A 288,358-nucleotide genomic window follows, 5' to 3' on the forward strand; every position below is an offset into this window, starting at 1 on the left:
TTGGTGTGTTTTGTGGTGGCTTTACATTAGTGCTGTGACTCAGATCCAGGCTCTCTCATCGACCTTGCACTCCCCTCAGGGATTTGAGGTACTCTGGGATCCTGTACCCTGGCCAGCCACAAAGCACACCCCTGGACCTCCTTCCACACTACTGAACACTTTGTGATCTCCACCCACACGCCGGCCTTTCAAATTCCTGAGTGTTTAGAGGAGGTGATAATGGAAAAAAAGCAAAGCCTTCACCAACCAGGCGGTCAACCAAATGCTGCTACAGGGATATACTCGGCTCCCCACCTACGAGATCGAGGCTTGAGACATCGCCCCATGCCAGCAGGAAGTAGTTCCAAAGACAGATCATCATCCCTCCATCCATCCTGGACTTCTGGGCCAATGTAATCCCATACAGCACTTGCTTTATAAAAAACAAAAGAGGCGAATGTAAGTAAAATTGCGCAGCCTTGTCTGTGGCGTGATTTATGTCCCAGACACCGTCCTAGGCTCTAGCCTCTGCTGCCAGGTGACCAGATGGCCCAACCACAAGTGTGCGTTCCACCTCCACCCTAATGGGATTCACTGCTCCTATTTCCCTGCTTAGCCGGCAAAGGTATAGCAGGACCTGTTCCCCATACATGTGCTCTCTCTTACTCTCTCAGCCTCTCCCCCATCCTGTCAGGCTTCCTCCACCCAATAAACCTTTCCTCTAAAAAAAAATTTTTTTTCAAATAGGTGAAGTATACAACAGGATACTTGGTGAAAAGCCTCCCATTTTGCTTCCCCCAAAGTGCTTATTATTGTCAGTTTCTTACAGATTTTTCCATGGATATTTTATGGACTCATAAGCATTATATACAACAGCATGTTCCTTTGACCTATCACACACAGAGTAGTATATTATACACAATAAGGAATGCATTGTGCTTTTTTAAATGTAAGCTTTTTCTTTTGGAATAATTTACAGAAAAGATACAAAGATAGTATGGAGATTCTTATATACTGCTTATTCAGCTTCTAGTACTGTTCACATCTTACATAACTATAGTGCCAAATCAAAGCTAATAAATTAATACCACTACATTATTACTAACTGATACAATTCACTCATACTTCACTAGTTCTGTGCTTTCAGTTCTAGAATCCAATCCAGGATGCCACATTACCATGGGGCTTTTTTCACTTCAAAGGTATCTTGATGATTGTTTTTTATCAACTAATACGTAGTTGTCTATATGGAAGGACTACAGAATGAATTCATAGAAGTGGAACTGTTAAGGATTATGCACCTTTAAAAGTTACCAAACCTCACATCCTCAAAGAAATGACTAAATCCATCTAAATGGCCCACCTGTGATTTGAGTATTTTAAGTTCCTTTAAAGTTCTAAGAGCTGGACTGGGGAATTAATGAGTGGTAAAAATGGAAAATGCTTAAAAAATTTGGATACCTTAATTTGCTTTAAATGTACTGGAACATAGCATTGCATGACTTACATTATGCCAATACTCCACTGTATCGTGACCTACGTACAGTATATAGTTGACTCCTCGTAGGACCGCTAGGGGGCTCTGCTAGAAGGTTTTTTTTTTTTTTTTTTTTTTTATCGTCTACGTTAGTCCACTTAGGAAATGTTTTGAGAGGATCCTTGTAACTCTGAACTTCTAAAACTTGAAAGAGATCGTTAACTCTAGCTTTCTTATTTCACAGACGAGGAAACCAAAGCTGGCCAAAAGAGCAGGCAGGGGAGAAAATTGTAATAAGAAAATCTGCTCTTGCTTTTTGGGGCAGGAATTCAAGAAATTCCCTTTTGCCATGTGCCTCTGCCGAACTATTCATGTCCAACGGCTACTTCCTTTTTGGCTGCCACAATTGTCGTTATTTTTGCTAAATTCATGTGGCTGCCGTATTTTTGCAATAGGACATTTTGCTGATTGGGTTATGTGATTACGACCTTTAATCCCCATTCCAAAAGTTCTACTCATAAGAGTCCTCGGTGTCAAAACCGTCTTATTTACTGCAAGCGCTGTCGACCATGTCAAATAGCTTTTCAAACAGAGTATCCACCTCCACCATTTTCCTTTTTTTACACATTCAATATTGATTGAGTGCCTACTAGCGCCAGCCACCTTAGCAGGCCCTAGGCCCCAACACCATCCCTGTAAGGAGCTTCTGTTGGCCAGTGTTCACCTTAATGCGTAGACTTCCACAAGCCTGGCCCAGTGGTTCATCGTCAGCAGCAGCAGCAGAGGCAGGGAGTTTGTTAGGCACCTCCTTAGGCCCAGCCTACATTCTTTTTTTTTTTTTTTTGACAGGCAGAGTGGACAGTGAGAGAGACAGAGAGAAAGGTCTTCCTTTGCCGTTGGTTCACCCTCCAATGGCCGCCGCGGCAGGCGCACCGCGCTGATCTGATGGCAGGAGCCAGGAGCCAGGTGCTTTTCCTGGTCTCCCATGGGGTGCAGGGCCCAAGTACTTGGGCCATCCTCCACTGCACTCCCTGGCCACAGCAGAGGGCTGGCCTAGAAGAGGGGCAACCGGGACAGAATCCGGCGTCCCTACCGGGACTAGAACCCGGTGTGCCGGCGCCGCAAGGTGGAGGATTAGCCTAGTGAGCCGCGGCGCCGGCCCCAGCCTACATTCTAAAGACGAGGCTCACCAATACGATTAAAAAAAAAAAAAGAAGAAAAGAAAAAAACTTCCAGGGGTTTTGATGAACACTCAAGTTTGAAAACCAAGGTTTTAGTTCCACAGATTAGCGGTCAGTTTCTGGTTTCTAAACCCACTTCAGATCTTTCCAGGGGAAACCTATCTCAAATAGAAGCAATGGGCTCCAACAATAGCCGCCCTGAGTTTAATGACGGGTAGTCCCTCAGATGATCATTGTTAAGAGTGGCAGTCATGCTCTGCCCTCCTCTCCCCCCCACAAAGAAAAAAACCATTAAAAAAAAAAACCAACAAAAAAACCCAAGCCACCGCGGTGGCTTTTCTGGGGCTGTCCTAACCGACCCTGGGCCGACCGGGGCCGCGCTTTCACACAGACTCGGCGGGCACACGCAGCCCGGATCCGGCTGAGTCAGGGCGACGCTCAGGCCGCGTGGGGCCGCAGGAAGCCCTCAGCCGGGCTCGGGCCTCCATGCAGAGGCCAGGGGCCGGCAGCCCCGCCAGTACCACACTGGGGGTCGTCCAAGCGAGGCGCGGGTGGGGGGAAGCAGGGGCGCAGCGGCGAATCCGAGAGGCCGAGGCAGGGATGGCCAGCGCGGAAGCCGCACCCGCCCGGCCCCAGACGCCGGCAGGGCGGAGTCACGCGTCCGCAGCTCCGGCTGAGACGCGCGGCGCGGCGCGGGCTCGTGGCTGAGGCGTATGGGGCTACAACGGGAGCGGCTGCGCCGCCCGGCCGGGTCGGTGTCGTGCGCATGCGCGGGTCCGGCGCCATTTTGGTGGCCGGGCGCGGAGGTGATTCCACAGAGCAGAGCCCGGCGGCCGGGGTGGCAGCGGCGGTGTTCGTGTGCTGGGATCTGAATCTCCGAGGGAGGAGGCGGTGGAGGAAGAGGTGGCGGCGGTGGCGGTGGTCGTAGCGGTGGCGGAGGAGGCGGGTACGAATCAGCTGCGGGCGGAGACATGGCCAACATCGCGGTGCAGCGAATCAAGCGGGAGTTCAAGGAGGTGCTGAAGAGCGAGGAGGTCAGAAATGAACTCCCGGACATTCCCCCACCAAGGCCCAGGGCGGGCGGGCCCTCCCAGCGGCGACCCCGATATCCCCGGTGGCCCTCCCCGCGGCCGCCCTTTTGCCTGTGGGGAAGCGGCCGTCTCCCCCTCCTCCTCCCGCCGCCTTCCCCTCCCTTCTAGGGCCCTGGGGTGGACGGCTCGCGGGCGGGTGGTCTGGGGAGGAGTACGGTTTGGGGGGGGGCGGATGAAGAGGGGTGCACTCCGCGGCGGGGTGCGAGCTCTCTCTCCCGAGCCTCGAGGCGGTGGCAGCAGCTGGAAGTGTGGCTGTGGGGTGTGGGAAGGCAGCAAGGCCGGGCCTGAGAAAACCCGGGAAGTGGGTTGGGGGAAGGGGAAAGGTGGTAACTGGATCCGGAGAGCAGCGCTGCTCCAAGGCCCACACTCTGAAGGGTCTTGGGGTTGTTGCCTGTTAGGCCTTTGCTGTCCGTTCCGAAGGCGAGGAGCGATGAGAGCCCTGAGGTGCTGGGGGAAGGAGAAGGACATGCAGAGGTATTCCCTCCTAGTTAGGCGTGGGGAGACAGGAAAGGCATAATGGGATACTAGCTTGTTTGGGGGATGGGATAAAGGAATTTTCACCTGAGATAGGGAATTAATTCCAAATGAGATCTTTATCTCCTTTCCACGTGCCCCCCAGTTCCTAGGCCTCTTTATTGACATCTAGTGCTTTTTAACGGGGCAGAGGCTAGGTAGTGTATTAAAGATATTTACATATTTTTAGCTAAGGAAAAAATAGTGAATGAGTAGCTTATTTGAGAACATTATTTACAGGTTACATATCAGACTGTCTCAAGACAATGCCTCTGTGACTCGTGTTGGGCCATGAAACTCCATTATGATGTCCCTCATGGTTAAAACTTGTGTCTTTTAAAAATAGACCCATTAAAAACAAAGGATTTCACCCTGTTAATACATTGTTGTCTCTTAATTGAGTAGGTTTAACTCAATATACATCTCTTGACATAGCATATTCTTTATTTTTAAATTGTCTTTTTCTGCCGTTGAGTCCTGCAGAATTTAGATGCCTTACTTCTGACCACATTTACTTATGTAAGGTATTTAAAATGTCCTAGTAATTCTGACTCGAAACTCTGCAAGTGTCAGTACAGTTTGTCATAACTACTGAAAATTACTATTTTCGAGATCCACACCCATGTCATTATTGAATATATCATTGCTATTTGTGTCTTTTCTAATTGTTGCTTTGATAATGTCAATAAAGATTTGTGACACTCAGCCTTCCCAGGATGTGATGAGTAATTGACATAGTCTAATAGCACTTAAGCTTTATTTGTGTCATTGAATCTACTGTGATTTCATCTTTCCATACATCAGATGTGGAGAAAATCATTATAAAATTCAAAAATGACAAATACTAGCAGATCTATTGACTATAGTAGTACGTAAGTCATGATCAGCTCTACAGAGCATGTGTATGAACTCTGACCTTTGTGTTCGTTCATATGCCAAAACTCTGAATGGAAGGATGACTTTGTATTTTTTGTGGTACAATGCAGAATAGAGTCATTAATGTCTGGAGAGTGTGCAGTGAAACAGTGGTACTAACTTTCTATTTAGTAATGATAAGAAAGATGTATTCCAGGGTAGTTGATGTATATATTCCTAATGAAGAATTGCGGCTAATATTGTTGCTAACATCCTAAAACATTTCCTTTATAATAAGGGTGTACAAGCCTGAAACTTAATGAACTAATAGTTGTGGTGTTTTTTTTTTTTTTTTGTATTATTTAAAAGTGGTAAGTTACTGCTTCAGGTAATTCACGTGATCTTTTTGCTTTATGTGAGGTGACTTTATCATTGTATTCTTAAGGACTTAAGTTGAGGATTACCAGAAATACTTGTATTACCCTAGAAGTGCATATTGTTAAAATAATCTTTTTTTTTTTTTTTAAATGTAAGGGCTACTAGAGCCTTACTTTTAAAAGTGTCATAGTATTTTAGAGAAAGCAAGCAGGAAATACAAACAAAATTATTTTTAAAGTACCTTTATAAATCTGGAAGGAAACTGCTTCGGAGAAAGTGAGTTGCGAAGAACCTTTAGTTAAGGTCAAGCAGTTTAATCTTGAAATAAATATAACTAATAAACAGCTTTATTTTCATCAATATTTTAGTGGGCCCAGTTATATAAGTAGATTATGTTGATTATTTTCAGCTTATTGAAGGACTGGTGTTCTTTGTAAGGGTATAAATGCAGTATTTTGAATGGCCGATCAGTAATAAGTTATTTCGTCATGTCACGTTATGTGAATCTCTGGTTTACTGAAGTTTATTTCCTGTTCTTGTGTTTACTAAAACTAGTGGTTGATTTAAAGACCCCCCCTTTTTTGGGGAGCCCTTTTGTGTCTTTGTGAAGATAGCTAATGTCACAAGAGGTTATACACAACTATTAGAATATGTATTTGTGCAGGTGAAAGCATCATGAGAAATTGGTAAAAGTAGCTTCTTTTGTGTAGGGGGGTTGGGTGTATAGGGTATGAAGAGATCTGTTCAGACTAAATAAAATACATAAAGGCACCATCTAAGCCTGTTTTCCTTAGGACAGTGTTAGAAATCCATCTTGTAGCTGTTGGAAACTATTTTCTAAAATTGAGTTTTAGGTAATAATTCAAAGTTGTCTGGATTGGTGCATTTTGTAGTTATGAGTTCAGTTGTTGAGATGATTAGGTGAATTGTTGATTGTGATGTTATAAAACCATTCTATTTTATTCAAAAGTTGTATTATTTACCGTCAGTTATTACTGGTATTAACAGCTGCCATTTGTAGCCATTTGCTTATACACTGTTGTTAATTCTTAAACACAAATCTTTGAATTTAGATTTCTGAGATGAGAAAATTGAGATCCAGGAGAAGTAAAATTATTTGCGAACATACAGCTTTGGGATTTGGATCTAGGTCTGCTTGTGTTTGTGTTGTACCACATTGTCATGGCTTGTGAAGATAGGCATGCTATTAATTATTTAAAATAATTGAGCTGGGTTTGCATTGCTAGTTAAAGGATTTAAACGCAACCTAATTTGTTAGTTTAAACTCACTGAAATAAGTGTTACCTCTAATTAACGTAAAAGTTTTTAAGCTTTGGAGCTTTTGTGAATTAAAAGCTCTCAATTGAATGCATCTACTCTTGTTTTTATGCTAAATGGTGTCTGTAGTTTTTTCACATTGTAGCTGCATGTTGGTAATGTTTTTAATAGTTTCCTAGAGAATGCTTAAACCTATGGCAGAAACAAATTGATTTCATGAAAAACACTTTTGTATATTTTATTTCAGGGTTAAAACAAACTTTTGTACATTTTATTGTTTTTTATTTTTATTTTTTGACAGGCAGAGTGGATAGAGAGAGAGAGAGAGAAAGGTCTTCCTTTTGCCATTGGGTTCGTCCTCCAATGGCCGCCACGGCTGGCGCGCTGCGGCCGGCGCACCGTGCTGATCCCTAGGCAGGAGCCATGTGCTTCTCCTGGTCTCCTATGGGGTGCAGGGCCCAAGTACTTGGGCCATCCTCCACTGCCTTCCCGGGCCACAGCAGAGAGTTGGCCTGGAAGAGCGGCAACCGGGAAAGAATCCTGCACCCTGACCAGGAGTAGAACTCGGTGTGCCGGCGCCGTTAGGTAGAGGATTAGCCTATTGAGCTGCGGTGCCGGCCAATTTTTGTACATTTTAAATTTTACAAATTGTTTGATCTAGCTTGATCTAGGTTATTCTGTATAGAAGTAGTTGCAAATCTCTAGAAGAAAGTCTTGATTTCTGAAGACTGGTTTATTTTTTTAAAAAAAGGTTTATTTATTTGAAAGGGAGAGTGATAGAAATCTTCTACCCCTTGGTTCATTCCTCAAATGGCCACAATTGCCAAGGTTGGGCCAGGCCAAAGCGAGGAGGCAGGAACTCCCATCTGGGTCTTCCGCATGAGTGGCAGCAACCCAAGTACTTGCAAGGGCTATCATCTGTTGCCTCTCAGGATGTATTATCAGGAAGCTGGATTGAGAGTGGAGTAACTGGTACTTAGACATGGGATGTGGGCATTGCAAGCAGTTAACTAACAGAGCTACAGTGCCCATCCCTAAAATGATTTTTGTCTTTGTCCTTTGGACATAGATTTAGATACATCTGGGCTCCACTGTTAAGTCACACCTTTGTAAAAAAGGTATGCTTGTATTTCCCAGTGAACATACTGATTACAGCCCCCCAATTTTATTTTTTTGTAAAGATTTATTCATTTATTTGAAAGAGTTACACATAAAAGGAGAGGCGGGGCCGGGAGAGGGAGCAGGGAAGGGAGTGAGAGAGGTCTTCCATCTGATGGTTCACTCCCCAGTTGGCCTGCTGGAGCTGTGCCCATCTGAAGCCAGGAGCTTCCTTTGGGTCTTCCCACGTGGGTGCAAGGGCCCAAGGACTTGGGCCATTTTCTACTGATTTCCCAGGCCATAGCAGAGGGTGATTGGAAGTGGAACAGCCAGAACTCGAATCAGCGTCCATATAGGATGTTAGCACTGCAGGTTGGGGGCTTTACCTGCTATGCCACAGCGCTGCCCCCCCCCCCCCTTTAGATTTATTTGCTTGAGAGGCAGAGTTACAAAGAGGGAGAGACAGAGAGGTCTTCCATTGGTTCACTTCCCAGATGGCTGCAACAGTTGGAGTTGGGTGATCAAAAGCCCTGAGCCAGGAGCTTTTTCTGGATCTCTCACCTGGGTGCAGGGGCTCAAGCACTTGGGCCATCTTCTGTTTTCCAGGCCATCAGCAGGGAGCTGGATTGGAAATGGAGCATCCGGGACTGGAACTGGTGCTTATATGGGATGTCGGACCACAAGTAGATGCTTAACCCATTATGCCACAGCACTGGCCCCAGCATCCCCCCGCCTCCCCCAAATTCTTACCTGATTGGGGAGGTAGGGCAGATGAAGAATAGATAATAATGTTGGGTGCATAGACTAAATGCTATGGTAGTTCTGAGTGAGGGAGATTCTTGACCTGTACTCTGAGGGAAAGTTAAGACTAACCTTAAATTTTAGGAGAGAGTTACAAAGGAATTACAAGAATGTGGGAATGTTGTGTGTAGTCACCTGAGTTGAAGCTAGGGAGCGTAGAGATTATGGATAAAATTAGGAGCACATTTACATATTTAGAACAGAAAGGTAGAACAGCTGTTATATACTCAGCATAGTTGTGGAGTCGGATCACAATTCTGTTTTTCATTGTCTTTGGAAAAAGTTGCCCTTTTTTATAACAAAGAAAATAGTACATATAATAAAGTATAACTAGCACCCAAATCAAGTTATCAGCACAGTAGGAAACCTCCCTTTCCCGTTACTTTCCTGACTTCTGATAGCATAGATGAGTTTGGAGTATGTTTGCCAAAAAGAATGGTCATAAAAATATTTACTGTGTGGTTATTTTAATTTTGAAGACTTTCACAAGATGCCTTTCAGGCTTTTTTGTTAACAGAATATAGTAATTGTATGTTAGAAAATGTACTAAAATGCATTAAATTTTAGTTGAAAAAAACCTTACATGTAGGCCACATGACTCATCTACAAGGTCAATTTTTTAGAAAAGATTTATTGATTTAATTGGAAGGGAGGATGACAGAGACAGAAAGAGATCTTCCACCTAGTGGTTCACTCCCCAAATGGCTGCAATAGCAGGGTCTGGGCCAGGCCAAACCCAGGTACCAAGATCTCCATGTGGGTCTCCCACAAGGGTGGCAAGGGGCTCAAGCCCTTGAGCCATCTTCTGCCTTCCCAGCATGTTAGCAGGAAGTTGGATAAGAAGCAGAGCAGCCAAGACTCTTCAACTGCTACTCTAATATGAGATGCTGGCATTGCAAGCAGTAGCTTACTCCAATGTGCCACCCCCATTTTTAATCTATAACAGTGCGGGAAGGTCAAAGGAGTCTTGTACTTGGAACAATGCTTGGTGTATATTAAACAATAGATGGGTAGCTGTTAGATGTCAGAACCAACTGTATTTTTATATTCTACTTACTATTCTTGGATCATAAAGGTTTATCTAAATAGTTTTGTTACTGCTTTATGTCAGTTTGCCTCAAGAAAAGATTTAAGATGAGGGCAGTATTACTTCTCATAGTGTTTCTTTGTGTGCAAACAACCTATGGGGCTGTGGACAAGTAAGAATGCAAAGGAATAAATGGGGGCTATATTTTCTTTTTAAAATATTTATTTATTTATTTATTTGAAAGTCATAGTTACACAGAGAGAAGGAGAGGCAGAGAGAGAGAGAAAGGTCTTCATCTGCTGGTTAACTCCCCAGTTTACCACAATGGCTGGAGCAGTGCTGATCCAGAGCCAGGAGCTTCTTCTGGGTCTCCCATGTGGGTGCAGGGGCCCAAGGACTTAGGCCATCTTCTGCTGCTTTCCCAGGTGCATTAGCAGGGATCTGGATCAGAAGTGGAGCAGCTGGGACTCGAACTGGTGCCCATATGGGATTATGGTACTGCAAGCAGTGGCTTTACCTGCTGCGCCAAAGTGCCGGCCCCCTACCTATTATTATTATTATTATTATTATTATTGACAGGCAGAGAGAAAGGTCTTCCTTTGCCATTGGTTCACCCTCCAATGGTCGCTGCGGCCGGCGCACCACACTGATCCGAAGGCAGGAGCCAGGTACTTCTCCTGGTCTCCCATGGGGTGCAGGGTCCAAGCACTTGGGCCATCCTCCACTGCACTCCCTGGCCACAGCAGAGAGCTGGCCTGGAAGAGGGGCAACTGGGACAGAATGCGGCGCCCCGACTGGGACTAGAACCCAGTGTGCCGGAGCCGCAAGGCGGAGGATTAGCCTAGTGAGCCACGGCGCCGGCCCCCTATTATTTTTAAAATAATTTTTTTTTTTTTAATTTGCAAGGCACAGAGTGCACTGATTCACTGATGAGCTAATTCAGTCCCCAAATGCCTGCAATGATTAGGATGTGGCAGGATCCAGGAGGCAGGCACACAAATATTTGAACCATTGCTGCTGCTTCCTATGGTCTGCATTGGCAAGAAACTCTAGAGTCAGGAGCCAGAGCCAAACCCAGGCTCTCAGATGTGGAATGTAGGTTTCTTCATGATTAGGCTAAACACTCACTCCTAAAGATTTTTTTTAAATCCATGAACTATTTTGAACTTTAATTTTTAGAAAATAATGTATGAACATTTTATATCTGAAGTCCCTATTGAACAAATGTTAGCCTTCTCATACTTTTTTTTTTTTTTTAAAGATTTATTTATTTGAAAGAGTTAAAGAGAGAGAGAGAGAGGTTTTCCTTCTGCTGTGTCACTCCCCAGTTGACCGCAATGGCTGGAGCTGTGTCGATCTGAAGCCAGGAGCCAAGAGCTTTTTCCAGGTCTCCCATGTGGGTGCAGGGGCCCAAGGACTTGGGCCATCTTCTACTGCTATTCCAGGCCATAGCAGAGAGCTGGATGGGAAATGGAGCAGCCGGATCTCAAACTGGCACCCACATGGGATGCTGGCACTGCCTGTGGTGGTTTAATCCGCTACACCACAGCGCTAGCCCCCCTCCTTCTTGAATAAAACAGAATATACAGGTGAAATTACTTTATAGCTTTTCTCTTATTCTTTGTTCTTAGGAGTAACCACTATGTTTAAGTTAGTGTTTGTCCTCTCCATTCATATTTTTTTTAGATACAAATTACTATGTTTTTTTAAAGATTTTATTTGAAAGGCAGAGTAACAGAGGGAGAAACAGAGAGCAATCTTCCATCTGCTGGTTCACTCCCCCAAATGCCTGCCACAGTCACAACTGGGCCAGGCTGAAGCCAGGAGCTTGGAACTCCATATGGGTTGCCCATGTGGGTGGCAGGGACCCGAGTACTTGAACCATCATCTGCTGCCTCCCTGGGGTGTGTGTAAGCAGGAAGCTGGATCAGAAGTGGTGTAGCTGGGACTCAAACCAGGCACTCTGATGTGGAATGCAGGTATCCCAAGTGCCAACAACTGCTGAGCCAATCATGCACCCCTGTGTTTACATTATTTACCTCTTTTTTTTTTTTTTTTTTTGACAGGCAGAGTGGACAGTGAGAGAGAGACAGAGAGAAAGGTCTTCCTTTGCCGTTGGTTCACCCTCCAATGGCCGCTGCGGTTGGCGCGCTGCGGCCGGCGCACCGCGCTGATCCGATGGCAGGAGCCAGGAGCCAGGAGCCAGGTGCTTTTCCTGGTCTCCCATGGGGTGCAGGGCCCAAGCACCTGGGCCATCCTCCACTGCACTCCCTGGCCACAGCAGAGGGCTGGCCTAGAAGAGGGGCAACCGGGACAGAATCCGGCGCCCCGACCGGGACTAGAACCCGGTGTGCCGGCGCCGCTAGGCAGAGGATTAGCCTAAGTGAGCCGCGGTGCCGGCCCATTATTTACCTCTTAAAAGGGAGTTTTTTTGGTAGGTATTCTTCATGTATTTACAATTTTGTCTTTTATTATTTGTCTTGATTTTTAAATTTTGTCCTTTTTTTATACTTTTTTAAAAGAAATTGTGAAAATACATAACTTAAAATTTACCTATTTAACCATTTTTTAGCCTTCAGTTCAGTGACATTAAGTATATTTAGATTGTTGTACTGTCATTGCCACTGTTCTCTAGAACTCTTTTCATCTTCCAAATTGAAATTCTTCTAATTAAAACTGTTTATTACTCCTTCTACCCAGCCCCTGCCAATCACCATTGTATTTTCTTTTGTCTGTTTTTTTCCATTGCAGATTTACTTATTTATTTGAATGACAGTCAAAGAGAGAAAGAGTAGTAAGTCTTCCAACCGCTAGTTCGCCCTGTAAATGGCCGCAGTGGCGAAGGGTGGGCCAAGCCAAAGCCAGGAGGGAACTCCATCCGAGTTTCCCATTTGGGTGGCAGGGGCCCAGGCACTTTGACTATTTTCCACTGCCTTCTCTGGTGCATTAGCAGGGAGCTAGATAAGAGGCAAAACAGCTAGAACTTGAACTGGTACTCTGATATGGAATACCAGTGTTGCAGGTGGCTTAACCCACTGTGCCGTAACACCAGCCCCACTATTGTGCTTTCTGATTCTGTGATTTTGAATATTCTGTCATATATTATTTGTACCTTTATGAGTCACACATTTCACTTTTTAAGAACTGTAACTTTTTATTTTTTTAAAGAAAGATTTGTTATTTGAAGGCTAGAATTAGAGAATGAGAGTGAGTAAGTGAGAGAGCTTCCCTCCACTGGCTCACTCCCCAAATGGCTGCAGTGGCTGGGGCTGGACCGTGCCAAACCCAAGAGCCAGGAGCTTCTTCCCAGTCTCCCATGTGGGTGCAGGGGCCCAAGCACTTGGACCATCCTCCACTGTTTTCCTTGGTACATTAGCAGGGAGTTGTATCAGAAGTGGAGCAGCTGGAAAATGAGATGCTGGTGTTGCAGGCAGCAGTTAACCCTCTAAGCCACAACACCTGCCCCTGTTTGACTTGGTTTTGTCTTACCTTTTGTCCTAGAGAAAAAAAAAATTTTAAGTTGGTACATGTGAGAGGCATGGAGATGAGAGAGCAAGCAGGCACACCCATTTACTGGTTCATTCCCCAGATGCCTGCATTGTCTGGAGCTGGAGCTGGAGGTTGGAGCTGAAACTCAGGCCAGGTCTCCCATGTAGATGGCAGGAATTCTGTTGCTTCGGTCATCATTGTTGCCTCTCAGGATCTGCCTTATTGTTATTAGCAAGAGGCTGGGATCAGGAGCTGGAGATAGGAGTCAAACCCAGGTACTTTCATGTGGGTTTATGGGTGTCTTAATTTCTAGGCTAAATGTCTGCCACCAGAGAAAGAATTTTTTAAAAAATGTATTTGAAAGGCAGAGTTAGAGAGGAGAAAGAGATGTCTTGCATTCACTGGTTCACTCCCCAAGTGACCACAAAGACCAAGGCTGGACCAGGCTGAAGCTGGGATCCAGAAGCTTCTTCTGGGTCTGCCGCATGGGTTAGCAGGGAACTGGGTAGGAAGAGGAGCAGCTGGGACTTGAACTGGCACCTTTATGGGATGCTAGTGCTGCAGGCCACGGCTTAACCCACTGCGCCACAATGCTTCCCACCACCCCAATTTTTAAAAGTAGTGAAACTTTGCTGTCTTTTTCTACTTGGTATGCGTTTTGTATTTTTTTTTTAATGAAAATCCTTTTGTTCTTTGTTTTTCATAAAGATGATCTCTTGTATTTGATTCCTTTTTTGTTTAATTAATTAATTTATTTTTTTGACAGGCAGAGTTAGAGAGAAAGGTCTTCCTTCCATTGGTTCACCCCTTAAATGGCTGCTACATCCAGCGTGCTGCACTGATCCAAAGCCAGGAGCCAGGTGCTTCTCCTGGTCTCCCATGCGTGTGCAGGGCCCAAGCACTTGGGCCATCCTCCACTGCCTTCCCGGGCCACAGCAGAGAGCTGGACTGGGAGAGGAACAACTGGGACTAGAACCTGGGGTGCTGGCGCCGCAGGCGGAGGATTAGCCTAGTGAGCGGCAGCCGGGCCTTGTTTGTTTATTTTTAAAGACTTATTTCAAGTCAGTTACAGAGAAAGATCTTCCATCTGCTGGTTCACTGCCCAGAAGGCCATAACGACCAGCCCTGGACCAGTCCGAAGCCAGGTACTTCATCGGCGACTCCCGTGTGGGTGACGGGCCCAAGCATGAGCCGCTTTCTGCTGCATTTCTCAGGCCATTAGCAGGGAGCTGGATCAGAAGTGGGACAGCAGACAGCAATACCTGCTGCGCCACAACTCCTGGGCCTATATTTGATTCTTAAAAGTTAATTTGTCCCTTAACTTCTATACCTGCACTCAGGCTTCTGTCTCTACCACATCATACTGAAACATTGCTTCAGGCATTACATTGCCAGTGTCTTCCCAAGTGTCAAATACAGAGTTACTTCTCAGTGTTCATCCATTTTGTACACTGTTCTTTCACATTTCCATTTCTGCCTTAGAACCTCCCCTTCTTTGGTTGCTCTGATACTGCTCTTTTCTGATTTTCTTTTGAGCTCTATTACTGTTCTTTATTTTCTCACTGATTTTTGGTCAGGTTCTCATATCTCAGATTATTTATATTAAAAATAATTTGCTTGTTTGCACCATATTTCTGCCTTGGGCTATCATACCACTAGATTTAACTTTTGAAATATGATTTTAGAATGTCATTCTCCTTTAGGTTCTCTACTCCTACTGCATGAAGACAAAGCTTGTATACTGTTGTTTTAGCCTACCTTTCCTGACCTATTTCCTGTCAAGGCTCAAATACAAACTTGTATCCCTGCCTGTACTTCAGACTGTCACTGTCCCTCAAACCTTCAGCAGTACTAAAGTGCTTGCTATTTAATTGTTCTCTCTACCAGGTATAAGCTTGCCTCCTTTCTTTGCCTTTTGAAATCTGCGTGCTCTAAAATGCCACCCCTGTTAAGCCTTTCTTGAATCTGGAGTTCACGTTTGTTTTCGGATGTGGCTCTCAGACTTTGTTAGAGAATTTTTATTACAGTATTTATAATACACATATGTCCTTTTGCTCCTGATAGATTGTTTAGCTCATTGAGGTCTCCTACTCATCGTTTTCTCTTCAGCATCTTTTGGGGTGCCTGGAATATGGTAGGCTTCGTAATATTTTGAAGTACAACCACAAAATCTTAAGTACCTAATTTTTTAGAGCTACTGCTGAAAGTGCTCTTTAGTTTTACAGCTTTAGGGCAAGGCTTTGTTGCTTTCAGCCTTTGTTTGATGGGTTTTTCTAGTGATAACAAATGCAAGACTAATATGTGTAGTCTTTTCTCTCAAGTGACTCTGGGTGTTTTTGTTTATTTGCAGGGAATTATCCTGTTTGGGATTGTCATACACAATTGTAGATTGTCTCATGCTGTTGCTTTTCAGCAGCTGATAATACAACATTTTGTGCTTCCCTTTTCTTAATTTAGTCTGTAATTCCCAGGTTTTGTTGTACAGAATATAGTACAGTGTGTGCATCTATTAGACATTTGACTGTTTGCAGTTTGCCAGAAACTGCAAGAATTTTTGGTGTACATGTGAGGGTGGTAAATTGAGGGGTCCTTGGATGTTTGGATGAAATTTTAGGTGGTTATAGTGAGCTTGGTCATACTTTGGTTATATCCTTAGGTGTTTACTTTGTTAGGTGTGTCACATCTGTCCATAGTAGCTGTGAGCGTGAGTCACTGAGGGCAGAGACCTGTCTTGCTGATCTTCTGTTCTCCATTGCTTAACAACATTACCTGGTAAGCGGGAGGCACTTGTTTTCCTGAATGAGTTTAAGGATTTTCTTAAGCTCTAGAAGCTCATACCCAACCACCATGATAATAAAATTCTTTATCCTGCTTCTGGGACTAGGAAAAGTTGAGTATGTTGATAAAGTTGGTCTCTGGGGGAAGTTGGATTTCTGTTTCATTTACATTTTGAAGATATAATTGAATCCTGAATTGGGATGATGGGATGTCTAAGCTGAAAGTTGAGAAGCAAGATGGTGGGGAAGGAATCTTTTTTGCTTTATTTTGTAGTTTTTTCCTTTGAAAATCTCAAGGGGCAGCCCTTTAGTATGTATGACATCATCTCTATCCTTGTGGTTTAATTCCTGCCCCCCTTTATTTACCATGTATTTACTGAATGCCACTTATGTTGTTAATAAAATAGAAATGGCCCTTTCTGTTACAGAGTAAATAATCGTTCAATAAGGCACTGACATGTTGAGCAGCTAATTATGTGTTTTGTTGAGTTTAAGTAAGGGGAGCTGTGGGGGTAGGGTAACCTAACCTTAGGGAGAGAGTTCCTTGGGAATAATCCTTAAAATGATACTTGCAAGATAAATTAGAATTGACTTGGTTATACATTAGGATGCACAACTCGATGTGCACATACATAGCTAATATTTCACAGTGAAGACTGGAGAACCATTTAATTTTTCTCTTTTAAAAAAAAATCAGTTTCTCTGAATGTGAAAGTAGCAAACGTTTGCTTATTAAATTTCTGAAAACTTAAGGAACTATATTACAGTAACCATAAGTTGTATTTCCCATTCCAGAGATAATTCTTTTCTTTAGAAAGCTTTGTTTTGACTTAAATATTTCAAACATAAGAGATAATTTTTTTGGTTTAATTTTTAAGAAAGCTTTTATTTAAATGAATACAAATTTCATATGTACAGCTTTAGCAATATAGCAGTTCTTACCCCCATTCCTGCCCTCCCATCCCCATTCCTGCCCTCCCATCCCCATTCCTGCCCACCTCCTACTCCCTCTCCCATCCTAGAGATAATGTTTTAATTTTGGTGTTTCCTTTCATTAAAAAAATGTACATATGCACATATATTTACAAATTATTTAAACTTGTTTATAATTTAAAAATATTTGTTTGAAAGGTAGAGAGACACACAGAAAGAGACCTTCTAGTAACTGGTCCACACCTCAGGTGCCCACAAACAAGCCTGTGCCAGGCTGAAGCCAGGAGCTTGGAATTCCATCTGGGTTTTGCACCATGGGTGAAAGGAACCCAAATTTTTAAGCTGTGTGCTGCCTTCCAGGGTGTACATTATCAGGAAGCTGTAATTGGAAGCAGAACTGGGACTTGAAACTAGGCACTCTGGTATGGGATGTGGGCATCCCAAGAGATGTCTTAGCTGTTGTGCCAAACACCTGCCCCATGCTCCTATAATTTTTTTAATTGTTTGTGGGCAGACATTGTGGCATAGCAGGGTAAGCTGCCACTTGGGATGCCCACATCCCATATCTGAGTGCCTGAGGTCTAGTCCAATTGCTGTTTCTGATTCAGCTTTCTGCTAATGCATGTGGGAGGCAGCAGATGATGGCCCAGATACTTGAGTTTCTGCTGCCTGCTTGGGAAACCCAGATGGAGTTTTTGGCTATCCCAGCTTCAGATGTTGCAAGCACTTTGGGAAGTGAACCAGTAGATGCATGATGTTTTTTGTGGTCACTCTGCCTTTCGGAATTTTTTTTTGTCAGTGCCTTTCAAGAAAAATTTTTTTGTGTGGAAAGTGGAATTAAAAGATAAGTTTGTTTTTGAAACTTGTTTATTTGAGAGACAGGCAGGAAGAGTATGTTCCCTTCTGCTGATTGTCTTTCTAAACAACAACAGCCAGAACTGGGCAAGGCTGATACAAGGAGCCTGGAAATCCATCTAGATCTCCCATATGGATACCAGGGAGACAGCCAACTTTAGTTATCACCACTGCTTCCCAGGGTCTGCATTGGCAGGAACTGGGTTTTGAACCCAGGTACTCTAATAATTGGACCTTGGTATTTTAAATGGCATCTCAACTGAAACTGATGGGCTAAATGATTGCCCCTTGGTTACTTTTGAATGAGTGTTTGGAAAAGGCCTTCCCTGGGTTTTTAGTCTTAAACTGAATCTGAATGATATAGCTATGTCTCTACCAGAAGAACTTTAAGAGGAAATGAGTAATGTAAAAACCCTGAAATATGGATGAATTTGCTATGTTTAAGCAGCCAAAACATTGTGGCTGGAGTGTTGTGGGCAAGGAAGGGAAATGGTAAAAGAAGTTGGAGATGTCGGTAGGAGCCATATCACAGGTGATTGGATTTTAAGTGACTCTGAAGCCATTGAAGGGTTTAAAGCAAAGGACAAGATTTGTGTGTGTGTGTTTAAAGATTTTATTTATTTATTTGAGAGGTACAGTTATAGAGAGGGAGAGTCGACAGGTCTTTGATCCGCCGGTTCACTCCCCAAATGGCTGCAGTGGCCAGAGCTGAGCTGATCTGAAGCCAGGAACCATGAGCTACTTCTTTGTCTCCCACATGGATGCAGAGGCCCGAGCAGTTGGGCCATCTTCCAGTGCTTCTGCATCCATGTGGGAGACAAAGAAGTAGCTCATGGTTCCTGGCCATTGTGGGAGCTGGATCAGAAGTGGAGCAGCTGGGACTCAAATCAGCTTCCAAATGGGATGCCGGTGCAATAGGTGGAGGCTTAGATGCCGCAGTGCTGGCCCCAATTTTGTGTGTGTGTGTGTGTGTGTTTTAAAGACCACTATATCTCCTCTGTGGAGAATGAATATGTAAGGAAAAAGGATATGAGTTTGGCTCTGACAAAAGAAACAAAGTAGTAGTGGTTTAAACAAATGGGAACGGAAAATCTGAAAGGATTTTTTTTTTTTTTAAAAGGATTGCTTGGTTGGGGGCTTTACAGTGTGGGTAGATTATTTCTAGCTTTCGGTTTACCATTTTTCAGGGGGTGTAATCTTTGTCTTTTACTACCAAAACTCCACTTTTCAGAAGGACAAAAACATAGGTGCATGCATAACTGCTGAGTTCGCCTCCTTTACAAAGCTTTCTCAGAAACCCTGTTTGGAGACTGTTATAATCACTTCTTGCTTTAAGGGAGTTTAAGACTTTTTTTTTTTTTCTTTAAGCTGAGCACTGTTGCTCCCCCTCTTCATGGAGGAACGACACAGGACCCTGCGCTGTTCTTTTGTCTGCTCGGCCCTTCCCGGGTTGGCTACCGACCCTTCCACCTCCGTGGAAGGGCGGTTCCCCCTGCCACTTTCCCCACTTCCGTGGGGGAGCGGCACACCGCCGGCCGGCTCTCTCGGGGGCTGCTCAGGTGTTCCTCAGGTGTTCCTGGTGCATGTTGTCTCTCTCCTCCTTTATAGTCCTCTTCCACCAATCCCAACTCTGCTACCCACACGCTGAGTACGCTGCTCTCCTCCAATCAGGAGCAGGTCCTACAGTTTATTGGTTGAATTGGAGGCAGCTGTGTAGAAGCTGTTTCCTCCTCTCCCAGCGCCATATTGTGGGAGAGCAGATGCATAGAATAAGTCTTAATTCGAGTAACTTAGTCCAGTCTGAGTTGCTCCCCACAGAGCACCTTGTTCCCCAATCAGTAAGGAATCAGTAAGGAATAAGGAAGTTGGTTAGGCATTCTGTTTTTAGAGGGTAGAGGGACAAGAATGAACTCAGGAAGATCATTTGAGAAGCCTTTCTAGGGAACCCACACAAGAAATGGTTGTATTTTGGAGCTTTAGCTCAGTAGGGGTGCAGAGAAGCCAAAGTATCTGTGATACGTTTTGAAGGTAGAGTCAGTAAAACTTACTAATGGGGTGCTGGCGCCATGGCTCACTTGGTTAATCCTCTGCTGTGGCCCTGGAAGGCAGTGGAGGATGGCCCAAGTGCTTGGGCCCTGCACCCGCATGGGAGACCAGGAGGAAGCACCTGGCTCCTGGCTTTGGATCAGCACAGCGTGCCGGCTCTAGCGGCCATTTGTTGGGTGAACCAATGGAAGGAAGACCTTTCTCTCTCTCTCTCCCTCTCTCCCTCACTGACTCTATCAAATAAATTAAAAAAAAAAAAAAAAAACTTAGGTGTGTGGGAAAATCAAGAATTTTACTTTGTTCTTGTTGGTTTTAAGGTAGGAAAATGATAAGTGGCCAAATATATGAATCCGGAGATAGATTTGGGCATCAAGATGCATAGATGATACATTTAAAATCTAGATGGAGAATTTGGATAGAAAAGGAGAGGTTCTAGAACAAGTTCTTGGTTTTTGTTCTGAGCCCCTTGAACATTTTGAAGTTGAACAGAGTGCGTAAGACAGTTGGTGATATATTAGGAAAACCAGAAGTGTGTGGTTTCACTGAAACCAAGAAAAGACAGTTTTGAGAAGGAATTGATCCAACTTGTCTTCTTCCTGCATGGGAAAAATAACCATTGAATTTGTAACATGGTGATCATTAGTGACTTTGATAAGAGTTGTCTTATTGGAATAGTAAAGGTAGAAGTTTGGAGTAGGATGCTGAAAGAATATGAGAAAGTAACAACTAAGGTTAACTCTTTTTTTTTTTTTTTTTTTTTTTTTTGACAGGCAGAGTGGACAGTGAGAGAGACAGACAGAGAGAAAGGTCTTCCTTTGCTGTTGGTTCACCCTCCAATGGCCGCCGCGGCCGGCGCACCGCGCTGATCCTATGGCAGGAGCCAGGTGCTTCTCCTGGTCTCCCATGGGGTGCAGGGCCCAAGTACTTGGTTCATCCTCCACTGCACTCCCTGGCCACAGCAGAGAGCTGGCCTAGAAGAGGGGCAACCGGGACAGAATCTGGCGCCCTGACTGGGACTAGAACCCGGTGTGCTGGTGCCGCAAGGCGGAGGATTAGCCTAGTGAGCCGCGGCGCTGGCCAGCAGGATTAATCTTTAATAGGAGCAGAGACTCTTAGGGCAATGTTAAGTTTCCATTTGGGATTTGTGGTCACTTTAACCTAAGACCAATTAATGATGGTTGTGTGTTTTTCTCCAGCAGTGCTGCTTCGGGCAGACACAGGAAGATTTTTTCTTTTTTTAAGTTAATTGGGAATTGGATTTAGCATTAGGGATTTGCCAGGTGAATAGCATGAAGGAGAAAAGCATCAAGGTTGTCAAGAGTATTTGCAAGAGAATGATTATAACAAATGCCCATGAAGTCTAAGCTGGATAAGGAGGGGTATAAGGACAGTCATAGTGAGGGAGCATAGTCATGTTGTCATGAAGCCAGCTAACTTGATGAGCTCAGAGTGCTAGAGGAAATGAATTTAATCTAAGGCAGTTGGGAAGCCGGGAAACTTGAAGTCAGTTTTGGAGAAGGTGCTGTTTCTGGTGATAATCAAGGGTATGGCCATGAAGATAGAGTGTATACTTTATTACTATTTATCAGGATCTAGACAACTTGTCTCCTTGCCTTTCTGTGAGAATTTAAAAGAAACGTACAAAGATGAGCATCAATCTGTTATAAGTTAGTTATTGACATAATTTTCTTTTTAAAAACTCGAGATCTTAGAATGTATACTGTTTTGTATACTTTAAAAAGGCTATTTATTTATTTGTTTGAAAAGCAGAGAGTCAAAGAGAAAGAAAAGAGATAGATATTCCATCCGCTGTTTCACTCCCCAAATGACAGCAACAGCCAAGGGTAGGCCAAGCTGAATCCAGGAGCGTGGTATTCCATCCAGGAATCCCACATGCAGTGGCAGAGGCATAAGCATTTGGACCCATCATCTGTGCTTTCCACATACTATCAGGGAACTGGATTGGAAGTAGAGCAGCTGAGACTTGAACTGGCATGCATAGGATGCTGGCATCACTGGCAGAGGCTTAACCTCTGGACTACAACACTGGCCCTGTTTTGTATACTTTTTAACTCTTACTATATCTTTTTTCTTTGTAACACTAAATATTTTTTATTTTAAATTTATTTGAGAGGCAGAGAGAAACAGATAGGGGGCGCCATTGTAGCACAGCAAGCAGGTTAAGCTTTCTGGGGACTAGTTCAAATTCCAGATGGAGTTCCAGGTTCTCCTGGCTTCGAAATGGCCCAACCCCCACCATTGCCACCGTTTGGGGGAGTGAACTAGCAGATGGAAGCTTGCTCTCTGTCGCTTCCTTTCTCTTTGTAACCCTGCCTTTCAAATAAATATTAAAAAAGCAGATAGGTGGAGAGAGTGCTCCTATTTGCTGGTCTACTCCTCAAGTACATGGAATTGTTGGGACCAGTTTGGGCTGAAGCTGGGAGCCAGGAACCCAAGTACCTGGGCTATCTTCCACTGTCTTCCCAAGACCATTAGCAGGAAGCTGAATCAGGTGAAGGAGCTAGGATTGGAACCAGCCATCAGACAAGGGCTGAGGTGGCTTAACCTGCTATGCCACAGTGCCTGCCCTTACTTAATAATTCACTCATTTGTTTCTTTCTTTAAATATGTATCTTATTTTTGTTTGAAAGGCATAGTGATATGGAAAGGAAGAGCAAGAGAGATCTTCCATACATTGATTCACTCACCAAATGGCCACAATAGCCAGGGTGGGCCAGGTTGAAGCCAGGTGCCTTTAACTCCATCCAGTTCTCCCAAGCATTTGGGCCATCTTTCACAGCTTTTCTAGATCCATTAGCAGGGAGCTGGATCAGAAGTAGAGCAACCCATTTGGGATACTGGCATGGCAGGGGGTGGCTTAACCTGCTAAGCCACAATGTCAGCACCCCACTCCAACTGTTTAATTTTCATTTTGCATTTTCTTTATTATATTCTTCTGGAATTTTAAAGCATATTCACATTGTGTTATCTGTTTACCCTGAGATGACTCTTTTATCCTGTCAGTATGTATGAATCTCTTTAACAGTGACATTGTCTTACAAAAAGGAGCCATTATTACATCTAACAATATTAACAAATTTCTTGATATTTTTATAGTGAAGTCTATATTCAGAACTCTACAGTTGTCTCAAAAACAGGCAGGGTTTTTTCTTTGCATTTTTCAGTTTTTTCCTAATTTTTATTCTGATTATTAATATTTTTGAATGTTTATTTTGTTCTTATTTTTGTTACAGTGATAATTACTTGGTTGAGTTTTGAATGTTGAACCAGACTTGTGTACCTGAAATAAGTCCCATGTGGCTCCTGAGGTGTTAATCTTTTATATATTGTTGGATTCAATTTCTAATATTTTGTTGATGGTTTTTACATTAATATTTATTTTAAAAAATAAATATGTAAAAATAACTTATTTTTAATATCTGAGTAATTCTTGTATTGGGGTAATTCCTCATCGAATGAGTTAGGAATTACAGTTGTCCCTTGATATCTATAGCAGATTGATTCCAGAACCTTCCTGAGATACCAGAACCTGCAGATGCTCTGATCCCTTAATATAGAATGGCATAGTGTATCTCTAGATTGTTTGTAATACCCAATACAATGTAACAGCTCTGTGAATTTTTTTTAAAGATTTATTTATTTATTTGAAAGTCAGAGTTACACAGAGAGAGGTCTTCCATCCGCTGGTTCACTACCCAGTTGACTGCGCCGATCTGAAGCCAGGAGCCAGGAACTTCTTCCGAGTCTCCTATCGGCGTGCAGGGACCCAAGGACTTGGGCCATCTTGTCCTGCTTTCCCAGGCCACAGCAGAGAGCTGGATCAGGAGTGGAGTAGCCAGGACTTGAACCAGAGCCCATATGGGATGACAGCACTGCAGATGACAGCTTTACCCACTACACCACAGCGCCGGCTCCAGTGAATATTTTTTATACTGTATTTATTAGGAAATAATGATTTCCCTCCCCAAAAAATCTGTACATGTTCAGTAACAGACACAGTTTTTTCCCCCAAGAGTTTTGATTTACAGTTAATTGAATCTGTGGATATGGAACCATGAATGCAAAACTTACATAGGGGGCCAGCTGTATTTTTCAGCTTCAGCTATTACAGAAGATTGTGGAAAACTGGCCCTGTTGCTTTCCCCTTTGGGAGACAAGTTTATCAAATTTGTTCATAATACTGTTAACTCTTTTAATGTCTGAGATGGCACTTCAAATTTTTTTTTTTCTTGTTTAATGTTCTAGAGGTTAATCAACTTAACTGATTGCTTCAAATAAATCTATTGATTTGGTTGTTTCTCTGCATTGATTTCCTGTATTTAATTTCATTGATTCTGCTCATTTTTTAAAATTGCTTCTTTTCTTAGTTTGGATTTCATTCTGTTCTTTTTCTAGTTTCCTAAGGTGGAACCTTAAATTACAGAATTTAGATTTTCTATAATAATTTTTGTATTTTAATTAGACAAATTTAAAAAGTTATTTTGTAAGAAACAGAAAGATAAAACTTCCATCTACTCGTTCACTTCCCAGATCCTGGCAAGGAATGTCCAAGGCCAAAACTAAGAGCCAGGAATGCAGTGCAGGTCTGCCTGGTGGGTGGTAGCAATCCAGCTGCTTAAGCCTTTACCACTCCATTAGCTGGAAACTGGAATCACAAGTGGAGCTGGGTGCTGAATCCCGGCCCTCTCTTATGGGATACTGATCTCTCAGTGGCTATGCCAAAATTCCTGTCTCTTTTTCTAATATATGTATTCAGTGCTGTAAATAACCCTTGTTTTGGAAAAACCCAGTGTACAAGAACTGACTGCCAAAGATGGAAGGTGCTATAAGATCAGAGAGGACAAATCCAAGATAACATAGAATGTAATTTACTAGGGGGGCTTAACAGACAAAGTGTGACCTTAGAAGTTCTCAAGATGGTAGATCTTTGTGCTGTGAGGTAGGAGAAAAAGGATTTTACAGACCAGGAGGCTCACGTTTAAAGGTAACATATCAGGATTTTTTCAGGAAATTCTAACATTCATAAGAGATTCCAGGTGTAGGATAAGAATGGCAGGGTGTGTGTGTGTGTGTGTGTGTGTGTTTGAGTGGCAGAGTTACACAGAGACAGGGAGGGAGGGAGAGGAAGAGGGGCAAGAGAGAGAATGAAATCTTGATTTTCCAGCTATTGGTTCACTCCTCATATGGACTTATTGGTCGCTCAGGGATGATGCCAGGAGCCCAAAACTCTGTTTGGGTCTTCCATGTAGGTGCAGGGGCCCAAAGGCTTGGGTCATCTTCTTCTGCTTTCCTAGTTGCAATAGCAGGGAGCCCTATTGGAAGTGGAGCTGTGCCACAAAGCTGTCCCTAGCAGGTTATCTAAATGGACTTTGTTTACCCTATTATAAGACCGCAGTGATCTAAGTTCACCTAGAGGGCAAGATTGCAGTTAGAACAAATGGCTGTGGTCACATGTCAAGTTGCATCCCTACAATCCCTCTACTATAATAGTAAGTTCATCTCTTTCTCATTTAACTCCTCATGTTTTTTGCCTTACATGTTTTGTAGCTATTGTTAGGCACATACACGTTAAGGATTTTTTATGTCCTTTTAGAGAATTGACCTCTTTGTCACTGATAATTTTCCTTGTTCTCAAGTTTGCTTTGTATTAGAGTGGAATGAATAACTTTTTTTTTTTTTAAGATTTATTTATTTGAAAGGCAGAGTTACCGACAGAAAAGGAGAGACAGAAAAATCTTCCATTTGCTGGTTTACTCCCCAAATGGCAGCAAAAACTGGGGCTAGACCAGACTGAAGTCAGCATCCAGGAGCTTCTTCTGGGTCTCCCATGTAGGTGCAGTGGTGCAAAGACTTGGGCCATCTTCTGCTGCTTTTCTAGGTGCATTAGCAGGGAGCTGGATTGGAAGTAGAGCAGCTGGAGCTAGAACTGGCGTTCATATAAGATGTTGGTGCTGCAGGCCATGGCTTACCCTGCTATGCCACAGCATTGGTCCCAAATGTTAACATCCTATGTCTTTCTCCATCCCTTTAAAAAATATTGTTAAAGTGCAATTGTAATGTAGTAAAGATTTGTTTGAAAGGCAGGGTTACAGAGAGAGGTGGAGAGAGAGGGAGAGAGAGAAAGAGACTGAGAGACCCAAGACCGAAGCCTTCCATTCGCTGGTTCACTCCCCAGATGGCTGCAATGGCCGGGGCTGGGCCAGTCCAGATCCAGGAGCCAAAGTGCATCTGGTTCTCTCAACAAGGGTCACAGGGGCCCAAACACTTGGGCCATCTTCTGCTGTTTTTCCAGGCATATCAGCGGGGAGCTGGATCAGAAATAGGACAGCTGGGACTTGAACTGGCACCCAGGTGGGATGCTATCATCACATGAAGCAGCTTATCCTGCTGTGCCACAAACCCTGGCCCCTACTTTATGAATGTGACTACTTTAGATAACCTCATAATAGTGGAATCACACAGTATTTATCTTTTTGTGACTAGCCTATTTCACTTAGCATAGTATCCTCAAGGTTCATCCATGTTGTAGAATGTGTCTGTTTCCTCCTTCTTTAAGCCTGAATAATAGTCCATTATATCTCTCTGTAACACATTTTGTTTTTCCACCAGGTGGTGATTACTTGTGTTGCTTTTATTTCTTGTCTGTTTCAATACATGGGCAAATACCTCTTTGAGACCGCAGTTCAATTCTTTTTAGTACATACCTGATTCCAGAAGTAGAATTGCTGGGTTATGATAATTCTGTTTTTAATTCTTTGGTCAACCACGTGCTGCACTATTTTACATTCCTATAAGCAACAGACAGGGTTCTAATTTGTCCACATCTTTGCTAACACTTGTTATTTTCAGTTTTTTTGGTGGTAGCCATTCTAGTGAGTGTGTGGTAGTGCCTTATTATGGTTTTGATTTGCATTACACTAATAATCAGTGTTAAAGGGATTCTGAACTTCTTTTCATGTGCTTGTTGGCACAATTACAATTTAACTTTTTGTACCCTGATACTGGTTTCCACAGAGATGCCTACGTTTTTGCTCTGATAGCTTTTAGCTTTTTTTTTTTTTTTTAAGATTTCTTTTATTTATTTGAAATACAGCCACAGAGTGAGGTAGAGACAGAGAGGTCTTCATCTTCTGGTTCACTCCCCAAATGGTCACAATGGTCAGAGCTGGGCTGATTCAAAGCCAGGAGCCAGGAGCTTCTTCCAGGTCTCCCATGCAGGTATAGGGGACCAAGGACCTGGACCATTCTCTGCTGCTTCCTGGGTGCATTAGTAGGAAGCTTGATTGGAAGCACAGAGTACACAGGAATTCAGATTGGCATTCTCATATGGGATTCAGGTGTCCCAAGCTACAGTTTAAGCTGTTGTGCCACAATACCCACCCCCACTCATTTACTTCTATTTGTAGTATTCTATTAAAGTGCACTATAATTCTTAGACATCCCTCAATTGTTAAATTTTTGTTCTTTTATTTGTATGTAATGCTTAAGTGATTTCTGTTATGATTGTATTTTTCTTTCTACCTGTAATGAAGTGATTTCCTTAGATTCTAGGATTGGGAATATTTAGAGTATGAGAAATTTTATGATATTAATACATTTTGCTGTATTACCTTTATGAGTTTTTTTTTTTTAATCATTGCTTTAACTTACCAGTATTGGATATCAAGGATTTTGCCAGTTTAGAAAATGTCAAGTGAATACCTAGGTGTTCAAGAATCACTTGTTAAAAATACCAACTATCCATTTCTAACAGATTGCTGCTTTGCTTGAGATCATTTGATTGTGTAACAATGGGTCCATTTCTAGGCTGTCTGTTATATTCATTTGCTGTATGTGTCTGTTCCCTCACCAGATGCTGTCATCTGTGTGTGTGTGTGTGTGTTTTATTTACTTGAGAGGCAGAGTTACAGATGGAGGGAGAGACAGAGAGGTCTTCCATCTGCTGGTGCATTCCCCAGATGGCTGGCTGAAATGCCAGAGATAGGCTGATCTAAAGCCAGGAGCCAGAAGTTTCTTGCAGGCCTCTCATGTGGGTGCAAGGGCCCAAGCACGTGGGCTATTCTCCATTGCTTTCCCAGGCCATAAGCAGAGAGCTGGGTCAGAAGTGGACCAGCTGGAGCATATGGGATGCTGGTGCTGTAGGCGGAGGCTTAACTTGCTATACCATAGCTCCCGCCACCAGAGTTTTTATCTATTTATTTGAAAGTCAAGTTAGAGAGAGAGAGAGAGAGGTTGAGATCTTCCATCCACTGGTTTACTCCCCAGATTGCCACAACGGTTAAGGCTGGGCCAGGCTGAAACCAGAAGCCAAGAACTTCTTTGGGTCTTCCATGTATTTGCAGGGACTGTCTTTCACTGCTTTTCCCAGACCATTAGTAGGGAGCTGGATCAGAAGTGGAACAGTGCCCATTTGGGATGTGGATATTGCAGATGGCAGGCTTAACCTGCTGTTACCACAGTGTTCTCCCCTTCAGATATGAGTACTTCAGCTTTGTTCTTTTTTAAAAAAATATTTATTGTATTTATTTGAAAGAGTGTGAGAGAGGTAGAGATAGAGAGGTCTTCCATCTGCTGGTTCACTCCCAAGATGGCCACAATGGCTGGAGCTGTGCCGATCCAAAGCCAGGAACTTCTTCCCGGTCTACCACGTGGGTGCAGGGGCCCAAGCACTTGGGCCATCTTCTGCTTTCCCAGGCCATAGCAGAGAGCTGGATAAGAGAAGCAGCTGGGACTAGAATTGGCTCCCATATAGGATACTAGTGCTTCAGGCTAGGGCTTTTTTTTTTTTTTTTTTTTGACAGGCAGAGTGGACAGTGAGAGAGAGAGACAGAGAGAAAGGTCTTCCTTTGCCGTTGGTTCACCCTCCAATGGCCGCCGCTGCAGCCGGTGCACCGCGCTGATCCTGGCAGGAGCCAGGAGCCAGGTGCTTTTTTCCTGGTCTCCCATGGGGTGCAGGGCCCAAGCACCTGGGCCATCCTCCACTGCACTCCCTGGCCATAGCAGAGAGCTGGCCTGGAAGAGGGGCAACCGGGACAGAATCCGGCGCCCCAACCGGGACTAGAACCCGGTGTGCCGGCGCCGCAAGGTGGAGGATTAGCCTATTGAGCCACGGCGCCGGCCAGGCTAGGGCTTTAACCCACTGTGCCATAGCGTTGGCCCCTAGCTTTGTTCTTTAATGTTATGTTTCCTATTCTAGTTCTTTAGAATCGGTTTTCAGAATATTCTACCTGTTTCCTCTGACTCTTTTCTACTTTTTAAATTCGGTGTATCTTAGTTACATTGGTGGATTTTCAATCCCTAAATGTGTCAAGTTCTTCTTTGCCTCTCTTGTACAGATGAACTTTTTGCCTGAGAAGTGGGCTTTACCTACTTGAGTCTTTTAAAAGTGGTTTCCTCAGGGAAGCTGCCTCTTATGCTCCAGATTCTGTCTTCTCATTAAAGACTCTCAGGGAATCTTGTACTCCATCTAAAAATTATATATTTAGTTGTTCGCTACCTTAGAATGAAAGATTTATTTATGGTGATAAGGTAGAGATCAACATTTCTGGTTGATCATTATACCTCCAATACTCAGTGTAATTCCTTGAAAATAGTGGGAATTTAATTTAATAGGGTCAGAACTTTAATTATTTTGCTTTCTGGATTATGTAAACCATGATGATAAGTCCAATACTTAAAATTTTAATGACATACTGTTGCTGCAATTGGAGAGAATATTATTTCCTGGTTCTCTGTAGAGTAGCACTGTCTAATAAAGTAGCTGCTTACATTTTTTCTTTCTACAGGTTTTTCTTTATAAATTTTTAAAAATTCATTTATATTATTTGAAAGGCAGAGAGAGACCTACAGAGGAAACCTCCATTTGCTGGTTCACTCCCCAAATGCTCATAGCAGATAAGACTGGGCCAGGCTGAAGCCAGGGACTCAGCCACTTGAGCCATTACCTGCTGCCTCCCAGAGTGCATATCAGCTAGAATTGGTAGTGGTGCCAGGTCTCAAACAGAGGCATTCCAGTAATAGATGCAGGTGTCTCCAGCAGCAGCATATCTACCACAGCAAATGCCCATTCGTCCCTTCATGTTTTTGTCTTAATTACTTTTGACTTACAGCAAGTGTAATCTAGTGTTTTTAAAATTATATTCCCATCATTGTACAACCATCATCTCTGATTCCAAAACATTTCTATAACCCTACAAAGAAATTTCATACCATTAGTAGGTCCTTCCTATTTCTTCCTTCCTCCCATCCCTAGCAATTAATCATCTTTCATTGTGGATTTGCCTATTACAGCTTTTGAGCACTTGAATTATGCCTGGTCCAAATTGAAATGTACGTAATTTGAAATTACACTTTGAATTTCAGAGACTTAGTACCAAATAATTGAAATAGTTTAGAAATTTTTATTTTGTTTTGATTATGTTAGGATATTTGTATCTGTTGGGATTAATGAAATATATATATTTTTAAAAGATTTATGTATTTATTTATTTGAACGGCAGAGTTACAGGCATGCAGGGGCCCAGGCAATAGCAGAGAGCTGGATTGGAAGAGGAGCAGCCAGGTCTTGAACCAGCTTTACCTACTATGCCACCGCTCTGGCCCCAAAGAATCTAATTTCATATTTGCCTGATAATGATGAGCAGTGCCTCCAACTTTTGATACTTGTAACTTGACTAAGAAACAAATTAGGACAGCGCATTGGCTCTCTAGGCTAATCCTCCACCTGCGGCGCCGGCACACCGGCTTCTAGTCCCAGTTGGGGCGCCAGATTCTGTCCTGGTTGCCCCTCTTCCAGGCCAGCTCTCTGCTGTGGCCCGGGAGTGCAGTGGAGGATGGCCCAAGTGCTTGGGCCCTGCACCTGCATGGGAGACCCCGAGAAGCACCTGGCTCCTGGCTTTGGATCAGCGCGGTGCGCCAGCCGCAGCGGCCATTGGAGGGTGAACCAACGGCAAAAAGGAAGGCATTTCTCTCTGTCTCTCTCTCTCTCTCACTGTCCACTCTGCCTATCAAAAAAATTAATAACTTCTTTATGTCATCTAATTACCTATAACTTTAGGGTACATTTTTATTATGTGTGTTATCTGAAATGGGGATTTTGATCTAAATGTTGTTTTTTTTTTTTTTTTTAATTTTTATTTTTTTGACAGGCAGAGTGGACAGTGAGAGAGAGAGAGACAGAGAGAAAGGTCTTCCTTTGCTGTTGGTTCACCCTCCAATGGCCGCCGCGGCCAGCGCGCTGCGGCCGGCGCACCGCGCTGATCCGATGGCAGGAGCCAGGAGCCAGGTGCTTTTCCTGGTCTCCCATGGGGTGCAGGGCCCAAGGACCTGGGCCATCCTCCACTGCACTCCCGGGCCACAGCAGAGGGCTGGCCTGGAAGAGGGGCAACCGGAACAGAATCCGGCGCCCTGACCGGGACTAGAACCCGGTGTGCCGGCACCGCTAGGCGGAGGATTAGCCTAGTGAGCCACGGCGCCGGCTCTAAATGTTGTTTTAGAACAACTTTTTCATAATAGATCAAGGTGAGGAATTGGGTGTTGTGATGCAAGGGGTTAAGCTGCTGCTCGGGACACCTGCATCCTATATCCCAATGCCTAATTTATGACTATTCCACTTCCTATTGCACCTAGGAGGCAGCAGGTGACAGGTTAAGTACTTGAATCCCTGCCACCCACATGAGAAGCCTTGGTTTCAGGTATTTGGGGAATGAACCATGGGGTAGAAGATCGCTCTCATTCCTGCTCTCTCTCCCCCCTTCTTCTCTCTCCCTTTCTTTTCTTTTTCTTTCAAATAAATAAATCTTTAAACAATTTTAAAAAGTGAGATTATTATGATAAATTATCCCATTAAAAAGGTAACAGTATTTACTTTGGGTGGAAATTTTCTGCTCCAATATCATTACCAAAACTTGGTTGGCTACTATCTGTTAATCACTCACTGTGTGGTAGGAATTGTTCTGTGTGCTATATTCATTAATTTTACCCATAAACCCTATAAAGTAGATGCTGTTATAATCCCCAGTTGACAGGATGAAGCGAGTATGGAATTGTTTATTAACTTGCTCAGTGTACCATAGCTAGTAAGTTTTCTTTTTTTCCCCCATTTGAGAGGCAGATAGGGAGTGAGTGAGCAAACATAAGCTCTTGTCCACTGGTTTACTCCTCAGAAGCCCATGATGGCCCAAACTAAGCTGAGAGTGAAGCCAGTAACCAGATCCAGGTCTCCCATATGGGTAGCAGAGACTTAATCCCTTGAGTATCACCTGCTGCCTCCCAGGGTCTGCCTGTACAGGAAGCTGGAGGAGAGACCAGAGATGTGTATTGAATCCAGGCACTCTAGAAGAGAATATAGGTATTTTTACCTGGAAGCCAAACACCTGACTTGTTAGTTTTTTTTCTTTATTTTAAAAAAATTTTAAAAAGATTTATTTATTTATTTGAAAGAGGTACAGAGAGGGAAAGAGATCAATCTTCCATATGCTGGTTTATTCCCCAGATGATCACAATGGCTGAGTCTGGGTCCGGTCAAAGCCAGGAACCTGGAGCTTCTTTCAGGTCTCCCACGAGGGTAGCAGGGGTCCAGGCACCTGGACCATCTTCCACTGCTTTCCCAGGCATTTAGCAGGAAACTGGATCAGAAATGAAGCAGCCATGAGATTCTGGCCTTGTAGGCAGTAGCTTTACCCACTATGCCACAACACCGATCCCCTATTAGTAAGTTTTAAACACAGAAAACAATGTACTTTGTACTTAGTGCTGAGTTTTTCCAAATAGTATAATCTCCAGGCCGGCGCTGCGGCTCAATAGGCTAATCCTCCACCTAGTGGCGCCGGCACACTGGGTTCTAGTCCCAGTCGGGGCGCCAGATTCTGTCCCGGTAGCCCGTCCTCCAGGCCAGCTCTCTGCTGTGGCCCGGGAGTGCAGTGGAGGATGGCCCAGGTCCTTGGGTCCTGCACCCGCATGGGAGACCAGGAGAAGCACCTGGCTCCCTGCTTCGGATCAGGGAAAAACAGCTTTGCAGCTATCCTCATGAAAAATGTAGAGCAGTAATAACACAGTTCCTTGAGGTTTCATCCAAAATCTTCATCCTCCTTGGTTGTTGCAGTCATTAAAATTAATATCACATAGTGTTTATTTTTAGAAATTGCATTTTCATTGTTAGAGTGGAAACAGAACTGTGAATTAAATTTTTGTAAAAAGGGCTTTGAAACCAAAGGTTTTATAGTTAATGTTATTAGGGAAAGGGTAACTATGCTACTTCTATTGAGGATACTCTCATTTTATAATAAAATTGAGTTAGATGGTGACATACCTCAATTAATACCATAAGTGACAGAAGTAGGATATTACATATGTGTTGTAATTTCAAAGGCCATGCATTTTCTAAACCTGGGTGTTGCCGTTTTATATGTCTTATAGTTTCTGAGTCTTAATTTAGAATTTTGTTAGTTTAAGTTAGTTTGTGGGGCAGTGGTATTGGAGTTTTTGAATTACAAAATAATTGATGTTTGAGTTAAATTGTGGAGATTTCTTGATGGAAAAATTAAGCTGTGAAATATCTTTTCTAACATACCATTTTCTTTTTATCTTTAATTATCTGCAGATAAAGATCCTACTCTAGAACATATAGAGTGCTTCTTTATAATGGAATTCATCATGGTGATGGTATTTTCTTGAGCAGATTATGATTCAGTAAATTTTTATACAATAATAGTGTTTTTTCTATAGAGTGAAAAAAGATCCATTTTTCTCTGAATTAGAATTTGGGGGTGATGTGGACAGAAATAAGGACAGGTATAAAAATTAATAATTTTTATTTAGCATTTCAATAACCAGAGAGTTGGAGCACTTCCCCAAAAGCAGTTTTTCTGATCTCTGTAGCCTCCTCTATCTAAAACTTTAGTGAGATCCTTTAGTATCCTAATGTTTTATGGTTATTTACCTATTTTTAGAGGAGGGATTGTAGGAAGCTGTAGAGATCTTTGAAAGCACTGATGATTTGCAGATCATCTTGTTTTATTTAGAAATCTTAAGGGAAACATGGAAGTCTGTAATAAGTCTGTGCCTTCTTATATTGGATAGTGAAAGTCAGATACTTCCATGTTTCTTTAAGACATTATTTGTGTTTGTACATACAACATAAAATATTTTTACTGTGGTTAAAATGTAAAATTTATTTTCTGCCACAAATACCAAGATGTTAATGTTTTTTATGTATATTTATGATTTTAATTTATATATTGTTTCTTTATTAAACATTGTGTATTAAAAATATTCAGAAAAGGAGTAAAAATAGTGTCTTTGGTTGGGGATGAAAAGAAGAAACCAAGGACTTTAAAACAGCAATTTTTAGTGTTTCATGCAGTAAAGCATTTTAAGAAAAGCAAAAAAATTTACTCTTGAAATCATGGGTTAGTCCTTCTTTCTTAAGAGTAGATAGGTTGGGTCAATTAGATAAAAAGAGTCCTATCAAAAAAGTGAAAGCACAACTTGTACCCTAGGCATTTAGGATTAAATTGAGAGAAGGGAGGATACATTGTGTTAAGAATATAGGTTATAGACCAGAAAGAAACTAGTGTAGGTTTGAAAATATAAATCTAGAGCTCATCTGCAGGCAGGTACTTGTGAGTGTCGTGAATCCCACTGGGTGGTTTTATGAATCATTTAAGGTCTCCATGACTTTGAGGATGGACTTGTCACAAGATTCAGAGACTCAGGTGATTCAGATATGGAAATACTTTGAGCAGTGTAAAGTCTGAATAAGTAGGTATAGATAAAGTAGAAATCGGTTTTGGAAAGAAAGTTGTTGACTGAAGTAGACTAAACAGAAAAACAAATTGAAGAAGACCTTAGATTCCAGTGACATGGGCTTTGGGAATTTTCATGGAAACAATTAGATGCTTTGAGCTTTTACTTTACCATCCTACTGGATGGTGCAGTGTTTGAATCAGTTACACTGAACATCCAGAGTTGTTATTTGGTCAAGCGAAAGCCTAAATGGCTTTTAATGACCCTGAATTTTCTGGCTGGAACTCAGCAAGTTTGGGACCTAGTATCTCATTGTTCATCTACAGATGAATAGATTCATCATTTAGGACCTGACATACAGTTAGGGGATTGGCAAATATAAAATAACTTGTCTAAAAAAAAATAATAACTTGTCTACAGTTTTTCTCTAAGAACATTGCTATAAAGGCAACAAGCCATTGTATTACTGTTCAAGGTGGTGGTGTTTCATTAGAAACATTTACGTGAAAATTCTTAGTATTTGATTTGAATATTCTTCAGCTAATTAATCCTACAAAAGCACCGACTTTTTACTAGTACAGATAATCAAACTTATGAAAGAAGGGGGTTTCAAAATTTTTTTGTAGGTAATATTTTAAAATAGGCTTTTTTTCTTGCTGACATAACTAACATTTATTTTCTGTTTATTTTTAAGACGAGCAAAAATCAAATTAAAGTAGATCTTGTAGATGAGAATTTTACAGAATTAAGAGGAGAAATAGCAGGACCTCCAGACACACCATATGAAGGCAAGTACTTTTTTATATATCAAAATATTGTGCGTATTAGAACTTCTCTGAAACAGTAAATCAAAATAATCTAAAGCATCTTTAAACTACATAGAACGTAACTTCATTTGGCTTAGGATATGCAGGAAATTTTAACAATTTAGACATTACCTAGGCTTATTTTTCTTACTAAATTTTAGCTCATTTTGTTCTTTTTCCAAAGTAAATTTAACAGAGCCAAGGTACAGATTACATAGGTTAGAATTTAACAGCAAAACATTTAGCTTCTTGCTTATGGACTATGGAGTCTTAGTTACCCTTCATATGGTATCTATAGCAAACCTTTCCTTAAATTTCTTCTTCCTCTTTTTTTTTTTTTTAAAGAATTATTCTCCCTTGTTTATCATTTAGCATATCATTTACTTGTATGTCTTCCTATAGACTGTAGTCCAAATATTTAATTTTCTTTACTCAGGAAAGCTTTTGAGTGATCATTTTGGAACACATCTTAAATGAAAGGATCCAGTTTTGCTGAACTTTGTGTTTACAAATTAAGTCTGTAGCTACTTCAGAACATGAAATTGGGTGACAAGATACAGAAAGATGCTTTATATCATTTTAATTTCTTATTAGGCAAATCTTCACTCATGAATATTGTAATTTTGGGTTTTGTAGCATAATTAAGGTTCTTACATAAAATAGGCATTCAAGTATTTATTTAATACAAAACATACAAGAACATGTGGTAGCTCTTACTTGTTAAGAACTTTACGAATATTTTCTTAAGTTCTTAAAACTTACTATACGGTAAGTACAGTTGCCAGTGTTTCATAGATGAAGAAAGTTAATGTTAGAAAAATGAAGTTGTTTGTCTATGGTCACACATCAAAGTGGCACAGTTGGAATTTGAGTCCTGATAGCCTTTGACTTCAAAGCCTATGCTTCTAATCACTTTTCACTTTTGAGTTAATCAGCATTGAGTGAATATTGAAAGTAGTGGTTATGTCTGCATTGAATGTGATAGTTATGTTATTTTGTAACATAGTTTCATGAAAAAATTCAGCAAAATTAATTATTCTTGCATATTTTTCTGTTGTCATTGAAATTACTAAAGACCCTGTCACATCTAGCTTTTATAATAATTCTTGAGTGACAAAATTTTATTTTCTCTTAAATAGGTCATATGAATCATTTCCAGACTTTTTTTTTTTTTTTTAAGATTTTTAAAAATTTATTTGAAAGACAGAGTTAGAGAGAGAGAGAATTTGTCCATCTGCTGGTTCACTCCCCAAATGGTCACAATAGCTAGGGCTAGGCCATGCCAAAGCTGGAAGCCTGACACTCCATCTAGATCTCTGACATGTGTGGCAGGGTCCCAAGCACTTGGGCGTCTTCTGCTTTTCCCAGGTACATTAGGAAGGAGCTAGATTGGAAGTGGAGTGGAATTCCAGTTGGAGTGGAATCCATTCTTAAGTGGGGTCCCAGTATTGCAGGCAGCTGCTTAACCTGCTGTGCCACAATGTCAGCCCTGATACTTAATTTTTTTTATATAATTTTTTTTTGACAGGCAGAGTTAGAGACAGAGAGAAAGGTCTTCCTTCCGTTGGTTCACCCCCCCAAATGGCTGCTACGGTCGGCGCGCTACGCCGATCCAAAGCCAGGAGCCAGGTGCCTCCTCCTGGTCTCCCATGCGGTGCAGGGCCCAAGCACTTGGGCCATCCTCCACTGCCTTCCCGGGCCACAGCAGAGAGCTGGACTGGAAGAGGAGCAACCAGGACAGAATCCGACACCCCAACAGGGACTAGAACCCGGGGTACCGGTGCTGCAGGTAGAGGATTAGCCTAGTGAGCCGCTGCGCCGGCCTTAATACTTAATTTTATATATTGTTCACCGAGTACCTTGTTTATGTCAGGCCTAGTCGGGATGCTTTCACAGAAGCTATTTCATTTAGTCCTTTTGAGAATCATCAAACATGGAGGAGACCTCTAGTTATCTTAGAAAAATCAAGTGCTTCTATTAATAGCATATATTCTATATGATATGTATACTAGCTTCTTCTTAAAGATAGTTGAGTAATAGCATTATTCTAGAGCTCTTCCAGCAAATTGATTTTTGTCATAAGATTCCTCCCTAGCTAAATTAGGTAACTTCTTAGCAACTCCTAATAAGAAGGTGAGTTTTTAAAAACTGGATAATGTGCACTCATTTGTATAGTATTTAAGAAAAATATATCATTTTTTTTATTGGTTAGAAATAAGTTCATTTTTAAGTGCATGTTTCTGCTGCTGCTAAATGAAAAAATTTTTAATTAATTAATTTTAGGAGGAATAAAAAGAGGGTGTAAGAGAGAAGAGTGAATGAGAGAGAGAGTGTGTCAGAGTCATCTCCCACCTGCTGGTTCTCTTCCCAAATGCCTACGGCAGCTTGGGCTGGGCCAGGTCGGTGCCAGGAGCCAGGGACTCAACTTAGGTCTTCTGCATGGGTGGCAGGAACCCAGTTACTTAAATCACCATTGCTGCCTCCCAGGGTCCATATTAACAGGAAGCTGAAGCCAGGAGCCAGAGCCAGATACTAATCCCAGGTACCTCCCTGTGGAATGTGGGCTGCTGCCTTTTTTTTTTTTTTTTTTTTTTAGATTAATTTATTTGAAAGAGTGACAGAGACAGGCAGAAGCAGAGAGAGAGAGAAGTCTTCTATCTGCTGGTTCATTCCCCAAATGGCTGCAACGGTCATGGCTGGGCCATGCCAAAGCCAGGAGCCAGGAGCTTCCTCTGGGTCTCCCACATGGGTGCAAGGGCCCAAGCACTTGAGCCATCTTTCGCTGCTTTTCCAGGCACATTAGCAGGAAACTGGATTGGAAGTGGAGTAGCCAGGACTTGAAACAGTGCCCATATGGGATGCCAAATCACAGGTGGCAGCTTAACCTGCTATACCACAGCACCAGCCCTGGATTGTAGGCTTCTTAACTGACAGCTTATCCATTAGACCAAATGCCTGTCCATAAAACAAGATTTTGATAAGATTAATTTTCTTATTTTGGGGGGTCAGTTTATAGTTGATAGATTAACTTCTATTCTTTTGTCATAAAACTATTAGTGATGTTCATTTTATATCATTTATTAAAAGCAGTATTCAAGGATATAAACTTAGATGCCTTTTCTGTGAAATGTGAACATGGGTGAAGTACTTCGCTAATATATATTGTGGATCTTGCCGTTTTTAGTTTTTTAAACCCATTCTTAAAAGCTTAAGTGAAATTTTGCATGTGGAATGTTGTACTATATAGCCATCATTAATGAGGCAACCGCTTTATGTAATGTTAAAGGTAAAGTGATTAACAAGTAGAATACATGGAGAAGCCATCATCTTGTACATTTTAGTTAGCTTTTTTTTTTTTTTTTTTAAAGATTGATTTGAAAGGCAGAGCGTGAAATGGAGGGAGATTTTTCATTCACTAGTTTACCCCCAGATGGCCACAACAGCCAGATTTGGGCCAGGCCAAAGCTAGGAACCAGTAAAATAGAAAAACAAGTATCCTGGTCTCCCACATGCATGGCAGGGGCCCAAATATGTGGGCCATCTTCCTCTGCCTTCCAGGTGCATTAGCAGGAGGCTGGGTCAGAAGCAGAATAGCCAGGGCTTGAACCAGCACTCCAGCGTGGAATACCTGCGTTGCAAGCAGCTGCCCTACAGTGCTGGCCCCAAACTCTGTTTTCTTAACTTGCTTTAACTCAGTGGCAAGGCAAACTTACTTATTGAGCCTTTCTTTCTAAAAATTGTGCAGTCACTGTAGGTAGCTTAAAAATTACCATCCTTTCTTCATCTTCCCTTTTGGATTAAGTTAAATTTACTTATTTGTTTTTCTTTTTTACTGGAAATGCCCACAGTGGCCAGGGTTGGACCTCCATGGGGGAGAACACAGTATTTGAGTGTTTAGTTCCTGCCTCCCAGGGAGGAAGTGGAGCCAGAACCCAAACCTAGACCCAGACTCAGATATGGGAAGTGTGATGCAGACATCATCCTAAGTGGAAGCCTAAGTGCTGTGCCAACACTTCCCCCCACTTCAGTTAAATTTAGACTCTAAATTTTTACTGTTAAAAGCTATTCTTGGGGGCCAGCATTGTGGTGTAGCAGGTAGATGCTACCTGCAATGCCAGGATCCCACATGGGTGCCTGTTTATGTCCCTGCTGCTCTTCCTGCCAGTGGTCTGGGAAAGCAGCAGAAGATGGTCCAAGTGCTTAGGCCCCTACTGCCTACATGGGAGACTTGGAAGAAACTCTTGGCTGCTTGCTTCATTCTAGCCCAGCCTGGGCTGTTGTGGCCATCTGGTGGAGTGAACCAGTGGATGGAAGATTCTCTTTCTCTCTGTCTCTCTCTCTCTCTCCTTCCTCCTCTCTATCTATGTCTCTGTCTCTTCCTCTTTCTCTGTAACTCTTTCAAATTCATAAATCTTTAGGAAGAAAACTATTCTTGAAGTGAATGTTTTATAGTGAAAGCTGTTAATATGAATAATGTAGTTACCTTAGAGATCCCTTAATTGAATTGCCCTGATCAGATATAGACATGTACTGTATAACAGAGTTTTAGTCTACAAACAGACCCTTATACACAGTTAGTCCCTTAAGATTATTTTGCCCAGTGGTATCCCCCATTGTCTTAGTTTAAGAATACCCTATGATATTGTACAACAAAATTGCCTAATGGCACATAGCTCAGAACATGTCACCATCAAGTGATACATTGCTGTAGCGCTGTAGTGGTTATATACTGAAAGTTGTCAGGTAATGAAAGACTGAACCTATAACATGCAGAGTAAAAATAAGATTTGGGAGACTCTAGGGTCCCAGGTTTTTGTTTTTGTTTTTGTTTTTTTTTTTTTTTCTTTAAGATTTATTTGTTTTGAAAGAGTTACACAGAGAAGGAGAGGCAGAGAGACAAGAAGAGAGAGGTCTTCCATCCACTGGTTCACTTCCTAGATGGCTGCAATGGCTGGAGCTGTGCCAGTCCAAAGCCAGGAGCCTAGAGCTTCTTCCGGGTCTCCCATGTGGGGCAGAGGTCCAAGGACTTGATCTGTCTTCCACTACTTTCCCAGGCAATAGCAAAGAGCTGGATTGGAAGTGGAACAGCTTGGACTTGAACAGGCACCCATATGGGATGCCAGCACTGCAGGTAGCAGCTTTACCTGCTACGCCACAGTGCCGGCCCCAGGTCCAGTATATACTGTCTCTGGGCTCCTAAGAGATTTTTAGGTACTCAATAAAAATCAAGAATTTTGTAGGACAGATTAATGGAAGTGGTAAGCTAGAATTTAAGCAAATGTATTATACCTGTATTTGAAGCTAGCTTATATAATTCTGAACATGAAACAGTCATCTGTATAATCACAAAACTTTTCACCCTTCATTCTTTTTTAAAAGAGTTAATTGAAAGGCAGATCAGTGCACGTGCACACACACACACACACATCCTCCATCCACTGGTTCATTTCCAAGTGGCCTCAATAACCAGGGCTAGGCCTGGGAAAACCAGGAGCTAGGAACTCTGTCCTGGTCTTCCACATGGGTGGTAGGACCCCAGGTGCTTGGGCCATCTTCTGCTGCCCTTTCAGTTGCATTAGGAAGGAGCTGGAGCTGAAATGGAGCAGTTGGGATTTGAACTGCCACTGAGAATGGGATAGCCCTGTCACAAGCAGTAGCTTAACCTGCTGTGCCACAATGCTGGCCACTTCTTTTTGACAACTTTTCTGTATATTTCACTGTTACTGTGTTCTGTTAATTCAGGCATCTAATTCAGTGCATGCATCAGTCACTGTGGTGGGACTCTAAAAAGAATTAATGAGAAGAAACCAAAAAGGGCTGGAAGAAAGTGGTACCAAGTGAATGTTGTTTCATTTTCCCCAGATCCACAGTCAGACATTTCTAACAGTGGGGAAAGTAGATTTGAGAGAATCTAGGATATACTGAGGAAAGTTCCCTGCTTGATTGTTTCATGAACTGAGTATATAGAATTATAAAGTTGATGATGTTCCTAGAACAGTTTTTATTTCATTTTCTTTTTGTGGAAACTTTAGTTTATGTACAAAAAAGTAGTTATAATGAAACCTCCATGTATTAGCCTTTTTTTTTTTTTGGACAGGTAGAGTCATAGAGAAAGAGAGAAAGGTCTTCTTTCTGTTGGTTCACTCCCCAAATGGCTGCTACGGCTGGCGCTGTGCCTATCCAAAGCCAGGAGCCAGGTGCCTCCTGGTCTCCCATGCAGGTGCAGGGCCCAAGCACTTGGGCCATCCTCCACTGCCTTCCCAGGCCACAGCAGAGAGCTGGACTGGAAGAGGAGCAACCGGGACTAGAACCCGGTGCCCATATGTCAGCCATCTTAAATAACTTAACTAATGAGCATCTTATCCATCCATTAATTATTTTGAAGCATTGAAAAAATCCAGAGAGAGATATTCCATCCACTGTTTTACTCCCCAGATAGCCACAACAGCCGGGGCTAGGCCAGGCTGAAGCGAGGAGCTTCTTCAGGGTTTCCCACACGAGTGGTAGTTGCCCAAGTGCTTGGGCCATCTTCCGCTTTTCCCGGGAGTTGGATCAGAAGTAGAGCAGCAGGGAAATGAACTAGTGCCCATATGGGATGCTGGCATCGCAAGCAGCGGCTTTACCTGCTACACCACAGTGCTGGCCCCGCCAATCCAGCATCTTATCCCATGTAAGACTTCCCGTGTCAGTTTTCTGAGTGGCCTTTTTGGGAACCTAGATAAGCTGCTTTTTTTTTTTAATGCCTATTTAGCTGCTAGATCTTCAACATAACTTCAGAGCAAAACAGAATATTGCCTTGTGTTTATTATTGGTTACAATAACTTCTTTTTGTAAAGTTTTGCGTTCTGTTTACCCATTTAAAAGAAGAGGATAGTTTTTGGTCTGTAAGTCAGTTTCTTATTGTTGAGTTCCAGTTTAAAACATTCATTTGTTATTTTAAATATTTGAGACACACGCACAGAGACAGATACACATAGCACTCCCATCTGCTGATTTACTCCCCAGGTTCCTGCAATGGCTGGGGTTAGGCCAGGTCAGCAGAAACGGGGAGCTAGAAACTGAGTCCAAGTATTTCACACGGGTGGTGGGAAACCCAGTTATTTGAGCCATTACTACTGCCTTCCAGAGTCCGCATCCCTGGAAGCTGAAGTCAGGAGTCAGAACCATGTATTGAACCCAAGTACTCCTATATGGGACGCTGGCATCTTTAGTAGTTTACTACTAGACCAAAACACCTGTCCCTGGTTTTAAAATTTTAACAAGAAGTGTTGGCATTTAATTTAGGGCACAAATTAAAAGATTGGGACACTTGTATTTGAGAAAACCAGCTAAAGATGTCTTTTTTATTTTTATTTTTTGGCTTATGTCATAATCTGTCTATATTATTTATGCCTTCATACCTCTTTGCCTTCTTTCCGTGTTCTTTTTCTTCCCATTTTTCTATTATTTAGCAACTCTTAACCAGAGTGGCCTAGAGGAAAAAAAAGGAGACAGAACCCATATTAGTTAATTGTCCTGAAGGAATCTTGGAAATTGAATTGTCTGTGGATTTAATGTATTCATCTAACTCTAGCCCTATTACTTACTAAAAACTATTACAGTTATATGATATAGGTATTCTGTGTACTTTAAATAACTTTTAAATTAAAAACTAATGCCCTTGGTTATTTTCTGTTTGGGTTTCAACTTTATTTTGTTATAATTGAGTATAAAATAATGGAAGTTTTATCACTATATCAAGCTTCACATATTTAAGGTGGGCAGCATTCTTAACTTTCTCTTTTCCCCATTTTTTAGGAGGAAGATATCAACTAGAGATAAAAATACCAGAAACATACCCATTTAATCCCCCTAAGGTATTGTAAGACTTATTTTTATGCATGAACTTCAAAAACGTTTCTTGACTCAGTTAATACACATTTCAGGGTTTATTAAAGTTAAGGATTTTTGAATTGTTTAACTGTGTAACCTTAAGTGGACAGGATTTCAGGGAATGGCAGATGGCTTATTTCTGAAATTAGAATGAAAAGTAGACTTACTCAAAAGGCCAGTATTGGCTGTAGACTGAAGTAAGATGTGCATCTGACAGTGGCTCAAATACAAGATCTGGAAAAACTTCAGTGATCACAAATTTAGGGAGCCTTGGTACACTTGGAGAGAAGTTCTTACTTGGCTCAAAAAAGAATGGTGTATTTTAGGGAAGTGTGTATTCTACACTCATTCAACAGTTCTTTGAGTACTATGTACCAATGAGTATAGCAGTAAGACTTAGACTGTCCTTCCTCTCATGGAGCTCACATTCTAGCAAGGAAGAAAACTAAGCAAGTAATTGCAACAATGATGAATGTTAAAGAGGAAATGAAATATGAATAACAGAGAAATATGAATAACATAATATGAAATTATGAATAACAGAGGAACCGAACCTAAACTTATTTTTTTTAATGGAACCACTTCCTTTGTGTCTCTATTTTTGGTGCCATCACTTTAGTTTAGGCAATCATCTTTATTCCCTGTTTTTCTTATTATTAATAACCCTTCCATCTTTGCCACTCCTCATTGTTTGCATTGCTGTCTTGCAGATATGTTTATAGTTTTGATCATGTTTCTTTTATTTCCCTGTTAATAAAGTTTAAACTTCTTAGCTTGTCATTTAAAACCTCATGCAACCTGACCACAATCTCCTTTTCCACCTTAATCTTCTAGCACCTCTACCCACAACATGGGTCTTATTTTTTAGGCTATATTATTTGCTGTTTGTAGATACTGCTTATTTTTCCATGCCTTTCTGTCATTTTCGCCTGAATCTTTGCCTCTGTTATTGAAAATTCTTGTTTGCTTTTGAGTTCTGGGTAAAGTATTACTTTGTTCCTTAAGCTGTGCCCATCAGATGTTTCTCCTACTCTCAATAATGTTTTAAGTAACATTTCATGTATTATGTTGAGTAAATATTTTAAAAGATTTTATGCACCTGAGTCCAGCACCATGCCTTACATAACCTGTATATTATCTGTAGCTCTTAATAGTGTAGTTTCCATTGAGCATATAATGTCACTCAGAAAATGTTCTGAAATCCATTCACTGAACCTATTGGTTGTTCATATTTAAGAATATAGTGATGGAAGTTCCAAGGTGATTTTGCATCACTTGCCCTGAAGTTCAGGGTGGTTGTGATTCTGTTGGTTATGTAAGGCTATTTTAGGATGAGCCTGGTGGTTTTAAAAATTATGATAAAATATACTATTTAAACCATTCTTAAGGTTAGGTATGCATTATAGTTGTTTCGTAATATGCAGTTTCCATGACATTTTTAAATTTTTCATGTAAGCAATTTCCAAATTTTTTGCACCAAAATAAACTTTTAATTAATTCCATTTTCCCATGAATGTTTTGAAGTACCCTTGCATAAATAGACCAGAATTTGTCCACTCAGCTGTTGATGACATTTGGCATTTTTATTTTGTTTAATGCAAATGAGGAAAAAGAAAAAAAAAAAACTCTGGAAAGACTACTGTCAGTGACCATAGATCTTTCAGTATTTAATTAGATAAACAGCTCTCAGCAGCTAGTTCACTCCCTGGATGCATCCATATGCTGAGAACCTATTCTAGGTCTCCAGTGTGGGTGGCAGAAGCCCAGTTACTTGAGCCAGCGTTGCTGTCTTTGCAGGATTCACATCAGCAGGAACCTGGACTCAGGCTGACAGAGTTGGTCGTTGATCCCAGGCAGTACAATATGGATGCTTTCTTTCTGTCTTTCTGCATTTCAGATAAACAAATAAAAATTTTAAAAGTGATAATATTTTACTTGATTTGTGCTCAGAATTTTATAGGCCTTTTCCTGAAAGCCCTTATTAATGAGAAAACTGAGACTTAGGAGTTAAAAAGAATCCAGATTCTATGAGATGTTGGTAGCCTGTGTAAAATATGGGGCTCTCTTTTCTTGATCTTGGTAAGAAAGAGAAAAAAAAAATCTCTGAACTGTGGATTTGACTCTCTTAAGAAAAATCAACCAGAGTTCAAATCTTACATCATCCATATAACTGACTATAACTTAGTTAAGTTATTTAACCTCTGTATGTCTCAGTTCCTCATATATAAATTTTCTCATAGGATTATAAATATTAAAGGAAACAATCCATGTAAAAAACCATATTTAGTAATTCTGTGAAACTTTCTTTTTTATTTGTAACATTTCTGAAATCAGGATGTATCTTTTAGTGGGTGGTATGTGTCATCATTTAATTGGCAGAGTGTTCTTTTTTTCCATCAAGGGGTACATAAAATCATGGTGTCTTATTTTTTTTTTTTTTTAAGATTTATTTATTTATTTGAAAGTCAGAGTTACACAGAAGGAGTGGCAGAGAGAGAGAGTGGTTTTTCCATCTGTTGGCTCACTCCCCAATTGGCTGCAAAGGCTGGAGCTGTGCCCCTCTGAAGGTAGGAGCCAGGAGCTTCTTCGAGGTTGCCCACGCAGGTGCAGGGACCCAAGGACTTGGACCATCTTCTACTACTTTCCCAGGCCATAGCAAAGATCTGGATCAGAAGTGGAGCAGCCAGGTCTTGAACTGGCGCCCATATGGGATGCTGGCACTGCAGGTGGTGGCTTTAGCCACTACACCACAGCGCCGGCCCCTCACAGTCCACATGGTCCTCACAGCCCCTTAATAATTGATGGTCCTGAGTTGTGTTTTTTTTTTTTTTTTTTAATTAAAAATCTTTTTTGTGAGGGAAAGATTTTATTTATTTATTTGAGAGGTAGAGTTACAGACAGTGAGAGGGAGAAAAAGGTTTTCCGTTTCTTGGTTCACTCTCTAAAAGGCCACAACGGCCAGAGCTGCGCCGATCCAAAGCCAGGAGCCAGGAGCTTCTTCCGGGTCTCCAACACGGGTGCAGGGGCCCAAGGACTGCTTTCCCAGGCCATAGCAGAGAGCTGGATTGGAAGGGAGCAGCCGGGACTAGAATTGGCGTCCATGCCAGTGCTACAGGCAGAGAATTAACCTACTGCGCCACGGCGCTAGCCCCAAAAATCTTTATTTGAGAGGCAGAGGAATGGAGAAGTCCCATCTGTTGGTTCACTTCCCAAATGCCCATAACAGTCAGAGCTGGGCCAAGGTGAAGCCGGTATTCCTGAATACTGAATCTGGGTCTCCCGCATGGATAGCAGAGCTTGTTTGGGCTACCTCCCAGGGTATGGATTACTAGCAGGGAGGTTGGAATTGAAGTTGGACCAGGACTCAAATCCATGTGCTCTGATAAGTGGTGCTGGGCTGACGACTTAACTGTTAGGCCTGTCCTGTCCTGAGATTTAATGAAACACAATACTTAAACAGAATAACTGTTTACTATCAGTAACCAATGACTACACTTCAGAGGCCCTTCCCACAATAGTTGGTTAGCTTACTCTAACACCATTTTAAAATTCAGTAGTATTAACTCAAATTAAAAGTACTCATAATAGACAAAAAGTGAAAGTAACCAAAATGTTCGTTAATGGATGAATAGGTAAGTGAAATATGGTATTATGCAGTATTATTTGGTTATAAAAATAATAAAGAACTGATAAATACTACAGTATAGATGAATATAAAATTCATTATGCTAAAGAAACCAGACACAAAAGGCCACCCCATTGTATGACTTCATTTATCAGAAACATTGGAAAGGGCAAATACATGGGGATAAGAGGATGGGAAGTGGCTGCTGATGGTTACAAAGATTCTTTTGAGGTGATAATACGATGACACATTAGGTTGTAGAGATGGTTGCACAAGTCTGTGAATATACTAGAAAATAGGAAGTTGCATACTTTTTAGTGATTAAGTAAAAGTATAGCCTTCATAGTCCATAAGCTCAGAGTAGTTGCTTAGTCTTTGCTTTGTTTTAGATACTTTTGACATATTACAGCAATCCTTGCTAATCTTTGATTTGCATTCCCTGGATTCAGATACCCATAGTCAGCCAAGGTCTGAAAATATTAAATGGAAAATTCCAGAAGTGATTTATGTTTTAAGTAGTTGATAATTATATTATTACCAGTTATTGTTAATCTCTTATCATGCCTGACTCACAAATTAAACATTATTATTGCTGTGTATGTTTAGGGTTCAATATTGTCCAAGATTTTGGGCTTCCACTGGAGGTCTTGGAATGTATTACCCACAGATAAGAAAGGCTGTTGTACTATGCAGCTAAAGTTTAAGAATCAGTTGAAAAGTGATTGATATTATTATTATTATTATTATTATCTTATTATTGATCTTCACATGATCACAAAAATATTTCCTTTTAATATATTCTGCTGTAAATTATTGACCAGCAGGTCATTAGGTTTTCTTTCGAACAGAAAGTATACCTTTGATCTGCTGAAAATGGTATAAGAGGAACTTGATTGTATACAGCCAGTATTATTTCTAAATTGTAACTTACATTAATGAAAAAGCCATTAAAATAGTAAAACTCCAGCACAGTGGTTTGTCTTATTACATATTGGAGATTAGTTGTGAATTTTGGTATTTTATACATACTTTTATATGTGAAGTTAAGTGTATATACTAATGCTGATAATCTTATTTAATACATATCTGTGCATGCATCTTTAAAGTAGCATGTTCTTTTGTACAGTAAGTGAGTTAAAACTTATTTAGTTATGAAATAATCTTGAGTTCCAGTCTTAAAACTGGAAATTCCAAATGGGAATATGAATACATATCTGCCATGAAGTAGGAACTGAAATGTTTGTGAATGAAATGCAGGATGCATTCCGCTGGAAGAGATAAGTACTCTGATGGGTTTACCCATAGAGATGATTAAGAATAGTCTCTGGTAACATTTAGTGTCTATGGTGTACAGTGTTTAGGTTTTTATTTTATTCCTTTAGTTTTGTCTAAAGTTGTTGAGTGCTCTGAAGTTCCAAAATAAGAAGACTTGGATTGTTATTATTTTAATATTGTAAACCACATGCTATGCATTGTAATCAGAATCAAATATGACTCTAGTAATCATTATAAGTGTAATTGTATTGTTACTTGCTCATATACTTCATCCCTTCCAAATTATTTTGATTTTGCATTGTTGTTGATAAAGGACAGGGATGGTAGCTAGTACTATGAGAGACAGTGTTGGAACACAGTGGGTATGAGCTGGGTGTAGAATAATAGGACAGTATTTTATTAGGATGCTTGTGAGTACTAATTGGTAACAGTAAACCTTGAGTACTGCAGAGAAAGAAGTGAAATCCCTCTTAGAGCAAGTAACTGATGGTAAAGAACAACCAAAAAGAAAGAAAGAGCTGGTAAAAGAGGAGTAGACTGCACCAAAATTGCTTGAAGCTTGTTAATTTGATATGTAGTGGCGGGTAGTGTAGAGTTACCTTGAAGATTAATCTCTTTAGTGAGCCATCTGTAAGTTCTGAATTGCTGCTTTTTTGTTGATTTGTTTTGATTTATGTATTTGAAAATCAGACTTGCAGAGTTAGAGAGGAGAGAGAGAGACAGACAGACAGACACACACACACCATCTGCTGGTTTATTACCCAAATGGCCGCATTACGATAGGCCAAAGCCAGGAGCTTCATTTGGGTTTCCCACGTGGTTGCAGGAACCCAAGCATTAGAACCATCTTCTGCTGCTTTCCCAGGCACATTTGCAGCAAGCTGGATCAGAAGTGGAGCAGCCAGGACTTGAAATGGTGCCCATTTGAAATGGGTGCTTCAGGCAGCAGTTTAACTTGTAGTGCCACAGGGCAGGTCCCCAGAATTACTTATTTCTAATTGGAGATTATGAACAGTGTGAGAATTAGTTTAATATTTCCCTCATTTTGATATTTGTTGGATTTTTTCATGTGTGTCTGTATGCATAAATATACCTATTTTTTTAAAGGTACAGTTTACATATTCTTAATTGCCTAAATTGTAAACCTTCTGACATCTTTAGTAATAATTTAAAATTCTGTTTTCCAGTCTTGTTGAAAATACCAAAGCACCTTATTTTAAATTTGTAAAATGCTACTGTCTCCTTAAGTTAATGAAATTACAGCATATGTACATTGAACTCAGTAAATGATAAAATATCACAATGTGAAATTTTGTGGTTTGTAGTACAAAAGTTCTGTTTTGACTGTTGCAAAAGTTGGAAGTGCACTGTGTTTAGTGATACTGTTTAGCCCAATAATATGTTTTCTGTAATGTTAGGTGCACATTGCATAATGAGATACTCTTAGATGACTTGGAATGCTCTTGTGAGCAGGATGGATGTAGTGCTTTTTAGAGGAGACTAATGTGTGATCAGTGTTACGATGTAGATGAGTACAGGGTACTGTGAGAACAGGTCAGGAAGAAGGGACTGAAAGATAAGTAGGGGTAGCCAGGGAAGAGGGCATAGAGCTGTGTTACTGAGGTGATAAGCGTACATGAAGGGCCAGAGGCAAAATTTTGAATATGACTATTTGAATGCAAGAATGGAGTATATGGTGGGATGAAAACTGAGATTTGAGGGTTAGGCTGAGGTTAACAGTACACATTTGGAGCCGGTGCTGCGGTGCAGCAGGTTAAAAGCCCTGGACTGTATTGTGGCATCCCATTTGGGTACCAATTTGAATCCCGACTACTCCACTTCTGGTGCAGCTCTCTGCTATAGCCTGGGAAAGCAGTGGAGGATGGCCCAATTCTTTGGGCCCTGCACCCTCATGGAGACTCGGAAGAAACTCCCTGGCTTTGGATTGGCTCAGCTTCAGCCATTTCTGCCATTTGGGATGGAAGATCTCTCTTTGTCTCTGCCTGTCTCTGTAACTCTGTCTTTCAAATAAATAATCTTTTATTTTTTTTAAAGTACTCATATAAATGGAATGAGAGATCTTTAAAGTGTCTTAAGCAGAGTGGTGAAACAAAGCAGATTTATCTTAAAGGCTTTTTAAAATTTCATTGTTTGAGAATGCAGAACAGAAAGTGGTCAAGTCCTGAGACTGGTGACCCAGGGGAAGAAATGTTAGTCTCCTTGAATGAGACAATGTTTCTGTGGAGAGAAATAGGTATCATTGAACATAGTAAGGTTTTAAGAATAAAAGAGGATCAAACAAGCTATATGAAGGAGTGGAGAGTGTCCATTAGTTTTACATGTTCTGAAGTCATCGGTGACTTACAGTCCTTTTTCAGATTGAATGTAAATTAGTGAGAAAATAGGAGGTAAGGAAGTAGAGCAGACAAATCAAGTCACATGTATAAGAGAGAAATGGAAGCTATTTGTCTTTTTTCCATAAATAGCTTGTAAAGTACTTAAAATATTACTTGGCATATTAAATTTAATCTGTTAAATGTTAAAGAATTTGGATTCAGTTAGTTTCTAACATGTGTGTCAGAAATAATGATAATCATAATGTCCTCCAGAAGCTCATGAGTAAGAGCTGATGGACTAGATTTTATTTCCTGGTGGTCTCATAGAGTTAGCTTTTTCACTTGTTGGTTTATTCTTCCATACTAAGACAAATAGAGACTGAATCTGAAATCAGATTGTGTGTTTGCCTTTTGCACCATATTACTAACTAGCTTTGGGTTTTGGCTAAGTTTCTTAAGCTCTTAAGTTTTAGTATCTCCTTAGTCCCTGGCATGTTAGAATAGGTCTTCAAACGTCTTAAATTTTTTTAAAGATTCATTTATATGTTTGAAAGGTAGAGTTACAGAGAGGCAGAGGCAGAGAGAAAGAGAGAGGTCTTCCATCTGCTGGTTCACTCTCCAGATGGCCGCAGTAGGCGGAGCTGTGCTGATCTGAAGCCAGGAGCTTTTTCTGGGTCTCCGACACAGATGCAGGGGCCCAAGGACTTGTGCCATCTTTTACTGCTTTCCCTGGCCATAGCAGAGAGCTGAATCGGAAGTGGAGCAGCCGGACTCAAACCAGGGCCCATATGGAATGCCAGCACACTGCAGGCAGTGGCTTTACGCACTGTGCTACAGTGCCATTCCTTTAACTTATTTTGAAAAATGTTTAGAAAACAATAATCTACACATAATTAGAAGTGTTAAAGCCATTTACTGCATGCACTTCCCTGCACTGATAATCTAGGGATTTAATTTTATGATAGTTCTATTTAAATATTATGTTTTATTTCTGTTGCTTAAAAACCCAAGTGTGCTTTATATTTCAGGTCCGGTTTATCACTAAAATATGGCATCCTAATATTAGTTCCGTCACAGGGGCTATTTGTTTGGATATCCTGAAAGATCAATGGTAAGACATTTTGAATTTACCCTCTCTCCTCTCATAGAAATACCAATCTTATAAAGAGTGTTTAGTGTGTAATTGTGTCAAAACAAAAGTCTCATTATACTTTATTTCTTTGGGTTGATAACTTTATAAAGTTTCAGTTGAAAATGTGTTACAGTTGAGCTCATAATCTCTTTAAGTAGAGATTTGTTAGGCAATGTCAAAGGCTAGCTTTATATTTTGGAAAGTTTTAGATTTAATTTGTTTTGTTGAATTTGTATCTTTGCTATCTCAGGAAGATATCTATGACAGTTTAAAAAAATAAATATTAAAATAGTCATCTCCCATTCAGATGGAGTATAAGCAACAAAGTTTTTAGAAGTTGTGTTAACTGAGAAAGAGGTACCCTTATCGGTGAGCACTTCATTTGCATAGCACTTTATAGGGCTTCCATGTAAATTGTTTGATCTTAGCAGCATGAGGTTCAAATTCTGGCTCTTCCATTAATTATGCTGTGTGGTTTTGAGCAAAATGTAATGTTTGTGTGCCTTAGTTCCATCATTCGTAAAATTGGATTAATACCTGCTTCACAGGATTGAGAACATTAAATGAGTTGTTTTTTATGTAATTCTCTTAGAGCCTATCACAGTCTAATTGATAAAAATGGTGGTGGTGGTGGTGTAGATAAAAGATAGGTGTTACTTATGTAGCATATGATTATACTGATGGAAAAACTGAGGAGGTAGGAAATGACATTAGAGTAGGAAAAAACAAAATTAGAAGAGATTGAGTGAATGTGTGTTATGATCTTTTCCTCTGATTTTACTCTTTTACAAGAGAGGGAATAGCAGAAGAAAATAGAGCAACATTTCGTAAGAGCACATAGAGCCAAGACTATTATTTAGTGGGTCCAGCCTGGCTCCCTGATCTTCAGAAAATTATGTATTTTTGTCAGTAATGGAATTTTTAAAAAATTATTTCCTTATTGAGAGGCAGAGCAACAGACAAAAAGAGTGCTCCCATTCATCCACTGGTTCACCCCCAAATACCTCCATCAGCTGGGCCTAGGTTGAACTGAAGCCAGGATTCAGTCTAGGTCTCGCACATGGGTGGCAGGGACTCAATTACTTGAACCATCACTGCTGGTGCCTGCAGGGTCTGCATTGGCAGGAAGCTGGAGTCAAGGCCTGGTATTGGGCACGGAACCCAGGCATTGCTGTGTGGGATGTGAGCCTCCTAAGCTGTGTCTCAACCACTGAGCCAAATGCCTGCCCCTTGTTTCTTGATCTGTATTCCTGAAAAAAGTAGGTTAAACTTAACTTTATCTTCTTCCATATTAGAGAGGTTCTGTTGGCTTCCAGGATATCAGCTCTTCTATACTCCTCTTCCTATGTCCACTCCCAGATTGCTTAACTGGCTCCTCCTTTATCTCCTGGAATTTTGCACATTACAATGCCTAAGGAATAAGGCTTGCTCCTTTTTTGTTCTTTCCTTTTCTTTCTTTTTTTAAGATTTTATGTATTTACTTGAGAGGTAGAGTTACAGACAGTGAGAGAGAGAGACAGAGAGAAAGGTTTTCCATCTGCTGGTTCACTCCCCAAATGGCCATAACGGCCAGAGCTGGGCCGATCTGAAGCCAGGAGCCTCTTCCGGGTCTCCCACACAGGTGCAGGGGCCCAGGGACTTGGGCCATCTTGTACTGCTTTCCCAGGCTATAGCAGAGAGCTGGACTGGAAGAGGAGCAGCCGGGGCTGGAAGAGGAGCAGCCGGGACTAGAACCGGCACCCATATGGGTTGGCAGCACTGCAGGCAGAGGATTAACCTACTGCGCCACAGCGCTGGCCCTGGGCTTGCTCCTTTCTAATCACACTCACTTCCTTGGTAAATTCATCTGATTGTATAATGACCTCATTAAATACTGGCAGCTCACAAATTTCTTAAGCCCCAGATTCATTCGGCTGCCTGTTTATTATCTAATTTGAATATGTAAATAACCATCTCACACATCAAAAAACTGAACTGATTGTCCTCTAACCTAAAACCTGCTTAATCTTTATATTGGCTTCCCCATCTAAGTCATTGGCAGCTACTTTCTTAGTTGTAGGCCAAAACCTCATCTTGATCTTTCACCGTTGTTTCTCTGATACCCAGAAGTTTGTCTGCAAGTCTTTTGGTAGAACCTGTACAATCTTATCAGATGTTTCACTGCTCCACTGTGGTCCATGTTGTGCTACCGCTTGCCTGGATGATTGTAATACCCTGCCTCCCTTTTTCTGCTTCTGCTTCTGCCTTACTCAGGCTGTTTTCGGTAGCTAGAATGAACACCCACCCGTTCTCCCAAAACACAAGCAAAGCTACCTGACTTCCCTTTTTGCTGATTGCACTACTACTTCCTGTCTCCCTATAGCTTGTTGAAAGAGTGTGGTGTGTATATAGGGAGAGAACTTGAATTATTCTTATCTCAAAGCTTTTTTATGAACTCTTCTTGTTCCTGAGAACAAGTTGAACTAGTTGAAATATTAAAAGATATCTATATGATTGAAATATTATGTGATGCCAAAAATATCAGATAAAATAGATGGAAGTAGATATTTAAAGAATCAGCCCTCACCCCCAACTTTACTGAGACATAGTTTTTAAAAAACAGATTTTATTTATTTGAAAGGTAAAATTAAAGTGGGGTAGATAGAGGTCTTCATTTGCTGATTTACTCCCCAAAATGGCCTCTGGCCAGGACTCGGCCAGGCTGAAGCAAGGAGACTGGAACTCCATCCAGGTGTCCCATATGGGTGACAGGGTCCCAAGGACTTTGGTCATCCACTGCTGGTTTCCCAGACACATTAGCAGGGAGCTGGATGGGAAGTGGAACAGCTGGGATTGGAACCAGTGCCCATTTGGGATGCGTAGCTTCCTGTGCCACAGTGCTAGCCCCACACTGAGGTACAGTTGACACTTGGTAGATACACATGTTTAAATGTCAGTATCTAGGCTTTAGAACTGGAACTGAAAAGTGCAGGGCAGGGGCCAGTGTTGTGGCACATCGAGTTAAGCTGTCGGCCAGCTGCAACATCAGCATTCCATGTGAGCGTTGTTGGAGTTCTGGCTGCTTCAGTTCTGATCCAGGTCCCTGAGAAAGCACTAAAAGATGCCCAAGTGCCTGAACCCCTGCCACCCACATGGTAAACCCAGATGGAATTTCTGAGCTCCTGGCTTTAGCTTGACTTAGCCCAGACCATTGCAGTCATTTGGGGAGTGAACCAGTGGATAGAAGATCTCTTTCGGTCTGCCACCCCACCCCTGCCTTTTTTTTTTTTTTTTTTTTTTTTTTGACAGAGTGGACAGTGAGAGAGAGAGAGAGAAAGAAAGGTCTTCCTTTTGCCGTTGGTTCACCCTCCAATGGCCGGCGCGGCCGGCGCGCTGCGGCGGGCGCACTGCGCTGATCCGATGGCAGGAGCCAGGAGCCAGGTGCTTCTCCTGGTCTCCCATGGGGTGCAGGGCCCAAGCACCTGGGCCATCCTCCACTGCACTCCCTGGCCACAGCAGAGAGCTGGCCTGGAAGAGGGGCAACCGGGACAGAATCCGGCTCCCCAACCGGGACTAGAACCCGGTGTGCCGGCGCCGCTAGGCGGAGGATTAGCCTAGTGAGCCGCGGCGCCGGCCCCCCACCCCTGCTTTTAAATAAATAAATAAATCTTTATGATTCTGTACCTGTTTGTTTTGTTTGTTTATTTAATCTCATAATCTTTAGGAAGAATAAATTATGTAAACATTAAGTAATTTGGTACAGACATGCTAGAATGTAAATTGATTTAATCTTGGTCTTTGTTGATGCATGTTGGGGTACTAATTTATTATTAATCTAACAACTTACTTAGTGTAACATTTCTTAGTTCCACAACTTTCCCTAAGCTAATTTCCAGAAGCTAATTCTGATGATTTCCACTGATACCTGTTATGATTGAAGGGGAAAAGTGAGACTATAAAAATTGCACTTAGTAATCCTGCCCTTCCTAAAGGTATGAACAGATACTTTGCTGTGGGAACATCTAGATGTGGTCAGTAAGCTGTTCTCTACCTCATTAGTCAACAGGAAAATGCAAATGCAAATTAAAGTGACAATTGGATACCACTGTGTACCTGTACATCTGCATCCCTCATACATTGCTGGTAGGAATGTGGCTCAGCCACTTAAAACCAGTAGTATCTACCAAAGTGAAACATAAAACTTTGGTAGCTCAGCAGTTTTACTCTTAGATATATGTCGAAGAGAAATGCAAAAACACTTACATAAGAATACACGCAGCAGAATACACCTGGAAATAACTGAAATGACTTATCAACAAGAGAATCAGTATATTGAGTATAATCATACAATGGAACACTAAAGAGCAGTAAAGTCAAGCACACTATTGACAGAAACAGTATGGATTATTTTCACAGATATGTTGAGTGACAAAAGCCAGACACACAAGAAGATATACTGTATGGTTAGCTTTTTTTGAAATTCAAGATAAGCCACAACTAATTTATGGTGGTGGGAATTAGGGCATTGGTGTGTGTAGGCAGGAGTTGGAGAGGGAGAGGAATGAGGCTTTTCAATGTTAGAAGTACTCTACATTTTGATCCATATGGTTACATGGACATAGACATGCATAAAAATCCATCTGGCTGTACAGCATTTTACTCTTCTTATACTTAACCAATTGTAACAAAACAAACACCATTCTCTTCATGTAGAATTGTTTGGAATGAACGTGGGTTAATTTTTGATCTTCTGGAAGATCCTTAACAGAAAAGTCGGTCAACAATATGAACAGTTAGATGGTTATTGTAAGACTTTATTGAGTACTTTGTGAATAAATAAGTACCCATATTGGCTATGCTTATCAATTTGAGCAGTATTAATACTTTAGATTTATCTTTTACTGACTTGTATCATCTACTAATTAATAAAAGTTAACACCTTTATTTGAAGGGCAGAGCTACAGAGAGACAGAGGCACAGAGAGAGAATGGTCTTAACATCTGCTGGTTCACTCCCCAGATGGCCACAGCAGCTGGAGCTGTGCCAATCCAAAGCCAGCCCCAAATTTCATTTTCTTCTTTGCTATTAGGATTTATTTTAATAGATTTAAACTATTATCACTGAATACTAAAAATCTCAGTATACCATGGATTTAATCAGTACTTTGTGAAAAGAATTAATGGAATAAAAAGGTTTTCAGTTGCATACTTTTCCACATTACTTATATTTTAAAATTAATGTAGAGGGGCTGGCACTGTGGCGTAGCAGGTAAAGCTGTCACCTGCAGTGCCGGCATCCCATATTGGCGCCGGTTCGGGTACTGGCTGCTTCACTTCTGATCCAGGTCTCTGCTATGGCCTGAGAAAGCAGTGGAAGATGGCCCAAGTCCTTGGGCCCCTGCACCTGCGTGGGAGACCCAGAAGAAACTCCTGGCTTCTGGTTTTAGATTGGCACAGTTCCAGCTGTTGAAGCCATCTGGGTAGTGAACCAGCAGATGGAAGACTTCTCTTTCTCTCTGCCTCTGCCTCTTTGTAACTCTGCCTTTCAAATAAATAAATCTTTAAAAAAGATAATAAAATATATGTAGAGCAGTCCAAAGCTTTCTATGCCTTTTTTTTTTAATAACATAAAAGATTGGTGTCATAAGAATAGGTTTTATTTTGGTATTACTTTTCTTAATTCATTCTTAAGACAGTGTCATTGCTTATAATTGATTTGGGTTCAGCTCAAAAACTTTACATTTAAAGATTCTTTTAGGGCCGGCGCCACGGCTCACTAGGCTAATCCTCCGCCTTGCGGCTCTGGCACACTGGGTTCTAGTCCCGGTCGGGGCACTGGATTCTGTCCCGGTTGCCCCTCTTCCAGGCCAGCTCTCTGCTGTGGCCAGGGAGTGCAGTGGAGGATGGCCCAAGTGCTTGGGCCCTGCACCCCATGGGAGACCAGGATAAGTACCTGGCTCCTGCCATCGGATCAGCGTGGTGCGCCAGCCACGGTGGCCATTGGAGGGTGAACCAATGGCAAAGGAAGACCTTTCTCTCTGTCTGTCTCTCTCACTGTCCACTCTGTCAAAAAAAAAAAAAAAAAAAAAGTAAATTTCCCTAACTTTGTAATTAAGATAAAAAGTTGCTGGTGGTTTATGTTTTATTCAGATCATATCCATTTTGCCTCACAAAACACAGGCTTCCTAACTGGTATATTTTCTTATTTTAGGGCAGCAGCAATGACTCTCCGCACAGTATTGTTGTCATTGCAAGCACTATTGGCAGCTGCAGAACCAGATGACCCACAAGATGCAGTAGTAGCAAATCAGGTACGATGGCTGCTTCTGAAAGATTTTCTTATACACATAGATGAGTCTGTACTTCTGTGGTTTGCGGTGTTAACACATGAACATATTCTATTGGAACTGAATTTGGAAAAGGTGTCCTTTCTTGTAGTAAGATTTGTCAGATGTAAAGATGAACATTTATTGATTAACATACTAGTTTACAGGTTTATGTGGTGGAGACTGTTTTCTTAATATATAAAAATGTTAAAGTCAAAAGAATTATATGATGAGCATCCATACCTGATTCCCATTTTTCATACATGACCCTCTGTGCCTCTGTGCACCTGTCCTTCCTTCTGTTCAGTGCAGATCTCTCCCTGGTGATCATTTCAGTCACTTCCTACCAGGGCTTCAAAGTGGCATGGCCGTGGCCTTGTAATTTGACAAATGGAAGAAATATTTTTCAGTTCTGCTCTTTGATCATTCTAAGGCAAGGGATCAGCGAATTAAGTTTTGCCAATACTTGATTGAAATAATGCCACACCATTTTGCTTACTCTGCTTTCCCACTCCAGGGGCAGCGGTGAACAGAGACTGTCGTCTGAAAGCACTAAATGATTAGTATCTGGCCCTTTAAAATAAGGGGAATAGGAGAGGGAGAAGGGGGTGGGAGTGTGGGTGGGAGCGCAGGTATGGTGGGAACAGTCACTGTTCCTGAAGTTCTGTTTATGAAATGCCTGAAGTTTAAAATAACGGGTGCCTGGGGGAGGGGAATGTCAGCCCTTACGGTTTACTGAGTGTTCGTTGTTTTTCCTTTTCTAATACACTGCCCTCTTGTGTTCCTGTCTTCAAGGTGGTTCCATGTTAGTTCCTCTGTTTCTCCTCTTCTTCTTTCAGTGGCAGTTCCTACATGATTTGCAGTGTCAGCACACTAAGCTTCATCTTCTGAATTCTTGTTTTTCAAAGCACGCTTTTTCAAGTTTGCATTAATTTTTACTTAATCATTTTATCCACTCTGCCATGTTTCCTCTCTGAGGAAACTGAATTTCTTTATCCTTTAAGATTTTAATTTACAAATTATCTCTTCTAGAAACTTTTCCTTTCTCTTGAAGATCTGTTCACTCCTTGTTTTATGTATACCCCCTTCTTAGTATGTTCAATGAGTTGTCAACAGATTGCTGGTAATTATAGCTTTCTGTTTTCTGAATTCTAGCTTTGATTTCCTATTGAATTCTAAGCCCACAGGCTAAAGTTTATACTACAAGGATTACCTTAGTTCCTAAAATTGTCCAATAATTTGACTTACTTAATTGTTAGGAATTAATGATAGAAATTGCATTTACGCTTTTAATAAGCAGTAGAAGCTTTTCAGTATTAACATATTCAAAATCTATAAAATACCTTAAAGATAAATGTTTGACTAAATGAAATGGTTGGTGTTCATTTATACTTTGCTTTACTAAGAAATGAGGGTTCTAGAATATTTTGAGAATAAATGTATTTCCATTGCCTGTGAAAAGTCTTAACTTCTGAAAGTACTCTTGAGTTTGCAATTATTCCAAAGTGTGTATTATACATTAGGACTTTGCATGTGAGGTTTCCTTAAATCACATACATTAATATAACTCTGGGACAGGAGCAAAATCTGATTTTAATTTTATAAGCTACTAATTCTGTGTATAGTTGTATAGTGTTTGTTGTACTGTGTAACATTTCTGATAGTTAATTTTTTGCTAATTTGTTAAATTTTTAAAGTAGATTAGCTTTACTTTTCTTTCGTCAGTACAACTTTGAATTTAAAACTTCAGGTTAAACAGTCTTTTCATGAGTAACATAGTTTATGATGGGAAGTGAAACCACATTTTAAATATAAATTTTATTTGTTACAAGCAGGGTTGTAGGCAGTTGAGAACTGAGTTACAGTATTGTATGCTATGACCGTATTGTCATTTTAGTCAACTTTTCCCCCTTGCAGTACAAACAAAATCCTGAAATGTTCAAACAGACAGCTCGGCTGTGGGCGCATGTGTATGCTGGAGCACCAGTGTCTAGTCCAGAATACACCAAAAAAATAGAAAACCTATGTGCTATGGGCTTTGATAGGGTAAGTACCTAACGGTGTTTTGATTTTGATACACTGATTTAAAATTATCTCTATAAATCCTTGGCTGACAAGTAGTTTAGAAAATGCAGTTTTGTGGGCCGGCGCTGTGGTGTAGCAGGTAAAGCTACCTGCCTGTGGCTCTGGCATGTATGGGCACCGGTTCAAGTCAAGGGTGCTCCACTTCAGATCCAGTTCCCTGCTGATGCACCTGGGAAAGCAGCAGAGGATGACTGAAGTGCTTGGGCCCCTGCCACCCATGTGGGAGATCCGGAAGAAGCGCCTGGCTTCTTTCTTCAGATAAGCCCAGCTGCAGCCATTTGGGAAGTGAACCAGCACATGGAAGATCTCTCTGTGTAATTAACTCTACCTTTTAAAAAACACCAGGGCCAGCGCCGGCACACCGGGTTCTAGTCCCGGTTGGGGCGCTGGATTCTTTCCCGGTTGCCCCTCTTCCGGGCCAGCTCTCTGCTGTGGCCAGGGAGTGCAGTGGAGGATGGCCCAAGTGCTTGGGCCCTGCATCCCATGGGAGACCAGGAGAAGCACCTGGCTCCTGGCTTTGGATCAGCACGGTGCGCTGGCCGCGGTGGCCATTGGAGGGTGAACCAACATCAAAGGAAGACCTTTCTCTCTGTCTCTCTCTCTCTCTCTCTCTCTCTCTGTCCCCTCTGTCTGTCCAAAACAAACAAATAAAAAAACACCAGAAAATGCAGTTTTGGTAAATGTTCTGTTACTATAGCCAATGATTTTTGTTTTCCTTTTATTGATTCCGCTTACTGATTTGGGAAGCTTTTTATGTGCTACAAGTACTTACTGAAAGGGAAGAAAGAAATGTTTGATATGTCAATATAAAGACAGCAATTCAAAACAATTTAAAAACATTGTCTTGAGAGTTTGTTTTGTCCCTTTGTCTCCACAGAACGCGGTAATTGTGGCCTTGTCTTCAAAATCATGGGATGTAGAGACGGCAACGGAGCTGCTCCTGAGTAACTGAGGCCTGGCGAGCTGCAGCCCAGTCAGGCGGCCTCCTCTCCGGGAGCTCCGGCATCGCTATTTTTAGGATTCTGCATAGATTTCTTTTAAACTGGCATTCTTGCCTAATGATGTTATCTAGGCACCATTGGAGACTGAAAAAAAAATCCCTGCTCTGTAAATAAAGCTGATTAAACGTCTGTGTAAATTTAAAAAAGGGGAAATACTTTAATTTTTTTTCCTTAATAGTGTAAAAATTCTTTGAGCTAAGCTAAAACCATGAAAAAACTTGCTACTTTAGTATTTAGTGGTGTACCAAGACTAGCAAGAGTTCGCTTCAGGATTTTGTTGAATAATTAAGATTCTATTTTGAGTGTGTCGGGGCCATTCACGTTGTCGGTGTTGCATCACAGCTGCCGTAACTGTGTTCAACATGGACCCTCTGTGCCTGTGCATTTATTTGCATGCTTGTACTTGACTTCTTAGGATGGGTAGCTGAAAAGACCACCGTTTTACACATTGGAGAATTCTTAGATACAAGAGTCATCCAGATTTGAAGATGGTGACCTGTTCAGAGCCTTTTGTCCCTGTCCTCAAACTGGGACACCACGTCTGTTTTCCCTCTTATCACTCACAGCTAGCGTGCTGACGGAAATTCCTCTATTTGATGGGGAAGTGTGCTGAGCAACAGGGCCCCTTACCCCACTTTTAGGTTGTAGGTTTGAAATATTTTCATAGTTCTTCCCACACTCTTAAAATTTTCCTCTGTAAGTAATAATGTACAAATGGAGCTGCCAGTTTTGTTTCCTTGCAAAACCAGTAACTACTTGACGTTGCAGTATTCCCAGAGAAAGGAAGGACCCCGCTTAGTTTGTCACAGAATTTGACTGTTATTCCTAAACCGATGAAATCTCTGAGGACTTGCAAAGATGCAGTCAGCTGTTTCTAGCTTTTAGCCCTATTGTGGGCTTTGCAGATGGCCCTGTGGGATCCTGTGCTGTCGTTCTGGCCTGCGCTTCCCCCTGTTCACACCTGAGAGCTGTGCTGCTGTTGCACTGTACATACTTGAGACACACATAGGACTAGAGGCGTGTTACAGATCTAGCTTGCTTTATGATGTTTCTGATTATGTGAGAACTGAAAACTTGACCTTCTCTTCTTGTACATAGTCACACTTCCTATTCATATTAAAGTTACATTTCATTCTAAGTTCAAAAGTTTGACAGTTACTAGTTGTGAAAGCTCAAACAGTAATGTGACCATTTATGAAGGCTGAGTGGATTTATGCAGGCAGTTCTGTGTATCGAAATACAGTTCTTATCAGATTTTCAGGACCAATGGTAAATAAAAACGTAATGGATTTAGACTCAATTTAGGCTGTACAATGAAGGACATATTATAAAAGTTTTGCTTTCTTCTTGTGTTACTGATATTAAATTATAATCATTAAGTGTTTGAAAAATAATTTTTGAGCTACAAAGTCAGCCTACCTTCATTTGACTTCTCAATAATCTTGATACTAGAAGCAATAAAAGAACCATTCTTAAATATATTGTAATGTTAAAATGTGAAGGTTCTTCCAAAATCCCATCAGGCTTTCCTAATTAACCCTTAGTGTTGATATTATTGCATACTAAACACAAGTTGCTATGTTCCCCCCATGTATTTGATTAAGCTAAATTTCTTTATGCAGTCACATTCTTTTAATATTGTAGTTTATTTTCTAAAGATGCCAAAGGAAACAAGATTTTTCTTTATTTTAGATAGCTAAAATCTGTACTTTCTATTTTGAAGTAAGGTGGGTTGCGTGGAAATGTTGATAGTTCTGCTCCATTGTTGGTTAGAATTAATTTTTTATAATCAGAGAGTGGCCTCTTAATATTAGTAATGTTTGGATTTTTACAAATACCCAGTTTACTGTTTGCCTGTATTGTCAGGGTGTTTCTAATTGTCCTGTGGTTAGACAAAGGAAGAAGAAAACTCAGAAATGACTTCAGGGGAAGCATGACCTACTTCACTCTTGGAGGCAGCTCTGTCTAGCTTTTGGTTTGTGTTTGTATGGCAGTCCCATAAAGTAGCTACTTGTCTAACCACACTTCAACATCCCCAGTACCCAGGAAATTGGAAAGTATAATATTTGATTTGAGAAACTCTATATTGTGAATTATAAAGATTTTTCTCATTTATAGTTAATGATATCTTTCTTTTTTTTCCCTAGTAGACTTTCTACTGCCTTGCCTTTATTTTTGTCCACTTTCCTGTCTCTTCTGGTGAATTCACTTTTCCAAACAGAGAAACAAAGGCCCCCAGTGCTTTTTTTCTTCTGCTCTTAAAGGTTTGCAGAGGGGCACTAGAAGTTCAGACCTAGGGAAAAAGTGCCCTCGGCGAAATTATTTTTGTAATTCTCAGTGTTTTAGGGTGTGTCAATTTTAAAAGCCTCTGAAACTACAGGTTCAAAGGAAAATACAGCGAGATCCCCTTTAGCACAGGCAGATTTGCTAGAAGTCACTGATAGTCCAGTTGGCTTTCATTATAATCAGGTCTGTTTCCTAAGTATGTGCCTAACATTTAAAAGAAGAAATAATGAGCTCTGTAGTATTGCAGTGCAGATTACTGAATGAGAATGAAGGGCAGTTTGTGATCCAGATCTGTATACAGTAGTATATAAATATCTGAGGAACTTGGTACTAAAATTAATGCTCTGAGTTGGCTCCCTGAAATGTTTAGAATTTTGACTGTGGTTTACCTAAATACATGACATGTTCAAGAATATATAACTGTTTGGAGTCTGAGTATTTTGCTTTTGGGGACAGTGATCTGTGAAGTGAAACTAAGACTGGTTTCTTTGGTGACACATAAAACTATGCAAAATGATTGTTTTCAAGTATAAGAAAGAATTGGCAATTCCAGTCGCTTTTGCTTGCTCATGCACTACAGAATGCAGCATGTTTATTACTGTTACTGAATTTAACAATGTGAAAGCAGATCTTAGCTATAAGTGTATGCTTGATTTGAGCTTTTAAAATGCTGCTGTAGGGATATGGTAAATGTCTTCACAATCCTATGTAGCAACTCAGAAAACTTAAGATTTTTTAAAAATTATTTTAAAGATTAATATGGGGCTGGAGCCAGGTCTACCTTCTTGTACATAGGTGGAACCAATGTTTAGAACTGAAAAAGGCAGATGTCTATATACAGTTAACCTTATTTCTTGGACTTTTACAAAATGATGATGTATTAATTATTTCCTAGTTCAAGGAATTTCAATTCCAGGGTACAGGTTGTTTGATTTTAAAAATTTTGCATTTCCATTCTTTTAGTACTTGTTTTAAAATAAATATCATCAGCCAACTGATTCCACTGGGAAGAAGGCAACCTGAAGTGTTTCCTGATAGTCTTCTTCCCCAGTGTGACTTTTCTGTAGTGTCAGCATATTCTGTCACGCGTTCTGTTTGCACTGTGGCAATATAGATCAACAATCAACAGTCTTGCAGCATAGGGATAGGGGAGCATCAATGTCTCCTTTGTCCTGGTGGTAGCTACTGCTTTGTTGGACTGATCTACCCTCATAAACCTGCTTTCATCACCTAAGTGGAAGTGGTGGATGTGTCACCCTCTACTCGGTTATTTCAACCATGCTGCTGTATATAATCACGTGGGGCGCAGTGGACAACTTCAGCGCTACACTGAGTTCTAGGATAGCAATCATTGCACTGTGCTGCTCCCGTCCTTGGCTGCTTGCCATCACCTACTGTTGATAGGCATCAGCATAAAAGCTAGACTATTTCTTTGGTGGGGGGGGGGGGGAGAGACTTATTTAATGTAATTTAAAGACTTTTCCAATAGAAAATGAAATACTATTGAAAATAATATCTATTTTTTAGCTTTCAGCAATTGATGGTGCTTTGTTGTGGTGTCTGCTGGAAGTCTACTGCCGTTGTAGGGATTTTCATTAACCTCACTGAGAAAGAACCGTGCTTGTTAGCTTCTCTCGGTCTCTATCCTAAACAGTCTGTTAGTGATGATACTTTCTGTAGGAGGTCTATTCTGAGCCGTTAACTTCCTGTAAGGGAAAAATGGGTGGGTTACCAGAAATACCATCACAGCAGGGTGGGCTGTGGGTGGAGGGTTGGGGGTATTTGTCTTGAGACTTAAAAACTACGAAACACTTTTGTACACAACTGATTTTTAAAAAAAATAAACACATTTTTAAAGATGTTGAACTTTTCCCCCCTTATTGGGAATTCTTAAAAATAAATGCATGCATGTTTTCCCCTGAAATGGTTTACATCTTATTTCTGGATATTCTTCTCTGGACAAGCAGTTAAGGCTTCACATTAACAAGAAAAATGAGGTAACTATCTGACAAATTTTAGAGGGATGGGCATATGATGATAAATGCAGTAAACTGTAGGGTCTTTGCATTGCTTAATCTATGTATTTGAAAGAACAACCTTGGTTAGGCTCTAATCCCAAATACAGAGTAATCTGGAGAGCTGGGACTGTTCATTCTGCTTCCAGATAGGCAGGCAGTCTTTGTGGTCTGCATGGGACTGTGGGACGGGCTCTGGAATGGGTCAATCCCAAGTATTAATTCTAGCCTGGACTTTGCTGATCTTCAGTTTCTTCATCTAGGTCCAACATTTGCCCACTATGCAATATGTCTGTATAGAATTTAATATAAATCTAGTGAATTTTGGCTGAACTTACATGCAGCTTGAACCACCAACAGGATGACTTGCTTAAAACTTGTTCTGCTTTGGCAGAGGTGCCATTATTTTGCTAATCTGTACCAAAGTCTAATAATTGAGAATTACCCAATTACATTAGAATTGGAAGAGGCTGTATTTGCCAGGGTTTGCACTGATGATTTCAAATGGCAAAACTGATTTTGTCAATACAGTATTTACAACCAATTCAAAGTCTGCATTACAGAGATGGAACGGCTCTCATGTGGAATGCCTGTGTGAACTCTTCATGGAGCTGGAGCTTTAAATGTCAAGTCACAGCTAACAAATGGCATTCCAGTGAGCTGTCATACCTGGGCAGTGGCTGGCCAGATAAAAAAGTTCAGTAAAAATCTGGAAAATGGTTTAGCAGTGAGTTCTTTGGGGGTAAATAACAAGTTCTCAAAAAGGGAAATCTTATAGTATCATCACAAGGAAATTAAACCAAAAGACAAATTTTGTTTTGAGAGGCAGAGTTGATACTGATTACTTCTCAAATGCCTGCAGTGGCTTGGGGCTGGGCTAGGCGAAATGTGGGAGTCAGAAATTCAGTCCAAGTGTTCCACATGGGTGGCAGGGATCCAAGTACATGCTGCCTCAGCACACAGGCAAGCAGGAAGCTGGAATCCTGAGCCATGCTGGGACTGATAGAGGAGGCAGACATCCCAAGTGGTGTCATCCACTAGGCCAAATAAAGGCTTGGCCCTCTCTTCCAGGTTTATTGTTTTTTAAAACAATGACTCCAGGTCAAGATAATAGTCACTGAAGGGTTTATTAGCATGGCTGGTTTTCTTTGTTTCAAATAATGATCTTTCCAGGTGTTTGTTTAATGAAGTCAGTAGTAGGGGAGCATTGAAAGTGACTGACTGCATCTCCAGCTCTATTCCATAGGTTTTTTTCCCTAAGATACTGAATTTTAGTTTTCAGTCACTAAATAATATTTTATCCCGCTTTATGTAATTTTAGGCTTGCTTTGTAAGTTTGTCTCTCTTGATTGCCAGTTTTCATCCCCAGTCTGTATCTTCACTCCGTAATGGAGTTTAGGTTGAGAGAAAGATGTTGCATTGTGCAGAAGTATTGAGAAAACTCTGGGGGCACTGACTCCCTGAAATAAAATTGATTTGAATTTAGGTAGAGGAAAAGAAAATGAGTTAATGGGAACAGGATTATGGCACCTGGCTGAGGGTCATCATTGGACGATTATTTATAAGGTTAAGAGATTGGGAAAGGAAGGAAGGAAGTCTGAGTATGCTAAAAGAACATGAGGGTTGTGAACCTATTAAGGGCCAAGTGGAAAGGATAAAATTTACCTGTGTAAAATGCCCATAAATCCTTTGGTGATCCTGTTAAAACTGTTTATTTGCTAAAAGTTAAATTGGTTAAAGGATGCCGATCCTGCCTCCTCTCCATCTCTTGCTTCAGCTGACTGAAATGCTCACTGGTGTTTCCTGGCTTCCCAAGAGAAGTCACACTCATGACTACTTTCCAGTGGGCTTAGATTTTTCTAGCTCTTTCCTCCGGTATCTCTTTCCTGGAAACTAATTAAATATGCTTATATTTTCACTTTCTGCTTCCCACTAAATTTGAGAAAGTTGCTTCCTGATTGCTTCCTTAGCCTATTTAAATTTTCATTTTCATTTGAGAAACAGATCTTTTCGTGCACTGTTTCATTCCCCAACACTGCAAGAAGAGAGAGCTGTGCCAGTTTGGAAGCCGAGCGCCTGGAGTTCCCTGGGTGGCAGGGAACGAAGCACTTGAGCCATCTGCTTTTCCCAGGAGATGCGTTCGCAGGAAGCTGGAGCAGAAACAGAGTAGCCAGGATTCATAGGAGGCACTCATAAGGGATGCAGGTATCTTAGCCACTACACCAGTGCCTTACTTGTGATAGTTTTTATTTTTGAACATTCACTATTTCAGCCTGGCCTCCATTATGTTTAATTCAAATTGGCTTGAAAATCCTGCAGCCCTTCAAGTTTCAGATCATAAACACAAGGCATTGAGTTGCTTGGAGGTAACATGATGACTGGTGCTGTGGTTTGTCCCCTAAAGGTTCCTGTGCAAGGTAATGGTATTGAAGTGGTGAGGCCTTCAACGAGGTAAGTGGAGTCCTCCCACAACTTGCTGAGTTCTCAGACACACACTTGCCCTCTTCTGCATACGGCTGTTTCCCTTCCTGCAGCCAGGGGCCCTCACCTGAGGCCAACACCATGCTGTTTGGACTTCCCGGCCACTGGACTCGGCAGCCAAATAAACCTGTTTTCCTGATAAACCAGCCAGCCTCCAGTATTTTGTTACAGCAACACAACATGTACTAATACAACTGGCACGGAGAATCTGGGTTTTCCATCCACTGTACTGCTTACTTAACTTTCATTTTCTAGGCAGTTTTAATCACAAGTGCTCATTTAAGCAGTTTTTTAAAAAGTAAGATCAGGGGGCTGGCGCAATAGGTTAATCCTCCTCCTATGGCGCCAGCATCCCATATGGGCGCTGGTTCTAGTCCCGGCTGCCCCTCTTCCGATTCAGCTCTCTGCTGTGCCCGGGAGGGCAGTAGAAGATGGCCCAAGTCCTTGGGCCCCTGTACCTGCATGGGAGACCCCGGAGAAGCACCTGGCTTCTGGCTTTGGATTGGCACAGCTCTGGCCGTTGCGGACATTTGGGGAGTGAACCAACGGAAGGAAGACCTTTCTCTCTGTCCCTCTTTCTGTAACTATACCTCTCAAATAAGTAAATTAAAAAAAAAACTTAAAAAGACTTATATTAAAAAAAAAATCAAGTCATACTGCCTAGAACCTACTTAGTATTTTGGAATATTTTTTTTTTTTTTTTTTTAAGATTTATTTATTTATCTGAAAGAGTTACACACAGAGAGAAGGAGAGGCAGAGAGAGACAGAGAGTGGTCTTCCATCTGCTGCTTCACTCCCCAATTGGCTGCAACGGCCAGAGCTGGGCCGATCAGGAGCCAGGAGCTTCTTCCGGGTCTCCCAAGTGGGTGCAGGGGCTCAAGGATTTGGGCCATCTTGTACTGCCTTCCCAGGCCATAGCAGAGAGCAGGATCGGAAGAGGAGCAGCTGGGACTTGAACTGGCACCCATATGGGATGCCAGCGCATCAGGCCAGGGCATTAACCTGCTGCACCACAGCGCCAGCCCTGGAATATTCTTTCAGTATAACTTGTTTTGAGCTATTACTACACAACTGAAATATAATTAGACATCATAATCATAGTTCTTTAGAGTCTCTACCTAAACGTGTGGATGGCTGCACACAGACCGTGAGTAGAGATGCCATATTTTCTTTATTGACCCATTAGCTATGTAGATGGTTTCCAGTTACGTGCTTTACGTTAGCTTCAAACTTACTTCAAACTCCACAGAAATGATTGTTACAGGTAGAAATCTTGAGGGCAAAGACGATGGAGAGAAGAGGAGACACTTTTTTAGTGCAATGGAGCAAGCTGAGCCTAACTCCTTGCTAATGTGCCTGGGAAAGCAGCAGAAAATGACCCACATGTTTGGGCCCCTACCACACACTTGGGAGGCCCTAATCAAGTTCCCACTTTCAGCTTGGGTGCCATTTGGGCAGTAAATCAGTGGATGGAAGATCTCTATCTCCCTCTAATTCAAAGCTAAAACTCATGTTGTGCTATGTTACCATCCTGTTATTTTCAAAACTACTTTTAACATTTTCCCTCTATTAGTAATTCAATGTAAACTGATTACAACTAAAATGGGTTGGCATATCCACATCCCCAGTTTCCCAAGGCCACAGTTAACAGAAGGAAATGAAATATAAAGTGACAGCAATGAAGAAGCCATGACAGACTCAACAGTGTTAAAACAGCAAAAATCTGAAGAGTAGCAATCAAACAGGTCTAAACTAAAGCTACACAAGGAGAAAAAACACAGCTAAGAATTCAGCTGCTTGAACCATGGAGGCATATAGGCCTTAAAGTAACCAGAAAATGTGGGAAAAATCTAAATTAATTTATTATGAGACTAAACATGAGAACTCAAAATGAGTGGGGTCGGCGCTGTGGTGTAATGGCTAAGGCCGCTGCCTGTAGTGCTGCTATCCCACACGGGCGCCAGTTTGAGTTTCGGCTGCTCCACTTCTGATCCAGCTCTCTGCTATGGCCTGGGAAAGCAGTACAAGATGGGCCAAGTCCTTGGGCCCCTGCACCCACGTGGGAGATCCGGAAGAAGCTTCTGGCTCCTGGCTTTGGATTGGTGCAGCTCCGGCTGTTGCAGCCAACTGGAGAGTGAACCAGCAGATGGAAGACCTCTCTCTCTCTCTCTGCCTCTCCTCCTCTCTGTATAACTCTGACTTTCAAATAATATAAATAAATAAATCTTTAAAAGAAGATTTATTTTTATTTGAAAGACACAGATACAGAGAGGGTTCTTCCATACGATGGTTACAATGGTTGCAGCTGCGCCGATCCGAAGCCAGGAGCTTCGTGTCTCCTTTGTGGGTGCAGGGGCCCAAGGACTTGGGCCATCCATCTTCTGCTTTCCCAGGCCGTAGCAGAGAGCTGGGTCAGAAGAGCAGCCGGGACTGGAACCGACGCCCAAATGAAATGCGGGCATTCCAGGCCAGGGCTTTAACCCGCTGCACCACAGCGCTGGCCCCTATGATTATCTTAAAGAGGCAGTTAAACCACAGTTGCAGAGCTCTTAACTAGCCTTCCTGTGCTCCTGGTTGTCCTCTGCCTTCTCTCTCTTTTGATGGTTACACCAGCCACAGGAGCCTCTGGCTGGCTGTCAAATGCACAAGCTTTCCACTTCCTCCTGCCTGGAATGTCCTCCCCCAAGACTGTCAGGTCTTGCTCAAACATGTCAGTACTATGTGGTCCCTATGTCAGGTCTGCCTTCTATGCCACCCTACTGCAAGCAGCTTCCTCACCTCCGTTCCCTTTCCCTGCTTAGCTCCCCTCTAGAGCACTTACCATTAGCCCACGTTGACATTTTGCCCAACATGAGGACTGACACTTGTCTTTATTGGCTGTATTTCCATTTGCCTGGAACACAGATAACACAGCATGTAGTTATAAGTAAATATTTGAGTAAATGAATAGAAGTAAATATAAAGGAAGCTTCAATGGGGGGAAAAAATAAGAGCAAGAACATAATAGATCAACCCAGATCACATCACTGCCCCCAGGGAGGGACCAGAGACAAGTAAGTTCACCAAAAGAGAACAGAGGCAGTGGGGGCTGAAATTGCCAAAGAACCTCTTCAGAACTAGAGGTCACAAAACTTCAGACTCCCAGCTCCAGGCAATCAATGAAAAAGGCTTTCATATCTTTTCCACCAAAGATTGGTTTATTTATACAAAAGGTAGAATTACAGAGAAATTTTCCATCCACTGGTTCACACCCCAAATGGCCGCAGCAGCCAGGGCTGGCTAAGCAGAAGTCAGGCGTTTGGAACTGCATCCAGTCCCCCCCATGAGTGCAGGGGCCCAAGGAGACTGAAGATCTGCTGCTGCTTCCCAGGCCATTAGCAGGAAGATAGATCTTAAGTGGAGCAGCCGAGACTCAAACCAGGACCATATGGGATGCTGGCGCTGCAGGTGACAGCTTAACATGCATACCACACTGCCAGCCCCAAAGTCCCCATGTCATTATCCACTGGCACAAGAAGATCCTAAAGGCCCGTGAAAGAGAAGAACAAGGATCAAGAATATCTGGTTTCTTGGAAACTATATGGAAAAGTGTTTAAACACTGAAAATAATTATTTTTATCAAAAACTGTAACAATGTAGCTCTTCATAAAACACTTTTGGAAAGTAATAAATACTGATAATTGACAACTAAATGCAGTGACAAAACTCTACAGATTTTCATCTGAGCAGGTTGCAGAACAGACCCACAATTTATAAATTAATATTTAAGCAGGCTGGTGCTGTGGTGTAGTGGGTAAAGCCGCCACCTCCAGTGCCAGCATCCCATATGGGCGCTGGTTCAAGTCCCGGGTGCTCCACTTCTGATCCAGCTCTCTGCTGTGGCCTGAGAAAGAAGATGGCCCAGGTCTTTGGGGCCCTGCACCCACGTGGGAGACCCAGAGGAAGCTCCTGGCTTCGGATCAGTGCAGTTCTGGCTGTTGTGTCCAATTGGGGAGTGAACCAGCAGATGGAAGACCTCTCTCTCTCTCTGCCTCTCCTCTCTCTGTGTAACTCTGATTTTAAATAAATAAATCTTTAGGGGCCCGGTGCCGTGGCTCACTAGGCTAATCCTCCACCTGCAGCGCCAGCATCCCATATGGGCACTGGATTCTAGTCCGGGTTGCTCCTCTTCCAGTCCAGCTCTCTGCTGTGGCCCAGAAAGGCAGTGGAGGATGGCCCAAGTGCTTGGACCCTGCACCTGCATGGGAGACCAGGAGGAAGTGCCTGGCTCCTGGCTTCGGATTGGCACAGCGCCAGCTGTAGCGGCCATTTGGGGGGGTGAACCACTCTCTCACTGTCTGTAACTCTACCTGTCAAATAAATAAAAATAAAAAAACTTTAAAAATTAATATTTAAGTAAAAATATGGAAAGTTTTTTAAAAAAAGATTGATCACTTATTTGAAAGATGGCACAGTTAGGCAGAGAGTTTTCCATCTACTGGTTCACTCCTCAAAAGACCACAATGGTGAGGGCTGGGCCAGGCCAAAGCTAGGAATCAGGCGCTAGGAGCTCCTTCCAGGTCTCCCACATGGGTGAAGGGATCCAAAGACTTGGGCCATCCTCTGCTGCTTTCCCAGGTGCATTAGCAGGGAGCTGGATTTTAAGTGGAGCAGTTAGGACTCACACCAATGCCCACATGGGATGCTGGTGCTGTAGGCAGCAGCTTTACCCGGTACCCCACAGTGCCAGCCCCATAAATTAAATTCTTTAAAAATGGAACTAAATTAACGGTAAACTAATTGTAGTAGGACCAGGGAGAAGACAATAGAGGCAAGACCAAAGAACCAGGCAACGCCCATGGAATTGTGTAATCTTCATCCCACAGTGCTAAATGCTTGATCACTCTCAGGGACCAAACCAAGCAGTCAGTGCTGCGTCTGGCCCCACATCTAGGATTTCTGGACAACATCTTTTTGTTTTCAGTCAGATCCTGTGGACTAAATTGAAAAATTAACTGCAAAATGTACTAAAATGTAGAGAAAGCTAACTAGTTTAGAAATCTATAAATTATCTCAAAATTTAAATAAACTAACATATGTGTTACTTAAGCAAGAAGCTATATTTCATGGCTACAGTCCTTGTTACTGCATCTGATCATGAGATAGATGAGTATTACCATTTTATTTACCTATATCCATTCCAAACTCACCTTGCATTTAGCCAACACCTGAAGAGATGATGTTGTTTACAGTAAAGTGACCCAAACATATATTCTTTGGGCACACACCAGTCAAGGGTGGGGAAGAAGAAAACTCCCAGTCCCTTAGGTAAGAGGCAGAAAGCCTCCTGAACCTGGGCCAGGCCATTAGATGGTTCAACTGCTGGGAGTCAGAAAATCATCCAGGAAACATCCTTAAGACCTAGGAATCCAAAGCCTGCCTACGTCTGAATTGGCCCAGAACAGCAGAAAACACCTTACAGGTGAAGCAGAGGGCAACAAGTTGGGTGAAGATTGAGCTACCCAGATAAGGTTGAAAGCTGAGGGTGAGGTTGGAATCCTGCACCCCACCGAGGGCACTTGGAACCAGGGTTGTACAGAAGGTAAGCACAGCAACAGGCTCAAATTCGGAGCAGCAGGACTCATTCCTCCACTGCTGGCCTCGCAGGGGAGGCCTGATGGCGCGAGGACAACCTCCCGTGCCCCCAGCTGGCCCTGTGTCACTGTGTCAGAGTGTGCTGGGAAGGAGGGCTGGGGCTGCTGGAGTTCAGATGATGCCGGTCCGTGCCTTAGTGCTCACAAGACAAATCCAGGGAAGCTGGGAGTTCAGCACACTGCAGGTTAGCAACGCCAAGGACAAAACTTTGGATTTGATTTTGACTATCTCAGTCCTAAAAATGTAATGAGTAAGAGGTTCATGGCCAATCATCCAAAATGCTTAGTCCCTGAATTCCTTCTGCATTCTCCTAGTAAGCTATGGCAACTGGCACTTAGTTCCCAGAGAGCTTACCTTCCATGGACACCTCATTGCATATGGCCTCAAGGGATATCTCCATCACCTCAGGCTGCCATAAAATAATACCACGCACCAGGTAACTTCAACAAAGTTACTTTCTCACCATTCTATAGTCTAGAAATTGTGTATGTGTGTGTGTGTGTGTGTGTGTGTACATGACAGACACACACAATATAAGGATGCTGGTCCTATTGGATCAGAGCTTCAGTCTATGACTTTTTAAAACTTAATTATCTCCAAAAATATTCATATTAGGTATTAGTGCCTCAGCACAGTTCACAGCAGGTAATAACTTGACAAATTATTTCATCACTGTTCAATTGCTGAAGCACAGGCTAGATTTTCACTACCTTCTGCACAGCCCCCTACAGAACTAATCAGATTCCCCCCTCTCCCTGAGCACCTGCTGGCTGTGACTACTTCAAGTACCAATTACCAGTCAGCAATCAACTCTGGCTAACTTAAGAATAAAAGACATTCACTGATGTTGGTTAAGAAGCTCAGACTCTCAGGGTAGGCCAGAAAACTAGCCTTGGAGGTTTTAGAGCCAGGAGAGATCCCAAGTCACAGAACTGGTCCTGTAATGATCCAGCCTCTGGGCCAATGCCTGGAGCACCCCAAGCAGCCTGCACCACCACCACTATCACTCCTGGACACTGGGCACTGCTGCCCAAGATCCACTAGGGAGTGCTCTCTAATGTATGGTATTCCAATCACATCCAAAATAAGGTGTGTGTGTCTGGCAGAGACCAAGTCATACGTCTGGGCCCTAGCTACAAAGGAGGTTGGGAAAGTGAGTGTATGGATTTCTCAGTTTCTACAGTGAAACAGTTTGTACTTTATTAATAGAATCTTGGGGCAGGTTCTCAAAAACCCAAAATGGGGGGGTGGTTCAGTTATGAACTGGGCAAAAATAAATAATGAAGTTTTGCTATGGAGATGGCTTCCTTGAGGATGAACTGTGTGGGAATACAAGAGAAAGTAGAATGTTATAGTACCCTGGCTTAAGAAAGATAGTAAGAGAGTGGAATGGTTGGCTTAGAGTCTGGAAAACAGATGCAAGAATCACAATCATATCCGTAAGTCTGCTTTTCTTCACTTGTTGCCCAAGGATATCCTGGTTGCCCAAGGATATCCCAGGTAGGGCTTCTCAGTCTGTTTGAATAGTGCTAACTGATCTGAGCAGGTCAACAGTTATTACTGGCCAGGCATTGAGGTAGATATTTTCTGGATCTTAGCTCATTTTATTCTCCGATCTTTGAAGTAGTTATTAGTTTTCAGGTGAGAAATCAAGTCGAGTAAGGGCCAATATTTCCATGATCTCAGTGCCAGGCTCATCAGGATACAGAAGGATGGCACAAGCAGTGGTAGCCATCAAAGGCCGACCAGGAAGACGCCCTATTACTCTCCCAGCAGAGTCCAGCATTCCCAGACCTCATTTGAACTCAGCCAACCACAAAGACTTCCCAAGCAGAGAGAACGAACTGATCTGCTGCCAGGAGCGTGTTGGCCTCTGGGCCTTTTGGTCTATGGCTTTTGGGAGACATCCAGGAGCCATAGCCATTTGGAGAAAACTGTTTCCAGACCTCACAGCTAAGAACTAGACTGACCCAGAGAGTAACCCTGTGAGGAAGGGAGCTCACCAATGGATGGGGAGGGTGCGCTATCCATGAACTCAAATATCATTCATTATAGTGCTTTGGAAAGGGCATGTCAATTATTTAACAAAATGAAACTTAGCGGCCGGCGCCGCGGCTCACTAGGCTAATCCTCCGCCTAGCGGCGCCGGCACACCGGGTTCTAGTCCCGGTCGGGGCGCCGGATTCTGTCCCGGTTGCCCCTCTTCCAGGCCAGCCCTCTGCTGTGGCCAGGGAGTGCAGTGGAGGATGGCCCAGGTGCTTGGGCCCTGCACCCCATGGGAGACCAGGAAAAGCACCTGGCTCCTGGCTCCTGCCATCGGATCAGCGCGGTGCGCTGGCTGCAGCACGCTGGCCGCGGCGGCCATTGGAGGGTGAACCAACGGCAAAGGAAGACCTTTCTCTCTCTCTCTCTCTCTCACTGTCCACTCTGCCTGTCAAAAAAAAAAAAAAAAAAAAGAAACTTAGCTAATGCTATTTTGCTTTGTAAAGCTGAATTGGGAGGGTGTGTGTGTGATACTGAATAAACATTTATTGAGGAGTTATCTACATATTGTAAAAGCCACCCACTTTAAGTATACATATGGGGCTGGCATTGTGGTACAGTAGGTTAAACAGCTGCCCATGATGCCAGCATCCCATATGAGCACCAATTTGATTCTGTCTGATGTTTCTGATCCAACTTCCTGCTAATGTGCCTGAGAAGGCAGAAGAGGATATGGGAGACTTGGATTTAGTTCCAGCCTCAGCTGTTGCAGTCATTTGGGGAGTGAACAACTGGATGGAAGCTCTCTTTCAAATAAATAATTCTTTTTTTAAAAAAGAAAAAAGTATGTATATATGTAATGATCTATATTAAATTTTCTGAGTTGGGAAACCATCATTAAAATCCATTTTTTCAAAAAAATATTTATTTGAAAGACAGAGTTACAGAAAGATGTAAAGCCAGAGAGAGAAAGGTCCTCCATCTGCTGGTTCACTCCCCAAATGAACACAAATGGCCAGAGTTGAACTCATCTGAAACCAGGAGCTTCTTTCAGGTCTCCCATGTAGGTGCAGGGACCCAAAATCTTGAGCCATCTTCTACTGCTTTCCCAGGCCTTAGCAGAGCTGGATCTGAAGTAGGGCAGCAGGGACTTGAACTGGTGCCCATATGGGATGCTGGCCCTACAGGCCGGGGATTTAACCCATTGCCACAGCACAGGCCCCAGGAGCTTCTTCTGGGTCTCCTACATGGATGGCAGAGGACCAGGGACTTGGACCATCTGTTGCTGCTTTTCCAAGTGCATTAACAAGGAGCTGGACTAGAAGTAGAGCAACCAGGACTCAAACTGGCCCCCACATGGGATGGTGGCACTGCAGGTCATGGTTTAACCTGCCGTGCCACCATGCCAGTCCCAAAATCCAGTTTTAGAACATTTCTATCACTCCAATATTTGTGAGCTCATTTATAGCTGATCAGGTAACTACAAATTTACTCTCTGTTGCTACAGATTTTACCTCTGCAAATTTCATAAAAACAAACCTGTAGTTTGTATCTGTTTTTTTTTCAGTTAGCATAATGTTTGAGATTCATCTATGTCGCAACAGGTACCGGATTTTTTTTATTGCTAAGTAGTATTCCACATTCACCAGTTAATGGGGTCTCATTTAATTCCATCTTCTTCATTTCCTCAAGATCTCATTTAATGAATGCCTGCATGTAGGCAACGGTAACCAATAATGGTGTTATAACAACGCTTTACATCTTCTCATTCCTATGATTCATTTCCTTCCAAAATATTTCAATGACCATCAAGTCTGAGAGGCCAGTGCTGTGGTGCAATAGATTAATCCTCTGCCTGTGGCACCCGCAACCCATATGGCCATCAGATTCCAGTCCTGGCTGCTCCTCTTCCTATCCAGCTCTCTGCTATAGCCTGGGAAAGCAGTGGAAGATGGCTCAAGTCTTTGGGCCCCTGCAACCATGTGGGAGATCCTGAAGAAGCTCCTGGATCCTCATTTTGGATTGGCTCATCTCCAGCCATTGCGGCCATTTGGGGAGTGAACCAGCAGATGGAAGACCTCTCTGTCTCTCCCTCTCTCGTCTGTAACTTTACTTCTCAAATAAACAAAATCTTAAAAAAATAAAATAAAAAAAAAGAGAGAGAGGTTCTGAGGGGCCAGTGCTGTGGCCTCCACTCATGGCAGCAGCATCCCCTCTGGGTACCATTTTGAGTACTGACTGCTCCACTTCTGAACCAGCTCTCTGCTAACTGCCTGGGAAAGCAGTGGAAGATGGCTCAAGTCTTTGGGCCCTGCACTCATGTGGGAGACCCAGAATAAACTGGCTTCCAATCAGCCCAGCTTCAGCCGTGGTCATTTGAGGAGTGAACCAGTGGATGAAAGACCTCTCTGCCTCTCAAATAAATACATCTTAACCAAAACAGAAAGAAAAAAAGAGGTTGTGAGCCTCTCAGTAACCTGGTCAAGCAAGCAGCAGAGTTACATGGTCAGGTGTCTCAGGTTCAACTCCTGCTCTGCCTTACTCTTGCTGGGTGGACTGGGCTTTAACTCATTTTTATCAGGTTTGGGTGTAGGATGAGAACCTCAATCTTGACCAGAACAAATGCCCTCTCTGTGTCTCATTTTCTCTATAATAAAATGGCCAGGACAGATAAGGAAACCTGAGACCAGCAATCTTGAACTGATGGTGTATTCAAAGGTCCTGACTGGCTGTTTTTCAAGGGGCCTAGTTGGCTTTTTCTCCATGAGGGGAGGGGAGTCTGTGGACTGAGAAAAACAAAAGCATCTTGGTAGGGTCAAACATTATGAAACCCCAGAAAGCAACTCTTAAATTCCTAGACAGGAAATTTTTTTTTTGTTTGTTTCCATATAATCAACCAGTTCCACCACTCAGAAGGCCTAAGTGGCAGGCTCACTAACTACAGTGTAGGGCCTCTTTGCAGCCTCTTTACTGGGCTTCCCTTTGGGTACTACCCAGGAGAAAGTGGCTAAGACTTCTTAGGAACCTTGTTCTCTGATAGACCCAGGTCTGGCATTCTAGACCCTGCTATGTTGAAGGAATATTCCCACCACCACCACCTGGTCGGTGCCTCTGCATAGAAACTAAGATATTAAATCCCAGTCTTGGGGCAGGTGCTATGGCATAGTAGGTAAAGCCACCATACACTGTGCCAGCATTCCATATGTGCACTGGTTTGTGTCCTAAATGTTCCACTTCTGATTACGCTCTATTCTGATGCACCTGGGAAAGCAGCAGCTGATGGCCCAAGTGCTTGGGTCTCTGCACTCATGTGGGAGAGCAAGAAGTTGTTCCTGGCTCCTAGCTTTGGCCCGGCCCAGCTCCAATCATTGCAGCTATTTGGTGAGTGAATCAACAGATGAAGATCTTTCTGTATCTCCTTCCCTCTCTGTAACTTTGCCTTTCAAACAAATAAATAAGTCTGTAAATAAAAACAACAACAACAACAAAACAAAAAAACAAAAAACCCAGAAACCCGGCCTTACAGGAGTTGCATCTAAGCAATCCAAGCTTTCATGACTCACTCTTCCTGCCGTGTCAGAATCTAGCTGAAAGGAGCTGGTGTTGTGGTACAGTGGTTAAGCTGCCCCTCATGATGCTGGCATCCCCATGAGTGCTGGCTCCTGTCCTAGTTGCTTCACTTCTGATCCAACTCCCTGCTGACTGCCTGGGAAATCAGTGGAATATGGTCCAAGTACTTGGGCTTCTGCACCCATTTCGGAGCCCCAGATAGAGTTCCAGGATCCTGGCTTTGGCCTGGCCCAGACAGGGCTGTTGCGGCCATGTGGGGAATCAATCAGCAGATAGAAGCTCTCTCCCTTTTCTTTTGTTGCTCTGCCTTGTGAAACAAATTTATATACATAACAAATATATGTGTGTGTGTATGTCTATCTATCTATGCAATGTCAGCCCTTTCTGTGCCTTTCTGCTCAATTATTGTTGTCAAATACTAATCATAAGCAAGGACTCTAAAATGGAAGTCAAATCAAGCAGAAATCTTTCTAATTTGTTCCTCCCTTTTTTTCAGAGTCCTGTTCTCCCCAAAGCCAAAAGGCAGAGAAGGCCATATGTATTTGCATCCCCACCACGACTTGACTGTTATGGGATAATTGCAATTTCATCCATCCTTCCATTGCAACTGTAAAACTTATGTACCTTTATTTTTTTTAAGATTTATTTATTTACTTGAAAGGCAGAATGACAAAGAAAGATGTCCATTTGGTGTTTCACTCTCCAAATGACTCCAATAGCCAGGTCTAAGCCAGGCCAAGCCCATGAGCCTGGATCTCCTTCTGGGTCTCCCATGTGGGTGGTAAGGGCCCAAGTGCTTAGGACAACATCCAGTGTCTTGCCAGGTGCATTGGCAGGACACTGGATCAGAAGCAGTGCAGGTGGTACGCAAACCAGGTACTCTGCTATGAGGTGTGGGCATCTAAAATGGCAGGTCAACTCACTGCATCACAACACTAGCCTAAAATTAAGGTAACTTTAACTCTAAAGACAGAATACTGAAATTATCAATGAAGTAGAAATCATGCGTCAATGAAGATGAGAGCTTTGGACAACAAATACCTACTTTTCTTCTAATATGCCTTCTATGTGAGAGACTCAGAGAGAGGTCTGGCCCAGCCCCAGGTGTTACAGATACTTAGGAAGTGAACCAGCAGAGAGGTCTGTCTCTGTCAAATAAACAAACCTTTAAAAAGAAACAAAAGGGCCTCCATAAGAGTCACAGTACGGGAGTTTTGGGAACCAGTGTTGGCTGTTCAGCTCTTAGCTTGGGGTGGTTGCAAAGGAACTCCCCTTGTCTCTGTGGCTGACATTTCACTTTGAAGGGACACACACTCACAAGCGAGGTGCACCAGACAGCAGAACTGCCAAATCCCTTTCCCAAGAGGAAGGCTTTCCGATTTCTTCTGGTGAGGCAGGTGGTAGGTGGCTACTGTGGTGGACCTCTTCCTCAAAGAAAGTCTCAGAACAAACTAAACTGGGTGCTTTACAGGGACACCACCTGAGCTCCCACCGAACTTGGCTTTGGAGATACTCTCAAAGAACCTAGAGCTGGGCTTGGGGATTGGGATGTTGGACAACAGATTTGGGGGTTGGGACCAGGTCCTTACCAAAGCAATGGCTTACACAGAACTCAGACTGCTTAAATATTTATCACCTGGCACTTCCTTACCTGTGGTCACCACCTCTCAGGGACCATAAAAGTAAAGAGCTGCCTCATCAGGCTCAGCTCCTGGTTGTCAGGCAGGCAGGTTACTTAGTTCAGTCTCTCTATTAGGAACCTATAAGCTCATGCTAGCTCTCAGAATTGCACCTCTCTCTTGAGAAAGGGCAGAGAAGGACATTCTGCTCCTACTGCTCCTGTCAGAGCTCTGGAGTTCACATATGCATGGCCTGAGTAGTCATGACTGCCAGTGCTGTGGAATCTGCAGTGCACTGCGGGTCCTGCTAAGGTAACAATACTACTAGTCTTTTTTTTTTTTTTTTAAGTTTGCTAATTTTATTTGAAAGGAAGAGCAACAGAGAGAGATTATCCATCTGCTGGTTCACTCCCAAAATGGCCACAATAGTCAGGATGAGCCAGGCCAAAGCCAGGAACTCTATATCCAGTTTTTTACATAGGTGGCAGGACCCAAGTACTTGAGCCATCATCTGCTGCCTCCAAGGGTGCACAGTAGCAGAAAGCTGAAGAGGAGATGAAACTTGACCCCAAGTACTCTGATACAGGATGTGGGTGTTGCAAGCAATGGCTTAACCTGCTGCACCACAACACCTAGCGCATTGTTAAGTGTTTTAATGTTAGCCCCTGGCATTGTATCTGTACAGTTTCAATAAATTTCTGCAATGAAGAAAATGGCTATTCCCTACCTCCCAATTTTCTTACTGGATTCCATATATTTGGCAATGCTCCTTACATTGTAATTGACCTCCAGGTGGTTGCTTTTCATGCTTCTTCAGCTGTTTACTAAAGAGAATGGACATTCAGAATGAAATGGTGTCTGTGAGAGAACAGTAACTAGAGAATGAAGGAAGAAAGGGGCCTAAAGGTAGCACTCTATCCATAAACACTATTTGAGAAACACCTCTATAACAAAGTTCTAATTGCCAGCCAGTGTTCCACAGAAGTGGAAACTGTACACATTCCTTTTAGACTTTGAAATAAGATATAAAATGAAAGAAATGGAGGTCATTAGTCTTATGGGAGTGAGAAATTGGAGCCTCAGTTTACAGGTAGAAAAGGTATTTGACGATTTTGCACTCTGTATCCCATAAGCTGCCACTGAATTGTGGTAAACTTTTCTTCTAGACAATGACATGATTACTACCTTGGCAGTGTTGCAAGCTTGTCACTACTGCTGGAGAGTACTGGTGTAGCATTTCTACTGACAGTTTATGTACAACCAGGGGAACATAAAAATCCTGCAATGTAGGTGTCCCTTGCTATCTACACAAAATAAGTTCAAGGAACACTTTGGATACTAAAATCCATCTCGAGATTATTTCTAATTCCTAACACAATATTAGTGTTATGTAAAATTGCTATGCTCCATTGTTTACGGCATGATGACACAAAGAAAAGTTTTTACATGTTCAATACAGATGTACATTATTCCCAAATATTTTCGATCCACAGTTGGTTGAATCTATGGATGTAGAACTAGTGGATAATGAAGGGCTGTTTGTGCAAACATCCGGTGTGGGACGATAAACCCATGAAGGGTAAAATACAAAACTAAATATAATAGCTTCTCTTACCTCTTAATTCTGTTCACTTCTGATTCCAGATATATTCGTGTAAATCTGCTTATTCTCCATGAACTAAACTAAGTCCAAAATTTGTAATAAATAGATGTGTCATAGGGCAGTAAAAATTAAAAGTTGCTTTTAAGTTCTGAGGTTAAAGAACAACTGAAGTTTTCCAAATGTCCATCAGAATTTATCATCCATTATGCTCTTTCTCAAATCAGAGTACCTAGCGAGGAAGTTTGAAGGAGGCATTTGATTTCTTATTGGATACGCAGACTCCAGAATCTAAACAGAAAATATGCAAAGACAGTAAGTCAACTTGTGACATACCAGGGATACATGAATATTCAGGGCTCCACACTACTATATAATGCTGCATTTCTTGATTTTATTCGAAACAGTGCATATTTTTAGCATTTTATGGTAGGATTTTACACTTGTCATTTACACAAATTACAAGGTTCTGCTTCAAGTCTTTAAAAAAATTCTAAAAATTCAGCCCATGTGCAGCACAAGAATATGCAAAACTACTTTACATTATACACACTTTTTATCAAAGGAGATACAAAATTCTGGCTTGTAGTTTTAGACAAATACAAGAAGCTTCAAACTAGACACAAAGGGTTAACATTAATTTTCAAATATTAAGTCTGCACTTTTGTGTTGTATTTCTCTGAGATGTGAATACCAAATTCCTAAGAGATTTTATGTTTTCCTTTTTGAGGGAAAACTGACAAATTTCCCAAAAACAAGTCCCTCCCCATCAGTTTAATCTTTTTACCATTCTATTGTCCTTCCCTTAGTGCCAGACACTTGCATCATTTTATAAAGTCAGGAGTGGGCCACTTTTAGTTTTAGCTAACTCCTCTCCTGCAAAACTCTAAACAGTCATAAGCTGATGCAAATGCTTCCACTGAATTTCATTTAACATGATTTAACACCTGGTAATCTAACAACCATTGGGCAATTTGTTAAAAGGAGTGAGAGAGAAAGTCTCTGAAAAAGCACATTTGGTTGGTGACAAATTAGGGGCCTTAAGATCAAGCTGTCTGATGCTAAGAGAACTTTAAACTCTTCAAAATAGAACCTGCCCACTAACTGCCTGAGGGACTTCTCTGATATTTGTGCATAGATACTCTTTTGTCAGCAAGTTGGAGGCAATATTTTATATCTTCTTTCTAAAGGGTCATGAAAAGGCAAACAGGAAGTTTTCTGCACTTTTAAAAGATTGTTTTCTATCACTGGCATTCATTTTTGACTAACCATTTTCTGATATTTAATTGTGTGTGTATATATATTTATATGCATATTTAAAAGAATTATCCATCTCTCAGAATCAATATACAGCCAACTCTTGATTATCTATGAGAACATAAGTGACATTTACTATCAGCAAATTTCACCCTAACATAAATAATCACCTTTTTCAGACTGATTTCATTCTTGTACATCCTATGTAAACTATAGCCAATCAAGATCAAGTTATAATGCCACTGTTGTTTACTTTCTTTAACCCACACTGGAGAAGTGAGCAAACTCTGCTGGGGCTTGGAGATGAGCCCCATGTACTCTGGGAACAGATGTCATTTTGAGTACGAGGAGGCAAACATTTTAAGCTCCTCGGGCAGCAGACCTTGCAGAGTGCCTTGATTATGTTCTTTGAGTTCATGATTATCACAAAATTGAAAACCTGAGGCAGTCACTGTTTTATATAGATAATTGAGAGTTGACTGTAATCATGTTTATGACTTTAGCCCTTTCACATGAAAAACTTCACAAGAAAATATGATAAAAAGATTAAAAGACTGCCATATGACATCTAGAAGCATTTATTTTATGCAAAAAACTTAAATATGATTGTGTACACCAAAATGTACACATTACCTATGCTGAACAATGCCGAGAAACATAATATAGTGATGCAACAGTTGTCTTCTAAAATAAAAAACATTAAAACTGAGCCCAGACCAGCAGACAAAAACCAAAAACAAAACACTTATTTCCCAATAACACAATGCTGAAAATTGACAGGGAGCCTGAACACCTCCAACTTCCCTTTACAAAGCTGCCAAAGTCCAACTATTTAAAAAATTGACTTTTTTTAATATCAGTAATAAAAATCTGGTGACAAACATTATAAAACCAAATGCTGGGCAGTCTTTACTCCTTAAAAATTCCAAGTATTCCAACATAACCACAGGAGTAAAAACTGTTTTAAAGTGATACGCTTCAGGAAACAAACAAATATGTACACTTATTGAAAATTATATTAACCTAAATTGGAGGAGAAATCAAAATATGAAGTGTTTACTACTTGCAAATCAATAATAATTTTAATTATTTTCTCACTCTGATAAAAATCAGAAAGCAACATTTATAAAATTGCCACCACATCACTTTTCATAGCAGGGAACTGAAATCTGTACATCTCATTTTTGCAGAAAAGTAGGCAGGCAGAAAGAATTATACATAAAGTTTCCAAAAGGAAAAACAAAGAAATATTTCATCTGATCTCTCTTCTTCTAAAAAATTAATTCAGTAGACTTCTTTTTTTTTCTGTGTAACATGGGAATTCCTGGCTCTAAAATGGATGAATTTTCAGTGTCAGTGTAAGGATATCTTGTTACTTTCTTTAAAATAAAAACTGCAGCATGGAAATTAATGGTGCATTATGCGTTTAAACTCCAGATATGCAGGAACTGGAACCAAATGTTAAGCAATTTGCTTAATTATTGACTTTTCATAAGAAAAGTCCAGGGGACAGGGTAGAATAGAGTTGCTTTTAGCCTCTCTTTCAAGAGTTTCTGCTGTACATTTCCATCAAAGGATTTGTGGTCATGTGAAAAGGAAGTCATAGTTTCTTTCAGTTTTCAAGGCAGAAAGTGTGTATTAAGTGAACTTCATTCTCTATTCAGACATGTAGAATCCAAGTTTTTGCAGAAGCTGGGGCATGCTTCAGTTTGGCCTTCATTTTCTCCCTTTGCATATGAGTTTTCTTTTTACCTTAGGGACAGAAGTATAATGCAAAGTTAAAAAGATGTAGACAGGATAAAAACCAAACCAGAATTATTTTATTCCTACAGTTGTTATCTAAAATCTTATTGTTTTCATTTTTTCAACTGGAACTTGACTTGGTTTAAGAAATAATTTATATAAAAACAAAACATTGAACAAGGTTTTGTTTTCATCTTAGAATTAAATTAACCCCAAAGTGTGTATCTTTACATGTTAAACATCATAGCTCAGGAGCACTGTGATATAATCATTAGCACCATCCATCCATCCATCCATCCTTAGCTTTTTCGTCTTCCCAACTGAAACCGTACACCCACTGGAAATCAAGGCCCATTCCTCGAAACTCCAAGTGATCAAGTTCCTGTCAATCACCATTTTATTTCCTGTCTCCATGATTTTGACTATTCCAGGTACGTTACCTAAATGGAATTATCTAGTAGTGGTCCCTTTTGGGACCACTTAGTATAATGTCTGTCGTTAAGATTCCTCCATGTTGTAGTATTTCAGAATTTTATTTGCTTTATAAGTAATTTTCAAAATAATGCTTTATTATTTTATCCTATCAATCAGCAAACTTGACAAGCTGAGGAAGCATACTCTTTGAAGGCAAGAACCTATGCATTTTGGATACTTTAGGATTGTCAATACCCAGCAGGGTGCTAGGACCAGTAAGTCCTTTTGTCAAAATCATGAAAAAGTAGTAAAAGGAGCAAATATGAGCTATAATACTTTTTTGTAAGCAATACTACAATGCTGATTTTCTGGAGTAAGTCAATTTTTCTGAAGAGCTTATCCAGATTGCAAGCCACAGTCATAACACCGGAGTGTGAGGGCAGAGTTGTACATAGGTCCATGAAAAAAGGAAAGACAAGAGGAAACTTGGGAAAAAGTTGTAGGATGCACTTTTAGGTTTTGTTAGTCATGAATTGGTACTCAACAACTCAATCACAAGTTTCTGAAATACCTGTGCAAAATGTTTGATATATTCTAAATTCACACAGTATAACATTATCACACACATAAAAATCTTACCATCCATCTTCACTGAGAGTAAGAGCATCACAGAATTAGGTATTTTGAATAACAAACTACTTATTGATGTACTAACTGGCATACTTAAGACATATAAGGTGAGGTGCCTTTAGCTCTTTTTTGTTGTTGTTGTTGTTAAAAGATTTATTTATTTGAAAGGAAGAGGCAGAGAGAGAGAGAGAGAGAGACACTGAGAGAGGGAGAGAGAAAAAGGTCTTTCATCTGCTGGTTTACTCCCCAAATGCCAAATGGCCGCCAATGGTGGGAGCTGGGTCGATCTGAAGCCAAGAGCTTCTTCGGGGTCTCCCATGTGGATGCAGGGGCCCAAGCGATGGGCCATTTTCTACTACTTTCCTAGGCCACAGCAGAGAGCTGGATCGGAAGTAGAGCAGCTGAGACTCAAACCAGCGCCCATATGGGATGCTGGAACTGCAGGCAGTGGCTTTATCCATTATGCCAACAGCCCCGGCCCCCCCTTTTTTTTTTTCCCAAAGATTTATTTATTTCAAAGTCAGAGAGAGAGAGAAAGAGAGAATCCTCCATTTGCTAGGGCAGAGCCAGGAACCTCTTCTGGGTCTCCCACTTGGGTGCAGGGTCCTAAGAACTTAGGGCATCCTCTGCTGCCTCCCCAGGCACTTTAGCAGGGAGCTGGATGGGAAGCTGATTAGCCAGGACTCAAACCGGCATCCGCATGGAATGGCAGTGTTATAGGTGTTGGCTTAACCCACTATGCCACAGTGCTGGACCCCTGCCTTTAGCTCTTAAAAAGAGACTTTATAGGAAATTTTTTTTTTTTTAATTTTAAAGATTAATTTATTTACTTGAAAGTCAGAGTTACACAGAGAGAGAAAGAGAGGCAGAGAGAAAGAGAGAATGGTCTTCCATCCACTGGTTCACTCCCCAATTGGCCACAACCCGATCTGAAGCCAGGAGCTTCTTCCAGGTCTCCCATGTAGGTACAGGGGCCCAAGGACTTGGGCCATCCTCTACTGCTTTTGCAGACCATAGCAGAGATAAAACTTTAAAAATAGGCAGGTGTTGGGGCCGGCACTGTGGCTCACTTGGTTAATCCTCCGCCTGCAGCACCAGCATCCCATATGGGCACTGGGTTCTAGTCCCGGTTGCTCCTCTTCCAGGCCAGCTCTCTGCTGTGGCCCGGGAGTGCAGTGGAGGAGGGCCCAAGTGCTTGGGCACCTGTACCCACATGGGAGACCAGGAAAAAGCACCTGGCTCCTGGCTTCGGATCGGCATAGCTCCGGCCATAGCGGTCATTTGGGGGGTGAACCAACGGAAGGAAGACCTTTGTCTCTCTCTCTCACTGTCTAACTGTATCTGTCAAATAAAAAAATAAAAATAAAGTATAAATAATAAAAAAAATAGGCAGGTGTTTAGTTTAGCAGTTAAGATGGCTGAATCCTGCATTGGAGCATAGGGCTCTGTCTCCTGACCCCAGCTTCCTACCAATGCAGACTATAGGAGGAGAAGTGATGGCTCTAGTAATTGGGTTCCTGTTACCAACATGGGAGTCAGATTGAATTTGTAGCTTCCTACTTTTAAGTTCCCTTATCACTATGAGCATTTGGGGCAATGAACCGATAGAAGAAAGCTCTCTCTGCTCCCCCTCTCAAATAAAAATAGAAAGAAAAAACCTTTAGAGAGTTTTGGCAATCTCCAGGAAAATATTCAATTTTTATATATTTGAAAACATATATTAGGCTGTAAAGGCCACTAGAATTTAAAATAATAATAATTACTGAGCACTTTCTGTATAAGAAGCATGTTGCTAAAATGTTTTATAGTTATTGATTCATTTAATTCTTAGAATATTCAATCTTTAAAAATTATTTATTTTGTTTGTTTGGAAGGCAAAGTGACAGACAGAAAAACAAAGATATCTTCTATCCGCTGGTTCACTCCCCACATGGTCACAATGGCTCAGGCTGGAGTAGGCTCAAGTCAGGGACTTTCTTGAAACTTCACCTTAGTTTTCTACATGGGTGGCAGGGACCCAAGTCATCGGGCCATTTTTCGCTGCTTTTGTCAGTTGTATTAGCAGGAAGCTGGATAGAAAGCAGAACAGCCAGGACTTGAACTGGTGTTCTGATATGGGATGTGGAGCTGCAGGAGGTTGTTAACCCCCTGAGCCACAATACGGGGCCATTACTGTTAATGAAGAAAAGGAAGCAAAGGATGAATATATTGTTCAGGGCAAAGGTCTAGGATTGAGGAAAAAAGTCATGTCAGGTTTGACCAAATTTTGGCTTTCATTACTATACCTATCAGTAGAAATAGAAACAAATAAGAACAACACATCAGTACTCAAAGCAGGTTTTGATTTCTTGGACCTAATTCTACAAGATGCTGTAGAAAGAGAATCAGAAGTATTTACATAAAGAAATTTAATAGTCTTAGATTTCTGAATTTCATAAGTGGTATATTTTATTTTTTAAGATTTATTTATTTGACAGGCAGAGTTACAGACAGCTAGAGGCAGAGAGAGAGAAAGAGAGAGAGAGAAAGATAGACAAACAGAGGTCTTCCATAGGCTGGTTCACTCCCCAAATGGCTGCAGTGGTCGGAGCTGGGTCAATCTGAAGCCAGGAGCCAGAGCTTCTTCCGGGTCTCCCACACGGGTGCAGTGCCCAAGCACCCAGGCCATCTTCCACTGCTTTCCAAGGCCTTAGCAGAGAGCTGGATTGGAAGTGGAGCAGCCAGGACTCAAAGCAGCACCCACATGAGATGCCTGCACTGTAGGCAGCGGCTTTACCCACTATGCCACAGTGTGGGCTCCCGTGGTAATATTTTAAATCTACCTACACATGCTTGTGTGACTCTGTACTTTATAAAAATCCTGAAGCAAGTCAGAGGGGGTAAACTGAGCTGATCAAAGCCAGGACTCATTTCTAGAAGCAGCTCAGATGCTTACAGTCTAATTCAGCAGATAAGTTAGGTATATAAGGAAACAATAAGGGCACACAGGTAAGATCTATAAAGTGGGGCCGGCATCGCGGCTCACTTGGCTAATCCTCCATCTGTGGCGCCGGCACTCTGGGTTCTAGTCCCGATTGGGCTGCCGGATTCTGTCCCGGTTGCTCCTCTTCCAGTCCAGCTCTCTGCTGTGGTCTGGGAAGGCAGTGGAGGATGGCCCGAGTGCTTGGACCCCTGCACCCACATGGGAGACTAGGAGGAAGCACCTGGCTTCTGGCTTCAGATCGGTGCAGCGTGCCGGCCATGGCAGCCATTTGTGGGGATGAACCAATGGAAGGAAGACCTTTGTCTCTCTCTCTCTGTCAAATAAATTAAAAAAAAAAAAATCTATAAAGTGACTCCTTCTGGCCAAGTACAGATCTCCACACTGTGGAAAATCCAACCAAGACTGATCAGAGATGAGCAGCTACAATGCTGTTTCACTGGGAAGGGTGGAAGTGGATACCTTCTTGATCTATATTAGAATGAACTACAACAAGGGGCTGGTGCTGTAATGCAGCAGGGTAAGCTGCTGCATGTGACACTGGTATACCATCCTGCATTGCCAGCTGGAGTCCTGGCTACATCACTTCCATTCCAGCTACCTGCTAAAGCACCTGGGAAAGCCGTGGAAAGTGGCCCCTGCCATCCACATGGAAGACCTGAGTAGAATTTCAGGTACCTGGCTTCAGACTGGCCCAGTCCCAGCTGTTGTGGCCATTTTAGAAGTGAACCAGCAGACTAAAGATCTCCTTTTCCCTCTCTCACTCTGCCTTCCCAGTAAAAATAAATGAATCTTTAAAAATTTAACAAGAATTAAAGAGCAAAATCTACTTATTCTGGTTTCATGAATACCTTCTACAATCCAAGATTCTGTATCCAAATGATAGCTCTTTGCATTATGTAAAATCCAAACAAAAGATAATATTCTCCTTACTAATACACAGAAACACCACAATACTACCTCTTAAATAAAACTTAGCCAAAGGAAAAAGGGGATTCTTTTGATGCCTTAAAAGTGGAGGTTATGAGGGGCACGTGTTGTGGCCCAGTGGGTTAAGTCACTGCTTGCGATGCCTACTCCCAGACCAAGTACTCTGCGCCGCCAGCCCAGCTTCCTGATGACGTGCCGGGCTGGCAGTGGATGATGGCCGGGATGCTTGGGTTATGGCCACCCACATAGGAGACCCCAAGAATTCATGGCTCAGACCTGGCCTAGCCATAGCTATTGCAGGCATTGGTGGAGGGGGTAGTAGGGCAGAGGCACAGAGATCAACCAGCAGCTGGAAACTCTCTTCCTTTCTCTGTCACTCTGCCTTTCAACTAAATACATAAAATGGAGCTAATGAGATAAATACTTTATAATCTTTGCAAGGGATACCAAGCTCACTTTCACTCCCAAATACCTAAGTGTTGGGAGGCAGTGACTGACTTATAAGAGAAAATGCATAAATTCAAACGTTAGGAAAAATGGTGTACATTACCTTTGTAAATCAATTTGTCTCTCTGCTGGTACTGCCTTTTTGGCTACATCTTGCAGTTTGGGTGCTTTGGCATTACCTGCTTCCAAGCCCCCAGGGCTCTCCTGACTGCCTGCGGCTCTCTTCCTTCCTTTGCTAGCAGGTTTATTTACATCATCATTTTTGGTTGCGTTGCCCTGAGATTCAGACTTGGGTCGACGTCCTCTCCTGGGTTTGGCCGGGGCAGGTGGCCCTGATTCATCTTCTTTCTCATCTGGTTTTTGCTGGATGTTCTCAGCACCGGCTGCTGGTACCGCTCTTTTCTTTCCCCGGTCACTGCTGATGTTGCCCTGGGTAGCCTGATCGGAATTAATTTCCTAAAATAGCACAAAACAACTCCATAAACACAAATTCCTTAAATATCAACAATCTCTACTAGAAAAAAACATTCTGTAAGTATTTTAAAGGACTTGGGATTTCAGGACTTACGGTTGATTGCTTTCATTCCATTAGGAAAGTAAACTGCTTGAGGGAAGAGCCTGTGTCTGGGGCCTCAGCAGTGGTACGTATACTATGTTCAATATATACTGATTATCATCAAAGGTAGTACATTTAAAATAAAGAAAATTTACTAGGTTTTGCTATTATAATCCCATGCCAAAAGAAAAATTCCTTTTTATTAAAGCTATTCTAAATTTATCACTTTTCAAAGGAGAAGTATTTTTCTTAATTCAAAGTGCTATTTTCTTTCTCCCTGATGGATCTAAGTATAATAATCTTTGTAGTGCTGTGACATGAAGATCTTTAACTTCTCATTACATTCATTCATTCAAACTTTTGTCTCTTTTTACTATAACAATCACTAACTTGTATTCTATACATTTTTTTTGTGACCTTTATATGGAAGATATTAAGGAATACATTGAGGCTGGCACTGTGGCCTAGGAGGTTATGCCTCCACCTGTGGCGCCAGCACCCTGTATATAGGCACTGGTTCAAGTCCTGGCAGATCCATTTCCAATCCAGCTCCCTGATGAGGGCCTGGGAAAGCAGTGGGAGATGGTCCAAGTGCTTGGGCTCCTGAGCCCCTGACTCCGTCCATTGCAGCCATCTGGAAAGTGAACTAGCACATGGAAGATCTCTCTGTCTCTCTCTCTGCCTCTCAATTAAATAAATAAATCTTAAAAAATAAGTAAAAAAAAAAAAAAAAAAAGGAATACATTAAAATTTAACTGATACATTATTGTCATTCAAAAAGCTATACCATATCTTAATAATTTGCATTTTCCCCAGTGTTTCCATAATGATAAGAAAATTTATTAAAAAATCCAAAGAGTAGTAATTTAAGTGAAAAAATCCACAAATTGGGTTTTAACCTAATGTTAAGCCTAACTGTAAGAGAATGCGTAATACATGAAAGGATGAGAATAATATGGCCCACAAGAATTAAATTGAAGCAACTAAGATGAATCATGAGAAGACATACAGAATGTCATCCTGAAAAAAGATGTTGACTTGTAGGCAAACAAAATGGATCAACAATATATCAAGTATTATTAAACATGGAGTAAGGACCATTTGTTCAACTGAATGCCTAATTAGGTGTGATGACTATTGGGAATAGACTGTGAAACCACACTGCTTCCTGTCTTCATTTAGTATGACACATAACTAATTTCTTAAAAGTGAATACATTTCAAGTAGAAATCACTCCAAGGGCTATGAGATTAAAGAATGGAGTGTTTTTGGGGAAAAAATTAGAGGAATTGTCAATTTCTAATGAGTCCTTTTGGGAATTATTAGGCAAGCAATGTCAAAGTAGGATTCTGTCATATGAAGACTGGAGTACAGAGGAAATAGCAAAAAGAATCCATAAAAGAAAACAGGTTGGTAGATGTAAGGAACTTAGACCTTAAAAAATATGGGAAGAGCACATAAAATAAAGTGTGAGAGGTCCAGCATTATGGCACAGTGGGTTGAACTGCTGACTGTAACACCAATATCCCATACTGGAGTGCCATTTTAAGTCCTGGCTACTCCACTTCCAATCTAGCTTTCTGCCTGGGAAAGCAGTGGAAGATGCCCTGAAAATGGACAATATAGGAACAGGAAATTTATAGAATACAGCCAAAGAATCAACAAACAAAAGGTCAGTCAGAGAAATGCAAATTAAAACAGTATTTTTGATAATTGAGACTGAACCAAAATTCAAAAGAATTGTAAAACCTGTTGTTGTCAGGTATATATAGAAAAAAAACAGTATGCTTACATACTGCTGGTAGAAATGTCAAATGTTCCAATCTTTTAGAAGATCAACATGGAAATATCTAATGTTCTAAATATCTATATATCTAAATATCTATGTTCTTTCACTCACTGTATTCTTTGACTTAGTAATCTGGGAGCAAGGAATTTAGCTGATAGCAATAAAATTATCAGTAAGTTGTATGTTTATAAAGGAATATTTATTGAAATATTGCTTGTAGTGGTAGAAAATAGAGGGACATAAGATGGGACTGAAAATCATGCACATGATCACATTTACACACATTTACACACTCATGAAATGTGATGTGTATGTGTGTGTATTTATATCAAAACTCAGACAACAATACTGAATATGGGCATCTTAACTGCTAGGCCAAACGACCTTTCCCTTAGGTCTCTATACTGTTTTTAGTATACAGACAAGACAATTTCTTAATAAAAGCCTACAGGGCATAGTGTCAGACATTGGGGCAAAATGACCATCTCAACTTACAGGAGCATGACTGGGAAGCCTTTACGCCTTTGACAATATATAACCCATGTCTCTTTAGGTTACAGTGAGTTTCCAACTCCCTGCTAATGGCCTGGGGAAAGCAGTGGCAGATGGACCAGGTGCCACCCACATGGGAGTACTTGAAGAACCCTCTCATACCTGGCTTTGGAATTGCCGAGCTCTGGTTGTTGGGGCCATCTGGGCAGTGATATAGCAGATGCAAGATCCCTCTCTCTCTCTCTGTAACTCTTTTTTAAAGAGTTATTTATTTATTTTGAAGAGGAAAAAAATTCTTTGGAAGTGTGAACATAATACTATAGATTATTCAGACAGTAAGATTTGGCTTCTCCAAAATAGGGATGCTTGGCCCAAGAGTGCTTAATTAATTTTTTAAAGATTTATGTATTAATTTAGTTGAAAGTTAGAGACAGACACACACACACACACACACACACACACACACAGAGAGAGAGAGAGAGAGAGAGAGAGAGAGAGTGTGTGTATGTGTGCGAGAGTGTCTTCAATCCACTGGTTCATTTGCCAAATGGCTGTAATGGTCATGGCTGGGCCAGGTTGCAGCCAAGAGCTTCATCCAGGTCTCCCATGAGTGCAGGTGCCCAAAGATTGGGCCATTTTCCACTGTTTTCCCAGGCAATTAACAGGGAGCTGTACTGGAAATACAGCATCCGGGACCTCAACCAGTGCCAGCCCCCGGGGTGCTTAATTCATGCAAGGATCCAACAATACTTCAAGGTATTGGTTTCTACATTCCAAACTCATTTTATTTGAGAAAAATAAAGAGAGAACACATTCCTCCATCTGCTAGTTCACTCTCCAAATGTCTGCAACAGGTCCCAACTGGCGCCGAAATTAGAAACAGGAAACTTAATCCACATATGGCACATGGGTGGCAGGAACCAAATTACTTGAGTCATCAACAGTATCCCCCAAGATCTACACTGCCAGGAAGCTGGAGTCAGAAGTTAGAACCAGGACTACAACTCAGGTAATCTGATGTGCGATGCAGATGTTTTAACCTGTGGCTTAACTGCTAAGCTTCATGCCTGCATCGTCCCAACTCACAAAGAGTTTTGAGAGAAAGACATACCCTGTAACCCCGAATCCATTCACTTGTTGTGTTTCAGAAAGCAAATAACAGAGTTTGAGTAGTAAGAGACTAACCACACACCCAACTCTATCAGTTCGAGTTCAAATACTGCATCTGAACAGGCAAAGTTAAGCTGTAATGAAAAGACTGTATTTTACTTATCTGATAGTAATACTAAAGCATTTGATGCTCACCATAAATATATGATGGGCAATAAAAAGCATGTCAAGAATATTCTATGGAAAAAATATACTTAATTGTTATCTTCAGGCCATTCCTACTGAGATAAGTTATCAAGCTGCTCTTATTTTCCTTTCTTTTATAACTGAAAAGTGTTAAAAAAAAATTCAGATGACAGGGCCCAGCGCTGTGGCGCAGCAGTTCAAGCTGCTGCCTGTATTGTTTGAGACCCAGCTGCTCCACTTCCGATCCAGCTCTCTGTTATGGCCTGGGAAAGCAGTACAAGATGGCCCAAGTCCTTGGGTCCCTGCACCTGCATGGGAGACCTGAAAGAAGCTCCTGGTTCCTGGCTTCAGATTGGTGCAGCTCTAGATGTTGCGGAGATTGGGGAGTGAACCATTGGATGGAAGACTCTCTCTCTGCCTCTCCGTCTCTCTCTGTGAAACTCTTTCAAATAAGTAAATAAATCTTAAAAAAAAAAAAAATTCAGATGACATAATTTAAAAGTTAACAGTAAAGAATGCAACTGTTTGGGGGGGGCATTTGTCAAAACAGTGAAGATACCATTGGGATGCCTGTTTCCCTTACTGGAGTGCCTGGGTGCACATCACGTCAGTGCTTCCAATTCCAGCTTCCTGCTCTTGTGCACCCTGAGAGGCAGCACCACCCACATGAGAAATCTATATTGAATTTTTGGCTCTTGGCTTTGACCTGCCCCAGCCGCAGCTGTTGTGGGCGTTGTGGATGGTGAAGATCCCTCTCCATCTTTCCCAAATTAAAAAAAAAAAAAAAGAATAAGAAGAAGAAGAAGTAGTACAGCTGTTAAATACTCAAAATGCTTTAGAAGGCTAAATCACAAAATTTAAAAAAGTAGTAGAGGGGCAGGTATTTGGTGCAGTGGTTAAGATGCTGCTTGGGATGCCTGCATTACAAACTGGAGTGTCTTGGTTTGAGTACCAACTGCATTTGCTTCTAGCTTCCTGCTAATGCACACCCTGGGAGGCAGCTGGGGAAACCAGAAGTACTTCCCAGATTGTGCTGTGGCTCTATAATTCAGCCTGGTCCTGTGCTAGCTGATGTAGGCATTTAGGGAGTAAACCAGCAGATGGAATATGTGTCTCTTTCAAATAAATAAAAAAAAATTTATGAATATAATAGAAACAAAACAGAGTTCTTGATGATCTCAAGCAGTAATCTGTAAACTTCAAAGTAAAATCTCAAAAACTTGCAGTTCGTATTCTTTAAAGTAGTTGGGAGAGGTAATGTGAGAAGAGGATACCACCAGGAGTGACCACATAAATTGTTATAAAATGAAGTAGGTGGATATAGAGGAACTGTATTTGGAGAACAGATGCACATTAAGTATTGTAGGCAGCAGTATACACACATGTATAAAATTCAGTATGGTGACTGTTTTTTATTTTTTAAGATTTAGTCATGTATTTGAAAGTCAGGGTTATAAAGAGGGAGAGATAGAGAGAAATCTTACATCCCCTGGTTCACTCCCTAAATGGCAGCAACGGCCAGGGCTGCCACAGACTGAAAACAGGAACCAGCAGCTTCCTCTGTGTTTCCTACATGGGTGTTTCAGCCATCTTCTGCTGCTTTCCCAGGCACATCAGCAGGGAGCTGGATCAGAAGTGGAGCAGATGTGACTCTAATCAGCACCCACATGTAATGCCAACATCAGAGGCAGCAGCTTTTTTTGTTTTAAAGATCTATTTATTTGTTTATTTGAAAGCCAGAGTTAAAGAAAGAGGGAAAAAAGAGAAAGATCTTCCATCCACTCCTCCAAATGGCCACAACGGCCAGGGGTGGGCCAGTGTGCAGCAAGGAGCTTCATTTGGGTCTCTCTTGCAGGTGCAGGGTCTAAGCACTTGGGCTATATTCTGCTGCTTTCCCAGGCTCATTAGCAGGGAGCTGGATCAGAAGTAAAGCAGCCAGGAATCGAATTGGTGCCCTTATGGGTTGCTGCATGCAGCTTAACCTGCTGCACCACAATGCCGGCCCTAGAGTTTCTTCCTCCTACATTGAAATTGTAATAAGAAACTCCTTGGCAAATACCCACTTGTTAAATTGTACATTTACCTTATTCTTTACCGGGTCAATATTCTTTACAGGAGTAACAGAAATAATTCTCACAGGGTTCTCCTCATTTTCACTAACTCCAGTTTCTCCTGACTCTGAACTCTGCTCCCTGTTGAAGAAAAATAAATCATGGCTTTGAATTTTACACACGAATAGAAAGTTAATTCTCTTAATACACAAGTGAGGGACGTCTTAAGGTTGGTATAGAAATCTTGCCAAAGGATGCAATGACAGCAAGATTCAGATCAACTATGTTTATAGATCTCTGCTTCTTAATATCATGTTATTGATTTCCATTTAACCATAATGACGGAAATCATTGCCTAGAAAAACCACCTAATAAATAGATTGTTGAAAACTATTCTAAACCTTATCTCTTGGGGGCAGGAAATCCTAAAACAAAAATAAAACTGGAGATTATGGTAGAGTCATTCCCAGTGGTCTTAATGTTCTGCAAGGGAGAGGGCAGTACAGCAAAAAGTCACCCGGGAGTCATTTGAGCCTCCACCATCTCCTTAACCCTCGGCTGCTGCATTTTTATTTACCCTGTGTCTCAGGATTCTACTGTAAAAATGATTGACACTCCTGGTTGAATTTGCTCTTCGGATTTCATGAATGAGAATGAAGTAATTAAAAGCCTTGAAATTTATTGCTGATAAGAGTAGGGTCAGTTGGAAATTGTTATGGTGTGGCTAAGACAGAAAACACTTGACATGTTAAAATAAACATGGGATATGTAAGTGGAAAATGTAACAATGTTATCTTAACTAATACTATACTAACTTCTGTGAGTTAAAAATGAAAAAGAATTCCAAACTATTTGAAAGAATTGTATTTTCAGTTTTCCTACACTGAATTTTCTTGAATATACACAATAAGCATTCCCACATAAATTAGTTATAATACTAGAAATTCTTATGTTTCTTCCATTACCTTTTCTATACACTTAGAATGCTATATAGTTTCAAAATTTACATCACACTCTGGATTCTGATCATTAAAATACTAAAATTCATCAAGAAGTTCATTTACGATACAGTGCTTTTAGGAATAAATTGAAAGATAAGCCAAGTAGTGAGTGATTGTAATAAGAAACAATTAGAGAAAAAAATTGCCTTGATCGATTTCCGGTTGCAGCATTCAGCTCTGAATTTACATTAATATTGCTTCCAGTTTCAGTGCCAGTGCTTCTAACATAGGGTTTCCTTCCCGTTGCTGATAAAGGCTTGTTTACCGCACCTAGTACTCCAGTAGGCTTTGGCTAAAAATTACACACACATATTATTTTATTACTGAAAGGAATACATATAAACTTAGACACATGTACAAGATGTTAATTAGTTTGAGTTAAAAAAAATTGTTGTTGACTTGGAAAGTTAAATTTATTAGAAATGAGGCTTTATAAAATTAGTTGCATAAATACAATTAAAAGTCATAAGCATTACTTCTACCTAGTAATAACTACAGCAATATTTATTATTCCTTATTGCTCAATCAAAATAAAGTGACCCTAAACAAGAGTGAAATACATAATAAAATGACTTAGAAACAAACTAGTAAATATATAAAGTTTAGAAATTATATAAAAATTGGTTTGTTTTTTTATTTTAGACCTCATCACAATACCTCTATGGAATAAATTATAACTCATTAATATTTTAAAAATAATATTTTATCTTACAGGAAAATCTGCACGGTAGATTTTGTGGATTACAAAAAAAAAAAAAAAAAAAAAAAAAAAAAAAACACACCTAAGTTTGATTTAGTGAGAAGAATAAATGATGGCAATTCAGAAGACTGAAAAAAACTTGAGATGTAGATACAACAAATCTACAAGGTGACCCCTAGGAATCAGAAAGTATAAAATCTAGAGTAGGAGATTATATATGTGAAATAAAGATCACAAAATTCTCATGTCCATAATACCTTTCCTGTTAATAGAAGTACTCTTGTCTCTTCTGAAATATAACTCTTGTCATTACAGAAATCCTATATAAAACAGAAAGAAACATCAAGGTGAACAGGCATACTTTTATTGTCCAAGTAAGACTTTGGAGGCATTGTTCCTTTTATTTGAAAGGCAGAGTTACAGAGGGGGTTAGGGAGGGAGAGAGGGAGGGAGTGGGAGAGAGAGACAAAGAGAGAAAAGAGAAAGAGAGATATCTGTCTGCAACAGCTGGGGTTGGGCCAGTCGGAAACCAGGAGCTTCTTCCAGGTCTCCCAAGTGTGTTCAAGGGTCTAGAACTTGGGCTATCTTCCACTGCTTTCCCAGGTGCCTTAGCAGGGAGCTGGATTGGAAGTGGAGCAGTTGGGTCTCCAACCAGTGCCGATATGGGATGCTGGCATTGCAGGCAGAAGCTTAGCCTGCTATACCATAATGCCTGTCATATTTTTTTTTAAGATTTTTATTTTTTATTTATTTAAAAGGCGGAGTTAGAGAGCAGGAAGAGGAGGAGGAGGAGAGAAAGGGGCATTGTTTCTTCTAACAACAATTATGGGAGTGGGGAATTGGCACAGCAGTAAGGATGCTACCTGCATCCCATAATGGGATGCCTAACAAACTCTAGTCTTCTGCTAATGCACACTCTGAGAGGCAGTAGGTGATGGCAGAAGGACGTGCGTCCCTACCACACCTGTGGGAGTCCTGGATTAGGTTCCTGATTCTTGGTCTTGGCCTGACCCAGCACAAGCTGCTGCAGCTTTTTGGGAAATGAACCATGAACCAGAAGATAGAAGATTTTCTCTCTCTCTCTCTCTCCCCCAACCTCCCTCTCCCTCTGCCTTTCAAATAAACAAATACAAGTTAAAAAAATAAATAAATAAAATTGAGTTGCTGCCTGAAACACTAGCATGCCACAGAGGTACAGGATCAGTCTTGGCTACTCCACTTCCAATACAGCTCCCTGTTTATGAGCATGGGAAAGCAGTGGAAGATGGCCTAGGCACTTGGGCCCCTGCCACCCAAATGGAATACCTGGATGGAGTCCAGATCCCTGGCTTTGACCTGGAGCAGCCCTGTCTGTTGTGGCCATTTGGAGAGAGAACCAGCAGCTGGAGGATCAATCTCTCCACCTTTCAAGCAAATTAATATTTTTTTAAAAGTTTATTATTGCCGGCGCCGTGGCTCACTAGGCTAATCCTCCGCCTTGCGGCACCGGCACACCGGGTTCTAGTCCCGGTCGGGGCGTCGGATTCTGTCCCGGTTGCCCCTCTTCCAGGCCAGCTCTCTGCTGTGGCCAGGGAGTACAGTGGAGGATGGCCCAGGTGCTTGGGCCCTGCACCCCATGGGAGACCAGGATAAGTACCTGGCTCCTGCCATCGGATCAGCATGGTGCGCCGGCCCCGGCGGCCATTGGAGGCTGAACCAACGGCAAAGGAAGACCTTTCTCTCTGTCTCTCTCTCTCTCTCACTGTCCACTCTGCCTGTCAAAAAATAATAATAAAATAAAATAAAAAAATTTAAAAAAAGTTTATTATTAGTAGTACTATTTATCTGAGAGATAGAATCACAGACAGAGAGAGGGAGAGACAGAGAGAAAAGTCTTCCATCTGCTGGTTCATTCCCAAGTGGCCGCAAAGGCCAGAGTTAGGCTGATATGAAGCCAGGAGCATCTTCCAGATCTCCCATCTGGGTGCAGGGGCCCAAGCACTTCGGCCATCTCCTACTTCTTTCCCAAGCCATAGCAGAGAGCTGGATCGGAAGAGGAGCAGCTAGGATATGAACCAGAACCCATGTGGGATGCTGGCACCATAGGTGGAGGTTTAGCACACTATGTCACAGCAAAGGCACCAAATTAATAAGTTTCAACAAAAGCTTAAAACTCAATTATGTATATACTAATGTACATCAGCTCATCAAATAATCAAAATATATTTAATGAGCCATATCATGTCAAGCTTTACGTTTTATCGGCACATAAAATTTAGTCAAATGTCCTAAGTTTACTGTTACATAAAGTACATTCATATTTTTTCATATGGTTCAATGCAAACAGTTATTCATGAAACCATCTTCACCTTCTCCACTGTATCATAAAATCTATTTCTGGGCTTTTCAAAATATCCAATATGATAATATGAAAATTTCAGGCATTTAATATTAACTAAAGAAACTCCAAACTAGATCTCAAGAAAATTATCCTTACTGAAAAAAAATCCATTATTTTAATAAAAATTTTTAGAATCAAAAGTAGACTAATTGTCCAAATCATAAAGGTAAATATACTACCATTAGCTATGTCAATAAATGAATTAAATTGAATATCAATACTGATGTTATCTTTATGAAAGTTGTAACTTAGGGGCTGGTGCTTTGGCTTAGCAGGTTAAAATGCCACCTATAGTGCCGACATCCCACATGGGTACTAGTTTGAGTCTCAGCTGTTGCACTTCTGATGCAGCTCCCTGCTCATGTGCCTGGGAAAGCAGCAGCAGATGATCCAAATGCTTGGGCCCCTGCATCCATACGCAAGACCCAAATGAAGCTCTTGACTCTTGGGCCAGCTCCAACTGTTGCAGCCATTTGGGGAGTGAAGAAACAGATAGCAGATCTCTCTTTTTTCTTCTCTCTCTACTCTGGCTTTCAAATAAACAAAGAAATCCTTTTTCTTAAAAAAAAAGTTATATCTTGTGATTCCTCTCCCTGTTATCTTAATTACAAACAAATAAACCACAATGGTATGTCACTGGAATAACACATTTACTATACTACAATCAAGACATCTTGGAGGCTGGTGCTGTAGCATAGCGGGTAAAACTGCAGTCTGCAGCAGCAGTATACCATATAGGCGCCAGTTTGAGTCCCAGGTGTTCCACTTCTGATCCAGCTCTTTGCTATGGCCAGGGAAAGCAGTAGAGGATGGCCCAAGTCCTCAGGACCCTGTAACTGGAAGAAGCTCTGGGCTCCTGGCTTTGGATCGGCCCAGCTCTGGCTATAAGGGCCACCTGGGGAGTGAACTAGCGGATAGAAGACCTCTCCTTTCTCTCTGCCGTTCCCTCTCTGTAACTCTGCCTTTGCAATAACTAAATAAATCTTAAAAAAAATTACATTTTAAATAATCTCATTAAAATATTTTATTATTAAATTTACTTTCACGAAGGTATCACAGGACTGGACAAAGGGCTTCAGTGTACCTGTGAGAAAATCATACTTTTGTCATGTATGATATGCAAAGTTGTATTTTTTTTGTACAAAGGCTTTTATGTGGCTAAAATAAACGTTGCCAAGCCTGGGCATCAATGTGTACTCACTAGTTATGAACAAACAGTATAGCCTCTCTAGATTCACTACCTTAACAAGCTTAGTGCTCTTGTGTTTGAATTTATACTAAATTAAAATAAATGCATTAGAGAAAGGAGTGAGGAAAACAAAGTTTTTAAAACAAACAAAAACTCTAACTTATAAAGATTGTAAGTAGCCCAAGTTACAAACATCAAAACAAAAACCAGTATTTAAGGTGTGGTGACAAATTCATAATGATTTCATTTCTGATGGCCATGATTCAACAGGATAGAGTTCTCCTTCACTAGTTCACCTCTTATATGCCCCCCGGCCAGAACTCATGGTCAGGTCTCCCAAGCAGGTTACAGAAACCCAATTACTTGAGCCATCATGCTACCTGCCATGGTCTACACTGGTAGAAAGTGGAACTTAGGAGCCAGATTTGGGAATAGAACCCAGGTATTCCATTATGCGAGATGGGCATCTTAACTATTAGGCTAAATGCCTTGTTCCCTACTTTTTTTTTTTTAAATTTGAGAGGCAGAGCCACAGAGACAAAGGGTAAGTCAAGGGCCACTTCAGAATATTCATAAAGACCAGTGGTTCAATCAGAGGGCAAATGCCTTTGCTATTCTTATTCCTGTGAAAAGCAAGGCATATTAAATGTTGAATACTAAGTAAATGAGGTAAAACATTTTTACCAAAGTTTGGCAATTTAAAGTGGAATTTAAGGTCCATTTCCAGGACTGTGATAGTAAGAATAAATCAGGGGGTTATGACTAAGGCAGATCTACATGATCATGGTGTACAAAAACTTGTTAAGTGCTGTATTTTCAAACTAAAAATATTTGTAACTTAGTTTCTAAAACAAATCACAGGAAAGATAAACTTCAAAATGACATCTAAAAAGCAGCAAATAAAAACAATTTAAAAAGAAGTTTTTTCAAAATCCAAATTAGCTGAAAAAAATCAAAACAGTTTGGGTAACTAAGAAATTATTTACATGGAAAATATAATTTGCTGATCGCAAAGTAAATGCACTATGCCTGTTAGTTATTAATCTCATGTAATGAATGGTTACTATATGATAAATTCTTCATAAAACCACTAGACAAGTAATTGTTCACTCATACTAGAAAGATGTCGCTTATAGGAGCAAGTTTTTCTCTCAAGCTACAAGTGGTTGAAGAGAATCTAGGCCTAACAAGTGCCAGAATCAACTGCATTAACTCTAATGTTTTATTTCATTTATAAGTATATTTATACTGTATTAAAATTTAACATTTTCTTTACAGAAATAACAATGGTTTTAGTAAAATGAGATTAAAATATTTTTAGAATCTGAGGGGAGGGCAATTTGGCCTGGCAGTTAAGATGCCCACATCCCACGTCAGAGTGCCTGAGTTGGATACCCTTCCCACTGGCACCAGACTCCAGCTTTGTATTAATGCAGACCCTGGGAGGCAACAGGGATAACCCAAGTAAATGGTTTCCTATTACCCAGGAGAATGACCTAGACTAAGTTCCTGGCTTTTAGGTTCAGCCTTGATTCATCTGTATGGAGAGTAAACCAGCAGAAGGGATTTCTGTCTCCCTATACCTTTATTTATTTATTTATTTATTTTATTTTTTTGACAGTGAGAGAGAGAGAGAGAGAGAAAGGTCTTCCTTCTGTTGGTTCACACCCCAAATGGCTATCACAGCCAGAACTACATCAATCCAAAGCCAGGAGCCAGGTATTTCTCTTGGTCTCCCATGGGGTACAGGGCCCAAGCACTTGGGCCATCCTCCACTGCACTCCCTGGCCACAGCAGAGAGCTGGACTGGAAGAGGGGCAACCGGGACAGAACCGGCGCCTCAACCAGGAATAGAACCCGGGGTGCCGACACTGCAGGCGGAGGCTTAGCCTAGTGAGCCATGGTGCCGGCCCCCCTACACCTTTTGGCCTATCAAATTAGCTTTTTAAAAAACCTGAAAATTCCTCTTCAAATGAAAAGGATTGAGAAGGAAGATTAAGAATAACAGAAGCTTGATTTTTTTTACTAGTCAGGTAAGAATGATTCTTAAAGCTTTGAAGGAAATTTTCCATCCCTCAATAAACTCAGAGGTATGTTTTTTTCACTTGTAGCAAAGATAATCCAAAATTTGCCACTAGGATTGATGGTAACTGAAATTTAAATCAGTTTAGTGTGGCTAAAAAAAAATGCTAAGAGAAAAAAATTACCTTTTCAGGCTGTGTAAAAAATTTCATTGGGAGGACTGGGTCCTTTGGTGAATCTGCATTGCACAAAGCACTTTTACTATTTATAACACACAGAGCCACATCACATACTGTATAAAGTTTCTAGGGAGGAAAAAAACAAAGACGCTATAAGTCTCATTATTGCAAAATAATCACAAGTACTACCAATTCCACAAAATCAATAAATTAGGCTTAAAGGAAAGGAAGGGTATGTGGTTATTTATTCCTTAAGCATCTCATATTACTGTTTAGCATTGCTACTTTTGTAGTCTCCCAGTCAAGAAAAACTCTTTACCATAAGTTAATATGCAAGTCAACCATGCAACAGAAATGTCAAATCAAAGACAGGGTGCTTGTCTGTAACTTTTAATAAAACTTCAAAATATGGCACACTTAAAAATTTTATTCTTATCCTCTTGTTCTACAGAAGTTTTAATGTCTTTTAAATATTAAAAATTCCATAAGTATTAAAATTCATTTTAATGAAATGCAAGACACTAACTGTAAGTATATTTTTATAAATATTCTACAACTTAAATTAATATGTAATGGTGAGGAAAAACAACGGTAATTATATGTTTTTCTATAATATCGTAATATCCACTGGCTTAATACTCATCTTACTTCATTTGTCTTGGATTCATCTGGAGACTGGGCATCTCTGGTTAACTTGATATTCTCTGCCATCTTCTTCATAAAGGCATGGCTATTATTTTCATTCTTTGTCATTAAAACTTCAAGCATGAACCATAGGCACCTAAATGGTAAACATTAAAAAAAACAGATGTAGGAGCTTTTGTTTAATGGATTATCTCACCGGAAGTTGTTGTTTGAGTGTAAAGAAAAACCTTAATTGTTATTTTCCTGTTAACAATATTCATTCAAATGGAAAAAATAAAATCACAAACAATATATTAAAATATGAAAACACAGCTTAACATAAATTCTAATAGGTTCATGAGGCACAAAAAGACTCACACTATAGGTATTCAAAATAAATGTTTAGGTGATTTGATGTGACTTAACACCTGGCAATGATGAACAAACCAGCAAAGTCTTAGCATTTGGAATATTTGTAATTTATGCAAATTGTCTATGATTAATATGTAGTTCTGCTGGGATAAAACTCTGAACTGTGTGTAATACAAGGCTAAGCTAGGTAGTGACACCTAAAGGCATTTTGCTCTTTTCCACTTTTTTTTTAAAAAGATTTATTTGAAAAAGTTACAGAGAGAAAAAGAGGCAGAGACAGAGCCAGGTCTTCCATCTGCTGGTTCACACCCCAATTGGCCACAATGGCCAGAGCTGTGCTGATCCAAAGCCAGGAACCAGGAGCTTCCTCTGGGTCTCCCACACAGGTGCAGGGGCCAAGGACTTGGGCCATCTTTCAGTGCTTTCCTAGGCCATAACAGAGAGCTGGATTGAAAGTGGAGCAACTGGGACTTGAACCAAGGTCCATATGGGATGCTGGCACTGCAGGCGGTGGCTTTACCCGCTACACCACGGCACCAGCAATGCTCTTTTCCATTTGTCACTGTAAACTCATTTAACACATAAATGTATGAAAGGGGCATGAGGATTTTTAAAATAAAACTGAGGAACCGGCCCTGTGGCATAGCTGGTAAAGCAGCCGTCTGCAGTGCCATCATCCCATATGGATGCCAGATCAAGTCCCAGCTGCTCCACTTCAAATTCAGCTCTCTGCTATGGCCTGAGAAGCAGTGGAAGATGGCCCACGTTGGAGACCTAGAAGAAGCTCCTGGCTCCTGGCTTTGGAGAGGCCCAGCTCCAGCCAATGTGGTCACTTGGAGAGTGAACCAGCAGATGGAAGACTCTCTCGGCTTCTCTCTGTAACTCTGCATTTCAAATAAATAAATAAATCTTAAATCCTATATTCCACATACATGTTTTAAGTGACTACAGTAAGGCAGTATCAGGTGTTTAACCTAACAGTTTAAATCAAAGTTGCTAATTTCAATAATATTTATTAACTATGAAAAAGAGTTAACTCTAGTTAGATCTAGATGACTGCTCAAATCTTAGACAATCAAGCTGGCCTGGAAGAGGGGCAACCGGGACAGAATCCGGCACCCCAACCGGGACTAGAACCCGGTTCTAGGTTTTGTTTAAATATATATATAAGGTTTTGTTTAAATATATATATAAATGTACACCAAAATAATGTATACTTAATGTCTTCTAGCAACTGGAGAAAAGTATGATAGTCTTGTGATAAGAATACAAATTTAACCTTAATTTTAAGTAGGTTGCCTATGTGCTAACAATAAGAGATTGGTTCAATTAATTCTGTCACTTGGAATATTGTTCAATATATTGTTACACTGTTACCTTTAAAACAGCAGGATATAAAACAATGCATGCATCTTTTATCAAACAGTACACACACATATTAACATTCCATTTTTGGGAAATCAGAGTTATACTGAAAACTCTAGGCCATGCCTATCATCTTTATCCTCAACAGTACCCAATAAACATCATGTCCAGTGCTCGCCTATGCTCTGTAATACAAAATGCTGAACTTCATGTTTCATCTAACAGAGCTACCTCCTTTCTTCCAAACTTTCCCCTGAGCTCTTTGGAACACACTTTCCATAAAAACAGTCTTTTATGAGTGTTCCTTTCATCTTGTTGCCACAGTTGAAACTAAGCTCCTCATCTCCTCTCTCAAAAACACTTGCCTTGTAGCCTCCTAAAGCTACAGCTGTTCATTCAATTAGATGCTGCATGCTTAGGATTGGAGAGTAGGTTCAGAGTCTATCTTCCCTAGTGCCAATTCTAGTTATTGTCCCATAAGTGTATATCAATTATTCCTAGGAATCTCGTCTATCTGTGAAATCATAAATTCAAATATTCCACTTAGTGCACATCTCCTTTTCTTTCAGCTTTTCTTCAGATACTTGTGGCATACAGATGTGTCCTCTGATCTCATGGGGCCCTCTGGGCCACCAGCCTGCTAATTTTCCAGCCCCTCTCTCCTTGCTCTCAACTCCACCACTTTTACTTCAGTTGTTTCTAGTTTATACTCTGTGAGTCAAAATTTTAATCACCCTTTTGAAAATAGTCTCTACTCTCTGACCAATTTTCCTTCTGATAATTTGCTTTGAAAAATTAAAAATCTGGAACATTCCAAGTGTTTGGCTTCTTGGCAGCTATTATCCAGAATGTTTACTGCTAGAGAAAAATCATGCAGCTCAGAAACTTGATGTAAATATAAGATTATTTTTGTACTTATTACTAACCAGCTATCCTGAGTTCCCAGTCAGAATTTTTGTCCAGTTCTTCATAGTGGCTGTTTTAAATCTTTTATTCTCCTCAAATCTATGACTCTACCATCCTCACCAACCATCTTCTGTTCCTATCTCATACAGAAACAATTCTTCCAATGGGAATTCCTCAACTTCTTAACCCCAGTCCTGGAAGATTATATTCCCCTCCTTTCCCTTTATTGATCCCTAGGATCCCATCCACTCTTTGTTTTGGACATTTCTCCTCAATTTATTAGAACCAATCTTTTTCTTTAAGATTTATTTTAGAGTCGGCGCTGCGGCTCAATAGGCTAATCCTCCGCCTTGCGGCGCTGGCACTCCGGGTTCTAGTCCCGGTCGGGGTGCCGGATTCTGTCCCAGTTGCCCCTCTTCCAGGCCAGCTTTCTGCTGTGGCCAGGGAGTGCAGTGGAGGATGGCCCAAGTGCTTGGGCCCTGCACCCCATGGGAGACCAGGAGAAGCACCTGGCTCCTGCCTTCGGATCAGCGTGATGCGCCGGCTGCAGCGCGCCGGCCACGGTGGCCATTGGAGGGTGAACCAACAGCAAAGGAAGACCTTTCTCTCTGTCTCTCTCTCTCACTGTCCACTCTGCCTGTCAAAAAAAAAAAAAAATTATTTTATTTATATGAAAGACAGAGTTAAAGAAAGAGGTAAAGACAGAGACAGAGGTCTTCCATCTGCAGGTTCACTCCCCATATGGCAGCAATGGCTGGAGCTAAGCCAGTCTGGAGCCAGCAGCCAGGAGCCAGGAGCTTCTTCTGGGTTTCCCATGTTGGGTACTGGGGTCCAAGGACATTGGGCCATCCTCTGCTACTTTCCCAGCCACATTAGCAGGGAGCTGGATTGAATGTGGAGCAGCCATGACTCGAACTGGTGCCTGTATGAGATTCTGGCACTGCAGGCTAAGGATCTAACCCGCTGCGCCACAGTGCCTGCACCAGAACCAGTTTTTCTTTATCTGCAACCAAAGTCCACCTTTCTAGAGATGTACTACTGTTTTCTTCCCAAACAATTCATATCCAATTGCTTTAGGGCCTTGTTTATCTTATTTCTATTCCTTATCCTTAGGCAATTACTGGATTACTTTACTGCCAAGGTTATCAGTGAATGCTTTGAAGCTCAATTCAAAAGGGAATAACCACCTGACCTTATCATTGCTGGTTTCTTCATCGGTAAAATGGAAACAACAAAAACTATCCCAGAAACTGTTGTGAGAATTAAATAAAATGTGTAGAATACCTGGCATATAACCTAACCATAACATGATACTGCTTTTCCACTGACTCCTCCGATATTCCTCCTCCAGGTCCTTATATGATTCTCTGTTCTTTCTAGCAAATCTTGGTGCCCCTTGTGATACATCTGAAGTCTACACTCTTAGAATTCTTGTACTGATTATTTCCTTCTTCCTATTAATTCTGCTTTTCCAATGTGTGGGTTATGTGCCTGTTCTAGGTACTCCCACCATAGCAGAGCACATCTTACAATTCTAAAAAAAGGTGAGCAAAGTAAGCCCAAAACTAGCAGAAGGAAGGCAGTAATAAAGATGCAGCAAAGATAAGTGATACATACAACAGAGAAAATCAACAAACCCAAAGGTTGCTTTTGAAAAGATCAATAAAACTGACAAACTTTCAGTTAGACTAACTACAAAGAAGACTCAAATTACAAAACCCAGAAATGAAAATGTGGACGTTACTACCAAAATACAAATAAAAAAGATGATATACTATGAACAACAGTATAAAAACTGGATAACTTAGAGGAAGCAAATTCCTAGTACACAAAACATATCAAGACTGAAAAACAACATTATAGCCCATTATCCCTTAAGTAAGCTGATGCAATATGGGTCCTATTTGTGAGCGCCAGGGACTCAAGAATGGAGCCACTGTTGCCATCTCCCGGGGAGCCCCTTATCAGTAAGCTCAAAGGGGAATCTGAGTGAGGACCAGACCCTAGGTGTTCTGATAAGAGATACAGGAATGCCAAGCAATGTTTTCACTGTGGCATGAAATAGCCACCCCTCAATAAATGAATTCTACAAAATTTTGTATAATAAAAAAGTTGTACACTAGCAATGAATAATCCAAAAAGGATATTAAAAACACAATTTCATTTACATAGAAGGATCTCAAAGAATAAAATATTTAGGAATAAAAACAACCAAGTAGGTGTAAGCTTTGTACACTGAAAACAGTGCCAAAAAATCCAAATTTAAAAGATGTATATAAGTGAAAGAATATCCAGTGTTAAGATAGGAAGATGTGATATTTTTAATACCATCAATAATAAAATATGAATCTCACTTCTAAATTTTCAAAGTAACTACTAAGCTATACTAATCAATGTCATACGTCACAGGGATAGACACAAACTGAAAAAAAAAAAAGCCTGGAAATAAACCCTGGCATGCATGATCCACATCAAGGGTGTCAAGTCTTTGTGGGAAAGAATAGATGCTTCATGAGATGGTGCTGGAAAAACTGGATATCCACAGGATAAGCAATGATTCTGAACCTTTACCTCATAGCTCATACAAAAACTAATCCAAAATGGATCAAAGATCTTAATTTAAGAGTTAAATATCTTAGAAGAAAGAGAATCTTTATGAATTTGGCTGTGGTTTCTGAAAGCAATTTATAGGACAAGGGAAAAATATCCTCTTATATCTATGTAGTAAAAGCTTTTGTGCATTAAGATATCTGTCAAAATGTCAGATAAGAGATTAATACCAAAATAAACTCAACAACAGACAAACCAATTAGTAATTTTACCAATTGGTAAAAATATTTAAGCACACATTTCTCCACTCAATGGTATATTTAAAATGGTAAAAATTTCCAATTCTGTTAAATACATTTTAACACAACTAAAAAAAGTAATCATAAGGGGTTTTAAACATACTAAGTTACTAATTTCCACAAAGGTAAATAACCACACTTTGTAAAACATATTATTTAGCACTTTAAATTATATGAAAAATTTAATGTTCAAAGATACTCAAAAGTGTTACATGTTAGGTAGAACAAAAAATGTGTCAATGATTTCAATTCTAGCTCCAATTATTTTGCATACTTCAATACTTATCTTCCCACATCATAGCCAACTCCCATAAGTCTGATCTGTCTTCCACATGACTGCCTTGCAATTTAAATACAGCTATACTAGGGTGGACATTTGGTGCAGCAGCTAAGATACTAATGGGGATGCACACATCCCATACTGGGGTGCCTGGTTTGAATTCTGGCTCCTCCACTTCCAGTTCAACTTCCTGCTAATGTATATCTTAGGAGTTAGAAGATGATTACTCAAGTACTTGGGTCTCTACTACCCATGAGGGAGACCTGGATTGAGTACTGGGATCCTGGCTTCAGCTTGCCCAAGCCCTGACTGTCGCAGGCATTGGAAAAATGAACAAGTAGATGAAAAATCTTTTTCTACCTTTCAAGTATAAAAAGAAAAACAAAATGCATTTAAAAGGTCCTCTAACATAGATCTTGTATTTTAGGCAAATATATATCACTGTTTCACTTTATGAAAGTACTTTCTGGGAAATCACCAAATAAATTGTTACAAAGCAACAGAATTTTCAAATAGAATACAAATATAAAAAATTGGAAGACCCTTTCAGAAAATTCTATTTCAAATCCTTCAGGTTACAGATAAGCAAAGCAAAGTGTTTTAGTCATACAGCTGGGACTAAACCCTTCTGTAACCTAATTTCACAGCTTTTTAAAACAGCTAATCAGGCTGGCACTGTGGTATAGTGGGTTAAGACACAGTCTGTAATGCTGGCATCCTATATGGGTGCCAGTTCGTATCTTGGTTGCACTGCTTCTGATCCAGTTCCCTGATAATACACCTGGAAAAGCAGTGGAAAATGGCTCAAGTGTTTAGGTACATGTCCCCCATGTGGGAGACTTGGATGAAGTTCCTTGCTTTCTACAGACCCAGCATTGGCTGTTAATAGCCATTTGAGGAACATCTCTCTTTCTTTCCCTCTCTGTACTCTGCCTTTCAAATAAATAAGCAAATCCTTAAAAAGAACATTTTTATTACAGTATCTTTACCAAAATAGCTGTGCACAGTTTACATCCACAAACCTCCAATCATACAAATTATGCCTCAGATGGCTTCACTGCAGAAATATTATAAATATTTAAAGAATAAAAATACGACCAATTTCTTCTCAGTATATTCCATAAGACAGAAGAGAAGGAATGCTTACCAAAAGATTTTATAAAACCTTGTATTTTTCCATTCTATTATTCATTTTTTGAAATTTCCACTGGTATATAGATTTATTTTCAAGCATTTGAAATTTAAAGGTAGTATATCAGAATGATGTGCTGGAAAAACAACATTAGAATCACAAGCCGCCTTCCTGTGGAAGAAGCTCATAATCTGGATGCTTAAGAATTATATTGGGGGGCTGGTGCTGTGGCATATTGGTGCCGCTCGTGTACTGGATCCTCCTCTTCTGATCTAGCTCTCTGCTTATGGCCTGGAAAAGCAGCAGCAGATGGCCCAACTACTTGGGCCATGGAGACCCCAAAGATCCTTTAGGATCTTGGCTTTGGATTGGCCCAGCTCCAACTGTTGCGGCCATTTGAGGAGTGAGTCAGCGGATGGAAGACCTTTCTCTATCTGTAACTCTGACTCACAAATAAATAAACAAAAATCTTAAAAAAAAAAAAAAAAAAAAGGTAGATAAGATATAGTGTCTGAAGTCTGAAACTATTGAGATTGACACCATTTTGGTTACCAAAGCTAAAGGGGGAAAGATAAATGTTGAAACCTTAAGTCAGATCAGAAATAATTCTTACTGTCTTACAAACAGAAAAACTGTAACAAATTACAGTACTTTAAGTATAAGCTGAAGGCATCAATTTGAGACCATGAAGGAAAAAAATCTATCAATGAAGAAATAGTGCAATACCCCTTTAAAATTTCTTAAAGGTCATTTGTAGATAATCCTTGGCTTTCTTTCATTTCTTGATCCTGCATCATACACAAAGTTCTATTTTACATAAGTAAAACACTTAAACAAGCGTTTTTAATTGCCTTTCCACTAGCAGCAAATCCCTCTGATCAGTGCAACAAATCTTATTTTTATTACTACAGTCTTGTCACAGAATATTTCATTAGTAGACATGTTGTTTTTAAAGATACTATATTTTGAGGTAACAAGGGAAGCTTAGATTAAGTTAATAAATTTTTATTGCATGGCTTTCTAAACCAAACTGAAGTAACTGAAACCCATATTAATATATGCAATAAAAATCACAATATAAAAACTAAAATAACCACACTAACCTATTAGAAAGACTCAGCTAAGTAACTGCAAACAGACAAGGAGAAAAACCATTAGCAGGAGCTCATCAGATGGGAACAGCACTAAAAGATAAAACTTAAAATTTACAACAAATGAATAAGCCACAAGAAGTTTTTTATTCTAATGGGAATAACAAGAAAAAAATTTGGCACATTATAAAAAATTAAAGTAATCTTTAAAATTCTTGACAAACAATGTAACTTACTCTTTGATATCACGAAGCTGATCAACATCTTGTGATCTTGTAAAATCTGGATCGTGGGCTAGCAGGTGAATCATGTATGGAACTACATACTCAGGCAACAGTGATAATAATTTCTCTAAAACAAAAACATTATTATTAATAAGAGGAAGCACTTTAGATTATATTTTTCCCATAGTTACTTCTAAATTATTGTCCACATGATAAGTAGATGACACTAAGACTTTTATTTTAATTTTCAAACATATTAAGGCCAAAAAAAATGAACTGATTACCTAGAGGGTCCCTAGCAAAGCCAGGAAAAAACTATTTACTCTGACATCTTCGCAATATCTTCACTACTGCTCCTACACACAGTAACCTATACCAGTTTTATGAAGTATAAAGAGTAATCAGAAACTAGGATTTCAGTTAAGTACATCTTAAGTACAGCATCAGCATTTTATAAAACTCCCAGTTTTATTATGAACTATAATAGAAATATATGACCCTTCCCCAACTGAAACACTGACAAGATATATCTGTATACTCAGAACCTCTGAAGTTACTTACCAGTAGCCATAGGGTTCTGTTTAATGTACTCCCTGCGTATACTGATATTTTTTAGCAAACACTGTCGTGCATGTGCTCGTCTCTCCTTCACAGGATCTTTGGCACACAAGGCAAAGATCGCCATATACTCCAATGGGAGCAGTAACTTCACAAGTGCCTTATGTAGCTTCTGAGCAAAAATCTGCCTTACTTGGTAACATTCATCCTATAGCGGCACAGAAACATTAACGTTTAACTTAAAATGATAATTATATTGAGGAAATAATAAATAATGGGATATAATTAAATAGGTAATACTAGTAATCTCTTATGTGCATATATAAATTAAGTAGACTTGTATCCACAGAAAGATTTAATTGAAAAGTAATTGACAAACATAAACTTGATACTTACATTAATAACAAGTGCACAGAGCTGAAACTGTTCTGGGGTAATAATTTCATGGTAACAAGGTTCCTGAGCAAGCTTCATTATGGCACTACCAGCAGCTAATCGCAAGCGAGACATATCAGATTTACTATAAACAAACAAAAAAGAAATAAACATTTTCTATAACCATTATCATTCATAAGAATGTTTTGACCCCTTTTGAGTGTAAAATTCTTAGGAATATTTTACGCACAGTATAATGTACAAATACAGAAAACCAACTTTGAATTAACTAACTTAACATAGGGAAAAAAGGATCAAATCATGACATTGTGAAAACAAATTCATCTCCCTTCATTTCTAGTCTGCTCTTGAATAAATCTTCCACAGCAGTAAAAAAGCTCTGCTTACTTTTGCAATAAATGAATTGCAACATTGGGAAGAGCCATTTATAGCAAGAACAATATCCCTCATTTGAAGAGACACACAGTTGCAGAAAAATGATCTTTTAAATCTAAATAATTAAAAGCCATCTATCATTTAAAATCTAATTATTACATATTTTTACGCATATACATACAAGGTACTTCAAAACATTCATGGAAAGTGGAATTAAAAGATGTTTAGTTTGGTGTAAACATTTTGAAATCCATGTGTACATGTATATGTATTAGGAACCTAGCTTAATCCTTTACATTCAATGAAGAGGTAGGGTCACACTTAGAGGGGAAGAGGTATCAGATGAAAATCTAAAAGTAAAGGATATGAAGGTGAAAGTCAGATATTGTATTAGGTACTGTACAAATTTGTGGAGCTGATTTCCTATTGCAGAATGAAGTTTTCAAAGGGACACAGAAGATCTTGGCATGCCCACTCTCATTTGTGGATTTTTATTACCTAAATGGTGAAATGTGACAGTGAATGTAGGACAGTCTTCCTATTAAAAAAAAATAAAAGATTTATTTATTTCAAAGTCAGTTACATACAGAGGGAAAGACAGAGAGAACTTACATCCACAGAGTCACTCCCAGATGGCCGCAATGGCTATGCCTGAGCCAGACTGAAGCCAGGAGTTTCAGCCCGGTCTCCCACATAGGTGGCAGGGTCACAAGCACTTGGACCATCCTCTGGTGCTTTCCTCAGGTCATTAGCAAACAGTTGGATTGGAAGAGCAACCAGGAAACAAACTGGCAATCATATGGGATGCTGGTATTGCAGGTGGCAGCTTTATCTGCTATACCTCAACACTGATCCCCTATGTCAACTTCTATGTGTAACTCGGCAAGGACTATTATTTTAAGGACTTTAAGAAACGGGAAAATTTGGCTTAGGACTATTTTTAAGTTTACAAAAGGAGAAAATACAGCATTTTTCAAATGACCTTTGAGTCCAGTAATAAAAATAGTATCTATTATTTGAGTGCTTATACTGTGCCAGGCAGTGTCAGGGCAACTTTATAGGATTTATTGCATTTATTTTCACTCTAAGATGAAGAAATTGAAGCTCAGAAAAGGTAGGTGCTTTATACAAGATCATATAGCTAATAAATGAAGTGCAGAGTTCAGTTTCTCATTCTGTAGCCCAAGCTAACATCATGGTACACAAAGGAACATATGTTTTTGAATATGTGTACATATTCAGTATCCTGTAACAGAGCGCCAATCCAAGTCCTGGATACTCTGCTTTTTTTTTTAATTTTTTTTTTTTTTTTTTTTTTTGACAGGCAGAGTGGACAGTGAGAGAGAGAGACAGAAAGAAAGGTCTTCCTTTTTTGCCATTAGTTCACCCTCCAATGGCTGCCTCGGCCCGCGCGCTGCAGCCGGCGCACGGCGCTGATCCGAAGGCAGGAGCCAGGTACTTATCCTGGTCTCCCATGGGGTGCAGGGCCCAAGCACTTGGGCCATCCTCCACTGCACTCCCTGGCCACAGCAGAGAGCTGGCCTGGAAGAGGGGTAACCGGGACAGAATCTGGCACCCCGACCGGGACTAGAACCTGGTGTGCTGGTGCCACAAGGCAGAGGATTAGCCTAGTGAGCCGCGGCGCTGGCTGATACTCTGCTTCTGATCCAACATCCTGCTCATGTGCCTGAGAAAGCAGAAGATGGCCTAAATAGTTGGTCCCCTGTCACTCACGTGGGAGACCTGGATGGTATTTTAGACTCCTGGTTTTAGCCTGACCCAACCCTGGTCAATAAACTAATGGATGGAGATCCCTTTCCCGCTGTCATTTTATCTTTCAAATTAATAAATAAATTTAAAAATCTATTTTCAATCGACTTTATAACATACGATTAACTCTACGTTAAGTAAAGAGTTCAAATAGTATGAAGAAGAAGAAAAAAACTGTTCCTCGAAAGTCAGTAAAAAAATAAGAGTGGGAATGAGAAGGAAGAGGAAGTTTGTAACTATAAAGCTGTATAATTCTGCATACATTCCTAAGGAATTACTTCTAAGGGTACAGTTTAAAAACTCTAAATCCCATTTGTGTGTTGTGTGTCCTTGGGCCCCTGCACCTGCGTGGGAGACCTGGAAGAAGCTCCTGCCTCTGGATCAACTCAGCGCTAGCCATTGTGGTCATCTGGGGAGTGAACCAGTGGATGGAAGACTTGTCTCTCTGTCTTTCCCTCTCTGTTAACTCTACTTCTCAAATAAATACAATCAATTTTTTAAATAAAAAGATTTCAAGGGTGTTTTTGGCACCAAAATAACCTTTTAATTCCATTTTCCACTACTTCAAGTAGCATTTACAATATTTAATTAGGATCTATTTGTTCTTGCAATGTGCACCAAAATTAATCATTTTCCCATTTGCTGTGAAGATAAACATGGCTTAAAAGAACATGTATGGGGGCTGGCACCGTGACGCACTAGGTTAATCCTCCACCTGTGGTGCCCGCACCCCATATGGGCAACGGTTCTAGTACCGGTTGCTCCTCTTACAGTCCAGCTCTCTGCTGTGGCCTGGGAAAGCAGTGGAGGATGGCCCAAGTCCTTGGGCCCCTGGACCCATGTGGGACACCCAGAAGAAGCTCATGGCTCCTTGGCTTTGGATCAGCCCAGCTCTGCTATTGCAGCCACCTGGGGAGTGAACCAGTAGGTGGAAGAGCTTTCTCTCTATAAATGTGTTACAAATAAATAAAAAATAAATATTTTCAAAAAAATCTTTTAAAAAGAGAGCTTATTACTATGCCTTTGCCATACACTGAGAATAAACAAAATTTAAATATTTCATTATCATCAATTTTGCTCTGATCATGACTGGTAATTCAAGGATACCTTTGGCTTATTCTGTGATAAAAATAACAAGGTTTCTGTCAATTTATCAAAAATAATTCCACATTCTTTGGAGTCAAGGATTTTATTATAAATCTTAATAGGCCCAGGAGTACTTGAAAGCATACATGAATGAATAAACCTTTGTCCTCTAACAAATTTTTAGGTAGAATGCATCACAAGTAAAATTCCTTAGTTATCTCAGTTGGTGCTCCTGGTCCCTAGTAAATAAGGACTTAAAGAAACAAGGATCATGAAAAATTGGTCTTTCAATTGCATTTGAAAATGAACAGAAAGGAGACGCATTGTTACAGCTTTGAAGAATGAAAAGGTATAGAAGTGGGAAAAATTATTTTTGCATTAGTAGAACCACATAGTCTCTTCTGTATACTATTGGAAGACTTTAACTCTCCTCTGAACACACTGACATTTTTTTTTTTTTTTAACAGGCAGAGTTAGACAGCGAGAGAGAGAGACAGAGAGAAAGGTGTTCCTTCTGTTGGTTCACCCCCCAAATGGCTGCTATGGCCAGTGCACTGCGCCGATCCGAAGCCAGGAGCCAGGTGCTTCCTCCTGGTTTCCCATGCAGGCGCAGGGCCCAAACACTTGGGCCATCCTCCACTGCCTTCCAGGGCCACAGCAGAGAGCTGGACTGGAAGAGGAACAACTGGGACAGAATCCAGTGCCCCAACTGGGACTAGAACCTGGGGTGATGGCGCTGCAGGCGGAGGATTAGCCAAGTGAGCCATGGCGCTGGCCCACACTGACAATTTTATTCCTTTCATGGAACTAAGTCACTCCAGTCGTTCCATCACCTTACTACAGGGTAAATTTCTGGAGGGAAGATACCAATCTTACAAGTTTTTGGTATTATGGCTTTCAAAGTGTTTTTCAAAGAGTACAAAGTCAACAAATAACTCATTTGGTTGCAGCAAATATGGATACTAACTGTAAAAATTAAACCATAGTAATTATGACAAAGTTACCAGAAAAGTTTATAGTCTTTAGAAGCAAAGAAAACATATTAACATTAGGTAAATAATTCCTATGTAAACTCTAACAAAATTTTTGAGCTAGGAAAATTAGGAAGGAAAAATCTTACCTGATCCTCTTTTGCTCTGTCAGGTCACCCTCACTAACCAACATTGCTGATAATAACCGAAGAGTTGAATTGGCAGATTTAGACTGGTTGTTTTTCATACCCAACAGCCACCTTACTAGAAGTTTAATTGCCTGTACCTATAAAATATTAACATGCTAAAAAAGAAAGCAACTCAAAATTCCAACTCAAGGGAAGCATATATTAATCAGATTAATAATTATGGTCAAATAACCTTGTCACCAGACATGAGACATGTTTTATTAAATGTGTCCATGAGATCACAGTATTAACAAGAACTACTATTTATTCTGTTTTTAAATCTGTACCAATACTACTCTTTCTACAGCTATGCATGTATTAACTTCTTTACCTCCCAAACAACCTTAAGAGAAAAATTCTATTTTCCAACAGAAAAGGCACCTAATGATATGTTATGACAGACTTAAGGACTGACTCTAGAACTCAGCTTTTCACTCACATACATTTATCCAAAATTTTTAATTACTTGATAATATTTTAAAAATAATTAAACTATAGATTATTTTGATCAAAATAACTATTTAGATAGGATTTCACTATTACTGAAAAACTACTCTGAAGAAATCAAGTTTGGTTAAGTCTCTCTGAACATTATGACTCCACCCCACACACAAAAAATAAGTTTCCATCATTATTTGTAGTCACAATTACTTGGAGTTGTCCACTCAAAGCACCATTACCAATATATGTGAAAAAATTAACAAAAGGTTAGGTATTTTTTTACTATATGCACTGGCAACACAGAAAATAATTTGATAGACTATATGATGACCATGAAATAGAAAATTCATTAATGATGATGTTAAAAATCCTATTTTAAATCCCAAACCCATGACTTAAAAATTAGCTTTATTTAGGATTAACTTACATCTAACAAAAGTCATCAATTTGGTGAAAACCATCTGTCTTTGCCAAGTTAATATTCATATGCTTGCAGACAGTAGTGGTGAAGTTAGACTTGAGATGCCTCTGGGCACCAGCAATACTCTACAATCTCTGTATAAAACAGCCTCATTGAGATTGTTTTAGCTGGCAGAAGACAATGACATATATAAGAAACAATGATGACTACAATTACTTTGAGAACCAAACAACTTCTTACTATAGATTTTAAAATAAAGCACCTCATTTAAAAGTACTTATTAACTGTTAGGTTAATAAAAAGGATACCTGTAATGTTTGTTTTTCAATACAAATGTTAACAGGATCTATGTGAATTTACCTTTGCTAGTACTTCAGGGGAAACCTCTTCATCTGGAGACCATAATTTACCATTCTTCTCACCTGTTGACTACAGACAATTGAAGAAACTTAGCTTCTAGAAACAAAAAAATTTTAGGTTTTTCCTCATAATTTTTTTTTAAATTACTGTAAACATTTTCTTTAAATTTAAGGTAGCTATTAGAAGTTTTCTAATTATTCTGGAAACTTTATTTGTTTGATAGGCAGAATGACAGGGAGAGAAATATTTCATTTGCTGGTTCACTCTCCAAATGGCCACCATAGCTGGGACTGGGGCAGGCTGAAGCCAGGAACCAGGAAGGAACTTCATCTGGGTTTTGTGGATGCGTGGCAAGGACCTAAATACTTGGGTATCTTCTACTACCTTCCCAAGTGCATTAGCAGAGAGCTGGATTAGAACTGAAACAGCTGGGACTCAAGCCAGTATTCCAATATGGGATGCCAGTGTCAGAAGCAGAGGCTAAACCCACTGTGCCACAACAGTGGCCCATGCTCAGTTTTACGTACTGAGCAATGTAGGCTCTGGAAAATCTATGGGAAAGTCATCAAGTAGAGCTTAGAAAAGAACAAAGACGACTCAGACTTCACAATTTCAAAACTTACTATAACCAAAGTAATCAATACAGTATGACTCACACAAAGATAGACACATAAACCAGAAGAATAAAATGAAGAATCCAGAAAACCCTTGCATTTATGGCCAACTGAATTTTGACAAGTGATTTTGCTAAGACCAATCTCTGGGGAAAGAAAAGTCTTGAGATTTTCAAGAAAAGCACCTTTTAAGGAAAGCAAATGGTGCTAAAAAACTGGATATACAAAAGCAAAAGCTAGGGACTGGTGCTGCTGGGTAGTAGGTCTAGCTGCCGCCTGCAGTGTCGGCATCTCATATGGGTGCTGGTTAGAGTCCCAGCTATTCCACTTCCAATCCAGCTCTCTACTATGGCCTGGAAAACCAGTAGAAGATGGCCCAAGTACTTGGGATCCTGCAACCACATGGGAGACCTGAAATAATCTTCTGGTTCCTGGCTTCAGATCAGCCCAGCTCCAGCTGTTATGGCCATTTGGAGAGTCAATCAGTGGATGGAAGACCTCTCTCTGTAACTCTACCTCTCAATATAAATAAATATATTATATTATATAAATAATATTATAGAATATAATATAAATAAATATATAATATATATTATATAATATATAATATAAATAAATCTTTAAAAAAAACACAAAAGCTAGACCATTAAATATACAAACAAATAAAAATGGATCAAAGATATTGATTTAATAGCTAAAACTACCAAGGTCTTAAAATGACATAGGAGAAAATCTTCTTAATCATAAATTTAGCAAACATCTGGCAAAGGTTTAATGTATAGGATACATTGAGAAAAAAAAAAAGAAAGACTCTTAGAACAGAAATACAAACAACCCAATCAAAAGTGGGTAAAAGACATGAATAGGCAGTTCTCCAAAGATACACAGACTGCCAATAACACATGAAAAAGTTCCTCAAGGGATTGATATATAGTGTAGCAATTAAAATGCCATTTAGGATGTTTATGTACAGGGCTGGTGCTGTTTCATAGTAGGTTAAACCTCTGCCTGTGGAGCCAGCATCCCATATAGGTGTCAGTTCAAGCCCTGGCTGCTCCACTTCTGATCCAGATCCCTGATGATGTACCTGGGAAAGCAATGGAAGAGTGCTTGGGTCCCTGCACCATGTGGGAGATCCAGAAAAAACTCCCGACTCCTGGCTTTGGCCTGGTCCAGCCCTGCCATTAAGAGCTATTTAGGGAGTGAACCAGCAGATGAAGACCTCTCTCTTTGTCTCTCCCTCTGTCTGTAACTCTGCCTCTCAAATAAATAAATGAATCTTTAAAAAAAAAAAAAAAAAAAAAAAAGGTATCTCCGTAAAACTAAAATGTAGAACAAAGAGTTGCCATAGGGGAGAATGGGGAGCTACTGCTAAAGAGGTACAGAGTGAGTGATTTTTCAAAGGTCAGAATAATACCATTTGACTTAATGTTATGATTTATCCATCTCATGTTCTCATTTTTTTTTTCCTTTTTAAATGTTAAGTAAATAATGGGGACCATTGGGTACTAGTTCAAGGCCTGGCTTCTCCACTTCTGATCTAGCTCCCTGCTAATGTGCAGTGAGGACGGCCCAAATCCTTGGACCCCTCTACCCACATGGAAGATCCAGAGGAGGCTCTTGACACCTGGCTTCTGCCTGGCCCAGCCCTGGTGGTTGTGGCCATTTGGGGAGTGAACCAGCAGATGGGGGAATCTCTGTTTCTTCTTCTCTCTGTGTAGCTTTGACTTTCAAATAAATAAATCTTAATAAAAAAAAAAGTTAAGTAATGGCTATCCTGAAATCAAAAGACATATGAAATTTTGTAAATAATGAGGGCCAAATGCAAAGGAAAAGATAATCATATCTACAGAGAAAAACAAAAATGGTGTTTTCATGATAAAGGTGTAAGCAGTCTTATCGCATGATTCTAAATTTAATTAAATGAGAAACTTACCCTGTCATTCATTAGCAGATCTTTCACAATAAAATTTGCTACTACGGATTTCATTGGGGAAGCAAACTGATCTGGTGCTAACATAGAAATGTGGCCCAAGGAAACTAACGGAGTTATAAGTTGTTCTGGTACATCAGCATTCAGACTCCTACTGAGTGGCTATAAAAACAAAACAGAACAAAATTATCAAATTGGTTTATAATTATCTACGTGTTGTATGGCTACAGTAACTTTTCCTGAGTCCTTCTGAATTTATGGTTTCTAAACCAGTCTGTTTTAATGGTGTGATCATAACTAATTTTAACTATGTTAGACACTGGTTCTTAAAACACCATATTGGAAATTAAGATTGACAACTACAAGGAAGAAATCAATCCCAAGAAAAAGACAGAAGTTAAAACAAAAACTTATCTGCTTCATCAAATTAGCATTATTTTCAACCCATCAACAACACATGTGACAGGTCGGTAAACTTCCTGTCCTGTAGGAACTTTTTAATTTATCTTGAATCATAAAAAATTAAGAGTCTGTTGGGTTCTGCCTACACTATTTCCAATTTAAGATAACAGAAATATCTTTCAAGTGGCATATTTAGGCCAAGAATAAGGTAAAAGAAGAGAAACAAGATTAATTTTCCAGTAGGGTCATTAGGTACTTTAAATGAAATAGCTCAAAGTCATCCAATACTTCAAGGATAAAGGACTATTAAGCCAATAGCACTAAAATGAAGTGAAGTATTCTAACACAAACACACAAAACATCTTTCAATGTGAAGTATTTGCACAATATAACCTGTTCTATAGACTAGGAGTATAGTGCTGAATAAAACAGTTAGAATCCCTGCTCCCAAGAATTTTATATTCTAGGGTAGGAATACATAAAAAGAGCTAAGAAAAAAACTTAGCTTCCACTTTATCAAACCACAAAGCTTTAAAAATAATAAAGACCAACATAAACACAAAACCTATGTACTATATATACCTCAAAAATCTGCGCAAGCTGGACTTCTTTATTTGTGAATATGGCATGTATACAGTGCACAGCCTGTTTTGCTTGGTGTGGAGTACCCCTCTTTGCTTTTTGATGTAAGATGGGTATTAAGGTCCTGCAAAAAATAACATCATAGTTTTTTTCTTTTTGTGAAGCCAAAAGTATTCTTTTGCTTGTCTCCTGTTCCCTTTTGGGATATATATTGGCAGGGGACCTCTACCTCTTTTCCCCAAAATACAAAATTAAGAATGATGATACTTTACAAAAAAAAAGGCTACATCAGGAGACAATTTTCACTTTAAAACTCTGCCTGGGGCACTGGTATCCCATATGGGCATCGGTTTGAGTCCTGGCTACTCCACTTCAAATCCAGCTCCCTGCGTATAGCCTGGGAAAGCAGAAGATGGCGCAAGTGCTTAGACCCTTGTACCTACATGGGAGACCCAGAGGAAGCTCCTGGCTCCTGGCTTCGGATCAGTCCAGCTCCATCCTTTGTAGCCTTTTGGGGAGTGAACCAGTGGATCAAAGACCTTTTTCTCTAACTCTACCTCCCAAATAAATAAATTAGATCTTAAAAAAACACACATCCAGTCTTAAAGAATTAAATGTTGGTATCATACAAAAACACTAGGTAGAACAAAACCACATAAACCTATAAAAATAGGAATACACATCAAAAGCATGACATTCATAATATTATACATATTAATATGTTAATATTGATATTTCTTTAGTTCTGGCTTTATTATAGTCAATATATAAGCATTTTTATGATCAGAAGAAAATTTATAAAGTAAAATTAAAAATTCTGAAGATACATTGTTATACACTTAATTTGAAAATATCCTGTTTTATAGATGATAAACAAGGGACCAGTGCTGTAGTGTTGTAGGTAAAACCTCCACCCATGATGCCAACATTCCATATGGATGCCAGTTTGTGTCCCAGGAGCTTTATTTAAAATCCAGCTCCAGGAAATGGCCTAGGAAAGCAGAGGAAGATGGCCTGGTTCCCTGGGCCACTGCACCCACGTGGAAGCCCTGGAAGAAGCTCCTGGCTCCTAGCTGTGGCCTGGGACAGCCCCAGTCATTGCAGCCATTCAGAGAGTGAACCAGCAGATGGAAGATTTCTCTCTCTCCCTTAACTGACTTTCAAATAAGTAAATAAATAAATAATCTTTAAGAATAAAGTTACTTTTGTCCTTTATTTCTGTTTTTTTTTTTTTTTTGTTTTTTTAAAGACTGACAATCCCACAAGACTATCAGGGTTGTTACCGAAATCTTCATTGTGCTTCTCAGTGATTATCTAATTCCCTATCAGTCTTAAGAACAAAAGCTGTGTCCAAAGTTAATTCTCCTTCCTTCACTTTAAAAAATGTACAAGTTTTCCCAACTTGAAAAACTCTGCAAGTGCCAACATGTGTCATAGTACATAAAGTTGCCGATTGCAACATTGGCATCCCATATGGGTGTTGGATTGTGTCCTAGCTGGTCCACTTCTGATCCAACTCTCTGCTAATGGCCTGAAAAACACATAAGATGGTCCAAGTACTTGGACTCCTGCCATTCTGTGGGAGACATGAATGAAGCTCCTGGCTCCAGACTTTTTTTCTAACTCTTCCAATCTTTAACCAAAAAAAATTCACCAGTAATGTTAACCTATCATGTCAGTGATCTTTATATAATGTACATGATGATACAAAGATCATCATCTCTAGACTATAAACTCCTTGAGTGCAGGGACTGTGGTTAACTCTTGTATTATCTACCACAGTGCTAAGAATAAGGAAAACATACAATTTATATGTAATGATTTCACAAATTAAACTATTAGCTCAAAAATGTAATTAACAGTTCAGAAGTACACTTATCCTGTGAGGAAAAACTACTTTGTATTTAGCTATACTCTGAACACCTGATTCAATAGCTGTCAACAATATGTCTTCTTTCCAAGGATAAATTTTACCATAGGCAGCCTCTTTAAGATGCCAAAGTGAAAATTTCAAAGTGTACTTCATTCTTACTTGGACAGGGGAACTGATCTAGAGGGAGAGATCAAAGTAACAGAAGCATCACTGCCAACAACAATGCAACAAAGAAATAGTCTATTAAGCTCACTATTTGACTGACCCATTCTTTAGCTGGGTAAAGAAGGGGCAGCTACTGAATTTATAGCAGAGTTGAGGAGAAAAATGGGCATACATAGAATACAAATATCTAAGGACACTTCAAAAAGTTCATGCAAGCTGGACAAATGTTGGTGCCAAAATTTTGAAATCCACTCATAGTTCTTTTTCTAAGATTTATTTATTATTTACTTGAAAAGCAGAGAGTTACAGAGAGGCAGATACAGAGGCAAAGAGAGAGTGAAAGAGGTCTTCCATCTGCTGGTTCACTCTCTGATGGCTGTAACAGTCGGAGCTGGGCCAATCTGAAGGTAGGAGCTGGGAGCATCTTCCAGGTCTCCCACACAAGTATAGGGGACCAAACACTTAGGCCATCTTCTACTGTTTTCCCATGCCATATCAGAGAGCTGGATTGGCAGTGGAGCAGCCAGGACATGAACAGCAGCCCATATGGGATGCTGACACTGTATGCAGTGGCTTTATCCACTAAGCCACAGTGCCAGCCCCCACCCATGGTTTTCTTTTATAATACACATTTTTGTATGAAGGTTTTGAAGATCCTCCAAATATATATATATATACACAAAAAGTTTTGCACCAAAATATTAGCAATAATTATGCATATTTATGGACTACAGTGTATTATCTCAATACATGTATACCATGTGTACTGATCTAAAGAGGGTAATCAACATTTCCCCATCTTTGACATTATTTTATGGTTGAAGGTTTACAAACTACACATATGTTTAATTCCATTTTTCATGAACCTTTTGAAGTACACATGTACTAATCAAAAATAAAATACTAATTTTTTAAATAACTTAATTTTTAAAAAAGATTCATTTTTATTTATTTGAAAGGCAGAGTTACAGAGAGACACAGAGATCTTCCATCTGTTGGTTTACTCCCCAAATGGCTGCAATGGCTGGAGATTTGCCAGGCCAAAACTAAGAGCCTGGAGCTTCTGCCAAGTCTCCCATATGCGAGTACAGGAGCCCAAGCACTTAGGCCATCTGCTGCTTTCTCTGGCCATTAGCAAGGAGATGGATTGGAAGTGGTGGAGCTGGGACTCAAACTGGCATCCATGTTGCAGGTGGTGGCTTTACCCTCTAGGCCACAACACCAACCATGCCTATTAATGGTTCCAAAATAATTTTGTTATAAACAGTTATACTTTATTTTTCTACCTGCATTCAATAGTCAAGGGAGCACTGAAGCAGAGGACAAAAGAAAAAAAAAAGATACAGAAAAGTTCCATCTAAATGAAACTTGATTTTCTCTCCTTAGAACAGACACAAACTTTTTTTGTTTAGCATGAGAAAAAATATACTCACGATCGAATCTGGGGAAGATCTGTTTCTATTTTGTGGCCTGTATTTCTAAAAATTTGTATAGCAGCTTCTGCTACCTTATCATCCTCCATTCTCAGGCACTGTAACAAGGACTCATATGTCTCTGCAGAGTGGAACGAGGTAGGATGTGTGAAAGACAGAACCTGGAGGGATAGATAAAGCTTTAAGTGTAGACAATGATTTTAATCTACTTTAAAAAATTATTTCCTATAAAAAAAAACAAGTTAAAATTCTAAGGTACATATGCTAGCTACACAAAATAGAAATTATATTACCTTTACTTTGCAGTTAGTTAAAGCTAATGAGATACTAACAGAAAAACTATGTGTTAGCTTCCAGTTACTTCCTTCTGACGCCTGAGATGCCCTGTTTTCTTCTTTTCTGCTTATTCTGATATTTGGAATGTAAAAAATGTTGCTCATTTTTTATGGAATGATATTCCAATTTTATAATGATCAGCTTATAAATGTATTTTGTTTATGTGCAGGAATGTCTAGTGAAAATTAAAGATCCATACTTAATAACTCAATATTTGTGAGATATACAGAAAATGCTAATTCAGGCATTATTTGACCAGATGATAATCTATTTTAAAATGTTAAGTGAAATGGATCACAAAAAGTTTGTTCGTCATATGTAGAAACAATCCATTAACGTAAACTTCCAATTAGGATTGCAAATATATTCCCGTTTATTATGACTTCAGCCCCACCCTGTCCTTAAGGAATTTGTAGCAAGTTATATATGACATGCTTATAAAATTTTCTTGCTATAAAGTAGAAAATAATTTATTGTAATATCAGGAAAAAGGGTTAATAGTGAAAAGGCAGAGTGTGGAAGCAACAAAGCAAGCAGTCTTTGTTAACTTCATCAGTAAGCATTTGTTTAAAGTGTCATGTAGCACAAAGATGGTCTCATTTAGTAAGCTTTGGATGAGTTATAAGCTTTTAATTATTTACAGACAAACTGAGAATTTGAAAACCAAAATCAAAAGCAACTCATTGAAAAATGTTTGCCTTAATGATGATTTAACTTTTAAACTATGAAAATATAGCCCAAATATTAAAAATATAATTAAAATCTTATTCATGAGGCATATAGATTGTTTCAATGAAATAATATATGACCATCTCAGTACAATGATATTACTTTCTTTCCTACTGAATTACCTTTTCTCGCTTAGTTTGTGTTGCAGGGTCCTCAAAATCTCTTCCAACTTCTTACTCTCTCTACTCAATCCAATGAAAGTTTTATCAAGTGTTATAGGTTGAAAGCCAGACTGAAAACCTCAACACTATGTCTCTGCCTCACAATATGGAACCAGACTTTTGTCTATTGCTCCCCAAAGCAATCTTTTTCTTCATTCAGACTAGTATTCCAAGATTCCCCAAGGATGCAAACAATTATTCCCTTTAATGATATTATGCTTCCTGTAAATCTAGTTACATGGTGTCCAGAAAATTTTGAGTCACCTGGCTCATATCAGTTGCTCAAATTGTTGAATTATTTGGCATATATTATGATTATCAGTTATTTAAAAATTCCTGGGGTTGGGGTTGGTGCTGTGGCGTGGCGGGTAAAGCCGCTACCTGCAGTGCCAGCATCCCATATGGGGGCCAGTTCGTGTCCTGACTGTGCCACTTCCAATCCAGGTCTCTGCTTTGGCCTGGGAAAGCAGTACAAGATGGTCCAAGTCCTTGGGCCCCTGCACCCACGTGGGAGACCTGGAAGAAGCTCCTGGCTTTGGATCGGTGCAGTTCTGCCAGTGGTGGCCATTTGGGCAGTGAACCAGTATATGGAAGAGCTCTCTCTCTGCCTCTCCTTCTCTTTCTGTATAACTCTGAGTTTCAAATAAATAAATAAATCCTTTTTAAAAATTCCCTAATTTTTGACAGATGCTGTCATATAATAATCCCTGTTTGCAGTCTACTATACTAGATGTAGGTTCTTTGAATGAAAATATTAGGTAATTTAGCATACATTGTTAAAAGCATTGCAGCGAACAAAATCAAAAAACATTATCTTATAAATACTATCATGTAACATATTTTTATAAAATATAACTTCTATCATACATTTTTATCTTTTAAATAGCTTCCAATGCAAGAAGTCCAACTTCTGCATATCTTAAAGGAAATACAAATTATGACTATGGGCATTCTAAGAGACAAAATTATTCCAAAAGTACCTTAAGAAGTTCAAGTCCTGAACGAATAGCAGTATCGGGACTTACACCCTCCTCTTCATCATCTGCTGTCCCCTCTATGGATTTATTCATCAATTTTACAAGTGCACTATTAAAAGAAGAAAATATAAATTAGAAATATCACAAAACTAAAAGCTGTAATCTAAACTAATCTACATGAGTCAGATTTAATCAAGTTTCTCTACTTAACAGCATATTTTTGGTTTATCCCTTGAAAATACTTAATGTAGGGCTGGCAATGTAGTGTTCACAGGCTAAGCTGCAGCCTGAAATGCTGACATCCCATTTGGGTGTTGGTTCCAGTCCCAGCTGCTCCACTTCTGAGCTTCTGATCCAGCTCCCTGCTAATATGCCTGGGAAACCAGATGGCCCAAGTACTTAAAGCTCTGCACCCACGTGGGAGACCTGAATGAAGCACCTGTCTACAGCTGTGGCCATCTGGGGAGTGATCCAGCAGATAATAAGACCTCTCCCTCCCTCCCTCCCTCTCCCTCTAACTCTGCATCTCAAATAAGTAAATTAAAAAAAAAAAGTATAATAACAAAACAAAAATTAAATGACAAAACACACTGGAAATACATAATACAATATAAGCAATTTACAATTCATTTCTATATGTAAGGAAGTTGTTTACAATTTTAAGATATAGAGGGCAATCATCATTCACAGGGAAATAGTTCAAACACCCTAGCCAATACAAAACCCTTGGTTGTTCAAGTACTCAAAGATATTATAAAGTGGGGTAGCCTTTGCATATAACCAATGCACATCCCTTAAATCAATTCTAGATTATTCATTGTATCTAATACAATGTACATGCTATGTAAAAAGCTCTTATATTATTTAGAAAATGACATTAGGGGCCAGCACTGTGGCGTAGTAGGTTAGGCTTCTGACTGAAGTGTTGGCTCCCCATGTGGGTACCAGTTCGAGTTCCAGCTGCTCCAATGATGATCCAGCTCTAAGCTGATGATCTGGGTGTATGGGCCCCTGTACCATGTGGGAGACCTGAAGGAGGCTCCTGGCTCCTGGCTTTGGATCAGCCCAGCTCCAGCCAATGCGGCCATTCGAGGAGTGAATCAACAGATGGAGGACTTCTTTCTCTTGTCTCCCTCTGTAACTCTGCCTCTCAAATAAGTAAATATTTTTTTAAAAAGGCATTAAACAAAAGTCTATACATGTTTAGTACAGTTTTATATTTCCAAATATTTTCAATCTGCAGTTGGCTAAATCCACTGATACAGATCTCACAGATGATGATGGCCAAGTGCATTAACTTACTAAACTAAGAGGACATCATTTGAACTGACTTTGTATATAAAAAATATTCAAAAAACATATTTGGGTTAAATTGTTTCCCCTTGGTGTTATGTATATATCTTTTAAAGATTTTTTAATTTTACTTGAAGTCAGAGATACATGAGAGAGGAGAGGCAGAGAGAGAGAGAGAGAGAAAGAGAGAGAGGTCTTCCATCTGATGGTTCACTCCCCAATTGGCTGCAATGGCTGAATTGTGCCGATCTGAAGCCAGGAGCCAGGAGCTTCTTCCAGGTCTCCCACGCGGTGCAGGGGCCCAAGGACTTGGGCCATCTTCTACTGCTATTTCAGGCCATAGCAGAGAGCTGGATAGGAAGTGGAGCAGCTGGGAATTGAACCAGTGCCCATATGGGATGCCGGCGCTTCAGGCCAGGGCGTTAACCTGCTGCGCCACAGCACCAGCCCCCAATAAAATATTTTTTAAAATGAGTTATTTATTTGAAAGAGTAACACAGAGAGGAACAGACAGAGAGAGGGAGAACAGATCTTTCATCTGCTAGTTTACCTCCCAAATACCTACCAACAGTCAGGTCTAGACTAAAGACAGGGGCCAGGAATTCCATCTGGGTCTCCCACATGGGTGACAGGAACCCAAATATTTGGGTCATCTGCTGCATCTCAGGTACACTAGTAGGAAGGTGGATCAGAAGTCCAGTGTAGCCAGGACTCAAACTGGCACCCAAATATGGGATGCAGGCATCCCAAAAGGCAAGTGATCTGCATCATAATGTCAGCCCCAATAAAAAATCTTTTAAAGTTTGAATTGGATGAGGATATTGAAATGTAATGGAATTTTAGCACTTTAATTAACTTCTCTTTAAAACTTTTAAGGGTCCGGTACTATGGCATCGCGGGTAAATTTGCCATCTATAGTGCCAGCATCCCATATGGGCGCTGGATGAGTCCCAGCTGTTCTACTTCTGATCCAGCTCTTTGCTGGGCCATCTTCTACTGCTTTCCCAGGCCATAGCAGCTGCCCTTCTTCCTTCTCGGCTTCCTTAGGAATACTCCATCATTATCAATACTCCCCTTTCTCCATCTCAACATATCTTCTATTAGCTCTGTTCACACATATTTAAGATTCTTTCAGGAAAAAAAACAAAAACAAAAACAAAAAAAAACCAAAAACAAAAAACAACAACAACAAAAAAAAACACAAGATTTCTTCAAGCCTACACACCTTCCATCATCTCAACTGTCTTCTTTTGATAGCTGAAGGGTATTTACATTGATTGTCCCCACAGCCAATTTATTTCATACCACAGAGCTTGGAAGTATGACAGACTATTTATTCTTTTGATTTTCTTGGATCTAAGTATAGTCAATTGTGTCCTAGTGGGCATCTGTTGAGATAGGTCAGTTAACTCCAGGCTTGAACAGCCTTGTCTGCCCAAATATTATAAAGGGAAGACTCCACTATGTCTTTTTTTAAATTTTTTTTCAAGATTTACTCACTGAAAGGCCAAGTTACAGAGAGAGAGGGAAAGGCAGAGACAGAGATGTCTTCATCTGCTGGTTTACTTCCCAGATGACCAGGAACCAGTTTTTTCCAGGTTTTTCACGTGGGTGCAGGGAACCAAGCACTTGGGCCATCTTCTGCTGCTTTCCCAGGAATATTAACAGGGATCTGGATTGTTATGGAGCAGCCAGGACTTGAGCTGGCATCCATATACAATGCCAGCACTCCAGGGGACAGCTTTACCCACTATGCCAAGTGCAGGCCCCTTCTATGTCTTTTTGACTTAATGGTATTCTGTTCTGGACACTATGATTTATTTCCTCTTCCTAATCAATGAATGCTATTTGGTACTTACTTCACTTCTTCATATGATTGATCCCTACATCTTTCAGTACCTCTGGCTCTCTGATACCACTCTTTTCTGACTTTTGACTTTTAAAAAAGACTTATTCAAAAGGCAGAATGACAGGAACGAGGGAACGGAAGAGAGAGAAGAGATATCTTCCATTTGCTGGTTCAGAAACATGCTTTGTAAATCTTTAATTCTCTGAATGGCCACAACAGCCAGAAATGGACGAGGCCAAGGCCTGGAACTCCTTTCTGGTTTGTCCCAGGGGTAGAAGGGGCCCAAGTACTCGAGTCGTATTCTGTTTCTTTCCCAAGTGCATTAGCAGGAATCTGGATCAGATGCAGAGCAGTCAGGACTTGAACCAGCACTCTGATAAAGGATGCTATTTTTGTAAGTGATGGCTTAATCCATTGTGCTACAACACCAGCCCCTGAATTCTGACTTTTGACTGTCTTCTCAAAACATCTTAAAATGAGCTCCTCATCTTCTTCTGCCAGTCCCTTGTCAATTTTTCTCATGATGTAGTCCTCAAAGTTTTTCAGTTAATTTTATTCTCTTTCTCCTGGGTTTCAACCAATATAACCATTACAACAACTACCTAATTGTCAATTACCATCTTCATACCACTAACTAACTATAACATATATGTATTCATCTGCATAGGCAAACATCTTAGGGAAAAATGCTTGAGCAAAAGAAATTCTCAAATAAATTAGTTATTTTTAAAAGCAGATTTCTTTATTATATTTATTTGAAAGGCAGAGTGACAGAAGTGTTGGGGATGGGGAAGGGGGAAGAAAGGAGAGAAAAAAAGAGAGGGAGAAAGACAGGGAGAGAAAGGGGTGCAGGGGACAGGAGAAGAAAGTAGAGCAGGGATATGTTTCATCTGTTACTTGACTCTCTAAATGCCAGAAACAGCAGGGCTGGATCAGATGGAAATTTTAGGAGCCAGGAATTTCATCCAGGTCTCCCACATGGTTGGCAGGGACCCAAGTAGGTGACCTATCACCTATTGCCTCTCACGGTGCATATTGGATTGAAAGTGGAGGAAGGGGGCTGGCCTTGTGGTGTAGTGAGTAAAGCCTCCACCTGCAATACTGACTTCCTATATGGGTGCCAATTCCAGTCCTCTTCCTATTCAGCTCCAGGCTAATGAGCCTGGGAAAGCAGCAGAGGATGGCACATGTGGTCTTCCAGAAGAAGCTCCGGTTGTTGCAGCCATCTGGGGAGTGAACCAGCAGATGGAAGATTCTCTCTCTCTCTCTCTCTCTCTAACTTTGCCTTTCAAATACATAAATCGAATCTTTAAGGGCAGTAAAAAATCAAAACCAAGCACCATGAGTTTTAATATTTCCTGTATCATCTGGAAAAAGAATCAATAAGTACAATAATAACCCAACACAGAAAGATACACATCTTATTTACTGGAAAAGTAATTAGTATAAGAAAAATGGCACCCACAGAAGGATACAACAGAAAAGTCATAAAATCAAACTCAAATGTCTGAAACTGTTGGAAGTACTAACAAAAAATAGCTGTCAATTAACACCAATTATGCCAAGCCACTTGCTTTTTATGCTATCTCTAATTCTCATAATCATCCAAAGAGATGTAATATTAATGTTGAAAATTTGGATAATTAAGAGAGCTTCTTCCAAAACCACAAAGAATATTAATGTTTACAAACCAAAAACCTTTTACAAACCAAAAACCTTTAATGACAACTGTTTTATTTTCAACATAATATTCTGTTTTCACATGGTAAGTGAGCAATGGTGTAAAATACCCATATAACTACAAAATATGATGTGATCAATAAATGTTTAAGAACCCTCAGAGGGAGGTTGACAGCTATATTGAACCACACTTTGTTCTGAGTTTTCTTCAATGAACAGGAGAAAGGTTAAAAATAAAAAAATAAATTTTTAAAAATAAAAAGCCATAAATAAAGCCAAAGATCATAAAATCAGCAGGTCTTCTTATAGTTGGAACATGTGTTCTTCTGCTATTAAAAAGAAGTATACAAAACAATATACAGGAAAAACATTTTTTTAAAGATCTCTTTACGGTCCCCAAATTTAAATTTACAACATCTTACCTTATGGCTTCTGAATCAATGTGCACAGGTGCAATTCTTTCCAACAGAAATTTGACCATCTCTAGAAAAGGATTTGTTGGCTGCTTAGGATTTGCAAGTTTCCGAGCTATTTCTCTCTACAAAAAGTAAAGAGTTTTATCATAAATATGATTTACTCTCATGCCTATAAAAAATAAAAATGATTACAGGAATAAAACACAAAGATGTAAAACCAACAGTAGCGAAAAAATGTTTTTCTGTTTTAGATCCTGAATAAAATTTAGACATTCATTGAGCAACCTTAGAAAAATCTGGACAGTGAAGAACATAAGCAGATGACGTGGTTTCTCTGTGGTTTTGACCTTTTGTCTGATATTACTCCTATGAAATTTTTCTTTTTAAAAAATATGACTGTTAACTGTTAATTTGTTTGAAAGGTGGGGCAGGGTGGGGGGAGAGGGAAACAAGAGAGAAAAAGAGAGACAGGGATTTTCGTTCCACTGGTTCACTCCTCAAAAGCCCACAACAGCTGAGGCTAGGTTAGGCCAAAGCCAGAAGCCAGGTACTCAATCCATGTCTTCTGTGTAAGCGGCAGGAACTCAAGTATTTAAGCCATTACTTGCAGCCTTCCAGGGTGTGCATTAGTAGGAATGGAGAGTGGAACCAGGACTCAAACCCAGGCATTGAACTGCAAAGGTCGGGGAACTGAATACAGGAGCCAAGAACTCAATCCAAGTCTCTGTGGCCATTGAGGAAGCTGGAGTGAGGGGGAAGAACCAGGAATCAAATTCAGATACTCTGATATTGGATGTGGGGATCTTAATGAGTATCTTAGTTGCTAGGCTTAATGCTCACCCCCCATGAAATGATTACTTAGTGTAACAACTGTTTTTAACACTCAACTGTTGAAAAAACAAATTTACACTTTCATGAGAATGTATTCTTGGTGTTAATTATTTCATAATTTGATAGAATACTTTGTTTTGCTTTAATCTATTTTAAGGGAGAATATTTATAAATGTATATTTGTAACTTTTTCAGTTTTGGTTTAACCATGCAATCTCTTAGAATCTTGTCAATTTGTAACCTAGACATAGAATTATTGTATACGGTTTGATGGATTAAAAAAAACTCTCTCAATTTAAAAAGATTATGGCATTATGTTAAACAGATCCTACAAACAAAGATATCATTGCAGGAAGTTTCTAAAGAAGGTAACAACTGTGACTGATTCCTCAAAAATATGATTGAGTATATAATGTGTTGGGCACTAAGAAAATTTATTGTAAAAGCATGTTTTTTAATTCAATAGTTCTGTTAAATAAATATGCATCTGGGCTGAGGAAATAATGTACATTAAATGTGCTTTCCAAACTATAATACAGAAACATATTAGTATATTTTAAAGGTGTTTCAGTGACAATGGCATCCCACATGGGCAACAGTTCATATCCTAGCTGTTCCACTTCCAACCTAGCTCCCTGCTAATGTGCCTGGAAAAGCAGCAGAAAATGGCCAAAGTGCTTGGGCCCCTGCACCCATGTGGGAGAAGCTCTTGGCTCCTGACTCTGGATCAGCCCAGTCCCAGCTGCTGTGGCCATTTAGGGAATGAATCAGCAGATGGAAGACATTCCCCTGCCAACTTTGCCTTTCAAATACATAAATTGAATCTTTAAGTAAGGCAGTAAAAACAAAAAAATGCTGAATTTCACTATCTTGAAATTAATCTTGGGGACCAGTGCTGTGGCACAGTGGATTAATACCCTGGCCTGAAAAAAAGAATATTAATCTTATTTTGTGAGGTATCTCAAAAAAGGAAATTTTTTTCCTATAGTATCAAACATAATTTTTTAACATAAGATAAATACATCAGAGGCTGTCTAACAACAAAAATGACTATTGAAAAACTGCTAGCAAATGTATATTATCAGTACCTTGAAATAAATTACTAATAAATTGAAAAACTAGGTTTAAGGAAAGAAAGCACTATACATAGATATAGAAATAAGAAACAAATTCTAAGGGAAAAAGAATGCATAATTACTCAAACACAGCAACAGAACTATGTTAAATACACATTTACCTATATATATAAACAGAATACTACACAAAGAGCTTTTTGAAACGTGTTTTGGTATGCCTATATAACAATTTTCCATTGAGGAAATTTCTCACCACACAAATACTTTGTGTATGTAAGATTTAAACTCTCATAACAATTATATTAATACATTTGTGTGATAATCTTAACTGATATTTGAGATAAGGAGCAAGCCACATCAATCTATGACAGGTAGGTAGCAACAAATAGTTTTCTGTACACAATCAAGGGGAAAAAAGCAATACATACCTCCAAAATATAAATGGAAACATTTAAGACTGACAAGAAGTCTTTTTTTTTATTTATATATTTATTTGAAAGTCAGAATTAGAGAGAGGGAGAGACAGTTCTTCCATCTGCTGGTTTACTTCCCAAATGGTGGAGGCTGGGCCAGGCTGAAGCCATTACCTTTATCCGGGTTTCCCACTTGGGCCATCCTCTGCTGCCTTCCTAGGTGCAGTAGCAGGGAGCTGGCTCAGAAGTGGAGCAGCTGGGACTCAAACCTGCACTTATTATCAGATGCCGGAACTGCAGACAGTGGCTTAAAGTGCTATGCCATTGTGTGGCTTCTTAAAAATTTATATTTGGAAGTCAAGAATTACAGAGGGAGAGAAGAGACAAAGATCTTAATCTGCTGCTTCATTCCCCAGATGGCTGTCACAGCAGGGGTTGGGCCAGGCCGAAGCCAGAGCTCTCTCTGGGTCTCCCATGTGGGTGCATGGGCCCAAGACTTGGGCCATCCTGCACTGCTTTCCCAGGCGCATTAGGCAGGGAACTGGATCAGTAGTGGAGCAATAGGGACTTGTATGGGATGCTGGTGTTTCAGGCAGCAGCTTCACCTGTTATGCCACAGTGCCAGTACCAGCAACGTAAAGTATTATAGCTGAAAAGTAGTTGAGAAAGTTTCAACCAAAGCAATCCTTTCAGGAAGGACAATTGACCATTTTGCTTTTGTTTCTAAGAGTTCTTTCTGTATCCCTGATAATGTTTCATCAATTTCTCATAAAATCTATGCTATCATTGCATACAATTACTACTCATAATACATACTTACTAATTTACATAAGTTGGTTAGTATACTAAACACTGCTATGAAGTACAAAAGCAATAAAGAGCTTCTATTACTATAAGCTTATAATTTATTAAATCCAAGTATTATACAAACTAAAAAACAAGAGCTTCAAAAATACTATATTATCTCTTTTTAATTTAGTTTTTTTTTTTTTTTTTTTTTTTTTTTTTTGACAGGCAGAGTGGACAGTGAGAGAGAGAGACAGAGAGAAAGGTCTTCCTTTGCCGTTGGTTCACCCTCCAATGGCCGCCGCGGCCGGCGCGCTGCGGCCGGCGCACCGCGCTGATCCAATGGCAGGAGCCAGGAGCCAGGTGCTTTTTCCTGGTCTCCCATGGGGTGCAGGGCCCAAGCACCTGGGCCATCCTCCACTGCACTCCCTGGCCACAGCAGAGAGCTGGCCTGGAAGAGGGGCAACCGGGACAGAATCCGGCACCCCGACCGGGACTAGAACCCGGTGTGCTGGCACCGCTAGGCGGAGGATTAGCCTAGTGAGCCGCGGCGCCGGCCTTAATTTAGTTTTTTATTTGACAGGTAGAGTTATAGATAGTGAGAGAGAGAGACAGAGAGAAAGGTCTTCCTTCCATTAATTCACTCCCCAAATGGCCGCTATGGCTGGCGCTGCGCCGATCCGAAGCCAGGAGCCAGGTGCTTCCTCCTGGTCTCCCATGCGGGTGCAGGAGCCCAAACACCGGGCAATCCTCCACTGCTCTCCTGGGCCACAGCAGAGAGCTGGACTGGAAGAGGGGCAGCTGGAACTACAACCTGGCGCCCATGTGGGATGCCGGCGCCACAGGCGGAGGATCAACCAAGTGAGCCACAGCCCCAGCCCCATACTCTCTCTTCTTTGTACAATTTTCTATGCACAATTTTCACTGTTATTTCAATTAATAAAAGGGTGTTTGGTTTTTAAAAAGTACTTTTTCAGGGTGGATATTTAGAATAGCTGTTAAGGCAGTGTTTTGAGACACTTGCATCTGGTATCAAAGTGCCTGAGTGTTTGGTCCTGGCCCCAGTCTGCATCCAGTATCCGGCTGATGCACACCCTGAGAGGCATTAGAAAATGGCTCAACTACCTGGGTCCCTTGCTACCTGCAGAGGAGACCTAGATTCAGTTCCTGGCTCCTGACTCCAACCTGGCCCAGTCCCAGCTGTTACAGGCATTTGCGGAGTAAACCAGCAAAGGACAGATCACTGTATCTGTCTCTCTGGCTTTCTAATAAATTAATTTTAAAAATTATTTGGAGAGGGTGCTGTAGCACAGCAAATTAAACCACAGCCTGTGCAGCCAACTCTGGTATTCCATATGAGCAGTGGTTAGAGTTCCAAATGGTCCACTTCAACCCAATTCCCTCCTAGTATTCCAGGAAAGCAGCAGAAGATGGCACCAGAGCTTGGGACCCTACCACCAACATAGACCCAGATGGAGTTCCTGTCTCCTGACTTCAGCCTGGCCTGGCACCAGCCATTGTGATCATGTGGGAAGTGAACCAACGGATGGAGGATCTCTCTCTTCCTGCTTTTCTCTCTGTAACTATGACTTTCAAATAAGTAATATAAATCTCATAAAATAATTATTTCATGTGCAAAGTAATCACTTATTAAAGTATGAGATAGAATAAGAGAAAACAGAACATCCTATAACTGTTACTAACTGGCATACTTTAGCACCTCTCTTCCCTCTCCCGCATGTGTTCTGTCTCCCCCAGCAGATAAATATGTGCTAATAAATACTGAGCAGGCCTGAATCTCAGCTTTCTCTCAACTGCTGGGAAGACTGTTTTATAAAATGCTGAGTAAATAAATAAATGAAGTGTTCTTTACCAATAGTTTCAAGAATAGTGCCTTTCCATAAAATAAGGAGTCCAAGAATAGAATGAGGACAAAAGTCTAAATAGAAATTTATCTATAAAAGGAATCACATATATGGCAATATTACTATTGCTGATTTACTGACAAGGACTTTGTCCATACTAATACAAAGGAGAAGAAAATGCATGCACAGACAACCATTTAGAAAATTCTTACCATTTACTCAAAGAATGTCTACTAAATACAAAGTACTTTATCATGCTCAATTCTTAGGACCAATCTCCCTGGGTTACTTCTCTAGATTTTTCCTGGGATGTGGCTGGAGAGTGAGTGGTAAGTAAAGAGAACTAAGTTGATCCACAGACACATACCTAAGTAATTCAGAGTGCACAATATTATTAAATTCACACAAAATACTTTGTGTAAAACAGGCTTTTAACGAAATATAAAGTTCTATAAGTAAATCTAGTAAAATGAATATAAAAGTATAATTCACTAACCACACAAACGTCTGCCTGTTTGCATGAACACGTTGGGCTGATTAATAACTCCAACTGAGACCTCAGTTTCTCATCATCACCAAGAACCTGGTTAAATTTCTTCACAAAATCTTGTGCTTTGCCAGGGTCGGGCAAATTCTCTGTAAAAGAAACAATATCAGTTAAGAAAAACTACCCTACTATACTAAAATCAAATTATTTAAAAAAATTGCTGAGCAATTAAAAGCAAATCTGCCTAGTTGGTTATTAGAAATACAATTAAGACAAGAATTTTCTCTTATTGAGCAATAAATGATAGTTCTATTGGGCAAATTAAATTGTCTATTGTGATGTTTACTACATCTTAATGAGTGAATAAACAAACTTACTTGCTATGGTCATCAGTTTTCCAAACATAGCAGAACAGTTAGCTTCTGACTAGAATTTAAAACAGGAACAAAAGAACAATCAGTCATATGTACCAACAAATTTCTGTTAAGAATGATCAGTACTCATTACTGCCTATTTTACATAGTTAAAATTAATCCATTACAGTAAACCTACCGACAGGAAAATGGCTTACCACATCTACATTTTAAGTTGATAGCAAAGAACCTGGAGTAGCAACAACTATTAAGTTAAGACAAATAAAGGAAAGTAAGTGTTAGCAGGAAAGTATTAAAAATTAAAAGAGTACATAAACTTTCATAGGAACATTATTTTGCTAAAAGATTGACTAAAAGATAAGCAATTAACAAATATAAAATTATCACATCAACACTTGATCTTAGCCAAAAGGCCGAGAAGCGATCAATTATCACATCAAAATTACAAGGAAGGTAAAATGCCACACAATATTCTCTAAAAAATGTGAATAAGAAATTTTTCTTCTGGAATATAGTTTTATTACTTTTTTTGTGGCTCATTACTTACATATCCTCAAATTATATTCCCCTCCAAATGTACTTCCCTTTCATCTTTCACAATGAATAATTACTTTATTCATAGTTTTCACTTATACCATGTTTGAATATTTTGGATGAGAAACTGCTAAGTTATAGCTCCATGGTTTCCCTGTTCTTGTTAACAGAGTTTTATGGCAATACAGACATGTTTCTTCATTTATACATTATCTATGACTGTTTTTACACAAGCAAAAGCATAAGTGAATATGTGAAACTATAAAAACAGGTAACAGACATCTCTTATTTTTACTATCTGCTCATTAACAAAAGAAAAGATTGCCAGTCTCACTGGACTATTTAAGTTTCCTGGTTAAGAACATCTATTCAAATAAATACAGTGGAAAAGTGTATGAAAAGAATTTTTCTCCCACTTCCAAAAAACTTTTAGTAGAATTTATTGGTTAATTTCACATTGTCAGATTTATAATACTGATACTGATATCGACTCTATAGTGAAAGATTAAGAACCATGGAGTAAAAACAAATGATGTTTAATATAATTTTATCTTGAGATCTAATTCTAATTATTTGAAAATTGATAAAATATGTATAAACTCTTATCTAAAATCTTAATATACAAAAACACCCCATTTCTTTGCCTGTGCTAGAAAAGAGTTTGTCAGGTTAATTATAAATATTCAGTTTGAGCAACTATAAAAATTAATTTTTATTTATTTATTTGAAAGGTAGAGTTTTATATATATAGAGAGAGAGAGACAGAGATTCTCCATCTGTTGATTCATTCCCCAAATGGCCACAACAGCCAGGGCTGAGCTGATCCAAAGCCAGGAGCTTCTCCCGGTACTCCCATGTGAATGAAGGGGTCACATGGGTACTTAGGCCATCTTGCACTGCTTTCCCAGGTGTATGGGCAGGGAGCTGGATAGGAAGTGGAGCAGTCGGGACTCGAACTAGTGCTCATATGGTATGCCAGTGCTGGAGGCGGCAGTTTTACCCTGTATGCCACAGTACAGGCTCCAGAAATTATGTTTAACACACACTGGGAATATCTGAGATATTATCCTTGCTTTATTATATAGCATTACACAAAAACTTATCAATTACTATAATAAACTATGAATTTAAACAAATAATGAACTTACTGTAGGCTGCTTGTGCAAATCTAACAGTTCACGTACATGACTCCGAAGCATGTTCTGACACTTCCACATTTCATTGAGAGCTCTGTAAATGAAGTTATGAACATGAAAAACATTACATAACAAATTTTGCAAATAATTCAACTTTTAACTTCACCTGATAAATGGTGTCTATATATATATAAATATATATATATGGTACATATATATATAATGGTATATGTATGGTACATATATATATAATGGTATATATATATGGTACATAGAATATATATATTATCCCTCTATTTTAGCTTAAAATTTTAAGCAGAAAACTTATGCTAGGATTTAAGACAGTTTGGTATAATGTAAATAAAAGATTTCTTACAAGAAGAAATATTTGGGGCATTTAAAAGGAGGAATAGGATCTTGCTAGGTACATAACGGGATTCAAAGATGTTCAAAACAGAGGTAATCAGAAACTTCTGGTGCAAGGAGAGATGAATCATCAACAAAGTGCTTATCACATATTAACAATTTTAAAAAACATTTACATTCTTGGATCACAAGCTGTGAGTGGGGAACATACCAGAGACAAGGATCAAATCACAAAGGCCATTTAATGGCAGGGTAAGGGATACTTATAAAGGGCTATAGACTACATTAGAAAAATGAAATGTCTTAGAAATGACGTAGGTTCACAATGTCACATTTAAATTGACTGTGCTGGAATGGGCATTATGGCAGAGCAGGTTAATTTGCCACTTGGGACAACCACATCGTGTACTGGTATGCCAGTACCAGTCCCAGCCACTCCAGACTGAAGCCTGGAACTCAGCATACATCTCTCACATGAGTGGCAGGAACCTAACTACTTGAGCCATTACCATTGCCCCCCAGAGGTCTGCATTAGCAGGAAGCTGGAACCAGAAGCCAGAGCAGCATATTAAGCTCATGTACACCAACATGAAATGCCAAATACCCTAAAACATGCATAATCTTAATCTAATAATGAGGAAACACTGTTACAAACTGAGGCAATGTTCTACAAAATAATCCATCTATGTGATCCCATGCCAAAGAACAGCAAATGCAAAAAGACAAAGATTATGAAACGGTTTCATATTCAGGAACTAGAAACATAACAAAATAAAAAAATACTGTCCAAAACATTATAGAGACAATTAAGGAAATCTGAATATACCTTGGATCGGGCAATAATATAGTATCAATGTCATTTTTGTTGTTTCAATAAGGATATTTGGGTTGTGTAACAGAATGTCCTTATTTTTAATGAAACAATAAGGGATTCACACGTCTGTAAATTACCCTCAAATGCTTCAGAAGAACATGTGGCCAGGGCTGGGGCAGGCCAAGGTCAGCAGTTGAGAACTCAATCAAGGTCTACTATGTGGTGGTGGTGGGGACTCAGTTATTGAAGATATCACCTGCTGCCTCACAGGGTGTACATTAGTAGGAAGCTAAAATCAAGAGCAGAGCTGGACCTCAAACCCAGGGACTTTAATAGAATTGTGGGTACACTAGCAGTGTCTTAAGAGCTGTACCAAACAGCTGACTCTTGTGGCATTCACCATCCTGCTTGTATATGTTCATGCTGTTCAACATGTTTACATATATATTTTTATGACACATGCTGCATATATATGACACCATTTTTGTTGTTAAATACTCTAAATGTAAACCATATTTTTCTCTATTTACCTGAGGATGTAATTCAAATAGAAGCAGCAGAAACCCCAGCAACAATTAATTTTATCAAATCTTTCAGGCATAATTTAAAGATTTAAAAAGTAACTTACTTTACAGCATTTGGATCCAAACTAGCATATAAATAATATAAGCATTTCATTCTCTCTTCTGTTTCCAGGTTATGGGGGACAAGGTACTGAGCAAAGATTTTCTCTACCAAAAGTCTATGAAACAACAAGGAAAACAATTCAAGTAACACAACAACTCTATTTTTAAGAAGCAACAGACATTTTATATCTTAATAAGCCTATACAAAGATATTATTCAAATATGGTGGCTAAGTGCACAGATACAACGGGAACCACCACATTATTATCATTTCCTTCCCCTGGAAGTTTGAATACAGTTATTTAAAGATTTAGAGACATGGTTTTCATTTGTGGTTTTACTATATAATATGCCAGCAATAAAATATTTGTTCTAAAAGGATTAAATATTATTCCTAAGCACAGGGTGCTAAGCTAGGCTGTTCCATGTATTCTTCTGCAATCTAAAACTATACCAAACTAGGTAACAATACATACATAGCTATGATTCCAAATACAGCTAATTCTCAAGAAACTCAGTTCATCTCCTTTCTCCCATGCTATTAAGTAGTAAAAACAGGGAGATTTCCCTTCATGATACATTCTGAAATTAGCTGTTCTTATGTACATTTGATCTTCTTTGCATAATCTGAATTTCTTACTAACACTGAAATATTCTTCTTACTAAGCTTGCATCTAATTATTTGGTATCACCAGAACAAGAAAAAAAATGTCATTAACCAGTGAAATATCCATCTGTTGATGTCCACGTTCAGCATTTCAATAAAATATTACAAAGCATGTTGCACAAAACAAGTATCATTAATACAATGCAATATAGAATTAACTTAATATTTAAAAAATTAAAATTTAGCAATTCTTCTATTGCTAGTCATAGTGTTACAAAAAGAAAGCTAATAACCAGGAATTACTGACTAGTGCTCCATTGCTAGGCATCACGCTATGGAACTATGTATTCATTATTTTATTTAATCCACATGACAATCCTGTAAGAAAGGCATTATTACGCCTTTTCCTATAAAACTGAGGTACACAGAAGTTAAATGACTTGTGCGAGGACATACATCTAGTAAGGGACAGAGTGAACAATTGGTCTCTTTTACTGTTAGATTCCACAATTCATTCTCATTTCACTATTATTGTACCACCTTTCAATTTTGGATACAATTACTGAAACACGATATAAACAAATATGCATAAAATGACTTTTAAACATAAGAAGGAAATATTAAAATTTTTTTTATTTACAAAGTTAAAGCAATTTTGGATTTAACCTTTCTACCAACATATTAAGACTTACTTGTCATCGATGCTGTTCTGATAATAAATATGCAAAAGTTTGTCCTTTATCCAGCTGACTTTTTCTGCAGCTTCCTTTCCTGCTTCACCATGTAGACAGTATTTCTTATAAAGTTGAGCCAGACCCATCATAGCTTCTTTTCTTACTCGCCACTAAAAAGTATAATCTTTATTAGAAGAGCAAGATATCAAAATTTCATGCTAATTTGCAAAAATTGTCATGGTTTCACTAGATTGTAAAAATCAGTCTTACATGCATATATAAACTGGCACAGTATTTCTCTTTATAAGAGGCTTTGTCAAATCGCTTTACATATTTTGAGTTTGTGTCTTTAGAAACCAGTCTGCTTTAGAAAATTCACAAATACTGGTCACTGTTTTATTTCTCTCAAAGCCAAATAGCAAATTTTTATAGAAGATTTAATTCAATTCTAAGAACATGTTGGCCAAGTTTTAGAACTGATTAAAAGGTAGAAGGCAAAGGGTATTATTCACTCCACATATAAGTCTTATCACCTGGAATGTCTTAGCTCCTAGTTACATTCTTTTTGACATTAACCTAATATAAGAAGAATAAAGCTCAGTCCCAAGAATTATGAAATTACTAAATTGGAAAGAACCTGTGTGATTATTTTACATGGAACTTAAATATAGATTTGCCTAACCATGTTCTAGTCAGTGGAAGATCTTTTAAAGTTTGGCAATATTTACTAGAGGAGAAAAGAAAGGTAGGGGAGAAGGACAAGGGAGGAGGCCACATAAACCTAGAGTGAGAATCATCTTAAGATGTAAAAAAAAAAAAAAAGAAAAGAAAATAATTATGTCTCAAAAAATGGGAGTATACTGATTTTGGTTAATGTACTTCAGTACTTCTTAAAAATTTTTATGTCATTTCATTGTTCGTTAGTACATGGAATGAAATTTCATTTCCGTGCAACAGGTTAAAAGATTTATTTTGACATTTTGAAACAAAAATGTGTGAGCACTGAAATCTAAAATTAATCTTTGTCCCCAACTTCTATAGTGCAGAAATACTGTAACAATGGCCCTCTAACTCTGCCACAATTCGAGTACAAAAATACCCAGTGGATACTTTTAGGATTATAACATGCTGTTTGTTTGGGGAGAATAATTTACTCAACTCTTGTTGAGATTGTGAAATCAATATTTATGGGAGTGAAATATTTCAAAAAGGAGGAAATCACACAAGTAGTAATATTTTACAAGGAAGGAATACAAAGTAAGGCCAACTTATTACTAAGTAGAGACTCATTTCATTTAAATTAGGACTAAAAGAAAAAAATCTTCAACATTAGAATTATACATTGAACAAGTCAAATGTTCACTCAAAAAAAAAAAAAAACCTGCCTCATATGATTATGTTATGTATTTTTTAAGATTCTCCTATGAGTATTTTAAAGGAAAGTATCTATTCCTATATTTGCTTTCTTACTCTGAAATTATGAGTATATAACACATTTCCACAGGTTAGACAGTTCTAACTATGCCTCAAACAGCACACTGTTTGACAGTCACTGTTAAAGATGTAAGTAGAGGTCCACTAAGCCATCTTTGTATGCCTGGTTATGGCTTTTTTGATGAAGGAGCATTACAAAAACCCTTGGAAAATAAAACTAAGGATTATATGTACTTGGATGCGAAATAATTTTGAAATCTATGCATAGATGGAACATCCAAAACTTTCATATAAAATGGATATTAAAAAATATCATGCATGAATATCATTTTACATTAAAATAAATGTCTTAATCTCATTTCCACAAACATTTTGAAATACGTTTGTGCTCCTTAGCAATTGTTATTGGTATTCTTAGGACTATTTTCCTTATTAATCCACATTTTTAACAGCATCAAATAGAGGAAACTGTATGAAAAGTAAAACGCAAAACAGAAACTGCCCTTAGCTTTGCAAAGGAAAATAGAAACATCACTTCCTTAGGATGTATGATTTTCTTTTAGATCAATGAAAAACACATTCAAAGTTATATTATGAAAATCATATTTGAAAGGTTAAGCATAGGACATAAATATAGGTGATTAATATACTTTTGAAAATCATCATGTATGTGAAAAAAAACAGAATAAAACCTTGATTTAGCAGCTCTTTCATTCAAGCTATACTCTAAGAGTATATATGTCTATGATCTGAATAACAATAGAATCAAATGTATTTACTGATAATTAAAAGATACACAAGAAATATACAAATTAACAGCTCTTTATTTAGCAGTTATTCATTTGATTTTCAGAATTGACTTTAAATAGAAAATAATAACAACTGTATTTAGCAAACAATTTAAATACAGAAAGTTACAGAAGAATAAAATTCCTGATTTTACCCGTTTATCCAGTGTTCTTTCTCTTACAAAGCCAAGCAATTGATCATTTACTAAGGCAAGGTCTCTTTTGGCAGCTGTTATTATAGTAACAATGACATCGTGACGAATAGCTTCTTCTGGATCATGTGATCTAACCTTCAAATATTCTGTAATAAGAGAAAAAAAAGCTTAAGCTAAATGTTAGCTATGCAATTTGTCAAAATTTAGAATGACAGAGAAAAGACTATTGCTTTGAACTTAAAAAAATTTTGTTTAGTTATGTGAAAGAGTTAGAGAGACAGAGAGGGATATATAGAGACAGAAAATCTTCGATTTGCTAGTTTACACCCAAAATGTCCACAACAGCCAGGGAAGGGCCAGGCTGAAGCCAGGAGCTTCATCCAGGTCTCCCACATGGATGCAAGGGTCCAAGCATTAGGACCATCTTCCGCTGCCTTCTCAGGCCATTAACAAGGACCTGGATCAGAACTGTAGCAGCCAGGACATGAACTAGTGTCCAAATGGATTGCCTGTATTGCAGGCAACAACTTTAACCACTGAGCCACAATGCCAGACCCCTTTGGGCTTTTGTCTACTAAAACAATGTTTACAAAATATGGCATGAATTAAAATCATTTTTAAAGGCAACAGTACTCCACACAATCACAAACCTGCATTTATTACACAGATGCACCTTAATAAATAACATGTTTTACAAAAATTATGCTGGGAAAGTTATATTCCATACAGTATCTGATTTACATAACTTGAAATTTCAGTTACAAAAAAAGGACTTAAAAGAAAAATATTAAAATGCTTAAGGAAGTTAGTTTATAATGTATACACCTGTGCATCGAATAGGGGCTGGAATTGTGGCATGTCCGCTTCAGCTGTTGCTTGAGACATCAACATCCCATACCGAGTCCCAGCTATCCCACTTCCCATGCAGCTTCTTGCTGATGTGCCCCAGGCAGTAGGTGACTGGCTAGTCCTTGGGTTCCTAACACCCTCCATGACAGACCTAGAAAAAGTTGTTGGTTCCTGGCTTTGGCTTGGCTTAGCCCCAGCTTTTTCAGGTTATTTCTCCCTTCCTCTCTGTCACACTTTCAGGTAAAAAAAACAAAACCCAGAATAATGCTCCCTAAGTCCTAAAAAAATCTAAACACTTCACAATACAAAACAAAAAAAGTTATTTCTTGTGTTTCTTGGTAAACAATACCATTTTTTTTTTGACAGGCAGAGTGGACAGTGAGAGAGACAGCGAGAAAGGTCTTCCTTTGCCGTTGGTTCACCCTCCAATGGCCGCTGTAGCCAGTGCGCTGCAGCCGACGCACCGTGCTGATCCAAAGGCAGGAGCCAGGTGCTTCTCCTGGTCTCCCATGGGGTGCAGGGCCCAAGCACTTGGGCCATCCTCCACTGTACTCCCTGGCCACAGCAGAGAGCTGACCTGGAAGAGGGGCAACCGGGACAGAATCTGGAGCCCTGATTGGGACTAGAACCCGGTGTGCCGGCGCCACAAGGCAGAGGATTAGCGTATTGAGCCGCGGCGCCGGCAACAATACCATTTTGACAGAAGTCACTTACTTGTTGATACCAAAGGATAGGTTCGAAGTTAGGAGCTTCGTTGGGGTCTCCCACATGGGTTCAGAGGCCCAGGCACCAGGACCATCTTTCACTGCTTTCCCAGGTCATTAGCAGGGAATTGGACCAGAAGTGGAGCAGTTGGGACTCAACCAGCACCCATAAGTGGTGCTGGCATTGCAAGAAGCAGCGTAACCTGCAATGCCTCATGGTCAATTCCAAAGGTATAGGTTTAAAGATTCTAGGTTCACATGAAGAATAAGAAATTCTAGTCTAGTCCAGAAGATCATCACTTTCCCACTTGTTAATCACTACATTTAGTCATATAGATTCAATGATTTGTGCCTAAATTCCATGTCATAGGGAATACTCTACTTCCTCAAACAATGATTTACAAAAAATTTCAGGATTAAAATATGAAAATTGCATTTAAAATACAATTTTATTACATAAGCATTAAATCAACTCTCAGTCCTTTAGGAATGCAAGCTTAAAAACAGCTAAAATCTATTTAAAAAACAGAAGTTAGGTTACAAGCTACATCAAAAATATGTGATTACTACAGTATTTGTTTTAAACCATGTAGCTTACCTGTGAGATCCTTTGCTAAATCCGGGTGATTCATTAAACAGTGGCTGGCAAATTTCACACTTTCTAATCTTACAGGAACATGAATGTCATTAAATCTACATAGAAAAAAATTTACCAATTTACTAATTCCAAGGCAAATAATTATTTTCAAATCAGGTATATTTAATGTGTAAATGCCTTTAAACAATTACTTATTAGAAAAGTGTGTTATAATGACAGCTAATATGTTCTGAATAAAAAAGTACAAAGGAAACAAATTAATTTTACAAAAACATTTTCAAAAACAGAATTTAACATGCTAAAACAAAAACAGTATAAGCACACTCGGAACCAAAACTACTCTCCAAGACCTGAAAGTTTGAGATTTTAAAATTATACTGACAGTAAAAAAATGAATAAATAAATAATAATTCAGGGGCTGGGGCTGTGGTTTAGAAGGTTAAGCTTCTGCCTGCAGCTGATCAACTTCCAATCCAGCTCCCTGAAGTGTTCCTGGTAAAGCAGCGGAAGGTGGCCCAAGTACTTGGGTTTCCTGTATCCATGTGAGAGACCCGAAGAAGCTCCTGGCTCCAGCCTGGTCCAGCCCTGGCCATTGTAGTCATTTGGGGAGTGAATGAGCAGACGGAAGAACCTTTGTTCTCTGTCTCTCCTTCTCTTTCCCTTTCAAATAAATGAATAAATCTTTAAAAAAAAATTCAAAGCATAAAAAAAACCTGTTTAAAAAAATTTTATAAGAAAAAATATTGGGAAATTTGAGGTAGAAAGCAAATCATATATAAAAGGCAGATACACTGTTTTAAACACAAGTATATAAAATGTGTGAGTCACACTGCCTCATCACAAAAGTTTATCTGCTTAGGAACAACTTGTATTAAAGTGCTCTGTTTTGAAGGTCTAGTGCATAGTAAGGATTCTATAATATCAAATATGTACTGTTACATAAGGATAAGAATAATAAGGGTAAGACCAGCAATATCAAATTTTTAAAAGCAAGTAGGCAACTGTTAAAATATATTTAATGGTAAATAATTTGATTTTAAATAGCAGAAAATCATATTTTTCAAGTAAACTGAACTTGCTGAAAAAATATGAAGTATTTATGGTCTCCTACATTCTTATTCAGATATTTTTCATAGTTCAATAAAATCCTGCACTTATGATTTAAAATAACAAACAGAAAAACTTAAACATTATTTATTTATTTTTAAGGATTTATTTGAAAGAGTCAGAGAGAAGACAAGACAATGAGAGAGAGATAGACAGAATCTTCTGATTACAGGTACACTCTCCAAATGGCAACAATGGTTACGGCTTAGTCAGGCCAAAGCCAGGAGCTTCACCTGGGTCTCCCATATGGTTAACAGGGTTCAAGTACTTGGGCCATCTTTCATCGCTTTCCCAGGCCAGGAGCAGGGAGCTCGAACAGAAGTGAAAGAGCCAGGACATGAACTGCTATCCGTATGGGATGCCAGTGTCACAGGCAGCAGCTTTACCCATTATGCCACAATGATGGACACAACTTTAGTATTTATGATCAAATAAATTACAATGTAATTTACAAGACTAAATGCTATAAAATAAGGAAAACAATACAGTACGAAAGACTAATACTTTTTTGTTTCTGTGAATAAGACTCATCAAAAAGTTATTAGTCAATGTAAAATGATGAATAAAAAGCTTAAGGTTTATTTCATTTTCACAACTCAGGTAAAAAATGAAGCCTTGCATTTTTGCTTAACTGACACACAACAAACACTGATGTCAATCACTGCTATACAAAATTCCTCCTTTGTATCTAAGTACAGTTGCTTCCTTCCCTCTATTCTCAACTCTTATAGAGTCAAATTTAATTATGTGAAAACGAATAATCAGCACTTATTACAATCAAGATCTTTAAAATGGTCTCCTGAAAAACTACTCCTGAGATATTATGTCACTGAGACTTTTCAGAAACTAAGATTATTACTATAAAGGACTATTATGAATTTATTGTAATGAAATTCTGAATCCATTCTCCAAATCAGTTGAACTAAACAATGGTGAATCTCAAATGTTCTCCAGAATACTAATACTAAATATTTATTTTTTAAGCAAAAGAAACATAAGGAAGAATTTAATAAGTCCTTAAAAACGTAATAGTTCTTCAGAAAATAATTAAAAATTATTCAAGTTGAAGAAAATTATACTTTCCATTTTAAAAACATACAATTAAATAAAATTAGTTAAAAGCATATTAAGCAATTAGATAATCTACAGACACAAGACAAACAGTAGTAAATGAATGAGTTTGTGGACTGATGACAGGGATTCTTAAAAATTGCACTAGTATGTCTTCAGTTTCATGATTTAAAAATTTAAGAACTTGGGATATTGTCCATCTCTTTATTCTAGTAATATTAGAAAAGACAAGAAGCTTGCTTTATAAAAAATTTGTCCCCCCACTAAAAAAATTTGTCCCTACAACTTGTTCTCCAACAAAGACTACAACACAAATACCAAGAAAACCAACAGTTAGCAAGTTTTGATATGTATGGTTTTCATCAACTTGAAGTTATTGACTAGCTTCTAAAATATACAAGAAAATGTATATAAAATATAGTTCTCTTACCGTCCAAGAAAACACTGCCAAAGAGGACGATTCTGCGTTGCCAAATCAGAATCTTTAGAGCCAAACAATTTAGCTAGAAGCCGAACAACAGCTAATCGCTCTTCCCCGTCATTGCTCTGAGAAAAGAGAATGAGGCCCAAATTTTATTCATCAACTTACAGAAAATATTATCAATATTCATAAGACACAATCCGTATTTCTGCTTAAAATGATTAGAACTTCAAAATAGCATATGTGGTCATTTAAAATGCAGAAATTGATTTGATTCCATGGTGGATCATCTGGTACTTTGCTCTTACTTCAAACTCTCCCAGCTGTTACTTTAGGCCTCCTTCACTGCTTATTTGCTATCTACACCTTGGTGTAGACCTTGTACAAATATTAAGACAAAGGAACACTGTTCATTAGCCCTCGAAAAACTATGAAGGACAAGCCTGCAAATAATTCCCACTCTAATAAGTTTCATTATTAGAAATCTGTTTGGGGCTGGTGCTGTGGCGCAGTAAGTTAATCCTCTGCCTGCGTTGCAGGCATCCCATATGGGCGCCGGTTCTAGTCCCGGCTGCCCCTCTTCGGATCCAACTCTCTGCTGTGGCCTGGGAAAGCAGTGGAGGATGGGCCAAGTGCTTGGGCCCTGCACCTACAATGGAGACCGGGAAAAAGCACCTGGCTCCTGGCTTTGGATCGGCGCAGCTCTGGCCCATTGCGGCCATCTGGGAAGTGAACCAACGGAAGAAAGACCTTTCTCTCTGTCTCTCCCTCTCACTGTCTATAACTCTTACCTGTCAAATAAATAAATAACATCTTTAAAAAAAAAAAAAAAAAAGAAATATGTTGTGCAATTTAAGTTCAGAAAAAAACACACAGATCACTTAAAGTTTTGATATCCAAAATTCTAATCGAGGATCTCAATGCACTGGAGAACATGATATTGAAGAATTTCATAATTCAAAAATATTCATTTTTATTAGCTGAACAAAAACTTTAAGATGCATCTAAGAGTACTATAAGTTGAACACTATAAAAAAGCAAAATTTGGTACTTTTTGTTAGAGGCCATTTTTTTTAAAATACCAGACTGAGTTATATTCACAAGGACAATAAATGCAATACTTAAAACTCATCATTAATTTTTTTAGGTTAGATATACAATGTATATCTAAAGCACTGTCCGATATCCAATAAATTTTGTGGACAAGGTTAAAATAAAAGCATAGAATATAATTTCTTCTTTATCAATATTTTAATTCTCAAGAACAAGGGTTTTGTGGTAAAAAAGACACAATCCAACAGTGTAAAAATTAAAATTATATCAAGCTTTAACATTTAAAATTATGAATGACAGAAATGATTGACAATTTTTCTCAAATAACAATGCAGAATAACAGTACTATCAATAACCGCAGTTAACTAGTATGATACACTATATACTGTCTAAATTATAAATACACACATATTTTACTAATTGAGAGAAGGTAAAATGAGAAATTCTGCATTAAAAATTTACCAATGACTCCCTAAAAGAAATGCAATAAAGCCACACTAGTTTTCATTTCTGAGCAATCCCAGACAGAACAGGTAGCTTAACACAACTACTGTCTCTAACTGCCAAGTAATTAACCTAGAACAACTGACGGTGAAAACTTAATGACTGCACTAAAACGTTTTTTTAAATCTGAGGAATAAATATAAATCTCTCTCCTTGCACCTGTAAGTGTTTTAAATGTTAACTGTGAAAATTTTCTTGATAATTATGGCCATGGCTACAAAGCAGCACTATTCTGGTGTGCTCCTTAAATACTTGTTTATTCTGTGGACACACATAAGTAAATTACAGATATAGCAAGGTGTAACAGAACATAATACAGTAAAACCAAGTAAGTTGTTACTTTGAAACATTTTCACCAACATTTTTATTGTTCCCAGAGGCCTGTAACCAAGGACTATGAACTATAAATGTAAACAATTATAACTGTATGATTAAGAAATACCACTACATTGGCTGGCGCCGCGGCTCACTAGGCTAATCCTCTGCCTTGCGGCGCTGGCACACCGGGTTCTAGTCCCAGTTGGGGCACTGGATTCTGTCCCGGTTGCCCCTCTTCCAGGCCAGCTCTCTGCTGTGGCCCGGGAGTGCAGTGGAGGATGGCCCAAGTACTTGGGCCCTGCACCCCATGGGAGACCAGGAGAAGCACCTGGCTCCTGCCTTTGGATCAGCATGGTGCGTCAGCTGCAGCACACTGGCCACAGCGGCCATTGGAGGGTGAACCAACGGCAAAGGAAGACCTTTCTCGCTGTCTCTCTCACTGTCCACTCTGCCTGTCAAAAAAAAAAAAAAAAAAAAAAAAAAGAAAGAAAAAAAAAAAAAAAGAGAAATACCACTACAGGGGCCAGGGCTTGCAGTGCAGGCATCCCATGTGGACACCGGTTCAAGTCCTGGCTGCTCCACTTCTGATCCATCTCCCTGCTAACATGCCTAGGGAAAGCAGCAGCAGATGGCCCAAGTACTTGGGCCACGGTACCCACGTGGGACACCTAGAAGAAGCTCCTGGCTTCAGCCTAATTCAGCCCCAGCTGCTGTGGCCATCTGGGGAATGAACCAGAGGATGGAAGACATTTCTCTCTCTCTTGCTTTCTCCTTCTCTCTGTATTTTTACTTTTCAAATAAGTATTTTAAAAAAACTACAGAAAATCATCACAGTCATAACTTCCTAGCCTATCTGCTTAGCACATATTAGTGACAAAACTGCAGCCTAATCATTCATATATATATATCTATATATATTTACCTAAACTATACCTATATATATATATCTAAACTGTGCCTACGTATCTATATACCTAAATTAATCTATACCTCTGCTTCTTCATTTGGAATGAGAAAACTTATACCAGTAAATCTAGGGTTGCAGTAAGGAACAAACAAAATACAAGTGATATACTAATTGTAAGGTAATAAAGAAAATATTCCATTAATAAATGTTTTATTTGGACACAGTATTATTTCAGTATATTTTAAATCTAAAAACAAAGGAAAATATAAAACTTACTGGCTTGGCCTTGCGTTAAATACATTGTCTTTAAAGAGAGCACAATGCCATAGCATTGACTACTGTGTTAATCTCTTAAAAAAGGAATTAAGAAATTTCTGAAAAAATTTCATAGTCATTTTCCTTTGTAACATGGTTATAAAATCTATCAGTGAAGAGTTGGTATAACACAAAGGAATAACTGGAACTATGACAAGTTCATAACCCATTTAAGAAGCCGCTATTGAGGACGGCTCTGTGGTGCAGTGGGTTAATGCCCTGGCCAGAAGCGCCAACATCCCATATGGGCGCCGGTTCGAGACCCGGCTGCTCCACTTCCAATCCAGCTCTCCGCTATGGCCTGGGAAAGCAGTAGAAAATGGCCCAAGTCCTTGGGCCCCTGCACCCGCATGGGAGACCCGGAAGAAGCTCCTGGCTCCTGGCTTCGGATTGGCACAGCTCCAGCCGTTGTAGCCATCTGGGGAGTGAACCATCTGATGGAAGACCTCTCTTTCTCTCTCTCCCTGCCTCTCCTCTCTCTGTGTAACTCTGACTTTCAAATAAATAAATAAATCTATAAAAAAAAAGGGGGGGGGGCAGTCAAGCAAGAATGGCCTATGCATTAAAAAAAAAAAAAAGCCGATATTACACAAATTCTACTACCACTTTGTTATCATGTACGAAATAAGGGCCCAATATTGTCAGATCTTCTGATTTTCTTAAAAAAAAAAAAAAATGAAAACTTATATACCTGAACCTTAAAAGTAAAATCCTTTCATTTTTTAAGTTAACTCATTAATTGTGGGCAAGTAACAAGTGAAAAACATCATTATGATCTAAAAATAAAATGAATCAAACAAAACCCATTTTGGGGAAAAGCCACAGTTTACAATAACTTCCTTCAGTTTACATTAAGTCCACAATCTGGTTCCTAATGTTGTGCCCCCATTCTCCAGTGAGAGATTCATCTAAGGGCTAAAGAGATTTGACGTTATATATACAGACTCCAGGACAGATTGGGGGGAATATTTTAATGCCTATATTTTGAAATAACTTATTACAGAAACATCTTCAGACTGTTGTCACAATAAACTCTTTAATGGTAAGAAAATGAAATCTTATTTTCTATAATATTTTTCCCTACAACCATTGTTTCTTACAAAAAACTCTTGGGGACAGTGCTGCGGCATAGTGGGTAAAACTGCCACCTGCAGTGCCAAGATCCCATATGGGTGCTGGATAGAGTCCTAAGTGCTCCACTTCCAGTCCAGCTCTGCTATGGCCTGGGAGGACAGTGGAAGATTGCCCAAGAGCTTGGGCCCCTGCACTCCCGTGGGAAACCCAGAAGACGCTCCTGGTTCCTGGCTTTGGATCAGCTTAGCTCTGGCTGTTGCAGTCATTTGGGGAGTGAACCAGCAGATGGAAGACCTCTCTCTGTTTCTTTCTCTGCCTCTGCCTCTCTGCAACTTTGCCTTTCAAGTAAATAAAAAATCTTAAAAAAAGAAAAAACCCTTATTGGTCTGACATCCTTTCTAACACAGGTTAAGTATCACTCATATGAAATGCTTAGAATAACAAATGTTTAAGAATTCAGATTTTGGGATATTTGGATATATATTATGAAATATCTTGGGGATGTTACTCAAGTCTAAACACAAAAAAATCACTTATGTCTTATTCAAACACCTTTTCATATAGTCTGAAGTAATTTCATGCAATTTTTATGAAGCTTTTATTTTGACTAAGACACACCACATGATAAAATCAAGGGTAGAGTTTTCCTCTTGTGCCATCACGTCAGTGCTCAAAAAGTTTTGGTTTTGGAATATTTGGGATTTTTGGATCTGTGATGCTCAACCTATATAGATAGCAAATGCTTTTAATAAGGACAATACAGACAACTCAATTATGTATACAAGTTTTAAGTGTTTGAAAATCTGAGTTTTAACCTTAAATCTGGTTTAACTATGCTAGGGGCAAAATATCTGAAGCATTTCATCTCAAAAATCCAAACTGTAATGTTGGTTTTAATTATATCACAGTTTGTCTTATGGATCAAATAAGTCTTACAAAAGTAAAAAATAGTAGGCAAACATAAGGTGTTATCTTCTGTAGTTTGGCTAGAAGTCAGGGTTGAGCATAAGTTTTTCATATTTTTCTTGAAGAATTCCTTGCTTAGCTGGCTATTAAAAAAAAAGCACTCTCAAAAAGTTATATAAAATTTCTGTCCTAGACCTATACTGACTCAAAGTTATGATCAACTCCCTTGGAGCCCAAATTAAGAATCCTTCGGGGGCTGGGGCTATGGTACAGCAGGTTAAAGCCCCAGCTTGCAGCACCAGCATCCCACATGGGTGCTGGTTCAAGTCCCAGCTGCTCTACTTCCAATTCAGCTCCCTGCTAATATGTTTGGGAAAGCAGTAGAGGATGGCCCAAGTACTGGGGCTTCTGCACCCACATGGGAGATCTGGAAGAAGCTCCTGGCTCCTGGCTTCGGCTTGGCCCAGCTCTGGTAGTTGCAGCCATTTGGGGATTGAACCATTAGATGGAAGACCTCTCTTTCTCTACCTCTCTCTGTAACTCTGCCTTCCAAATAAACTAAAAATAAACAAATCTTAAAAAAATCTTTTGATGTTTTAAAAACAGTTATCATAAATATCTCTTAATAATATATTAAAATGTCTAATGTAATACCATTTCTATTAATTGTATCACTGTTTATCAGTGGATATTTAACTAGATATACTGAAATTCTATAATTCTCTTTTTGTCCACAAGAAATATTATTTTATTCAAATGATTAAAAAATTTATAAACAAGTATAATCAATTTAACTCAGATTTAATTTTTCTACAGTTATACAAAAACTATCTGATACACATTTTTTCTTGAACATTTAAAGGGTTTGAAAATCAGTCAATCCTACCTTCAGTTTGAATTCAAGCTGGGGCATGACAGATAACAATAAATGAGGATCTATAGCAAAAAGTTCCTGAATCAGATCAAACACATGTTCTGACAAATCACTTACTGATGATCTTCCCAGCACCAGGACTTGATTGAAAAACTATAGGAGACAGTAAAAACAAAAATAAAATATTTCATATAAAATTTCAAATTTTCCATTAGTGTACGATTTAAAAAAAAAATAATCAGGCATTACATATACTATTGAAGGGATGACATAGAGGAAGTGATTAAATTACTATATGATGAGTCATCTAAGTAACAGAAGAAGAAATAAATCTCAAGATAACACAAAGGTACCCCAAAATATGTGGAAAACACATTTTCTACACCAAAATAAACATTTTAAAATTTCACTTCTCCATGAACTTTATAAAACATCCCATCAAATACATTACAAGGAGACAAGTAAAGCAGAACTGGGATGTTGAACAGATTACATTCACAGAGTAAACTGAGCCACCTGAACAAGAAAGCCAAATTACCTATGCTGTTCATGTATATTTCAGGGAAGCACTTTGTGTTAGTAAACCTAAAGCACTAAAGGCTCTCAACCTCCAAAATAGCCCAATGTCTAGCTTTTCCAGTTTTTCCCTATTTGAGATACTGGAAAAATAAATTCTGTATTACAGAAAAACTATTGGTATTGGCTACAAGCCACCTTGAAGTCCTACCATATGCAGCACAGGCACAGAAAGAATAGCTTAAAACTGATGAAGCTGAACCCCTTAATAAAGAAGAGTTTAAAAAAAAAAAAAAGCTTCTAACACAGGGATTCATCAATTGGAATATGAGGGATTTTAATCATTTTATCAAAGCTAATGAGAAATGGGGTCATAATGCTACTGAAAATATATCAAGAGAAGCAGAAGGACAAACTCTAGAGGTCACTGAATACTCAATTATGGGCTAGGGAAGATGCAATGAACTTCAGGACATAGAGAAAGTCATGGTTTAGAAGGAAAGGGAGAGCAAGAATTCATAGTAGTATAAAATGGCACTTGACACAAAGATTGGACAGTACAAAGCACCTTTCCAACGGAGAATATTATATGGTACTAAATAGGAAAGGAAAAAATTACACTGAAGAAGGGGATTATTTTCTGATTTGTGTGCTCCACAAGCTTGGATCAGACAGTTAAAATGTTTATGATGAGTTGCGATGGTGTATTTGAAACTCTCCTCAGTTCTGATCTGACTGGTTCCTTAGGTCTAGTACCGCAATGGAGCTCCAGAGGGGGTAATACCTTGACTACTTTGACTACTTTTACATGAAGCTAAAAGAAAAGGTGGCAGAGAAAAAGGAATAAGGAACAAAGCCTTCAAATGTGTAAAATAGATGGAGCATAAAATGGATGATGTATAAAATTGATGGAGCACCAGAAGGTCAAGGAATGAAAAAGAAACTGAACTGTGAATACTTATTTGCTTTGTAATCATTAACTTTGAACCAGCAGTGCTTTAATTCACAAGTCTTCATAATATGCACTATACAATGCTCAACGTTACTCAACAACATCAGGCTCATCAGCTTTCTCAGAAAGAAATCTTAGTATGTAGTTTCACTGTCTTAAATACAACAGCTGTGATGAAAGTTTGTTATTAACACTTTAAATAATACAATGGACATTTACTTACTATGAAAAAAATTAGGTTGTTAATAGTGTTCTAAAGATGACATTTCGAGGGATCTTAATTATTAAAATAAAACAACTTAGCTAATTTGTGTTCTCATCATACAGAAAACTTTCCTTGGACCACAGAAAATTTTTAGTCTCAAGCTTTGATTTTATTTTAAAATCCATGATTTTACTAGTCAACCTGCCACTCTGCTAATGCTCCTGGGAAAGCAGTGGCAGATCAAATTTCTTGGGCTCCAGCTACCCATGTGGGAGACCAGGATGGTATGAAATTACAAATATTTTACTTTCCCAAAATGATCAATTTTTCAGAAAAAAAAAAAAAAAACAGAAAAAATTTCTATTCAAAAAGCTTTTTTAAAATTATTTTCATTACTGGCCGGCGCCGCGGCTCACTAGGCTAATCCTCCGCCTAGCGGCGCCGGCACACCAGGTTCTAGTCCCGGTCGGGGTGCCGGATTCTGTCCCGGTTGCTCCTCTTCCAGGCCAGCCCTCTGCTGTGGCCAGGGAGTGCAGTGGAGGATGGCCCAGGTGCTTGGGCCCTGCACCCCATGGGAGACCAGGAAAAGCACCTGGCTCCTGGCTCCTGCCATCGGATCAGCGTGGTGCGCCGGCCGCAGCGCGCCAGCCGCGGCGGCCATTGGAGGGTGAACCAACGGCAAAGGAAGACCTTTCTCTCTGTCTCTCTCTCTCTCTGTCCACTCTGCCTGTCAAAAATAAAAATAAAAAAAAAAAAAAAAAAAAAAAAAATTTATTTTCATTACTATCTAACAGCCATTCAAGAAAGAGGAAAAAAAAAAGATTTCAGAAGAATGACTTAGCAGACATAAAAAAGAAAACAGAGAAAGATCCATAAAGATGGAGGGATACAATGAATGAGATCAGCATATCTGGGAGAAGAGGTAGGAGCTGTAGCCAAGTTTTCATAAAGTAACTTTCACTACTTTGTACCATTATTAAAACACCTTAAAGCTTATCAAGTTTTGCTACGTTTCTCTAACTTTAGTGACACATGGGTATTCAAGTTCTTTCATATTTGCAGATGAAACTGTTTACACTCTAAATAAACTAATACATGAGCTATTCTAATACATTTGTACAATGGATTAAGAATTAATTATACAACTACAGAATAAATATAAACAGAAATACATACATTGGCAATGCATGCCTCAATAGTCTGGACTGTTCTTTTCAAGAGAACTTTTGCAAGGTCGAAGGACTGTTTATTTAAGTTCTGAAAATCAATAAAAACATGTGAAGTTAAAATGAATTAATAAATTTGTGAGATAACATTAATAGAATATGGTAGTCTTCAAATCTACTAATACATTAACAAAAAACAAGCAAAAAAGCCAATTCCATTCAAGGTATTACCCAGTATCTTGAACTCAAGTAACCTTAAATACAGAAGTTGCAAAGTGAATTAAACTGAATAATAGAAAAAATGCAAATATACTATTTTATGGACCTAAGGATCCTAAGGACTGTTGATTGTATCTGTTAACCAGTATGAACTGGCAACATCTCTAATTCACCATGCTCATCACTTCACTGTTAAATCAATTTGTGTTCTGAGGAAGAATAGATTTGGAAAGCAACTCAAAAGGGTTCTGCCAACTAGGCAAAGAAATACGCTAAATATTTTAGGTTTTATAGGTGACAGTCACTGCTGCAACTACATAACCCTTGTGTAGTAGTGTAAAAGCATTTAGATACAAAATGAAAAAAATAAGCATGGTTGTACTCCAATAAAACCTAATGGAGGCCGGCGCCGCAGCTCAATAGGCTAATCCTCCGCCTTGCAGCGCCAGCACACCGGTTTCTAGTCCCGGTCGGGGTGCTGGATTCTGTCCTGGTTGCCCCTCTTCCAGGCCAGCTCTCTGCTGTGGCCAGGGAGTGCAGTGGAGGATGGCCCAAGTGCTTGGGCCCTGCATCCCATGGGAGACCAGGAGAAGCACCTGGCTCCTGCCTTTGGATCAGCGTGGTACACCAGCCGCAGCGGCCATTGGAGGGTGAACCAATGGCAAAGGAAGACCTTTCTCTCTTTCTCTCTCTCTCACTGTCCACTCTGCCTGTCAAAAAAAAAAAAAAAACAAAAACAAAAAACAAAAAACAAAAAACCTAATGGAACTCCCATACTGCTGATCTGAAAAGGGTAAATTAAAGACCCTCAGGAGATGCCTGAAACCAAAAATAGTATCAAACCCTACTTATAGAGCTTGAGTATCACTTTTCTGAAATTGCTGGGACCAGACATGAATTAGAATTTCTAATATGGATATTACATCTTAGACATACAGTCTGAAGGTAATTTTATACAGCATCTTTAGTCTGTGTTTTGACTCAGAGTCATCATACATTTAAGTCAGTGGCAGAATTTTCCACCTGGGGAACCATCTTGGATTTCCAGATTTGGGATGCTCAACCTGTACTATGTTTTTTCTATTCACAATTACTATAGATCTTAGCAACCTCAGCATCGAATTTTTTTCCTTTCCTGAAGTGAAGAGCTTTCACTTTTTCTTAAAGTATTTTAAGGCTTCCCCTTTGGCTTTCTGAATTACCACCATAACTACTACTGCATTTTTGGATTTACTTATTCAGTAAAATAACAGTTACTTTAACACAAGCACTGCATGCCTCTACAGTTGGTTTGATAGCTGAGATGACTACTAAATGATTAACTGACAGGCAGCAGACACAGGTGAATATGCTGAACAAAGGGAAAATCCATGGGCGAGACAAAGCAGATTAGTACAAGATTTGAACACTGTATTCAGAACGTGCAATTCTAAATTTAGGAATTATTTCAGTAGCTTTCAAATTAATGCTTGTGGAATGTAGTTCACTGTGGGCAACTGCAACTGTGGACAGTGCAATCACTCATTTAGCTATAACACAAACGCCAAATACACCATCTATTCTTCTCCATGTTTTTCTCTGCATGAGATATACTCCTTTTTGTCATATTATCAAAATCTTTATCAATGACAGGTTCGGGACAGGTGTTGTGGTGCAGCAAGTTAAGCCTCCCACTGTGCAGGCATGCCATGTGGGCACCAATTCAAGTCCCAGCTGTTCCACTTCTGGTCCAGCTCCCTGTTGCTGGCCCGGGAAAACAGTGGAAGATGGCCCAAGTGCTTGGACCCTGGCATTCCCGTGGGAGGCCCAGAAGAACCCGGCTCCTGGCTTAGGACCGGCCCAGCTCCAGCTGTTGAGGCCATTTAGGGAGTGAACCTGCAGATGGAAGATCTCTAACTCTTCCTCTCAAATAAATAAAAAATTCTTAAAAAAAAAAAAAAAAAAAAGATAGGTACACTTGAATTAATAACATGCAAACAGGGCCAGCGCTGTGTTGTAGCGGGTAAAGCCGCCACCCGCAGTGCAAGCATCCCATGTGGGCACCGGTCTGAATCCAGCTGCACCAATTCTGATCCAGTGCTTGCGCTCTCCCTCTCTCTCTGCCTCTCTGTAACTCTGCCTATCGAATAATAAAAAAATCTTTAAAATAAAAAATTTTATTTACTAGAGCCATGAGAAGAATTGAAAATGAGTCATTTCTTCTTGTGAATTAAGTGTAATTAGATATATTCATCTAGCATCTGAAAATAGGATACTGAACCAATTGAGGAAAAAACCAGTGGGGCAAATATCAACTGCAGAGTGGGTTTGAGGAAAGCCCAGTGGATGAGCTTGTGAGGAGATAAGTCCTTCAGTTTCTTAGGAGAACCTGCTAGAAAGAAACACAAAAAGGAAATAAGGGGGCTGGCGTTGTGGTATAGCAGATTAAGCTACTGCCTGTAACACCAGCATCCCATATGGGTGCTGGTTCAAATCCTAGCTGCACCACTTCCAATCCAGATTCCTGTTCATGCAAATGAGAAAGCAGAGGAAGACTGCCAAGTCCTTGGGCTTCTACATCCAAGTGTAGAAGCTCCTGGCTCCTGGCTTCTGCCTTCTGCGTGACCCAGCCCTGGCCATTGTGGCCATTTGGGAAGTGAACTACCAGATGGAAGATCTCTCTCTCTAAATCTGCATTTCAAAACAAAGAAAATAAAGCCTTAAAAAAGAAATAAATAATAGGTAATGAAGAGGAATGATTAGCTCTAAATCACCCTGTTATCTTAACATTACCCATACAGCTCTAGCTTCTATTCAAATGTTTTTCTGACAATACCTATGTAAAAGGTAGGATAGGTATTTTGAAAAGGAATCCAAACTCTTGTGTTTTAAACCTATGATAAAGAGGAAACTAAACTAGCCAAAAGACAACATCACAACGTTCATAAATCCAAGACTGCTTATGAATGGTAAACAGCACTTAACTGAGGGAAATCTTATACAATGGTAAGCAATGCATCTGAAAATATAGTTACAAAGCTAATGTTTTAGTGGGGCTGGACAGTGATAATGTGAACTGCATTTGACTGCAAATGGTCAAAAATAATTATTCATTTTTATATGTAGCACTAAATTTAAATATTAGCCTTTAATATCTTTACATTATACAAACCTTATGTGCAGGAATGAGGTTAATAAGAATGGAGTCCAATAATTCTTGAGTAACTCCATCACCTTCCATGATGATAGAACTCATCAAATCCAGCATATGCATTTGTACTTTCTTATTGTGGCTATTGCTTAAAAAAAGAAAAAAATTCAGGTGTAAAAAAATTTAAATTCTCACTTTTAAAACAATTATCTCAAAAAAATCGATTTTCAGTTGAAGGAACTGTGTCAATAATGGCAAAATAAATTTTGCCTATTTCATTTCTCCCTCTGTTGACAATTGGCACAACTGAAAGGTATTATTGTAAAGTATTAAAAAAGAAAAAAAAGACTACCCTGGTTTCTAATAGGTGAATTCTACATTATTGACTTTTTAAAAAAAAAAGAAAAAGAGAAAAGAAGATACTTAAAATGAATTAAGTCTCTATATTATAAATGAGGATTCCAAGTGTTGAGTTAAACCAATGCCAATAAAAATGTCAGCTTCAAAGAAAGGACACTGGCTTATATGTCTCAGACTTAAAAGGTGATGGGGCGGGTGCTGTGCTTCAGGTAAAGCCACTGCCTGCAGTGAGGGCATCCCATATGGGTGCCAGTTTGAGACCCAGCTGCTCCACTTCTGATCAGGCTCTCTGCTGTGACCTGGGAAAGCAGTGGAAGATGGCCCAAGTTCTTGGGCCCCTGCACCTGCATGGGAGACCTGGAGGAAGTTCCTGGCTCCTGGCTTTGGATCGGCGCAGCACTGGCCATTGCGGCCAACTGGGGAGTGAACCAGTGGATGGAAGCTCTCTCTCTCTCTGTGCCTCTCCTTCTCTTTCTGTGTAACTCTTTCAAGTAAATAAATAAATATTAAAAAAAAAAAAAAAAGATTAAAAGGTGATATAATGGGGTCAATGTTGTGGCTTAGTGGGTTAGCCTGTGATGCTGGGATCCCATATGGGTGTCAGTTTATGTCCCAGCTGCTCTACTTCTGATCCAGCTCCCTGCTCAAGGTGCCTGAGAAGACAGTGGAGGATACCCCAGGTGCTTTGGCTTCTAACACCCACATGGGAGATCCAGATGAAGCTCCTTGCTTCAGCCTAGCTCAGCCCTGGCCTTTGTGGCCATTTGGGGAGTGAGAAACAGATGGATGATCGATCGATCTCTCTCTTCCTCTGTCTGTAACTCTTTCTTTTAAATAAACAAACAAATCCTTATCAAAAAGCGTTATAATTTTAAGGAAACAAAAAAATTGTGCGGCCAGCACTGTGGCGTCATGGTAAAGCCACCACCTGCAGTGCCAGCATCCCATTTGGGCGCTGGTTCATGTCCCAGCTGCTCAACTTATGATCCAGCTCTTTGCCATGGCCTGGGAAAGCAGGGAAAGGTGGCCCTAGTCCGTGGGCTCCTGCACCCACGTGGGAGACTTAGAAGAAGCTCCCGGCTTCAGATCAGCACAGCTCCGGCTGTTGCAGCCAACTGGGGAATGAAACAGTGGATGGAAGACTACTCTCTCGCTGCCTCTCCTTCTCTCTGTGTAATTCTGCCTTTCAAATAAATAAATAAATAAATCTTTTAAAAAGAATAAGATGGTGAAGACAAATTTTTCAAGTCTTCTTTCTTATTACTTTTCAGTTATTCTTCAAATTAAGATAAAAACATATCTAAATGCCCAAATTAAGTCTAGACCAACAAAAGTAACTCTTGCCACTAGAGGTTTTAATTCACCAATACTGCAAATCAATAATTTGATCTAAAATAGTTATCAGAGCTTGTAACAGAAGGTTCTAAAAATGTTGTCCCAGTTTCTCTCAATTTCAAAAAAAGATTTAAATCAACAAAGTATAAAAAGTAAGGCCTTGGCTGCTTCCTTAGTTGGTGAAGAGTAAATTTTAGGCCTCCTTGATGAATATACTAAAAGCTCATATAAATTCACTAAAAATAGTTACAAACCTATATTGGCTATAGAATATGTAGATTTTGCTCCTCCTGACTATAAAGACCTGTGTTTATTTTTGTATTTATCAGAATATGTATACAAGGACATAAAAAAGAAAATGGAACAATTATAGTTATATTATAAATATATGAGGAAGTTTAAATCAATACAAAGTAAATATCAGTATCTCTCACCTACAGCTTTTAAAAAATCAACAGGTAGGCATTGTGCTCAGACACCAATACCCTAAACAGGACACTTGTACCCCAAACAGGAGTACATGAGTTCTATGCCCAGCTCTACACTTCATTCCAACTTCCTTCTCATGCAGAGCCTGGGAGGCAACAGGTGTTAAAAGTAACTGGGTGCCGGTGCGGCGGATCACTAGGCTAATCCTCCGCCTGTGGTGCTGGCACCCCGGGTTCTAGTCCCGGTTGCACCTCTTCCAGTCCAGCTCTCAGCTGTGGCCGGGGAAGGCAGTGGAGGATGGCCCAGGTGCTTGGGCCCTGCACCCACATGGGAGACCAGGAGGAAGCACCTGGCTCCTGGCTTCGGATTGGTGCATCGAGTCGGGCGTAGCGTGCTAGCCATAGCGGCCATTTGGAGGGTGAACCAATGGAAGGAGGACCTTTCTCTCTAACTCTGTCAAAACACACACACAACAAACAAACAAAAAAAGTAACTGAGTTACTGCCACCTATATGAGACACCCGGATTGAGTTCCTGGCAGTTTAGGTTCTAGTCTGCAGCAATTGTGGGTGTTTGGAGAGTGAACCAGTGGATAGGAGCTTTCTTTCTCAGTCTCTTTGTCTCTCAAATAACAAAATGAAAACAAAAGACAAAACAAAAAAACTCACAAAACTTGAAATAATGAATAATAAACATGTTGGGCCACTGTGGTAAAACCAAGAAAAACTTCAAAAGTTGATGGGGAAACCACACCATCAGTTTTTACCAACTTCTAGAAAAACAGACCTCTTGCAAGCCCTCTCTCAAGCATATTTTTATTGATTTTTCTTTTTCTTTTTTAAAGATTTATTTATTTATTTGAAAGTCAGAGTTACAGAGACAGAGTTTTGCCAGGCCATGAGCAGGGAGCTGGATCAGAAGCAGAGCAGCTGGGACAGGAACCACTGCCCATATGGGATGCTGGTTACAGGTGGTGGCTTTATCTGCTATGACACAATGCTAGCCCCTTGTTTATGTTTACAAAAGGCCAACAATATGAAGGATCAATTGTATGGTTCTATATGTGGAGGGAATGCATGGAGGGTGCTGAGTGGGCAGGAAAGAACAGATATTTAGCTTGATAAAAAAAAAAAAAAAACAACCCACAATCCTGAGTATTTGTCTCTCAGATCCAATAGATACTTGAGGGTAATAAAGAAGTGAGGCGCAGGGCTGGCATCCCTTAAGGATGCTGGTTGGAGTCCTGGCTGCTCCACTTCCCATCTGGCTCTCTGCTGTGGCCTGGGAAAGCAGTATGAAATGGCCCAAGTCCTTGGTCCCCTACACCCACGTAGGAGACCTGGAAGAAGCACTTGTCTCTTGACTTGGAATCAGCACAGCTCTGGCTGATGCGGGCATTTGGGGAGTGAATCTGTGGATAGAAGACTTCTTTCTCTGCCCCTGACTCTCTTTAAGTCTGTTTTTCATTTATATAATCTTTTTTTTTAGATTTATTTATTTATTTGAAGGAGTTACCCAGAGAGAGGAGGGGAGGCAGAGAGAGAGAGGTCTTCCTTCCACTGGTTCACTCCCCAATTGGCCTCAACAGCCAGAGCTATGCCAATCTGAAGCCAGGAGCCAGGAGCTTCCTCTAGGTCTCCCTTTGTAAGGCAGGTACAGGTACAGGGTCCCAAGGATCTGGGTCATCTTCTACTGCTTTCCCAAGTCATAGCAGAGAACTGGATCAGAAGTGGAGCCACCAGGCCTCGAACTGGTGCCCATATGGGATGCTGGCACTGCAGGCAGCAGCTTTACCCACTATGCCACGGCGCCAGCCCCTAAATAAATCTTAAAAAAAAAAAAAAAAAAGGAAAAAAAAAAAAAAGATGAGGGAAACAAAGCAAAAGATAATGTGGAAATTTCTACAAATCCAATCAATCTAAATCAGTCAGTTTAAGACTTCCAGTAAAGATATGGCAAGAAGGAAAGAATTTACTCCACTATCTGAAATGACCAAAAAACTGGATGAAATATACAATAGTTTACAGATATTGAATATTATGTGCATATTGCTGAGGAGAGGAAAACAAAGTACATGTTTCCAAAAAATGTAATACTTTAGAGGACATCTCATGATGACACTTTGTTTACTATACAAAAAAAACCTCCAAATTTAGGCTCTCTTGTCCAGCAATTTGTCCTTGGCAAATCAGTAAACTTCATCTATCTGCATTAATTGCCCTATTTCCATAAATTGATGATTTAGACAATGTTAAAGATTTCTTTCTCATTTCAACAATGAGAAGATATCAGAGTCAATGTGCTTAGAGGAACACCAAGGGTATATACGATATTCATAATTTAGTTCTTCAGCGTATAAGGTCTCTTATCATTTGTTCTATAACTTTATGCAGTTCCCTTTATTGGATAATAAGTTTCTTAAAAACAAGACCCTACTTTACATTTATTTATTGTCTATAGCTCCCAGAACACATTAGGGCACACAAGTGTCAATCAATAAACTGATTCATATTTTAAAATGGCAGTGTAAGGGCAAAGGTAGTTTTCTTGCAACCTAATTTTATTTTCCTCTTCATATTTTATTATTTTTTAAAATTTATTTGATAGAGTTAGACAGTGAGAGAGAGACAGAGAGACAGAGAGAAAGTCTTCCTTCCATTGGTTCACTCCCCAAAATGGCCTGAACGGCCGGTGCTGCGCCGATCCAAAGCCAGGAGCCAGGTGCTTCCTCCTGGTCTCCCATGCGGGTACAGGGGCCCAAGCACTTGGGCCATCCTCCACTGCACTCCCGGGCCACAGCAGAGAGCTGGACTGGAAGAAGAGCAGCCAGGACTAGAACCCTGTGCCCATATGGGATGCCGGCGCCGTGGGTGGAGGATTAACCTAGTGCACCACAGCGCCGGCCCCGTGTTTTATCTTCTAAGGAAAACAACTTCTTACAACTCTAAAACATTGTACTGTACACAAAGTATAGGACACTTCAACAAACACAGCAAGAAAAAACAGAAATGCTTCAGAATTAACTTACTTGATCACTGAGAAGAGAGTCCTAAAAAGTTGAATAAAAATTTCATTGCAATCTTCCAATTCAAAGCAGATGTTATATGATTTAACCCAAGCTAAATTCTTAAAAAAAAAAAATTTACAGTTACACAAAAGCAAGCTCATTAGTAAAATTTATAGAATTATATTAAAAGCCTATGAAAACCCAATATACAAAATTATATGAGTGTTAAAGTTCTCTGACCTTTAAGGGGGCATCAACTTTCTCAAATTGAAAAACACTTATATTTAGTGGTCGGCAGGCATACATTAAATTATAAGCAGTGAAAATATATATTGACATTAGAAAAGAGAAAAAAGATGAAATAAAATTTATAATTTAAATGATCTATAGAATATATCTTTAGAGGATATAAGGAACAATAAAAAGATTATATTGTCCTTAGGAAATGTCAAAGATTTTGTAAGCTGGTTTTGTATAAAACAAAGAAAGTTTTACTCTACATTACAAAGTTACTATATAGAATTTGCAACAATGAAATAATGTGATATTTAGTAAATCAAGTGTTTTTTTTGTTTTTTTGTTTTTTTTTTTACCTCTAATAAATAAAAGTATCTGTTAAACTGCGGACTCTTTGTATCCTCCAAACCTTTTAATTGTCTGGTGATAAACAAAAATATGTCCTGTTAAAAAAAATAAAAAGTATTAATTTAGACACAAATACTTCTTATTCTTTCATAACATACTAATAGCTCATAAACATATTATGAACTAACTGGCTCTTGGCTTCAACCTGGCACAACCCTGGCTGTTGTGGGCATCTGGGGAATGAACTAGATTTCCCTGTCTCTCTCTTATTATGCCTTTCAAATAAATAAATCTTTTAGAAATTTGTTATTTCTATAAATATTTAAATATTCTCATTCAAAAGGGACATCAGGTTTTGTATCTAACATATTACCTTTGCTTCTACTGTAGTGCTTCTACTTCACTATCTTCACCCTGCATCATGGCAAACAACTATCTTCATTTTAAGGAGCTGAACAGGAGTCTTTCAATTATATTTTCTACATGTAAATACTAAGTTTTAGCACTTAGTTATGAATTTTATGTGGGACTACAAAGTTGTATAAAACAGGAGACAGACTGGTCGAAGGGTCACACTTTTAAAAATGACAGTACTCTGTTTCTGAAGTTCTATTTAGTTGTTTCATTTGAAAATAGTATCAGTAAGGTACAAAATGATTTCTGGACTACTATAGTCTCCCTATTTGGACTGAATAAATTCCAAGACTCCCAGTGCATGCCTGAAACTATACAGTACTGATTCCTGTATTTACATTTTCTTCTAAATATATCTAAGATAAAATTTAAAAATTAGGCATAGCAAGAGATTAAGAAATAATAGGATGATGATGATGATGATGATGATGATGATGATAATAATAATAATATGCTGTAATAAAAGTTTGCACTCGGGCCAGCACTGTGGCACAGCGGGTTAAAGCCCTGGCCTGAAGCGCCAGTATCCTGTTCTAATCCCAGCTACTCCTCTTCCAATCCAGCTCTCTGCTACTGCCTGGGAAAACAGTGGAAGATGGCCCAAGTCCTTGGGCCCCTACACCCATGTGGGAGACCCGGAAGAAACTCCTGGCTCCTACCTTCAGAACAGTATAGCTCTGGCCGTTCCAGCCATCTAGGGAATGAACCAGCTAATGGAAGACACCTCCCTGCACCCTTTCTCTCTTTCTCTCGCTTTCTGCCACTCTGTAACTCATCTTTCAAATAAATAAAATAAATCTTTAAAAAAAATAAAAGTTTGCACTATTTGCAGTCACTGTTAAGTAAAATAAGAACTACTTACATACAAGCACTGAAGTATCTCACAGTCAACCTGATAACTAAGATAACTACTAAGTGACTAGAAGATGGGTGGTACAATTTACAACTTATGAATTGTTTTTTCTATCTAGAAACTCATATTTAATATTCTCAGACTGCAGGTATCTGTAACTACAGAATACAAAATTGTTGATGGGGTGACAGCCAACCGTGGTCATAAAAAACTAGTCCAGGCAACATTGTGGCATAGCAGATAATGCAACCTACTGTGACGCCAGCATCCCATATGAGCATCAGGTCATATCCCAGTTGCTCCACTTATGATCCAGCTCCCTGCTAATGGCCTGGGAAAAGTGGCAGAAGACAGCTCAAGTACTTGCATCATGCCATCCACACAGGAGACACAGATGAAGCTCCTGGCTTCGGTTTCATCCAGCCATGGCTATTGTGGCCATCTGGGGACTGAATGAATATCTCTGTCCCTTTCTCTCCATAACTTTGACTTTCAAACAAATAAATAAATCTTTAAAAAGGGGCCAGCATAGTGGTGTAGTGGGTTAAGCTGCCGCCTGCAATGCTGGCATCTCATATGGATGCTGGTTTGTGTCCCAGCTGCTCCACTTCTGATCCAGTTCCCTGCTAATGTGCCTGGGAAAGTAGCCAAGATGGCCACGTCCTTGGACCCATGAACCCACATGGGAGGCCCAGAAGAATCTCCTGACTCCTGGCTTTGGTCTAACCTAGTCCTGGTTGAGGCCATTTGGGGAGTGAACTAGTAGATGGACAATCTCTCTCTCTGTCTTTCCATCTCTCTGTAACTAAGCCTTTCAAATAAAGAAAGAAATGTGAGGCAGCAGTGATGGCGCAAGTAATTCGGTCCCTGTCACCCACACGGGAAACCTGAATTGAATTCCCAGCTCCCAGCTTCATTCTGAGCCCTGTTCCAGCCATGGCAGTGATCAGAGGAGTGAATCAACAGATGGGAGCTCTCTCGCCATGTGCTTCTCTGCCCCTCAAATAAATTGAAGTTAAAAAAAAAAAAATTGGAAGGATTAAAATCAAAAGAAGCTCCTGGCTCCTGATTTCGGATAGGCGCAGCTCTGGCCTTTGCAGCCAATTGGGCAGTGAACTATCAGATGGAAGACTTCTCTGTCTCTCTGTCTCTCTGTCTCTCTCTGTAAAACTCTTTCAAATAAATAAAAATAAATCTTTGAAAAAAAAAAAAAGTTCCTCATTTTTTTAAACAAGGCAAAATCACCAAGATAACCATCCAGTCTTGCAAGTTGAATAACTTGTAGGAGGAAACAGTCATTTGATATATAAATTCTGGTGTATTATTGCTTTAAAAATTATTTTGCATCTACTATGTATCCCTTTATATCCACCTGAGTTTGTGACCGATTAGCCTGAAGGTAAGAGAGGAGCAAGCATTTAGTTTAGACTTGGGTTTGATACATACCTTTTAGTTCCTCATAAAAAATACCAGTCATTTTTACTAATAGTCAATAAATATTAAGTGAATAACTGGCTTTGCAATTTATGTTAAAGTGGTAATAATAATAAAAAAATATTTGTTTCTAAGTGTAATCTACAAAATCTAAGTATTTTATAAAGATTATATTTACCTTAAGTTTATCGTGGGAAGTATATGGGGCTTCTGGGGCATAGATTCGAAAGATGTCAGCCAAACAACATGCTACAAGGAGACGCACATCTTTATTGGGGTTCCTGAGGAAAAATTCAGATGCAAGATGCAAGGCTAGTGGGAGATACTGCTGTTTTTCGTCTTCTGAGTCCTGATCCATATCCATAAAAGTTTTTACTACCATCTGTAAAGATGCATAAAAGAACAATATAAACAACTCCTAATACTTAGAAATCAGTGAATTTATATATCATCTCAATTATAACACAAACCAGTTACTATCAAAGGTTCCTAATCAAATTTCTATAATGAAAAAATCATAAGCATGAAATGTCTAGTCTAAGTCAAAGTATCAACTTTTGAATTCTCATAATGTATCATCTGTATTAGCATCACAGTTACTCATCTATCCAGCTCAGCAAACAGTTCATGGCCCCATGTACACAACCAAACTCATTTGATACTTGCCATCATCATCACTTATGCTTCTCTTCAAAGCTGTCTTCTTTAGGTTCCTTAAAATTGCTATTTCAATTCACAATTTAATGGGTTTTGCACTTCACAACAGAAAGAAAGCCAAGCTTAAATATTTTTCTTGTACTTGTTTCTGATTAATAGGGGCTGGTGTTGTGATACAGCAGGTTAAGCTGTCACCAGCAATGCCAACATTTCATATGGGCCCTGGTTCTAGTCCCAGCTATTCCACTTTTTTTTTTTTTTTTTAAGATTTATTTATTTGACAGGTAGAGTTGCAGACAGAGAGAGAGAGAAAGAGAGAAAGAGAGAAAGGTCTTCCTTCCGTTGGTTCACTCCCCAAATGGCTGCAATGGCCGGAGCTGCACCAATCCGAAGCCAGGAGCCAGGTGCTTCTTCCTGGTCTCCCATGCAGGTACAGGGGCTCAAGCACTTGGGCCATCTCCCACTGCTTTCCCAGGCCATCGTAGAGAGCTGGATCGGAAGAGGAGCAGCTGGGGCTAGAACCGGTACCCAAATGGGATGCCAGCGCCGCAGGCGGAGGATTAACCTAGTGCACCAAGAGGCCAGCCCCACTATTCCACTTCTAATCCAGCTCTCTGTTAACATGCCTGGGAAGGCACAGAGATAGTTCAAGTACTTGGGCCCCTGCTACCCATGTGGGAAATTTGCATGGAGTTCCAGGCTCCTGGCCTCAGCCTGGTCCAGCCTGGGCTATTGAGGCCATTTGGCGAATGAAACAGTGGATGAAAAATCTCTTTCTGCCTCTCCCTAACTCTGCCTTTCAAATAAATAATTTTTTAAAGTTTTAATTATAAATAATATTTGTTGTTATTTATGGTTAAAAAATAACAAATATACATAGTCCCCCATGTGGGTTGCAGAGACCCAAGTAGTTAGACCATCTTTTACTGCTTTCCAAGGCAAGAAGCTGGATTAGAAGCAAAGCAGTGGGGACTAAAACCAGTGCTGATATGGATGCTAGTGCCACAATCTGTAGCTTAACCCAGTACACCACAATATAGACCCTATAATCCTTTATTCATATATCTATCACAATAATACCATCATACTTTAAACATTTTTCTCTAATCTTAATAATTTAACCTGCCACATTGGTAAATACTGAAGCTGCACTATGTGCCATGAATCAAGTACTGAAATTTATCATGTATTTTTTCCACATTAAAATGATTATATTTTCTCCCTAATTTGTTGATATGGTAAAATCCATTGATTTTTTTCAAAAGTTTATTTATTTTTAAGTTTAAGGAAGAGCAACAGAAAAAGACAGACTCAAGACACAGAAAGCATTGTACATCCACTAGCTCACTTTTCAAATGTCTCCAACAGCCAGGGTATGGACAGGCCAAAGCCAAATGTCGAGAACTCTACCATGGATGGCTGAGATGTAAATACCTCAGCATCATCTGCTGCCTTCCAAGAGCGTTAGCAAGAAGCTGGATTGGAAGGCACAGAGGAACTAATCTCAGGTACTCCAGATATGAAATGTGGGCATCCCAAACAGTAACTTAACCTAAATCCCCAATAACTGATTTTCCAATTTTAATCTAAGTTTATAGTCATAAAGTACAATTTTACTCTAAGTTTACATTCCTAAAATAAAGCTTAGTCAAATTACTTTTATACATCACACTGCATTTTACTTGCTAATATGTATTTCCAATTTTTGTAACTATTTACACAATCACATGCCACTGAACTGTTAAAATATAAAATTTTGTTTTATATTAAAATAATAAATTTTATGTAATGTAGATTTTATCACAGTTTTCAAAACCAGTACTAACAACTTCTAAAACTACAATATCAGCTCCATTTTATTAAGGTGCCACCCACTGGAACAAAGAAAATTATACCAAAACAAGCATTAAAAAAAATTCTTAAAGAATAGGATGTTTCTTTTTTGTTATTTAAAAAAAAAAAAAACTGAGACAATAGTTCTGTGGGGGGTGTTTTCTTTTTTTTTATTTAAAAAAAAAAAAAAAAGAATAGGATAGGGGCCGGCATTGTGGCTCACTTGGTTAATCCTCTACCTGGGGCGCTGGCATCCCATGTGGGCGCAGGGTTCTAGTCTCGGTTGCTCCTCTTCCAGTCCAGCTCTCTGCTGTGGCCCCAGAAGGCAGTGGATGATGACCCAAGTGCTTGGGCGCCTGTACCCTCATGGGAGACCAGGAGGAGCACCTGGCTCCTGGCTTCAGATCAGCATAGTTCTGGCCGTAGGGCCATTTGGGGGGTGAAACAACAGAAGGAAGACCTTTCTCTTTGTCTCTCTAACTCTGTCAAAAAAAAAAAAAGACGGTGCCATGGCTCACTTGGCTAATCCTACGCCCGCAGCGCTGGTACCCTGGATTCTAGTCCCGGTTGGGGCACCAGGTACAGTCCCAGTTGCTCCTCTTCCAGTCCAGCTCTCTGCTGTGGCCTGGGAGGGCAGCGGAGGATGGATGGCCCAAGTGCTTGGGTCCCTGCACCCACATGGGAGACCGGGAGGAAGCACCCGGCACCTGGCTTCAGATCGGTGCAGTGCTGGCCGTGGCAGCCATTAGGGGAGTGAACCAAAGGAAGGAAGACCTTTCTCTCTGTGTCTCTCTCACTGTCTATAACTCTACCTGTCAAGAAAAAAAAGAATAATAGTATAACTAAGAAAAAAGAATAACTGATTTGTGGAATTTAGCTAAATTAAGTTTTAAAACTTTCAAAAACATAATATATTATTTTGTCTTGCTTTGAATTTATTTGAAAGAGTTACAGAGGAGAGGCAGAGACAGAAGCAGAGGCAGAGAGAATGTGAGAGATCCGCATCTGCTGGTTTATTCCCCAAATGGCTACCATGGCCAGGGCTAGCCAGAACTGGCCAGACTGAAGGCAGGAGCCAGGAAGTTCATCTGGGCCTCCCACGGGGGTGTAGGGGCCCAAGAACTTGGGCTATCTTCCACTGCTTTCTCAAATGCATTATCAAGGAGCTGGATCAAAAGTGGAGCAGCCTGGGACTCAAACTGGGGCCCATGTGGGATGCTGGTGCTATAGGTGGCAGCTTTACCTGCAATGCCACAGTGCTGGCCCCAGTATAATGCATTATTATCATAAAATATGCACAAGTTCTGCATGAATGACACAGGTGAGGATCGCTGTCAGGAGCCTCAATAACAAATACTTAGAATGGTATCTTGGGCCAGTGCCGGCACCCTGGGTTCTAGCCCCGGTCGGGGTGCCAGATTCTGTCCCGGTTGCTACTCCTCCAGCCCAGCTCTCTGCTATGGCCCGGGAAGGCAGTGGAGGATGGCCCAGGTCCTTGAGCCCTGAACCCGCACGGGAGACCAGGAAGAAGCACCTGGCTCCTGGCTTCAGATCAGCGCAGCACGCTGGCCACAACGCACCAGCGGTAGCAGCCAATTAGGGGGTCAACCAATGGAAAAAGGAAGACCTTTCTCTTTCTGTCTCTCTCTCTCTCACTGTCTAACTCTGCCTGTCAAAAAAAAAAAAAAAAAAAAAAAAAAAGGCATCTCACAGAATGCCGTATGATGTTTTTATTCCAACTAGATTTGTGCTCACAGGAGACTGAGGAGAGAACAAGGGAGAAAGAAAAAGAAGCAAATGTGGGAAAAGTTATCTGTAGAACACAGAACTTCATATTATTTCTACAAGTTTTCTGAAATTATATGAAAATAAAAACTAACAGGGCAAGCGCTGTGGTGTAGTGGGTAAAGCCGCAGCCTACAGTTGCGGATTTGAGTCCCGGCTGCTCCACTTCCAATCCTGCTCTCTGCTATGGCCTGGGAAAGCAGTAGAAGATGACCCAAGTCCTTGAGCCCCTGCACCTATGTGGGAAACCCAGAAAAACTCCTGGCTCCTGGCTTTGGATCGGCACAGCTCCGGTTGTTGTGACCAACTGGGGAGTGAACCAAGAATGGAAGATTCTCTCTCTCTCTGCCTCTCCTTCTCTCTGTGTGTAACTCTTTAAAATAAATAAATAAAGCTTAAAAAAAAAAAACTAACAGACAGGTGTGTTTGGCACAGTGGGACACTGGAGTGCCTGGGCTTAGTTCTAGCTTCACTTCCAATCCCGGCTTCCTGCTAATGAACTCCAGGGAAGCAGCAAGATGACTCTAGCAACCTGGATTCCTGCACCCACGTGGGAGACTTGTATTGACTTCCTGGATCCTGGTTTCTGCCTGGCCTCACCATGGCTATTGCAGGCACTGGATGAGTGACCAGCGGCTGGAAGATCTCTGTCTCTGTTGCTCTATCAGCCTTTCAATTAACAGAAAATTTAAAATCTAAACAAAATATATTTCTGACATGGCCCAGGAAAAGTAAACCTAAAACTATTCATATAGTTGAAAAAATTCACAAACAAGATGTCTTTTTAAAAAGTGTAACAAATGTTGCATAATAATGGAAGAGATATGTATCATTCTTTTTCTAATTTTAACATTTTTAATCATCATGACATTAGCTTAACACAGAAATATTAATGGTAGGGAAATGAGATCACATTTAAAAAAAAATATTTATTCCTTGAGAAGCATAGTTAGAGAGAGGGAGAGAGAGAGAGAGGTCTTCCATCCGCTGGTTCACTTCTCAAATGGTTGTAACACCCAGAGCTGAGCCAATCTGAAGCCAGAAGCTACCTCCGGGTTTCCAATGTGGGTGCAGGGACCCAAGCACTTGGGCTATCTTACACTGCTTTTCTAAGCTATTAGCAGGGATCTGGATAGGCAGAGGAGCAGGCAGGACTCGAAACAGTGCCCATATGGGATGTTGGCAGTACAGGCAGGTGCTTAACATAGCACACCACAGTGCTGGCCCCAATAAGATTACATTTAAAAGCCTTCTAATTCTAGTTCAAAAACCATTTTTAAAATTATAATCAGGGGCTGGCATTTGGCCTACAACCCACATCAGAGTGCCTTCTTTTGACTCCTAGCTCTGGCTCCAGCTTCCTGATAATGCATACTCTGGGAGGCAGCAGGGAAGGCTCCAGTGGCCACCCACAAAGGAGACCTGGATTGAATTCCTAGCTCATGGCTTTACTCACCCGCATCTCAATCATTGCGGGTATTTAGGGAGTGAACCAGCAAAAGGGATCTCTCTCTCTCTCCCCCTGTCTGTCTCATCCTGTCTGTCTCTCCAAACAAAAAAAACTTTTTAAAACTTTTAAAATAAATAAATAGGAGCAGGCATTGTGGCATAATGGGGTTAAGCTGCTATCGGCAATGCTGGCATTCCAGATGGGTGCCTGTCCTGGCTGTTCTACTTCCAATCCAGCTCCCTGCTAATATGCCTGGGAAGGGAGTGGAGGATAGCCCATGTCATGGAGTCCCTGCACTCACGTGGGAGACCCAGATGGAGCTCCTGACTTCAGACTGGTCCAGTCCTAGCCATTGTGGCCATTTGGAGAGTGAACCAGCAGATGCAAGTTCTCTCTTTCTGCCTCTCCCTAACTCTGCCTTATAAAAATAAACAAATAAGCAAACATAAAAAGGAGAGGGTGAAAAAGAAGGGGTGATGGAGAAAGAGACCTAGACATTATTAGTTGAATAAATACAATGAGTTGATAGCAGATATAGGACTAAAAACTAAAATTCAGGTTTTAGGTATTAATAATCTACTTTCCAAGATACCATTTAATTCTTACATACAGTGAGAGCACAATCTCTATATCTTGTTGGAACTATTTTTCTTTTTTTTTTTTTTTTTTTTTTTGACAGGCAGAGTGGACAGTGAGAGAGAGACAGAGAGAAAGGTCTTCCTTTGCCGTTGGTTCACCCTCCAATGGCCGCCGCTGCAGCCGGCGCACCGCGCTGATCCTATGGCAGGAGCCAGGATCCAGGTGCTTTTCCTGGTCTCCCATGGGGTGCAGGGCCCAAGCACCTGGGCCATCCTCCACTGCACTCCCTGGCCATAGCAGAGAGCTGGCCTGGAAGAGGGGCAACCGGGACAGAATCCGGCGCCCCAACCGGGACTAGAACCCGGTGTGCCGGCGCCGCAAGGTGGAGGATTAGCCTATTGAGCCACGGCGCCGGCCCGGAACTATTTTTCAACTTATTTATTTTCTGTCTTCTGCATTAGACTTCTAAGTTCTATAAAAGAAATTAAATTTAAAGAGGCCATCTTCTGTTACTTTTCCCAGCTGCACTAGAAAGGAACTGGCTTAGAAGTGGAGAGGGAGAGGGAGAGGGAGAGGGAAAGGGAGGGGAAGGGGGACGGGGAGGGAGGGGGAGGTGGAGGGGAGAGGGAGGGATGGGTTTTCCATCCACTGGTTTACTCCCCAAATGGCAACAATGGCCAGGGCTGGGTTGAACCGAAGCCAAGAACCAGGAGTTTCTTCCTGGTCTCCCAGGAAGGTTCAGGGGTCCAAGGACTTGGGCCATCTTCTACTGCATTCCTAGGCCATAGCAGAGAGCTGGATAGGAAGTGGAACAGCTGGCACTTGAACTGGTGCCCACATGATATACTGGCACTGCAGGAGGTGGCATTACCTGCTATACCACAGCGCAGCCCTTGCACCTTTTCTGACCTAGCTCTCTGCTTATGGTGTCAGAAAGCAGTGGAAGATGGCTGAAGTGTTTGGGCCGCTGCACCCATGTGGGAGACCCAAAAGAAACTCCTGGATCTTGGTTTGAATGAGCCCAGCTCTAACCACTGTGGCCATTTGGGTAATGAAGCAGTAGATGGAAGACCTTTCTCTATGTCTCGGGCCCCTGCACCTGCGTCAGAGACCCGGACAAAGCTCCTGACTTCTGGCTTCAGCTCGGCCCAACTCATGCCCAAATGCAGACATTTGGGATGTAAGACTTCTCTCTCTCCTGTGTCTGTAACTCTGCTTCTCAGTAAATAAATATTGTTTTTTTTTTTTTTAAAAAAAAGGTATTACACAAATCAATGAACTATACTACAGTTTGACCTTCATATAACAGGAAAAAAAAAAAAATCCCAATTCAGAAAGTCTATTCTAATAGGTGAAGTATTTGTAATATCAACATCAAACATTTTCAAGTTTTTATTATATGCCAGGCATATATCAGATAACTTACATGTATTATTCTTTTAATTAATCAATATTTTGAAAGGCAGAGATACAGAGGTAGGATAGATAGATAAATCTTCCATCCACTGATTCTCTCCCCATATGGCCACAACTGGCCAGGGCTGAAACTAGGCTGTAGCCAGAAGCTTTATCCGGGTCTACCACATGCATGTAGGGACCCAAGCATCTGGACCATCTTCCATTGCTCTTCTGAGGCCATTAGCAGGGAGCTGGATCAGAAGTGGAGCAGCCGGGACACGAACTGGTACCTATTTGGGATACTAGAGTCCCAGGCAGCAGTGTTGCTAAGCCACAAAGCCAGTACTGCAATGGAGGTTTTTTAAGGTTAAGGGGATAAAGAAGTGGAAAAAGAAGGCAGGAGAAATGAGGGTCATACAAACACGTGTATATATGTGGGGAAAACATTATGTTGGCATGTACCAATACCATCTTTAACTAGTAAAGTGATCAGTTTAAGTTCGTAATTGATCAAAAAGATAGGCTTAAGCATCAAAGGGGTCACATAAATAAGACTACTAAGTGTCTGCTAATAATAATACAATTAAAAAGGAGAGAACGATCCAACATGGGAAGCAGAATACACAGCAGACTCATAGAGTGACAAATGCCCTAAACAGCACTCTGGCCTCAGAATCGCTCTTAAGGCATTCAGATCTGGCTAAAAAGTCCATGAGAGCATTTCAGGCATGAAAAGGCAAGACACTGTGGCAAAAATGGACCTAAATTAAAGATCTCTGTGAGATCCCAGTGGAAAGAAGGGGCCATCAAAGAAGGAGGTACCTTTCTCTGAAGGAAGGAAAGAACTTCCACTTCAATTATGGCCTTGTCTAAATAAGGTCGGAGTTAGTGAACTCAAGAGGCTTCCATAGCCTTGGCAGCTCATGACAAGAGCCTTGGGTGACTACTGACATCATAAAGAAGAGTGTCAATTGTTAAATCAAGAACAGGAGTCATTGTGCACTTGCTCTGCTGTAGGATCTTTGTCCTTAATGTGCTGTACTATGTGAATTAACGGTAAAATTCGTATTCAAACATTACTTTATACTTTGTGTGTCTGTGTGGGTGCAATCTGTTGAAATCTTAGTATATACTAAGTTGATCTTCTGTATATAAAGATAATTACAGATGAATCTTATGAAGAATGGAATGGGAGAGGGAGTAGGAGATGGGATGGTTTGTGGGTGGGAGGGTGGTTATGGGGGAAAAACCACGATAATCCAAAAGTTGTACTTTCTAAATTTATATTTATTAAATAAAAGTTTTCTTAAAAAAATGTGGGAAAAAAACAGATGGAATTAATTATGGTATGAGCAGCGAAAGAACAAAATCAATAGTAAGCACAGAGAAAAGTCCCTAGTGAAAAGATGCAAAGTGAGTAGAGGGGAAAAGCAGACAGAAATAAAGAACTAGAAATGAGTAAAAACTCCCTTTATCAGATGCCACAAATACTACTAATCAGAAAATCTTTATGGTAGCTAAAGAAAAACTAAAGCCAGGTTCTTTGAATGGATCAACAAAATTGACAACTCCTTAGCTAGGCTGACTGAAAAACTAAAAAACCAAGATTAATAAATGCTCATTTAGCCTAGCATTTAAGACACCAATTGCGATGCCCATGTACCCTACAGAAGTGTCTGGGTATGATACCCAGCTCTGGATCCTGACTCCAGCTTCCTGCTAACGCAGGCCCTGCAAGGTAGCAGTGATAGCTACCTGCCATCCTCCTAGGACACCTGGACTGAGTTCTTGGCTCCCAGCCCAGACCCAGCCATTGCAGTCATTATGGTGCATTCTCCACAACATCATTGCTCTGTCTCTCTTAATTGCTTAAATAAAATTTTTTAAATTAATGCTAGAAAACAAATCATAATGTAATGCTATGAATAACCTGTAGTCTAGCAAATTAGGTAACTTGGATGAAATATACAAATTCCTAGAAAGACATAAAATATTAAAAATGACTCAATAGAAATTCTAAAGAGAGCTATAGGAGCCGGCACTGCAGCATAGTGGGTGAAGCTGCCGCCTGCAGTGCAGGCATCCCATATGGGTGCAAGTTAAAGTCCTGACTGCTCCACTTCTGATCCAGCTATCTGCTTTGGACTGGGAAGGCAGTGGGAGATGGCCCAAGTCCTTGGGCCCCTGCACCCATTGGGAGACCTGGAAGAAGCTCCTGGCTCCGGACTGGTACAGCTCCAGCCATTGTGGCCAATTGGGGAGTGAACCAGCGGATGGAAGACCTCTCTCTCTGCCTTTCCTCTCTCTCTGTTTAACCCTAACTTTCAAATAAATAAATAAATCTGGGCCGGCGCCGTGGCTCACTAGGCTAATCCTCCACCTGCAACGCCGGCACACCGGGTTCTAGTCCCGGTCGGGGCACCGGATTCTGTCCCGGTTGCCCCTCTTCCAGGCCAGCTCTCTGCTGTGGCCAGGAAAGTGCAGTGGAGGATGGCCCAAGTGCTTGGGCCCTGCACCCCATGGGAGACCAGGATAAGTACCTGGCTCCTGCCATCGGATCAGCGTGGTGCGCCAGCCGCAGCGGCCATTGGAGGGTGCACCAACGGCAAAAAGGAAGACCTTTCTCTCTGTCTCTCTCTCTCACTGTCCACTCTGCCTGTCAAAAAAAATAAAAATAAAAATAAAAAAAAAAATAAATCTTTAAAAACAAATAAACAAAGACATTATACCAAATGTTCTGGCCAGGGCAATCATAAAAGATGACCAAATTGGAAAGGATAAAGGAAAATTTATCTTTGCTGGCATTTGACATAATCTTGCATATAGAAATTCCTAAAATGTTCACTAAAAGTATTAGAATTAGCGGGTGGGGGCCTGTGCTGTGGATTAGCAGGTAAAGCCGCTGCTTGCAGTGCCAGCATCCCATATGGGCGCCGGTTGGAGTCCCAGCTGCTCCACTTCCGATCCAGTGCTCTGCTATGGCCTGGGAAAGTAGTAAAAGATGGCCCAAGACCTTGGGACCCTACACCCACATGGGAGACCTGGAGGAAGCTCCTGGCTTCAGATCGGCATAGCTCCGGCTGTTGCGGTCATTTGGGGAGTGAACCAGTGGATGGAAGACTTCTCTCTCTCTCTCTTCCCCCAAACTCTGATTTTCAAATAAATAAATTAATAAATCTTAAAAAAAAAAACCAGAAAAGAATTATAGGGTGGGCACTTGGCCCACAGTGCATATGATACTGCTTTGGATACCCATGTCTCTTATTGGAGTGCCTGAGTTCAAGTCCTGGCTCCACTTCCAAGCCCAGCTTCCTGCTACTTCATGCTCTTAGGAGGCAGCAGGTGACAGCACTAGTATTTGGGTACCTGTCACCCATGAGAGAGTCTTACACTTTGGCCATGTCAGGTCCTGGAAAATCTCTGACTTTTACATATAATCAAAACAAATAAAACTGTTTATTAGAACTAGTAAGTTAAGCAAACTTTTAGGATGCAAAATCAATGTACAAAAATTAGCTACTTTTATATTCCTGAAATGTATAATCTGAAAAAGAAATCAAGCTCCATAGCATCAAAAGAATAAAATACTGATGATCCAATTTGACAACAAAGTATAAAACTTGTACTCTAAAACTACAAAACAGGTAAAATAAATTAAGAAAGATCTAAACCAGCAGCCAGCTAAGAAGAAATCAAGATTCACACTTTCTGGTTTTAAAACCCATTACAGGGGCTGGTGCTGTGGCTTAGTGGGTAAAGCCACTGCCTGTGGTGCTAGCATCCCATATGGGCTCCGGTTCGAGTCCTGGCTGCTCCACTTCCGATCCTGCTCTCTGTTATCACCTGGGAAAGCAGTAGAAGATGACTCAAGTCCTTGGGACCCTGCACCCATGTGGGAGACCCAGAAGAAACTCCTGGATCCTGGCTCCGGATCGGTCCAGCTCCAGCTGCTGCAGCCATTTAAATGGGGAGCGAACCAATGGATGGAAGACCAACCTCTCCCTCTCTCTACCCCTGCCTCTCTGTAACTTTGCTTATTCAATAATAAAATAAATAAACCTTAAAAAAAAAAAAAAAACTATTACAAAATGCTAATCTAGGAGCCGGTGCCGGCACCCCGGGTTCTAGTCCCAGTTGGGGCGCCAGATTCTGTCCCAGTTGCTCCTCTCCCAGTCCAGCTCTCTGCTGTGGCCCGGGAGTGCAGTGCAGGAATCGCCCAAGTACTTGGGCCCTGCACCCACATGGGAGACCAGGAGAAGCACCTGGCTCCTGGCTTCGGATCAGCGTGGTGCATCGGCTGCAGCAGTCATTGAGGGGGGGATGGTGAACCAACGGAAAAAAGGAAGACCTTTCTCTCTCTCTGTCCACTCTGCCTGTCCAAAAAAAAAAAAAAGCAATCTAGACAGTGTGGTACTGGTACAGAACTCAAAGTCCAGAAATGGGTCAATAATCAACTCATTTTTAAGATTTATTTATTTATTTGAAAGTTAGAGTTATACAGAGAGAGGAGAGGCAGAGAGAGAGAGAGAGAGAGAGAGAATCTTCCATACAATGGTTCACTCCTTAATTGGCCACAACAACTGGAGCTGTGCCAATCCGAAGCCAGGAGCCAGGAGCTTCTTCTGGGTCTCCCATGCAGGTGCATGGGCCCAAGGACTTGAGCCATCTTCTACTGCTTTCCCAAGCCATAGCAGAGAGATGGACTGGAAGAGGAGCTGCTGGGACTAGAACCAGCGCCGATATGGGATGCCGGGGCTTCAGATCAGGGCGTTAACCCACTGAGCCACAGCGCCAGTACCAAGCATTTATAATTTCTTAGCTCTGTTCACTAAGATGGCCTAGTGCCGGCCCCTCAACTCATTTTCAACAATGGTTCCAAGACAATTAAATAGAGTGGCCTTTTCAATAAATGGTTAGGGAAAACTGGATATTCATGTGAAAACAATGAAATTGAACTGTGATTTCACACTATATGCAAAAATTAACTCAAAATGTGGGGCTGGCTTTTTGGTTCAGATTAAGCTACCACCTAAAATGCCATAAGCACTGGTTCAAGTTCTGGCTGCTCCACTTCTGATCCAGTTCCCTCCTCATGTGCATTGGAAGGCAGCAGCAGATAGCCACTGAGCCCTAATGGGAGACCAGGATGGAGTTCCAGGTTCCTGGTTTCAGCCTGGCCTAGTCCTGGCCATTGTGGCCATTTAGGGAATGAACCAGCAGATGGAAGATCTCTGTCTCTCCCTCTCTGAAGCTCTTTCAAATAAAAAAAGAAAAAAGAGACACTAGACTTTATAAAGAAAGTAAAAAGGCAACCTACAAAAGAAGAGACAGTTTTTGCAAATCATAAATCTGATAAGGGATTTATATCCAGAATACATAAAGAACTCTTAAAACTCAATAACAACAAAGTTGAAAAAAAATGTGAAAATGGGCAAAGTGGGACAGTGGTATGGCACAGCACATTCAACCACTGCCTACTATTGCTGGCATTCCATATGAGCACTGGTTTGAGTCTGAACTGTTTCACTTCAGATTCAGGTTCCTGCTAATGCACTAGGGAAGGAGTGAAAGATGGTCCAAGAGCTTGGGCCCTTGCCACCCACATGGAAGACCTGGATGGAATTCCAGGGCGCTGGTTCTAGTCCCGGCTGCTCCTCTTCTGATACAGCTCTCTGCAATGGCCTGGGAAAGCAGTGGGAGATGGCCCAAGTCCTTGGGCCCCTGTACCCACGTGGGAGACCTGGAAGAAGTGCCTGGCTCCTGGCTTTGGATCGGCACAGCTCCAGCCACTGCAGCCATGTGAGGATTGAACCAGTGGATAGAAGACCTCTCTCTCTCTCTAGACAAAGAGAGAGAGGTCTTCCATCCGTAACTCTGCCTTTCAAATAAATAAAAAAATAAATAAATCTTAAAAAAAAAGTAAATAAATAAAATTTTTTTAAAGGGGGAAAAATTCACAAGCAGATGCCAGTTCACTCTCACTGGGATGGCTAAAATCCACCAAAAACAAGGTAAATAAACACAAACCTTATAGACAAACTGAACCATCATAACCTTAGTGGTAAAAATTCCAAATGGTGCACATATTTTAGAAGTCTATCAGTGAGGCCAGCGCTATGGCATAGTGGGCCCCATATGGGTGCCAGGTTTAGTCTCGGCTGCTCCACTTCAGATCCAGCTCCCTTCAAATGTGCCTGGAAAAGCAGTGGAGAAAGACTTGAGTCCCTGCAAACACGTGGGAGACTGGGAAGAAGCTTCTGGCTCCTGGCTTCACATTGGCCCAGTTCTTCAGTTCTGGTCATTTAGGGAATAAATCATCGGATGAAGATCGATCTCTCTCTCTCTCTCTCTCTCTCTCTCTCTCTTTCTCTCTCTCCAATCGCCCTCCCCATCCCCTGCCTTTCAAATCAATAAATAAATCTTAAAAAAATAGAAAAATTCTATTAGTGACCCAAATAATTAAATGTAAAGTTCCCATATGACCCAGCAATTCCCATTTTATAGGAAATATATGTCCACATAGAAAAGTGTACATTAATGTTTACAGCAGCATTGTTATATATTACCAAAAGGTGAAATCAACTTAAACTTTCATCGACTGATGAATGAGTAAATAAAATGTTGTATACCCACATAATAGAATATTATTTGGCCACAATAACTGATAAATTACTCATGCTACAATGTGTATGAACCTTGGCAACATTATTCTAAATTAAACAAGCCAGAAAAGATCACATTACATGATCCCATTTATATGAAATGTATTTATTGGGGCGGGTGCTATGGCAGAGCTGATAAAGCCATCGCCTGTAGTGCCAGCATCCCATATGGGCGCCGGTTCAAGACCTGGCTGCTCCATTTCAAATCCAGCTCTCTGCTATGGCCTGGGGAAGCTGAAGATGTCCCAAGTCCTTGGGCCCCTGCACCCACATGGGAGATCCGGAAGAAGCTCCTGGCTCTGGATCAGCACAGCTTTGGCCATTGTAGCCAATTGGGAAGTGAACCAGCGGATGGAAGACCTCCCCTCTCCCTCCCTCCCTCCCTCCCTCTCTCTCTCTCTCTCTCTGCCTCTAATTCTGTGTGTAACTCTGATTTTCAAATAAAATAAATAAATCTTTAAAAAAAAAGAAATGTATTTATCAGTAAAATATACAGACACAGAGAATAGATCAGTGATAAAGCTGTGGGAACACATCAAAGGGTGACAGCTAAAAGATTACTGGTTTCTCTTTGAAGTGGCAAAATTGTTCTAAAATTGACTATGAGGATGGTCATTTGGTGCAGCAGTTTAAAAGATACTTGAGACACCCTGATCCCACAACAGATTGCCACAGTTCAAGTCCTGGCTCTGCTCCCCATTCTAACCTCCTCCTGGGCCAATCCAAAAACAGGAGTCAGGAGCCTCTTATGGGTTTCCCATGTGGGTGCAGGGGCCCAAGCACTTGGGCTATCTTCCATAGCAGAGAGCTGGAGTGGAAGTGAAGCAGCTGGGACTTGAACCAGCGCCCATATAGGATTCCAGTGATGCAGGTGGAGGCTTATCCCACTACACCGGCCCTGCTCCACTTTCAATTCAGTTCCCTGCTAATGTGCCTGGGAAAGCAGCTGAAGATGGCCTGTGTCCTGGGAACCCTACAACTGTATGGGAGACCTGGAAGAAGTTCCTGGCTCCTGGTTCTGGCCTGGCCCAGCCCCAGCTGCTGTGGCCAATTGGGGACTGAACCAGCAGATGGAAAATCTTTCTCTCTCCTCCCCCTCTCCCTCTTCTCTCTTTCAAATAAATACATATATCTTAAAAAATAAAATTAAAATGAATTGGATGGGATGGGTGTTTGGACTAATGGTTAAAACAAATGTTAAGAGGGCCAGCCTGTGGCATAGTGGGTAAAGCCACCACCTGCAGTGCCAGCATATGGGCAGTGGACCAAGTCCCAGCTGCCCACTTCTGATCCAGCTCTCTGCTATGGCCTAGGAAAGCAGTAGAAGATGGCCAAAGTCCTTGAGCCCCTGCACCTTTGTGGGAGACCCAGAAGAAGCTCCAGCCTCCTAGCTTCAGATCAGCCAAGCTCCAGCTATTGTGGCCATTTGAGGAGTGAACCAGAGGATGGAAGACCTCCCTCTCTCTCTGTCTCTGCTTTCAAATAAATAAATAAAATTTAAAACGAAACAAAAACCAAAGGTTAAGACTTCCGAATCACATACAAGTACCTGGGTTCAGTACTATACTCTGATTCCTGCCTCCTGCTATCCACATGGGACCTGGATTGGATTCCTCACTCTGGCAATGTTCAGGTTCAGCTAATCTATGTATTTGGGAGTAAGTTTTTTTTTTTTTTTTAAAGACTTATTTATTTACTTGAAAGTCAGAGTTACACAGAGAGAGAAACAGAGAGAAAGAGAGAGAGGTCTTTCATCCACTGGTTCACTCCCCAGTTGGCCGCAATGGCCGGAACCCGTGCCAATCTGAAACCAGGAGCTAGGAGCTTCCTCTGGGTCTCCTATGCAGATGCAGGGGCCCAAGGACTTGGGCCATCTTCTACTGCTTCTCAGGCCATAGGAGAGAGCTGGATTGGAAGTGGAACAGCTTGGACTTGAACTGGCACTCCTATGGGATGCTGGCACTGCAGATGGCAGCTTTACCCCCTACACCACAGTGCCGGCCCCAAGGGAGTAAGTGTTAAGAACAAACAAACAGGAACTGAAAAGATCTTCTAAAATCCTAATTTCCTCCCCCAAAAAACAGTATTTCAAATGTGTAATATCCTTTTAACTGTTTTCAGTGCCAGCATCCTGTATGGGTGCTGGTTCAGATCTTAGCCGCTCCACTTCCAATCCGGCTCCCTGCTAATGCCCTGGGAAAGCAGGGGTGGATGGCCCAAGTCTTTGGGTCCTTGCACTTATGTGGGAGTCCTGAAAGAAGCTCCTGGCTTCTAGCTTTGGCCTGGCCCAGCCTTGACCATTGCAGCCATTTGGAGAGTGAACCAGCAGATGAAGATCTCTTTCTCTCTTCTTCTCTTTCTGTAACTCTTTCCAATAAATAAAATAAAAAATCTTTTAAAAAATTCTTTTATTGCCAAGACTGTACAAAATTACAGTGTTAATGTATATACTTGCAATTCACATAAAAGATAAAAGCATCTGTTATAAATGAAAAAAAAAACCTCCTTTAAGTCAATGAGAAGGATAAGATTGACAAACAACATTTCATAAGCCACTTTCTATACATTGGAAAACTCATAGATCATGTCTGCAAATTAAGCTTTTTCTAAATAACTATTGGAGAGACCAGTGTTGTGGTGTAGCAGTTTTAAAGCCACTGTCTGCAACGCCAACATGCCATGTGGGCTCTGGTTCAAGTCCCAGATGATCCACTTCCAATCCAGCTCCCTACTAATGGCCTGGGAAAAGCAGTGAAATATGGTCCAAGTGTTTGGGCCCTTGCCACCAACATGGGAGACCCAGATGAAACTCCTGGCATTTGGTTTCACTGGGGCCATCTGGGTTAATCAGCAGATGAAATCTCCATTTCTCTCTCTCTGTAACTCTGACTTTCAAATAAATATATCTTTAAAAGTAAATAAAATGGGCAAAAAAAGTCACCTGGAGAAATTAGAGGGGACTGCATAAGCTTAAAGACAGACAGGTAATCCTTCTACAAGGTAATCCTTCTACAATTCCTTTCACATAGTGAGAAGGGCTAGGGTATTATCAAAGACCACAAAGTTAAAGCCTACAAAAAGATAAAAAATATAGAATATGCAGAATATTAACCCTTAAGTGTAAATTGGGGAAGGGGGAAGACTGAATACATCTATTAAAAACATTGTTTTTAAAGATTTATTCATTCAGCTGGCTCTGTGGCACAGTAGTTTAAGCTGGCAACTGCAGCACTAGCATCTCATATGGGCACTGGTTTGAGTCCCAGCTACTTACTTCCCATCCAGCTCCCCTGCTAATGGGCTCAGGAAAAAGCAGCAGAAAATGGCCCAAGTACTTGGGTCCCTGAACCCACATGGGAGACCTGGAGTGAACTCCTGGTTTGGGCCGGCCCAGCCCTGGCTATTTTGGTCACCTGGGGAGTAAACCAGCAAATAGAAGGTCACTCTCACATGCACTCTCTCTCTTCCTGTTTAGCTCTGCCTTTCAAATAAATAAATATTTATTTATTTATTTAAAAGGCAGAGTTACAGAGAAGGAGAAATCTTCCAGCCACTGGTTCACACTCTAAATGGCTACAACAGCAAGGGCTGGGCCAGATGGCAGCCAGGACCCTGAAGCTTCTTTTGGCTCTCCAGCATAGGTAGCAGACCCAAGTACTTGGGCCATCTTCTGCTGCTTTCTCAGACCATTAGCATGTAACTGGATGGGAAGTAGAGCAGCTGGGACTTGAACCAGTACCCATATAGGATGCTGGCATCACAGGCAGTGGTTTTATGGTGGCCCCTAGCCAGCCCCCATTCTTACTTCTTTGGTTAAATTCCTAAAATTTTTTTTGGTAGCTATTGTGAACAAAATTACTTCTTGACTGCCTTCTCAGCACGTCATTATCATTATATACACATGCTGTTTTTTAAATGTTAATTTTTGTATCCTACAACTTTACCTACTTGGTTTATCAGTTCTAACAGTTTTTTTGGTGGAGTATTTAGGTTTTTCTAATTTAAAAACACATCTGCAAACAAGGATAGTTTGACTTCTTCTTTTCCAATTTGGATACTCTTTATTTCCTTCTCTTCCCTAATTGTTCTTACTAATATTTCCAGTATTACAGCAAATAAGAGAGGTGAAAGTGAGCATCTTGGTTTTATTCCAGATGAGAGGAAATGCTTTCAGCTTTTTCCCATTTAGTAAGATTTAGGCTGTAGGTGTGTCATACATAGTCTTTATTTTTTTGAGGTATATTCCTTCTATACCTAACTTGTTGAGAGTTTTTATCATAAATCAATATTGGATTTTTTCAAATGTTCTTTCTGCATCTATTGATATGATCATGTGGCTTTTGTTCCTCCTCTGTTGAGGTGATTTATTACACTCATTGCATTTTTGAATACTTGGGCCATTCTTGCTTCTCTGGGATAAATTCAACAAAAATAGAAAATTTACAAATACATGAAAATTAATCATGTACCTGAATGGCCAATGATCACTGAAGAAATCAAAAATTTACAAATTTCTTGAAAGAAATACACATAAAAGTAAAAACACAACATATCAAAATCTGTGGGATACAGCAAGAGCAGTATTGAGAAGGAAGGTTAGGGGCCAGCACTGTGATGCAGTGGGTTAAGCTGTCTCTTGCAATACCAGCATCCCATATCAAAGTGCCAGTTCAAGTTCTGGTTACTCCACTTCTGATCCAACTTCCTGCTAATGCCTCTTAGAGGGCAGTTAAGGATAATCAAAGTACTTGGGCCACTGCCACCCATGTACGAGATCAGAATGGAGTTCCTGGGGTCAGCTTGGCCCAACCTTGGCTGTTGTGGTCATGTAGGGAGTGAACCAGGTGAAAGCAAGATCTTTCTGTCTCTCCCTCTCTGTTGCTCTACTAACTTTTTTTTAAAGGTAGTTTATAGCAAAAGAGCATTCATTAAATAAAAGTTGTCAAACTACCTAAAAATGCACCTCAATACTCAGAAAAGAACAAACTAAACACAAAATTAGTAGAAGGCCAAAAATAATAAGGATCAGAAAAGAAATAAATGAAATTGTAACTAAAACATATAAGATCAACAAAATGATATGCTGGCTTTCTGAAAGATAAAGAATAAACTTTTAGCCAGAATGATGAAGAAGGGAAAAACTCAAATAAGTAGCACTAGAGATGAAAAAGGAGACATTACAATGACTAAGTAACTAGTAAGAGCAACTATATGCCACTAAATCAGAAACCCTTGAAGCTAAGGTCCACATTTTAACATCTCTGAAATTGAGATGGTTCTCAAAATCAATGGTCTTAGAATAAGTGACATTCAGAACTAATCCTAAAGAAAATTGTTGCTTGCACTTGTATGAACTTCACTTTGAAAATACTGAGCTTAATAATGCTTTCTAATATCTAGGAAGCACTAGCACGAAATCTTGTATTAAGTATTAATGGCTTAGAACACTCCAGGAACAATAGTGGAGCACTGTGAAGATTTCTGCAACACAACCACTTTTGATGATGATGACACCATGGAGAAACACAAATGTCAGTAAGTAGCTAAGGGGCCAGCACTGTGGCATAGTAGGCTAAGCCTCCACCTGCAGCGCCGGCATCCCACATGGGTGCTGGTTCAGGTCCTGGCTGCTCCTCTTCTGATATAGCAGTGGAAGATGGCCCAAGTGCTTGGACCCCTGCACCCACATGGGAGACCAGGCTCCTGGCTTCAAATTGGTCCAGCCCTGGCTGTTGGTCATTTGGGGAGTGAACCAGTGGATGGAGGACTGTCTTTCTTTCTGTCTCTCCCTTTGTCTGTAACTCTCAGCCTCTCAAATAAATAAACAAATAATCATTTAAAAAGAAACTAGCCAAAAGAAAAAAAGAACCAAATTCTATAAAGCGTTTTAGGAACAACCAATTATTTCAATTTCATTGTCTTTTTAAGATTTTATTATTCATTTACTTGAAAGGCAGAGTTATAGAGGGAAAAGGACAGATGTAGAGAGAGATCAGCCATCTGCTGGTTCACTCCCCAAATGGCTGTCAAAAGCCAGGGCTGATGGCCAGTGCCACGGCTCACTAGGCTAATCCTCTGCCTGCGGCGCCGGCACCCCAGGTTCTAGTCCTGGTTGGGGCACCAGATTCTGTCCCAGTTGCTCCTCTTCTAGTCCAGCTCTCTGTTGTGGCTGGGAATTCAGTGGAGGATGGCCCAAGTACTTGGGCCCTGCATCAGTATGGGAGACCAGGAGAAAGCACCTGGCTCCTGGCTTCGGATTGGCACAGTGTTAGCGGCCATTTGGGGGTGAACCAATGGAAGGAAGACCTCTCTCTCTGTCTCTCACTAACTGCCTGTCAAAAAAAAAAAAAAAAAAAAAAGCAAAAGCCAGGGCTGGGCCAGGCTGAAATCAAGAGCTTCATTTTGGTCTTCCATGTGGGTAGTTGGGACCCAAGTACTTGGGCATTCTTCTGCTGCTTTTCCAGGCCATTAGCTGGTAGCTGGGTTTGCAGTGGAGTAGCCAGGACTCATGCTACAGGCAGTGACTTAACCTGCTATACACAGTGCCAGCCCCCAATTTCATCTTTCTTTATATACATGAAACAGTAATATGAAAAAAGTTTTTCCAAATTATTATGTACAGGAGCCTTTTCAATAAGCATAAAATAAAAAAAGTCTGTGTTAAATTTAATTGGCATCCTTTATGAAGTGAGTCACTCATGCCCAATGTAGTCCTTGGTTTTCCTATATACGCTACCATTCAGTTACAGCTAGCTTCACAGGAGAGTGGAAGAGCTTACTGTTACAGTACTAGCTGAAAGTCAAGTCCCTAAAAGGATCACTGAACAAGTGATCAACAAACTGTGCTTCCAGAGATAAGGATCTAGAAATTGGAAGGTGACAATCAGAGTGCCCACTCTCATATCATGCTTAAGAAAGAGAGAATTTTTGCTACCATCCTTAATCTTGTGGTAAGCCGATTTAGACGTTTTGGCTTCTATGATAGCAATTGCTTCTACAATAGGACACAACAATGCTGTGGCCCGGGAGTGCAGTGGAGGATGGCCCAAGTGCTTGGGCCCTGCACCCCATGGGAGACCAGGATAAGCACCCGGCTCCTGCCTTTGGATCAGCGCGGTACACCGGCTGCAGCGCGCTGGCCGCGGCGGCCATTAAAGGGTGAACCAACGGCAAAGGAAGACCTTTCTCTCTCTCTCTCTCACTGTCCACTCTGCCTGTCAAAACAAAACAAAACAAAACAAAACAAAACAATGGATCCATTCCACTTAAAGTGAGACTGCCACCTGACTATTTGGGGTTGCTTATGTCACTAAAGTTAAAAAAGTGCCACTTTAATTACTAGAGCAATAAACTAGGCTGCTACCATGAAATTCCAGATATATTCCCAATGGGGATGGGAATATATTCCCAACAGGGATAGGGATATATCTGGAATTTAGTAGATGGTCTTTGGCAGTGTATCTCAAGCCATCAGTGGTAAAGAATCAGTTGAAGTTTTTAAAGACTTCTCAACACATTTGTAAAATATAAACTAATACATATTAAAAATGTTGCAGCTACAGAAAATCACCTAGAAACATTTCATTAAAAAAATTTATTTACTTATTTGAAAGGCAAGGAAAAAGAGATCTTACATCTGGTGGTACAAACCCCAAATGGGCACTACAGCTGTGACTTCAGGGGTAGGTATTTGGCACAGCAATTTAGACTACCACTTGCATCACATATTGGAGTGCCTCATTCAAGTTCTGGCTGCTCTGCTTCCAATCTAGCATCCTGCTAATGCACACCCTGGAAGGCACTGGTGATAGCTCAACTATTTGTGTCACTGCTACCCACATGGAAGACCCAGATTGAGTTAAGGGCTGCTGACTTCAGTCTAACCCAGCCCTAGCTGTTGCAAGCATTTGTGGAGTGAACCAGCAACCAGAAATCAATCTCATTCTCTCTCTAATGAAATGAAATAAAAATTCCAACATTTTTTTTAAAGATGAGAATTGTGAAAAGCTATGCAATTTCATTGTCCCTGCTTATGAGCATTTGTGTGTTGATGTATTAATTTTTTCTTCCCTCATTTTTCATCTTATTTAGATTCATTTATTTATTCATTTGAAGGCCAAAGTTGCAGAGAGAGAGAGAGAGAGACAGACAGACAGACAGACAGACAGAAGAGATCCCCCATCTGCTGGTACATTCCCCAAATGGCACAACAGCTAGGGCTGGGCCAGGAGGAAGCCAAGGGCCTGGAATTCCAAGTCTCCCACATGGGTGGCAAGGGGCCAAGCACTTGGGGCATCTTCCACTGCTTTCTCAGGTGCATTAACAGGGAGCTATATAGGAAGTAGAACAGCCAGACTCAATGTGGAGCTCATATGGGATGCTGGCATTGTAGGCGGCAATCCAACCTGCTGCACCAGAACGCTGGCCCCTTCACTTAACTACTTTAGGTAAGAATTGCCAGTGGTAGTTTCCAACGTGTATGTTTGGGTTACAGCAGAGGTTGGCAAATTTATTCTGTAAAGGATAAGAAAGTGTTTTAGGCAGTACAATCAATCGATAAGGTCTCTGTCATAATAATCTACTGCATGATATCATGAAAGCAGCCACAAACAACATGCAAACTAAAGGGCACAGCTATAGTCAGTAAAACGTGTAACTGAAATATGAATTCCATATAATCTTCATGTATCATGAAGTATTCTTCTCTCAACCACTTAGTAATATAAATCCCATTTTTGGGGCCAGCACGGTGGCATAGTGTGTAAAGCTACCACCTGTGCCCATATGAGATGCTGGCTCTGCAGGTGGCAGGTTTACCCACTATGCCACAGTGCCAGCTGTTGTATTTTTAAGCAGTATGTGACTTTAAAAAGTAGCTTTAGCTGCAGACTTGGTAATGTTTCTCAACCAATTCAAACTGTAACTAAAAGGGATAACACCACTTATATGTGAAACTTACACTGCAATAAAGTCATTTTCAGCAGCTAATATTGTTCCAATCACAAGTAATGTCAAATGCCATCTTTCTGTGCTGCCAAAGTTATGAGAATTGAGATCTTTATTTTCAAGTTCAAACCACAGTTCCTACAAGTATTTTTAGGATATCAATGCACAAGCACAGGAAATTTCCACATTTCGAAGTCCATTTTACCCTGTGCAATTGAGGAACTTTCATCTAACCCTTCAACTGGAAGCAATTAACCTGCAAAAATATGCCATACTAAAAGCAACTATTAAGAATCCAAAAGAATTTTACAATGCCTTCCAAGTAACGAGTATGCTCAATTAAGATCTTCTGATCATGGACTTGGGAGTATCCATCTGTGTGAGAAAACATTTTCAAGTGAAATTAAAAAAATTTTTATACACTAACTTTGAACTCCCGTCAAGCAAAAGACTATTTCTACTCCCTCTGAAAAATAATTTCATTCTTTTTACTGCTAGACTAGCATATTAGAAAGATAGCCTGAATCACTGTTTTGAATTTTGTCCCTTCAAAATTGTAGTATCTACATCAGAGCTGGGGAACATCCAGCCTGTGGGCTATATATAAGACTTACAAAATCATTCAGTCTGACCCTCCCAAGGCAACCTCAAACAGAACTTGAAATCAATAAATCTACAGCAGGCTAATTTTTAAAGTGACAATTTTGTATGGCATGTGAATGATATTATAAATATCCAAATAGCCACTGACACAAAAAAAGTTCCCTATCCTTGACCTATGTAATATCCTCTTGATCCAATAATTACTATTTTTTAACCTTTTACAGAAAATGTCTCCCAATTCTTGGTAAGTGAAGATAAATGAGTTATAACTCTACCTACCTAGGGGCCGGCTCTGCAGTGTAGGGGGTAAAGCTAACGCCTGCGGTGCCAGTATCCCATATGGGCGCTGGTTCAAGTCCTGGCTGCTCCACTTCCGATCCAGCTCTCTGCTATGGCCTGGGAAAACAGTGGAAGATGGCCCAAGTCCTTGGGACCCTGCACCAGCTGCGGGGACTGGGAAGAAGCTCCTGGCTCCTGGCTTTGGATCCACCCAGCTCCAGCTATTGTGGATGTTTAGGGAGTGGACCAGCAGATGAAGACTCCTCTCTCTCTCTCTCTGCCTCTCTGTAGCTCTGCTTTCAAATAAATAAATAAATCTTTTAAAAAATTACCTAAAAGGGGCAGGTATTGTGACACAGTTGGTTAAGCCACTTCTTAGGGCACCTGTATCCCAGATCAGAGTGCTGGCTTGAGAGTCCCAACTACTTTGCTTCCAATCCAGTTCCCTGACAATGCACCCAGGAATCAGCACAGGAGGGCTCAGCACTTGTATCCCTATCGCCCACATGGAAGACCCAGATGAAGTTCCTGGCTCCTGACTTTGGCCTTGCCTAGCCTCTACTGCCACAGCATTTAGGAAGTAAACCAGCAGATGGAAGATTTCTCTCACTCATTCAGCAAATAAATGGCTTTTTAAAAAGTCTATCTAAAAACACACAGGCATACCTTTTACTGTGTTTGCAGATATTGTGCTTTTTGTTTTCACAAATAGCTTAGTGGCAACCCTGCAAGCAAGTCTATCAGTGCCCCCCACTTCTGAGATTTATTTATTTGAAAGGCAGAGTTACAGACAGACAGACAGACAGACACACACACACACACACACACAGATCTTCCATCCAATGGTTCACTCCCAAAATGGCTACAACAACCAGGGCTGGGCCAGGCTGAAGCCAAGAGTTTCATCCAGGTCTCCCACGTTGGGGCAGGAGTCCAGGTACTTGGGCCATCTCCTGCTGCTTTCACAGGCACATTAGCAGGGAGCTGGATCAGAAGTGGAACACCTTAACCAGTGCTCATATGGGATGCCAGTGTCATTTAACTTGCTGTACCACAACTCTGCTCTCTCCCCACCACAAACACAAACCTCCATACCCTTTTTCTAATAGTTCAAATAACTGTTAGCAGTTTTTAGCAAGGAAATATTTTTTAAATTAGGATACATAGTATTTGTAAATTTAAAAAAAAATTTATGAATTTTGTTTGAAAGGCAGAGCAATAGAGACAAGGTAAGAGACAGAGGCAAAGGCAGAGAGATGGATGGCAGAGACCCAAGTACTTGCTTCATCTTCCACTACCTTCCTGGCACATTAGCAGAAAGCTGGATTGGAGTCAAGAGAAGCCAAGACTGGCATTCTGATAGTGGATGTTATTGTCACAAGTGGTAGTTGAACTCATTTTGCCACAAAGCCAGGCTGCATACATTTTTTTAAGATATTTTTGTACAATAAATAGATGTCACTGTAACAACTGTTTCATGCTTTGGAAAACCAAAAAATTATGTGTTACTCACTTTACTATATATAATTGCTTTACTGTAGTCTGTAACATATTCTGCATTATCCTCAAAGTATACTTGTACCTATTTAAAAACTATTCATAGCAGTGTTATTTAAAAAAGCAAAACAAAATTTTTAAAAACCTAATAACTATGTATCAACAGTTGTCTGGATAAAGCTCAGCATATTCAAAATGAAAAAATTAAAACAACCCACAACAATATAGATGAATCTCAGAAGTAATATTTGGCAAAAGAACCAGACATAAAAAGTACACACTAGTAGTGGACAGTTGGCACAGCAGTTAAAGACACTGCTTCAGGTGCCAGCACTGTGGCATAGCGGAAGCGGCATCACATTCCATATGGGCACTGGTTTGAGTCCCTGCTGCTCCACTTCCGCTCTGACTCCCTACTAATGAACCTGAAAAAGCAACAGATGATGATCCAAAACTGAGGCCCCTGCACCCATGTGGGAGACATCAATGAAGCTCCTGGCTCCTGGCTTGTCTGACCAAGCCCTGGCCGTTGCAGCCATTTGGGGAATGAACCAGCAGATGGAAGACCGACCTCCCTCGCTCTCTCCCCCCATCCCTCCCTCCCTCCAACTCTGACATTCAAATAAATAAATAAATCTTTACAAACAACAACAACAACAAAAACTGCTTCAGACACCTGCATCCCTAGAGTGCCTGGGTCTGAGTCTTGGCTTTGTTTCAAATTCTACCTTCTTGCTAACAGGCACCCTGGTTTCAAGTATTTGGTTCCCTGACAACCATGTAGGAGACTCAGACTGAGTTCTGGGTTCCTGGCTTCAGCCTGACTGCTGTAGGCATTAGGGGAGTGAATAGTGGATGGAAGATCTCTCTCACACACAAATAAGATGAGGGAGGAAAAAGTACATACTACATGATTCCATTTATATGAGCTTGACAGCAAGCTAATACATATTGACTCAGATCAGAAAGAGGTTTACATCTCAGGGGAGGGGACTTAAAAGCAGTCTGCTAGGTTGAGAGAAATGTTCATCTTGATCTAGATAATGGCTATGTACATACATACATATATAAAAATGATCAAAGTGAAGAACTTTGAAATAGGAGACAAAGCATGAATTAACTATGTGCTAGATATATTTTAAAAAGATACATGAGTTGAGAGTAAAGTGTAAAAAAATAAAGTACAGAAACTATTGAAACAGATAACAAGCAACAGAGAAAAACTAGGAAAGTCAAAAATCAGATCTTTTGAGCCTCCTGCTAGAGAGCCAATACAAGATATCCAATATAAGAAATTCAAAAGAGAAACAGCACTATAGATCCTATAGACATTAAAAGATTAATATGGGGCCACCATCATGGCACAATGGGATAAATCACTACCTTCAACTCTGGCATCTGACATGAGCTCCAATTCAAGTCACAGCTGTTCTACTTTTGATCCAACTTCTGGCTAGTGTGCCTGGGAAAGTTGCAGAAGATGGCCCAGGTACATGAGCCCCTACTAACCACAGAGGAGACTTAGAAAAAGAGTTCCAAGCTCCTCACTTCGGCCTGGCCTAGCCTCAGTCATTGAGCCAATTTGGGGAGTGAACCAATGTGCAAGATTTTCCTCCAACTCTTTAATTCAATCTCTCAAGTAAATAAATAAAATCTTAAAACAAAAAAAAGGTAATATTATCAAATCAAATTTTTATAATTTTAATTTATTTGAGAGAGAAAGTTAACAGAGAGAGAGAAAGGTCTTCCATCTGCTTTTTCATTCCCCAAATGGCCACAATGGCCAAAGCAGGGTCGATCCAAAGCCAGGAGCTTCTTCTGGGTCTCCCACAAGAGTGCAAGGACCCAAGCACTTCTACTGCTTTCCCAGGCCATACCAGAGAGCTGGGACATGAACTCGTGTCCACATGGCACCAGCACCGTGGGTGGAGGCTCAGCCTGCCACACCACAGCTCTGCCCCATCAAATCAACTTTAAGTGGGTAAATTAGACAACTTAAAAGAAATGGTCAAATTTCCTGAAAGTATAATACTGTTCCTCTTACATTACTGATGGAAGCGAAAATAACATAATAACTTCATAATAACTTGGGGAAAAAGGCAGTTACTTACAAAATTAAACATGATCTTATAATCCAATGGTTGCACTCCTAAGTATCTACCCAAGATGAATTTAAAAACCTTATATATAAAACAGAAGACTTGTAAAGGAACATTCATGGTACCATTATTTATAATAACCTACAGTATAAATAGTCTTCATTTCTATCAATAAGAGAAAAGCAAAGCAAATGAGTATATAATCATACAATGGAACAACACTAATGAATTTCAAAAATACTTTGTGTACAAAAGGCCTTCCATAAGAGCACATAAAATGACTATATCAAGTTGTTTTTTTTTTTGACAGGCGGAGTGGACAGTGAGAGAGACAGAGAAAGGTCTTCCTTTGCCGTTGGTTCACCCTCCAATGGCTGCCGAGGCCAGCGCACCGCGCTGATCTGAAGCCAGGAGCCAGGTGCTTCTCCTGGTCTCCCATGGGGTGCAGGGCCCAAGCACTTGGGCCATCCTCCACTGCACTCCCGGGCCACAGCAGAGAGCTGGCCTGGAAGAGGGGCAACCGGGACAGAATCCGGCGCCCCGACCGGGACTAGAACCCGGTGTGCCGGCGCCGCAAGGCGGAGGATTAGCCTATTGAGCCACAGCGCCAGCCTTATATCAAGCTTTAAAAGAAGTAAAACTAATCTCGGTTTAAAAAATAACAACAGCAGTTGCATATATGGAGATTATGTAGGAACAGGAATGAGTGAGTCAGCAAGTGATGATAATATTCTACAGCTTTATAAGAGTTCAGAACTGGGGCCAGCACTGTGGCATAGCAGGTAATGCCACCAGCCTACAGTGCCAGCACCCCATATGAGTGCTGGTTGGAGTCCCAGCTGCTCCACTTCCAATGTAGCTCCCTGCTAATGCATGTGGGAAAGCAGCAGAGAATAGCCCACGTGAAAGACCCAGTAGAAGCTCCTGACTCCTGGCTTCCTGTCGGCCTAGCTCTGGACATTGTGGCCATTTGGGGAGTGAACCAGTGGATAGAAGGTCTCTCTCTAACACTTTCAAATAAATAAATAAATCTTTAAAAAAAAGAGTTTGGGTCACAGCCTACTATTCTTTTATATATAATACATATCACTGAATCAAAAACAAGGCAAGGGGTGACCGGGCATGGTGACAAAGTGATTTAAGCCAACACCTATGTGATGCTGGCATCCCTTACTGGAGGGCCAGTTTGAGTCCCAGCTGTTCTGCTTCCAGTCTAGCTCCTTGCTATGTGCCTGGGAAAGCAAAAGATGATATCCGGAGTTCTTGGCCCCTGCTATCCATATGGGAGACACAGATAGAGTTCTGTGTTCCTGGCTTAGGCCCAGGACCAGCCCCAGCCATTGTTGCCGTTTGGGGGTTGAAGCACTAGAAACAAGATTGATCTCTTTCTCCCTTTGTCACTCTGCCTTTTAAATATATTAATAAATGTTAAAAAACAAAAACAAAAACAAGGTGCGGGTAGGGAGAGAACCCTTTTTCAAGAGATAATGAGGTAGCCCAAATGTTAAGCTATCACACAAAGACAATTACTGTGTTAAACTATATAATGAATGGGAAAGCCAGACAAAATCATTAACCAGGGGGAAACTATCACCAACTATTAGTCAAGACCAAATAGAGGGGCCGACGTTGAGGCACAGTGGGTTAATGTACTGCCCTGAAGCGCCGGCATCCCATATTGGTGCGGGTTCGAGACCTGGCTGCTCTACTTTCGATCCATCTCTCTGCAATGGCCTGGGAAAGCAGAAGAAGATGGCCCAAGTCCTTGGGCCCCTGCACCCAAATGGGAGACCCACAAGAAGCCCCTGGCTCCTGGCTTTGGATCGGCACAGCCGTTGCAGCCAACTGGGGGATGAACCATCGGATGGAAGATCTCTTTCTGCCTCTCCTCTCTTTCAAATAAATAAATAAATAAATAAATCTTCTAAAAAAAAGCAAATAGAATGAAGAAGAGAGAACAGGACAGGGAATATTTGATGAGATAATTATTGAATATTTTTCACAAATAACAAAAATTAACTATAGATCCAAGAAAATGAGACCCTCAAACAAGATAATACATAATACACATCATAGTCAAAATAGGAAAATTTTGAGGGCAAACAGAAAAGAAGTAATCTCTTAGTAGGGCAATTTACTAATTGAAATGATTTGTTAAATTACTGTCACATTTCAAGCATTGTCAATCTGCAAATAATTAAAGCACAGGGATAAGTAATAAGGTCACAAACATTTCATTTCTGAATCATCAGAATTATATCATGTATGCAAATAAAATAATTAATTTTGGAATGCCACAAACTATTTTTAAAAGAAATTTATTTATTTGAAAGACAGTTACAGAGAGGGAGTGACATAGAGATCTTCCATCTGCTGGTTCACTCCCCAAATGGCTGTAATGGCTGTTGCTGGGCTGGTGAGAAGCCAGGAGCTTCTTCTGGGTCTTTCACATGTGTACAGGGGCCCAAGTACTTGGGCCATCCTCTGCTGCTTTGCCAGGCACATTATAAGACAGTTGGATCAGCAGTGCAGCAGCCAAGACTTTAACTGGTGCCCATATGCGTTGCTGGCCTCTTTGCAGGTAGCAGCTTTACCCACTACACCACAAGGTTAGCCCCAGAAATGACACATACTTTTGAAAATGCAAAACAACTCACTGTTTATTGATCCTCCTGGTTTAGAAAAAGTAAAACTTTCTTTAATAAAATGCATGGGAATATCAATTCAATTTGGATTCTTTTAAAATGCCAACATATTAAATTTATGGCAGTCAGTTCAAACTCAGAACAATATGATGGCATGAGCTATCATTTGGGAACCCAGAATGTCTGCCTTCATCAAATGAGCTCATTAACTAATACCAGTAGAGAGTATTTTTGTTAATCTAAATTTTTATAAATTCATTAGTAAAGTCGGATTTAAAAGAAATGTAGAGTACTGGTGCCGGTGCTGTGGCATCACAGATTGGGCCGCCACCTAAAATGCTGGCATCCTTTATGTGTGCTGGTTTGAGTCCCGCCTGCTCAACTTCTGATCCAGTTCCCTGTTAATGTTCCTGGGAAAGCAGCAGCAGATGGCCTGAGTACTTGGGTTCCTGCACCCACATGGGAAACCTGGATGAAACTCCTGGCTCCTGTCTTCAGTCTAGTCCAGCACTGATTGTTGTGGTCATTTTGAGAGTGAAACAGCAGATAGAAGATCTCTGTTTCTCCTGCTCTCTCTGTAACTCTGCCTTTCAAATAAGAAAATAATAAAAAAAAAAAAATTCTACATTACAAATTGTCACCAATGAAAGAAATCATGATATATATAGCCACATGTTCTCCAAATAAATTCACACGTTTTGGACAGAGCCAAATTTAAAATAATTAGGAGACAAAATTTGCTTCTGAGTGGAATTTAAACAAAAAAACCTACAAATAATTTTTAAAATTGTTTTTAAACAAAATCTTTGAAAATAGCAAAATTTATCAATAAAGAAAATAAAATATAGCTCTGGGATTCTCAGTGAATTTTCTCTGCATCAAGATCACTTGAGGGAAAAAAAGAAAATTGAGCCCATCACTAAACTACTAAATTTATTTGGGGGAGAAAGTAGTAGAGCCTTCCAGTTATTTGATACTTTTAAACAACTTTTTTATTTATTTGTTTTCATTTTGTTTGAAAGGCAAATAGGGAGACAGACCCAGAGAGAAATATCTTTCATCTGCTGGTTCACTCTTGATGCCTCCAACAGCCAGTATGGCTGGGCAAACCCAAAGTCGTGATCCTAGAAACCAAATATTTAAGCCATTATCTGCTGCCTCCCCAGAGCAAGCATTAACGAGAAGCTTCACAAAATAAAATAATAGTATATATTTACTATTAACGTTTACTTAGAATTGTCACCACAGAAATGTTAGGAATTTTTTTGGAAAGCACACACTACATATATGTCATAAAAATGCAATTCATATTATAATTTGAAAATCTGGGTACCTAAAATTCTACCAGCCACTCTTAAAATTTTACTCACCTACAACTTTCACACCTAGTGTTAGATGACTAATCTCAGCAACTAACAGACTTAGTTAGAAATGGATTACTATTTAAACAATGATGCTCTCTGTCTGGATAAGAGGATAAAAAAGACTCCACAAACTATCCACATAGAGCAAGGGTGTTGTTCATGTGCCTAAAAAACTGCTTGGTTACTTAGCTTTGTTAATCACGCAAAACTTTCCACAGCTCTGATGCCTGAGATTTTATTTCTAATTCAAATTTTTTGCACAGAAAGACTTCAACAATTTCACAGGTACTTTCCTCCTTTAGTCTCCCAAAACTTTCTTCAGTTACTTCAGCTCTAGTAAAACTGTTCTATTCATTTTTCTCTGGAAACACCAAGCATGTTTCTGCCTCTCAGTCTTTGTCCTTGCTACTCATCTATATGTAATGTTTATGATCATTGACTACTGAAATCTGAGCCTTGAAATGTCAGCCTTATTGTCACTTTAGGAAACATTTGACTATCAAAAATCTTAGTCATTTCTTAATCCAAAGAAACAAATGGAATCCTACCACATAATTGCCACTTAAGTTATAAATTATAATGTGATCATCTCAAGTATTCTTCATGTAAGTGGAAATCCATTCCAATGTTATCCCCACTACAAGCCCAGCTTCCCTTAATGTACTAATGCTATTTAAGGACTGGCTTTACAGCACCAACAACAGTATAACATGTTTATAACATGGAAAATAATACATATATACAGCAGCTCCTACTTTTTAAATATTGCATTAATATACAAATACAAAAAATGACATAATATGTGTAACTTCCAAGGGCTGAAGGACTCCAAATCTAGACACACCTCTAAGTGTGCAGAAGCACCAGTTATGAAGCTCTGAATTAATGTAAAGACCAAATGCCAACAAAAAGGGGAAGAAATTTAGTAAATTCCTTCATTATGTCTGTGTTAAAATTTCTATTATAACAGTGGTCTGGAAACTCTTGTAAAAGAGTTATTTAAGAGTCAGAGAGAGAGAGAGAGAGAGAGCAGTAGCACAAGAATAAGCACATTCCCATCCACTGTTCACTCTCCAAATACCTACAAGGGGAGTGGGAGGGTGAGGGAGTGATGCTGGTCTGGGCCAGGCCAAGTCAGGAGCTAGAAAACTCAATTCCAGTCTCCACAAGAATGGCAGGAACCCAACTATGTGAGACAACATCCTTGCTGCCTTTCAGGGTCTGCATGAGCATGAAGCTAGAATCAAGAGCAGAGACAAAGCTCAAACCTAAGGACTACAATCAGGATGCAGGTGTGTTAACCATTAAGCCAAAAAACAGCCCCTAGAAACTTCTGTGTTGTCTTTAAAATTTGTTTTTTTTTTGCGGGGATGGCGGCATGGCATAGCAGGTGAAGTTGCTGCCTGCAATGCCGACATCTCATATGGGGGCTGGTTCAAGACCCAGCTGTTCCACTTTGGATCCAGCTCCCTGCTAATGTGCCTGGGAAAGCAGCAGACAATGGCCTAAGAGCTTTGGTCCCTGAATCCATGTAGGAGATCTGGAAGAAGCTCCTGAACCTTGGCTTGGACCTGGCACAGCCCTGGCCATACTGAGGGAGTGAGTCAATGGATGGAAGATTCTGTCTCTTCCTCTCTCCGTGCAACTCTGACTTTCAAATAAATAAATAAATAAATCTTTTTAAAAAATTGTTTCAGGGGTCAGTGCTGTGGCACAGTGGGTAAAGAGGCCTCCTGAGACACTGGCATCCCATATGGGCACTGATTCAAGTCCCGGGTGCTCCACATCCAATTCAGTTCCCTGCTAACGGCCTGAGAAAAGCAGCAGATTACCCAGTTGGATGAAGCTCCTGGTTCATGGTTTCAGTCTGTCCCGATCTTGGCTGTTGTGGCCATCTACGGAGTGAACCAGCGGATGGAAGATTCTCTTTGTGACTTCCACTTTCAAATAAGTTATTTGAAATTATTCATTTTTTAAAAGAATTTTATTTATTTATTTGAGAGGCAGAGTTACAGAGAGAGGTATTCCATACACTGGCTCACTCCTCAAATGGTTGCAATGGCTGGAGCTGAGCTGATTCAAAGCTAGGAGTCAGGAGCTTCTTCCAGTCTCCCATAAGGGTGCAGGGGCCCAAGCATTTGGGCCATCTTTCACTGCTTTCCCGGGCCATAGCAGAGAGCTGGATCAGAAGAGGAGCAGCCAGTACTAGAACTGGTGCCCATAAGGGATGCCAGTTCTTCAGGTGGAGGTTTAACCCACATGCCATAGTACCATCCCCATAAATTACTTTATTTCTTTTAAAGACAGAGAGCTGAGATTGATTGATCTTCCATCTACTGGTTCACTTCCCAAATGTTTTCAACAGACTAGGCTGGGCCAGGCTGAAGCCAGGAGCCTGAAACCCAATCTGGGTCTCCCATGTGGGCAGTAGGGATCTAAGTATTTGAGGTGTCACCTGAATTCCATCCAGTCTCCCATGTGGACAGCAGGGATCCACACACTTGAGTCATCATCTGCTGTCTCTCAGGATGCATTAGCAGGAAGTTGGATCAGAAGCAGAAATACTAGGATTCAAACTGGCACTGATATAGAACACATGCATTCCAAATGGCAGTTTAACTCACTGAACCACAATGCCCAGCCCTTTATTACATTTTTAAGGGTTATTTATTTGAGAGACAGTTGAAGACAGAGAGAGGGCGAAACAGAGAGAGCAGTCTTCCATACACTGGTTCACCCCCAAAATGGCCACAATGGCTGAAGCTGGACCATTCTAAAGTCAGGAGCTTTTTCCAGGTCTCCCATGTGGATGTAGCAGCCCAAGCACTTGGGCCATCTCTCACTGCTTTCCCAGGCCATTAGCAGGGAGCTGGATCAGAAGTGAAGCAGCTGGGCCTTGAACCAGCACCCATATGGGATGCCAGTGCTGTACATGGAGACTTAAACCTACTATGCCACAGCACTGGCCCCTTTATTCCATTTTTGATTGAGACATAATTGTATACATTGATGCAGCTGCTTGGCACAGTAGCTAAGACATTCACTTACCCTATCTCAGAGTTTCTGGATTCAAGTCCAGGCTCTGCTCCTGATTCCAGTTTCCTGCTAATGTACACCCTGGGAGGCAGCAGCTGATGGCTTCAATGGTTGCATCCTTACCACCCATATGGAAGACCCAGAGGATAGATTTCTCGCTCTGCCTTTCAATAAGTAAATATTTAAAAAAACCAAATGTACATACTTTTAGGGTACAATGTATTTCAATACATTGTGTATGATAGAATCTGGATAATTAACATATCCATAACCTTAAACATCTATAATTTTAAGAATATTCAAACTCCTCCCTTGAAATGATACTTGTCATCCTACTATGCAAAAAAAATCAGAACTGATTCCTCCTATCTAACTGTAATATTGTACACTATATCCCTCCCCTCCTTTACTCACTCCAAACACTAGTAACCTCTAATCTACTCCCAGCTGCTATATCAACTTTTTCAGGCTACACATGAATGAAATCATATGGTAATCTTTCTGTGTCTGGTTTATTTCATTTAATATAACATCCACCAGATTCATCCAATGTTGTCATAATAAATGCATGTAATCCTTTATTAGAACTTGAGAAGAGAAAAAAAGATTTTAAGTCATAATTTCCCCTAACTAAAAAAACCCTTCAAATTTTCTTAAAAATTTTACAAATCTTTTTTTAAAAATTAACTTATTTATTTGAAAGGTAGAGATACAGAGAGGCAGAGACAGAGACAGGTCTTCCATTCCCTGGTTCACTCTCCAAATGGCCACATTGGCCAGGACTCAGCTGATCCAAAGCCAGGAGCCAGGACCTTCTTCCGGGTCTCCCCCAAGGGTGTAAGGGCCCAAGCACTTTCCCAAGCCATTGCGGAGAGCCAGATTGGAAGTGAAGCAGCCAGGACCTGAACCAGTGTCCATATAGGATGCCGAAACTGCAGACGGCAGCTTTATCTGCTATGCCACAGTGCCGGCCCCCAAAATTTTACAGATCAAGTTGGCTGCACATATAATTTTTAAAACATCAAATCATTTTTGGCCGGTGCCACGGCTCAATAGGCTAACCCTCCACCTAGCGGCACCGGCACACCAGGTTCTAGTCCTTCTGCCATCGGATCAGCGCGGTGCGCTGGCCGCCGCACGCCGGCCGCAGCGGCCATTGGAGGGTGAACCAATGGCAAAGAAAGACCTTTCTCTCTGTCTCTCTCTCTCACTGTCCACTCTGCCTGTCAAAAAAAATAAAAAATTAAAAAAAAAAGATAGCTATAAACTTTTCCAACCTCTTCCACTGAGAAGTAGGGTCAGTAGTTTCTCCCTTTGAATGTGGTCCAGGCTATGACTACTTTAACGAATACAGTAATTAGATGTGACACTGTCAATTCTGGGCTAAGTACTTGACAACTTCCTCTATAGTGTCTCAGAACCCTTCTCCACAGAGACCATGTGGAGAAGCCCTAAGACTATATCCTAAGACAGGAAAAAGAGACCAGCTGAGTCCAGCCCTCTAACTGTTGCCACCAGGGCACCAAATGTTAAAGTGAAGCCATGTGGATCCTAAAGTCTAGACCAACCTAGTCACCTGCTAAATACCAATGAATGAATAATCCCACCTTAATTCCTGACCACAAAACTATGAGGTAAGAAAAGTTGCTCATAACAGCCAAAACATGAGTATCCACTGAAAGATGACTAGAGAAACAAAATGAGGTATGTATATCTGATGGACTACCACTCAGTCTTAAAAAGGAAGGAAATTCTGCTACAACACAGATTAAAAACAACTATCAAATTAAGTGAAAAAAAAAAAATCATAAAAGGACAAATACTGCATGATTTCATTTATTTGAGAACAAATTCATAGAGACAAAAAGTACAATAGTGGCCGCCAGTAGCTATGGAGGGAAGGAATGGGAAGTCAGTATTTTATAAGAATAGGGTTTCAATTATAAAAAATGAAGTGCTAGAGATGGATCGTTGTGATGTTGTAAAACAATGTGAATGTACTTAACATTACAGAATTGTATAAACATAAGATAAATGACTAAAATGCTAAGTATTCTAATGCATATTTTATCACACACAAGAAGAACTATTTTTAAGATTTATTATTTATTTCAAAGGCAGAGTTACGAGAGGCAGAGGCAGAAAGAGAGAGAGGTCTTCATCCACTGGTTCATTCCCCAGATGGCCACAATGGCCGGAGCTCCGTCAATCCAAAGCCAGGAGCCAGGAGCTTCTTCCTGGTCTCCCATGTGTGTGCAGGGGCCCAAGAACTTGGGCCATCTTCTACTGCTTTCCCAGGCCACAGAAGAGAGCAGAAGTGGAGCAGCTTGGACTTGAACTGGTGCCCATATAGGATATCGGCCCCAAACTTTTTTAAAAGTTCTTTTTGTGGGGCTGGCACTGTGGCATAGCCAGTAAAGCCGCCGCCTGCAGTGCCAGTATCCTATATGGGTACCAGTTCAAGTCCCAGCCGCTCCATTTCCGGTCTGGCTCTCTGCTGTGGCCTGGGAAAGCAGCAGAGGATGGCCCAAGTCCTTGGGCCCCTGCACTGGTGTGGGAGACAAGGAAGCTGCTCCTGGCTCTTGGCTTCGGACTGGTGGAGCTCCGGCGGTTGCGGCCAATGGAGGAGTGAACCAGAGAATGGAAGACCTCTCTTCCTCTCTCCCATTCTCTCCCTCTCCCCCTCTCCCCCCACCCTTCTCTCTTTTTGTAACTCTGACTTTCAAATAAAATATAAGTCTTTAAAAAAGTTTGCTGTGGAGCAGGCGTCTTGCCTAACAGTTAAGATGCCAGGTAAAGTATCTGTATTCCATATCAAACTACCCTGACACCTAATTAATGCAGACCTTGAGAGGAAGTGGTGATTGGGGCCAGCACTGTAGTACAGCAGTTAAGCCACCTTCTGTAGCGCCAAGATCCCATATGGCCATGGTTCAAGTCCCAGCTGCTCCATTTCTGATCCAACTCCCTGCTAATGCACCTGGGAAATCAGGGAAGGATGGCCCAAGTGCTTGGGCCCCTGCACCCACATGGGAGACTTGGATGATGCTCCTGGCTCCTGGCTTTGGATCGGCCCAGCTCCAGTAGTTGCAGCCATTTGGGGAGTCAACTACCAGATGGAAGAGCTCTCTCTCTCTCTCTCCCCCACCTCCATAACTCTGCCTTATAAATAAAACATCCTTAAAGAAGGAGAAAGGAAGAGAGGGGTGGGGAGAAGGGCAGGCAGTGGTGATGGCTTAAGTGATTGGGCTCCTATTACCAAATAGAAGACCTGGATTAAGTTCCCAGCTGGCACCTTTGGCCCCCTTGCTGTTGTGGGTTTTTGGGAAGTGAAACGGTGGATAGGAGCTCTGTCTCTCTAAAATAAATAACTTTTCAGGGGAGGCATTTGGCCTTATAGTTAAGATGCTCATGGCCCACATTAGAGTACCAAGGATTGATCTCTAGCTCCTGATTCCAACTTACTGATAATGCAGATCCTGGAAGCCAGTAATGGCTCAAGTAATTAGATTCTGTCTCCACATAGAACACCTAGATTGACAAGTTCCTGGCTCCTACCTTTAGCCTCTCAATGAGCCAGCAGATCAGAACTCTCTATCTGCTTAATACTTATCAGACATGACTCCTACAGAAGCCACAACTATACAGAAATATGGCTATTTGTGGTGCTTAATATAACAGTGGTACTAAACTACTTGCTATCCTTCAAATTAGTTAACTAATTTTAGTATAACTTTTTAATTTGCCAACTTATATTATCTGAGTAATAGAAGTTAATGACAGGGGCAGTGCTGTGGCATGGCTGGTAAAGCTGCCGCCTACCATGCTGGCATCCCATATGGGCACTGGTTCAAGTACAGGCTACTCCACTTCCAATCCAACTCTTTGCAGTGGCCTGGGAAGGCAGCAGAAGATGGCCTAAGTCCTTGGGCTCCTGCACCCGCTTGGGAGACCTGGAAGAAGCCCCTGGCTCTTGGCTTCAGATCGGCACAGCTCCGGCCGTTGCAGCCATCTGGGGAGTGAACCAGTGGATGGAAGACCTCTCTCTCCCTCTCTCTCTCTCTCTCTGCCTCTGCCTCTCTGTAACTCTGCCTTTCAAATAAATAAATCTTTTTAAAAAAAGTTAATGAAAATTTTCAGCTTTATATGACTAGGGTTGTTCATAATCCCCCAAAGGCTCAGTTTCTTCATCTAGAAAATTAGAAAACCAAATAACCTGTAAACTATCTTTTAGCTATGAAATTCTTAGTATCTACATTATTATCTCTGAGATGCAAGGTCAGGGAAAGTACTCAATTGCAATTAAATTTTTTTTTCAAATTACCTGTCATTTTCAAAATTAATATTCCTTGCATTGGGCATTGTTGCACAGTGGGGTAGGTAAGCCACCACTTGGGATGCCCACATTCCATCACACTGGAAAGCCCAGGATCAAGTCTTGCCTCTGCCTTCCAATCCAGATTCCCAATGCACCTGGAAGGCAGTAATTGGACTTGTATCTTTCTCCCTCTTTCTATTGTTCTGCCTTTAGGGGCTTGCACTGTAGAGCCTGCAATGCAGGAATCCCCTATCTGGCAACCCGTACTAGAGGTGTGGTTATATGTCCACTTATACTTAACAGCACTTCTGATATTTAATCTATTTGAAATGGAAATTTAAATAAATTTAAATAAAATGAACTTTCCATTTTTCTAAGGAAATTCAAGCTTTTAGGGCTGGCTTTGAGGGCTGTCTCTCCAGCATCCCATATTGGAGTCCCAGCTGTTCTACTTCCAATCCAGCTCCCTGCTACAGTGGCTGGAAAAGCAGTGGAAGATGGCCCAAGTGCTTGGACCCCTGTACCCACATGGGAGACCTGGATGGAGTTTCTAGGCTCCTGACTTTGGTCTGGTCCAGTCCCAGCTATTGCTGCCATTTGGGGAGTGAGCCAGTGGAAGGATCTCTCTGTGTCTCCAACTCTGCCTTTCAAATAAATATTTTTTAAGAAAAGCTTTCAATATTCTTAATTTAGAAATTAAGGGCCGGCGCCGTGGCTCACTAGGCTAATCCTCCGCCTTGCTGCATCGGCACACCGGGTTCTAGTGCCGGTCGGGGCGCCAGATTCTGTCCCAGTTGCCCCTCTTCCAGGCCAGCTCTCTGCTGTGGCCCAGGAGGGCAGTGGAGGATGGCCCAGGTGCTTGGGCCCTGCACCCCATGGGAGACCAGGAGAAGCACCTGGCTCCTAGCTTTGGGTCAGCATAGCTCCAGCCATTGCAGCCATTTGGGGAGTGAACCAACGGAAGGAGGACCTTTCTCTCTCTCCCTCTAGCTGTCTGTACCTTTACCTCTCAAATAAATAAATAAAATCTTTTTTAAAAAAAGAAAAAAGAAATTAAGATTCAGGGCTGGTGTTGTTACATAGTGGGCTAAGCTGCTGCCTGCGATGCCAGCTTCCCATATGGCTGCTGGTTCAAGTCCCAGCTACTCCAACTTCTGATCCAGCTCCCTACTAACATGCTTGAGAAAGCAACAGCACATGGCCCAGGTGCTTGGGCTCCTGCATCCACGTAGGAAACTTGGAAGAAGTTTCTGGCTCCTGGCTTTGGCCTGGACTAGCACCAGCCATTGTGGCCAAATGGGGATTGAATCAACAGATAGATCTTTTTTTCTGTCGCTCTCTTTTTTTCTCTCAGTAACTCTGCCTTTCAAATAAAAAATAATTTTTTTTAATTTTAATGAAAGATTTGGGGTTGGCATTGTGATATAATGGGTTAAGCCATCACCTTCAGCACCAGCATACCATATGGATACTGATTGGAGCCTGGCTGCTCCACTTCCAATACAGCTCCCTACTAATGTGCCTGGGAGACCAGTGGAAGATGGCCCAACTGCTTAGGCCCCTGCAGCTTCATGGGAGACCCAAATGAAGCTCCAGGCTGGGTGAGGCAGTTGTGGCCATCTGGGAAGTGAACCAGTGGATGGAAGAACTATCTCTCTCTCTCCCTATCTCTCCCCCTCTCTCTGTAACTTTGCCTTCCAAATAAGCAAAATATTTTTTTAAATTAAAGATTCATAAATTTTTCTTAACATCTTTATATTTCATAACTTAAGGAAGCATCAATTCAAAACCTTAACTCATGTATAATGTTTAGTATCAAGATTCATTTTAATGAAATGAACTGTCATTCCTTCCAAAGAGGCAACAAAGTATAGAATCTCATTAAATTTCTTAAACTAAACTACAGGAGTTAGAACACATTGTACCCATTTACTAAGCATTATACTAAGCTCCAAGAACAAAGGGGCAACATCATTCCCTAAAAATCACATTTTAACACATTGCCCAAGGTAGAGAGGTTATTTCTTCCCTTACCTCCCAACAAGTCTGATCCACACTATGAAACGTCTCCTTAATCACTCCTCTGCCTCTCTCCCCACTAAGGTCACACTGCTTCAGTATTCAAACATCCTTCCCCCAGACTGTTAACAATTTCCTAGTTGGACACTGTCTCCAGGCTTTCCCTACTGGAGAGTGAACCAACAGATGGGAGCACATGGGCTCGAGCTCTCTGTCAAGTAAATAAACAAAAAATTTTACAAAGAGCCACAATACTTTAACTTCTCAGTACATGAACTAAAATCATCACCTCGCTTCAATCATGCATTCTGAAGTCAGTACTTCTGGCAAAGTTGCACCACACTATATATAAAGAAATTTCTGGATATTCAAAAATTGTGATAATTTTTTAAAAACAGCTTCTTGTGCTTAAATCAGTCCCTTAAGAAGCTGATGAAAACAGTAACCTTGCCAAACAATTTATTGCTAACATTTAAGGTTGCAAGCCACTGTGAACAGTATTCTTATGCTTGAAGAACAGACTTTAAAAAAAAAAAATCACACTCCTTTTTAATTTCCCAGCATGGCTGTCCCCACGGAACTCATTCAAAGATGAAGTCAAGACAGAGCAATACCTCTCAGAGCGGGTAAGGGAGAAAACGACAGGCTATCTAAAACACCTTGGAAGGTGAAACTAAGAGTGCCACAGCCAGAGGAGGAAGCCCCTTCGACTACAGCCGTCGGACGTTGCAAGCTGTCGCAAGGCTTACCTTCAGCCGCTTGATCATTTCGTCGGTGGTGATCTTGTCGGTGATCTCCTTCACCCCCGGAGGGTAGGCGATCTTCCCATCGGCACTCACGACGCCACAGAGGGCAGTGGCAGGCTTGGGCTGCGCGGTGAAGTCCATCCTGGGGGACAACTTTTCTTTCACAGTCCTCTACCGGCCTCTATCGGTCAGAAAACCAAAGTTCAGCGAGAAAGGGGCGACTTTGTAACCTCTTTTTTCATTTCAAAAATCTCTAATCGGGAAAGGGCCCTTTCTCCCCCGGAGGCCAGAGACGCGGCCACGGCTCCAGCGCTGGCTCCTTAGCGGGCCCGGGGATCCCGCCGCCCGCCCGCCGCCCTTACCCGCGCCGGCGCCGCCAGCCCCGGGCCCACGGGGCTCCCGGGCACCAGCCGCCTTGGCCGCGGGAGAAGCCGAGCAGCGCCAGGAGTTTCCCATTCCGCCTTTCACAATGAAATCCACCCCGGAGCTCCTAGGCCCTAAGTTTGGCTGCCTCCGGAGGCCGGTGAAGACCCCAAAGCCCCCGGCTCGGCTAGGCAGAAGCGCCCAGTCCCCGCCTGACCAGTCCACTCCGGGAAAGGAGACGCGAGGCCTATAGGGCTCGGCTTAGGCCGCAAAACTAGGGACCCAACCGGACCCACACGCCGCCGCGGCTCCTGGGAACAAAACGCTCTTGCACGGCCGAGCTTGGGCCCCTGGCAGTCCCCACCGGCTCCCGGCCCTCCTCGGTCCCGCTCCCCCACCCCTGCGGGAGGGGAAAACAGCCGCCTTCCACCCGCAACCCCACGCCAGGAAGAGGCTCCGCACTTCACATTTTGTTCCTTCAACTTCGGCTGATGGACCCCGGAGGCTTCCTACGCCCCCGGCCCCTCGGCGCCGCCCGGCCCCGCCAAGGCCTTACCGGCACCTCCCGGCAGCCGTGCCGGGCCTCGGACCCGCGGCACCTACCCCCCCACCCCCCGCGCTCCGGTCTCCCCTTCCGTCCCCTCCCTCCACCAGCCGAGGGCGGGAGCCGAGCCACCGCCGCCTTTACCTCCTCCTCATGCGGGCGGAAGGTGCATCGAGCGCCCGGGCCTCTGTCAGGTGGTTGCGCCGCCGCCCCTCGTCGGGCTGCACACAAAGCGGCTCCGCGGGTCCCGCCGCCGCCGCCGCCCGCCCGCCCCGGAGCGGCGCTGGGGCTGGCGGTGCCGAGGAGGAGCAGCCGCCGCGGGGGGAGACGCGGGGCGAGTGTGCACTGGGCGGGGAGACACTGCCGCTCTCCGTCTGGCCGAGGAAGAGCAGCCTCGGAGACGGCTCCTCCGGGAGCGTAGGCGCGGGTGTCCGCCCGGGACGCCCCCCCCCACCACCACCACCACGGCCAGCCCGCCCGCACCTCGCGCGGGCCGGGGCCGCCGACCCGGACCCGGACGCCCCACGCAGCGGCGCGCGCCCGGCCCTCGGTGCCCCAGGGAGCCGGCGCCTCGCGCACACACCGGCCGGTCACGCGAGCGGCGCGAGAGCACGCGAGAGCAGTGCGCGCGCCTCGCTCCCTCCCCTTCCTCCGCCGGCCGTGCCTCCGCCTCCCTCGGGCCTGAGGCGGCCGCGCGCGGGGCCGACAGCGCCGCCATCCGGTTGGCGCCAAGACCCGCCGCGCGGGGCGCCTGAGGGAGGACGAGCGGAGGAGGAGCTCGGGTGGCGGGAAGCGAACCCCCGTCCCCACGGCCCTGCGAGGGTGCGCCGGGCGGACGGAGCTGCGCCTTTCGCCGCAGCGATGACTTCGTGACTTTGAGGGAGGACCACCCTGAGGGACTGGACGGAACCGGTGGAAAGACGATTAATTACTCGGTGAAAATGAACTGTATTTCCTCCCCAGGGACAGAACTACAAAAGTGAGGGGAAGTTTTTGCAACCCGGCAACGTGGGCTGCTCATTTTTGTGTCTTCCGACAGCCAGTCGACTTCGCCTCCTACCCCCCCACACACACACTTTAGATTTCTAAACTTAGTATTTTGAAACCCACAAAAATACCCAGATGGCGCGCAGTCGACTAGTTCTCAAGGTATGGCCTCTGGGCCCCAGGCCTCGGGATCACTCTAGACACTGCCTGAAAAACATGTGTCGCCACCTGGAAAATCTACAGAATAGGAGCTCTGAGTGGAACCCCGGAATAAGCATTTGTACACGTTAGCAAGGTGGTTCCGGTGCGTGTGGGAGAACTCATTTTTAAAGTGTTCTAAACATACCAAAGATGAACTTTTTCTTTCATCTGAAGGAAAACAACCGCCAGGGAAAACTCAGTGCAGCAGCGTGTGAATAATTTAAGGTAAATAATTGAAGCAAGGGAACCTCAATAGCACACACACAATTTCAGAAGAGGAAGTTGAAAAGAGAATACAGTTACGTGAAATAGAATTCAGGTGTTGAAGCTGACCCCTGCCAGAGTTTAAAATGATGGTTGATTGTTTATTTAAATGATTCTTGATGACTTTCCTTGCTCTTCTCCCCCCTCCAAAGCCTTCAACTTGACCTTAGAAATGCTAGAGGTATTGCCATTGTTTTTCAGGTGTAACACGAGGGAGTAATCATCTTGGACTTCACAGTTGCTGATTTGCTAGAGCTCTTCAGAAAAGTGCTGCTTTCTCCTTAGGTCTAAGAGTAGCAGGAAGAATGCATTTCAGACTGTCCTTAGTTGACATTTTACTCTCCCTCATAACGTTGATGTTTCTTGATTTTGTATATTTAAATAAATAAAGATGGAGGATGCTTTTTTCATTCTCTCAGTAACTTTAAAAAAATTATTTATTTGAAAGGCAGAGAGAATCTTCCATCTGCTGGTTCACTCCCCAGATGGCTGTAAGCCAGGATGCAGGAGCTTCATCTGAGTCTCCCATGTGGGTACAGAAGTCCAAAGACTTGGATCATCTTCTGCGTGCATTAGCAGGGAGCTAGGTCAAAAGTGGGGCAGTCAGGACTCCAACAAATGCCCATATGGGATTCCAGTGCTGCAGGTGATGACGGCTTTACCCTCCATGCCACTGGGCCTTACTCTAATTTATGTACTATTAAATGGAGTTTTGTATATACGTAGTTTTTAATCCAATGTATCACATTGTTTCAGTCCAAATTTACCATATGTGCTGCCTGAAGCCAGTACAATGTATTACATTGTTAACATATAATTTTGTAATCACTCAAAAGATAGTAAGTTGAAAAATAAAACAAACTAACATCACAAAAGAAAAAAGATGGTAAGCCCTGAGTATTGCAACAAAGGGTAGTTGAAAAAAAAATTTGCAGAGGGGCAGGCATTTGGCTTACTGGTTAGGCTGCCATTTCAGGCATAGCACATCCCACTACCTGGATTCCCTGACCCCCTCCTGCTCCTGATTCCAGCTTCCCACTAGTACAGACCTTGGAAGACAGCATGATGGCTCAAGTAGTTGGGTCCCTGTCACCCAAGGGGGAGACCTGGATTGAGTTCCTGGCTGCCATTTCAGGCTTCTGGGGAGAGAAACAGCAAATGGGAACTCTGATTTGTTCTATTAGCTTCTCAAAATAATAAATTCCTAAAAAAAAAAAAAAAAAAACTATTTAAAATTTTTATGAAAAATAATTAAAAGATGTTTATTTTCATGCAGAAAAATTTTGATATCAATGATTTTTAATAGATCTATACATAGCTTTTTTCATATTATGCATTTTCATGAATTTTTGAAGACTCTCATAAGCATTAATTCCAAAATTGTTTGCACCAAACTAAACATCTTTTTTTATACAAATATTTGTTTTTATTTATTTGAAAGTCAGAGATAGAGGGAAAGAGAGAGAGAGATCTTCCATCTGCTGGTTTACTCTCCAAATGGCCACAATGGCCAGAGCTGAGTCAGACCAATGCCAGGAGCCAGGAGCTTCTTCCAGGTCTGTCACATGAGTGCAGGGGCCCAAGAACTTGAGCTATCCTCCACTTCTTTCCCAGATGCATTAGCAGGGAGCTGGATCAGAAGTGGGGCAGCCAGGACTCAAACTGGCACCCATATGGGATGCCTGCATGGCAGGCATGTGGCTTTACCTGCTATACCACAGCACTGGCTTAAAAATGTTTTAAACTAAAACTAAACATCTTTTAATTCTATTTTTCCATTAGTCTTTTGAAATATACTCATAAATAATTTTGTACAGTATACTTTAGAATTCTTATTTTTGTTTCTTTTAAAAAAAATTTTGTCTCCACATAAAATAAATGAGAAGACATGTTGATTTGTGTGACATTTACTCATTTTTTTATTTTTTTAAGATTTATTTATTTTTATTTGAAAGAGTTACACAGAGAAGGTGAGAGAGAGAGAGAGAGAGAGAGAGGGAGGGAGGTCTTCCATCTGTTGGTTCACTCCCCAATTGTCCTCAACAGCCAGAGCTGTGCTGATCCAAAGCCAGGAGCTAGGAGCTTCTTCCAGGCCTCCCACATGGGTACAAGGGCCCAAGAAAGGCTTTTCCAGGCCATAGCAGAGAGCTGGATCAGATGTGGAGCAGCCGGGACTCGAACAGGTGCCCATATGTGTTGCCAGCACTGCAGGCAGTGGCTTTACCTGCCACACCACCGCGTCAGCCCCCATTTACTTATTTTTTTTAATTGTATTTATTTATTTGAAAGGCAGAGTGACAGGGAGAGAGAGAGAGAGAGAGAGAGAGAGAGAGAGAGATCTTCCACTTGTTCATGCCACAAACTACTATAATAGCTGGGACTTGTCAAAGCCAAGTGCCCAGAACTCCATCTGGGTCTCCCGTGTGGATGGCAAGGGCCCAAGCACTTGGCCATCTTCTGCTGCTTTCCTAGGCACATTAGCAGGAATTTTACGAGAAGTAGACAAGCTAGAACTGGAGCCAGCACCCTGATATGGTTTAACTCCCCGTACAATATTATTTAAGGAGGACCTACCATGAAAGACATTGTTTTGGGCCACAAGACCAAAGCAGTTCGGTGGGATGAGGAGGACAAGAACCCCTGCTTGGGGGCTGGTTTTCTGTGGTAGTGGGTTAATCTTACCACCTGTGATGCTGGCATCCTATATGGTTGCCAGTTTGAGTCCAGCTGCTCCACTTTTCATTGAGCTCCCTACTAATGTGCCTGGGAAATCAGAGGAAGGTGGTCCAAGTGCCTGGGCCCTTGCACCCATGTGGGAGACCTGAAAGAAGCTCCTGGCTTCTGGCTTCAGATTGGCCCAGCCCTGGCTGTTGCGGCCATTTTGAGAGTGAGCCAGCAGGTGGAAGACCTCTTGTTCTGTGTCTCTCCCTCTCTGCCTGTAACTCTGCCTCTCAGATAAATAATCTTTTTTTTTTTTTTTTTTTTTTTTTTTTTTTTTTTTTTTTTTGACAGGCAGAGTGGACAGTGAGAGAGAGAGAGAGACAGAGAGAAAGGTCTTCCTTTGCCATTCGTTCACCCTCCAATGGCCACCGCGGCCGGCGCACCACGCTGATCTGATGGCAGGAACCAGGTACTTATCCTGGTCTCCCGTGGGGTGCAGGGCCCAAGCACTTGGGCCATCCTCCACTGCACTCCCTGGCCACAGCAGAGAGCTGGACTGGAAGAGGAGCAACCGGGACAGAATCCGGTGCCCTGACCGGGACTAGAACCCGGTGTGCCGGCGCTGCAAGGCGGAGGATTAGCCTATTGAGCCGCAGCGCCGGCCAGATAAATAATCTTAAGAAAAAAGAAAAAGGAAAGTAAAACCACAAATATGAAGGTCACTACTATATAGCCCTTTGGGTCTTTGGTACCTTTGGCTTTCACTGTAGGTAGGGAACTACTCTACTGTTTAAGCAAGGAAGTGATGTGATATTTACGTCCTATCAGCTAGGCAAGCTTGGACAAATTTCCTTATCTCTGTGCCTCATATTCCTCATCTGGTAATGATAGTATATATCACAGATGATCATTATGAGGAACTACTAGAAGGTGTCTAGAATACTAACAGGTATGTACTAAGCTCTACACATTTTTTTTTTTTTACGTAAAAGAGCCATTCTAGCTGTTGGATTGAAAGTAATGGTAGATAGATAAACATAGAAGTAGACTTCCAGGTATGAAACAACTGCAAGAATCCCTGAATTGTCAATACTAAGTATATACTACAGATAATATTGTCGATAGTAAGTGTATACTAGAGTTATTTTGCCTAGGTTTACTGGACAGACAGGTTTCTGTTGTCTTCACTAGGTGTTTTAAAGTCATGAAAACTTAAATTCTGGGGCAAATATTTGGCACAGCAGTTGTTGTTTGTAATAGTTGCAACCAAAATCTAGTGCCTGGGTTCATCTCCCAGCTCTGCTTTTGATGCCACCTTCCAGGATTCCAGTTTCCTACTGATGCACACCCTGGGAGGCAGCAGGTAGTTGGCTCAAGTAGTTGGATCTCTGCTACTCATGTGTAAGATCTGGATTGAGTCTCTTCCTCCTGGTTGTGGCCCCTCATGGCCAGCCTTACCTCTGCAGGAATTGTTGGAATGAACCAGCAGATGGGAGCGTTCTCTCTCTCTCTCTCTCTCTCTCTCTCTCTGTGTGTGTGTGTGTGTTTCTCTTTCTCTTTGTCTCTGTCTCTGCCTCTCAAACATAATCTAATTAATATATGGAGGTTAAAGCTAGAAACAATAAAGAGAAGGGTGTTGTGGTACAGAGGGTCAAGCTAGCACTTGGGATACCTGCATCCAGTATCTGAGGGCTAGTTTGAGGCGCAGCTCCTTTCCTTCCAACCTAGCTTCCTGTTACTGTGCTGTGAGGCAGCAGATGATAGCCCAAGTACTCGGGTCCCTGAGGACATGAAAAGAGTTGTTCTGGGCTCCTAGCTTTGGCCTGGCCCAGCCCTGGCTATTGCAAGCACTTGAGGAATGAACCAGTGACTGGAAGATATCTCTCTCTCTCTTTCATAGGTGAAAATAAACTTTTAAACAAACATTCATTCTTTAAAAAAAACTGGAAATAATAAAAGAAGCAACTCATATTCAAGGAGAGTAAGACATGTTTTTGATAAGTAAAGTCATGAAGTACGAAAGATATATTTTTGTTAAGAAAGAAAGGGTAATTTTTGTCCTAAAATAGAATGTCCCAAAATGAGAAAGAAGAAAAGTATAGGACAAAAATGAATGGCTAGGAAGCTTGTAGAAGGTTTGTGGAAGATGAATTTTACTTTTAAACACATATTTGGGGTTGGCTCTGAGGTGCAGCAGGTTAAGCCACTGCCTATAGTGCTGGCATCCCATGTGGGCACGGGTTCAAGTCCCAGCTGCTCCACTTCTGATCTAATTCTCTGCTAATGCTCCTGTGAAAGCAGCAGAGGATGGCCCAAGTGCTTGGGTTTGTGCACCCATGTGGGAGACCCAGATGAAGTTCCTGGCTTCTGGCTTTGGCCTAGGCCAGCCCTGCCTGTTGTGGCCATTTGGGGAGTGAACTAGAAGATGGAAAGTCTCTCTCTCCTTCTCTCTATAACTCTGCCTTTCAAATAACTAAAATCTTTAAAAGCTCTTTTTTTTTTAGGCCAGCGCCACAGCTCAATAGGCTAATCCTCCGCCTTGCAGCGCCGGCACACCGGGTTCTAGTCCCGCTCGGGGCACCGGATTCTGTCCCATTTGCCCCTCTTCCAGGACAGCTCTCTGCTATGGCCAGGGAGTGTAGTGGAGGATGGCCCAAGTGCTTGGGCCCTGCACCCCATGGGAGACCAGGAGAAGCACCTGGCTCCTGCCTTCGGATAGGTGTGGTACGCCGGCCGCGGCGGCCATTGGAGGGTGAACCAACCGCAAAAGGAAGACCTTTCTCTGTCTTTCTCTCTCACTGTCCACTCTGCCTGTCAAAAACAAAACAAACAAACAAAAAACTCTTTTTTTTTTTCCATTTTATTTGAAAGAGAGGGAGAAAGAGACAGAGAGAAAGAAATGGGGTGGGGGAGGGTGTGGAGTGAGAGAGAGGTCTTCCATCCATAGGCTCACTTATCAAATGCCTGCAACAGCCAGAGCTGGGCCAGCCTGAAACCAGGAGCCTAGAACTCAATCCAGGTGGCAGTGACCCATGTTTCTGAGTCATCTGCTGCATCCTAGGGTACATATCAACAGGAAGCTACATTGGAAGTGGAGGAGCCAGGATTCAAAGCAGGTGCTTCTATATGGGATGGAGTTATGCCAGGCAGTGACTTAATGTGTGCACCAAACACATAGCACAGATTAGTCTTTTTTTTTTTCCTTAAAATTTATTGATTGGAGAGGCAGAGCAACAGAGGGAAACACATACACACACACACACACACACACACACACACGGAGAGAGGGAGAGTCAGAGAGAAAGATCTTTCATTCACTGATTTACTCCCCAAAATTTCTGCAATAACCAGGGCTGGGTCATGCAGAAGACCAGGGCCAGGAACTTTATACTGGTCATTCGCATGGGTGGCAAGAGTCCAAGTACATGGGCCATCTTTTGCTGCCTTCTCATACATGATAATGGGAAACTGAATTAGAAGTGGAGCAGTCGGGAATCAGACTGGCACTCCAAAATGCAATGCTGGGATTGCAAGTGAAGGCTTAATCCACTGCTCTGCAACACCAGCCCCAGATGAATCTTACAAAAGGAATTTTATTCATGTTCAAACTGACTGATACAGAAGCATATTTCTTGTTATTTTTTCTAAAGAATGAGCATCAATATCAAAAATACACTGATTCAAAACTAGAATTTGGTCCCGTCTGTTAAGACAGCAAGTTTTTCTTGGAGTATTGATCTGCTTTTAACAGGAATTTGTGAGAAGTTTGTCATCACCTTTAAGGTAGTTGGCCATGGAAACAAAGATTCTTTTTTCAAAATGATGTCTCATGCTTCTTGTTTTCTTTATTAGGTCTTTCATTACTAAGAACTGGTCCCTCTCTATTATAGAGCTAAGATTTTCCCTCAAATATATAAATTTCTTCATTTGCCTTTGAAATCTTTATCATCCTAGATAAATGAATGACTTTCTTCACAGTGGCCTATGATCCTATTTTGATGAAGCCTTTTAAGCTTATTGACATTTTTGGTAAACTTGCCAAAATCAAATTCTGAATTGTATTTTTGACCTTGAATTGACTGTGAGATTTTTCCACTTAAGCATCTGAAAAACCTTGAAGGATGTGTCTCTTGTCTTATAAAAGAGAGATATTAAACAGAGTTATTTGATGTATTAAACTGAATGGGAAGCAACATCAAATAATAAGTGAAGCTAAGCCTTCTTTAAATTGTATTTATGTGTATTATTAGCATGTTCAAAAATTATATGAAATCCATGCAAATATGTTGTTAGTCATAATGCTGGTTATTTTGTTACAATGTTGTATGTTGCAGAAATAACCAAATTTCTTTGTGAATTGTGTCATCATCACAATGAACTCTCATCATATCTTTAGTCATGGCCATTGTAGGTATTGTTGTCCACAGTTAACTGCTTTATTATGATGCTTTTCTGGAAGCTTTTGCAAGCAATTATAATCCTAAAGTGGTATTATCTTCTAGGAGATTTGTGGAAAGGCCTCTGACAAGTACAGCTTTATGATAACTTTATAGATTATGCTACTTTCTGGGTAAGAAGTTCCAGAACTCTAGTGAAGAAACTGATAGGTTTGTGAAATTGCCAACCAAGATCAAGCAGAACAAGAATTAATTACATGAGGGAGCAGATGTTCTAGTGAAGTGGGTTAAACCAACATCTGGGACATTTTTGCCCCACCTTGTAGTGTCTGGGATAGAGTTTTGCCTCTACATCCTATCCCAGCTCCTTGGGAGGCAGCAAGTGATGGCTCAAGTAGTTAGGTGCCTGCCACCCACACTGGAGACCCAGAATGAGTAATGCCCTCCTGGTTTTGATGTAGCCATTTTCTCTCTCTCTCTCTCTCTCTGTCACTCTGCTTTTTAAATAAATAAATATTAAAAAATAATTATGTGAAATTGAATGAGCTGATAAAGAATTATGGGTATTGGCAAAGTATACTTTTGTGAACAAAAATTGAAACATTTACTTTTGCTCTCTACCTGATTCCACAGAAATTCAGGAACTATTTGTGAGTATTATTATTTTTATGATAATACAGTTATTTACATAAGTTCAATAAGAATCTGCTCTCTTGATAACAAATTGAATTAGAAATATTGGCTTGGCTTCCTAGCTATCAGAAGCCTTTATTTTACGTTTAAAAATAATGGCCAGTGCCACGGCTCAATAGGGTAATCCTCCGCCTAGCGACGCCGGCACACCGGGTTCTAGTCCTGGTCAGGGCGCCGGATTCTGTCCCAGTTGCCCCCCTTCCAGGCCAGCTCTCTGCTGTGGCCAGGGAGTGTAGTGGAGGATGGCCCAAGTGCTTGGGCTCTGCACCCCATGGGAGACCAGGAGAAGTACCTGGCTCCTGGCTTCGGATCAGCATGGTGCGCTGGCCGCGGCGGCCATTGGAGGGTGAACCAACAGCAAAGGAAGACCTTTCTCTCTGTCTCTCTCTCTCTCATTGTTCACTCTGCCTGTAAAAAAAAAAAAAAGAAAAAAAAATTTATTGGGGCCAGCTCTGTGGCATTGGGGGTAAAGCTGCCACCTGCAGTGCTAGCATCCTATATGGGTTCAAGTCTAGGCTGCTCCACTTCCGATCCAGCTCTCTGCTATGGCCTTGGAAAGCAGTGGAAGATGGCCCAAGGACTTGGGCCACTGGGCCACTGCACCTGCATGGGAGACTTAGAAGAAACTACTGGCTCCTGGGTTTGGATCTGCCCAGCTCTGGCTGTTGTGCCCATTTGGAGAGTGAACCAATGGAAGGAATACTCTCTCTCTCTCTCTCTCTCTCTCCCTCTCCCCCTCTGCTTCTCTGTAATTCTCTACCCTTCAAATAAATTAATAAACCTTTTTAAAAATATGTATTTACTTTAGAAGCGGAGAGAGAGAGTCAAAGAGAGAGAAAGAGTTCCCATCTGCTGGCTCACTCCCTAAATGCCCAATGAAGCTGGGAGCCAGGAATTTTCTTTTAATTCCATTCTTTGGACCTTTTAAAGCTCCTTGGTGAGTTAATTGCATAGAATGAGTGAATGAAGGTACTCCCTGGACCAATGAAGTGTATATTCAGAATCCTGGGACTATTATTAATCCAGTCAGGGTATCTGAGGCTCAGAAGAGAGAAAGAAAGAAAAAAGAAAAGAATTTAAATATTTTCCAAAAAAATATGGCATTATAATTGATTGTTTTTGGAAATCATATCCCCAAAAGTCAAAGATGTTCTGCCTCCACTATGCTTTTTTCTAGTAATTGTAGTACTATGATAAATTATTTGGTGTTCTATTTTGTACAACGCCACTTTGCAGCCCTTTTTCAAGTTGCTAGTGTTAGGAAAATAAATAGTTAGAGGGCTGAAAGGGTTTTCAAGGATAATTAAACTTTGTAGAATAGCATTACAGTATATTTTTGTTATATAGTTTGTGTGGGGAGCAGCCCAGACTGGACTGAGTTACTGGAATTAAGACTTATTCTATGCATCTGCTCTCCCACAATATGGCGCTGGGAGAGAAGTAAACAGCTTCCGCACAGCTGCCTCCAGTTCAACTGATAAACTGTAGGACTTGCTCCTGATTGGAGGAGAGCAGCGTACTCGGCGTGTGGGCAGCCGAGTTGGGATTGGCGGAGGAGGACTATAAAGGAGGAGAGAGACGGCATGCACCAGGAACATCTATGGGGAACATCTAAGGGGAACATCTAGCTGAAGGAACACCTGTGCAGCCCCCGAAGAGAGCCGGCCGGCGGTGTGCCGCTCCCCTGCGGAAGTGGGGAATGTGGCCAGGGGGAACTGCCCTTCCACGGAGGTGGAAGGGATAGTAGCCAACCCGGGAAGAACCAGCAGCAAACCCGGGGAGGGCCGAGCAGACGAAAGAACAGCGCAGGGTCCTGTGTCGTTCCTCCACGAAGAGGGGGAGCGACATAATGGTGCCGTGACTCGGATAGGAAACCTGACTCGGATAGGAAACCTAGGACGGATAGGAAACTTAGGAGGGAAGAAATGACTCGGATTAGGAAACCTAGGTCGGATAGCAAACTTAAGAGGGAAGAAACGGGAAGAACTGGGAAAATACCGGAGAGAGAGACTAGCAAACAGCCTAGGGAAAAGCCGGACGAAAAAGGAGCCGGAAGAAGCTATTGAAAGCCTAGGCATAGACTCAGATACGGACTACGGGGGGAAGCTGGGAGAAATCTCTAAGGTCGAAAGCGAAAGTGAAAGCTAGAACAAACAGACTCGGATGCGGACTGTGGGGAGAGGCCAGGAGAAATGAGGGAGGAATATTGTTGGAGGAAAGCTTGGGGAAACATACTGGGTAGAGAAAAATGTTAGGGAAATTGAAGCCGTGGGGGGCAGGCCAAGGCGGACACGAAAGCCACTTTGGGATTCTCAAGTTAGCCCGGGAATAGGGGGCGAAAAGTTGAAACCAGAAGCTGAAACGTAAGCCAGGTTGGGATCCGTCTGATTAGCCCGGGGAGCAAAGGACGGGAAGCCAAATCGTGGGGCAGAGACGTAAGCTGGGTTGAATTCGCCAGGCTAGCCCGGGGAACTTAAATTGAATGCTAGTGGCGGACACGTAAGCTACGCTGTGTGACTCGTGGAGGCTGCCGCGCGCAGACAGCGTGCGGGGCTCAAGTACATAGGGAACGCGGGGCTAGCACGGAGACTGCGGAGTGTGCGCGCAAAGCCGAGCCGCGCAGAGCCGCGAAGCCTCGCAGATGAGAGAGGCGCGGGCTGAAGCGGCTCAGAGCCGGAAAGCTGCCGAGAAGCAGCCTCGGGGCGGGCGCAGCCGGGAAGCCGCGGGGATAAGGATGAGAGCGGGAAGCTGCGGGGATAAGAGAAACAGAAGTTTAGAAGTAAAGTGAGAGAAATAGGAATGCTGGAAGATGGAAGTAAAATGGGAGAAGTAGGAATGCCCGGAGATAGAGAAATAGAGAAATAGAAAGGCCTCCCCTCAACATGGCAGTGAGAGAGCTTGGATTCGGTCTGCCTGATTAAGTGAGGCGATGAGCACCTGCGGCGGCTAGCAGCTTATGCGCCGCAGGCCACCGAAGACAGGCACGAATTAACATCAGTAAGGCCTCCCCACAATACAACAATGAGAAAGCTTGGATTCGGTCTGCCTGATTAAGGCGGTAAGCGCCAGCAAGCAGCTCGACCAGAGTATGAGCTGCAGGTCACCGAAGATAGGCACGAATCAACACCAATAAGCCTCCCCACAATATGGCAATGAGAAGGCTTGGATTCGGTTTGCCTGATAGGGCTTGTAAGCCCCTGCAGGCAGAGCAGAGCATGCGCTGCAGGGCACCGAACACAGGCACGCATCAGCGCCTAAAAACCTCCTCACAACATGGCGAAGAGAGGACCCGGATTCGGCTTGCCTGATTGTAAGAACCTGTGGCAACTCTAGCAAGTAGAGCAGAGTGTGTGCTGCGGGACACCGAAGACAGGCGCGTATCAACGCCAAAAATAAAAAGAAAGGGGGATCTGTGGGGAGCAGCCCGGACTGGACTGAGTTACTGGAATTAAGACTTATTCTATGCATCTGCTCTCCCACAATATGGCGCTGGGAGAGAAGTAAACAGCTTCCGCACAGCTGCCTCCAGTTCAACCAATAAACTGTAGGACTTGCTCCTGATTGGAGAGCAGCGTACTCGGCGTGTGGGCAGCCGAGTTGGGATTGGCGGAGGAGGACTATAAAGGAGGAGAGAGACGGCATGCACCAGGGAACATCTAAGGGGAACAACTGAAGGAACGCCTGTGCAGCCCCCCAGAGAGCCGGCCGGCGGTGTGCCGCTCCCCTGCGGAAGTGGGGAATGTGGCCAGGGGGAACTGCCCTTCCACGGAGGTGGAAGGGATAGTAGCCAACCCGGGAAGAACCAGCAGCAAACCCGGGGAGGGCCGAGCAGATGAAAGAACAGCGCAGGGTCCTGTGTCGTTCCTCCACGAAGAGGGGGAGCGACAGTTTGGATGTTGGTTTCCTGATTTACATGATTTAAAATAATTAAGAATGTATATGACATATACTTCTTCACTACAGTAAAAGCAGAATATATTCATTTATCAAATGTATTAAGAAGGACAGGCATTTGGTACAATGATTAACATGCTACTTTGGACACCCATGGACATCTCATACTGGAGTGCCTTGGTTTTTATCCCAGCTCCACCTTCCTACAAATTCATACCCTGGGAGGCAGCAGATGATAAGTCAAGCAACTTAGTTCCTGCCACCCATGAGGGAGATGAGGATGGAGTTCCTGTCTCATTGATTTGGCTAGGCCCAGCCCTGACTATTGTGAGTCTGGGGAGTGAACAGTTGATGGAAGATCTCATCTGTCTCAATCTCTCTCTTTCTCTCTCTCTCCCCCTTCCCCCTCTTTATTTAAGATTTATTTATTTGTTGTTTCTTTGTTATTTGAAAGGCAGATTGCAGAGAATGAGATAGATCTTTCAATAGTTGGTTTACTCCCCAAATGCCAACAATAGCCAGGGCTAGAACAACCTGAGGCCAGGAACCCAGAATTCCAAGAGTCTTCCATGTGGATGGTAGGGACACAAATACTTGGGCCATCATTTGTTGCCTTTCCAGGCACCTTAACAAGAAGCTGGATTGGAATCAGAATAGCCAAGACTCCAAGGTCCCCACCTTGGAGCAGCTTAACCTACTATACCTCAACACCAGCCCCCACAACCCCTCTTTAGAGTTGTTCTTATCCCAGCCCTATAAATTCTCCCTCCTACTCAATGCATATACAACAACTGAGTCTACAGAGACATTTCACCTGTGAAAATGCAGTCCATAGGCTGAGTTAAGCCAATCAAAACATTGTGAGAGGCTGTGAACTAAGACTCAGTGACAGTGAAATTTTAACTGAATTATATGAATTATATCAATGCTCAAATAATGAACAGCTTTAGTTATTTATGTATATGCTAAGGAAACCTAAAGTTCCCTAAATTATTTTTGTGTGTACCTATAAAATTTTATTTGTGAATACTGAAATTTAAAGTTCTTTTTAAAATTTTTAATTAATATAAAATCATAATTTTATGCATTCCATAGATACAGTTCCAAGAAGACAACCACAATTTTCTCACTCCCCTGTTTTGTCCAGTCTCCTTACTTCCCTCCCTCCCCTCTCTTCATCAGTTTTTTCAAAGACATAATTTCAATCCACTCCATATTCACAGGCTTAATTCACCAATAATCATAATATTCAACAAGTAAAAAGTAGGAAGACCACAGTTCCACTGGAGTATAAGTGAGGGCTAAAAACAACAATTATATCCCAAAATGACCATTCCATTCCTATACATTTTTTGGTATTCTATATTAACTGCCACATACCACAGTAAACATGATATTTGTCTTTTTGAGACTGGCTTATTTCACTAAGCATAATGTTTTCTAGTTGCATACACTTTGTTGCAAGAAACAGGATTTCATTCTTTTTTTATGGCTAAGTAGTATTTCGTAGTGTATATATACCATATTTTCTTTATCTTGTCATCTATTGTTGTACATCAGGGTTGAGTCCATACCTTAGCTATTGTGAATTGAGCTGCAATAAACATGGGGGTACAAATAACTCCTTGATATGCTGGCTTCATTTTGTTTGGATAAATTACCAGCAGTAGGACTGCTGAGTCATGTGGTAGATCTATTTTCAGATCTCTGAGGAACCTCCATACTGTCTTCCTTAATGGTTGTACTAGTTTGTATTCCTACCAATAGTGGATTAAGGTACCTTTTTAAAAAAAAAAATAAGGATATGAGTCTTTTTTTAAAAAAAGATTTTATTTATTTATTTGATAGGTAGAGTTACAGACAATGAGAGGGAGAGACAGAGAGAGAGGTCTTCCGACCGCGGGTTCACGCCCCAAATGGCCACAATTCTTAGAGCTGTGCTGATCTGAAGCCAGGAGCCAGGAGCTTTCCCCAGGTCTTCCATGCGGGTACAGGGACCCAAGGACTTGGGCCATCTTCTACTGCTTTCCCAGGCCATAGAAAAGAGCTGGATTGGAAGAGGAGCAGTGGGGACTAGAAGGCACACATATAGGATGCCGGCACTGCAGGTGGAGGATTAACCCACTGCGCCACTGCACCAGCCCTGGTACCATTTTTGTTAAAGATTTATTTATTATTTTATTTATTTGAATGACAGAGTTACAGAGAGAGGCAGAGACAGAGAGGTCTTCCATCCACTGGTTCACTCCCCAAATGGCCGCAATAGCCGGTCCAAAGCCAGGAGCTAGGAGTTTCTTCCGGGTCTCCCACAGGAGTGCAGGAACCTAAGGACTTGGGCCATCCTCTACTGCTTTCCTAGGCCATAGAAGAGAGCTGGAAGAGGAGCAGCTGGGACTAAAACCAGCAGCCATATGGGATGCTGGTGCTTCAGGCCAGGGCTTTAACCCACTGCACCACAGCGCCAGCCCCTAAGGCACATTTTTTCTCACATTCTGGGAACCTTTTTTTTTTTTTTTAATTTTTGGATGGTAGCCATACTAACTGGAGTGAGATGATACCATGTCATGGTTTTTATTTGCATTTCTCTGATGGCTAATGATCCTGAGCATTTTTTCATGTGTCTATTGGCCATTTGTATTTCTTCCTTTGAAAACCACCTTTTCATGTCCTTTTCCAATTTCTGTTATTTTTTAAATTAATTTATTCATTTGAAAGTATAGTTATGGGGCAGGGGAGAAATCATCTACCTGCTGGTTCACGGCCCAGATGGCCACAATGGCTAGAGCTGGGTCAGTCTAAAGCCAGGAGCCTGGGGCTTCTTCAGGGTGTCCTTCATGGGCACAAGTGCCCAAGGACTTGGGCCATTTTCTTCTGCTTTTCCAGGCACATTAGCAGGGAGCTGGATTGCAAATGGAGCAGCCAGAACTTGAACTGGTGCCCATATGGGATGTCAGCGCCATAGATGACAGCTTAACCCACTAAGCCATGGTGCCATTTGCCTCCTTTGCCCATTTCTTAACTGGATTGTTTGTTTTGTTGTTGTTGAGTTTCTTGAGCTCTTTATAGATCCTGAATGTTAATCCTTTATCAGTTACATAGGTTTGCAAATATTTTTTCATTCTGTTGGTTGCCTCTTCATTTTGTTGAGTGTTTCCTTTGCTGCGTAGAAGCTTCTTAGTTTGATATAATACTATTTGTCTATTTTTGTCTTTATTGCATGGGCTTCTGGCATCTTTTCAAAGAAGTCTTTACCTATACCAATGTCTTGCAGCATTTCTCCAATTTTTTCTTATAGTAATTTGATTGTATCATGTCATAGATTTGGGTCCCTGATCCATTTTGAGTTGATTTTTGTGTAAGGTGTAAGGCAGGGGTCTTGTTCCATACTTTCATATGTGTAGATCCAATTTTCCCAACATCATTTTTTGAAGAGACTGTTCTTTCTCCAGGGATTGATTCTGGTTCATTTGTCAAAGATTAGTTGGTTGCAGTAGATGTATGGATTAATTTCTGGAGTTTTTTGTCCTATTCCATTGTTCTACATCTCTATTTATGAGCCAGTATCAGGCTGTTTTAATTATTTTTCTTTTTGACAGGCAGAGTGGACAGTGAGAGAGAGAGACAGAGAGAAAGGTCTTCCTTTTGCCATTGGTTCACCCTCCAATGGCTGCCACGGCCAGCACATCGCGCTGATCCAAAGCCAGGAGCCAGATGCTTCTCCTGGTCTCCCATGGGGTGCAGGGTCCAAGTACTTGGGCCATCCTCCACTGCACTCCTGGGACATAGCAGAGAGCTGGCCTGGAAGAGGGGCAACTGGGACAGAATCCGGCACCCCGACTGGGACTAGAACCCGGTGTGCCAGTGCCACAAGGCGGAGGATTAGCCTATTGAGCCACGGCGCCGGCCTTTTTTAATTATAACTGCTCTGTAATATGTCTTTTTTTTTTTAATTTTTTGACAGGCAGAGTGGACAGTGAGAGAAAGAGAGACAGAGAGAAAGGTCTTCCTTTGCCATTGGTTCACCCTCCAATGGCTGCCACAGCGGGCGCGCTGCAGCCAGTGCAACACAGTGATCCAAAAGCAGGAACCAGGTGCTTCTCCTGGTCTCCCATGGGGTGCAGGGCCCAAGCACTTGGGCCATCCTCCACTGCCTTCCCTGGCCACAGCAGAGAGCTGGCCTGGAAGAGGGGCAACCTGGACAGAATCCGGCGCCCTGACTGAGACTAAAACCCAGTATGCCAGCGCCACAGGCAGAGGATTAGCCTATTGAGACATGGTGCCTGCCTGTAATATGTCTTGAAGTCTGGTATTGTGATGCCTCCAACTTTGTTTTTGTTATTTAAGATTCCTTAGCTATTTAGGATCTCTTATATTTCCATATGAATTTTAGTACTTTTTTTTTTCTAGATCTGAGAAGAATATCATTGGTATTTTGATTGGGATTGCAATGAATCTGTAAATTGCTTCCTATAGTATGGATATTTTGATTATATTAATTCTTGCAATCCATGAACATGGAAGATTGTTCCATTTTTTTGTGTGTCTTCTATTTCTTTAATGTTTTATAATTTTCACTGTAGAGATCTTTCACATCCTTGGTTACATTTATTCCTGGGTTTTTATTTTTTTTTTTGGTAGCTATTGTGAGTGGTACTGAGCTTTCAAGTTCTTTCTCAGCCATGGCATTGTTTGGGTATACAAAGGCTATTGATTTTTGACCATCCCAGCAAGGAAAAGCCCAGGGCCAGATGGTTTCACTGCTTAATTTTACCAAACTTTGAAAGAACTAATTCCAGTTCTTCTCAAACTATTCAAAACAATTGAAAGAGAGGGGATTCTCCCAAACTTCTGTGAGGCCAGCATCAGTTCATCCCTAAAAAAGATACAAGAGAGAAGGAGAACTAGAGACCAATATCCCTGATGAACATAAAAGCAAAAATCAACAAAATACTAGCTAATTGAATCCAACAACACATCAGAAAGATTACTCACCAGGGCCAAATGATATTTAGCCCTGGTATGCGTGGATGTCTCGACACATGCAAATCAATAAATGTGATACATCACATGAAGAAACTGAGGAATAAAACCATATAATTATCTCAATAGATGCAGAGAAAGAATTTGATAAAATATAACATCCTTTCATGATAAAAAAAAATTTAAGAAAAATGGTTGTAGAAGGAACATTACTCAATACAATCAAGGCAACATATGACAAACCCACAGCCAGCATCATATTGAATGGGGAAAGTTGCAAGCACTTCCTCTAAGATCCAGAACAGATAAGAATGCACACTTTCACCATTGCTATTCAATATAGTTATGGAAGTTTTTTTAGTCATCCATTAGACAAGACAAAGAAATTAAAGGGATACAAATTGGAAAGGAGGAAGTCAAATTATCCCTGTTTGTAGATGGTATGATTCTATATAGAGAGGAACCAAAAGACTCTACTAAGAGACTGTTGGAAATCATAGGAATTTGATAAAGTAGCAGGGTATAAAATCAGTTTTCCAATTTTAAATATTTATATATTTATTTGAAAGACAAAGTTACAGAGTGAGATAGAGAGGAAGAGGGAGAGGGAGAGGGAGAGGGAGAGGGAGAGGGAGAGGGAGAGGGAGAGAGAGAGAGAGAGAGAGAGAGAGAGAGAGAGAGAGAGAAAGAGAAAGAGAAAGAGAAAGAGAAAGAGAAAGAGAAAGAGAAAGAGAAAGAGAAAGAGAAAGAGAAAGATTTATCTACTGGTTCACTCACAAATAGCCACAACAGCTGGGGTTGGGCCAGACCAAAGCTAGGAGCTAGGAACTCCATCCAAGTTTCCCATGTGGGCAGCAGAAGCCCACGCCCTTGGACTTCTGCCACTTTCTCAGGAGCATTAGCTAGGAGCTGGATCAGAAGCAGTGCGCCTGGTACTCAAACCAGCACACATAAGTGATGTGGGCATCACAGGTCATTTAGGGAGTGAAGAAGCGAATAGAAGACCTCTCTCTCTCTCTCTCTCTCTGCCTCTGCTTCTCTGTGGCGCTGCCTTTCAAATAAATAAACAAATCTTTAAAAGGATAGCAAAGATTCCTGCATTAAATTCAGTATCCTGTGCTTTCTGAAGACTGAAAAGATATAGCCTAGATATATTTTCAAAAGAGTAGAGAGAAGAGGAGTTTTCTGGTAGTTTCAATTTATCAAAAAACTTAATTAACAGAAAATTCCCTGTCTCCTGAAAATCATTACAAAACATGAAACTCAAGAAAAACTGAACAATCAGGACAGAAATTTAAGGAACTTGAGACTAGCGTGGTGTAGTGAGTTAAGCTGCTGCCTGCAGAATTAGTTTATTATTAACTAATAACTTTTGTAAGAGTAATATTTTCTGTTACTTATAACAAGTCAACTGTGACTATAGTTGTAACTGGCACACTAGAAGTATAAGTACCTCAACTTCAGATTTCTAGCTTAACTAGATATGTAACCATTTCAGAACTGATAGCTTGTTCAATGGGTGTGCCAAGAATCTGTACAACTTTTGCCTTTTGAGTTTTTCCAAGTAATTCCAGAAACTGAATTGTTCTTGGAATGTGGGTTACAAAGATAAGTACTGTTTTGGAAAAACTCTTTAGAGTTAAATTATGCAGAGACTTGTCCAGAGATTAAAGAAAGTCTGCAGGAAACTTAAAAAGGGCTGTTTTACTTTCCAATCATAAGTGAAATTTATCATGATTTTTCAGGAGATAGGGAATTTCCTGTTAATTGAATTTTCTGATAAATTGAAACTGAACCAGAAAATTCCTTTTCTCTCCACTCTATTGGAAATATTTCTAGAATATTCTTTTCAATCTACAGAAAGCACAATGTAGTGAACCTAATGGGAATCTTTGCTCTTTTTTAAAAAAGATTTATTTATTTGTTTGAAAGGCAGGGCCACAGAGAGGCAGAGGCAGAGAGAGAGAGGTCTTCCATCTGCTGGTTCACTCCCCAAATGGCCGAAACAGCCAGGGCTGAACTAATCTGAAGCCAAGAGCCAGGAACTTCTTTTGGACTCTCCTGCAGGTGCAGGGGCCCAAGGACATGGGCCATCTTTTACTGCTTTCCTGGGCCATAGCAGAGAGCTGGATCAGAAGTGGAGTAGGGCCAGTGTTGTGCTGTAGTGGGCTTAGCTTCCTCCTGTGGTGCTGGATTCTCATATGGGAACTGGTTCAAGTCCTGGCTGCTCCTCTTCTGATCCAGCTCTCTGCTATGACCTGGGAAAGCAGTTGAGGATGGCTCAAGTATTTGGGATGCTACACCCATATCGGAGACCTGGAAGAAGCTCCTGGCTCCTGGCTCCTGGCTGCTAGCTCCTGGCTTTGGATTGGCTCAGCTCTGGCAGTTGTGGCCATTGGGGAATGAACCAGGATGTGGAAGACCTTTCTCTCTGTCTCTCGATCTCACTGTAACTCTACCTCTCAAATAAATAAATAAAATCTTAAAAGAAAAAAATGGAGCGGATGAGACTCAAACCGGCACCCATATGGGATGCCAGTACTGCAAGCAGTGGCTTTATTCTCATTGCCACAGTGCCAGCCCCAATCTTTGCTATTTAAACATAGCCCCCCTGCGTTAAGGATTTTACTATGAAAGCCATTTTAGAAACTTTATTTATTTATTTGAGAGGTAGAATTAAAGACAGAGAGAAAAGTCTTCCATCCACTGATTCACTCCCCAAATGACTTTAATGGCAGGAGCCAGGAACTTCTTCTGGGTCCCCTATGCAGGTGCAGGGGTCCAAAAACTTGGGCCATCTTCTACCACTGAAGACCATTTTTTAAAAAGCAATTTATTTATTCAAAAGGCAGAGTGGCAGAGAGTCCCTCTGGTTTACTCCCCAAATGTCCCCAACAGCCAGATCTGGGCCAGGCCAAAGCTAGGAGCCAAGGACTCCGTTCTGGTCTCTTATGGGTGGGGATAGCTGGGACTTGAACAGGCACTCCAATATGAAATATTGGTGACTCAAGCTGCTGTCCAACCTTTAGATCACAGTGCATGCCCTTGAAAGGCATCTTAAATTTGTAAAATTGTGGTACTATAGTTGTGCTGTAGTGGGTTGGATGCTACCATGTTGGATCACCAGTTCAAGTCCTGGCTGCTTCTTTTCTGATCTAGTTCCCTGCTAGTATGTCTGGGAAAGCAGAGCAGGAATGCACATGGGAGACCCTGAGGGAGTTCTAGGCTCCTGATTTCAACTTTGCCCAGCTCTGGCCGTTGTGGCCATTTGGTGAGTGAACCAGTGGATAAAAGATCTCTTTGTCTTTCTCTCTATGTCTTTCTCTGTTTTTCTGCTTTTCAAATAAACAAAGTCCAAAGGCAGAAACCAGGAGCTTCTTCCAGGTCTCACACGTGGGTGCAGGGGCATGAGCACTTGAGCCATCCTCTGCTGCTTTCCCAGGTGCATTAGCAGGGAGCTAGATTGGTAGTAGAACAGCAGAGTCTTAAACCTGTGCCCAAGTGAGATGCTGGCATCACAGCTGGCTTTACCCTGTGTGCCACAATGTCAGCCCCAACAAATAAATCTTTTTTTAAAAATTGCAAAATTGTAGGTTTAGCATCAGAGATTAATCAAGCCATACATGTACAGAGGCTAGAACTTTTTTTTTTTTTTTTTTTTTTTTTTTTTGACAGGCAGAGTAGACAGTGAGAGAGAGAGACAGAGAGAAAGGTCTTCCTTTGCTGTTGGTTCACCCTCCAATGGCCGCCGCAGCGGGCGCACTGTGGCCGGCGCACCGCGCTGATCCGATGGCAGAAGCCAGGTACTTATCCTGGTCTCCCATGGGGTGCAGGGCCCAAGCACTTGGGACATCCTCCACTACACTCCCTGGCCACAGCAGAGAGCTGGCCTGGAAGAGGGGCAACCGGGACAGAATCCGGTGCCCCAACTGGGACTAGAACCTGGTGTGCTGGCGCCGCAAGGCGGAGGATTAGCCTAGTGAACTGTGGCGCTGGCCCAGAGGCTAGAACTTTCTACGGAAGTTAGGTTCACCCATATGTATATTGATTTGTTGTTGATATTATTATTTAACACAATAGGAACAGGCAAGTTAAGGATATATTACACTCCTGAATGAACAGTGGGTTATAGAAGAAATCAAAAAATTTCTGGAAATAAATGAAGATGAAAATACAACATACCAAAACTTAACACAGAAAAGGCAGTGTTAAGAGGAAAATTTAATAAATAAATCTTAAAAAGGAGGGGGAGCAGCTTAACCATGTTAACACCCTGACCTGAAGCTCCAGCATCCCATATGGGTGCTGGTTCTAGTCCCAGCTGCTCCTCTTCTGATACAGCTCTCTGCTATGGCCTGGGAAAGCAGCAGAAAATGGCCCAAGACCTTGGGCCCCTGCACCTACATGGGAGACCTGGAAGAAGCACCTGGCTCCTGGCTTCAGATTGGCGTAGCTCCGGCCATTGCAGCCAACTGGGGAGTGAACCATCGGATGGAAGACCTCTCTCTCTCTCTCTGTCTCTGCCTCTCCTCTCTCTGTGTAACTCTGACTTGCAATAAATAAATAAATCTTAAAAAAAAAAGAGGAAAATTTATAGTGATTAGTGCTTACATCACGAAATTGGAAAGGCACCAAATGAATGAATTATCAATGCACCTCAAGGATATAGAAAAACAACAGCAAACCAAATCCAAAACTAGTAGGAGAAAATAAATAACTAAAATTAGAGATGACATCAACAAAATTGAAACAAAAAAATACAAAAGATCAGCAAAACGAAGAACTGTTTTTTTTTTAATAAAAAAGAAACACCATTGTCCAAACTAACTAAAAAAAGGAGAGAGAAGACCTAAATCAACAAAATTAGAGATGAATAAGGAAATGTAAAAGCAGACACCACAGAAATAAAAAGATTCATCAGAAAGTACTACAAAGAGCTGTATGCCAACAAACTGGGAAATCTAGAAGAAATGGATGGATTCCTGGACACATACAACTCACCTAAATTGAACCATGAAGACATAGAAAACCTAAATGAACCATAACCAAGATGGGAATTAAACCAGTAATGAAGAAATGAAGACCATTTCAACAAAGAAAAGCTCAGGACCAAATGGCTTTATTGCTGAATTCTACCAGACATTTAAAGAAAAATTAACTCCAATTCTTCTCAAGTTATTCAAATCAGTTGAAAGGAAGGGCATCCATCCTCCCAAATTCTTTCTGTGAAGACAACATCACCTTAATTCCTAAACCCAGAAAAGACGCAACAGAGAAAGAGAACTACAGACCAATTTCCCTGATGAACATAGATGCAAAAATCCTCAACAAAATTCTGGCCAGTTGAATCCAACAACACATCAAAAGATCATTCACCTGGACCAAGTGGAATTTATCCCTGGTGTGCAGGTATGGTTCAACATTCACAAATCAATCAATGTGATTTATCACATTAACAAATTGAAGAACAAAAACCATATGATTATCTCAATAGATGCAGAGAAAGCAACTGATAAAGTAGAACACCATTTCATGATGAAAACTCTAAGCAAATTGGGTATGCAAGGAACATGTCTCAACACAATCAAGGCAATTTATGACAAACCCATGGCCAGTGATATATTGAATAGGGAAAAGTTGGAAGCATTCCCACTGAGATCCAGAACCAGACAAGGATGCCCACTTTCACCATTGCCATTTAATATAGTCCTGGAAATTTTAGCCAGAGCTGTTAGGCAAGAAAAAGAAATCAAAGGGATTCAAATTTTGAAGGAGGAAGTCAAACTATCCCTATTTGCAGATAACATGATTCTATATAAAAAGGATCCAAAAAAACTCCCCCAAGAGACTATTAGAACTCAGAAGAGTTCAGTAAAGTCACAGGATGTAAAATCAATACACAAAAATCAATAGCCTTTGTATACCCAGACCATGCCATGGTGGTGAAAGAAATTATTTATTTTTTTAAGATTTATTAATTTATTTGAAAGTCAGAGTTACACAGAGAGAGGGGAGGTAGAGAGAGTTCTTCCATCTGGTGGTTAACTCCCCAGATGGCCACAATGGCTGGAGCTGCACCGATCTGAAGCCAAGAGCCAGGAGCTTCTTCTGGGTCTCCCACGTGAGTACAGGGTCCCAAGGACTTGGGCCATCTTCTATTGCTTTCCCAGGCCACAGCAGAGAGCTGGATCAAAAGTGGAGCAGCCAGGACACAAACCAGCGCACATATGGGATACCAGCACTGTAGGCAGTGATTTTACCCGCTATGCCACAGCACCGGCCCCAAGAGAAAGAATTTCTAAGACCAATCCCATTCATAACATCTACAAAAAAAATGGAAATACCTTGGAATAAATTTAACAAAGATGTCAAAGATCCTTATGATACGAATCACAAAATATTAAAGAGAGAAATAGAAGACCCCAAAAAAAGGAAAAAATTTTCATGTTCATGGATTGGAAGAATCAATATCATCAAAATTTCCATTTTTCCAAAAGCAATTTATAGATTCACTATAATATCAAAATACCAAAGACATTCTTCTCAGATCTAGAATAAATGATGCTGAAATTCATTTGGAAACACAGGAGACCTTGAATAGCTAAAACAATCTTACACAACAAAAACAAAGCCAGAGACATCATAATACTAGATTTCAAAACCTACTACAAGGCAGTTATAATCAAAACAGCCTGGTACTAGTACAAAAACAGATGGATGGACCAATGGAACAGAATAGAAATGTCAGAAATCAATCCAAGCATCTACAACCAACTTATATTTGACCAAGGAGCTAAAACCAATCCCTGGAGTAAGGACAGTCTCTTCAACAAATGGTGCTGGGAAAACTAGATTTCTACATGCAAAAGTATGAAATAAGCCCCCTACCTTACACCTTACACAAAAATCCATTCAAAATGGGTTAAAGACCTAAATCTATGACCTGATACCATCAAATTATTAGAGAGCTTTGGGGAAACCCTGCAAAACATTGGCACAGGCAAAGAGTTCCTGGAAAAGACCCCAGAGGCACAGGCAATAAAAGCCTTGATGTAATAAATGTGATTACATCAAATTGAGAAGGTTCTGTACTGCAAATGAAAGAGTCAGAAAGTGAAGAGGCAAATGACAGATTGGGAGAAGTTATTTGCAAACTATGCAACTGATAAAGGATTAATAACCAGAATATATAAAGAGATCAAGAAACCCCACAACAAAACAACCCAGTTAAGAACTGGGCAAAGGGCTTAAACAGATATTTCTCAAAAGAGGAAATCCAAATGGCCAACAGACACATGAAAAAATGCTCAGGAGGCCGGCGCCGTGGCTCCCTAGGCTAGTCCTCCGCCTCACGGCGCCGGCACACACGGTCGGGGCACCGGATTCTGTCCCAGTTGCCCCTCTTCCAGGCCAGCTCTCTGCTGTGGCCAGGGAGTACAGTGCAGGATGGCCCAAGTGCTTGGGCCCTGCACCCCATGGGAAACCAGGAGAAGCGCCTGGCTCCTGCCTTTGGATCAGCGCGGTGCGCTGGCTGCAGCGCGCCGGTGGCGGCGGCCATTGGAGGGTGAACCAATGGCAAAAGGAAGACCTTTCTCTCTGTCTGTCTCTCTCACTGTCCACTCTGCCTGTCAAAAAAAAAAAAATGCTCAGGATCACTAGCAATCAGGGAAATGTAAACGAAAACACAATGAGGTTTCAGTTAGAATGGTTTTCATACAGAAATCAACAAACAACAAATGCTGGTGAGGGTGTGGGGAAAAAGATATCTTAATCCATTGTTGATTGTAATGTAAACTAGTAAAACTACTATGGAAAACATTTGGAGATACTTCAGAAATCTGAATATAGTCCTGCCATACAACCCAGGCATCCCACTCCTCAGAATTTACCCAAGGGAAATGAAATAAGCAAATAGAAGAGTTATCTGTACCCCTATGTTTATTGCAGTTCAATTCACAATAGCTAAGACATGGAATCAACCTAAATACCCATCAAATGAAGACTGGATAAAGAAATTATGGGATATGTACTCCATGGAATACTACACAGCAGTAAAAAAAAAAGATGAGATCCGGTCATTTGCAACAAATGGATGTATCTAGAAAACATCAAACTTAGTGAAATAAGCCAGTCCCAATGGGACAAGTACCATATGTTCTCCCTGATCTTTGATAATTAATAGAGCACCTAAAAGGAAACCTGTAGAAATGAAATTGTCACTATGAGAAGCAATGACTTAGGCCGGTGCCATGGCTCACTAGGCTAATCCTCTGCCTGCGGCGCCAGCACCCCGGGTTCTAGTCCTGGTTGGGGCACCGGATTCTGTCCCAGTTGCTCCTCTTCCAGTCCAGCTCTCTGCTGTGGCTTGGGAAGGCAGTAGAGGATGGTCAAGGTCCTTGGGCCCTGCACCTGCATGGGAGACCAGGAGGAAGCACCTGGCTCCTGGCTTCGGATTGGTGCACTGGCTGTAGTGGCCATTTTGGGGGTGAACCAATGGAAAAAGGAAGACCTTTCTCTGTCTGTCTCTCTCTCTCTCTAACTCTGCCTGTCAAAAAAAAAAAAAAAAAAAAAAAGCAATGACTTGAACAGCCCTTATCTTGACTGTTAAGGAACAGTTTTTTTTTTCTTTTAAAGATTTATTCATTTATTTACTTATTTATTTGAAATTCAGAGTTACACACACAGAGAAGAAGAGGCAGGGTGGGGGTGGGAGGGTCTTCCATCCATTGGTTCAATCCCCAATTGGCTGCAATGGCCAGAGCTGCGCTGATCTGAAGCCAGGAGCCAGGAGCCTCCTCCAGGTCTTCCCATGTGGGTGAAGGGGCCCAAGGACTTGGACCATTTTCTGCTGCTTTCCCAGGCCATATCAGAGAGTTGGATTGGAAGTGAAGCACCCAAGTCTCGAACCGGCGCTCATATGAGATGTTAGCACTGCAGGCAGCAGCTTTACCCACTACACCACGGCTCCAGCTCCTCTTTTTCCTTCTTGATAACATTGGTTGAACTCTTTATTTAACATAGAATTAAATGTATCTATATAAAGTCAATTGAAAATAGATCCCAGTAAAAAATTAAGAGTGGGAATAAGAGAGGGAGGAGCTGTATAGTTCTGCATACATTCCTATGGACTTTATTTATTTGAAAGGCAGAGTTTTAGAGAGGTAGAAACAGAGAGAGAGAGAGAGAGGTCTTCCATCCACTGGTTCACTCCCCCAGATGGCTGCAACTGCCAGAGCTCTGCCGAATTGAAACCAGCAGCCAAAAGTTTCTTCCAGCTTCCCACACAGGTACAGGGGCCCAAGGACTTGAGCCATCTTAGACTGCTTTCCCAGGCCATATCAGAGAGCTGGATGGGAAGTGGAGCAGCCAGTACTCAAACTGGTGCCCATATGGAATGCCAGCACTGCAGGCGGCAGCTTTACCCTCTATGCCACTGTGCCAGCCCTAAATTTATTTTTTAAATGTGACATACAAAATCTATATCTAATGAGTTAAAGTACCTAAGTGATTAGTACAGTGTCTGATATATAATATATGCTTAATAAATGTTAGCTACTATAGTTAATATTACTACCATCCTGCTATTAGTTCTCCTTTGCGGCAAGGAAAAAGGAAATTAACCCAAGCTAGCTTAAGTGAACAAGCAAGAGAGAGAATATGAGACAGTGTGTATGTGTGTGTATATATATATTCAAATATCTATATATATTCAAATATTGTTTACATATGTTCCCCAAATTTCCCATGCTGGAAGTGTGGAAGCCTGGTCCTCAGTGTGGCAATGTTGAGGTGGCACCTAGTGGAAGATGATTAGATCACTGTTGGCTTTGCCCTTGGAAGGGGTTAATGTAGTTCTTTTGAGACTCTGGTTGGTTCTGGAGACAGCACGTTGTTGTAAAGTGTGTCTCACCATATATTTGGCCCCTTATACATGCAATAAGTTCCCTTTCTCAGGTATTCTGTTATAGCAACAAAAGATGAATTAATACACGTATGCATACATACAATAGTTATTCTAAGAGGTATTCAAAAAGTTCATTGAAAAATATATAATGAAAAGTAGGGGTGAATGTTGTGATACATCCAGTTAAATAGCCACCTGTGATGATGGCATCCCATATGAGCACTGGTTTGAGTCCCAGCTGCTCCTCTCCCAATCCAGTTCCATGCTAATGTGCCTAGGAAAGCAACTGAGGATGGCCTGGTGCTTGGACCCCTGCCACTCTTGTAGGAGATGTGGACAGAGTTCTGGGCTCCAGGGTTTGGTGAGGAATGAAAAAGTGTATGAAAGCTCTGTCTCTCTTCCTCTTTCTCTCTGCCTCTCCCTCTCTGTAACTCTGCTTTTCAAATAAATAAATAAATCTTTAAAAATAAAAAAGAAAAACTATACATGGATGTTTTTGTACAAAGATAAGCCTATTTTTGGGGTAATAGGTTAAACCTCCACCTGCAGCATCTCAGTTTGAGTCCTGGCTGCTCCACTTCCAATCCAGCTCCCTGCTAATGGTCTAGGAAAGCAATGGAAGATGGCCCAAATGCTTGGGCCTCTGCACCCATGTGGGAGACCTGGAAGAAGCTCCTGTCTCCTGGCTTTGGCCTTGTCCAGCCCTGACTGTTGCTGCCATTTGGGGAATGAACCAGCAAAAGGAAGACCTCTCTCTTTGTCTCTCCATCTTTCTGTCTGTAACTCTGCCTCTCAAATAAATAAATCTTTTTTTTTTTTTTTTTGACAGGCAGAGTGGACAGTGAGAGAGAGAGACAGAGAGAAAGGTCTTCCTTTGCCGTTGGTTCACCCTCCAATGGCCGCCGCGGCTGGCACGCTGCGGCCGGCGCACCGCGCTGATCCGATGGCAGGAGCCAGGAGCCAGGTGCTTTTCCTGGTCTCCCATGGGGTGCAGGGCCCAAGCACCTGGGCCATCCTCCACTGCACTCCCTGGCCACAGCAGAGAGCTGGCCTGGAAGAGGGGCAACCGGGACAAAATCCGGCGCCCCAACCGGGACTAGAACCCGGTGTGCCGGCGCCGCTAGGCGGAGGATTAGCCTAGTGAGCCGCGGCGCCGGCCTAAATAAATAAATCTTTTTTAAAAAATAAGCCTATCTTATATTTTAAAAAATATTGAGGGGCTGGCGCTGTGGCTCTGTGGGTTAAAGCCCCAGCCTGCAGTGCCAGCATCCCATATGGCTGCCGGTTCTAGTCCCAGCTGCTCCTCTTCCGATCCAGCTCTCTGCTATGGCCTGGGAAAGCAGTAGAAGATGGCCCAAGTCCTTGAGCCCCTGCACCTACGTGGGAGACCTGGAAGAAGCTCTTGGCTCCTGGCTTTAGATCAGCTCAGTTCTGGTCATTATGGTCATTTGGGGAGTGAACCAGTGGAATGGAAGACCTATCTCTCTCTGGCTCTACCTCTCTCTGTCACTCTGTCTTTCAAAGAAATAAAACAATTCTTTAAAAAATTTATATATTTATTTGAAAATCAAAGAGAGAAAGAGAGAGAGAGAGAGAGAAAATATGCTGCTTTACTTCCCAAATGCCTGAAGTAGTTGGGGCTGGACCAAGTTGTAGCCAGGAACTGGGAACTTAATTTTGGTCTCCTATATGTATGGTAGGGACCCAAGTATTTGAAGCATTGTCTGTTTCCCAGGATCACTTAGGTACTTTAACTCATCAGCAGGAAGCTGGAATCAAAGTGGAGCTGAGACTAGAACCCAGGCACGCCAATATAGGATGTAGTTGTCCCAAGGGGTGTTAACTACAAAACCAAATGCCTACCGCTTAACAAACTTTAATTTACTCATTTAGCTTATTTGAAAGACCTAGAGAGAGAGCTTGTTTTCTAATTCCATTCTTTCACAATTTTTTTGAAGTATCTTCCAATAACCATTAAATATATATAAAAATGTTGATATATAATCTTCACCAAAATGCTGGGCACAATTCTTTGCTCTTTAAAGAGACTCCTTTCTTTGCTTTTCAGTTCATATGATGTGTAGAAGAGAACCATGCTTATCTTCTGAGTTTACATCTCTTTCATCTTAGATTAACCTATACTAAACTAGAATCTCTTACTCCAAATTCCAAATATCAAGGTCAACAAATGCAATTACTTTTTCTTTTTTCCATAGCACTTGCCATCTAGAATACTAAATAATTTACTTATTTATTAGGCTGGTTATTTATGATTCGTCTATTCAGGTGCTCATGCCTGGACGAATCAACTGGGGTCAGGTAGGTCAAGTCATGTTAAAATGAACCTCTACATTAGTCACCGCTAATGAATTGGAAAGAAATGAAGAGTCATTGGATCCTGGACCAGGCATATTCTGCAGAAGCTCTGCAACAGGTATGAGCATTTGGTTTATTTGTTAAGTCACCTGATGGGGATGCCCACATCTCAAATTAGAGTATATGGGTTTGAGTACCAGCTCCACTCCTGATTCCAGCTGCCTGCTAATGTGTACCCTGAGGAGCATAGGGAATGGCCCAAGTACTAGGATCCCTGCCACCCACTGGGAGATCTGGATTGAGTTCCTGGCTTCCATCCCAGCTCCAATCATTGTGAGCATTTGAGGAATGAACCAGTGGACAGGATCTCTTTATGTATGTCTCTCTGCCTCTCAAAATAAATTTTAAAGACCATGTAAAATCAGATCTCCTGGACTGGCACTTGTGGTACAGCAGGTTAAACCATTGCCTGCAGCACTGGCATCCCAAATGAGCACGAGTTCATGTCCCCACTACTTTACTTCTGATACAGCTCCCTACTAATGTGCCTGGGAAAGCATCAGAAGATGGTCCAAGTCCCTGGGCCCCTGCACTGATGTGGGAGACTGGAAAGAAGCTCTGGTCTCCTGGCTTCACCCTGGCCCAGCCCTGGCCATTGTGGCCATTTGGGGAATAAACCAGCAAATGGAAGACCTCTCTCTGTCTCTCCCTCTCTCTCTGTACTTCTACCTTTCAAATGAATAAAATAAATCTTAAAAAGATAAAATAAAATAAAATCTCCCTCAAAGTTTTGTCTCTGTTAAAGTAGTACCAAAGCAATATTCTTTATGTTTATACATATGCACAAAGTTCCCTATGCACCCACCAACCTATAAAAAAGTCCTTTCTGTTAGCATCACACTTAATTATTTAAATGTAATTTTCAGTTCTGACATCTTTATTCTTAAAAACCTAATACATTATTCACATTTAATAAGTAACATTTAATATATATTAATAAGTTCAGAATTTATAATACAATACTTAACTTTTTTCATAAAGTTTAGCAGAAAACTATTATCTACAAGAAGTGCCATTTCTGGACCATGATTCTCTCACTGTTAGTGTGGCAGGATGGACTTTTTTTCCTTCCCTGTTTGCTATTCCCTTCCTGATGCATAGCACATACCAGGGGGGAACACAAGGGACAGTTGGTGATGTGATAGAATGCAGAGGAAAGACAGAAACCCCTTTAGAATGTTAACATATGGAGGAGGGCAGTGATTTCAGTGTGGAAAGTCTGATTTGATATACATCACTAATAGGATTTGATGCATCCATGATCTCATGTAAAGTGGAATAGACTTGAATGGCTCACAGCCTGTGCCAGAGGTCGTAAAGAAGTGATAGGATCCTAGAAAGGGTACATGGAGGGAAAAGAAACAGAAGGTCCAAAGGAGAGCATGGTTTTTGAAAGATTTATGTATCTGAAAGGCAGAGAATCAGTGAAAAAGGAAGAGACAGAAAGAGATCTTCTACTCACTGATTTACTCTCCAGATGGCCACAACAGCCAAGTCTGGGCCAGACCTAAGCCAGGAGCCTGGGATTCCATCTAGGTCACTCACCTGCGGGGCAGGGCCCATGTACTTGAGTAATCTTTCACTGCCTTCCCACACACATTAGCCAGAAGCTGGTTTGGAAGCAGAGTGGCTGGCACTCTAATATGGGGTGCCTGGGATACTGGCATTGCAATTGGTGGCTTGACGCACTGTGCCAAAACATCGGACTGAGAAGAGATTTATTTTGTTTATTGGCATAAAGAGGGGTGGCTATGTAAGGGCAGCTCAGTAAGCCTAAAAGGAAGTATCCTTGCTCACTAAGGAGTTAAGGGGACTGATATGGATGGACTAGAGGAGCCCTTTTCAAACCTATTCCTTCTGTGACCATGAGTTGTGAGATCTGACACTAACTTGAAGCAAGAGACTATCAAACACATTCTGCTAGAATATAAACTCTGAGGACAAGGATTTTATTTTATTTTATTTTATTTTAATTTAATTTAATTTTTAAAAGATTTTATTTATTTATTTGAAAGTCAGAGTTACACAGAGAGGAGAGGCAGAGAGAGAGAGAGAGAAAGAGGTCTTCCATCTGTTGGTTCACTCCCCAGATGGCCCCAACGGCTAGAGCTGTGCTGATCCGAAACTAGAAGCCAGGAGTTTCTTCTGGGTCTTCCACGTGGGTGCAGGGGCCCAAGGACTTGGGCCATCTTCTACTACTTTCCCAAGCCATAGCAGAGAACTGGATCAGGAGTGGAGCAGCCAGGACTTGAATCAGCATCCATATGGGATGCCAGCACTGCAGCTTTACCTGCTACGCCACAGCGCCAGCCCCTATTTTAATTAAAAAAAAAAAAAATTTATTGGGCCGGCGCTACGGCTTACTAGGCTAATCCTCTGCCTGCGGCATGGGCACTCCAGCCAATAGGGTTGTTTAATATTGGATGGCATCACCTTTCCTTTCCTATTCAGGACATACTTCTGGTGTTTCATTAGAAATGAAATGCATTTTTCATATAGTACACATAGAAGAGTAGGAGGAAGGAATACTTTACAGGCCACAACCAGCCACATTAGACTTTTACTGCTGTTATCTGTGACTCCACTCCAGATGTAGGAGGAATTAGAGTCAACACTGGGGTAGAATTCATTTTTTCAGTATTACTTAAAAATATGGGCTTTAGCCGGCTCCGCGGCTCACTAGGCTAATCCTCTGCCTTGCAGCGCCGGCACACCGGGTTCTAGTCCCGCTCGGGGCACCGGATTCTGTCCCAGTTGCCCCTCTTCCAGGCCAGCTCTCTGCTGTGGCCAGGGAGTGCAGTGGAGGATGGCCCAAGTGCTTGGGCCCTGCACCCGCATGGGAGACCAGGGTAAATACCTGGCTCCTGCCATTGGATCAGCGCGGTGTGCCAGCCGCAGTGCGCCGGCCGCAGCGGCCATTGGAGGGTGAACCAACGACAAAGAAAGACCTCTCTCTTTGTCTCTCTTTCTCACTGTCCACTCTGCCTGTCCAAAAAAAAAAAAAAAAAAAAAAAAAAAGGGCTCTGAGATGGCTAATATCATGTGTCATCTTGCCTGGGATAAGGGATGTTCATATAGATGATAAAACATTATTTCTTGGTGCCCAGGAAGATGTGCTCAGGATATCAGCATTTGAGTCAGAGGACTGAATAAAGATCAACCTCACCAATATAGGAGAGCATCAGTCAGTCAACTGAGGGTCCCAAAAGAACAAAAAGGTGGAGGAAAGATGAATTCTCCCTCTCTTCCTGGGCTGGGACATCTGTCTTTTCCTGCCCTCAGACACAGGAGCTCCTGGTTTAGATTGGGACTCAATGACACCACATGTTTTCTCATTCTCCAGCTTTTAGATGGCAAACTGTGGGACTTCTGGACCTCCATAATTGTGTAATCTAATTCCCATGATAAATGTTCTCATGTATATGTATATACATATACATATATATACACATATATATACTATACATAAATACATATGTATATATAAATCCTATTGATTCTATTTCTCTGGTGAACCTTGGCTAATATAGATTTTGGTATGGAGAGTGGGTCTGGTAGAATTTTGAGGATATGTTTTCTGAATCATTTTAGGATTTCTGGAATTTATCCCAAATCTGTTTAGGTTTAAAGACCTAGTGACTATTTCATGTAATAAAGAGAGCATTGACAGTACATGATGTGAACTATTTATAGAGAAATGCAAAATATTTGTATTGGATGCCTCTAATCAATCACTTGCAAGGAGCAAGAATTTAAGTAATTCTGCATATATTTTCTTAAGACATTTTATTTATTTGAAAGGCAGAGTGACAGAGAAACACAAAAAGAGATCTTCTATCCATTGGTTCACTGCCCAGATGGTTGTAACAGTCAGAGCTGCATCAGAAGTGGAGCAGCTAGGACTTAAACTGATTATCTAATATGGGATGTTGGTGTCACCAATGGCTTAACCCACTGTGCTACAATGCCAAATTTTAGTTTTTGTTTGTTTTTAAAAGATGTACTTATTTATTTTAAAGTCTGAGTTATAGAGATAGAGAAACAGAAAGAGAGAAAGAGATCTTCCATCTACTGGTTCACTCACCAAATGGCGGAAACAGTTGGGGCTGGGCCAGGCAGAATCCAAGAGCCAGGAGTTTCATCAGTCTCCAATGTGGGTTCAGGTGCCCAAACACTTGAGTCATCTTCCATAGCTCTTCCCAGACAATTAGCAGGGAGCTAAGGGAAGCGGAGTAGCTGGGACACAACCTGGCACCCAGGTGGGATACCAGCTTCAAAGGCTCCAGTTTTACCTGCTACACCACAACTTTGGTCCCTCAAAGTCTTTAAAAAAAAAAGGTTTTTAAAAGAAATGTTTCTTTAAGAAAAAGAACATCTAAATTAGGGGAAATATAACCTCAGGGGGAATAGCAGGAACAAAGGGTCTGAGATAGAAATGTGCTTGTTGGCCTCAAAAATAAACAAAAGAGGGGTGGGCGTTTGACACAGAAGCTAAGCCTCCACTCGGGATGCCCATGTTATGTATCAAACTGCCTAGGTTTGATTCCCAGTTCTACTTCTAGTTCTAGCTTTCTGCTAATGCACACCCTGGGAAGGCAGCAGATGTTGGCTTAAGGCCTTGTATTCCTGAGTCTTCCAGGAGGGAGAACTGGATTGAGTTCCAGGCTCCTGGCTTTGGTCTGGCGCAGCCACAGATGTTGCAGGCATTTGGGGAGTGAGCCAGTGGATGTGAGGTCTCTGTTTCTCTGCCTCTCTGCTTTTCAAACAAACAAAAGTCAGGACAACTAGCTTGTACCATAAGAAGTGGGGAAGTGGTGAATGTGTCCAATAGACAAGTTTTGCCTGTTCTGAAGCTTCATTGAAGTGAAATTTGGAGTATTCAACACATACATGTTTGTGTAAGCCTTCTTCTTTTTTTTTTTTTTTTAAGTAGTATTTATTTACTTATTTGAAAGACAGAACTAGAGAGCGGGAGAGAGGGAGAGAGAGAGAATCAAGATCTGTTGGTTACCTCTGCAAATGCCACAACAGCCAGGGCTGAGTCAGAACAAAACTGGAAGCCTGGAACCCCATCCAGTCTCCTGTGTGGGTAGCAGACACCCAAGGACTTGAGCCACCACATGCCATCTCTCAGAGTGTGCATTAGCAGGAAGTTGGACTAGAAACAGTACTAGAACCCCTGTACTCCAAGATGAGAATGTGGGTATCCCAAGCACTGTGCCACAATGCCTGCCCCATAAAGCTGCTTTAACTTAACATAATGTTTCTGAATTTCACTCACACTGTTATAGATGCTTGTATGAGCAGGGTATTATTCCACTGTAGGCATATATACAATTTACTTATCTACTCACTTGTTGAAGGACATCTAGATTATTTCCAGGTTTTGGCCTTCATAGAGGTGCTATGAACAATTTTGTATAAGGTGATGTGGGATTTTTAGTCTACTGTTTCCCACCTCACTGCAATGTAAAACCAAGAATATACTCTTTGTTGCACAGCAGTTTCACTAAAAGTGCTAAGAATGGTTTAATTCCCATCTGGCCCTTTGGTTGACCTCAAGAAGGCCTTTGGATTCTAGCAACTACAGAAAAGAAGAACTGGATCAGGTAATTTAACACGGACACAGCAGCTGCATGGCCTGAGCTCCAAATCACCAGCATCTGATATATGAGCCATACTTAAAGGCAGAGGATGTCCAGATATGAAAGCGTCCTTGCTGATGCTTGAAGGGAGGAACTGATCTTGTCTGCACACTCAAGTCCAATCAGGATTCTGTAACCATCAAAGGGACTGATTATGCCCTGCCAAATGGTCTTAATCCTACTTTCCCTTTCCTACTTCCCCCAAAGGGGTGAGCTGACAGTACAGATCTGTAACTTTAGCACTACTGTATAAGCTCTTGGTACTTGAAGTGCATCTGTGTATTCTGCAGAAGCTGAATCTGCATGCCCCAGCATTACAACAACTCCTGTGCTCGTCTGCTGCATGAGGTCAGTGGCTAATCCCCTCTGCATCTCTGTCTGATGACTCCAATTTTAGTCACTTTAAATTTAGATACAACACCGACAGTTTTAAGTTTTAAGCAATCAGTCTTCAGTGAATTATGTGTATTTCTGTATATAAACAAAGATAACATTTTGAAGTAGTTTTTTTTTCTTCAGAAAAGAGATATCTTCCAGGAATTTTATTTCCGGGGAGAATTGTAAAGCCTTTTTATATTTTACTTTCTTTTTGTTTTTGCTATATTTATTTGATACAGTTTTTTACGTTTTTCTTTCTTCTTTCACTCAAAGTTAACTCTCCATTTTCGCCTCCTGGTAACTCAGTCCTTTCACATACTTCGTAAGTGCTTCGTTTCCCATCATCTTCTCTGTTCTCCAGATTTCTTTCAAAGGAGTCTTTCTGTTACTGGCAGGCTTTTTCCTTTTAGCTTTTTCTCCTTAGCTTCTAAATACCACACTTGAGTAATAGGGAAGTAATAAGGAGGACTTCTTATTCTGGTGAAACTGTAAACTGGTAACTGGGAAAAGCTCCTTGTAAAATACCTGGAAACAGTGGATACAATTTAACAAATATTCTTTTCATTTTTAAAATTTATCTTTTATTTGAAAGACAGAGTGACAGAGAAAGATAGAGAAAGGGAAAGGGAAAGAGACAGAGAGAGAGAGGAGAAAGGAGAGAGGAGAGAAGGGAGGTGAGGGGAGAGGGAGAGAGAAGCTGGGCTAAGCCAAAGCCTGGAGCCTAGAGTTGCGATCCAGTTTCCCAAGTGCCAGAGGCCTAAACGCTTACACTATCTTCCTCTGCTTTCCCAGGTGCATTAGCAGGGAGCTGGATTGGAAACTGAGCAGCTGGGACTTAAATCAGTTTTCTGATATGGCATACTGGTGATGCAAGTGGTAGCTTAATTCACTGCACCTGCCACAATGCCAGCTCCACAATATTCTTTTTTAAAGATTTGTTTGTTTACTTGAAAGGCAGAATTACAGAGAGAGGGAGTCAGAGATCTTCCATCTGCTGGCTCACTCTCTAAATGGCTGCTATGGCTGGGGCTGGACCAGGCCAAAACCAACAGCCTGAAACTCCATCTGGGTCTCCCATGTAGGTACAGAGGCCCAAGCACCTGGGCCATCTTCTGCTGCCTTCCCAGGTGCCTTAGCAGGGAACTGGATTGGAAGTGGAGCAGCTAAGATTTGAAACCCTGCTCAAATGGGATGCTGGCATCTCAGGCAGTGGCTTAACCTGCTAGACACAACATCAGACCTTCACAAATAATTCTATTAAATGTAGAAGTGAGTCAGTAAGAAATTCAGTGAAGACTATTTCATGGTCAAAAATTCCTACCACCCCAGTGTGCATGCCCTTTGGCAATATGATTTTGTTGTACCCTTTAAGCCTGGACTGTCCTTGTATACTGACATCAACTTGAGTACTACAATATGACTTAGCTCTTATGTGAACCACCTGGCATTAGTGTCACAATTCACAGGTTCAAAGGCACCATCATTAACAAGACTGTCCACCACTTCAGTGTCAGCCAGAAGTGGAGTCCCCCAGTACCCACACTTACAGTGTGTTCCCAGGATGCCCCTCAGGTTCAATAATTCATAATAATTTCATAACAAAGGATACTAATCACGACCAGTCAAATGAACAGATGATGTGTAAGGTGAGCCCTTTTGTGGGTGGAAGGTGAGGTGACGGGGAGGGGAGTTCTAAAAGCTGAGGTTCCGTGTCCTTTCCCTATGAAATCAGGGTGTGTCACCCTCTTGGTACACCATTGTATTCAGCAACCAGAAAGATAGTGAGTGAGCTTCAGTGCTTGGAGACTTCCCTGGGGTTTCAGTCCATTGGCAGGATTGGTTAAATTCACTGTCTGTATAACTGAATTCAATCTCCAGCTCTGTTCCCTTTCCCAAAAGTTGGGCTGACTCATAGCTCTGATCCTCTAATTACATGGTGGGCCTTTCTAGTGACCAGCCTCATCCTGAGTGACTTCATCTTTTAGCATGACCTCAGGTGTTGTCCCAGTGGCTCCTAAATAATAAAGATATTTGTTATGGATTGAACATAACTTGGCTCCCCAAACGTATGTGGATGTTTAAACTCTGAAGTCTCTTGTTGAGATTTGATAGATTAAGGGGGTGGGGGTGGGGAGAAGGGTGGGGGTGGGGGGTAGGGGAAAGGTGGATACTTGATCTAATCATGGCATCTGAGCGGTGAGTCTGGTGGGAGATCTTTAGGTCACTGGGTCTTGCCCTCAGAAAGCGGTTCTCGGAAGAGGGTCGGTTGGTTATTTAGCTGGGTTCAGCATAGCTCCTCTATTTACTGGATTACCATGTGATTGTTCCCCCTGAACCTTCTCTGCCACAGCCGGCCTCTGCTAGACACCAGGCCAGTGAGACATTCTGATCCTGACCTGAGAACCTCCAAACCGTAAGCCATAAATCAGCCTTCTCCTTCCCTAGAAGCTCCTCACAGGTGTTTTAGTTAAACTAACAAAAAGCTGACTAATACATTAGTGTAACTCAGGAAATTCCAAGGATTTAGATTTTCTCTCCCAGAACACAGGAACAAAGGCCAGGCACAAGGCTGATCCCATTCTTTCCTTTCTTATTTTTATTTTTTGAAAGATTTATTTATTTATTTGAGAGGCAATTAGAGAGAGAGAGGGAGAGAGAGAGAGATAAATCTTCCATCTGCTGGTTTACTTCCCAAATGTCTGCAACTGCCTGGGCTGGGCCAAGTTGAAAGCTGGGAGCTAGGAGCCAGAAACTCCATCCAGGTCTCTCACATGGGTGACAGGGACCCAAGTATTTGGGCCATCCTCTGCTGCCTTACCAGACACATTAGCTAGAAGTTGGATAGGAAGCAGAACAACCGGGATTTGAATCAGCACTCTGATATGGGAGGCCAGCATTGTAGGTAGTGGCATAACCCACTGTGCCACAGAGTGCTAGTCATATTCTTGAGTACAGAACACACTGTAAGCAATAGAACATGTTGAATATGACTTCTGAAGCTAGGGATTAAGAGATATTAGTTGTCTCTATTATATCTTTGGAACAAAAAGCAAAATCCAGAAAAGAAAAAAAATATAGAGGTCGAATTGTGGAACAGCAGTTTAAATCCCTGCCTGACACCAGCATCCACTGTGAGTGCCTATCAAGTCTTGGCTTCTCTGCTTCCAATCCAGCTCCTTGCAAATGTACCTGGGAAAGCAGTGGAAGATTGTCTGAATGCTTGGGCTTCTGCCACCTACATGGGAGACCCTGATAGAATTCCAGGCTTATGGCATTGGCTTGGCCCAGCCCCAGCAGACACAGCAATTTGGGGACTGAACCAGCGGGTGGAAGATCTCTCTTTTCCCTTTCTCCTTCTGTGTCTCCCTCTTTCTATAACTGTTTTTCAAATAAACAAAATAAATCTTTAAAAAAGAATTATAAAATTAGACTTCATCAAAAAAAGATGATCACTTTTTAGATGAGAGAAATTATTTGTAGAACATATATCTGATAGAGAACTTATATTTATAATATATATTTTTTGATCCTTAGAGGTCAGTGAAAAGGAGGAAAAGGGATGATATAAAGATAGACAGAGGCCAGCGCCGCGGCTCACTAGGCTAATCCTCTGCCTTGCGGCGCCAGCACACCAGGTTCTAGTCCCGGTCGGAGCACCGGATTCTGTCCTGGTTGCCCCTCTTCCAGGCCAGCTCTCTGCTGTGGCCAGGGAGTGCAGTGGAGGATGGCCCAAGTGCTTGGGCCCTGCACCCCATGGGAGACCAGGATAAGCACCTGGCTCCTGCCATCGGATCAGTGCAATGCGCCGGCCGCAGTGCGCCGGCTGCGGCGGCCATTGAAGGGTGAACCAACAGCAAAGGAAGACCTTTCTCTCTGTCTCTGTCTCTCTCACTGTCCACTCTGCCTGTCAAAAAAAAAAAATCATTGAATTGTACACTTTTTTAGTGAATTTTTAAAAAGATTTGTTTATTTATTTTGAAAGTCAGGTACAGAGGGAGAGGGGCAGAGAGATCCTCCATCCCCTGCGTTTCTCACCAAAGGCTGCAACTGCCAGGGCCGGGACAGGCTGAAGCCAAGAGTCAGGAGCTTCATTCTGGTCTCTCACATGAATGGTGGGGCCTAAGTGTTAGTGAATTTTATTGTGTGTAAATTGTACCTTAATAAAGCTGGTGAAAACAAACAAGCAAAAAAACTAGTCTGCTGTCAGTGTGCTCCTGGAAAACACCGCAAGTTCTCTAGAAGGATTCCCAACAGTAAATCCCAGCTGAGCATGCGATTACCATAAAGTTTTGTAAAACACAGAGGGAAACCACTAGCTTCCATCAATAAAGAGACTGGTGCTGGTGTCAGTATTGTGGCGTAGCAGGTAAAGTCACCCCCTCTAGGTGCCAGTTCCTGTCCTTGCAGCCCCACTGCTGATCCAGCTTCCTGCTAATGGCCTAGGAAAAGCAGCAGACAATGGTCAAAGTCCTTGGACCCCTGCCACCCATGTGGGAGACCCAGATGAAGCTCCTGGCTTCTGACCTCAGCCTGGCCCAGTGCTGGCCACTGGGGTCATCGGAAAAGTGAACCAATGGATGGAACATCTCTGTCTCTCTCTTTCTGTAACTCTGCCTTGCAAAATAAATAAATAAATCTTAAAAAAAAAAAAATCACCAGAGGCACATACACATTAAGGCTGCCTTTAGAAAGAAGAGAAACAGACAGAAGTGTACTCTGCACAAAACAGCTTTTCAAAATGTTCTTTGAAAATTATGTTTAAAACAAACAAGCCAAGTCATATGTAAGAAAATGAATTGAAAGATCCTTTACTTCACTGACATCATTAATATAGAAGGAAAAAGATAAAGAAGGGGATGTGAGGAAGGTTAGAGAATTTGTTTTAAAAAGTTATTGATCTTCACTTATTTGAAAGGCAGAGATACAGAGAAGAACAATCAGATAGAACTGTTCCATTTGCTGGCTCACCCCCACCACTGCACCCCAAATTCCTGCAACAATCAGGGTTGGGTCAGGCCAAAGCAAGTATGGAGAATTTAGTCCAGGTTGTCCAGGTGTGTGGTGGGGACGCAATCACTTCAGCCATCACCTGCTGCCTCCCATGCTTTGACAGGAAGCTAAATCAGAAAGTGGAGCTGGGTTGGCCTTGTGGCCTAGTGGGTGAAGCTGCCACCTGAGATGCTAGCATCCCAATTGGATGATGGTCTGAGTCCTGGCTGCTCTACTTCCAATCAAGTCACTGCTAATGCACCTGAGAAAGCAGCAGAAAATGGTCCAAGTGCTTGGGCCTCACACCCATGTAGGAGACCTGAAAGAAGCTCCTGGATCCTGGCTTTGGCCAGGCCCAGCTCTGGCTGTTGTGGCCTTTTGGGGAGTGAACCAGAGAAGGGAAGATTCATTCTCTCTCTCTCTCTCTCTCTCTCTCTGCCTTTCAAATCAATAAAATAAACTTAAAAAGAAAGTGGAGCTGAGATTCAAACCCAGGCACTTCAATATGGGATATGGGCATCCCAAGTGACATAATAACTCTTATTCCAAACACCTGTCCCAGGATCCCAGGCTAGGCAATTGTGAAAGGCACAGATCCTCTGTATGCGATACATGGGTGCATCTCTAGTTTTGCCTCCATCAATGTGTAGAAAAATTAAGCCTGCCACTTCTAAGCTGGAAACAGCTTTATTTGCACACAGGTCTAGCTGCACTTTGTGCTTGACTTGGTGGGGTGGGGTGGGTTCAAACCATGCAGTTTCTGCCCTTGAAAATGTGCCAACACCATCTTTACCATAAGAAGTCTAAGGAGCACATAGAATGCCAAGGTAGTTTTCTAGGTCATTGGCAGATGAGGTGCTCCCCACAACCATCCTCAACTCAATTTTGTGTGATTCCAAAGTGTGGTGCCACTCAAAATTACCACTCAAAATTACCCATGGAACCTCATAAAAAATTACTCACATTGGTCCTCATAATAGGCCTGCTGAATCAGAATTCTTGAGCTTAGGGTTTCTTTCTTGTTTTTTCATCTGTTCTCTAATCCTTTGTTGAGATATAATATGGTCAGTCTTCCATATCCATGGGTCTGCATCCTTGGATTCAATGAGCTGTGGATTAAAAATGCTTGAAAATATTGCTTCTGTACTAAACATGTACAGTCTACTTTTTTTGTCATTATTCCTTAACCAATACAGTCCAAGTATTTACATAGCATTTACATTGTATTAGGTATTTGGTTTTTATAATTTCTTTCCTTATTTACTTGAGAGGCAGAGAGGGAGGGAGGCAAGGAGAGTGAGGGAGAGAGAAAGCAAAAGCCCCTTATCCTCTGGTTTACTCCTCAAATGCCCACACTGAAACTTGGAGCTGGGAACTCAAAACAGGTCTCCCCTGTGGCTGGTAGGGAAACCATCATTGGTTTCTCCCAGGCTATGCGTTAACAGGAAGTTGGGTGAACCCAGGCCCTCTGACGTAGAAGTCAGAATTACAGAGAAAGAGAGGGAGAGAGAGAAATTCCATCCACTAATTCACTTCCCAAATGGCCACAATAGCTGGGGCTGGGCCAAGCCAAAGCCAGGAGCCAGTAGCTCCTTGTGGGTCTCTCAGATAGGTAACAGGGCCCCAAGTACTTGGGCCATCTTCTGCTGCTTTTCCCAGGCCATTAGCAGGGAGCTAGATCAGAAGTAGAGCAAATGAAACTTGAACTGGTGCCTACATGGGATGCCTGTGTTGCAGGCAGTGGCTTTACCTGTTGTACCATCCCCTGTCGCTCCCCCTCTTCGTGGAGGAACGACACAGGACCCTGCGCTGTTCTTTCGTCTGCTCGGCCCTCCCCGGGTTTGCTGCTGGTTCTTCCCGGGTTGGCTACTATCCCTTCCACCTCCGTGGAAGGGCAGTTCCCCCTGGCCACATTCCCCACTTCCGCAGGGGAGCGGCACACCGCCGGCCGGCTCTCTTCGGGGGCTGCACAGGTGTTCCTTCAGCTAGATGTTCCCCTTAGATGTTCCCCATAGATGTTCCTGGTGCATGCCGTCTCTCTCCTCCTTTATAGTCCTCCTCCGCCAATCCCAACTCGGCTGCCCACACGCCGAGTACGCTGCTCTCCTCCAATCAGGAGCAAGTCCTACAGTTTATCAGTTGAACTGGAGGCAGCTGTGCGGAAGCTGTTTACTTCTCTCCCAGCGCCATATTGTGGGAGAGCAGATGCATAGAATAAGTCTTAATTCCAGTAACTCAGTCCAGTCCGGATTGCTCCCCACAGATCCCCCTTTCTTTTTATTTTTGGCGTTGATACGCGCCTGTCTTCGGTGCCCCGTGGCACACACTCTGCTCTGCTTGCTAGAGTTGCCACAGGTTCTTACAAGTCCTATCAGGCAAACCGAATCCGGGTCCTCTCTTCGCCATGTTGTGAGGAGGTTTTTAGGCGCTGATGCGTGCCTGTGTTCGGTGCCCCGCAGCGCATGCTCTGCTCTGCCTGCAGGGGCTTACAAGCCCTAACAATCAGGCAAACCGAATCCAAGCCTTCTCATTGCCGTATTGTGGGGGAGACTTATTAGTGTTGGTTTGTGCCTATCTTCGGTGACCTGCAGCTCATGCTTTGGTCGAGCTGCTTGCTGGTGCTTACCGCCTTAAATCAGGCAGACCGAATCCAAACTTTCTCGTTGCCATGTTGAGGGGAGGCCTTTCTCTTTCTCTATTTCTCTATCTCCGGGCATTCCTATCTCTCCCATTTTACTTCTGTCTGCCAACATTCCTATTTCTCTCACTTTGCTTCTAAACTTCTGTTTCTCTTATCCCCGCAGCTTCCCGCTCTCATTCTTATCCCCGCGGCTTCCCGGCTGTGCCCGCCCCGAGGCTGCTTCTCGGCAGCTTTCCGGCTCTGAGCCGCTTCAGCCCGCGCCTCTCTCATCTGCGAGGCTTCGCGGCTCTGCGCGGCTTGGCTTTGCGCGCACACTCCGCGGTCTCCGCGCCCTTCGCGTCTGCACCACGGCCTCGCGCCAGCCCCGTTCCCTATCTATTCACGCCCCGTGCTCTCTCTGCACGCGGCGGCTTCCGCGAGTAACACAGCGTAGCTTACGTGTCCGCCACTAGCATTCAATCTAAGTTCCCTGGGCTAGCCTGGCGAATTCAACCCAGCATACGTCTCCGCCCCACAGTTTGGCTTCCCGTCCTTTGCTCCCCGGGCTAATCAGACGGATCCCAACCTGGCTTACGTTTCAGCTTCTGGTTTCAACTTTTCGCCCCCTATTCCCGGGCTAACTTGAGAATCCCAAAGTGGCTTTCGTTTCAGCCTCGGCCTGCCCCCCGCGGCTTCAATTTCCCTAACACTTTTCTCTACCCGGTATGTTTCCCTAAGTTTTCTTCCAGCAATATTCCTCCCTCATTTCTCCTGGCCTCTCCCCACAGTCCGCGTCCGAGTCTGTTTGTTCTAGCTTTCACTTTCGCTTTCGACCTTAGAGATTTCTCCCAGCTTCCCCCCGTAGTCCGTATCCGAGTCTATGCCTAGGCTTTCAATAGCTTCTTCCGGCTCCTTTTTCGTCCGGCTTTTCCCTAGGCTGTTTGCTAGTTTCTCTCTCCGATATTTTCCCTAGTTCTTCCCGTTTCTTCCCTCCTAAGTTTTTTATCCGTCCTAGGTTTCCTATCCAAGCTAGGTTTCCTATCCGAGTCACGGCACCATTATGTCGCTCCCCCTCTTCGTGGAGGAACGACACAGGACCCTGCGCTGTTCTTTCGTCTGCTCGGCCCTCCCCGGGTTTGCTGCTGGTTCTTCCCGGGTTGGCTACTATCCCTTCCACCTCCGTGGAAGGGCAGTTCCCCCTGGCCACATTCCCCACTTCCGCAGGGGAGCGGCACACCGCCGGCCGGCTCTCTTCGGGGGCTGCACAGGTGTTCCTTCAGCTAGATGTTCCCCTTAGATGTTCCCCATAGATGTTCCTGGTGCATGCCGTCTCTCTCCTCCTTTATAGTCCTCCTCCGCCAATCCCAACTCGGCTGCCCACACGCCGAGTACGCTGCTCTCCTCCAATCAGGAGCAAGTCCTACAGTTTATCAGTTGAACTGGAGGCAGCTGTGTGGAAGCTGTTTACTTCTCTCCCAGCGCCATATTGTGGGAGAGCAGATGCATAGAATAAGTCCTAATTCCAGTAACTCAGTCCAGTCCGGATTGCTCCCCACAATCCCCTACTGTATTTTTTTAAGCTTTATTTATTTGAAAGGCAGAGTGATAAAAAGAGGGAGAGAGGGGCTGGCACTGTGGTGTAGTAGGCTAAGCCTCCACCTGAGGTGCCAGCATCCCACATGGATATCAGTTCATATCCCGCCTGCTCTTCTTCTGATCCAGTTCTCTGCTATGGCCTGGGAAAGCAGTAGAAGATGTCACAAGTGCTTAGGCCCCTGCACCCATATGGGAAATCCAGAAGAAGCTCCTGGCTCCTGGCTTTGGATCGGCCCAGCTCTGGCCATTGTGAGCATTTGGGGAGTGAATCAGCAGATGGAAAACCTCTCTCTCTCTCCCTCTCTCTCTCTCTCTCTGTATGTGTAACTCTATCTCTCAAATAAATAAATTTAATAAAAAGAGAGGAATAAAGAATTTTCTATTTGTTGGTTTACTCCCCCAATGGATGCAATAGCCCAAGTTGGATCAGGCTGAAGCCAGGAACATGGAACTCCACCTGGGTCTCTCACAAGGCTGGCAGGGCCCAAACACTTGTGCTGTCATCTGCTCTCTTCCTAGGTGCATTAGCAGGAAAATGGATTAGAAGCGGAGCAAATGGCTTAACCTTCTGCACCACAACACCAATGTCTTCATTGAATTTTTCACATTGTATTGCATCAGCTTGTATGTCTTCTTGATTAGACTATGAATGCCTAAACAGCAGAGTTAGTATATTCTATATTTTTGTATCTCTGATGTGTGGTAGGTAGTATTTTCCAATAAATATTTACTGAAAGAAGAAAAGACTTGAAATCTAGGAAAGTGAAGAAGAGAGAGGGATAAAAAAGTGGATATGCCTAATGCATAGCAGCGAAGAAGGGAAAGAAATGTGCAGAAAGATTAAAGCAAGAGAAGTGAAGGCAAGGGGTATCAGGATGAATTTCAGCCATGACTAGCAGAAAACAAGACAAACAAGAGCTTATAGAATAGAGAAGTGGAGCTGTCACTGTGACGTAGTGGGTAAAATCTCTACTTGCAGTGCTGGCATCCCATGTGGGTGCTAGTTTGAATCCCAGCTGCTCCACTTCTGATCCAGCTCTCTGCTATGGCCTAGGAAAGCAGTAGAAGATGGCCCAAGTGCTTGAACCCCTGCACCTGCATGGGAGACCCAGAAGTTCCTGGGTCCTGGCTTGGGATTGGCATAGCTCTGGCCATTGTTTCCTTCTGGGGGGTGAGCCAGCAGATGGAGGACTTCTCTCTCTCCCTCTCTGCCTCTGCCTCTCTGTAACTCTGCCTTTCAAATAAAGAAATAAATCTTAAAAAAAAAAAAAAGAAGAAGAGAGAAGTTTATTATGTAAAAGTATGTCTGGAAGTAGGTTTTTCAGGTCTGGTAAGGTAACATGGCTTCCCAGATTCTTATTTTGCTACCTAGACAGAATTAAGATGTGGTTTTCATCTCATGATCCAAGAAGGTTACTTGACCTCTAGTTATCATGCCTTCATTCCAGCCAACAGAAAGGACAAAGGGAAGAAGTACTTATTCTCTCCCCTCAGGGACACTCTGTGGATGCTGCACACATTAGTTCAGCTTACAACTCACTGCTCATCATTTAGTCAAAGCTAGACCTTGTTTCAGGAAAGGCTGGAAATAGTCTTTCTTCTGAGTGCCCAGATGAGGATCAGGAATATTTTTATTTTTTAAAGATTTGTATTTATTTATTTACTTGAAAAGCAGACAGAGAGAGAAAGACAGAGACAGAGATCTCTATCTGCTGATTCACTCCCCAAATGACTGCAATGGCTTGGGCTGGGCCAGCCCAAAGCCAGGAGCCAGGAACCCCATCTGGTCCCCCACATGGGTGCAGGGGCCCACGTACTTGAACCATCTTCTACTGCTTTCCCAGGTGCATTAACAGGGTGCTAGATCAGAAGCAGAGCAGCTGGGATTTGAACTGGTGCTCTAAAGGATTCTGGTATTGCAGGTAGTGGCTTAGCTCACTGTGCCACAATGCTATCCCCAGAGTCAGGGATTTTATTTCTAAGGAAGAAGAAGTAAGATTTGTGAATCAAAGATATGCATATTTTAATTTTATTAGATATTATTATGTTTAATATATATACTATATACATTGTGTTTTTCTTTCTTTTTTATCAGTATTTTTCTTAAACTTTGCCACATTTTTTAAGATTTTTTATTTTATTTTTTAATTTATTATTTTTTTTGACAGGCAGAGTGGACCATGAGAGAGAGAGACAGAGAGAAAGGTCTTCCTTTTGCCATTGGTTCACCCCTCAATGGCCGCTGCAGCCGGCGCGCTGCGGCCAGTGCACCGCGCTGATCCGAAGCCAGGAGCCAGGTGCTTCTCCTGGTCTCCCATGAGGTGCAGGGCCCAAGCACCTTGGCCATCCTCCACTGCACTCCCAGGCTACAGCAGAGAGCTGGACTGGAAGAGGAGCAACCAGGACAGAATCCGGCGCCCCGACCGGGACTAGAACCCGGTGTTCCAGTGCCACAGGTGGAGGATTAGCCTATTGAGCTGCAGCGTGGCCAGATTTTTTAATTTATTTACTTGAAAGTCGAGTTACACAGAGAGAGAAGAGGCAGAGAGAGAGAGGTCTTCCATCTGATGGTTCACTTCCCAGTTGGCTGCAACAGCCGGAGCTGTGCTGATCCGAAGCCAGGAGCCAGGAGCTTCTTCCGGGTCTCCCATGCGGGTGCAGAGGCCCAAGGACTTGGGCCATCGTGTACTGCCTTCCCAGGTCATAGCAGAGAGCTGGATAGGAAGAAGAGCAGCCAGGACTTGAACCGGCGCCCATATGGGATGCCGGCACTTCAGGCCAGGGCGTTAACCCAGTGAGCCACAGTGCCAGCCCATTTTATCAGTATTTTTTTTATTTGAAAAGCAGAGTTACAGAGAGAGAGAAAGAGAGAAAGAAGCAGAGAGAGAGAGAGAGAGAGATCTTCCATCCACTATTTCACTCCCCAAATAGCCACAATGGCGAAGGCTGGGCCTAAGCCAGGAGCCAGGAACTTCCTCTGGGTCTCCTACATGGGTGCAGTGGCCTGAGCACTTGGACCATGCTTTGTTGCTTTCCCATGCACATAGGCAGGGAGTTGTATTGGAAGTGGAGCCAGGACTGGAATAAGTGTCTATATGGTATGATAGCATTGCTGATGGCAGCTTTACCCGCTGTGCCACAGCACCAGCCCCATACCTTGTGTATTATAATGTTTTCTTATTTTTTAAAGATTTATTTATTTATTTGAAAAGCAGAGTTACTAAGATAGAGGTAGAAACAAAAAGAAAGATATCTTGCATCTGCTTGTTCACTCCACAAATGGCTATGATGGTTTGGACTGGGTTAAGCCAGAGCTAGGAGACAGGAACTCCATCCAGGTCTCCCACCTGGGTGGCAGGGATCCAAGTACTTGGACCATCTTCCACTGCCTTCCCACGTGCATTAGCAGGGAACTGGATTGGAGATGGAGCAGCAGGGATTTAAACCAGCACTCTGATATGGGATCTGATGTGGCAGGCAGTGGCTTAACATGCTGCACCACATAACTGGTCCAATAATGTTGGAAGTATGTATTGAATACCAGAAAAATACAAAAACATTTTTCTTCAAATCAAATTTAAGCTTGTTCACAGGTAGGTATTTGGCTTAGCAGTCAAGACTCCAGTTAAATCACCTGCTTCCCACATTGGAGTACCTGGGTTTGACATCTACCTCCAGCTCCTAATTCTAGCTTCTTGGTAATGCAGACCCTGGGAGGCAGTGGCAATGGCTTATGTGTTTTTGGATTCCTTCCACACACATATGGCTGTTTGGGCATTCAGGTAGTGAATCAATGGATGGGATTCTCTCAATATATCTCTCTTCCTCTCTCTGTCTCCCTGCCTCTTAAAATACAGCTTGTTCTCTTTTTCTCCCCTTGTAAAAATCCTTCTTGTTACCTACTGTGAATGTGACACAGTAGAATTTTGAAAGCATGGACTCCAGAGCAGAATGCCTATATTGAAATCATGGCTCTACAGTTTACTTAGCTATGGTTATATAACGTTGGAGAATTCACTTATGTCGCTCCCCCTCTTCGTGGAGGAACAACACTAAACCCTGCCTAGGCTTCATATCCGAGTCACGGCACCATTATGTCGCTCCCCGTCTTCGTGGAGGAATGACACAGGACCCTGCGTTGTTCTTTCGTCTGCTCGGCCCTCCCCGGGTTTGCTGCTGGTTCTTTCTGGGTTGGCTACCATCCCTTCCACCTCCGTGGAAGGGCGGTTCCCCCTGCCACTTTCCCCACTTCCGCGGGGGAGCGGCACACCGCTGGCCGGCTCTCTCGGGGGCTGCACAGGTGTTCCTTCAGATAGATGTTCCCCTTAGATGTTCCTGGTGCATGTTGTCTCTTTCCTCCTTTATAGTCCTCTTCCACCAATCCCAACTCTGCTACGCACACGCCGAGTACGCTGCTCTCCTCCAATCAGGAGCAAGTCCTACAGTTTATTGGTTGAACTGGAGGAAGCTGTGTAGAAGCTGTTTCTCCCTTCTCAGCGCCATATTGTGGGAGAGCAGATGCATAGAATAAGTCTTAATTCCAGTAACTTAGTCTAGTCCGAGTTGCTCCCAGTTGCTCCCCACAGATCCCCCTTTCTTTTTATTTTTTGGCGTTGATACGCACCTGTCTTTGGTGCCCCGCGGCACACACTCTGCTCTGCTTGCTAGAGTTGCCCACAGGTGCTTACAAGCCCTACCAATCAGGCAAACCGAATCCGGGTCCTCTCTTCGCCATGTTGTGAGGAGGTTTTTAGGCGCTGATGTGTGCCTGTGTTCGGTGCCTTGCAGCGCACGCTCTGCTCTGCTAGAACTGCCTGCAGGTGCTTACAAGCCCTAGCAATCAGGCAAACCGAATCCAAGCCTTCTCATTGCCGTATTGTGGGGAGACTTATTGGTGTTGATAACGTGCCTGTCTTCGGTGACCTGCAGCTGCCCACAGGTGCTTATCGTCTTACTAATCAGGCAGACCGAATCCAAGCTCTCTCATTGCTGTGGTGTGGGGAGGCCTTATTTTTCTCTATTTCTCTATCTCCGGGCATTCCTATTTCTCCTATTTTACTTCTATCTGCCAGCATTCCTATTTCTCTCATTTTACTTCTAAACTTCTGTTTCTCTTATCCCTGCGGCTTCCCGGCACCCGCCCCGAGGCTGCTTCTCGGCGGCTTCCCGGCTCTGAGCCGCTTCAGCCCGCGCTTTTCATCTGCGCGGCTTCCCCATCTTCGCGCACACTCCACGCCCTTCGCGCCCGCACCACGGCCTTCCCGCCAGCCCCGCGCTCCCTATCTATTCACGCCCCGTGCTCTCTCTGCACGCGGTGGCTTCCGCGAATCACACAGCCTAGCTCACGTTTCCGCCACCGACATTCAGTCTAAGTTCCCCGGGCTAACCTGGCGAATTCAACCTAGCTCATGTCTGCGTCCCCCGGTTTGGCTTCCCGTCTTTTGCTCCCCGGGCTAATCTGACGGATTCCAACCTGGCTTACGCGTCTAGCTTTTCGCCTTTTGCTCCCCGGGCTGACTTGACAAATCCCAAGCTGGCTTCCGTCTCCGCCTCAGCCTGCCCCCGCGGCTATATCCTCCCTAACATTTTTCTCTACCCGGTATGTTTCCTAACTTTTCTTCCAACAATATTCCTCCCTCATTTCTCCTGGCTTCTCCCCACAGTCCGTATCCAAGTCTGTTTGTTCTAGCTTTCACTTTCGCTTTCGACCTTAGAGATCTCTCCCAGCTTCCCCCCGTAGTCCATATCTGAGTCTATGCCTAGGCTTTTGATAGCTTCTTCCGGCACCTTTTCCGTCCGGCTTTTCCCTAGGCTCTTTGCTAGTCTCTCTCTCCGGTATTTTCCCACTTCTTCCCGTTTCTTCCCTCCTAGGTTTCCTAATCCGAGTCATGGCACCATTATGTCGCTCCCCCTCTTCATGGAGGAACGACACAGGACCCTGCGCTGTTCTTTTGTCTGCTCGGCCCTCCCCGGGTTTGCTGCTGGTTCTTCCCGGGTTGGCTACCATCCCTTCCACCTCCGTGGAAGGGCGGTTCCCCCTGCCACTTTCTCCCCTTCCGCGGGGGAGCGGCACACCGCCGGCCGGCTCTCTCGGGGGCTGCACAGGTGTTCCCTCAGATGTTCCTGGTGCATGTTGTCTCTCTCCTCCTTTATAGTCCTCTTCCACCAATCCCAACTCTGCTACGCACACGCCGAGTACGCTGCTCTCCTCCAATCAGGAGCAGGTCCTACAGTTTATTGGTTGAACTGGAGGCAGCTGTGTAGAAGCTGTTTCTCCCTTCTCAGCGCCATATTGTGGGAGAGCAGATGCATAGAATAAGTCTTAATTCCAGTAACTTAGTCTAGTCCGGGTTGCTCCCCACAACTTAATCTCTTCAGGTGCAATTTCTTCATCCCCAAAGTGAAGATAATAATAGTACCTATCTTTCAGGGTTGCCACAAAGATGAAACGTATAAATATACATAAGCACAAAAAATTGAATGCTCAATAAATGTTTGCTGCTGTTATGGTTGAAACTTTAGAAGATTAAAAAAGGAGAGCAAGGAAAAGTAATCTATAATCCTACTTGTCAAAGGCAACAATTAGTAAAATGTTGCTATATTTCTGTACAGTCTACTTGCTGTGGGTATTTTTCCTCACTGAAATACCTGTGTGTATGATTTGTACCCCTCCGTAGTCCAGATCCTTTCTTCCTTTCTCCACTCTGCTTTGTGGCCTAGAAGGCTAACTTGTGAGGACTCCATCAGTAGGTTCTATTTAGTCCTTTTACTTGGGTTTGCCCCACAGGGGACACTAAATCAAGGTATTTATTTTCCTCCCTACTTCTCGGAGGGAGCTGTGTGCCTTTACTGAATTTCTTAGTTCCCACCAGAGGCTGTCACCACACAGTTGTTCTTTCTGGAATCTCCCTTTCGGGCCTATGTTTGGTAACAGCTGTTGATAGACAGCTGCAACAAGTTCACAATAATCCTCATTGGTTTCCCTCTACCTCTATTAAAGCTCACATCTCTCAGGTCAAGTGGACCCTACCCTTTCTGTTAGAATTTTGATACATAGGAAAAAAGATTATTTTTCCAGAAAGATTAATCTTAGTAGCTGTATAATATTCTAAAGTACCAATGTGTAGTAACAACAATCACGATTACTTGGGCACTTCAAAAATACCATTTTACTCACTCCTCAGCACCCCAGGGCCTGGCATTTTACAGATGAAGAACCTGGCTTCAGGGAAGCCTGAAAATGTACTTGTCTGAGGTTACAGAGCTGATGAGCACAAGGTCAGGTCTACTTCAGAATCTGCATGCTTCCCACTAAGCTCTGGGCTTTCCTGGGGCATCAGAAGGGTCTGATTTTGTTTTCCTTGTATCTACACCCAAAGAACTTAAGGTCAAGAATGAGACCAAGAAATCTCTGCTTTTTTTCCTTTTTTAAAAATTTTATTTATTTCTTTATTTTTTGACAGGCAGAGTAGACAGTGAGAGAGAGAGACAGAGAGAAAGGTCTTCCTTTGCCGTTGGTTCACCCTCCAATGGCCGCCGCGGCTGGAGCGCTGTGGCCGGCGCACTGCGCTGATCCGATGGCAGGAGCCAGGTACTTATCCTGGTCTCCCATGGGGTACAGGGCTCAAGCACTTGGGCCATCCTCCACTGCACTCCCTGGCCACAGCAGAAAGCTGGCCTGGAAGAGGGGCAACCGGGACAGAATCCAGTGCCCCTACTGGGACTAGAACCTGGTGTGCCGGCGGCGCAAGGTGGAGGATTAGCCTAGAGAGCCATGGCGCCGGCCGAAATCTCTGCTTTTATAAAAGCTCCTCAAGGTATTTTGATGATCAGCTGGATTTGGGAAAGTGCAATATTAACTCCTTGTAATAACCTTTTGTTTTTTTAGTGGATATTTGGATCATCTATACAATTTGTTGCAATAAATATAGTTATGTATAAAACTTTCCCTGTATTTAGTATTGCTCATGTAAATCCCAGAAGAGTAATTGTGAATCAAAGATACAAATATCTTTAAAGATTCTTGATATGCTTCATTGAAACATTCACTCAGCTACTCAAATTCTCACTTACAAATTGTGCTGCTCCAGGCAGGTGTCTGGCCTAGTGGTTAGGATGCCCACATCCCATTTCAGACTACCTGAGTTTGAGTTCTGGTTCTGCTCTTGATTCCAGTTTCCTGCTAGAGCAGACCCTAGGAGGTGTAAGCGATGGCTCAAATAATTGGGATCCTGTCACTCCTCTGGGAGACCTGGATTGAGTTCCCTGCTCCCAGCTTCTTCCTGACCCAGCAGCCCCAGCCATTGTAGCATTTAGGAGGAATGAACAAGTGATGGATGGTTCAATGTCTGTCTCTCTCCCTCTGCATCTCAAATTTTTTAAAAGAATATGAATTCTTCCTATAAATAGTTGTTAATCATTACCAAGTACCAAGCATGGTGCTAGAGATCTGACATGTAACGATGAACAAGTTATATAGTATAGGAAATGGATATTAAACAAATGATTATGTACATGAAATATTTAATTGGCAATTCTGACAGTAGCTATGAAGGAAAAGTAAGGAGGACTATAACCCCTGGTTTGGGTATTAGTCTAGTAAAGATATTATTGAGTAAATGACATTTATTCAGAAGTTTGATGAATGAGTAGAAGTTGGGTGTGCAGTGGGAAGTGAGAGCATTCTAGGCAGAGAAAGTGACATGTACAAAGGCTCAAAGAAGCAAGTTACATAAAATTAGATTTATGTTATAAGGATATGCCTAAGGGTGTACTGAGATAAAAAAATAATGAATGTGGAGAAATGGATTAAGTTGCCATAGTGGTTCATGAAGTAGGAAGAAAATATGTGACATCTTGAAGTGAAATGTTGTCAGTAGAGATAAGTGGATAGATAAACTATAGATTTATTTTAAAAGTAAGACATATACGATTTGTTGATGTACTATATAACGTTGGCAAAGTAAAAGAAGTTATCAAAGGAATTCTAGTTTTCTGGCAGAAATGAGTAGCTGAATCATGTTATTATTGACCAACATGAGGGACAGAAGGTGCAGAACAGGTTTGCAAAGGGTCACCATGAGTATGGTCTTCAATAAATGAGGGAAAGTGAGGTGGGTGTTGTGGCACAGTGTGTTAAGTTACCATTTGGGATGCCTGCATTCCGTATCAGAGTGTCAGTTGGAGTCCCAGTTGCTCCAATTCCAATCCTGCTTCCTACTAAGGCATCCTGGGAGGAAGTGGAAGGCTCAAGTGCCTGGGCCCCTATCACCCATGTGGGAGAACCAGATGGAGTTCTAGGCTCCTGGCTTTGGCCTGCCCAGCCCTGGCTGTTGCGGGCATTTGGGGAGTGAACCAGCAGATGGAGGATCTCTTTCTCTCTGTTGCTCTGCTTTTCAAGTACATGAAAATAAATAAATAAACATGAAGAAAAAAATAAGGGAAAGTGGGAAATCAACAGCAGCAAGAAATAGGGATGAGAGGGGGCTGGCACCGTGGATCACTTGATTGATCCTCCACCTGCAGCGCCAGCATCCCATGTGGGCACTGGGTTCTAGTCCCAGTTGCTACTCTTCAGGTCCAGCTCTCTGCTTGTGGCCCATGAAGGCAGTGGAGGATGGCCCAAGTGCTTGGGCTCATGTACCCGCATGGGAGACCAGGAGGAAGCACCTGGCTCCTGGCTTCGGATCAGCGTAGCTCCGAATGTAGAGGCCATTTGGGGGATGAACCAATGGAAGGAAGACCTTTCTCTCTGTCTCTCTCTCTCTCTCTCACTGTTTAACTCTATCTGTCAAAAGAAAAAAAAGAAAGGAAGAAAGGAAGAAAGGAAGAAAGGAAGGAAGGAAGGAAGGAAGGAAGGAAGGAAGGAAGGAAGGAAGGAAGGAAGAAAGAAAGAAAGAAAGAAAGAAAGAAAGAAAGAAAGAAAGAAAGAAAGAAAGAAAGAAAGAAAGAAAAGGAAATAGGGGTGAGGGATAGTACTGACTTCATACTGTTGTTAAGGCACTACTTTAAATCTTTATTTAAAAAAATTCCCAGGGGCTGGTGCTGTGGCATAATAGGCTAAGCCTCTGCCTACTGTGCCCATAAGGGTGCCGGTCCATGTCCCATCTGCTCCTCTTCCAATCCAGTTCTCTGCTTATCGCCTGGGAAAGAAAGCAGTGGAAGATGGCCCAAGTCCTTGGGCCCCTGCACCCACGTGGGAGACCCAGAAGAAGCTCCTGGCTCCTGACTCCTGGTTCCTGGCTTTGGATCGGCTCAGCTCCAGCCATTGCAGCCATTTGGGGAGTGAACCAAAGGATGGAAGACCTTTTTCTCTGTCTCTCCCTCTCTCTGTCTGTAACTCTACCTCTCTGATAAATATATAAAATTTTCAAAAACAAAAAGCCAAAAAAAAAAAAAAAAACCAAAAAAGAAATTCTACAGGGAGCTGTTGGGTTAAGTGGCTGCCTGCAACACTAGCATTCCATTTTGGAGCATGGGTTCAAGTCCTGGCTGCTCTGCTCCTGAACTAGCTCCCTGTTAATGTGCCAGAGATAATGGTCCAACTACTTGAGCCCTTATCACTCATGTGAGAGACCTGCATGGAGTTCCAGGCTCCTGGCTTCAGCCTGGCCCAGCCCAGTCCATTGTGGCCATTTGGGAAGTAAACCAGTGGATTCTCTCTCTCTCTCTCTCTCTCTCTCTCTCTCTCTCTCCCCCTGTCTTTCAAATAATTTTTTAAAAAAGTCTTTAAAACTTTTATTTAAAAGAATGCCACAGGCTGAGAGTCAACAGTGGAAAACAGTAATGGTGTCTAATCTAACAGTAGAGGAGTAGAGCAAATGTACTGTTCTGTGCAGGGAAAGTAAGGGTGCCATGGAAGCACCACAGGATAGAATTTACTGTTGGGAGGGAGGGGTAGTGAGAGATGTTCTGGAGGCAGTGATATTCATGCTGTGCCCTGAGGGAGAAGTAGGGAAGCACAAGCTAGGCCTGTCCTCTGGGTGGAGCGTTAACCAGCGCCACGTGTGTCTGGTTTGCCACGCTATCCACTAGAACATAGCCTAAGACAGTTTATACTTAAGACATATTTTTCTTTTGTATTTAAGTTTTTTATAAAAGATTTTATTTATTTATTTGAGAGGTAGAGTTACAGACAGTGAGAGGAAGAGACAGAAAGGTCTTCTGTCTGTTGGTTCACTCAAATGGCCACAACAGCCAGAGCTGTGCCGATCAAAAGCCAGGAGCCAGATGCTTCTTCTGGGTCTCCCATGTGGGTGCAGGGGCCCAAGGACTTGGTCACCTTCTACTGCTTTCCCAGGCTACAGCAGAGAGCTGGATTGGAAGAGGAGCAACCGGGACTAGAACCGGAGCCCATATGGGCTGCTTGTGCCGCAGGTGGAGGATTAACCAAGTGAACCACAGCGCCGGCCTCTGTATTTAAGTTTAAAAGGATGTTCACTGGTGGGGCTTGAAGGATGAAAGCTGGGCATCTCAAGCAAGCAATACGCAAGAGAGCTATGATCAACCTGGTGGGACCCCTGGGGAGCTTGAAGGAGCACTGTCCAGTGTGAACCTCAGGAAGAAGGAGCAATGTCTATTCAACACGTGAAAGATGGAGGGACAGCCAGAGATTATTCAGTAGGCAGGTGAGTGGGTAAGAGCTAAAAGAGCTCTAATGTTGTCTCCTTTGTTTCTAAGGTAAGAAATGAATGGATGAGAGAGAGGCAGTAGGATCCGAGACGTGAGGAGTGTGGGGAAGATCTGTGAAGAATGAGCATGTGAATTGCAGGGAGGAGCAAAGGAATTCTGGGCAGTGTTAAGGGCTGTAAAGTAAGAATTAGAGGAGGCTGCTGTTTTGGACTAAACTCTTGCACTGGGACCCAACAGGCCAGGCTAAAAACCAAAATGGAGTTGTTCATGCTAAAGTACCATGTCACCAAGCAGAAACTAAGTGGTTTATCTCACCTTCCAGCAATGACGAATAGGCCAGTTTCAACTGGCACGATAATGAAGTTTCCTCTGCTTTAATCTTTACACTAAAAAAAGTCACCTGAAATGGCCTGATGATCAGGAACCAGTTATTTTCCTATGGTCTATTTCCTTGTCCCTGTCTTCAAAGTAAAGTAACTTTGAAATGACTAATCTGTTTTCTGTTCTTTTGTTTCTGCTTTTATCATTCTTTATCTATAAAACCAACCTCTTTTTGCTTAGCCCATCAGAATAGATATTCTATTTGCTAGAATGGAAAATAGGGACTGGTGTTGTGGCATAGGAGGTTAAACTCCTGCATATGGGCGCATCCCATATGGAGACTGGTTTGTGTCCTGGCCACTCCACTTCCAATCCAGCTCCCTGCTAATAGCCTGGGAAAAGCAGCAGAGGATGGCCCAAGAGTTTAGGCCCCTGCTACCCATATGGGAGACCTGGATGAAGCTCCTGGCTCCTGGCTTCTCAGCCCTGGCTGTCGTGGTCATTTGGGGAATGAACCAGCAGATGGAAGATCTCTTTCTCTATATGTAACTCTGACTTTTAAATAACTAAGTAAATAAATCTTAGACTGGAAAATAAAGCCAAATAAGATTGTTAAACTAAATTGTTACAATTTTGCCTTTCAACAGGGCCCAAGGGAGATTTGAGACCATGTATTGATAATGGTGCCAACCACACAGATCTGCACAGTATGAATTTTCTCTCCAGGCATGTACAGCAGCTCAGGTACAGGTATAGATAATAAGAACTGTTGGGATTTTTTTTAGACTGGTATAACAGGACAGACAGTTCAACTACTGAATTCAAAATATTGGTCAATGGTGTTTGATATGGTAAACCACAAAGTATATCATTAGAATTAGGGAAGAGGGTGTGCTTTTCAGCAAAAGCAGTCTGTGCAGGAGACAGTACCTCTTAGCATTTTCCTGCGGGGTGGGAGAGGAAAAGAATGAGGCAGACCCAAGCAGAGAACTGAATAGATAGTCCTTGTAGGTGTCTGCAGACTGGCCTGAGCGAGTGGGGAGGGGCCACAAAACCCTCATCCAGGGGAGGGACCAGGGACCCACCCAAGACCACCCACTTTGCAGCTTAACTTGTGATAAAATATCCTGATAAAATGGGAATTCAGCCAAACTAGAAAAATCCAGGCTATAGCCACATGCGCTGAGAGCCCATGAGTAGGCCACGCCCAGATATCAATCATAAATGTCAATCATGAGCATCATGGTCACATATTAGTCAACGCCCCTCATACTGTAGGGATAAAATCCCCAAACCAGAAAGAAACTGTGCCATGTGCTCTCTCAACTGGACTGTTGCTCCCTTGGAACATACTTCAGTTAATTTTGCTATCCTTACTTCCATCTCTGAACTGTAATTCATTATTCTGTTGGCAAAAAGGAACCGAGGAAAGCCTGCTGCCCCTAGTGACAAAGGGACAGAGTAAGGGAAGGGAGAAAGGGAGAGGTAGAGGGAGGGAGAGAAGGAAAAGGGAAGTAGAGAGAGAGATTGAGAGAGAGAGACAGAGCTAAGAGATGTTTATCTGGTTTGCCATGGCTTTCTCTTCCTGGTTTCCAACACATGGACTCAAAAGATTCTCCAGTATTCTTGCAGTGAATTTTCTGTTTTGGCTGAAGGGAGTTGCAGGAGTCTCTATTTCCAAACAGTCTTAAGTAAAAAGTAAAGGAAAAAATTGTGAATCATGCTCAATTTAGTTAGAAAAGCCAAAGGATGGAGGGGGAAGAGATAAGGGAAGTTAATCAGTTAAAGGCTCCTGGCCACAGCCAGCGAGAGATTGTTTCACATTCCTGAATGTAAATTAAAGCCTTGACTTAAAACCCCAGGTGGCCAAGCCTCAGGCAGTCCAGAAGCTACAAGTACTTTTGCTTGTAAGAACTGTCTTTGGATCCCCCAACTTTCCCGGCTTTGTGTTGCCCTGCCCCTCTTATCTATAGCCAATCTAAGTTCAGTGTAAACAATTTAGGTTTTACTTCTCCCAGCTTTCATTGTAAAAATGCTCTTGGCTCTTTGGTCAGGCGGATACTCTTCCAGCTGTTATTTAACCTCTCGCTGGTAGTTGCAGAACTTGTCCCAGGGCTGGTCCTTTTCTGGCTAGCATCTGTAATGGCTCAACAATCCCTTTAATTTCAGAGAACTCTCAGTCTCCAGAATTTTGGTTTAATTTAAGAAGGTAAAATGTAATACAGACATGCTACTTCTCATATCATGTTTGGTTTGTCTCGTTTTGGAAAATAAGGATGATATAGAGCCAAAGTTGATCAATTTTTTCAAGTGTTAGGCATTTCCGTCAAAGCCATCTGACAGTCCTATTGCATAAGGCTCACAATCCTGCCTCATGACTGTGGGGCTTCTGGGGCTTGGAATCACTGCTTTGGTTTGGGATGTGGTTCCTCTTGTCTCTGTATTGGAGGCTTAGTCCTCAATGTGAGGATGTTGGGAGGTGAGGTCTTTAAGAGGCAGGGCCTAGTGGGGGGTTCCTTAGGTAGTCCTTGAGAAGGGATTAAAGTAGTTCTCACACACAAAGTAATGTTCTACACATATTAAGGTGGTTATGACAGCTTGAGCCCTGGCCTCACCCACTTCTCTGACTTAACTATTCTACCTGCTCCTGCCATTGCCATCAGCCTTCAGGAGGTGCAGAACGAGGTAAGGCCTTTGCAAGGCTTTCAGCCCCTAAAGCTGTGAGCTAAATGAACCCCTTTTCTTTATAAAGTTAGGTTGCCTCAGGGATTTCATTTTAGGAAGGTAAAACTAATACAGTCACTAATAGGTTCCTACCTCCTTACTTCCCCAACCCTGTTCAAAGGCATCTAAGACTGGATGTAGGAGGGCTACTCCCTTGATTGCCTGAGGTTCTTGTCCTAGGAAAACGGGAACTGCAGCCCCCAGTTCTTAGCAGTCTCCAAGATCCTGTTGCACAATGAGTCAGGTCACCATTTCTCAGTCATCATTCTCTTTCCAGGCAGTACCAGATACCTGGGTTATCACAGTATTACTACCCTTATGCTTGGGTCCCCAAAACCAGTAGATAAAGAGTTGTCAAAACATCTACCTGTTTTGCCTCCTTTATATTGAAAGTATTAAATGCAATGTGGGGCTTTGAGGCTGCCCATTTCTGGACTGACTGATACATGGCATTTGGTTTTAGTTTCCCACAACATTAATACACCATCAACTTTCATTCTCTCCTTAGTTCCTTCTTTCAATTTATTTTTTTAAAGATTTATTTATTTGAGGCCAGCGCCACGGCTCAATAGGCTAATCCTCCACCTAGCGGCGCCGGCACACCGGGTTCTAGTCCCAGTTGGGGCGCCGGATTCTGTCCCAGTTGCCCCTCTTCCAGGCCAGCTCTCTGCTGTGGCCCGGGAAGGCAGTGGAGGATGGCCCAAGTGCTTGGGCTCTGCACCCCATGGGAGACCAGGATAAGTACCTGGCTCCTGCCATCGGATCAGCGTGGTGCGCCAACAGTGGCGGCCATTGGAGGGTGAACCAACGGCAAAGGAAGACCTTTCTCTCTGTCTCTCTCTCTCTCACTGTCCACTCTGCCTGTCAAAAAAACAAACAAAACAAAACAAACAAACAAACAAAAACAACAACAAAAAACAAACAAACAAACAAAAAACCAGATTTATTTATTTGAAAGCCAGAGTTACACAGAGTGAGGAGAGGCAGAGAGAGAGAGAGAGAGAGAGAGAGAGAGAGGTCTTCCATTTGCTAGTTCACTTCCTAGTTGGCTGCAATGGCCAGAGCTGTGCTGATCTGAAGCAGGAAACAGGAGCCTCTTCCGGGTCTCCCACACAGGTGCAGGGGCCCAAGGACTAGGGCCATCTTCTACTGCTTTCCCAGGCCATAGCAGAGAGCTGGATCAGAAGAGGAGCAGCCAGGACTAGAACCGGCACCTGTTAGGTAGGAAGTCAGAAATGAGCTTATGTGTGTGTGACAAAGGCCTAAGGAATTGACATTCAGGTCCAGCATCTGCATCTCAAAGTCATCCCGATAACCTTCCAGGTGCAGCCCAGTATCTGCACTTCAAAGCCCTGCCCCTTCTACCTGATAACCATCCTTCCCCTAAGGCAGGGTGACGCCAGCCAGGCTTCCCCTGTCTGGACTATGCGCAGCCCTCTGCCTCTCTGCTGAGCTGCCTGCCTGGCCTGCACAGATGTATTCTCTCCACTCAACCATGTAACCTCACTCTCCCCCAGTCTGAGCGACTGGGCACTCTCTCTCACATTCTGTCTGGAGAGGTGCCTATCCGTTCTTATGGATGTCCCTTCCCTAATAAACTTTGCTATTTTGCTTTCCACTTACTCTCTGTCTCACACCTGAATTCTTTCTTGTGCGAAGACAAGAACCCTGCCTTCTCTGGTAACAGAGCCCATATGGGATGCCATATGGGGGCCGGCACTGGAGGCGGCGGCTTTACCCGCTACACCACAACACCGGCCCCCCTGTAAGGTCGCCACAAAACACACCAAACGCTGGAGTAAGGGAAAGAGTTTATTGGGGGAAACCTGACAGACTGGAGGGAAGGGGCAAAGAAGGAGAAGAGGGAGGAGAGCATAAGAGAGAGGAAGAGACAGGTCAGAAGACAGAGTTACGGGGCTGGCACATGGCTCACTTGGTTAATCCTCTGCCTGCAGCGCTGGCATCCCATATGGGCGCTGGGTTCTAGTCCCAGTTGCTCCTCTTCCAGTCCAGCTCTCTGCTGTGGCCCAGGAAGGCAGTGGAGGATGGCCCAAGTGCTTGGGCCCCTGCACCCACGTGGGAGCCAGGAGGAAGCACCTGGCACCTGGCTCCTGGCTTCAGATCAGCGCAGTTCCAGCCGTGGCAGCCATTTGGGGAGTGAACCAACGGATGAAAGACCTCTCTCTCTCTCTCTCTCTCTCTCATTGTCTGTCAGAGAGAAAAGAGAGAGAGAGTCACCTGTTCAGAAACAGGTCCTTTTAAAATTTTGCCAGGGGGCAGGCAGGGAAGTAGGAGCAGTGAATCCCATTAGGATGGGAGTGGAGCTTGACACCGGTGGCTGGGCCTTGTGGCCACCTGGTTTCCAGCAATGGTGGCGGGGGGCTAGAGCCTAGGATGGTGTCAGGGTGTAGATCGCACCTTAGGTAAGACTGCACCATTTTACTAACATCCCCTTCCTTCAGTTTAATAAATGGCTCTCAAAGCAGATCCTGTTGATACGGGTAGGCAGATAGCTAGTGAGTGGCAAGGAGCTAAGCATTGCCACCACCAAAGCTGCCTTCACTGCCCAAATCCCATCACCTTCTGTGCTGATTCATTTAAAGACTGGAATACCCACTCATGTACCTAAACTTCACTCTCTATCATGTACCAGATGTGACACCTTCCTGAAAACCATCACATGTGCTGCAGCCCCACCTGAAACTCTGCCTCCTTTGAACATTCAATCAGACCCTGCCTTGAGTACCACCCCTCATCTATAAACAGAATGACCCCAGCCTGGGTGGGGACAATGTTTTCTCATGTAGTTGACACACTCACACTTGAGTATGTATTATCCCTTTGCTTTTCAATAAATCCTGCTTTTCTTCTCACCTGTCTCTGCCTTTTAGTTGTATTCCCACATGCAAGAAGACAAGAACCTGGACTAAGTCTAGCTAGGATCTCTCTGAACCCAGCCAGGGCTCATAATCCCCACAATATAATCCTGGGGTCTCAATTACCATAACAATAATGGATGAGTCCCTGGGATTGTCATTGTGGTATAGTGGGTAAAGTTATCACCTGCAATGTTTCGTGTCCTGGCTGCTCAGTATCCTATCCATCTCCCTGCTAATGGCCTGGGAAAAGTAGCAAAAGATGGCTCAAATGTTTGTGCTCCTGCCACCCACATGTGAGACCCATAAGAAGCTCCTGGCTCCTGACTTTGCCTTGACCCAACTCTGGTTGTTGCAGCCATTAGGGGAGTAATCCAGCAAGTGGAAGATATCTCTCTCTCCCTCTTGCTCCATAATTCTGCCTCTCAAATAAATAAATAAAATTTTTTTTAAACAGGCACAGTTAGACAGTGAGAGAGAGAGACAGAGAGAAAGGTCTTCCTTTTGCCGTTGGTTCACCCCTCAAATGGCTGGTACGGCTGGCGCGCTGCGCTGCGCTGATCAGAAGCCAGGAGCCAGGTGCTTCCTCCTGGTCTCCCATGCGGGTGCAGGGCCCAAGCACTTGGGCCATCTTCCACTGCCTTCCTGGGCCACAGCAGAGAGCTGGACTGGAAGAGGAGCAACCAGGACAGAATCCGGCACCCCAACTGGGACTAGAATCCGGGGTGCTGGCGCCGCAGGTGGAGGATTAGCCTAGTGAGCCGTGGCGACTGCCAATAAATAAATCTTTAAAAAAAAGAGAGATGTATTTATTTATTTTAAAGTCAGTTATAGACAGAGAGGGAGAGAGAGAGATCTTCCATCCACTGGTTCACTCCCCAGATGGCTGCAAAGGCTGGAGCTGGGCTGAACTGAAGCCAGGAACCAGGAGCTTCTTCGGATCTCCCACTTGGGTGCAGGGGCACAATGATTTGGGCCATCTTCCACTGCTTCCCCTGGCCATCAGCAGGGAGCTGGATTGGAAGTGGATCAGCCAGGACTTGAAATCGTGCCTATATGAGATGCCAGCTCCACAGGCAGAGGCTTAACCTAAACTACAGTGCTGGCTCCATAGACAATTTTTTTTTTAAGATTTTTATTTTTTTATTTGAGAGGTAGAGTTATAGACAGAGAGAAAGACAGAGAGAAAGGTTTTCCATCCTCTGATTCACTCCCCAAAAGGCCACAACAGCCAGAGCTGGGCTGATCTGAGGCCAGGAACCAGGAGTCAGGAGCTTCTTCCAGGTCTCCCAGGTGGGAGCAGGGGCCCAAGCATGTGGGCCATCTTCCACTGCTTTCCCAGGCCATAAGCAGAAAGCTGGATGGGAAGAGGAGCTGCTGGCACATGAACCTGCACCCATATGGGATGTTGGCACTGCAGGCAGAGGCTTTGCCTACTTTGCCACAGCACCAGCCCCCATAGATAAATATTACAAAAAATATGAATGAGTCCTTTATATGCAGAATAAACTGTAATGTTACTAATGTAAATCCCATCAAGGGGCTGGTGCTGTGGCATAGTGGTAAAGCTGCTGCCTGCAGTGCCAGCATCCCATATATGATGCTGCTCCACTTCCAATCCAGCTCTCTGCTATGGCCTGGGAAAGCAGTAGAAGTTGGCCCAAGTCCTTGGGTCCCTGCACCCGTGTGGGAGACCCAGAAGAAGCTCCTGGCTCCTGGCCCCAGATTGGCCCAGCTCTGGCTGTTGCAGCCATTAGGGGAGTAAATCAGAGGACAGAAGATCCCTCTCTCTCTTTGTATCTCTCTCTCTGCCTCTGCCTTTCTGTAACTCTGAATTTAAAATAAATAAAATCTTTTAAAAAATCAAGTCCATAAAGTGAATATATTATACTTAACTTCACCATTCTCATATTGCTGGATATTTAGCTTCTTTTTTTAACACAAGGGTTCTTCAAAAGATTTGTGAGGATGAGTGTTTGGCCTAATGTTTAAGATACCTGTATCCCATATGGCAGTACTTGGGTTTGAGTCCCAAATCCAGCTGCTGCTGCTGCTGCTGCTGCTGCATCTTCTTCTTCTTCTTCTTTTAAGATTTATTTTATTTATTTGAAAGACGGAGTAAAAGAGTCTTCCATCTGCTGGTTCATGCCCCAGATGGCCACACCAGCCACATATGTGCAGGGGCCCAAGCACTTGAGACATCTTCTGCTGTTTTCCCAGGTGCTTTAGCAGGAAGTTGGATTAAAAGTGGAGCAGAGCCGGCACCAGGGCTCACTAGGTTAATCCTCCGCCTTGTGGCTCTGGCACACCGGGTTCTAGCCCCGGTCGGGGCACCGGATTCTGTCCCGGTTGCCCCTCTTCCAGGCCAGCTCTCTGCTGTGGCCCGGGAAGGCAGTGGAGGATGGCCCAAGTGCTTGGGCCCTGCACCCCATGGGAGACCAGGAGAAGTACCTGGCTCCTGCCATTGGATCAGCGCGCCAGCCACGGCGGCCACTGGAGTGTGAACCAACGGCAAAGGAAGACCTTTCTCTCTGTCTCTCTCTTTCACTGTCCACTCTGACTGTTAAAAAAAAAAAAAAAAGTGGAGCAGCGCACTTGAACCAGCACACACATAGGATGCTGACGTCATAGGCGGTAGCTTTACCTGCTACACCACAAACCCTGGGAAGTGATGAGTGATAGTTCAGGTACTTGAGTCCCTGCTACCCACACGGGGATTCTGGATTGAGTTTCCAGTTCTTGACTTTAGCCTGGCCCTGTCACAAACGCTGTAGGCATTTGAGAGTGAACCAGTGAATGTGAACTCTGTCTATTTGTACACCTATTTGTACACCTCTCTCTCTCAATGCCTCTCACATAATAAAATTAGGGGTACGTGTTGGTGTAGTAGATAAAATTGCTACTTTGGATGTCCTCCTCTCATTTCATTCCTTCTACTATCTCTGTTTTTTCTGAATTTATTCTAGGCTCCTCTGTTTCTGATCCAGCTTCTTGTTAATGTACCTGGGAAGGCAGCAGATAATGGACCAAGTACTTGGGTCCCTGCCATCCATGTGGGAAACCCAGATGGAGTTCTGAGCTCCTGGCTTTGGCCTAACCAGTCTTTGCTATTGTGACCAATTGGGGGAATGAATCAGTGTGTGGAAGATCTGTCTTTCTCTCTCTCTCTTCTTTCTCTACCACTCTGCCTTTCAAATAAATGAATAAACTTTAAAAATTTGTGGAAAATGGGATTAAAAGATGTTTGTTTTAGTATACAAGTGTTTTGAAATCCATGCATATAAGAATTCTTCAAAAGACTTATGAAAATGCATATTGTGAAAAAACTATACATAAGTTCTGACATTTTTTGTACCAAAATAAATTTATTTTTAAATTCTGTTTTCCACAAGTTTTTGAAAAACCCTCATATTTGACTTTAAAATTAATTAATTATTGTAAAGCCTATCATTATGCATAAAGTTTTTCTGTATTTGGGAAAATATGAGATTTCCCCTTGAATTTGCAGAGTTTTCAATACCACTAGCATGTAAATATTGTTTACTGCTGAGACCAAGAGTATAGAATAATGATATAACCTTCCTCTTCCCCACCCACTGCTTTCCCTAGTTTCCTTTGAACCTCAGTCCAGCAGAAGGAGGGAGTCTTGCAAGAAACTATACCATGTTGTTTGGACTTTCCACTTCCAAAACTGGGAGTTAAATAAACCTCTTTTCTGTGTCCATATCTTCCCTCTATAAAATGCTTATGAATTCCATTTCATTCTATAGTTTCCATTTTCCACACAGACTTCCCTCCTGAAGGTCTCCACCCTCCTACAGAGATCTGTACTGATTTCTTTCTAAGTCTTTTGCACAACCATCATCCCCAGACTACCCAGTTTCTGGATCTGATTGCTTGCTCTCTCTTGGTGATTGTTTTGAGAGAGTGCATCCTCACTATCCTTACAAATGGTACAAGGGAATTCAATGTCCTGATGTCTAAATATGTCATGTCTAAATATGTCTAAGCTAGAAATCCTTTTTGAATTCTGAATTTTTTAAATAATTTTTTTAAGTTTATTTGACAGAGTTAAACAGTGAGAGGGAGACAGAGAGACAGAGAGAAAGGTCTTCCTTCCGTTGGTTCACCCCCAAAATGGCCGCTACGGCCGGAGCTACGCCGATTTGAAGCTGGGAGCCAGGTGCTTCCTCCTGGTCTCCCATACGGGTACAGGAGCCCAAGCACTTGGGCCATCCTCCACTGCCTTCCCGGGCGACAGCAGAGAGCTGGACTGGAAGAGGAGCAACCAGGACTAGAACCTGGTGCCCATATTGGATGCTGGTGCCGCAGGAGGAGGATTAACCAAGTGAGCCATGGTGCTGGCCCCCTTAATTCTGAATTTTATGGAAGACAATCTACTGTTTTCTAACATTCAATGTTGTTGAGAAATTCAATACCATTCTAATTCCCAATCCTCTGTATATGTTTTTTTTCCTCAAAAGTTTCCAAAATGGTCTCTTTCTCTGGTGTTTGGAAATTTCAAGTTTATATGTCTTTTTTTTTTTAAATAGAAATTTAGTTATTTATTTGAAAGAGTTACAGAGAGAGAGAGTAAGAAGGAGAGACACAGAGAAAGAGAGAGATCTTTCATCTGCTGGTTCACTCCCCAATGGTCATATCAGCCAGGGCTGGGCCAGGCAGAAATCAAGAGCCAGAAACTTCATCCCAGTATCTTATGTGGTGGTATGCACCCAAGTACTTGGGCCATCTTCCAGTGCCTTCAAGTTAATATGTTTTGGTATTGATGTTTTTCTCATTATATTGAGCACCCAATATTTTCTTTTAGACTGGAGAATTGGCCTTCATTTCTGGGAAATGTTTTTTGTGCTATTTCTTTGATAATCATGCTACCATAGTTCTCTCTTCTGGGAACTATTAGCTAGAAGTTGAAGTTCCTGAATTTATTCTTAAATTTTTTTTTTGAAAATTTTTGACAGGCAGAGTGGACAGTGAGAGAGAGAGAGACAGAGAGAAAGGTCTTCCTTTTGCCGTTGGTTCACCCTCCAATGGCCGCCGCGGCCGGCGTGCTGTGGCCGCCACATCGCGCTGATCCGATGGCAGGAGCCAGGTACTTCTCCTGGTCTCCCATGGGGTGCAGGGCCCAAGCACTTGGGCCATCCTCCACTGCCTTCCCGGGCCACAGCAGAGAGCTGGCCTGGAAGAGAGGCAACTGGGACAGAATCCGGCGCCCCGACCGGGGCTAGAACCCAGTGTGCTGGCGCCGCAAGGTGGAGGATTAGCCTAGTGAGCCGCGGAGCCGGCCTCTTTAATTTTTTTAAAAGATTTATTTTTTTGACAGAGTTAGAGAGAGGAGAGGCAGAGGCAGAGAGAGGTCTTCCATCCGCTGGTTCACTCCCCAGTTGGCCACATCTGCTAGAGCTGCGCTAGTCCAAAGCCAGGAGCCAAGAGATTCTTCTGGGTCTCCCACATGGGTGCAGGGGCCCAAGGACTTGGGCCATCTTCTGCTGCTTTCCCAGAACCAACACCCATATGGGATGCCAGCACTGTAGGCAGCGGCTTTACCCGCTACGCCACAGCACCGGCCCCTTGATTCTTTAATTTTATTATTATTTTTTTTACCTCATCTCCATTTTTTAATTTCCAAAAGCAACCCTTATTCTCTAATTTTTTCCCTCCTTGATTTTCCTTCTTCCCACCTCTATCCTCCCTGTCTCCCTCCCTTCCTTCCTGGGAGGATCTGAGGTTTATTGTATGATGTAAAAATCTTATCTTCCTGAGGTTATTAATTTGCTCTTTGAAATTTCCTTCTACTGCCTGTATTATCTCTGTTTCCTTGGAGTTCTTTTTCCTTTCTCCAGTTTATTTATTTTGGTCTGTGTCTTTACTGTTGGAAGCTTTCCTCAAAGATCTGGTAATCCTTGCATGTTTGTTCAGATTTTCAACTGAATCGCTGCAGAGCTGATTGGAAGCCGTGTGTGAGTGGGCAGGGCTTGTCAGCCTGTGGGCTTATTTTTAGATTGATGAGGTAGTCAGCAGCCAGCTTTCCTGCGTGGGTGTGTATATGGTCCCTCAAATGTCACTAGGCATAGGTATTTTCTCTGTAGCGTGTTAGCTCATCTGGAGAGAGAGCCCTAATCTCTTGCCTGGGAAGTACAAGCCTGGCTGCTGGTGCTGTAACCCAGGGCAGGGAACAGGACCCAGGAAGCTCACGGTTCAACGTGCAAACCTTCATGAAACCCTCACCCTCCCTCTTCTTGCTGCCTACTCTTGCAACTCTTCAGCCTGTTTCTCCTTGTATAGAGGCCTTCCGGCAGTGAGGGTGGGGTGGCTGCCCGACTGATGGGAGCGGCGACTTGGAGGGCTGTTTTTTCAGTCTTCGGACACCCCCACTGCTTTCCACGGCCCCTTCCCACCACTGCCTTGCAGTCAGGGCTCCAGTTGCTGGACCCGTCTGGGGCGCAGTGTCTGTTTCCTGTCAGAGTTCTCCCCCAGAGTGGGGGCTTCCCCTACCCTGCCAGCTTCATTACCATTCCTCCCTCTGCCTTCTCTCTCCACGTGGGGTGAGATTGAGGGGGCAGATATTTTCTGTTTTTTTTGAAGAAGGGAGTGTGTTTCTGTTTCTTACACTGATTGTGTTTGAGGGAGAGTTTTTGTTCAAAAGAAAAGGCTAGACAGGTTGGTACTCGGCTATCTTAACCCAGGAAGTCACAGAGGGCAGGCACATCCAAGCATTACCTTCATCATTGCCATCCAAACAAATTTCAGCAAAAGGCCAGAGTGCCCCAAAAATGCTTCTGGCTGCCTGTACTCTGCTCGGTGGTGGTGCCAAGCCCTCCTGGGCTTGGCCATCCTGGAGTCTGAGGCAGGAGAGAAAAATGAGCCTGCTGTTCCCAACCTTATTTACAATTTTGATATTTTCTTCATTGTAAGTTTTTGTTTTTTTGCCACAAATTTTGGTTTTATTTTAAAATATGTATTTACTTATTTGAAAATCAGAATCAGAGAGAGAGAGAGAAAGAGGGATGGAGGAGACAGAGAGAGAGAGAGAGAGAGAGAGAGAGAAATCAATCTTCCATCCACTCCCCAAATGGCCACACAGGCTGGAGCTGGGCCAGGCTGGAACCAGGAGTCAGGAGCTTCCTCCACGTTTCCCAAGTGGGTACAGAGGCCCAAGCATTTGATCCATCTTCTGCTGCTTTCCCAGGTACCTTCACGAGGAGCTGGATTGGAAGTGAAGCAGCCGGGACTCGACTGGCATCCATATGTGAGGCTGGCGTTGAAGATGGCAATATAACATGCTATGTCACAGCGCAGGTCCCCCCATTTTGATTTTTAAGATAATGTATTAAAATATTGTTTTTCTTAATTACTGAAAGTTTTAGGCACCCATACATTTTTAAAAAATATTTATTTATTTATTTGAAAGAGTTACACAGAGAGAGAAGGAGAGGCAGAGAGAGAGAGAGGTCTTCCATCTACTGATTCACTCCCAAACTGGCCGCAATGGCCAGAGCTGTGCCAATCAGAGCCAGGAGCAAGGAGCTTCCTATGGGTCTCCCACCTGGGTACAGGGACCCAAGCATCTGGGCCATCTTCTACTGCTTTCCCAGGCCACAGCAAAGAGCTGGATCAGAAGTGCAGCAACCGGAACTCGAACCATCACCCATATGGGATGCCAGCACTGCAGGTAGCGGCTTTACCCACTACGCCACAGTGCCAGCCCCACACCCATAACATTTTATATGCCAGTTGAGTAAAATATTTGCTTCAGGCTAACCCTACCCTGGGAGGTATTGCTTTCCTCATCAGCTTACTACACCCTGCCCCATAAACCTCCACAAAGAAACATGCAATCCAAGGGAAAGGAGCCTGCTGTGCCACAGCGCCAGCTCTATCGTGTTGATTTTTCTGCTAAAAACTTTGAGACAGAGTAAAAGAAGTCAAACTTCCTTGGGTATTTCTATACCTGCTAACATAAATGGCAGTGTCAGAAACGGATCCTCCCTTGCTAATTATGAGATTTTCCTTGGCTGGGTAGGGGACTGAGAAAGAGGTATTTTGGCTGCTAGAGGGCACTATGATGCAATGAGAGTACATTTTTTTTTTTTATCCTTTTAAGTCCTTGTTTTAATTGGATATGATGATTTAAAGATGGCCTTTAGACCCCATCCATGGCCATAGTGAGGAAGAGTCATGTGGATGGCGTTTGCACTCCTTGCATGTTCATAAGATATCTTAACTATTTTGGGACACTCTGTCTGTAAGCCATAGAAGCACCAAAGCTGCATAAGGACTCAGTAGTCACCTCACCTTACTTGCATATCACACCCTTAAGGAAGATCTAGAACAGTGTTCCCTATTGTCTCAAAGTGTGCACCTTGAACCAGAGTTGGTTCGTTTATTAATTTACTTATTTTTATTTGTTTGAGAGACAGATAGAAGAGCCGGTACAGTGGAGTAATGGGTAAAGCCGCCGCCTGCAGTGTCGGCATCCCATACGGGCACTGGTTCGAGTCCCAGCTGCTCCACTTCCTATCTGGCTCTCTTGCTATGGCCTGGGAAGATGGCCCAAGTGCTTGGGCCCCTGCACCCATGTGGGAGACCCAGAAGAAACTCCTGACTCCTGGCTTTGGATCAGTGCAGCTCTGGCCATTGCAGCCAATTGGAGAGTGAACCAGCAGATGGAAGACCTCTCTCTCTCTGTGTCTCTCCTCCTCTCTCTTTGTAACTCTGACTTTCAAATAAATAAATCTTTAAAAAAAGATAGAGAGGCCGGCACCGCGGCTCACTAGGCTAATCTTCCGCCTTGCAGCGCCAGCACACCGGGTTCTAGTCCCAGTCAGGGCGCCGGATTCTGTCCCGGTTGCCCCTCTTCCAGGCCAGCTCTTTGCTGTGGCCAGGGAAGTACAGTGGAGGATGGCCCAAGTCCTTGGGCCCTGCACCCCACGGGAGACCAGGATAAGTACCTGGCTCCTGCCATCAGATCAGTGTGTTGCGCCGGCCGTAGCGTGCCGGCCGTGGCGGCCATTGGAAGGCAAAAGGAAGACCTTTCTCTGTCTCTCTCTCTCTTACTATCCACTCTGCCTGTCAAAAAAAAAAAAAAAAAAAGAGAGAGAGAGAGAGAGAGAGAGAGAGAGAGGCAGATAGAGAAAGAGAGCTCCTATCTGCTGGTTTACTCCCCTAAATACCTGCAATAGCTAAGAATGGATTGCATAGAAGCCGGGAACCAGGAACTCAATCCATGCTTCCCATAAGGCTCAGTCACTTGAGCCATTCCTTCTGTCTCCCAGGGTCTGCAGTAGCAGGAAGTTAGGAGCTACAGCTAGTTCTTGAACTAGTTTTCTGTCTGTGTCCAGATAATCACAGAAATTGAGAACAAGCATTTAGAAATTTTTATAGTAATTTGACAGGATAATTTTATGTCTATTAAATTTATTTATTTATTTATTTTTTATTTGACAGATAGAGTTAGACAGTGAGAGAGAGAGACAGAGAGAAAGGTCTTCCTTCCATTGGTTCACCCTCCAAATGGCCGCCACGGCCGGCTCTGCACTGATCCGAAGCCAGGAGCCAGGTGCCTCCTCTTGATCTCCCATGCGGATGCAGGGGCCCAAGCACTTGGGCCATCCTCCACTGCCCTCCTGGGCCATAGCAGAGAGCTGGACTGGAAGAGGAGCAACCAGAACTAGAACCCAGTGCCCATAAGGGATGCTGGAGCCACAGGCAGAGGTTTAACCAAGTGAGCCACGGCGCTGGCCCCATGTCTATTGAATTTAAGAAACATATCAACTTATATTTTCATTTCTGTTTTTTAAAAAAAGATTTATTTGAAAGTCAGAGTTACAAAGAAAGTGAGTGGGGAGAGGGGTAGAGAGTGAAAGGAAGGAAGGAGAGAGAGAGAGAAAGATTTTCCATCTGCTGGTTCACTCCTCAAATGGCCACATGGCTGGAGCTAGGCCAGGCTGAAGCCAGGGGGCCTGGGACTCCATCTAGGTCTCCCACATGGGTACAGGGGCCCAGGACTTGGGCCATCTTCTGCTGCTTTC

At 41.8% G+C, this 288,358-nt stretch overlaps 2 protein-coding genes and 1 long non-coding RNA gene across 9 annotated transcripts; 2 read left to right on the plus strand and 1 right to left on the minus strand.

The window, feature by feature from the left end:
• The first annotated feature begins 3,299 nt into the window (after positions 1 to 3,299).
• On the plus strand, positions 3,300 to 61,126 carry UBE2K (ubiquitin conjugating enzyme E2 K). Of its 3 annotated transcripts, none has more exons than XM_002709395.6 (7): positions 3,300 to 3,671; positions 35,239 to 35,332; positions 43,148 to 43,206; positions 51,487 to 51,569; positions 57,780 to 57,879; positions 59,812 to 59,940; positions 60,857 to 61,126. In XM_002709395.6, the coding sequence occupies exons 1-7, from the start codon at positions 3,609 to 3,611 to the stop codon at positions 60,929 to 60,931; spliced, it is 603 nt and encodes a 200-aa protein (XP_002709441.1). In that variant the 5' UTR covers positions 3,300 to 3,608; the 3' UTR covers positions 60,932 to 61,126. The 3 variants fall into 3 exon arrangements, with proteins under 3 accessions (XP_002709441.1, XP_051698433.1, XP_089181478.1); XM_089325352.1 differs by having other exon boundaries at positions 3,398 to 3,583; XM_051842473.3 differs by lacking the exon at positions 35,239 to 35,332 and having other exon boundaries at positions 3,361 to 3,671.
• Positions 4,125 to 4,624, plus strand: LOC149127720 (uncharacterized). The gene is made up of 2 exons (XR_016228864.1): positions 4,125 to 4,202; positions 4,482 to 4,624. It is a non-coding gene; the product is annotated as an uncharacterized LOC149127720 (long non-coding RNA).
• Positions 61,127 to 82,543: 21,417 nt separating the features above from the next.
• On the minus strand, positions 82,544 to 215,822 carry PDS5A (PDS5 cohesin associated factor A). Of its 5 annotated transcripts, none has more exons than XM_070068127.2 (34): positions 215,317 to 215,451; positions 214,269 to 214,446; positions 196,542 to 196,658; positions 172,528 to 172,731; positions 169,657 to 169,743; positions 169,085 to 169,182; positions 163,954 to 164,080; positions 160,594 to 160,674; positions 157,757 to 157,897; positions 151,803 to 151,918; positions 149,195 to 149,289; positions 147,044 to 147,189; positions 144,685 to 144,836; positions 143,388 to 143,501; positions 141,592 to 141,673; positions 139,913 to 139,961; positions 139,545 to 139,684; positions 134,084 to 134,199; positions 128,843 to 128,948; positions 126,637 to 126,797; positions 123,166 to 123,289; positions 122,185 to 122,343; positions 119,635 to 119,703; positions 118,374 to 118,510; positions 114,023 to 114,146; positions 113,630 to 113,834; positions 113,081 to 113,195; positions 104,874 to 105,006; positions 104,232 to 104,351; positions 98,713 to 98,775; positions 97,902 to 98,047; positions 96,787 to 96,895; positions 90,674 to 91,026; positions 82,544 to 85,178 (listed from the first exon to the last, which is right to left on the minus strand). In XM_070068127.2, the coding sequence occupies exons 4-34, from the start codon at positions 172,729 to 172,731 to the stop codon at positions 85,175 to 85,177; spliced, it is 3,876 nt and encodes a 1,291-aa protein (XP_069924228.1). In that variant the 5' UTR covers positions 196,542 to 196,658; positions 214,269 to 214,446; positions 215,317 to 215,451; the 3' UTR covers positions 82,544 to 85,174. The 5 variants fall into 5 exon arrangements, with proteins under 5 accessions (XP_069924228.1, XP_089181475.1, XP_008273405.1 ...); XM_089325349.1 differs by lacking the exon at positions 215,317 to 215,451 and adding an exon at positions 215,185 to 215,238; XM_008275183.5 differs by lacking the exon at positions 196,542 to 196,658 and having other exon boundaries at positions 215,317 to 215,822.
• Positions 215,823 to 288,358: the final 72,536 nt, after the last annotated feature.

The sequence above is a fragment of the Oryctolagus cuniculus genome, chromosome 2, assembly GCF_051225735.1.
Source record: "Oryctolagus cuniculus isolate XC-2025 breed Fujian yellow rabbit chromosome 2, ASM5122573v1, whole genome shotgun sequence".
NCBI lineage: Eukaryota > Metazoa > Chordata > Mammalia > Lagomorpha > Leporidae > Oryctolagus > Oryctolagus cuniculus.

Coding starts and splice junctions, on each gene's coding strand:
- UBE2K (XM_002709395.6), top strand. CDS start 3,609: ATGGCCAACATCGCGGTGCAGCGAATCAAGCGGGAGTTCAAGGAGGTG. Junction 51,570..57,779: donor GATATCCTGAAAGATCAATG/GTAAGACATTTT, acceptor TTCTTATTTTAG/GGCAGCAGCAATGACTCTCC. Junction 59,941..60,856: donor GTGCTATGGGCTTTGATAGG/GTAAGTACCTAA, acceptor TTGTCTCCACAG/AACGCGGTAATTGTGGCCTT.
- PDS5A (XM_008275183.5), bottom strand. CDS start 214,406: ATGGACTTCACCGCGCAGCCCAAGCCTGCCACTGCCCTCTGTGGCGTC. Junction 119,704..122,184: donor ATCTGCTAATGAATGACAGG/GTAAGTTTCTCA, acceptor AATTGTCTGTAG/TCAACAGGTGAGAAGAATGG. Junction 104,352..104,873: donor ATGAATCCAAGACAAATGAA/GTAAGATGAGTA, acceptor TTTCCTCCCTAG/AAACTTTATACAGTATGTGA.